Source organism: Telopea speciosissima, chromosome 7 (assembly GCF_018873765.1).
Source record: "Telopea speciosissima isolate NSW1024214 ecotype Mountain lineage chromosome 7, Tspe_v1, whole genome shotgun sequence".
NCBI lineage: Eukaryota > Viridiplantae > Streptophyta > Magnoliopsida > Proteales > Proteaceae > Telopea > Telopea speciosissima.
Window position 1 is genome coordinate 58770125 of NC_057922.1, and position 260988 is coordinate 59031112.

A 260988-nucleotide genomic window follows, 5' to 3' on the forward strand; every position below is an offset into this window, starting at 1 on the left:
AAGACTTGTGATGCATCAATATTCAAGCTCTCACAATCAATTCTAATCCGGTCCGGTCTTAACTCAAGGCTGAAAATTCCCAATCCTGACCCGCCCTTAGGGTCAGGGTATCTCAACCCAGACCCTATTTGGACTCAGGCCGTCAGGGCTAAACTTGCGCCCCTAGCCCATGCCTAGACACAAAGGGGGGGCGTAATGACCACACCACCCCCATGAAAGGTGTCAATTATCATCCTGCCAACGCTCGTGCTCTCATTAGATCCATACACAAAGTCCACGATCTCCATATAGAATGTCGACCCTAAAAAAAAAAAAAAATCACCCTACATGTCCAACAATTAAAATTGCCACATAACTTGATAGGTGATAAGGGCGGCCTCTATAGGTATGTTGTTGTACGTATTGTGACCTCTCGGAGTGGGGTTGGTTTTTCCACCTTGCAGGTGAGTCCGAGAGCTTTTCAGGGTCCCTTGGCAACAGGAGGGTTTGGGATCATAAAAGAGCCAAGATTTGAACACTTGAACCCTAACGTAAGGTACAAGACCACACTATGTTGGCATACCTAGCTAACACAATATGCATAGAATGGAAAGTCACTTAACTCTCTACTTTATTCACCCCAGAATACCAATAAATCCAAATCCACATGAGAATGAGTATTTAGTGTTGGTCCTTTTAAGGAATTTTTTTCCCTCTTAGGTTTGCTGCCCAGTACGGTTGTCCAGTTCCTCTCATAGGGAGGCAGAAATTACGACTTAATCTCACTCGGATAGTGTGTTCGGGTAGGGGTTAGATCGTCATTTTTGCCCCCTATGAGAGGAACCAGACAACTGTACCGGACAGGGAACCTGAGAGGATACTGATGGTGCTTTTCAGATCCATGATATTGAGATTATGTCAGAGGGGCTCAAGCATGGGCAAGTAAGTACACGACCTTTTCGTGGTCAAGGATATCAATGATGAACATTTAATCAAGGAAACATCATGGTTACAATCATTGCAAGCTCCAATGAAGCTACACTAATAATAGCTCTAAAAGGTTCACAGGTAACTACTAACTTTCAATCGAGAACAAATCTCTGGATGGCATTATATTACATTGCTTACATAGGCTAATTACGTCCCCAAGAGATTTTCCTCAAATCAATCATGCACAAACATTTTTCCTTGCTATGTAGAACTTTGAAAAAGAAAAGAAAGAAAAAATCTCATATGCTAGGTGCAACTTGATTTCATGCTTGATTCTCTAAAATTGAAAGAACGGCGATTAGTAAATGACGTATCATTGCATATTATAGGCTAAAAAGGTTAACAAAACTGGATTTGGATTCAGGCTTTTATCGATTTCAATTCAAATCAAACAAAATCTATTGGGAGATTACTGAAGTCGATCAAAATCCCAAAAAATGGAATCAAGAAGAAACAAACATTTCCACAAATCTTTTATTTTTAAAAAATTTTAAATTATTTTACTAATTAAACGAATGGAAAGGGCTGGGTGTAGCCTGTGTCTGCCTCTCTCCCCCTAGTGAAAAGATCCCCTAATCTCCTTTGTCCCCCCATATGCTTGCCACCCACAAGCTTACTCAGAACCAATAAGGTTGTTGGTGCGATCACCTATAAATAGACCTGTGAGTTGGCTTGATTGACCCTTGTAACCCTTATTTTTTCATTTTAGGGCCAGGCTTGATCAAGCTAGTCTTGGTTTTGACTGAATATATAATTTTAGGGCCAGGCTTGATCGGGTTAGTCTTGGTTTTGACTGAATATACAATATTATTATCTACAATTATATATTATATACATAGGGCTAAGCTTAGGCGGGAAAATTATCTGCTCTATTTCATCCATTTTCCCAAGTTCCTCTAATAGGAGGTGGATCCCACCCAGGCAGTGTGGACCTCATTCCTATGTGTTCCACTTCCACTTGGCAACTCCCTCTTTTTACGAAAGTGGAAAAAAAATAGAACTAGAGTAGTCAAATTAAACATAAAACCTAGACCTAGAGTTATTCAATATCTTTCTATGTGACACATGGCATGAGCCATAAGTGTGCCATGGGTTTTCCAATATAAAGGCAACAAACGATCCTTCTGCTCTTTAAAACGAGTCCACTCTCAATTCTGAAAGGTAAAGAAAATTAATCGTCTTTTTTCTTCATCTCAAATTCTTCTTCTTCTTGTGGTAGCCTTCCTTAAAAAATCATTCAGGCGCTTCCTTTGAAGTTGACGAAGCAACAGAAGATGAAAGAGAGCATGACCACCAACACCAGTTTTTTAAATGATGCCGAGTTTGAGGTTGCTGAAATCCTTCTCCAACTTCCACAGTTGATAGCCAAAGAGAAAGATCATTATCCCTCTCAATCCACTTGGAGTATTAAAAGAAAACGATATGCAATCGATTCGAGGCCATCCCCTCCCCATCATTTGGTAGGCACTTTGATTTTTAAATCCCCCCAAATAGTGTATTTTGCTTACTTTTTTTGATAGTATCAGAGATTTAATGCCTAAAAGATTATTTTGCTAACATCGTAATCATGTTATTCCTTGGAGGGATCTGGTTACAAACAAAGTGTGTAAGGAGATTTATTAATGAGGAGTATGCAATCGATACCAATGCGTGAGCACACCTGTGGAGCTTGACATTTGCAGAATCATCACACCTTTCATAACTCTGAAACCTTTCATTGTGCGATAATTTAAAGAGGTATTTTTGGGGACAGGGAGTGTTAAATGAATCATATTGGATTCAGTTTGAGTTGGACTGAAAAAAAAAATTGTTTTGATAGTACATGCAATTGGAGGGGAGCATTGAGGTCTGCCAAATCCAGACCACATTATAGCAAATGGCATCAAAGGTGTCATTGCCATAGGAAGGGCCAAGTTTATATGTATTAGGCCTTATAAATTTTACAATATCTATGTATTGTGCAGTCGACTAATTTTAAATAGGGCAACCTGAACCCCATTCCATTATAGTAGAATTTTAAACATGAATGACCATCTCTTTATTATGTGCCTAATGGGGTCTACTCTAGTGTATGGTGCTAGATTGGGCCAGCCTAGTATGGGATTGGTTAAAGGACTTGATTTAATGCGTTCCAACAACTTCAGAGCTTTTGGTGTATCGGTCAAGAACCTAATATTTAGTATCAGAGCTGGGCTCTACGTCACAGGTTCGAGTCATGAAAAAGGCTATATAGGAGAGGGCTACCTAGGGTAGAGTGAAAGTCGTCAAAAAAGGGTTACTTGCTGCCAGGCAAAAACCTTGGAGCAAAGTGAAGCTGCTTGAAAAGGGTTACTTACCGCAAGAGTAAAAACTACTTATGGTGAGAGCCACCAAGGATGACGGCTACGGAAGTGTGATGGTCTGTTATCTGCCTAATGGGGCCCAATCTAGTGTATAGGTAGGGGTATCAACGGACCGGTTCGGGCCAGTTTCGGTTCGGGTTTTTCGGTTTCGATGTGACTTTTATAGAAACTGAAACCAAACCATTAAGAAATGTTCGGTTTCGGTGCGGTTTCGATTTCGGTGCGGTTTAGTTTCGTGTCGATTTTGGTTTATGATAACGGGTTGATATCTGTTTGGTACCGATTTTATATAACTTGTAAGGTCCGGTTAGTGCTAATTTTCCCTCTCCTTCTCTTTGAAGTACATAAAATATTTCAAATACAATGCATCTTTGTATCCTATGTCCTATGGCCTATGGATTCAATTGGTTGGGTAATCACTAACAAAGGATATGAGATAAAGTGAGAAACTATCACAACACATTTAGGGGGCAATGGGGCATTAGGCATTTATTGATTTATTCATTAATCGAGTTAGGTCGGTTCGGTTTGGGTTCGGGCTACCGGTGCACCGTCGGGCTAGCCCAAACCAAACCAAACCGTTTGCCTCTTTGGATCCACAAACTTAACCCGAACCATTAAGAGTTCGGTCCGGTGTGGTCCGGGCTCGTTCGGGTTGGTTCAGACCGGTTTCATCGGTTCGGGTTGGGTATTGACACCCCTATGTATAGGCATTAGAATGTGTCAGCCTAGTATGGGATAGGCTAAAAGACTTGATTTAACGTGTTCCATCAGCTTCGGAGTTTTTGACGTATCAGTCAAGTACTTAATACTCTTAATGTGGTGATCTGAAATCAGCCTGAACTGGACTGATTTGGACCAGGTAAATCGGGCTAGATTAAGGCTAGGCTGTTAAGGCCTTTCTGTCATCCCAATTCAGCCTGGAAATGGGTCAAAATTATAATTTATACCAATTTTGGTCCGGTTGCTCCCCCCCCCCCCCTCTTCCCAACAGCAGCAACTACCATTATTGTTTCATTCCCAAGGTTTCAATGGTAGCACCCTTACAACAAAGCCAAATCTAAGAACTCAAGCTGGCGCATAATTTTGAATGAAAACAATATATTGTTTGGGAAGCAGTTTTCTGTTCGGGAGTGTGGCCTACACCAGCACTCCCATGTATCTTATTCTCTCCTCCTCAAAACAAGGGGGCAGGAGAGGGATAGACTCATGGGAGTGCTGGCGTAGGCCACACCCCTGGACAGAGTTCTTTTCCCATACTGTTTTCATTCAAAATGCTCATGCATGGCCAACTTCTTTCAGACTGAAGTTTGATATATGAGCAGGTGATCTTGGGGTTTACTTGTCCACAATTTCAGCACAATCTAATATTTCAAGTGGCAGAAATAGTCACCTGAAGTCATGCTGCATTCTAGCTAATTAAGGTTCACCATCGAGGACAATTTTCACACTCTCACCATAGGTCTTCATGTCAAAGGCCAAAAGGCATTCTAATAAGATAATTGTAATGTGCAGAAAGGATTGATACAAACTATTGTACTATTCAATTTGATCAATTTTTGGCCTCAGAGACCATCTACAAGTTATCGACAGTAGGGGGATGGGGATAAAGCTTATTTTCTTCTGCACCCTATCCTTGAGAATTCCTCTAAACAGAAAGGCAAACGCACCTAGATTAGAACAAACTCCATTGTTGCATTTGTAGGAATGTTAGACAGGCTTATTATCCCGTCCCACACAAGTCATTCCGCACATACCTGTGTGAACAGTATTAACAAAAGAAATATCAATTCCTCTCAAAGCATGATTAGTGAAAATCTAAGAAAGCAATAGCAAAGAAACAATTTGTGATTCTTATATGGCCCTCACTAAGTCTTGCAAGTGAAGGTAATATCAGGTCAACACAAGCATGGAAGACACAGAAGAGTCACCAAAACCATGATTTCCTACAAAGATAAAACTTCTAAGTGCCAAGCATCTAGTTGCAGCATTAGACGAATGAGATTATATTCCTACCTATCAATAATTCAGAATCTATACCTGATAAACATAACCTACTATAAACAAGTGCATTGGCAATGAGTGCAAATAATCCTTCGGCTTCTCCCATTATAGACAAGGTCTCAGTAGTTTTTTATTTCTTGGAGTTTAGATTCCAACATGTGCCCTCTCATATAATAAGATGTGAGGCTTGTACTGAGACCCTTTCTCGTATTCTAATCCATTTGGGCCTGTGTATGATACTATTTTTTGCACTACCATTGATTTGGCGTGCAGATTCCTCCTCACACTGGCATCATGGGGATCTCTCTCCTTTAAATATTTAACGAATTTCTTTCAAATTTCATCATCTTGCCACGTGGTCCGCGAGGAGGTTGTGTTGGGAAAGTTAGGGAGATTAGACCCATGTTTTAAAGGGTTTTAGAGCAAAAATGATTTGAAGAGTTGCATTTTTTTTTTTTTTTCAATTTCTTGGCATGTTTAGTTAACTTTTTTCCCTTAGGTCCGATTAAATTTTATTAAGACAAAATTACTCCACATTTTCTTGGTTTTTCAAATATAACCTTAAGCTTCTTCAAATTCACAGAAGGTTCCCATCTCCTTCATGAATTAGAGTGAGAGTGAGAGGATAGATGTCCATGGTGGTGGCTGTGGCAGCCGCAACCACACCTTTGTTACAGTTCTATATCAGTCATATGAGGGGTTGATCTCACATCGATTATTAAAATGATTTAGTGTAGATTATCTGGTCTTAGGTTCCCTCACTTTGTAAGTCTGTTTATTGGATCAAGTTCTCCCAAGATACGTATCAACCTTCAACGACAACAACTGTCAACCTTTCTCAATTTTGCCTATGACTGTTACAACTTCCGGCCTTCGCTTTATCTCATTACCTTCAATTTTTCATCTAAATCGTATCAAATTTGATGGGATTTTAAATAGAGTGAGGTGAGCAAGAAAGTGACTTTGACAGGGATTTTCTCGTAACCACCAAACAGTCTCATTTTTACAATTCGAGAGAATATTGTTAAACATTTCCACATTAAATCTCCTCACCCCCACCAAGTCCCAAGCATCAAATGGGGGATTGATTAGAAAGCTAGAAATCCATCTTCTTATTTGAGAAATAATGTTCGTGTGAAGCAAGCCATTGGCCATGAGGTCCCTTATCCCAAGAGGCCGAACCTCAAACACCTAGTACATGTCCTACACCATCGAAATGCACTCTGTCCCTCCTTTTCATTCCATTTACTTAACGTGTAAGATGCCAATATAACTTATCGCGTGACGCTCTTTCTCTCTTGTTTTTTTTCTTTTGAAATGGGGAAATGATTCAAAAAAATGAACGATTCGAAAGATGATCCGCTCTCCTTTTATCTTTTTTTATTAATTTTGTTGCAAGTGGGAAGATCTTCTTTAACCTAATTTTTTGGTTTATTTACATTAAAAAAGGGGCAAATATGTAGCACAAATAACCAAAAAGCTTTAATATCTTGGAAGGCATCCATTAAAGAAGACTTTTGTTAATAACCCACCTTGTTTTTACTACATAAAATGTGATTTTACAAAATGGTATATTAGCATGGATAAGCTAAATACTTTTTCTGATCATATCACAAAATTTAAAACCACTTTTAATCTTATATCTCCATGGATAAGATTCATCCTTAGAATTTTCAAGTTGTCCATTTGTTTTCAATAATTTCTTAAAAACTTCAAAAAAACATGTAAAGGCTTCATTTGTCCATATGACCAATTCATTTGAGTTGAAACTTAACAATTGAGTAGGGAACCTAGTCTAATCGTGTGGACAACTCATCCAATCATATTCTATATATACACATGCCAATCATTTAAGGAAACCGTGTCCCTAGTCTAGTGCCTTTATGAAATTCCTGATCTAACTACACACTCATATCCAACACATGGTAGGTTGGATGAGGGCTGAAATTTTTGGGCAGGAAGAACCTTGCTCTCCTGCTTACATGTCAACCTTCAAGATCAACAGAGTTCTCCAATTGGGAAAACAACTTATTGAAAAATCTGGGAGTACAAAAAGGATGCATGGACCACTGGGTCCTGCATGATAACAATTCTGTTTCTGGGCCATGTTTCTATTTCAAAAATGATATTTTGTATTTCTGTTACTAGGGTAAATTTATGGGCAAAAAAATTTGTTTCGTAACGCATAATAATTTTTATTTCTGAGCAAAAAAACATGTTTGATAACACATAGTAATTTTTATTTCTAAGCAAGAAAAGAAACAAAAACGCGTTTGTTATGCACAATCATTTCTGTTTCTAGAACTTCTATAAAATTTCTAAAATGCCAGAATACCCAAAAACTTGGTGGAGGTAGAAGTGGTGGTGGTGGCGGCGGCGATGGTGGTGGTGGAGGTGGTGGCGGTGGTGGTGGCGGCGGCGGCGGTGGAGGTGGATGTAGTGGTGCAGGAGGTGGTGGTGGTGGTGGTGATGGGGGTGGTTGAAATTGCATTGGAGGTTGTGTTTTATTTTGAACATGAAATTACTGTTTTGCCCGTCAAATTAACCATGTGCTCATTAAAGAGCAACTCCCCCTTATTTCTTCCTTTTATTTCTAGGGCAAAGAAGCTTCAAATTGGAGATTCTGTGTTTTCTATTTCTCAACAACTTTTTTATCCTAGTTCATTCCTAGGAACAAAAAAATGAATTGGTGTAAACAAATGGATTTCTCTTATTTATTTGGTCCGAGGAATAAAAAACAAAGAAATAGAAAAACAGAAGTGTTGTCATGCAAGCCCTCTGAGAGCAGGTTTTATGGGCAGCCAGTCCATAGGGTATTATGATCAGTACACCTATTTGCAACACTACAGGTTTGATGGGACTGAAATTTTGTAAAGATTGAGGTCCACTGCTCACATATTAAATTTCAATTCAATTGGAGTTAGTCAATTGCAAAATAAACATTGTAATAACGCAATTCAATTTGAAGTTTCAAAAATATGACATATGACTAATCTAAACGAGTTCCCAAGATGTCAAACAGTTATGGAGTTACCATAGCACCTTTCCACATGGCCCAAAGATAATGTTCACAATAGAAATATTTATAGGTTCAAGAAACCTTTTGACATTAGAAAAAAAAAAAAAAAAAGTTTTTTTTTCCTTTTTTTTTTTTTGTGCAAACACCCCCATCCCCCTCAGTGACGAGAAGGGGAGAAAGTTACGACAAATTAATAGAAGCCTTTATGCATGGTTGAGTATGTACATTTCCTCTGAGTTCCGTTTCCTATGGTGATCCTGCAAGTCCAGAATTCATACACCAATCCATAATTTCATTGTTATGGAAAACAAAGGCTCCCCAACCTCCCTTTAGTAGAGGTTTCAAAACTTCCATAATGTGCTGTATTCTGATTAAGGTAGAACTCAATGGTAGGCTTAGTGTCTTCTTGAGTATTGACCTCATCACCGGTTACATTTAGGTCCGAGATTCCCTCATGAAGGAGCCTATTGTCCCTAACCCAATTAGAGATATTCCGCATGATTGAGTTGGGGCAGAATTTTTTCCCAAGGAAAACAACTTCATTCCTATTCTGCCAAATGAAGTATAGGGTTACACTGACGACACCAAGAATGGTATCCACCTCGGATTAAGGCACTATTTGGAATGACATGAAGACTGTTGTGAAGGAGGAACAAAGCTCTTATTGTATTCTTCTGTTCAAGCAAGTATTTTGGAGGGGCTGGGCCGGGCTTGCACTAAACCCTAACCCAACCCTAGGAGAATTAACCTAAACCCAAACCCTGAACGGTTGAGAAACTATATATTCGTGGTCAATGATAACAATGAGAACATTTAATCAAGGAGACGTATCATGGTTACACCATTGCAAGCTCCAATGAAGCTACACTAATAATAGCTCTAAGAGGTTCACAGGTAACTGCTAACTTTCAATCCAGAACAAATCTCTAGATGGGATTACATTACATTGCTTACATAGGCTAATACGTCCCTAAGAGATTTTCCTCAAATCAATCATGCACAAACATTTTTCCTTACTAGGTAGAACTTTGACAAAGAAAAAATCTTATATGCTACGTTCAACTTGATTTCAAACTTGATTCTCTAAAATCGAAAGAATGGCGATTAGTAAATGGCGTATCATTGCATGTTATAGGTTAAAAAGGTTAACAAAACTGGATTTGGATTCAAGCTTTTATCAATTTCAATTCAAATCAGACAAAATCTATGGGGAGATTACTGAAGTCGATCAGAATCCTAAAAAATGGAATCAAGAAGAAACAAACATTTCCACAAATCTTTTATTTAAAAAAAATTTTAAATTATTTTACTAATTAAAAGAATTGAAAGGGCTAGGTGCAGCCTGTGTCTACCTCTCTCCCCCTAGTGAAAAGATCCCTTGACCTCCTTTGTCCCCCCATATCCCTGCCACCTGCAAGCTTACTTGGAGAGGGCAGTTTGCCTATCCCTTCCCCTTAAAAGAAAGAAATGGTAAAAAATAAAAACGAAAATTTTAGTGCATTCATTATTTATTCTAAAAATAAGTTTTGAGAATCAACATTAATTAGAACAAGGGTTGGCCTATTCCAATTTAATTTTTTTCCCCCCACATGTTATTATGATGTTGTAGAAAAAGGGAGGGGGATATTCTGACCACTTGTTACCAAGGTTTTAAATGTTACCAAAAAATAAAAAGCTAGGGTTTTAAAACACGAAATCAGAGACAGAATCAGATAGTGATGAAGATCGGATCAGAATCGGCCTTCAAGAAACCGAGAATCAATCCATAGATCTAAAAACAGGAAGATTTCTAAGGTTTTGAATGTGAATCGATTATGTCAGATCAGTCGAAATCAGATTCCCCATTTTTTAAAACAATGCTTATGGCCAAGGATTGGTTCCCAAACGGAAAAACGAAAAGTGTTCGTTCTGCCAAATTCTATAGCTGCAAATCGATGTTTTCTATTTTTTTTTTTTTTTTTTTTTTGGTGGAATTAAGAAATTACCTTCAGTTTTTTTTTTTTTTTTTTTGTTTTTCGGTGAAACCAACAACAGGGAAACTTAACCTAAAGCCCTTCTATTTACTTTTTCTTCTCTGTCACACCTTCCTCCACTTTATTACATTTCCTACTCTTAACCCTCTTAATTGTGTGCCAAAAAATGAGAACCCAATCCCAACTATGAAGCTAATGGTGCAGCTCATATACTTGCTGGGTACGCAATGGGGTCTCATATAAAAGAAGATTGGCCTTCTGTGTGGCCTAAGTTTAAAACTTTCTTAGCTTTTGATATGTGACACTCTCTTGATTATGAGTAATGAAAGTAGTTATACACTCAAAAAAGAAGTCATAAATCAATTTGATATACCATATCAATCATATGGCTCACTATGTATATATCTTTCTACACTCCGCCCCGCCATGCCATACTTTACGGTTAATGTTCATCAAATAGTACCTAATAAAATACAATATTGACATGTGTGAGAAGACAGTGTAGCAAACCCATGAAACGTTAATGAAATCCCAATTTTGAAGTTGAATTAGCACAATCATATTCCTGTAAAAGAAATACTGGAACTAGCATTCATGCACTCAACGTATCTTTCCTCCTCCACAGAAATGAACTTCCACCACTCTCTCATCTAATAAAAAGCTGCCTGTTGAAAACTCAATGTAGTAAAGAAATAATCATATAAACATTCTTTTACAATCCTTATGATGCAATCAATTTTTTTTTTTTAAAAAAAAAGATCTACACTCCATGAGAAGACTACTTGCCTGCCTTTGTAATCAGAATGAGGGCAACCCTAGGGTTTTATGTTGCCATGATTCCAAATAGAGGCGGGTGAACAGTGAATACAGAGAGTAGTCTCCTTAGAATTGCTACATATAGCACATAATGCTCCACACAAACAAATGTCAATAAAAGAACAAAGAATAGCCTAAAGTTGTACCTTAGACTCTCCCAGATTCATGATGTTTGTCCTGACAAAATGCTGACATTAGATCCTTATTGCCCCACATTTCACCTTCGATCATTTGCCGCAGCATCAGCATGAATTTTCTCATACAAACGATACATTAAAGTTGACTTTGACATCTGGGGCTCCCTCTCCAGGACTGCAATTACATCCTTGACAGAAATGGTCCGTGCAACCTTTGACTGTGGCACAACAGCAGAGTTCCTGCCAAATTTCCTTGCAGGCCCTGCCAAAAACCAATAAATATATCACAACTTTACAATGAGGCATCAATTGCAGATATAGAGTTCTATCTAGGACATTTCCTCGACAGATACTAGGTTAGATATTTATTTTAGTTATATTGCTTGTTTCTCAGACCAATTAGATGATTCAACTAATCTATAACTCCATAGCAACACAAAAGAATTTTAGACAAATACTTTACTAATTGGTCGAATTATGGCACAAGAGGTCCATTTAGAACATGCAAAGCACTCCCTGCCTTTGTAAGGTGTATGAATCATATGGCTTTCTTGAAGCTCTTCTTTAAGAGTATCTATTTCCATCATCTTTGAAATCTATAACTGAAGACTCAGTAACCTACCTGATCTTAGCTGAATTAGTTAGTAATGCTCTGATTTTCTAAATTTGGGCATTGAACCCATACTGCAAACGGATAGCACTCTGTATAACAGCTGTGAGCCTCACGTTCAGTCTCACCTTTAAAACTATAACAAATCCCTAAAATATTCTCCCCATCTAATGACGTGTCTCTCAAAAAATTTAAATTTTGACCAATGATGCTTAATCATACTTACCAGATGCCGCAGCAGCAGAAAGGCCTCTGTTTTCTACTTCTTGATTGTCCATAGTGGTTCTTCCCATGGTTGACAGGGCCTTGCGGCTCAGCTCTCTACCAGGCTGAACACTATTTGATCCATCACCTCCTCCTTCACGCTTCTGTCGGGCTTGCTCTACCATGAGTTGCCATTTTGATAGCATATCATCCCCTCCAACTGCTGCTCGGGCAGCAACATTTGCTGCAGTTGTTCGCATTTTATCGTCTTCCTCTTTGTTTGCCTGCACAGGTAGGTGAAATGGTGTGAAGTAGCCTCTTTAGCATGGGAGGTTGTATGGGATGCGCAGAGGGGTCCTTAAGAACATTTATATGATGGAATCAGATGCATGGCACACCAGTGCATCTGTGCCTAACCACTGAATTGCAGAATCAACATTAGAGATCAGTTTGGAGTGTTTCAGATCTCCTGTCCACTCACTTCCAGGCGGAACAGACCAAGATTGATGAGTTAGTAAGCCATGTGTACAGGATGCCTATGAGGATGATGGGCCATAAGATAGTCATGTATCTTCTCTCATTTTAAGAAAAGATAATGGATTATTGGATTCTATTGAATACCTTGAGTGTCTTTGTACGAGCTTCATCCTTGTCCTTGTCACCATCAACACCAGTGTTTCCCTCTGCCTACATCCAAATTCAGAGTGAGAATATATGCCACCTTCACTAACATTTCTAACAAGTTCACAAGTCAGAAACCATTAGGCAGAAGTGAATAACAATATCATTTATTGATTTAAAAAACCTGATGAAAAGTTGCAGCAACTAGCAGTAAATGCAAAACAAATACTTGTAACTGTTACTTAGGTTTTTTTTTTCCCTTTTTAGTTTTCGGGGGGATGGGGGAGAGAGTAAGAAACTACCATTACCCATAATTCACTTTAACTTAGTTCCACATTTCTTCCCACATACAAAGAACCTAATTATTCTCTCACTGTACCATTACAATTGCTAGTTATGCTTCAATTGGGATTCTATGCTCTTCGCTTCTTTCATGCTTTTTGTTTGACCTTGCTCTATGTCTAGGGTTTTCTTCGTACACCACTTTGAAGGTCCACAAACTTTCTTAGAACAAGGGGAAACATGACCTAGAAGTAGGGGTGTAAATGGATAACCGAAAATCCGAATTCGATTCGCATTCATACCCATTTAGGGCTATCCGTATTCGAAAGTTACTATCCGTATCCGTTTGGAAACTATCCGTATCCGTCCGATAACTAATCAGATACGGATTCAGATAGTTCCCCATTTCCGTAGGATATCCGATCCGTTTAACTTTCCATTTACAACTTTACTTTTTTTCACTTTTAATAAAGGCAACAATGCTATCACGTGGGCTAGTAGGAAACATTGAGGTAAAGTTATTAAAATAAATTAAAAAGGCAATGAATAGAGGCGCAAAGAAGTTTCTAGGAAATTGGTATACTTGTCTATTGTCCCTTCCATTAATATCCTTTGCTTATTTCAATGCTGGAGGACTATTCGTTTTTCTTGAAGCTTCAACTTCAAGGGTTTCTAGGAAATTGGTATCCTTGTCTATTGTCCCTTCCATTGATGCCTATTCTACACATTGTTTGAATGATATGAGACATAATTGGCAAGTAAAACAAGTAAATTATGCACATAATATTGAATAATTATTCAAGAAATAGTTAAAGACTTAAAGTTTCTACTATAAACCACTAGATACAATGAAGTGTTCACAATGCATATGACATGGACACCCAACCTAAGTACAATGAATAATACATAAGTCATAGACACCTTACTACCCCAGTCTTCCACATCTTAACTCCCAACTCCTAAGTCCCAACAATACAATACTATGACTCTATGAGTACTGAGGAGGTCGAGATCCTCGAAATATTCGAGATTTCACTGAGATTTTTCCAAGATTCTCGAAATATTCGAAATCTCGGTCGAGTTTTTCGAGATTTGACATTTTGTTGTTTCGTATCATATCTCGTCTCTACTAGCTCAAGTTTACCAAGATTTCCGAGATCTCGGCGAGATTTTGATGAGACAAGAGGTACCAGTCAAGTTTGAAAAACTAAAAAAATAAAGGACTTTGTTAGTGCTCGTGGCAGTGTTGTCATTGTTGGCAACAAGGTTTGGCAGCGGTGGTCATCAGCATATGGTTGTGGGAATAGTATCCAAAGGTTTGGGCTTGCGTTTTCTTACTTCTTTCTTATCGGTCCAGAGGGTATTTATTGGAAAGTATATATATTCACTTAGAATGACCAAAAACGCACTTTTGGAGCCCTAGAGAAGAAGGAAATCGAGGAGAAGTCGTCTTCTACTATTCTAACGTGGTTCGAGAGTAGAGGCGCGAAGGAAATCATCTGAAAACCTCGATTTGGTGTTGGCGATGGATTCGAGTACTTTTTCATTCTATTGAAGATCTCACAGCATTCGTTTGGAGTTGGAGGTTTGCCTTTTAGGAGGTAAACGTGATCACAAACCATTACTTCTCTGTTCTAGGTTTAATACTTGTTTTTGAATGTATTGGGTAGAACCTAGAGTGTGATCTGTTTTGGGTTGGGTTTGTGATTGAATCTGTTTATTGGGTTGATTTATTGTAAGGCTGAGGCCATTATTGTATTGGGATTGAGGTCCTTGCCCTCACTGAGGTGAGAGGTTAAAGTAGGGTAAGGGGTATCTTGGCCGTAGGGGCGGCTTATTGTATTTGAGTTGAGCATTGGGCATATACGAAACCCCGAGGGGTATTGCTCCGTGGACGTAGCCTTCACATACTGTAAGGTGAACCACGTATATCTTGTCTCGTTGCCTGCTGTTTTTTGTTGGAGACTAATCCCTGTTTTGCAGAGTGAGTTTACAGTCTTGGTAAACCTGGCCACATTCTGGTGGTGCGAGGTGGGACGGTAAGCAACCGTGTTGTTTACAGAAAACGTCAAAAAGGGGAAGCTGATTCAACCCCCCTCTCAGTTTGATCCGGTGTTCACAGACTTAACCTTAGCTTTCATGATCTTAAGTCTTAAGAATTATATAATATATGGGGTTAGGATGTGGATTTATTCTGGTTCCAACAGTTCCTAGTTGCTCTATCGGTTATGGAACCGTTAGGAGACCAATAACTTAGTCGGTAGATCCAGAACTAGACCAATAACTTATCGGTAGATCCAAAACTGGCCCAATAAGCGATTGGGTGGGTCGGTTCCGATTTTTGCGGTCCGGTTCCCGTTTCCGGTGCCCAATTGACACCTTAGTAAAAACAGGTCGAAGCTACCTAAAATGGTCCAAACTAGGCTGGTCAAAATTGGTCGAGACTTGTTATTTTTCGGTCAAACTACCAAAATGTGGAAATAAGGTCGAAACCAGGTTGAAATCTGACTTGTTCCAATTTCCGTCTCGGTTTCTTTAGAAACCGAAACCAAGTTCTTAAACCATGATGGAGAGGTTGTGGTTGTGGACCTAATGGTTGTGGTACTAGTGGGCAGAAAACTGACAGGTCTTCTCGATATTGTATCTGCTGCTTTCGATTACTAAATTATGTGTAGAATAGGGCCTATTAGTACTAGGGTTTGCCTACCAACCTAGGGTCCAAAGTCAAACTCCTATTTGGACTTTGATTTTGAAAAATCTGATAGTACCATTGTATTTAAATGGCCCAATATAGGTTGTGTACCAAGTTTCATGACCAAACTAGGTCAAAAACCCACCGTAACAAAAAAAAAGTGCATCAACTCGCCGAGATCTCGGACCAACTCAGTTTTTGGCCTGAGCGAAAACAAGTCTGAAACTGAGTTCTCGAACCATGATGTATTCACACTAGCAAGTGGACCCATTTCATGGAAGGCATTGCTTCAAACAATTGAAGACACATAATTATTGCATAATTTAGCGTTGTTTTGCTTTGGAGGCGCACGTTAGCGGGTTATTTTGCTCTTGGGGTTTAGGTCATGGCGATTCCTCCTCGAGAAGAACGCCCCCCTGATCCTTGCATAGGTGTTGCTGTTGGTGGGGTCACGCCTGCGTCTTTTGCTGCTGTGGTGTCTAGGTCGCTGGTCCTGCCATCTGTTGAAGTGGAGGTCAAGAAACCTTCTTCGTTTTTTGGAGAGCCTGCGGCCTTTTTCTCCAGGGAGGAGGTGGAGTTGTCTGAAAGGGCTTTCTCTTCTGCGTTGATTGCAAAGTGCAGTTATGGAAGGCCTTCTCATTTCCTGATCAAAGAGTTTCTCCAGAAATCCTTGTTCCTTCAAGGGGATGTTGTTGTTTCGACGCTGGATCCGAGACATGTACTTCTTCGTTTTTCTCTTCCGGCGGATTTTGTCAAGGTCTGGATGAAGGAACAGATTCAGATTCAAGGGTTCCTCTTGCGTTTCATGAAGTGGACTCCAGAGTTCATATCGGGATGGGAATCCCCCTTTGCGCCAGTTTGGATTTCCTTGCCAGGGCTACCTGTTAATTTCTATCAAGGAAATTTTTTGGTGTCTATTGTTGGAATGATTGGTAGGGTTCTAAAGGTTGATGGTGCTACAGCCAATTGCACTCGCAGGCTCATGTTTGCGTGGAGGTTGATTTGAGAGCCTCGCTACCGTCGAAAGTTTGGATTGGTTGTGATGCGGATGGGTTTCACCAGAAAGTTGTTTATGAGCGATGGCCTTTGTATTGTACACTTTGCTCGAAGATCGGGCACCTGAAAGAATCCTATCGAAAATTTTTAAGGAGAAAAGAAGTCGTTGATCTCCTAGAGGCTGCCGGTTTGACTAGTTCCAAAGGCAACATCTCAATAGGCGTTGTGGCAGCAGGCGCAAGTGGTGGCGACAGGAACAGAGATGGCATGTTCATTCCTAGGGGAGAGGGATCCTCGCGAGGTGGCCCTATGGTTCATGGAGGTATGTCTGGACAGGGGATTTCGGCTGCTGGCCAGGTTTTGTCTAGAACGAGCTTCTCTGGTTGTTGGCTAGGGCCCAAGCGGTGGTTTTGCCGAGGGGGTTTCAGCTGCTGGCAGTCGGGGGAATGACGTTGTGGAGGGGAGTAAGGTTCCATTGGAGAAGGTTGGTGTGGACATCACTTATCTTCCCTTGGAAGAGGGGGAGCTCCCTTGCGTGGAGCTTGATGGCTTAGATTCTGAGAAGGCAAGGGACATCGGGGGGAGGTCTTTAACACTGGATACGCCTGAGCTCGAGGCTGGAGTCAATTGGTGAGGAAGATAATGAAGTTGGCTTGGTTGAAGCTTGCTCGCAGTTTGTAGGAGGGTCTTCCTCACCATTTTTTGAAGACAAGGCTGGGCCCCATGGGGTTAGGGATGATTGGCATGTGTCATGTACGGTTGTTACGCAGTTGGACCGTAAGGCTCTGCTAGAAAGTTTTAAGGTGTTTAACGCTTCAATTGAGGAACGGATTCGCAGAACTTTTGAAAGGCTGAGAGAGGACAATAGTAACGTTGAGCCAGCTGACCCACGTGTGGCCAAAAAGCTGTCCTCTCGATCAGCAGTTTTCAGTGCTGCCCATGTGTATAAGAGAAAGAAAATTAAAAAGGTTAAGCGTGTGTGTTCTGCTAGGGAGGGTTCCTTGTGGCGTGTTACGAGATCTATGGGATCGGTGGACCCTACTCCTACTGGTGCCAAATGAGTTGTTTGTTTTGGAATGCTCGGGGTATTGGGAATAAGCTTACTTCTAGGCGATTGAAAACTTTAGTAAACTTACATAAAATTGACTTGGTTGCTATTGCTGAACCAAAAGCGCAAGTCTCTAAGGCGTGCATGGTGATGAGAAGGGTTGTATGGATTCGGTGTTTTCTTTAGAGAGAATTTGGGTATTTTGGAGGGCTTCGTGGCAGGTTAAAGTGGTAGAGGAGCACCGTCAGTTTGTTACGCTGGAATGTTTGGATGCCAATGTGGTTTCTTTTTATATCACTTTTGTTCATGGGTTTTGCTCGGTGATGGAGAGGAGGGAGTTGTGGGAGAGATTAGAGCACTTCTCCAGGTCCACCTCACTTCCCTGGTCTGGGGGGGGGGACTTTAATGCTGTGGTGTCACCCTTGGAAAAAGTTGGTGGCAGGCCTGCTTGTTCGATGTCCTTGGATGAGTTTGGGAACTTTGTGAGCAGTGCAAGCCTCTTTGATGCAGGTTATGCTGGGAACATTTTTACTTGGTCGAATAATCAGTCTGGTGCAGGAAAGGTCATGGCCAGGTTGGATCGGTTTCTATTGAATGCTGCCTGGGTTGCTACTTTTCCCAGGTGTGACATGTGAGGTAACCCATTTTAATAGAACTTGCTCTGATCATGCTCCTATTTGGCTCTCTTTTTCTGTTGCTTGTAATCACTCCTTTTCAGCCTTTAAGTTCCAGCTAATGTGGTTGTTGCACACTTGCACCCGGGCTTTCCCGACTTTGTTAAGAGCCAATGGGAGAAGCCTGTTTTCGGTTCATCTCTCTTTGTGTCCATGAAACTTAAATGGCTCTTCAGTGCTCTTCGAAAGTGGAATAAGGAGGTTTTTGGCAATATACATCAGAAGGTAAGAGTTGTTGAGGATTCGGTTAACAGGGCAGAGGCGGCCTTTGACCAATGTGCCAATGTTGGGTCTGTGGAGGCCCTTGAGGAGGCCAAGAAAAATCTGCAAGGGGTGTTGCTGTAGGAGGAGATTTTCTGGAGGCAAAAATCCAGAGTGACTTGGGTAAAGGAGGGGGATCGGAATACGAAGTTTTTTCACTCCATAGTTAATGTCAAAAGAAGAAAGGGCGGTGTTCATAAAATTAAAGGAGGGGATGGTTCGTGGATTACTGACAATGAGGGGGTGCAGGTTGAGGCGGTGCGTCACTTCTCGGAAATTTTTGCCTCCCAGGGGTGTGTGGTAGATGAAGAGCTGCTGTCTTTGATTCCCAAGGTGGTGACTGAAGCTGAAAATTCTTCTCTTCTGTTGCTCCCCACTTTGAAGGAGGTGAAGGGGGCAGTTTTCTCTCTTTCAGTCGACAATGCTCCAGACCCAGATGGTTTTTCTGAGCACTTTTACACGGCTTGCTAGGAAATTGTTTGCAATGATGTCTGGGCTGCTATCAAGGATTTCTTTGAGGGTGGTGTTCTTCCTAGAAGCTTCACTTCTGCCAATCTGGTGCTTATTCCTAAAAAGGACAACCCTGAGGTAATGACTGATTTTCGGCCTATTAGCCTATGCAATTTTTCTTATAAAATTATTGCCAAAATCATTGTCTCTAGGCTGGCAGGGCTGCTCCCCTGCTTAGTAGCGGAAGAGCAAGGTGCTTTTGTGCAGGGCAGGTGTATACATGATAATATTTCCATTGTCCAAGAAGTTGCTCAGGACTTAACCATAAGGCTAGGGGGGCATTGTGATTCTCAAACTGGATATGGCAAAGGCTTATGACCGTCTTGAATGGAAATTTCTTTGGTTGGTCCTCTCAAAATTTGGCTTTCCCAATGCCTGGATCAACTTAATCAGGAAGACTATGGAGAATTGTTGGTTTTCTATGGTTTTGGGGGGCAGCCAATCGGGTTTCTTCAAGTCTACTAGGGGAGTGAGGCAAGGGGATCCTTTATCTCCTGCCCTCTTTATATTGGCGGAGGAGGTCCTTAGTAGAGGCATCAAAAGCTTGTTTGTAGAGGGGCATGCATCCTTTTTTAAGCTCCCGAGAGGGTGCCCTGGGATCTCTCATTGCTTATTCGCAGATGACACCATTATCTTCACCAAGGGTCTAAAGAGCTCTCTAAAGCAAATAATGGGTTTTATTACCAGATATGAAGGCTTTTCGGGACAATTGGTCAACAGGCAAAAAAGTTGTTTTGTGTTAGGAGACAAGGTCTCGAGGGCTAGAGCTCGTATGGTGGAGTCGGTTACTGGGTTTACTAGGAAGGCTCTCTCGATAATCTATTTGGGGGCCCCACTCCATTCTAGAAGACTCAAAATTTGTTTCTTTGATGGTCTTGTTGAAAAAATAAGAAACAAGGTGGCAGGTTGGAAGGGAGGCTCTAATCTTCGGGGGGGGGGGGGAGGGGGCGTGTAACGCTCTTAAAACACGTTATCTCTTCTATTCCCATACATGTTCGCTCTTATCTTGGGGAGGGGGGGTGTAACGCTCTTAAAACATGTTCTCTCTTCTATTCCCATACATGTTCTCGCCACTCTGGATCCGCCTAAGGCGGTCATTCGTAGGCTATATGGAATTTTTGCAGATTTTCTTTGGGGTAATTTGGAATGGGGCAAACACAGGCACTGGGTGAGTTGGCGGAAGGTCTGCAAGCCACTTGAAGAAGGGGGATTGGGGGTTAGCCACTTGAAGAAGGGGGATTGGGGGTTAGGCTCTTAGGCTAAAAGGCCTTTGAAGAGTTCTTTCTGACCATTCACTATGGAGTGATTTTTACAGAGCAAAGTTCTTTAGAAATTCTCATGTTGCCTTGGCTGGTTCACATGGGATTGGTTCAAAGTCTTGGAGAAATATTTTGGAGTATAAGGAATTCTTGTTGGATAGGTCAAGATGGTTAATTGGCTCTGGCAATATTTCTTTTTGGCTTGATAATTGGGCTGGGGCTGGCCCTCCGATTGACCATGTTGACAACGGGCTTCAGGTTGATATGGTGGCGTTTGTCAAAGGATGCACTGGAGGAAGACGGCACTTAGAGGCAAGGCATCTTGAGTCTCATTGACTCAGCTGAGATAAGAAGTCGCATATCTCTTGTTAATTTTTCTCTTGCAGATAGAGATGATGTTTTAGTTTGGACCCCCACTAGTGATGGGTTGTTTCACAACTAAATCGGCTTGGAATGAAGTGCGGTGTGTGTTGCCTGGGGTTTCCTATGTGAAATGGATATGGAATCAATCCTTGCCCTTGAAGGTGGCCTTTTTTACTTGGCAGCTCTTTAATGGAAAGATCCCCAGAGATGAGTCTTTGATGTCAGTTGGTATTCCCCTGGCCTCCAAATGCAGCTGTTGCAGGAATCCAAGGAGGAAGACAACTGATCATTGCCTGGTTTCTGGTGACAAGGCCTCCAAGGTTTGGGGTTATTTTTCACGTATCTTTGACATTGCTGTTCTTCCCTCACAAGATACCAAAAGTCAGGTTTCTCTTTGGCAAGAAGCGGCAAGTTGCAAATGTCTAAGTGCCTATATTACTGGGATCTTGCCTTCTCTGATCGTTTGGGAACTTTGGAAAGAAAGAAACAATAGAAGACACAGGGAAAGCGTGCGCGCTGCTGGCTCAATAGTTGAGTGCATTAAAGCCTAGGTGAAAGACCTTCCGCTTCCCCCTAAGGTTGGGCGCTTGGGGTCCTCTAGAGATGGGCTAATTCTGCAGTGTTTCGGCCTTTCGGCGCCCTCCCCTAGGCTGAAACGCCCTCTCCCAGTTTATTGGTGTCCGCCTTTCACTTCGGTGAAGCTTAATGTGGATGGTGCTTGTAGAGGTAATCCTCGTAGTGGAGGGGGTGGAGGGGTCATTAGGGGACTCGAATGGTGTTGTCCTGGCAGCTTTTTCTAACTTCTATTGTGTTTGCACTAACTCGATTGCCGAATTAAGAGCTTTAAGGGATGGTTTGTTTCTGTGCAAGGAGTTAGGTTTTTTTGATTTGGTGTAAACTCAGACTCCACTTCCACTGTCAGAATGATTAACCTCAGGAGATGCAACTTGTGGAAGGGTTGGTATTGGTTTCAAGAGGTCTTAGCTTTAGTTTCTGCAATCCAGTCTAATTTGACCTTTGCTTATAGAGAAAGGAACAGGGCGGCTAATTGGTTAGCTAACCTTGCTTGTGACACTGGGTCCTCTATCAATTTCCACCAGGGCAATCTACCACCGGGAGTTTTACAGGTTATTCTAAGGGAGGACAAGGCTGGACTGCCTGTTCTTAGAAAGTAGTGCTTGTAGTTTCTTCCAGGCTGTATGGGGCTGGGAAGGTATTTGTTTGAGTGTTTTTTTGAGAGCTTGTTCAGCTTCTTGGGTCGGGGTAAGGTGGAATGTCCCCCCCCCCCTTGTATTCTTTTACCATTTTGGATTATTAATAAAACTCTAGGGGTTGGCCCGGGTCCCAGGTATTATTCAGGTCATAAAAAAAAAGTAGTGCTTCAACCAACACTGTCATTATCCATGACAGAGGCAAAGGACATGGCTGTGGTTGAGAAAGCCTTCCAACAATCCCAGATTGCGTAAATCGGATTTATATTGAAGGAGTTATGTACTAGTCAAACTTATTTTGGTGTGCTCGAATGCTGTCAGAATCGCTCTGAATGAAATAATTCTTTTGGGCATCAAAACAAATGAATATTTTACCTCACTTTTTTGTTTTAGCAATGTTTTACCATATTAAGATTTATAAAATTTTTAGATTTGAGAAAAACCCCAGCATTAGAAAGTAAAAAATTGCACCTATCGTCGAAAATCCAGTTTTTGTTCTTGAACTGGGGGGGTTGACTTTTTTTCCTTTTGGAATTTGATTTTTTTAACTAATTTTATTGGATTCAAATAGGGGGTGTTTGCTTATTTATGAATGGTCTTAGGCATTTAGGCATAAATAAGTGTTTGTCCTAGTTTCTGGCATAAATAAGTGTTTGTATACCAAGGTTTGCATCGATAGGTGTTGTCGAGATCTGGCACTCATATAAAGGAGTTTGGGTAGAGATCTCGCTCAAGTTGGGGTAAAATATCATATCAACCTCCACCTCGTCTTGAGGTCATGAAAAAGCGAGACTTTCGTCGAGATCTCGTGAGTTTTAGTTCTATGACCATAAGGTATTTTGCACATTTGTTGGAGGTAATTTAGTCACCTGGAGAAGAAAGAAATAGACAACTATGGCTAAGTTTAGTGTTGAGACTGAGTATTGAGCTATGGCTCATTCTGCAGCTGAATTGATGTGGTTGAGATCATTATTCCAAGAGTTGGGTTTTCTGGTTACTTCGCCTATGAAGATGTTTTGTGATAACCAAGTTGCTATCTACATTACCAGTAATCTGGTGTTTCATAAGAGAACCAAGCACATTGAAGCCGACTGTCATTTTGTAAGGAATTTCGTAATAAACAAGCTGATTGTTACACCATTTGTTTCTTTTGCTAATCAACTTGGTGATGTCTTTACCAAGCCTCTGTTTGGTCCTGCCTTCCGGAAGATTTATTCCAAGCTGGGCATGAGTGACTTGTATGTATTCTCCAACTTGAGGGGGAATGTTATGTGTACCAATATGGTACAAGTTCTATGTACCACGACATGGGAGAATTTTTCATCGTGGAGATAAGTCTTAGTGTGGAGTTTTATTCTTATAATGTTTTGTTTCCTTTTCTAGATAGACTACGTTGCTTACTTTGCTTACTTTCCTAGGCAGATACTTTCCTTTTTAGATTAAGAAACTATTTTGTCTTGGCGCAATGGTTAAGTTGTGCTATTGCAACCTGTTGGTTGTGGGTTCAAAACTTGGAAACAGCCTCCCTTGCGAACCAGGGGGTAAGGTTGCATACATTTGCCCCTCCCAGACCCTGCAGTAGTGGGAGTCTCATGCACTAGGTAGCTTTTTTTTTCTATGACAAGGACTGAAGGAGTCCTTTCTACTTTGTAATTCCGGTTTATATATGTCAACGTGGGAGGGAGACTGAAATCTATAGACAGATTGCAGGTTGATGGCATTGATAATGAAACATCTTCCATCCAGATGGACCTTGATGAGTCAGAATCATCTTGCAGCCTACCAAAACAGCAGAAACCAGTAGGTGAATTCTACAACATTGCAAAAGGGAGAGAAAAACGTACTCACAAGCCCTTGTTAGATACGGTTTTGAGGACATGGTATCCTTTCTCTTACAGTTGGATCTAGTTACCCCTCTTCTTTTCAAGATGCTCTAAGTGATGTGCAAAACGATAAAGTGATGACAGCCATGATGGAGGAGATGGAGTCTCTGAAAAAGAACAAAAGTGGGGAGCTAGTCAAGAAGCCAAAGGGAAGAAAGGTGATTTGGGTGCAAGTGGATCTTTCCTAAGAAAGAGGCAACCTCAAAAAAGGAATGTGAAATATTCAAGGGTAGGTAATGTAGTCCTAGATAGGTAGGAGACCTACTAGGAGCCAGACAAACCAGGACCTGTTGAGCTGCTGGTTCGATGGGGGCAGAATTGGAGTTTTAGGTCAAATATAGGGTTAGTGTTAGGGTAATGGGGATGAGTCTTATATGGTAAAGCTAGGTAGGTTTAGGGGAGTCTAATGAACTAGGTTTTATTGGTTTTGGATGATTAGAAGTAATTTAGATGTAATTGGGCTAGGGCTACGTTTAGAGTTTTGGGAAATAGGGAAGTGATGGAGTCTAGGGTTTAGAGGTGGAGTTAGGGCAAGGGCTTTAGATCGAGTATGGGTAGGGTGGAGGGGAATATATGCTGAAAGTTACAGCTAAACCAAATGATTAAATATGGAGTTATGGAGGCTTCCTAGTAGAAGTAGGAGAGAGGGGTAAAACTGTAATTTCAGACAATCGGCTGGGTGGGTGGTGCTGAAATTTGAATAGAGTCTCTCTTAGGGTTTGAGGAGGCAGCAACTTGAAGACTAGAAGTAGGTCCTCCCGATCTACAAGATGCAATGAGTCGATTGGAGGTCCACCAATTCCTTATAACAGATCCTCCCGGTACTACCAGACGCAAGGAGTCAACTGGAGATCCACCAGCCCCTTTACCTTGATATAACTCACAAGGCAACACTCAACAAAGCAGAGCAGTAGCTATGGCAGCAAACAAAAGCTTTTCTCATTAATCAAATTCGTGTTCAATGCTTCGCCCCCTTACAACCTTATATAAAAGACTCAAAATTAGACTCCACTAAAAAGGAAAGGCCTAACCCATTCCTTAACCTACTAGGTAACTTAAACTGACTAAGAAACTGAAATAGACTCAAAATAGAGTCCTAATCCAGCCCATCTAAACAACTAAAAGAAAAACTAATAAAATCACTTAAATTGAACCACTGGTTCAAACCAGCTTTGGACCGGTTCAATTTAAAACATTAAAAACATGAAAATAAACTAAGTATAGGGCTAATCCCGTATGCAACTCATGTCCCCATATTTTAAGCCCATAAAAGTGGCCTATTACATGGAAAACCCATGGGATCAAAGGCCCAACATGTATATAACCCAACCCTAGACTTATTCTTAATAAAAGAAGCCCAGTTTGGTGATAAATCTACATCACTAGGCTCGTAGCCAAGGGCTACCACACTCAGAAGGAGGAAGTGGGCAACAATGAAATATTTTCTTTGATTGTCAAGCACACTTTAATACGGGTACTACTTGTTTTAGTAACCATGTCTGATTTAGAGCTAAAACAGCTTTATGTGAAGACATCGTTTCTTTATGGTGATTTGGAGGAACAGATCTTTATGGACTATGGAGCAAACTGAAGGTTTTAAAGTGTAGGGAAAGAAGATCATGTTTGCATGCTTAAGGGATCACTCTATGGTCTTAAACAATCTCCTAGGCAGTGGTATAAGCGTTTGGACTCTTTCATGGTGCGGATCAAAAATTCAAGATGCAAGTATGATTAATGTTTATACTTCATAGTGCTTGATGATAATTCCTTTATTTTCTTGATGCTTTATGTTGTGACATGCTCATTACCACTAAGAATACACATGACATTATCTCTTTGAAGTCCATGTTGAGCTCTGTGTTTGAAATGAGGGATCTAGGTGTTTCTAAAAGGATCCTTGGTATGGAGATCCTTAGAGATAAAAATGCAAGCAAACTCTAGATAACTCAACAGAGGTATGCTGAAAAGGTGTTGGAACATTTCAACATGAAAAAGGCTAGGTCAGTTAGCACTCCATTGGCTAGCCACTTCAAGTTATCTGAAATGCAATGTCCAACTATAGATGAGGAGATAGAGATGATGTCTTGGGTACCCCATGCTAGTGCAGTCGGGAGCCTAATGCACGCTATGGTTTGTAGCAGACCGGACTTATCTCAAGCTTTCAGCTTCATTAATCGATACATGAATAATCCTGGCAAGGAGTATTGGAACTCAATTAAGTGGATCTTTAGATATCTGAGCAAGGCAATAAATCTTAGAATTATGTTTAGCAGAAAGAGAAGTTCCATAGAATTAGTTGGATATGTTGATTCCGGACTATGCTAGTGATTTGGACAAATGGAGGTCTACTACAATGTATGTATTCCATGGAACAAGAACTCGCCGAGATCTCGGTAATATATCGCTTTTTAAACAACCAAGAATAAATTAGAGGCAAAATAGAAGGAATGCATTGTCTCGGCCGAGATCTCGATCGACGGAAATTGAACCAAACCTTTATATAAAATGGACTTAAACTCAACCAAGACCAGTCAAGATCTCGATTGCTCTCGGTCATCTCGCTGGTTTCGGCAGAGAAGCTCTAGAAAACACCAAAAACTTGGTTTTGATCCCATTTTTCGACAAAAAAAATCGCCGGATTGCACAGAGATACTTCAACAAACATCGAACTTGCAAGATCTACAACAAAGGCTTAACTTAATTCGGTGGAGTCAACCGAGGTCTCGAGGTTTTGATCTAGCACGGCACTTGTTTGCATGATAGAATTGGAAATTTGGAATGATGTATTAGTATTTAGTATTGGAATAATGTATTAGTATTTGATGTATAACTGTATAAGTGAGAAGTGATTCAAGTGAGATCGAAGGAGTTGATCGGGGTCTATATCAAGATTGATGTGTTTTACATTTTTACATTTCTAATGCTTATTTAAGTTGTTTTACAATAATTGTATGCTCTGATTGCTTTCTATTACTAAATTGTGTAGAATAGGGCCTATTAGTACCAGGGTTTGCCTACCAACCTAGGGTCAAAAGTCAAACTTCTAATTGGACTTTGATTTTGACAAAATTTGATAGAGCCATTGTGTTTAAATGGCCCAAAATAGGTTGTGTACCAAGTTTCATGACCAAACTAGGTCAAAAACCCACCGTAACATAAAAAAAGTGCATCAACTCGCCGAGATCTCGGTCCAAATCAGTTTTTGACCTGAGCGAAAACAGGTTCGAAACCGAGTTCTCGAACCATGATGTATTCACACTAGCAAGTGGACCCATTTCATGGAAGGCAGTACTTCAACCAACAGTTTCTTTATCCATGACAGAGGCAGAGTACATGGCAGTAGTTGAGGCTGCCAAGGAGGCAACTTGGTTGACTGATCTGGTTTGTGAATTGGGATTGGAGCAAGAAGGTACAGTGTTGCATTGTGATAGTCAGAGTGCCATATATCTTGCAAAGAATCAAGAGTTTTATGCAAGGGCAAAGCACATTGATGTGAGGTTTCAGAAGACTAAATGCACCCATCAATGTCTGGGATGAGGTTATATACTTTACTGAGGTACGGAGATAAAGACATCTACAGGGTATCTTCATGGTGGCTCTATAGAATTCAAGCCAAAGTGGAGATTGTTGAGGATTGATGTCTTGTATTCTGAGGAAATGGATCATCTATTTATGGACACTCTTGTGGACATAGATTGTGGAATTGTTTTTTAAAAAGGCTCACATGGGAGCGTTTGAGGGTTGTGGGGAAAAAAAAATCTTTGTAAGAGGGACAGAGGTGTGAAGCATAGAGCTCACTTTTGTAACCCTATTTCCCCATTGCTAGTGAAGGTATTATAATCGGGCAGTGAACATAGGCATCTTTCCGTACCACATACATCTTTGTGTTGTGGCGGTTTTTTTTTTTTTGGATGCATAAAAAATTCATTACCAAAGGAAAGAAAAAGGGGGGGTGGGAGAGGAAACAAACAAGCACGACCCAAATACAAAGCCTTACCAAAAAAGGCCAGGATAAGCAAAAGAGGAGAAGACCCCAACAAAATCAGCGAACTAAAGAAAAGAGGAAAAATGCATGGTCTTCAGAAGACAACCAAAGCCAACCTCGATTTGTTGTTTCTTCTTTGTGTTTCTTTTCTTTCTTGCTTGGTGGTTATGTTTTCAGTTTCACAGAGACCCACTCGCAAGTTCATGAATATAAATAAATGGGAATGGTTGAAGAAAAATGCATCCAACAGTCCAACTCCGAGGAGACCACCACACAAGACTTAGCATCAGTATGTATCAGCACAACTAATATCTTGAAGATCCAGTGATTTAGCAGACTCCTTAGCAAGGGCATGATGCAAATAAGTCACTTAGAGGGCTTATTTTATTGGAATAAACCTTGGGTTGGGTTATGTATGTGTTGGCTAGGTTCTCTTTGTAATGAGCCACTTTAATGGGCCTAAAATATGGGTAGAAAGTAGAAAAATGGGATTTACTTCATTAGTTTAGTTAGAGTCCTGTTTTGAATCTGTTTCTTTCATTATTTTAGTTTTCTAGTCAGTTTATGTTACCTTATTGGTTGAGGATTGGGTTAGGCCTTTCCTTTTTAGTTTTTGAATTTTTTTAAGTCTTCTATATAAGTTTACAAGGGGCTAATGCCATTGGCCGTAGGTGAGAGAGACTACCCCATCTTCTTCCCTTCTTCATTTCTTTTTTTTTATTCTTTAATGTTATTGTTCTGAAATTTCCTGCAAATCTGAGAACCGATTGAAGTATTTACTGTTGCTGGACCTGAAGTTTGTGAATGTCTTGTGGACTTGATGTGGATCAAAATATGAAGAAGAAGAGGCCAAAACACTGTTCACGTTACTGTTCATGTGAACAGTGTCACATCCCCTATATTGCCTTGGTGTGAATGCTTTTTAGAAGATTTTGTGGGCCCTTGAAGTGGAAAAAGATCCTATCCTAATGCTGCCAAATTTAGTTTCTATTTTCAGTTTTAGGAAGTTTATTTTATTTCATTTAGTAGTTTCAAATTCTAGTTAGGTTCTATTTCCTACTTTCTATTTTCAGTTAGTTTCTATTTTAGGAAGTTCCTATTTTTCTACCTTCTATTTTGTAAGCTAGCCTACTTCATTACATAGGCAGCCTTTTTTGTAATAGTCAGACAATGAATTATTGAATGAAGATTTGAGGCATCCTTGCACTCAGTTATGGGAGTAAATCCTTGTTTCAACAGCTGGGATAGCTGTGGGTGAGAGACCCAGGGCTGAGAAAGCCCATCCCCTACCCCCTTCTTCTTCTATTTTCTCTTCTCCTCCCTTCCCTACTCAATCTACACTGCTGTGCTGCTGTTTCTCTGTGAGCAATGCTAGTGTTGAAAGGACCATTCGAAGGCTGCAAACATCCCCAACTCTCTAAGACTGCTGCTGCTGTTACTTCCATTCGATTGAGGCTGTTACTGCTCCTGTAAGTTGTTTTGCAGCTGCAACATCCGAGTTTAATATCTTCACAACCCTTCGTCAAAAGCAGCTGGTTTTGGAGCATAGGACCACACCACCAACCACTACACTCGATCCCAGGTATGGTGTTCTAAATTCCACTGGTTTGGGAGATCTGTCCTATTCTATTTTGGGATCTTCTTCATATCCCCCTTGTTAGCCATCAGAATTGGCTAAAATTTGGAGTGAAGCTTCTCTTCAACATCATCTCCATTCGATCTGAATTTGGAGGCATTCTACAGGCTGGTTTGGTTTGAAAATCCTAACCTTCTAATTCTGTCCTAGTTGCTATTTTGATTTTTGTGGGTTATTTGGGACTAGGTAATCTAGTCTTACATTAGGACTGGTTATCACTTGTGACTGGTCTACATTAGAGACAGGGTGCGGGGAAAGTTGATGTACATAAGGACATATAGTATAGAGTGTGGTGAAGATTTGAAAGTAACTTCCTTTTTATTGATTATGCAATTGATAAAAATGATCCATTAGATACACTTCTCTTGGTTATCGAGTATTAACCAAATAAAATCTTATACATTATCTATCAAAAAAATTTAAAACAAAGGGTTCGGTCTTTTAGCAATCTATAGTTCAACCCCCCCCCCCCCCCTTCCCACCTTTATCACCAAAATAACCGCCTTTAAGTGACAAGCTACTACTAACAATTGCACCTCCATAGAAGATAACAAAAATGGAAAAAGTAATAATGATTGATTTCTGGAACATTACCAAGGCAAATATATATATATATATATATATATATATGTTGTCTTATGTTTAGAGAACCATAAGTTTATGAATAAACAAAATGTAATGCGTTTTTGTAGAATGATAGGGTCATTACTCACTTCATTAAGTTTCCTTTGCTTTTCAGCTTCTTCAGCCAGTTTTTTCTCCCACTCCTCTCTGGCTTTTCGGTTCATCATTAAAATTTGCCGCCGAACATCAGAGGTAATAATAGTATGATGTCTTGGCTTTTCGAGATCAACCCTCTAGAAAATTTTCATTCAAAATCAGGAAGAGAGAGGTGAGAGATAGAAATGAACACAATCAACTCAACTTAGTGGGAAGATGAATACAAAAATACTAGCCTGTTTTGATAGTCTGATCATATTACTTATCAAACCGCGCATTCTCTCCTCTACACACTGCAGATTCAGCTACATAAGAATACGGCTAACTATATGACCAAAATGGACAATCTGTATGTTAGCATCTCACCAATGACAGGCAACGCTCCACGTCATTACTTACACTCTTTATGCCACTTTTGGACACTGTCACCAACACCAAATTCAATCACAAAAGAATTCTAATCTGTAGAAAATAAGTATGAAAATATCACAAAGTAGTAGTAAGGACGAGAATTTTTAACTGATTTGTGCTAATTTTTTTTGAAGGGGTATTTTCTGCAGTATCAGTCTTTCTTCTTCTTCTTGCACAACCCTCCGAGTAGCTTCTGAAGCCCGACTTTCCTCTTTAGGTGCAGATAATAGCTGCTCTTCCTCTTCCTGCTCCAAAAAAACAACCACAGCATTGTGATCACAAATTTAAACTTTCAGAGAAGCCCCTTTAGCTAGCTAATAATTTCTCAACTAACACGGAGTTCATGAAGGAGAAGCAAATAAAATATCATACCCTCAAATTAACTCCACTGACAGCAGTAACATCATTGAGTTGTTCAATGCTTTGATCCAGAAAAGCCCCAGACACCTTTTGTTTTTTACTGTTTGGTAACACAAGAAATATTTTCACAAAATTACATAAATAAAAACTTAAGGCCTTTAAATGAGGATCAAGATCAAGCTTGCCTGGACTGTTAGCATCATTAAGTTGAAACAAGAATTAAAATACAATTTACCTTGACAAAGGGGATGGAGTGCCAGCTGCTTCAACTGGTCTCTTTTGGCTGATAGAAGGCTTCTTTGGAGGTGTCTTCAAATTAGTTCCAGACCCAACTGAGATGGTTGCAGATGGGATTTGAGGGCGCATCTGGCATTACATAGGAATGAAAAAGGAAGAGGAAATCATATTACAAAATCAGGGTCAACACTTGCATGGAAGATGAAAAATTATAAGCACAGTCACATTGCATATGAGGTTCGCAGCATCTACAAAACAACAAAGAAAGTTAATCTAACATGTGAAGAAAGTGAAATGGACAGGGCATGTTTTAAGAACCGATGTAACAAGTGTTAAAAGTATGTACCGTGGGGACATAGAGTTGTAACTTGATAGGGGGGAATCTTCCCTCTATCGAGATTTAGTGTTAGGTGTCCTATTGTATTTAGGATAGTCATTAGTTGCTATTGAGTTATTACATACTTCTAATTTTGATTCCAATTACAAATAGGAGTCTGTCCTTGTAATCCCTATTAATATAAATAAAGGCTTTTATTTTTGTGTGCGTGTGGTGGGGGGGGGGGGGGGGAACTGCCCATCATCGATTCTTCTTCTCTAGGCAGTCCCCCTTTCCACCATTCTCTTCTCTTCTCTTCTCATCTAATCACTGGTTCTCAAGTTCTTAAATTGTCACATGGTATCAAAGCGATGAAGAAGAACGATGTCCTGAACCAAGATAGTTTCAGTCTGTAATTATCTATCGTGGGTTGTGGCTTTATTTATAAACTTGTAAATACACTGGCAATCTGAATAGGAAACTAAACCTAGTCTAAACAGGAAACTTACTTAAACTAGGAAACTGACTACTAACTCCTCCTAACTCTACTAACAATTAAAGACACAAAGCCATAAGGGAACTCACAATAGGGACACACCCCCTATCATAATACATATCTTAACAACAAGGGAACTGGAGCAACTTCATTTACCCAAGTGTTTCCTCCTATGATCTATACTACCTATAACTACAATAGTCCTACAGTCCAATTTTGAATAGAATTAAGTATTAATCTACAAATTGGATATGAATTAAGAGAAAAAATTTCATAATGCTACAGACATGTATCATTTTTTCTACCCATCATGATTAGTTCTAACATCCAAGGCATAAATGCAATTGCACGGCAAATTCTACACATGCTAAGGTGAAAATAATCTCATTTTGCTTCTATCAATGAACGAACATATATACATACATGCCATACGAACTGATAAGCATCTTACCACAAAAAAGAAACTGATAAGCTTTACATGAAAAGTTTGGAAAAGAAAATCACAAGCTTAAATCAACCATTTCATACTTGAATTGTTTTTAGTTTACCTACGTTTAAATGCTCTTTAACAGGCTTCTCAGATGAAACCCATAACGACATCTTTGCTTTCAGATTGCATATTCCAAGCTTTTCTAGTTTTTATGGTTATAAGCATCTAAAACAAGATACAATCCAGAGCTATTAGCAAGCAAGTTTCTTAGTCTTTATCTCCCTTCGGTTAAAAAAGTGGTCCAAGTAAAGTAAGATCTTTATTTGGATTTCAGGATGAAGGCTTGAGATTTCAGACATGTCTAATCAATAGATTCTAAGACGTTGTCAAAAGAAAATAAAGGGGAAAAATCATTATGTCAAGATCCACACATCAGATAAGAGCAAAAAATTTGTGGTTACAAAAGCAAGGCATACCGGCGGAGTAGCATCCATTGGTGTTGCTATGGAACCCGAAGCTGAATTTGAAAGCACTGCATTTGTAGATGTTGAGAAAGGAATTCTAGCCCCCTGCTTTTCTGTGGTTTCCTCTTGGTCAACCTGTACAGGAACTAAAGAAGATGAACCTTGGGAAGCTGACAATTGGGGCATTTGCTGCTGCTCAGCAGTCTGATCAACTAATTCCTGCTTCACATAAGCCATTGATGACAAAGCACCACCTTTTTGCTCTTCACTCACTGATGATTGCCACTGAGCTGGATTTTGTTGCATTGTTGAATGGCTTGTCGAGTGAGTTCCACCTTGCAATCTCTTGGGCTCAGTAAGAGAGTTTTGCATCTCATATTTAGGCATAATCATCATGTTCATGGGCTGGGTTGCCCCTCCTAACTGATTTGAAACCATGCCTTGATGAAGCGGAACTTGCCTCATTTGTGAATCTTGAGTTTGTGATTTAAGAGAAGTTGTTGCACCACTGATAGATGGCCCTGAATATGCATGAGTAGAATGATAATTGCCCACCATGGTCCCATACATTGGGAAAGATGTGTGTGGAAGGGGCAATTGCTGCTGCTGCTTGTTAATCCCTTGGATTTGAATGGAGGAGAGCCCCTTTTCCTGATTGACCAAGCTCATGCTGGCAGAAGATGTTTGGCTCAAATGCATTCCTGGTGAATCTGACTGATGTTCCGTCTCTCTGGACTTCTGAGAGCTGCTTTCTGTGGTAGGAAAGCTTGAATCATTTTTTCCTTGAGTTGTTGAAGTTGGAATCTGAGATAGGTCAGTGGAAGACTTTTGTCCCTTCTGATGAAGTTGAGTAAATGATTGTGGATCACTGAACTGTTGTGCATTTGTCATTTTGGGTTGTTGCAGCTGCTGCTGCTGTTGCTGTGGATGCTGTTGCTGTGGAGGCTGATGCTGGTGCTGCAAAGAAGCTTGAGACTGTAACTGAAACTGATGGGGTCCTGTCTGTGAGTTACGGGCAGACTGAGCTTTGGCTAGTTCCTGAAATTTCGTATATGGTTAGTTATAGAAAATGCTAAACTTAGAAAACTAAATTAGAGCCATTAACCACTTGCCTGCATCTGGACTTTTGCTACAGCCTGTTTGACCATATGATCCCCTACAATAGTTCTCAGAGCCCGGACAAAGCCCTCTTTGTTGATTTCATTTTTCTAGGAATAAAGTGATGGAAGTGAACATTCAGGATAAGAAATAATAGAACCAAATTATTCCAAACAAGCAATGACGAATAGTTGATCAAATGTACGCCAAATACCCACCCTCAATTTAGTAAAAAGTGTCTGAAGCTGCATAGCTCGGTCTTCATCAAGGTGCGGCATTATATTTGGGATCAACAAAGCAAATGGTACTTGTTTACCACGAAAATTTGGGTTATTTGCAATGTCTGCAGAAAGTGTAATTTGATTGTTCATCTTTTGTAATTTTGGGTATTGATTTTGGCTGTTTACCAGCGGCACTCTCTCCTTTTCGGGCAAGTGACCAGGACTTTGTTCACAAATTTGGGCTCCATTTTTCTGAGACATCTGGAGGGAGTTTTGCTCCACCTGCTGCTGTTGCTGATCATCATTTGATTGTTTCTGTTGCATAGGGAGTTCACTGTGTTCTTGTGAGCTAACAATTTGCTGCTGCTGATTCTCAGCACCAGATCCAGACTGCATCAGCACTGTTTCAGTTGAATGCTGGACTTGTGACTGCATATTGTTTGGTTCTTCTTGATGAGTTTGGGAGGTGACATTTTCTTCTTGATTGGAATTATGCCATTGGGGAACCAGCTGATTGGATGCAGGATTGCCAGCATGGGACAAGATCGCTGCTTTTTCAGGTTATGCATATTATGAAAAATGCACCAGCACCAAGTTATTCTTGTGAAAAATCTATATCACAATCATATTAGAACAACATAATAAGAACCATAAATTAAAAGATGTTTAGTCAAAAAGTTTTATATTCGTATAGGATTTTTGCTTTATTTTATAGGAGAGATGGCAAAATATTAGTGCATTTTGATTGCAAACCTTAGTTAACATTACTGTTCACAAGAATCCAATCTTGGTAAGATGATAAATGTAATCTGGAATAACACCTTCCAACAAAGGTAAATGAATAACAAAAAGTTGACTCGTGATTAACCTACTCTCATATCTCAGGACTCCAACTCAAGAGTCAAGATGATGTAGAGACGCTGTTTTCTTATGCATAGATGTCGACCGTGCCACTTTCAATAGATCTCCAATCAACCAAACTGTCTCCCAAAGATGGTTTTGTATCTTTCTCAACAACCTACCTCTCATGATGTGAAGACTGAAGATATCTGTTTCACATGCCCAACTCTCTGATGAAACATACAAATGAAAGAGGTAGTGGATGATAAGTTCCCCATAATGCATGAGGCATTGGAAGTTGACTCGTGATTAACCTACTCTTGGGCTAGTATGATATTTTAGGATTTTTATTTATTTCTATTTAAGGATTAACATGCAATCATTTATTTTGATAGTAGGAGATAGCTATTAGGATTTATTTTCCTAATTAAATTGAGTTTCCAAATTAGAGTAGGTTTCCTTTTCATGTTGGATTTTTTTTATTTAAGTACATGTAACCGTGCAATTAGAACTCAGATTGAATAGAATTGAATATCGAAAGTTGAAATTGATAGTTTGCTCAAGAAAGTGATTGTGCGTGTGCACTCTTCTTCCCCCCTTCACCCCCCACCCTTCTTTTTCTTCTTATGGGATTTCCCTTCTCCCCTGCAACTCTGATATTCCCTTTTTTCCAACTGCCCCCCCACCCCCCACACCAATTTGGTATCAGAGCCGAAGGATCCATCTCCTTCCCTAACAATGTCTCTTATCCCATTCTCCTTCCATAAATTCTTTTTCTCGATTGTTGTCTACCATCACACCAGTACCCCATCTCCTTCCCATCTTCCGCAGCACCCCTACCCCTACCCCTCTTCCTCTCCTTCGATTCATTGAAACCCCATCTTTGATTTCATTCCGGTGAACTACCCCCACTGTAACCGCGAGCAACAAAAAAAATAAAAAGAAATCAACTCTGCTCACCAACCCACTGAAACCTAAACCCACCCCCTCCCTTCGACATCCACTGAAACCCAATCATTCCTGCAGCAAAAAACCCCCTCCCAACATCCTCTTTTTTTTCCCCCTTCTTTCCTGCGGTAACATACCCCCCTCTAGGGTTCCACCAGTAGCAGAAAAAACAAAAAAGGGAGCGAGAGACAAAGAATCCAGAGAAAAGAAAACAAAAATTATTACATACTTGGTTCCTCTTCCTCGCCGCAGTCATCTCCTCCACCGACGTTCATCTTTGAAATTGCAATCTCTCCTTGATGAAGTCGAACTCTCTACTGTTTCCTCCGCAGGTTTTCAGCTGGTTGTTCACTGGCAGAAGACAACCTCAACTCGACTTCTACTCCTTCCCAGGACAATTCAATGATAAGTTTTCTTAACTCTAATTCCAAATCTTACCCCTCACCCTCTTCACGTCACCCTTTCTTTAGCTTTCTATTTACTTTTAACTTATTTATTTTAGTTATTTCCCATAGCTCCCATGTCCCACCTTTATTCCTTTTAAACTTATTTTATTTTCTTCCAAGTTTACCCCTTCCCACCACTACGTTACACTAGCCTTCTTTTTTTTTCTTTAGTTTGCAGTCCAATAAATTATAATTCTGCCATTGTTATCATAAACCCACTACTTGACGGAGGTTGAGCGAGATTCGATTTACTCCTTTTGATTAGAGATGGGTTCCATAAATTGCAAACAGAACTTTTAATTTGAATACAAGTTTTCAGGACCTTTCCAATAGTAAAAACTGCTTCTATGATTCGATGTCAAGTATGATAGAATCTTCCGAAAACGGATCAAAGATGGACAACGAATGTGACGATCAAGCTAAAGTGAATGATCCGGTCAAGGTTGCGGTTGAAGAATTGATCGACGGTTCCATTTTAGTTGTGAAATCCTACAATTAGATTCCCATCGAAGAGATGTCGTTTGTTAACGACCATCAGAAGATTGTGACGGTTGATCATGAAATGCAATGGATCATCGCCCCATCAAAGCCGATGTTTGTGGATGTCTATCGAGTGGTGCTGATTCTCTCGTTTTACAAAACTCATGGGAGAGTTTTTCTCGACAACCGGGGGAATTGATGCAGGTGCACTACCTTGGACCGACCCAAACCCGTTTGAGAATCCAAGCAGAGATGAACCAGATCCAATTTGGGTTTTTGGCTAGTAGGATATTTTAGGATTTTTATTTATTTCTATATTGGGAATTAACATGCAATCTTTTATTTTGCTAGCTTAAATAGGAGATAGCTACTAGGATTTATTTTTCTAATTAAATTGAGTTTCCAAATTAGAGTAGGTTTCCTTTTCGTGTTGGATTTCTTTTTTATTTAAGTACATGTAACTGTGCAATTAGAAATCAGATTGAATACAATGGAATAGTTGAATTGTGGTTTGAGAAGCTTGTGTGGATGTGCGTGTGCACTCTTCTTCCCTCCCTCCCCCCCCTTCTTCTTATGCGATTTCCCTTCTCCCCTGCAACTCTGATATTCCCTTTTTCCCTACTCCCCCCCCCCACCATTAATTCTTTAGTGAGTTATTAAATTAGTGGGGTCCACATCAATCTTTAAGTCATAGGCATGTTAGGACTTAAAGTTTGACTATGTCATGAGTTAGTTTCCTAGTCAGTTTAGGTTACTTTATTAGCTAAGGATTGGGTTAGGCCTTTCCTTCTCAGTGTTTTGAGTCTTTATATAAGTTTGTAAGGGGGGAAAGAATTGTACACGAATTTGTTAAATGAAGTTGTTGTTTTTGCTGCTCTCTTGTCCATTGAAGATCCCTTATGTTTGATCAAGGAACCCCTTGTGTGCGATCAAGGTAAGTTGGTGTTTGATCCAATCGAACCACCTTGCGGGTATCATTCTGTTGTTCTTATTATTCCATCATCTTCTTTATCTATTAACAAGTATTCTTCTATTTTCCTGCAACTAGAACCCTACTTTATAGAAGATCATACGTAGCACTTTTTTTGAGATCAAGCAAATCAGTCATTGGATTTGGCTGAAATTTGGATTGAATCTTAAAAACCCTAACTCGAGAACTTGGTGCAAATCTCACTCAATTCTGACCAGCCATTTGGCTGCTGAACTGAAATCTCTATTTTTCCCTTTACCTTGTTAAACCCTGTTTTACATCTGAACTCTGATTCTGATTTCATGAACCTATGTAGCTACTGATTATAGGTTAATTTCATATCTGAAATCAGCAACCTATCTTCACCTTCAAACCCTAATTCAATTAGCTATTTTACTGTTTTAACCCTAGTCCTATTGCTGCTAGGACTTAGCATATTTGCTGATCTGGCTATCTGATTAGGTTCAAAATTTCAGCAAGTCTTCCCTACGCTATTTGTTAAACTTGATCTCAGTTTCAGCCTTGTTTGACCATCTGATTTGTTTAATTTGATTTCTCTTAAGTCTGGATTATATTCTCTGTGAAAAGATTTTGTTTGCCTACTGTTTTGCTCATTCAAATTCAATACTACATTACAAAGTGTTGTAAAATGGGCTCAAGGGTATTTTTGTCCTAGGGTTATTATTGTCCTTGTACCTATTCTAGAATGTTCTCTCGTTTATTATAAATAAGGAGGGGCTGTGATCAATTAGTCACAAGCCATTATTCTCAATTCTCCACATGGTATCAGAGCGGGGATCCACATCGAGATCCAAACCCTAATGGTTCTCTTTGTGAAGCCCTAATCCCTTCTCGCCGTCTCTCTCTCTCTCTTCTTCTTTCTCATTTCTTGCGCCGCAGCCACCACCAGGTTCCACCACCCTCCGCCTTCTCCTTCTCTCTTCCTCTCAGTTTCAGCCACCACCACCGCCTCCTTCACCAGTCACCGCCGCCACCTCTTACACCACCTACCACTTCCGCCACCTTCTTCTACCTCTTCCGCCCTCTTCTAAAGGCCCTTTCACCCTCATCTCTATCTCTCGGTTCACCCTTGGCGGTGAGTTTTTCTCCCGCCAAGGGATTTTCTGACCATTCTATGGTCTGATTTTATTTCGCCCTTCAGTGGTTGATGTTTTCTGACCATTCCATGGTCTGATTTTATTTTGGATCCAAGTTGTGTTAATGTATTGGTGATCTTTCTCTGACCAGCAACCATGAGTGATTCCGAGATCTCCACATCTACTGGACAGGAAGGAGTCAATCAACAAGATCTTCTTCCATTCCCTATTAGCTCCATTAAATTAAATGGGAGCAATTATTTGATGTGGGCACGATCTTGCTACCTTGCCGTTGGTGCTCGTGGTCTTTCCGGATTTCTTATCTGAGTTGCTGTTATGCGGTTATGCCTACCGTTGCTGGTCCTACTCAAGACAAATGGATGACTTCAAATTTTCTAGTGATGTCCTACCTCATCAACTCCATGGATCCTACCATAGTCGGGGGCTATCTACTTCTTGACACTGCTGCCAAAATTTGGAAGATAACCAAAGACATGTATTCCCAGGTCGGTAATATTGCCCAATGTTATGAACTTCACCAGAAGATCCATGCTACTAAACAAGGGGAGTTATCTCTTTCTCAATATTATTCCACTTTGTGTAGCATGTGGCAACAGTTAGATTTTTACGGATCTTTTACCTGTGAGACTGATGCTACTACTTCTAAAAAACGGGAAGATGGTCTTCGTGTCTTCGATTTTCTCGCAAGACTTAACATTGAGTTTGATCAAATATGGGCTCATGTCCTGAATCGGGATCCCTTTCCAACACTTGAGCAGGCTTATGCCATGGTGCAATTAGAGGATAGTCGACGTAATGCCATGGTTCACCCAGTTTCTCAGGAACGATCAATCCTTTACACCAGTTCTCAAAATTCATCTCGTGATGGACTCTCTGGTGGTACAGGTGATCATCCTACTTCTGATCGGGCTCCTGTGAAGTGTGATTATTGTGGCAAGGACCGGCATACCAATGAAAAGTGTTGGAAATTGCATGGGCGACCTGCAGATACTCGAGGTCCTGCACAAAGTCGTCCTTCTTCTGTCAGAGCTCATCATATTTCATCTGAAGACACCGTTGTTGCTGACCAATCTATTTCTCAGGAAGTTCTCCATACTCTGCATAACCTAGTGACTCGGTTGGACTCATCTTCTTCATCGGCTCCATCTGCAGCTTCGGCCACTTCCCTGCCAAGGAATTCTGAACCGTCACCCTTTTCTGACCACCCAGGTATTTTTTTTTTTTCTTGTGGCCATAGCTCCACTATCATATCCGATTCTTGGATAATTGACTCAGGGCCTAGTGGTCACATGGCTGGTTCTCCCCTTCAATTTTTCCAATACACTCCTTTATCAAGTAATACCAAAGTTCGTGTGGCTGATGGTTCTCTTTCCTCCGTTTCTGGAAGGGTAACATTAATGCACTCCATCACTATCCCTATCTTCCGTTTTGCATGTTCCCAAGTGTACTACTAACTTACTTTCTATTAATAGTCTTACATGGGACCTCAATTGCAAAGTAACTCTTTTTCCTAATCGTTGTCTTTTTCAGGAACTAGTGACGGGAAATACAATTGGTTGTGGTAAAGTGGCTGGTGGTCTTTACTTGCTTAACAGTTCTTCATCGGCAATGGTTTCCCAGTCTGGTTCGTCTGCTTTTGCATTGGCTGAATTCCTTCGGTGGCATCGTCGTTTGGGCCATCTTCCTTTAGGCATTTTATCTATTTATTTCCCAACTTAGTGAAAACTTGTAATACCAATAATTTTGTTTGTAATGCTTGCACTTTTGCAAAGTAAACTAGGGCAATTTATCCTATTTTAGATAATCGCAGTTTGGTTCCTTTCAGTTTAATTCACTCTGATGTATGGGGTCCATCCCGTTGTGTTTGTACTTCTGGTTATAGGTGGTTTGTAACTTTCATAGAATGTTTTAGTCGTACCACCTGGGTTTATCTTATGAACCAGAAGAGTGATGTATTTTCCTGTTTTCAATTACACCACAAAATGGTTCAAACCCAATTTGATGCCAAGGTGAAGATACTCCGGTCGGAAAATGGGAAGGAATATGTTGATGGCTCATTTCAAAGAAATCTGTCTAACCATGGTAATATCCACCAGACGAGTTGTGTGGACACTCCCGCTCAGAATAGCGTTGCCGAAAGGAAGAATCAACATGTCTTGGAGGTAGCCAGATCACTAATGTTTGCCATGAATGTCCCCCCCCCCTTTGTTTATGGGGTGATGCTATATTGTTGGCAGCATACCTTATTAATCGGTTGCCTTCTCTAGTGTTGCCATCCCGCTGCTCTGTTGAAGTGTTATTGGGTTCTTCAACTTTTGTGGTGCCTCCTAAGGTTTTTGGGTGTGTTGTTTTTGCTAACCACGTTCATGACAAATTTGATCCCAAGGGATTGTGTTGCATTTTTTTGGGTTATTCTACGACCCAGAAGGGATACAAGTGTTACCATCCTCCCTCCAGAAAATTGCTTGTCATTATGGATGTTTTTCAGAAGACAGAGGCGTATTTTCCATCTCATGCTCCTCTTTAAGGGGAGTCTACAAGTGAAGGGATGCCTTTGATTACTTCTCTTGATGTTCCCATGGTAGAAGACGCTTCAGTTGAACTCGAAGATGGAATAATGGGGCAGGAATAGAAGCAATCTCAGGTCCAGGGAGAGACTGGGAAATTAGGTACCTTGAAGGTTTTTAACAGAGGAACGTAGCACAAACAGAAGCAACAATACCACCACCACTGCACCTAACCAATCGTTGCTCTCTGATCCAAGTCCTTCACTACTTCTCTTGGTAAGTCTCATTTGGATAATCTAGATTTACGAATTGCTATTCGTAAACCCCGTAGAACTTGTACTCAGCATCCCATAAAGACGCAATGAATGAAGAAATGAGGGCACTGGGATACGTGGGATGTGGTGAGTCTTCCTCCAGGAAAGAAATCAGTTGGTTGCAAATGGGTCTTCACTATCAAACACAAGGCAAATAGGACAGTGGAAAGATATAAAGCTAGACTGGTTGCTAGAGGATTCACTCAGACACATGGGATCGACTATCAAGAAACCTTTGTTGCAATCACAAAGATGAATGCAATCAGAGTTATCATCTCGTGTATAGCTAACCAAGGCTGGAATCTTCAACAACTGGATGTGAAGAATGGCTTTCTTCATGGGGAGCTTGAGGAGGAGGTATACATGGACATTCTTCCGGGTCTTGCTGCTAAAGAAACCCAGGGCAAAGTATGTCGTTTCAAGAAGGCTCTATACGGTCTAAAACAGTCACCAAGAGCTTGGTTTGGATGTTTCCATAGAGTGATGGTGTCAATTGGCTACAAACAAAGTGATACTGACTATACATTGTTTATCAAGAAGAGAGATCAGCACATCGTAGTGTTGATTGTTTATGTAGACGATATTGTCATCAACTCATCACTGGAAGTGATGTTGATGAGATAAGTAAGTTGAAGACCTATTTGGGGACAGAGCTTGAGATCAAGGATCTAGGAAAACTCAAATATTTCCTTGGGATAGAGATCGCTTATTCTGCTCAAGGTATCTTCCTCTCACAACGGAAGTATACTTTTAACCTATTATTTGAAACAGGAATGTTGGGGTGTAAGCCTGCAGACATAGTTCAAAATCTCGCGAAATTTCGGCAATATTTCGCCAAATTTCGTATATCTCGAGCTGTCCGAGATACGATACCAATCCGAAATGGAAAAATACCATATTTCGACGATATCTCGTGAGATATCGACGAAATATCGTGGACTCACGATATATCGCGAGATATTGAAAAAGTCACGTGCAATATTTCGAATATTTCGAAAATTTCGGTCATCTCGTTTCGGAAATTTCGGAAATCTCGGTTATTTTGGCATTTTACACCCACAGAAAAATACCATATTTCGACGAAATTTCGGTATCTCGGAAATTTCGGTCAGACCGAAAGAACGAAACGAGATTTAGTACCATGCCTGCAGATACCCCCTTGGAACCAAATACTCATCTAAAGGGTAAAGATGGAGATCCTGTGGATAAAGACAGCTATCAAAGACTGGTTGGTCGTTTGATATACTTGTCACACACACACGGGCTAATATAGCATTTGTTGTTAGTATTGTGAGCCAATATATGCATGATCCTCACTCCGTTCATCTAGAGGCAGCATACAGGATCTTGAGATATTTGAAGTCTACTCATGGGAAAGGTGTTCTCTTTTCTTCCCAAGGTCACTCACTAGTTTAGCTACACTAATGCAGATTGGGCAGGAAGTCAAGACTACAGGAGGTCTACTTCTAGATATTGCACCTTTGTCGGTGGAAATTTAGTAACTTGGCGGAGCAAGAAGCAATTTGTGGTTGCTCGATCCAATGCCGAAGCAGAATTTTGGGCTATGGCCCATGGTATTTGTGAGCTCCTTTTGCTGCAAGGACTTCTTCGTGATTTGTGTGGTCCTGTAGAGCTGCCTATGCGCCTATACTGTGATAGCAAATCAACAATAAGTATTGCTCATAACCCAGTGCAACACGATCGTACCAAGCATATTGAGATCGATCGTCATTTCATCAAGGAGAAGCTGGAGGAGTAATAAGCATTCCATTTGTTCAGTCTGGAGATCAGTCGGCCGATATTCTTACTAAGAGTATCAATAGTAAAAAATTTGTATCCATAGTTAGCAAGTTGGGCATATTTGACATTTATGTACCAACTTGAGAGGGGGTGTTGTAAAATGGGTTCAAGGGTATATTTGTCCTAGGGGTATTCATGTCCTTGTACCTATTCTAGAATGTCCTCGCCTATCATAAATAAAGAGGGGTTGTGATCAATTAGTCACAAGCCATTATTCTCAATTCTCCACACAAAGGAAGCATGATATTAACCTATAAGAATATTGAAACACAAAAATCTCCATGTCCCTCATGCCCTTTAATAGGCAAGCAAAATAAAGAACTAAAAAAAAGGGGAGGGAGGGGGCGCAAAGTTTCACACCTTTGGAAACTGTAAGCTTCAACCTTTGGAAACTGTAAGCTTCAACCTTCCAAAGACTTCAAACAAAACCAAACCAGCAACAAAAGAATGGCAATTGTTCATTAACTTCTGAACAAATATCAATTACAGGAGCACCTTCAGGCTCATGCAATACTTTACCCCACCCCATGAAGTGGAGATGCACAAGCATGGAAGAAAAAGCAAAGAACGTGAGCATAGTTCCATCTTGCAAGAAGCATCCATATTTGTCACCTATTTTTGCAGCTATTTTAGGACAGTCAAACTTGTTCCTTTGCTTAATTTTGATGCAATCTAAAAGCTAATTCAGTAACCTTTCCGATAAGACTAAAATCTTGCAAATCCAAACTATTTTGGGAATTGTTATGGCCAATTTACTAAGGGGGTGTCATACTACATCAAGATTTTTACTTTTAGAACTTCAAATCCTATAGGGAGTTTTAGTTCAATTTCTACTTCAGAGGTCCTATTTCTGTAACTGAAAACTAAAGGAGGATCATAAACTCTTCAATGAAGAAGATCATCCACAGGGTATTTTGATGCTTTCTTCAATAAGGCAACTATGGTAGCATGAAATCTTCTATTGAAGGAATAAATCCCAGCAGTAGTTTGGAACCTCAGTTGATCTCAGATTTGCAGGGAAATAAAAACCGGAATAGAAACAAAGAAGAAAATAGAAAATAGAGAAGAAGGATAGGATTGGATTGAGTATCCCACTCTCTCCCGGGTCTCTCACCCACGGCCTCTCGCTGTAGCTCTCTCTCCGAGCAACTGTCTCTCACAGCCACTGCCTCTCACAGCAAAACCAGCATAAGGTTTCTCTTTTTTTTTTTCTTTTTTAAACTCGACTTGACTGTTTCAGCCCTATTCTTCTTTATTTATAAACTTCAGATCGATTACATAAAATGTGCCTTCCTTGCGTGGAAAGGAATCCCTCACAAATTGAACTTTATCCTAAATAGAAACTAATTAAATGGTATGCCAATCCCAATCTAATTAACAAACTAAGAGTCCTAGAAGAGGAAACTACCAATTACATAAAACAACCTTATAAATAGAAATTAATCTTTAGCTAATAAAATCCCCCACGCAAGGAGCAAGACTTCCCTAAAATATAGCATTAATACAAGCTGTCAAATCTTCTATACTTTTCTCCACGCATTGGCCATGGGCCCACTTCAATATTCTGGAAATTAATAACCTTTAACTGCTGCCCAATAGATAATATCTTCCCCAAATAAGCTGGGTCGATGGGGGGATGAACCTGGACCGGTTGCTGTTCTCTTCTCTCAACCACCATCGATCTACATCACACAGGTATTGCAAAGTTGATAAATTTAAACAAAAGCAGTAAGCTCTAGTCTTAGGTTTGAAAATTAGAAAGACTTCATAGAACTTTTGGTGAACTTTTGGTGCTTAGTAAGTTAGAGAATCTAAGGTTTATAAGGGTGCTGTTTTGCTCAAAGAGGAAATCAACTTTTGGGTATTACAAAATCAGGGGAGTTCTATTTTTCAAAGCGTTATAGCCGATATAAAAGCAAGGATGTGGGACAAACTATATAGGTAAATTGCTACTTGCTTTCTTGAATTGAAGTTGAGTTATTGCCCTTCGTAGCTCTTGTAGTGGAGCCTTAATTTCTAATGCTAGTTGTAGATTGCACTAAACTCTATGATCTTTTTCTTCCTATTCTCTCTCTATTTTCTTCTAATTGGTATTTGGGTGTGGTACTTGTTTGACACTTCCCTGCTGTTCCAATTCACCACGTCCATCGTAGTTTCTAGTTCCTACTCCTACTTTGACTATAACTTCAAAACTTAAAACAAAATACAGACAAATTATATTCTGTGTTTGGACAGAACTGATATTACAACGTAATCAAGCAACAGTAACAAACCTTACCAGACTCAAGTCTGGGTGATGCAGTTAAGATTGTCCAATTGGGTCAATTGGACCTCATAAAACTTTATTTTGGCCCATGATTGGGTTCTATAGACCTTAGGCTTCTTATTTTTGGAATATTGATGTAATGGGCCTAATTTATAAGCCCGTAAAGTGAGGATAATGTTAGTGCACGGGATTAGTAGTAAAATTGAGTATTTGAGTTAGATTAGGATACTTAATAGCTAGATAGAATTCTGTTTTGAGCTTATTTACTTTATTGAGTGTATTAGAGTGATTAGGAGTCCTTTTATGAGTCAAATTAAGAATTTTAGGTCTATATGATGTAATATATCCCCATCAATTAGAGATGATTTGAGTAATGAATATGAGTTTTTTTAAAGAATTTCGGTGCTGTTGAGCAATGCATACGGGATTGGTATCCCAAATATGATTTGTTCTCTTCTCTTCTTCTTTCTCCCAAGAAGATCAATCTCTTCTCTCTTCCCTCCCCCTTCCATCAATCTGATTTCTTCCCTTGACAACGCAGTTGCTTCCTTTATCTCAGATTTGATTACAGATTTGATTATTGGGCCTACTTGCATCTGAGATCCTTAATCTGAATTTTTAGATTGCATCACTGGGACCAAATGAAACAGTTAAAAATAAAATTCCTAAACTGGTTCCTATCTCATATAGGAAGTTATTTTAAAAAAAGAACTGCAAACCCAATGGGTGCTCTCTTCCAGCCGCTCCATGTGCTCTACATATGGCTCAGATCTGTTGCTGCCACTAGTGCCCTATCAGATCGAGCTCTATATTTGTTGTGATTTCATTGATTCAACCTCAAGTGTCACATGTGATATGGACTATTTATATACATGAGTTGAGCAATCCCAAGAGGGATTCTCAGCACCACTCCTACCATACATAGCATTGTGAGATTATGGAAACATACACAAATGGAGGTTGAGGAAAGGAAACTAACAAAACGACTATCTTCAGCACTTATGGAAACTTGAGAAAGGAGAAACCGAATAATTCTTGCCTTGTATGGTGGCATGAAATATTCGGCTGATACACCCTCTCAAGCTGAGGATTCGACGGGTCAGATCTTTAGCTTGTCCCGTAAAAATTGGAACCATTGAGATGGCAACCCTTTTGTGAAGACGCCTGCTAGCTAATCTGCAGTCGAGATGAATTGAACAACCAAATCCCGTTTAGCGACTTTGTCCCGGACAAAGTGAAAGTCAATCTCAACGTGCTTTGTACGGGCATGAAAGACTGGATTTGCTGACAAATACGTTGCACCAATGTTGTTACACCAAAGGATGAGTGGTCCAGGAAGGGCAATGCCTAGCTCATGGAATAGTGAGGTAAGCCATGTCAATTCGGCTGCTGCATCCGCTAATGCTTTGTACTCAGATTCCGTCGCAGAACAGACAACAGTTTGTTGCTTGCGAGAAGACCAGGATATCTAATTATTGCCCAAGAAAATTGCATAACCGCCTGTGGATTTACGATCATCAGAGTCACTTGCCCAATCAGCATCAGAGTAGGCCTGAAGATTGTGCCCAGACCTTTTGTCAACAAGAAAGCCATGAGTGCAACTGGCAGGCCCAATTAATAGCGAATACTACATCCGGTCAGGTAAGAATTATGTACTACAGGGCACCCACAATGGACTGATACTGAGTTGGATTATGAAAAGGTGCACCCCATAAAGTTGATCCTTTGGACATGGTGGAGACAGGGTGAGAACAGGCTTGCACTCTGTCAAACCAGCCCACTGCAGTTGGTCAGAGATAGACCGTTGTTGAGTCAGTAGAAGACCCTTAGAATGGTGTGTTGCTCTAATGCCCAAGAAGAAATGTAAGGGACCAAGGTCTTTGATAGAGAATTCACTGGACAGCTGTGTAAGCAATGTAGTGACACGGGAGCAAGGTTTTAAGTCTCGGTTTTGCCCCTGGTTTCACCAGGCCATGAAACCGAGTTCTGCCAAGATCTTGGCGAGTTGGTATATTTTTTCCCGTCTTGACTTGGTGGTGCGTTTCGGTGGCCATATGGCCAAGATAGGTCCTGAAACTTGACGTCCACCCTATTTTAAGCCTTCTAAACACAATGGAAGCTTTAATTTTAACAAATTCAAACCCAAAATGGTACTTTGACTTCTTAGCCTTGGTTGGTAGTCTATAGCGTAGGTGAGCTCTACCCTAGGTTATTCCACACAATATTTAAAACACATATAATTACAGTAGAGGTATAAAACAACTTAATTTAGCATTTGGAATTAAAAGACATCAAACCATAAACCATTTACGCATTAGGCATCATCATATTCATAATCATACATGATGATGGTTTGACGGTTTGTCAATAATTGTTAGAAACTTTGAAAGAGACATAGATTAAACAAATACAAGTGTAAGTGTACAACTCCCTCTCTTGATGTTGAAGCTTCAATCTTGAATCTCCAAGCTTTAATTTGCAGTTGAGGTGAGATTTGCCACAAAAAAAAGCACCAAAACCCTCACCTCCAAGTGTTTTTCCTTCACAACAGAGCGAGAGAGGTGAAACAGAGGCGAGATTTCAAGTTAAGGTCAAAATCTCTCCAAGCGTCTGCCTTTTTATAGCTTGGTTTGGTCCCGAGTCGAACCAAGATCAAGATATACCACAAGATCTCCATGAGATACCAAGATCTTGCAAAAATCCTACATCGCCTACCGTCTCGTCTCGAGACTTCAAGAAACCGAGATATTTTCGAGATCTCGCCGAGATCTTGTACTATGCATGGGAGGTCATACTGTTGGTGACCAGTATATCGTCTACATAAACAAGAACATAGGTTGTGATGGAGCCTTGCTTGAATATAAATAGAAAATGATCCATCTGTGATGCACGAAATCTGGACTGAAGTAAGAACTGAGACAGGTGATGGAACCACGCCTTGGGTGCCTGTTTTAGCCCATATAGAGACCGTCGCAATTTGCAAACATGGTGAGGGTGAGAGGTGTCCTCGAAACCAGGTGGCTGAACCATGTAGACTTCTTCATGGAGAGCACCATTCAAGAACGCATTATGGACATCTAGTTAACGGATGGGCCATCCATGAGTAACAGCAAGTGATAAAACGGTCCTGATTGTAGTGGGCTTGACAACAAGACTAAACGTCTCCGTGTAATCAATACCCTATTGTTGGTGAAACCCCTTGGCAACAAGACGAACTTTATAGCGCTCCAGGGACCAATCAACTTTCCGTTCTATCCTGTAGAACCAATTGCAACCAACAAGATTAAAACGGGGATTGGGGGGAACAAGATTCCAAGTGCCATTGCGAATAAGAGCATTAAATTCCTCATCCATTGCATTCTGCCATTCAAGGTATTTCTTCGCTTATGTATAACAAGTTGGTTCAATGGGCTCGTTGATCACTTGAGAATGAAGGGCGTGGGGATGTTTGCGATTGCGTAGGGTCATGGTATGGGTTCTATTTGGGATGGGATCAGGTGCAGGTGTGGGTGATGGCTGTTCTGGAGTGTTGGGTGGTGGGTCCGGCTGATTATATAGATCAGCCAATGCACAGATTCAGGTGGGGGGAGGAGAGGGTGAGGGAAAGGTATTCGGTGAAGGGGAGAGAGCTGGAGGTTGAGGTGCCACATGGGGGGAGGGTGGTGGTCGACATTGGTTGTTGGCCGTGGAGGCTCAGCCCTCATAGTGACAGCAGGTACTAACCCCCATGGGGATGGTGGTGGCGATGAGGGAATTGGCCCCAAAATAGAGGAGCCAGTTGTACGAAAGGGGAAAGAGGATTCGTCGAACCGAACATGTCTTGCTATATAAATCTTATGAGTCACCGTGTCCATGCAACTATATCCTAGATGAGAAGGGCTGTAGCGAAGAAAGACACAAGGAGTTGAATGAAACTGCATTATATGTGAGTTATTATGGTTGAATAAATGAAAAACATAAGCAACCAAAAGTACGAAGAAAAGAGTAGTCGGGGGACGATTATAAACAAGTTCAAACGGAGATTTACCACCAATAACACGGGATGGCATTCAGTTAATAAGGTAAACTGTCGTCTCGAACGCAAAGTGCCAATATTGATGAAGTACTAAACCATGCACAAGAAGGGTCAGCCCAATTTCCACAATGTGACGATGACGCCTCTCAACCGACCCTTGTTGTTCATGAGTGTGAGGACTGAGGACAAGCAAGGCGATGGTGCATCTTTATTTGGTCAAAGAACTTAGGAAAAATCTGATATTTGCCCCCCCCCCCCCACAATCAGATTAAACGGCTTTGATTTTTCTATCAAATTGACACCCTACAAGCGCTTAGAATTTCTTAAAAACACCAAAAACCTTAGAATGATGGGTGAGAGGATAGTACCAAATGTAGCGAGTGCAATCATCCACAAAAATTAAAAAATAATGAAAACCATTAACTGAAACAAAATGAGAGGGTCCCCAAACGACCATAAAAATTACATCCAAAGGAAAAAAACTACGATGGGAAGAGTCTTGTAAATAAGCCTACTGGTCTTACCAAGTTGGCAGGCCGTACAAAGTAGACTAATTTGAAGAAAAACAAGGTAATTGATGACTAGGAACTATTTGGTAAAGAACACGTTCAAGAGGATGTCCAAGGCGTTGATGCCAACCGTCACATGTAGTACGCTTAGCAATATTGGCAGTTGGAGAATGAGATGGCATTGGAAGAGTGTAGACCCTCCTCTACTCGAACCAGAAAGTAGAGTACGCCTAGTGGTCGGGTCCTTGACAAAGAAACAAGAAGGGTGAAATTCAAAATAAACATTATTGTCCTTAGAGAAACGATTGACAGAAAGAAGAGATTTATTTAAACTAGGAACACGAAGAACATTAGAAAGATGGAAAGAGCAAGTTGAAGAATTAATGGCAACAGTACCAGTATTAGTGATAGGAAGCCCCTTACCATTCCCAACGTGAAGCTGATCCATGCTTGTATAGTTGTCATATGAGGAGAGGGACTGGAGGTTAGGTGTGGCACATAGTTGTTAAGGCGCCTAGGCGAACCAAGGCGATGAAAGGGGCTAAAAACCAAGTCGAAACCAACAAGGCGGCAAGGCGGCACCTAGGCGACACCAGAAATCAAGGCGAGAGAAAGACGCCTGGATGACTAGGCAACGCCTTAACAACTATGGTGTGGCATGGTAAGAAGCACCAGTGTCAGGATACCAGGTAGGTGGGGGAAGGGTAGGGTTGGTTAAAGTAGGCGGGTGGGGTAGTAGTGGAAGGATTCGGCCAAAGTAGAGAGGATGGTAGCGGTGAGGGGGAGGGATAGGTGTGATAGGGGAACAAAGGTTTGGTTGCGATAATAGCAATTGGATGTAGTATGGTTGGAATGATTGCAAGGCATACACCATAGGCGGCCCTGTTGATTACTGTGACCCCCACATCCATGTCCATCGGGTCCACCACGGCCTCTGAAGGAATTGCAGTCAGATGATGGGGGATGGCCTTCATTTTGAGAACCTTGTTGTGTGTCATGACTCATGAGTAGCAACATTGGCGGTGGGAGAGCGGGTACTGCTGGATGCATCAACGAGCGACAGCTTCTTTAGAGAAGAGCTGTGAATGAACTCATAGCTGAGGAGCATCGAGTGTAATTCATCATACGATACTAGTGTGGGTCAACCCATCAAGGTTTGTATTGCCTCACGAAATTCAGATCGTAAAGATCGAAAAACAGGAATGTTGAAGTCAGCAGTGAAAAGTGGAGCTCCCGGAGCAGCAAGTTCATCGGAGATGGCTTTGGCACGATGTCAAAAAGAGGAAATGGACTCTTCAAGTTTGTGAACAAGGTCTTGCAACGCAAGATGGAGGGAAAGAACACATGTAGTAGAGGCAGAGGCATATGCGTTCAATAAGGTTTCCCAGATTGACTGACTTGCGGTTTTCCCAATAATGAGAGGGAAAACTTCTTTGGACAAGGAATCAATGAGGGCTGCGCTCGGTGGATCATAGCACCCTGTTGGCGCCACATGGCTGCACCAGCGGCATCGGTTGGGCAGGGTAGAGTTCCGTCAAGGTAGCCATAGAGGTTTTGGCCTTGAAGAAAAGGTTCTAACTGGGTTTTCCAAAATGAAAAATTTTTGGAGGTGAGCATGGGGAATGGTCGGCGGTGAGGTAACCAAAAAAAAGATGGCAATATATGGAAGGGAAGCTGGGTTGTTTAGATCGGTGGGGATGATGGGTGTAGGAGGGGCATTAGAAGAAGGGGGGAGATGCTGTCGTTGTTTGCCATTGAGCGGAAGGTGCTGCTGGTGATCACCACAAGAGGAGACGCTGGAGTGGGTGGGAACCGTGGAGGAGGGCTGCGCTCGGTGGAGACACTGCCTGCTCTAATACCATATCAGATCGAGTTCTATATTTGCTGTGATTTCATTGATTCAACCTCAAAGTGTTACATGTGATATGAAATGTTTATTTACATGAGTTGAGCAATCCCAAGAGGGATTCTCAGCACCACTCCTACCATACATAGCATTGTGAGATTATGGAAACATACAAAAATGGAAGGTTGAGGAAAGGAAACTAAAGGACCGAATATCTTCAGCACTTTTGGAAACTTGAGAAAGGAGAAACCGAATATTTCTTGCCTTGTATGGTGGATTGAATAATTCAGCTGATATGTCCTAGTGGATTCCACATAAGAACCAAGTCCAAAGCCATGGCCTAAACTTGAATGTTCAGCTTTTCATGGTCTTTTAATGTGAATACAGTTTCTGATCCCCACAAATGGTCACATGACTCATATCATGCCTTTTGTGTTAATACATCTACATAACTGTTCAAATTGATCAGCTACCTCATGATTTGGGAACTTGATTTTCTAATCAAAGATATTTAACAATCGCATTGTCTTTCAGATTTAAGGCCTACCATGGTTCCTAGAGCCTTAACATTGTCAGCAAAAATACTCGAGTAGTCTCGGCGAAATTTTTGGATATCCTTTGTCAGACAAAGACTGATTGCTCCAAAGCATGTCTCAACTCCGATCTCATCCTCCACCAAGTTCTCCAAGTTCAACTGTGACCTACTTGGTGATGCCACTTTCAATGTTGGGGGCTTGCAATATCAAACTTCACAAGGCCCAATATATGTTTGCAAACCAGTAAAAGTTTCCCATGAACTCGTTTTAAGCATTGGAAGATAGACAAAGCATGCCACCGTATAAAGCAAAGTTTCGTCTACTTATAAGATCTTCTTCATTATAACTTCATGCCTTTTGACATGCAAATTGGGCTGGTCTCCAGATGGCAAATATTGACAAAGACACGTCTCAGCAATAATCTCCTTTCATGGATATATCAAGGAAAGGGACCGTTGCATTACTGGCTACCAAGTCAGGGTACAAGATTCTCGCCAACACAACTGCTGAGGTTCTAGAGAACTCTATCTTCTCAAGGAGTGGGGTATTTACAGGGCTCATGTTCTTACGACATGATGTAAAACACTGGGTTACGCATCTCATTTAAAACCTCTATTTCATGCCAGCATCAAACATTTTCTATGTCAACTTCTAATGAGTTGGGGATAAGGCAGCTCACAAGGGTCTTAATTTTTGGAATTTTCTACATGTGGTACTGAGAATGACCATAAAGTTTCTTTCTGCTTGTTTTGCTTACTTGAAACTTCATTTTTTCATCTTCAAATGTATAGCTTAAGGAGGTGTGTACATAATCATGCATGTCTTATCTCTAGAGTGTCAGGTCTCTTAGGAAGCGTTTATCAACATAAATTATATAACTAAATGGTCTCTGAGTGTTTGATGCAATCAATTCTTGTACTTGTTTGTTAAAGATGGAATGACTAACAAACTGGTTGGCCATTGAGCTTGAGAGGTTTCTGTTCTTCTTAAGCACTTTCAGAAAGAAAAAAATAGTTCTTTTTTACATAAATTGATTATCCTGACACGCAACATCTTGTGCTTAGTACATAAATGATACTTCCATGGTGGGCTCTTTAAAAACAATTTTCTGATGACTCGTTACAATAGTGTTTCAATAATTTCCCATAATGATCCTGATAATAACCCAAGGTTTCTGATAACATCTTGTGCTTTGTACATAAATGACACTTCCATGGTGGGCTCTTTAAAAACAATTTTCTGATGACTCGTTACAATAATTTCCCAAAATGATCCTGATAATAACCCAAGGTTTCTTTGTCCTTTATAAAATGCTTCACATCTAACAGTCCTAGTTTCACTTACAGTGGAACTTATTATGACACTAGTTATGTAAGCATTTAATTGGATGTGTTGCCATCAGGCTAGACCTTTTGGTGTTTTTTTTTTTTTTGTTTGGATTGCAACAGCACCCTTGTTCTTCATCATAACAAATTATTTATTTATTTCACTCTTTTTTAAGAAGACCATTGCCATTGTTCACATGAACAGGTGACACAAAAACACTCGAGGAGATAGGTATGTATAGTAGCAACAGTGAAGGTACCATTTTCTGGATCTGATGGCTGAGAAGTGGAGGTACCACCCTCTATGTCTCTATTCAAGGCAGCAGTGAACGCCTCTACATCTGCACCAGAATGCATGGTTTCATCCTGCAAATATTTGAAAAGAAAATAACGGATTTTCAATAACAACCAGCAATGAACTATGCAACATAGGTAAATAATTTCAATTTTTAATTAAAAAAAAGGGGGAAATTGATTATGAGAGATCAATAACCTCGTCATCTTCAAGGAGCTTCATGATGGAAGGATCCATTTTAATCCTTTCCACAGTTACTACGTTAAATTAGATGTTGCCACCTTCAGAAATCACAATCCGCGATATTATCCAAACCCCATGACCTCATTCCCACCTCCGTCAGCTCCCCTTGTCGCCCCTTATCCCCACCTCCTCAATCGCAAAATGCGATTTTATCCAAACCCCAGACTGCTTTTTACCAGACTTCCTCTTCTTCCCCTGACCCCCTGAACGCCTACCCAACCTCTCCTATCTCTCACGGCTTTACCCCCTATGCCCTTGTTAACCATGACCCGACCCAATCCCCTACACCCACGTACTCTCCTAACCCGACCCAACTTATTTCCCAATCTTTCTCTCTAGCCAGGTTAACCCACAAGGCCACTCCCCTTCTCCACCTGAATAGGGGTGTCAATAAAGCCCGGCTGGCCCGAACCCGCCCTGAGCCCGGCCCGAGCCCGACCCTGATTTTTCAACCCTGAGGGCGGGTTTGGGTTTAGTTATAGTCTGACCCTGGCAGGGTCGGGTCGGGCCAGGGTTTAGATCCTGGGCCTAGCCCGGCCCGGCCCGACCTGACCCGACCCTGTATTAATTATAAGTATATAATATTACATATATATATATTATATACTTAATATAAGTATTTTCTTTACAAAAAAAAAAAAAACAGGAAAAAAAAAACAAAAGAGAATTGTAGAGAGATAACTACTAGCTTTGTCATCATCATAAAGTGGGAACCCATAAAAAGAGTAGATCATCTACTATTTTGATCAGGGCCGTAAAAAGAGTCACTGACATGATTGTTATTTAGTTGTAGCCCCTATAAGCTTCCAGGCCTATTGAGGGGACACCGTTACAATTGTAGAGAGAAAGTCTATACACACGCTATTTTTTTCAACATATTTATTAGTTGTCCCACAGGTTGAGATCCTATGTTACAAAAACATGGTCTAATGAGACACGTGGACGGTGCCATAAATCAGGACCAACCCGACCCGGCCCAACCCTGGCAGGGTCCGGTCAGGGTCAGGGTCAGGGTTAAGGCCTCTAGGGTCGGGTCAGGGTTTAGGGCAGGCCCGGCCCAACCAAACCCATAGACACCCCTACACCTGAACCCAAACCGGTTTCCCCACCTGAACCTAAACCGACTCTTCATCTTTTTCTTCCCTCGGGTACTCTTTAGTCTTCACAACACTACTTCTTCGTTCTCTTCCTTCCCTTCTTCCATCCATCTCCCCTCACCGTCTCTCTGGGCTGTCCTACCAAATAAAGTTTCTCTTCACCCACCTTCTCCCCTAGTTTGCTACTCCCGCTCAATGAATATCGTCTTTGTCCCAGAAGCACTCCCCCTACTTCTCATTTTTCCTCCTCCATGGTTTGGTTACTGTTGCATCAAGAAATCGCTCAACAGTTCTTCAAGTGTCGTAACTTGCAAAAGACCCTGGATGACAAAGGAGAACCGCTGTGGTTCCGGCCTAGGACTCTCCGATGCCTAAGTTAGATCTCTCTGAGCAAAACAGTTGAGTGAATAGAATTCAAGATCCCTTTATGGGGTAGAGTACCTTCCTTTTTATAGTTGTGCATGGCATAGTGGAGAGTCCCAGTTTGATGGCGAGGGTGCCTTGAAGTGGATAGAGACCCTGTGTGGCGGGGCTCTTCCATGGTTGGTCATCTCCCTAAAACAGGGAGTGTCCCAGTCATGTTGGGATCCTTGATGGATAGGTACGTGTGTGAGGTGATCGATAACACCTTCAGAGTGTTTGAGTCCGTCCTGGTGACATGTCCTCTAGGCAGTGGCTTAGAGTCCTGGAGGTGGTGCATGTCTGCATTGGCTGTGGATCGCAGCCTAGATGTAGCGGTTCAATCTGTGGTGTGGAACCTGATGAGGCCGCGCCTAAGGGAGGCCGCGCCCGGGCCATGGAGGCCGCACCCTGGTGGTTGCGTTCTGCATTGGATCTCTTTTGGGTCTATGATAGCTTCTTCTTATGACACATGGCAGCCCCTGATTGGTCCATACAATATTGGGTTTATCAGTTACCTCCCCACCCCCACCCCCACCCCCACCCCAAGTCCTCCTCATGATCCCTTGGACCATCTAGAATGTATGTGGCCTCAATTCCACGGTCAAACAATCTGATATTCGTTCCCGGGTCAAGTCTTCCAAATCCCCCCTCTAATGTCTCTTGGAGACTAAGGTCCTTGAGTCCAATTCATCTTGCATCATCTCCTCCATTGCCCTTTCCTAGTCCTTTTTATACAACTATTCCCACTCCCCAAATGGTCGTATTTGGATCCTTTGGAACCCCTCAAAGTTTTATATTTTGGTTTCCTCCTCTTCTTCTTCACTATGCTTTATGCCTTGAATCGTCACCCTGATCGGTGTGAGGATAATGACATGGCGGGGGGTCGCCACATGTCCTCCACCTCATCCTTCTTGTTTAGGGGGAAAGAGAGAGGTGAGTTGAATGTAGGGAGTCGCTACCTAGAGGAGGGTCTAGGACCCAAAAATTGTACTATAATGACTCTCATGCTAACGTCCTTTTGGGGGACAAATGGTCTGTTGGTCTGGGTACGAATCAAGTTACGATCCGAGGAAGGTATTAGGTACCCTAGTTTGCCCGGACTTGCCAGTCTTTCTATTACTAGGCATATCAGACCTAAGAAACATGTAGAGAAGGTTAATACGCAACGGCGTAAGCAATTGGGGTAATTTGACACTAAATCAACAAATAAACACACTCAGGTCGATGCTAGATCGACCACTCCCATCACCCTGAGTGTTGTACTGGACTCCCTGTCCCATGAGTGCGAGGCCCGGTGCCGCGTGTCAAGGACCTCATTGTCGTATTCCAAATTTTAGTAGATGTATTTCCCCGACGATTGTGTTGAGTGGGACCCGCATATCGACCCGTGTACACAAAAATAAAAAAATTAACCAGTTTGGGCAAATGGACCCCCAGTTGGGCATTGACCTAGTGATTGAGAGAAATGAAGAAACCCCGGTGGTGAAGTTTTACACATCGGTTAGGAGACGAATACCTCCTCCATACAACTGTATAGTTCACAACCAGATGTACAGCTTGCAGTAAGTGACGCTCCTTAATTGTCCAATGCAACTCAATTATATAACCTATCAAACCTAAGAAATATGTAGGGAAGGTTAATATGCGAAGGCATGAGAAATCGGGGTAATTCGACACTGAATCAACAAAGAAACACACTCAGGTCGATGTTGGGTCGACCACTCCCATCAGCTTGAGTGTTGTACTGGTCAAATCCCTGTCTCATGAGTATGGGGCCCGGTGCCGCATGTTGGGTACCTCGTTGTCATGTTTTAAATATTAGTAGATGTAGTTCTCCGACGATTGTGTTGAGTGGGACCCGCGTATCGACTCGTGTACACGAGAATCTAAAAATAAACCAGTTTGGGCAAATGGACCCCCTGGCTAAACAGGCCCTTAGGTCACTTACAATATAAAACAAAACCTCACCTCTAAAACCCCTTTTTCTGTTGAAATTGTTTGGGAGAGAAGAGAAATAAAGAAGAAATATAATAGAAGGAGAAGAATTTGAAGAAGAAGGAGAGCCTGAGAAGCCTTATTATTGAGCTAAGGTAAGGGATACCCTCACCCTCTCTCTCACTTCCATTTTATTCAATTCTTTCACAAACCAATTGCTGAATCATACCTATTTCTCCCACAGTGTTGGCTGTGGGACCATCAAAAGTTGATGAAGAGTCAGTGACAGTGAGCTTGGAGAGAGAGGATCCATGCAAAAATTTGTGGCTTAGCAACATCGCATGCAAGTCATCATAAGAGATTGGATCACTGTGTGTAAGAAGAGAGGAGACCATATCATGAAAGTCAGGCTTGAGACCACGATAAATATGAAGATTAAAAGCACTGAGATGTAAAGGATGACCTACATCATTGAGTTCGACAGCGATAGACTTCGTGCGTTAAAGAAATTGAAAGACTGGTTCATCAAATTTCTATTGTAAGTCCTAGAGAGCGGTGTTGAGGGACATAATATGGCTCTCATAGGGAGAAGAAAAAACCGTTGAAAGAGTCTACCAATTTTGTGTAGGAACACCTCCTCAAAGAGAGAAATGATGAGGAGACTTAGAATAAGAGAATCCTGGCGACACTAGGCAGTAGCCGCAGTCGGATCAGCAGGCAAGGAGTGGTGTCGTCAAGATAGCCGAACAAGTTTTGTCCATCAAGGAAAGGCTCAATTAGAGTTTGCCAAAAATAAAAAAAATTTTGGTGTAAGTTTGATGGATATGTAGTGATGGGCTTAATTGAAATAAGGGGAGAGAGATGGGGAAGAGGTAGCAGGGAGAGAAGATGGAGTAGATGTGGTTGATTTCAATTTGTCGTCGGCCATAGAGAAGAGGAGGCAAGACACGGCAAGGAATAAAAGGCTCGGTGGAGCTTTTAGGCTCTAGATACCATATTAAGCTTCCATCTTAAAACCAATTGGTTTAAAGTGGGGTGGCCTCTTGTGGCTCTTATACTTGATAGTCAGAATACCCACAACCGATGTGAGATTACCTCAATACTCCCCCTTACGTCCAGGCCTTCTTTTGGGTTTCGTCTTCGTGGGTGGATCAGGGCCCATCATCGATGGAGGCCCAACGTACCGCTCTGATACCATGTCAATGCAATTAAATATTCATTGATTATGTGATTCTCCAATGGAGAATATATAACATGTATAACCGGTAAAGTCCTAGTTTATACAATGAAAGAGATAAGAGAGATTGTATGAAATATTGTATTTACATCTAAGTGGAGAAGCCATACCAAACTTAGTATCTTTAGAACAATCTATATCACATGTGAACTTTAGTTTCCAAATATGAGATGAAGAATGAATCCAATTCAGTGAAGAGAATCCTAGTCGGTGAAGATGTGTATAGTGCCAATATACAGATATGACAAATGAAGAACGGGTAGGGTTGCAGGAACCAAACTTAGATGCAGCCTACAAAGTACAAACACCATATATAGTGAAAAGTACCACAGTTAGGCCAAGTGCCAGGCATGCCATACAAATGGTCTGAAGTTTTTTCTCTTTTCCACTTTTAAAATATCAGATAACTCGCAAAATTCGTTAAACGGCTCTGAAACTTTTTCTCTTGTCAATGCTCAAATAGCAGCCTTCAACAATTAAACAGATTAAATCCAACAAAGCAATTCCAGATTTTGAACTCAGTCAAAACTGTTAAATGGGTTAACAATAGCCAGATATAAAGTCCGATTTTGGCCATCTAATTTTGGAAGCCATGGAAGCTAAGTATAAAACATCAATCACTTGTTAAGCAAATATATATGCTATTTTGTTTCCCAATTAATCGGGTCTTAACCTATTTTTCTCTCCTAAAGAATAGAAAATTCTTGTCATATGCTGTTCTAACAAGTCCTTTTCTGTAACTGTTTTTCAAAAAATGGTCTTCACTTTCTCTCAACTGTTTTTCAAAGACTTCTCTCACAAAATGGTCTTCACTCTCTTATTCCTTCTCTCCTTCTAAAAGAATAATGGCAAGAGCAAGAGACCAAAACGAAGGAGAAGGAAAAGGAGGAGAAGAAGGCAATAGCTCATCATATGAACCCAAAATAAAGAAACTCACCAAGACTAAGAAGAAAGAACTTGGAATTTCATGTATGTTGAACACAGAAGTTGGAGCTGAAATAGCCGTGATGCGTCGAAACAATCCATATTCTCAGTTCATCTCTCCCTCAGAAGAAATCTATGACGTCTCCAGTCTGTTAAACTCTCTGAAATCTGTGCGTACTCTCATCTTCAATCCCCAACGGGAATGGCGCACTGTTGATCCATCTATCTATCTCTCACCCTTCCTAGATGTGATACAGAGTGATGAAGTTTCAGCTACTACAACCGGTGTGGCGCTTTCGGCGATCTTAAAGATACTCAAGCTTGAGGTTTTTTATGAGAAAACACTTGGTGCCAAGGAAGCCATCAATTCTATCCTCAATGGTATCACAAATTGTAGACTTGAGATGACAGATCCTGTTTCTGAAGATGCTATCCTCAATAGGGTCTTGCAGGTGTTGACTGGGATAGTGAGAAACCGTGCTTCTGTTTTGCTTACTGATCATTCTATATGTACCATTGTCAATACTTGCTTCCAGGTTGTTCAAAAATCTGCTAACAGAGGGGATTTGCTTCGAAGGAATGCTAGCCCTACTATGCACGAACTGATTCAGACGATCTTTGCTCGATTGCCGGAGATTGATGAGGACAGGGATGGACAGCAGAGTACAGGTACATGCTTATTTGATGATGCTGAGAATGGTGGTAAATCGGATTCTGAGTATGGAGCTCATTGCGCAGTTGATATCATTCAATTCTTGTGTTCTTTGCTCAATGTAGTAGAGATAACAGAGATTGAAGAGTCCTCTACTCAGAATTCTGATGAAGATGTTCAACTATTTGCGCTTGTATTGATAAATTCTGCAATAGAATTGAGTAGAGATGGAATTGGCAACCACCCAAAGCTTCTAAGATTGATCCAAGAAGATCTCTTTTATCATTTAATCTACTATGGAACTCGTTCGACTCCACTGGTATTATCCATGATTTGTAGTACTATTCTCAACATCTATCACTTTCTTTGTAGGTAAAACTCAAAACTCAATGACAACATATTTTTTTTTTTTAAATAATGAGATAACAAAAAATAAATAAGAGGGATATCTTGTTAACAGGTCTATCAGGCTCCAACTTGAAGCTTTCTTCACATTTGTGTTGTTCAAAGTTGCCTCATGGGGAAGCTTTGCTCACCTTCAAGAAGTTGCACTTGAAGGAATAATTAGTTTCTGCAAGCAACCTACTTTCATTATTGAAATGTATGTGAATTATGATTGTGATCCACTTTGTCGGAATATTTTTGAAGACATTGGAATGTTACTCTGCAAGCTTGCCTTCCCACTAAGCAGCCCTTTGACAAGTTTGCAGGTCCAAGCCTTTAAAGGCCTAATTGTTATTGTTCACAACCTTACTGATAACATTGAGGAAAGTGGTTCAAGCTCTATAGGGACGTATCCCCTCACAGTTACTGACTACAAACCTTATTGGATAGAGAAATGTGACAACACTGATGATCTAGAGTCTTGGATTGAGTTTGTCAGAGTAAGGAAAGCACAGAAGAAGAAGACACTTATTGCTGCTAATCATTTCAACCGAGATGAGAAGAAGGGGCTGGAGTACTTGAAGATCACACATATAGTGTTTGATCCTCCAGAGCCAAAAGCCTTGGCATACTTCTTCCACTACACACCTAGCTTAGACAAGAATGCAATTGGAGTTTACCTAGGTGATCCTAGTGAGTTGCACATTCAAGTCCTCAAAGAATTCACTGAAACATTTGATTTCTCATGTATGACTCTTGATACTGCCCTACGAACTTTCCTCGAGACCTTCAGACTTCCAGGAGAATCTCAAAAGATTCATAGGATCCTTGAAGCATTTTCAGAAAAATTTTATGATCAACAATCCTCAGAAATCTTTGTGAGCAAGGATGTTGTGTTCATCCTTTGTTATTCCCTCATCATGCTCAACACAGACCAACACAATCCACAGGTGAAGAAAAAAATGACAGAAGAGGAGTTTATCAGGAATAACAGAGCAATTAATGGAGGAAAAGATCTTCTAAGAGAATACCTTTCTGATCTCTACCAATCAATTGCAAATAATGCAATCACATTATTTAGCCAATCAAACTCATCTTTAGAGATGGATCCACGCTGATGGATCGAGCTGATTAATAAAGCAAAAGTCACGGAACCTTTCATTCTTTGTGATTTTGAATGCCAACTTACAAGGGACATGTTTGCTTCCATTGCTGGAACTTCTGTAATTTTTATTACACCGATGAAAATGACATCCTCCATGAATGTGTTGAAGGGATGTTTTCAGTTGCAAAGATTTCTCAATTCGAACTATTAGATACACTTGATGAGCTCCGCCAACTTCTGCAAGTTCACCACACTATCCTTATGGCTCAACAGAGGAGACCCTTTATGCCTTCAGTAATGATGTAAAGCCAAGAATGGCAACTCTTGCAACCTTCACCATTGGAAACAAATTTGGAAAATCAATTCAAGGGGCATGGAGGATTATTGTGGATTGCTCATTGAAGCTCAAGAGGCTTAAATTACTTCCACATTCTGTCATTGAGCCAAATATCGCTTCTACCTCATCATTCGACCTTCCGACGCACTCCAAATCAGAATCATCAGGAGTTATCTACCCACCTCTATCAGATCATGTGTCTGCTAATAGACATCAAAGTTCTGGTATGATTGGACGATTCTCGCAATTCCTATCACTAGAATGCAGTGAAGACTCTTTGGTCTATTCAGGAGGTGAATTTGAACATAATTTGAAGCTAATTCAACAATGCCGAATAGGCAACATCTTTACCAATAGCACAAATTTTCCAGAGGAATCATTACAGAATCTTGGACACTCCTTAATATTTGCAGCTTCTGGGAAAGGTCAAAAGTTTAGCACACCAGTTGAAGAAGAAGAAACAGTCGGATTTTGTTGGGATTTGATCATCATTATTACTTTAGCTAACATTCACAGGTTCTCAACCTTTTGTCCTGTTTTTCATGATTACCTATTTGTGGTTGCTCAGTTCATTCTCTTTTCACCTTGCCCATTCTCTGAAAAGGCCATTGTTGGCATGTTCAAGGTCTGCCTTAAGCTTCTTGCTTTATACCAATCTGAGAAAATATCCGAGGAGATAATCTTCAAGTCTATAACCCTGATGTAGAAGCTCGATAAAGAAATCCTTGGTTCATGTTGTGAGACCATATTACAAGCTGTGGGGAAGATTCTTACAGAGTACCTTGCAAATTTGCAAACCCAGACTGGATGGAAATTTGTCCTCCACTTGCTGTCAGTTGCAAGCCGACACCCTGAAACCTATGAGCAAGGAGTTGAGGCTTTGATCATGTTGATGTCAGATGGTATACAAGTCTCACGGATGAACTATTCATATTGTATCGATTGTGCATTTGGATTTACTGCACTAAAGATCATTCCCTTGGATAAGAGTGTAAGAGTAAATCCAAACAGAATCGCATATAGACAGATTAAGAACACATCCAATATGTGACAGATTCGTTCTAGGGAGCGTACCTTCCTTCGGATCCATGGAGACGACGAAGAACGCAGCGGAATAGCACTTTAGTCTTCTCCGAAGCAAGGATCTTCTCCTCTAATCTCCCCTTTAGCATTGGCTCAATGGTAGAACCCCTTCAGTCTCCGTTTCGGCAGAGTGGTGTTACAATGTGTTGATCAAAGTTAGAGGAGGGACCTAGCTTCCCTTTTATACAGATTACCATAGATCCTCCCATTACAGATCTAATGGTGATCTGTGAGCCTACACTAGCCAGTCCATATTGGAAACCCTAAGATATTGCGTATCTACCTTATTAGACCAACCCTTTAGAAATGGCAGTTGCCACAATTAATAGAACCCACTAAATAGGAAGGAATATAGAATAGGAATAAAATATTCTAACATTCTCCCACTTGGCTTATATTAATTGTAACCAAGTTAAAATAAAATTTTTGTTTTGTTCAAAAAACAATTTAAAAAATATTTCTGAAAACATGCGCACGCCTTTATGTTGGTCTAGAGATAATTCTCAAGGATCAATCCCTTCACATAGAGTCTCAAACACCGAATCATGGTGGTAACTGCATCTTTTAAGCGACACAGGACCATCCATAGTCACGAATGCCCTTAACTCTAATGAAATGGATGCAATATGGTAGTGTAGCAACTGAATAACACTTTATCTTTATGTGTTATCTTTTTTGTCAGTCCAATTCACTTTCCTTAAGTGACGCAAGGACACAATAGAGAAAACTTCATGGTTCCAACGAACCTGTATGTCTTATGTTTAGTAACTCGAGTTTCAGTTTATGTGATATAAGACATACCTTAAGGCTAAAAAACAAATGCCCCAGCCTTTGCTCAAGGTTATCACATACCCAAAGACTTTATGACAAATACATATACAACATGCCAATATGTAAAACACCCATGTGTCAACAAAACTGCACTTTATTGAATAGAAAATTCATGCCATAGACAGTTGATATATGAATACCAAAATTTATCAAAAGATAAAACACAGATGCAAAATTTATTACACAATAGAGCAAAAAAAAAAAATGACTCCCACTAAACAACCACATCTAAAGATGCTCCCAAGCCCATACTGACAATGTGTCTCTAAAAAACATTAGGGCGAAGGCCTTTAGTTAGGGGATCAACAATCATATCATCTGTACCAATGTGCTCTACTATGATGTCACCATCTTTGACATTTTCCTTTATGGTCAAATATTTGATCTCCATGTGTTTAGACCCTGTGATACCTTTATAACCAATACTGCATAATTTTTATCACAATATAACTGGATAGGTCTATCCACAAAATCAAACACTGTCAATTCCCTTATGAGATTCCTTAGCCAAACTGCCTGAGTAGCTGCCCCATAACATGCTACAAACTCTGCTTGCATAGTTGAAGAAGTAATCATTCCCTGCTTCATGCTTTTCCACGACACTGCCCCTCCTACCATTAAGAAAATATAACCTGATGTGGACTTCCTGTCATCCTGACAGCCAGCAAAGTCAGAATCTAAAAACCCTACTAGCTGTAGGTCTTGAACACGTCTGTAGATCAACATATAATCCCTTGTCCTCTTTAAATACCTCAAAACCTTTTTGGCAGCAACCCAGTGATTGTGACCAGGGTTAGACTGATATCTGCCTAGAAGTCATGTTGCAAAAGCAATATCTGGTCTAGTACAAACTTGAGCATACATGATGCTTCCAAGTGCACTAGCATAGGGTACCATCTTCATCTATTCTCTCTCAGCATCATTTTTAGGGCACTGTGATAAGCTCAGTTTGTCTCCCTTGAGAATTGGAACATTCTCAGGTTTATAGTCCTACGTACTGAACCGCTTTAAGACACGATCAATGTAACCCCTCTGAGAAAGACCTAATAGGTGGCGTGCACGATCTCTGTGGATCTCAATGCCAAGAACAAAAGATGCTTCACCAAGGTCCTTCATGTCAAACTCCTTAGACAACAACTGCTTTGTCTCACGTAGCAATCCAACGTCACTACTTGCAAGTAAAATGTCATCCACATAAAGTACCAAGAAGAAAAATTTTCTCTCACTCACCTTGCAGTATATACACTGATCTATGCGGTTCTCAACAAAATCGAATGAAGTCATAACACTATCAAACTTTATGTACCACTGTCTGGAGGCTTGCTTGAGGCCATAGATAAACTTCTTAAGTCTACACACAAGATGGTCTGAACCATCCAAAGAAAAACCTTCAGGCTGAGCCATATAGACCTCCTCATCAAGGCTTCCATTAAGAAAGGCAGTCTTCACGTCCATCTGGTGTAACTCTATGTCGAAATAAGCTACTAATGCCATAATTACCCTGAAAGAGTCCTTCAAAGAAACTGATGAGAAAGTCTCATTGTAGTCAACTCCCTCTTTCTGAATAAATCCCTTGGCTACCAGTCTGGCTTTAAACCTCTCAATCTTACCTTCAGAATCCTTCTTGGTCTTTTACACCCATTTACATCTAATGGGCTTGAAGCCATTAAGTAAATCAACAAGCTCCCAAACACCATTATGTCTCATCGATTGCATCTCATCTTTCATTGCTTCCATCCATAAATCTGACTAAGGACCAGAAATAGCTTCTGAATAAGTAACTGGATCAACCACTGGACCAATGTCATAGTCATGCTCTCCCAGATAGACCACATAGTCAGGTGATATAGCTGACCTCCTCTCCTTGACAGATCTCCTAAGTGGAGCCTCCATAACCACATCCTGAACCTAAGGAGCTTCAGCAGGAGCAGGATCAATGATAGGTTCTTGAACCTCAATAGGTACAACCTCTAGTGCAACAGGCTCTGCATCTGTTTGAATAGGCAGAGGATAAAATACGGTTGTCCAAACCCCACTACTTTCCTGTACAGTCTGAGAACTAGTACTACTCTTCTCGGCCACATCGAACTCCAAGAACTTAGCTGTCTGAGAATCCACAATTCTAGTACCTCCACTGGGATTATAAAAATGATAACCCTTCGAATGATCTGGATAGGAAACAAAAAAGCAATGAGTTGTTCTTGATTCCGACTTGCTCAATGCTGGATTATACAACCTCACTTCTGTAGGACAACCCCAAACTCTAAGATGGTTCAAGCTAGGTTTACGCCCAGTCCACAACTGGAAAGGAGTCAATGGAACAGATTTGGAAGGGACATGGTTAAGGATATAAAGGGTTTTTCTCAAAGCTTCACCCCACAAAAACTCAGGTAAATTCGTCCTACTAACCATACTCCTTACCATATCCATAAGGGTGCGATTACGCCTTTCGGCCACCCCATTTTGGTCAGGACTCCCAGGCATAGTAAACTGACCTACTATCCCAGAATCCTCTAAGTACTTGGCAAACGGGCCCTTAAGCTGTCCAACATCGCCATGTCTGCCATAATACTCTCCTCCCCGGTCAGATCTAACAATTTTTATGACTTTCCCTAACGGTTTCTCAACTTCAGTCCTGAAAATCTTGAATTTCTCAAGAGATTCAGACTTTTCCTTAATTAAGTACAAGTAACCATATCAGGAATAGTCATCAATAAAAGTGATGAAATAATAATTTCTACACAGTGTGACTGAATAGGGTCCACTGATGTCAGTGTGAATGACCTTCAACAGGTCAGAACTACAGACTGCCGATTTCTTCTTTATCTTGGTCATTTTACCCCTACAACAGTCTACACAAGTCTCAGGCTCACCCTCAAGAGTAGGCAGGATGTCAGACTTTATCAGCCTTTCTACTCTCTCTTTAGAGATGTGCCCAAGCCTTTTATGCCATAAAGTGTAAGACTGTTCCTTAGGCAAGGGTCTTTTGGAAATTATTTTCTCAACATTATAAGAGACATAGATTTCATTGGGAGATAGACACAATCTATACAATCCATTTGACATAGTGTAACAACCAACTTTATTCGAATTAAAAAACATTGCAACCATATTGTTCTTTATTTCAAAGGAGTAGCCACACATGTCCAAACTAGAAACATAAATTAAATTCTATCTAAAAGAAGGTATAAAAAGTGTCTATTAACATCAAATTAAAACCACTATCTAGAATTAAAATGACATCTCCCATGAACTCTACGTCAACTTGTTTATTATTCCCCACGAAAAGCTTTGACTCATCCTTATTTGGTTTCCTCCTGCTTCTGAACCCCTGTATGGTAAAAACAACATGATTAGTTGCACCACTATCTAGCCACCACGTACTTGATGGGGCTTCAGATAGGTTGGATTCACAAACAAAAGCCAACGAATCAAACCTGTATTCTCTTGTTTGGCTAACCAAGCTTTGTATTTCGCACAGTTCTGCTTTATGTGACATTTCTTCTTACAAAAGAAGCAACGATCACCTCCTTTCTTGAAAGAAGCTTTCTTTGGACCTAAATTGTTAGTCTGACCGGACTCTTTGTTATTTTCCTGAGCATCCTTCTTGATAGGATATTTGGACTTCTTACCTTTTAGGGTACTGGATTTAGAGGCAAACAAGGCTACATGAGCTTTGTCTTTCTTCAGTTTCTCTTCCTCAGCTACAGCTCTAGAAATCAAGTTATTAATGGGCCAAGTTTCATCAGCAGATCTATAGTTGGTCTTGATAATCCCAAATTCAGGTGGAAGGGTGTTCAAGGCTTGATGGACAATACAAGTGTCAGGAAGTGAAACATTCAGGGCTTTGAGTTTGGTTTGGTAATCAGCCATCCTAATGATATAATCCCTAACTCCTCCAGAACCATTATAAGTCATGTTAAAGAGTTCTTGCAGAAGGGTTCCTATTTCAGCATTAGATGAGACTCGGTACCTCAGTGCCACTGCAGCCAACAACTCCTTAGCAGTGCAATTAGAAGGGAAACCACTTTTCAGATGCTCTTTAATAGTCCTCTTCAAGGACAACAAACAGAGACGATTACTCTTCGTCCATGCAGCATGTACTGTCTTATCATCATCAGTACTCCTGTCATCTAAGTCTGCTGGCTTATCTATATCAAGAGATATATGAACATCAGCCATCTCCATAGCAAACAAAAAATCCTCTTTCCATTTCTTGAAGTTTGTGCCCGTAAGAATCTCGATAGTAACCATATTGTTATTGATAAAAAAGGTGACTGAAAGAAAACAAACAATATATATTATTAGCACAATGTGAGTAATGTGTAATTTAAAAAAACCATATAAGTACACCTTCTGGAGAATTCACAAGCATCACCATGTAAACACCTTTGGGTAGAATTCATGATATGCAGTTCCAATACCCTCCTCACACACCAGCGGCTATGAGAATATATTTTAATCCTTGATAATCTACCACCTTTGGGTGTATAGACATCTTGGATTAGTCAATCCTCAACCATATGCTGCATGTGTGACCCTCTAAGCACCAATACACAATCACCACCTTTGGGTGTATAACTATGCATTAGAACTAGAGAAATCCCATTACCATATGAGACCGATATTCCATAAACCCAATCAAAAGTGCCACTTTGGCAGTCACCACTTAATCAAATCCATGAAACTCTCTCATACAGGGACATACTTTATGTTACTCACATAAACCATATTGTGTGTAATTTTAAACTATATGACAAGGGACTAAATTGTCCAAAAATTACAACATGTGCCAATCACATCATTTGAAAAGGTTTGAATTGCCAAAAAGCATTCTAACATAATTTATCAAAAATGCTAGATTATAAAAGTGAACATTCTAACAATATAGAATCAAGCATAAATCACATAATCATAGTAGAAAATTCCAGAATAATAAAAATTTCAAAAACCATGCAAAAGGAAAAGCCACTATTTTATAATTTTTTCATAAATCCTGAGGCATAAAATATACCCAAATTACATATCAAAAGGTAGGAAATTCCGAGACGAATCCAACGACACCTGAATCGCCCCAAATAGAGCTCCGACGCTCCCAGAAAAGTCGGTCAAAGTTTGCATGTACAAAAAACAAGCAAGGTCAAAGATTCCAGAATAAAAAAAAGGGAATATTCCAGAATCAAAAACTGGATCAGGTTCGGTTCAAGAATGATTCGGTTCGGTTTGGTCCATTTTTGTTCACACACGTGAACCAGACCGGTCAACAGTCAACCGGTTCATGGGTCAGTGGGTCGACCCGAATGGGTCTTGCTCTGGTTTCGGGTTGACCCAAGATGGGCCGGTCTTGGGTTCCCGGTGTGACCCAATGGGCCAAGTCTAGGATACCGGGTTGACCCGGGAGGGTCAGGTCCTTTTTTTTATAAAAAAAAAAACTTGCGAGCGAGTGAGATCACCGGCCGGAGTTCGCTGGCGCGTGAGGGCACATCCGACGGCCGGCGGCGGCGATCCACATATCAAAATGCTCGCGTCGACGAGACCTACAAGCCCATATAGTCACTTTCACTTTTCGTCGGTCGAAAAAATCGACAGTGGCCGGAAAACGTACGGATTCGACAAGAAACCCCAAGAAAAAATTTATGGCAGATCGATTCAAAACCACATGAAACGAAAGTCACAAAACAATCCATATAGGTTCATAATCTAATCTATATTGGCTCTGATACCACATGTAAGAGTAAATCCAAACAGAATCGCATATAGACAGATTAAGAACACATCCAATATGTGACAGATTCGTTCTAGGGAGCGTACCTTCCTTCGGATCCATGGAGACGACGAAGATCGCAGCAGAATAGCACTTTAGTCTTCTCCGAAGCAAGGATCTTCTCCTCTAATCTCCCCTTTAGCACTGGCTCAATGGTAGAACCCCTTCAGTCTCCGTTTCGGCAGAGTGGTGGTACAATGTGTTGATCAAAGTTAGAGGAGGGACCTAGCTTCCCTTTTATACAGATTACCATAGATCCTCCCATTATAGATCTAACGGTGATCTATGAGCCTACACTAGCCAGTCCATATTGAAAACCCTAAGATATTGCATATCTACCTTGTTAGACCAACCCTTTAGAAATGACAGTTGCCACAATTAATAGAACCCACTAAATAGGAAGGAATATAGAATAGGAATAAAATATTCTAACAAAGAGTTGGCAATTAATAGATCTAATGGCAGATTCGACAAATTTATTAGTTCAATGGTTAAAAAATGGATACTCTAATCCTGAAAGCTACATGATTAACACAAGTAACTCCTCTCTTGAGGATGGATCAAAGCCATTTAATTCCTCTACCTTCACAGCTAATTTATTTGTCAAGCTTGCAGATGCCCTTAGAAAATCTAGCCTGGTTCGATGAGAGGAGATAAGAAATCATGCCGTGTTAGCTCTACAACAAAGTTCAAGCTGGCAGATGAACTAGGTCTCACATCTTCTAATTGTATCAATATTTTTAATCTTGTAATATTTGCAATGGTTGATGATTTACATGAAAAGATGGTTGAATACTCAAGGAGGGAGAATGCAGAGAAAGAGATGAAAAGCATGGAGGGGACATTTAATGCGGCAATGGAACTTTTAACAGAAGTGTTCTTGCAATTCTTAGTACCATTGTCAGAGAATTCCGGGTTTAGGACATTTTGGTTAGGAGTGTTGAGAAGGATGGATACATGTATGAAGGTCAATTTGGGTGACAATAACCAGTCAAGATTGCAAGAGTTGGTGCCAGTACTGTTGAAGAAGATGATCATAGAGATGAAGGAGAAAGACATTTTAGTGCAAAAGGAAGATTCCAATGATTTATGGGAGATTACCCATGTTCAGGTATAGTGGATTGTTCCTTCGTTGAAGGAGGAGCTGTTTCCTCAGGAAGAATTGTAGAACATGGTATCTTCTTTTTATAGAACTTCTTTGCATCATTGTGTTATCTTAATTTTTAATTTACTACACAACAAGAGATTATATCACTATTCTACACAGATTAATCAAAATTAAAATTGTTGAATGGATCCAGTTACGGCCGAAAAGTAGGGGCCAAGCAGAAGTAGGACTTGTAGGCTTGGCTATGGGCAGGGTACATGGCCACCAAGTTGTACATTCAATGGAAGTGTTGACAAGGAAGATGTTCTTATAATCATTGTTACCCTCTCTCTCTCTCTCTCACCACAGTCTCTAAAATCTCCCTCATCCCTAAATCTCTCCATAATTATGTACATAATCTCACTAATACTTCTTTACATTTCCCTCATTATTCTCTTGTTCACAACTACTCTTATCTCCAATGACTATGGAACCAACCGGATTTTTCATCACATCATCGGATTGCCGGATTTCAGCTTGGATTTTCAATGCATTTAGACAGTCACTTGTGCTTAGGCAAGTCACTGATGCATCTCAAAAACTGTTAGTTGAACTCTGTAGTTGTTGATGGTGAGGTATCTTGATTATATAGAATATGTGATAAACACTGGGTTTAATGTATACAAATACTTCTCTTTGTATTCAACTTAATTGTGATAGGTTTAGGCAGAGGGGCAGAATGCACAGAGGTTCAAGAATTTTAGTTCTAATAAAATTCTATATGGACATAATTAAATCCCTAAACCAGGCTAATTAGGGTTTTGGTCTAATAAAGTGGGGTCATTAAGTTATATTAGAAGTCTAATGTGGACTGGCTTAGTGTGGGCCAGATAGATTCCTATTGGGATTGTGATGAGTCGGACCTATAGGGATTACTATATAAGGAGAGCTAGGTCCCCCTCTACCCAACACAACTTATTATTCTCAATTGCTATTGAGGAGTGCATTCTAGAAAGAGAGGGAGATATTCAGTGTTCGTCGTCCCTGCGCATTCGGTATTCTCATCAGGCCAGTTACTTTGGGAATAGAGGGGAAGCACCTAGATCTTTGTTCTTTATTTTCCGCTGCAATCATCATCACTATGGATGCGAAACAAGGTCAGTGGTTCTATCCCTATTTTTTATTATTTATTTGATTGTGTTCTTGAACGCCCTATGGAGATCCTGGCTTTTGGGATTTTGTCCCTATTCGGATCGATTTATTCCAACATGTGGTATCAGAGACTCCATAGATCCGTTCTTGAACCTATATGGATTCAAAATAATAGAACATAATAAGGGAATCGAAAATTTTTCGATTCGAATCAAGGTTTTTAGGGTTTTTTTTCAGTTTTTCAAAAACCCGTACGGACACTGGCATTCTGCCGATTTTTTTTAGCCGGCGAAAACAGAATCTGATCACATGGGGGCGTAGAGCTCGCAAAATCAGAGTTTTCGGTGGGTGGATCACCGCCGACGGCTGTCGGACGCGCTCTCACGCGTCGGCGGCAGCCGCGGGTGATCTTCACTCGCCGGCAGATGTTTAAAAAAAAAAAAGAAGAGAGAATCTGGGTTTTGCTATCGTGCGCTTGATTCAATATACAGGCGATGCTAACGTGCGCCGCTCGGGTCGGGTCAACCCGATTTCTAACCCGAAAACCCGACCCGTTGAACCGCCTACTGACCCAGTTTGGTCTGACCCGAACCTGGTTGGACCGGGTCTTACCGGATCGATCGGACCGGGGGTTGAACCAAATTGATTTGGTTTGACTTTCGGACCGGTTTGACCAGTACAGTCAACCAGATTTTGACTTGAACTTTGACCGGGCTTTCTGGGGGCTACGAGACTCCGTTTGGGGTCCCGTTTTTTGCGTTGGCTCTGTTTTTCTGTGCTCTACACAGTGGTGCCATCTGTTTTGATCAGATATGAATATTTTAAATATTTTTGGTATTCTTTTGATGCATGCCCTTTATGTAATTTATCAGTTCGTTCTATTGGGAACCGAACCAATTTCTGAATTGCTGGAATACCTACCTTGATGAACAGTATTATTATTATTTTTGTGTTAATTTTAAGACATTTAAAGCCCCTTGTCATAAAGTATAAAATAACACAATTTGTTTAAGGATGTAAGTAATTTTGGAATATCCCAAGAGAGGGTTCCATGGGTTCGACAGGATGCAGCCGCCAAAGCGACCTTCCTTGTTGGATTTGTGAAACACCGGTCTCATACAGTTGTGGGGTGTCCTTCAACTCTAATGTGTGGTCATACACCCAAAGGTGGTGGTCATGTATTGGTACTTGAAGGGGTACATATACAGTATGCATATGAATAGGTTGACCCTAGAATTCTGCACACCCAAAGGTGGTGGATTTTGAAAGTTGAGCTGTATTCCCATGGCCACTGGTATGTAGGGATTTTTACAATTGCATATTGAGAATTCAGCCCAAAGGTGATTTCACAATGATGTGTGTAAAATTCTCATTAGCTTATAAAGTTTTCAAGCTGTACTTGCATCATTTTAATTATTATACTGTTTATTGTTTAAATTTTCAGTCACCTTCTCTGTCAATAATAACATGGTTACTATTGAGCTCCTCACTGGGTCAAACTTTAAGAAGTGGAAAGAGGACATTATGTTTGCTATGGAAATGGCAGATGTGCACACGTCCCTTGTTATGGACACACCAATGGAACTAATCTAGCCGATAGACGAGGATGAAAAGTCCGTGCATCTTGCATGGCAAAAGAGTAATCGACTCAAGATATCGTCCATAAAGAGGTCGATACCGGAACACCTAAAAAGTGGTCCGCTGAGAAATGTCTTGTCGGGAATTGCTAGATGCAATTTCCAAGAGATACAAAGTTTCATCGAATCTTGAGATTGGGACACTTCTGCAAGGGTTATTTAATATGGAGTATGATGGTTCTGGGGGTGTTAGGGATTACATTATTAGGATGGTTGATTACCAAACTAAACTCAAGGCCTTAGACATTCCTCTTCCGATGCCCTAATTGTCCATCAAGCCTTAAATACCCTACCTTCGAATTTGGCATCATAAAAACCAACTACATTTCCCAAGATGGAGTCGGAGCATTAATGACCTAATTTCTAGGGTTGTGTCTCGAGGAAGAGAAATTGAAGAAAGAGAAAAAGCCTCGCCTGTTTACTTCCAAAGCCCGTAAGAGTAAAAAGTCTAAAAACCATACTCATAAGTCACGCAATAAACAATCCGATCGGACTAACAATTTGGGACCCAAGAAAGACTCTTTGAAGAAAGAGAGTGATCATTGCTTCTTTTGCAAGAAGAAGGGTCACATGAAGAAGGACTGCGACAAATACAAGGCTTGGTTACTCAAGCCCAAGCGCCATCAGGTAATAATTCTTTGGCTTTTGTTTGTGAATCCAATCTATCGAAGCCCCATCCGGTTCTTGGTGGCTAGATAGCGGTGCAACTAACCATGTTGCTTTTACCATACGGGGTTCATAAACCGGAGGAGGCCAAAAAGGATGAATCAAGGCTGGTCGTAGGAAATGATGGACATTCGACGTAGAGTTCGTGGGAGATGTCATTTTATTATTAGATTCGGTTTTAAATTGACTTTAAAGAACACTTTTTATGTACCGTCCTTTAGGCGAAATTTGATTTCGATTTCGAGTTTTGGACATTAGTGGTTTCTATTTTGAAATAAAGAATACTATGGTTAATTTATTTTTAATTCAACTAAAGTTGGTTCTGCTTTATGTCCAACGGATTATGCAGATTGTGTTTGTCTCCACCGATATCTACGTCTCCTGTAATGTTGAAAGTGTTGTTTCTAAAAGACCCTTACCTAAAGAACGGTCTTTCACATTGTGGCATAAGCGGCTAGGTCATATTTTTAAGGCAAGAGTGGAAAGGCCGATAAAGTCGACATCCCGCCTACTCTCGAAAGTGATCTAGAAACTTGTGTAGACTGTTGTAAGGGAAAGATGACCAAAATAAAGAAGAAAAGCTGCGATCCGTAGTTCGACTGTTAGAGGTCATTCACACGACATCGTGGTCCCTATTGATCACATTGTGTAAAAATTTTTATTTCATCACTTTTACGACGACTATTCCCGATATGGATACTGTACTTAATTAAAGAAAAGTCCGAATCTCTTGACAAGTTCAAGATTTTTAGGACTGAAGTTGAGAAACAGATTAGGGAAAGTTATTAAAATTGTTAGATCTCGATCGTGGGGGTGAGTATTATGGCGACATGGCGATCTTTGGACAGCTTAAGGGCTCGTTTGCCAAATACCTTGAGGACTCGGAATAGTTAGTCGTTTACTATGCCAGGAAGTCCTGAACAAAATGGGGTCGCCGAAAGGCGTAACCGTACCCTTATGGACATGGTGAGGAGTATGGTTAGTAGGACAAATTTACCTAAGTTCTTATGGGGTGAAGCCTTGAAAACTGCTCTTTATATCCTTAATCGTGTACCTACTAAAGCCGCTCCTCTTACACCTTTTGAGTTATGGACCGGCCGTAAACCCAGTTTAAACCATCTTAGAGTTTGGGGGTGCCCTGCAGAAGTGAAGTTGTATAATCCAACTTTAAACAAGTTGGATCCCAAGACTACTCGTTGCTACTTTGTCAGCTACCCAGATCATTCGAAGGGATATAAATTTTATAATCCCTGCGGAGGCACTAGGATTGTGGAGTCACAGACAATGAAGTTTCGGAATTTGATGTGGCCGAAAAGAATGACTGTTCTCGGATGCTCAAGATAGTCACATGGTTGGTACATCGGTACCCATTCTTCTACCTATTCAGACTGATGTGGGGCATACTGTGCCATTGGTTACACCTGCTGGAGTTCAGGAGCCTGATATTGATACCGTCCCCGACATTCATGTAGCACCTGATGAGATTCCTCTTATTCAGGATGCGGTTGAGGATCCTATCATTGATGCAGTTCCAGCTGAGATTCCTCAGATTCAGGTTGAGGCAGTAGTGGCACCATTACGGAGATCCACCAGGGAGAGAAGGTCAGCTATATCACCTATCTATGAGGTCTATCTGGGAGAACATGACTATGATATTGGTTGTGTGGTCGATCCAGTTACTTATTCAGGCGCTGTTTCTAGTCCTCAGTCAGATTTGTGGATAGATGCGATGAGAGATGAAATGCAATCAATGAAACATAATGATGTTTGGGAGCTTGTTGATTTACCTAAAGGTTGTAAGCCCATTGGTTGCAAATGGGTGTATAAAACCAAAAGAGATTTCAAAGGAAAAGTTGAGAGGTTTAAAGCCAGGCTGGTAGCCAAGGGATTCACTCAGAGAGAGGGAGTAGACTACAATGGGACCTTTTCTCCAGTCTCCTTGAAGGATTCCTTCAGGGTGATCATGGCATTGGTAGCTCATTTTGATATGGAGCTGCATCAGATGGATGTTAAAACCGCCTTTCTCAATGGCAATCTTGATGAGGAAGTATATATGGTTCAGCCTGAGGGTTTTGCAGTGGATGATTCAGATCATCTTGTGTGTAGACTCAAGAAGTCTATCTACGGTCTCAAACAAGCTTCTAGGCAGTGGTATCTGAAATTTGACAGTGTTGTGACTTCGTTTGGTTTTATGGAAAACAAAGTGGATCAGTGTATATATCACAAGGTCAGTGGGAGCAAATTCTATTTTCTCATTCTGTATGTGGATGACATCCTGCTTGCAAGCAGTGACCTAGGGATGTTGCATAATACAAAGCAACTTTTATCTAGGGAATTTGACATGAAGGACCTTGGTGAGGCCTCTTTTGTTCTTGGGATTGAGATCCATAGGGATCGTTCTCGCCGTTTATTAAGTCTTTCTCAGAGGGCTTATGTTGATCGTGTTCTGGAGAGGTTCAGTATGCTGGATTGCAAACCTGGGAATGTTCCTATTCTCAAGGGTGACAAACTGAGTTCGACACAGTGCCCGAAAAATAAAGCTGAGAGGGATGAAATGAAGAAGGTGCCTTATGCTAGCGCACTTGGTAGTATCATGTATGCTCAGTCACCGGACTGCGGATATTACTTTTGTGACGGGACTTCTTGGCGGTATCGATCAGATCCTGGTCTTAGTCCTGGGTTCTTGCTAAGAAAGTATTGAGGTACTTGAAGGGGACAAGAGATTATATCTTGACTTACGAGACACGTTCCGAACTCAAGCTAGTGGGGTATCAGACTCGACTTTCTTGGTGTGAGGATGACAGAAATCCACATCAGTTATGTTTTCTTGATGGCGGGAGGGACAGATATCATGGAAGAGTAAAAAGACATTGGTGACCACTTCGACTATGCAGGCGAGTTTGTGGCATGCTATGGGGCTGCTACTCGAGGCTATTTGGCTCGAAATCTCATAAAGGAGTTGACTATTGTAGATTTTGTGGATAGACCCATCCGGATATCTTGTGATAACTCTGCTTGTGTTGGTTATAAACAACAATAAAGGACTTAGAGGGTCTAAACACATGGAGGTCAAGTATTTGACCATAAAGGAGAGAGTAAAGGAAGGTGACATTACAGTGAAGCATATTAGTACAGATGATATGGTTGCAGATCCCCTAACCAAAGGTCTTCGCCCTTGTGTTTTTGAGAGACATGTCATGGGCATGGGCTTAGTTGCATCATGGGATGTGGTTAGTTAGTGGGAGTTTGTTTTATTTTGCTTCATTTCAATTTAAAGTTTCTTTTCATCTGTATTTTTACCTTATGGTAAACTTTGATTTATATACATATCAGGTGTCATTGCATGCAGTTTCTTTTAAACACATGAGTGTTTTATTTATTGACATGATGTATATATTTCTGATTTTAAAGTTTTAAGGAATGTGTTAACCTTAAGCAAGGCTGGGGCATTAAGTTGTTAGCCTAAAGGTATGTCTTGTAACACATAAAGTATAACTCGAGTTATTTCTGATGAGACATACAGATTCGTTAGAATCACGAAGTTTATTTCTCTAGTGAGCCTGTGCCACTTAAAGAAGAGAAATTTTGGACTGATAAAACATAAGGAATCACTGCGTGACTATTATCTCGTTGCCACACTATCACATTGTATCCATGTTAGTAGAGTTGAGGGCTCTCGTGACCATGGAAGGCTCTGTGTCGCTTGATCATAGATGCAGTTACCGCCATGATTCGGTGTCTAAAACTCTATGGGATAGGATTGACTTTCTAATATGACCTCTAGACCAATTTATTTTAAAAATTGTGCACATAAAGTTTTCTTAAAGAGTTGTTAGCCTGTGATTTGTTTTGGTCAAAGCTGTTTTTAAATCCTTTTAAAAATAAAGAATTTAATGTAAGTCCAAGTGGGAGAATGTTAGAATTTTAGCTCTAATAAAATTCTATATGGACATAATTAAATCCCTAAACCAGGCTAATTAGGGTTTTGGTCTAATAAAGTGGGGTCATTAAGTTATATTAGAAGTCTAATGTGGACTGGCTTAATGTGGGCCAGATAGATTCCTATTGGAACTGTGATGAGTCAGACCCTATAGGGATTACTATATAAGGAGAGCTAGGTCCCCCCTCTACCCAACACAACTTATTATTCTCAATTGCTATTGAGGAGTGCATTCTAGAAAGAGAGGGAGATATTCAGTGTTCGTCGTCCCTGCGCATTCGGTATTCTCATCAGGCCAATTACTTTGGGAATAGAGGGGAAGCACCTAGATCTTTGTTCTTTATTTTCCGCTGCAATCATCATCACTATGGATGCGAAACAAGGTCAGTGGTTCTATCCCTATTTTCTATTATTTATTTGATTGTGTTCTTGAACGCCCTATGGAGATCCTGGCTTTTGGGATTTTGTCCCTATTCGGATCGATTTATTCCAACAGTTATATGTTGAAAGAGAAGATCTTCTTGCTGTCCTAGTAATATTTTGAAAGAGAAGTATTCTATTATACTTCGAGTCATGATCTAGAAGATATCAAAACACAAGAATCAAAGATCTTTGACTTAGCTTTGCAACAAAAGAAGAATTGGAGCAAACGGAGTCTGGCCAAGGGTCTGTTTCAGAGGCACCTAGTTCGCTCACTAGAACTAACATGGATTACACACTGTTACTTCCCGGGAGAGCCAGAATGATCCAAATCACCATCCTATCCACAGGATCATCAGGGGTTGCATTCTGTGACTTCCCGGGAGAATCCGGAACCATCCGGATCCTCAACCAATCATCAACTGGCTCGCCATTTCAGGTAAAAAGGCCCATGTGTTAGGGGTTTTTTTGTCTGTTACGAAAAGCACTTTTGGGGCTTATTTTCATCATTCTCTTGATAGCAAAAGTTAAGAAACCCTATGGAGAGAAAAAAAAAAAAAAAAGAAAAGAGAGAGAGAGAGAGAGAGGAGAAGTGATTGTGAGCATTAAATCCACTCACTAACCACCATTAATGAGTTTGAAGGTTCATTGACGGCATTGAATGGTTGTTGAGCCCACATTCAAGAGTTGGTGAAGATGTCTTAAAAAAAAAAATTTCCATTTAAAAAAAGAGTTGGTGAAGATGTCTTGCAAAGAGAGAAGAAAGGAAAGAAATAAAGAAGAGGATGGGGTCTCACAAGTTCGTGGTCACTTGAAGATTCAAATTTCTCACCTTGTTTATACCCATAGTCAATGGAGTATCCATCGCTCAAGGGGTTTGGATATGGGTTGATAGGGAATATACTAAAACCTTATAGGGGTTTGTGAACCCTAGGATGGTCTGGTGAACCTTCACGGCTTGGTGAAACAAAACTTCTAAAAGAATCTCAAAGCTTTCATTAACTATTTTTAGGTAGAACAGATGAATTAGATGTTGCATCCATTGGTACAAACTTGCACTAATTTTAACCGCACCAAAAAAAAAAAAAGAAGGTACTCATTATCACACAAAAAAAATTTTTATTGAATTGGACTGAAAATCAATAGACATTTAAATGATGAAGCAAACAACATAACCACAAAATTTACATGCCAACACAGATAGATTGCATTATGATGGAGAAAATCAATTTGCCAAATTCTCTAATGAAGGATGATGATTTTATTTGATAACTTATAGGATGACCAAATAATTCATGCATCAATTCTGGTCAATTTAGGGTATATTTGGTATGCTTTCTCGGAATAGTTTTTAGGTCTAAAATGCATTTTGAAGCCAAAAATAAGAGAAGAATCGAATATCAAAATACATTCCAAACCCAGAATCCATTCCGAGAATGCATGCCAAACAGAGCCGTACTGTTTGATAATGTCTTTCCTTTTACTTTCATTTTTCATTTTTCATTACTTTTCTTATCCCATTTCTTCATTTTTACCTTGCGTTTCCTCTTCATGTAGCCAACCCCTTTTAGTTGGGATAAGGCTCAATAGTTGTTTGGTGGTTGCAAAACGTTAGTCAAATTTCACATTTTGTTCCGAGTTTGGGGGTTCAATATGGTAAGCAAATGCATGTTCTCCTCACCATATAAAGACTGTCTTTGCACATTCGATCCACCAACCTCATTAATTTGAAGCATGGAAAATTTTTCATTTTAGCTATCCAAGTATCCACACCTCAAGCTGGAGAAGTGAAAGGTGTCAATGTAAGCTTCAAAAGCATTGGACCATTTCCTACTCAGAATGGTTCCCTCATACCTCGTAGCAGGACACAAAGAAAGAGATTGGTGAGACACTTGCAAATCTCCGAGATTAGTTCTTGAGGCATGCCGTAGCTGCAGATGATATTCTCTTTAAGAAACTTTGTCATCTTGACTGCTGTGAGCTTGGCTTATGACTATGCCTCAACCCACTTGGTGAAATAATCGATGACCACTAACACAAACTCATGTCCATTAGACGCTTTGGGGGTGACTTTTCCTATAGCGTCAATACCCTAGATTTCCGTTTTTCAACAAAAACTTTTTTTTGCCATAAAGGATCACATCACCCCTTTTCTTTTTCGCCTGCCAAAGAACAAGTAGCCTTTGCCACCTATTAATGAATTACAGGAATGCAAATTATCTATCTATTCTATGTCGATTCATAACAAACTCCATGGGTAGCTCACAACAGAGGGCAACAGGCATCTATCTCTCATCTAGGTTCTCATTCAATCTGTTATCGTCCTACCCCATTCTTTCTGGCCCCTCTGAAAAAGCTGGAGGTGCTGTTCTGGATTTTAGAGCTGTTGCAGATTTTGTGGATTTCCAGCAACTTGCAGGCCTCAGAGATACTGGCTTTGAGGGTCAGGCTATTTCTGGACGGCTGAATGGACTTTTAGGGGTCATAGCAGAAATGTTTTGGAAGTTCTTAAAACAGGTTAGGGAGATGCTTGCATCCACATGCCCATTAAAAAGGGATTTTAAGGGGCTTCAGGCACTGTTTCTTGCGGCTCTGTGGCCTCTTCTTTCACTACAATAAAATTCCCTTTCACCAAAAAAAAAAAAAAAAAAGGTTCAAATTGATATCCAATATTATACATTCGCATTTCATATACTCCATCTCCGATGAATGGACCTCCCATCCGCAACATTAGGGCAACCAATAATGTTGTCCTCACGGCAACATACAAAACCTACATCACAACATAGACAACTGCTCCTGCCCACTTTCATTCAATGCAAGCCATATGAACCAATATTTATGTATGCATGGAATGTAATACTACAGCATAATCTGGAGCCCCTAACTAAAGTTCAATATGACCTGTGACTACTTTTGTTTAGATGAAGATGGCTTGGCCTTTGCAATATCAACCAAGTCTTTGAAGAGGGCATCCTCTGATTTTGTTGAGGTCAATGAGTCCTGAGAGTTTGTCTTCCCATTATTAAGGGAAATATTCTGTGTCTGTCCAACTAACCCATCATATGAAAATCCTGATCCACTACCATTATGCGAAGCACCACCTGACCAACCTTGCTGATGTTCAAAGTACTGCTGTCTTTGATTATATTTAGAAGGTGGGGGTGGTAGTGGGCTTGGAGACTGGACATCCCCAGGGGCAGGGGGTAGTTTCTCGGTAAACTTTGCTGTTTGCACAGGTATATCATATTTGGGTGGTCCAGAGAACTCAGAAGACGAGGTTGAGTCCTTTGCATGTGACGGAGGGGAAGATGGAGAGCTTGTCTGTGTGTTGTCAGAATGAAATGGAATTACAGAGGGCTTCGGCTCCGGTGGTTCCAAGGATCTTTCTGATCCATAGGCATCACCACTGAGATAATCAACCTTGCCAGCATCTTTACTAATTGGCCATTTTGATGAGGGGGGTGGAGGAAGCAGTGGTGGGTTAACATGCTGTTCATTCTTACTATTGCCAGGCTTCCTAGCCTGCCCCTGTGCGTTGTCTCTTGAAGACCTGCAATATTTAATAGCAATGGTTATTTAAGCTTTGTCAACTTGCAACATAGTTCTAAAAGCTTAAACTACAGGGTTGAGACAATAAAATATTCACCTGTGAGCTAGCTGTGCAAAATCGTCTTCTGATTCGTCATCCTCTTGGTTGACATTCACAAGAGGTGCAAATGAGGTTTCTGTTACTCCACTCACATAAGGAGTTCCTTTCACCATGTCATCATGCTGGCAAAGCACACGCTGCAGTTCATCATTCAATGCCAACCCCTGAAATAGAAGCTCCTCATCTCTGAAATGAAAGCAATGACATCAGTTGGTTCAATATTTTAAATGATGAGAAACCTACAAACAATTTAAAGCATTTACATACGTAGTATTGGTCACTAAAATCATCACACGCTTCTGGTAAGATTTGCACTGGTCAACAAGGTCAACTATCAGTTCTTGCCTTATACCCTGCACAGAAGATGCAAAATCAGAAGTCAGTAAATTAAACTTTAGAAGACACTAATGATGATTGACTAGATTGTTACGATAAGTTGAGGAATGAATAAAATCCGAAGAGAATATCTTACATTCCAAATAAGTGAAGTCCCAAAAGTTATTTCACAAATGAGTCTTTGTGTTGCTTTATTTGGAGTAGGGGTGTAAGTTTGGCCCTGTCGGCCCGAGCCCGTCTTGAGCCTGAACAGGGCCTGTGCTGGATTTTTCAACCTTGAGAGCGGGTTAGGATTGAAATTTTCAGGCCCTGGGTAAGGGTTGGGCTGGGCCAGGGTTGAGACCTCGGGCTAAGCCCAGCCCGGCCTGGCCCTATGTTAGTTTATGCTAAACAATTTATTGTTTACATTTGGCGATTTTTGTTTAATATCTAATTATCTACTGGTATACTCAAAAAAACAAAGGCTAATTATCTATTGCACGAAAATATTTACAACTTTAAGTTGGACTAAGTTTTTTAACCCAAAGAAAAGTCTAATAGTCAATTGAGTATGAAACAAACCAACACCCAATCACGTGTGTCTCATTTTTTTTTAATGCGTAGGACGACATAAATGGCAAAAAAGCAGGGCAAGTCAGGGCCAACCAGGCCCTAACAAAAACCAGGGTCAATCAAGACCAACCCAGCCCTTGGCAAAAATCAGGGTCAATCAGGACCGGGCTGGGCTGGGCTGAGCCCGGCAGGGTTGGGCCTGGGCTGAGATATCTCAGCCCGACCTAGGGCCGAGGTTGGGCTTGGGTTGAGCTAAGAGGACTCAGGATTAGGCTAGGGTTTTAAAAAACCCGGCCCTGTTTCACCCCTAATTTGGAGAATACAGCAGTTAACAAGTGTCTTTTTTAACCCATAAAAAACAATGAGAAGTTTTTCACTTTGACAACAGCTCACAACTTTTGTTTGTCCCATTCCCCGCCCCTCACCCCCCCCCCCCCTTAAAAAATGAAAGAAAAATTTATAGGATGGCTATAAGAACGGCAATGAAGTATGGAGCTAAAAGTTTAGTGTTAAAGAAACAACATATAAGCAAAACCAATGTAACTCAGATGTTGAGATGGATGACAAGGAAACCCAGAAAAGATAAAATAGGAAATGAATACATCTGAGATAATTTAGTAGTATCTCTGAATCGTGATAAGTTGAGAAAAAGTCGATTGAGGTGGCATGGACATGTGCAACAAAGATCTCTAAATACACCGGTAAGTTTGAAATGATGTGGTTCAGATTAGAGGAGCATAAAGAACAAGGACCAGACCTAAAATGACTCTAGGAGAAGTGGTGATAAAAGATACACATAGCTTAGGATGAAAAACAAATATGGCCCCAAATAGAGTTGTTGATCATTGTCATTCTCAAATATTAGGAGGTTCTATCAACAGTAAACTATCTTAATGGTATCAGTTAGTAGCTTCGTCTCAAGTGTCAGCCTTATTCCTGGACCCAAGCTTTCTGATGTAGGATAGGTTTAGGAAACCACATCAAACCACAAAGATTATCATCTTGGATTCATTCCATATTGGCTTCACACCATCTTGGATTCACTCCAAGAATTGCATAGAATCACCCATGCCTTCATTCCTTCTTTGCTTGCTTTCATCTCCAAATACAGTCTTTTTAAACCCAAAAATGAAAAAAAAGAAGGAAATAACCCCCCCCATAAGTACTCTTCCAACAATAACTACTCTCTATCTCCAGCAATAACTCCCTTACAACATTGGTACATAACAATTCTGGCCCCAAATAAAATTACAACAAAATAATAAAAACAATTACACATAATGCTGATCATCTAGCCATAATGAAGTGACATGTGGCTGCATAAATCCTCAAGTGATGTCCTCATCAATTCTCCACGGGTGGGAAGAATTCACCTCCGGTGAAAATAAATCTGGTATCTCTCTAATAAATCAAGTTTAAGGCGCTGAAGCTCATCCTTGATGATCCACATACAAGTTGTACTAAACTGCTCTGATACTAAATTTGATGCAGGACAGGTTTGGGAGTGTTCGAATACAAGTCTAAGGATTAAATGAATTTGGGTTTGGAAAGGTCTACTGACACAAAACTGACAACATACATGCAGAAAATCAGATTTAGCAGCAACCATAAATGATAAATTTTGCAAAATACAAGTGCAGAAAATTCATTTTAGGATTCATAGAAATTTAATAAAAGTTACATGTTAGGCAGTACCTACCTTTGCTGTCCCGTGAGTTGGAATGATGTGATCAAATGCTTAGTCACTACCAAACTCCAAGAATGTATCCTTAGTACCTCCTGCTGTTAATTGATGAATCTCTACTGTGTTTGAGGTTACAATTTAAGGCAAAAGTGAAAATTGGGACTGGTGGAAAAGGAAAAGGGGAGAGGAAGAGGGTGGTAGCCTAAGAGAGAAGAGAAAGGAGTTTGGGCTTCACACCAACTTGGATTCACTCCAAGGTTTGCAGGGAATCACTGATGCTGCAGAGAATGGAGAAAATCTCACAAGTTCCATCATCATTCATTGTCTTCCATGTCCAAATACAGTCTTTTTAAACCTATAAATGAAAAAAAAAAAAAAAAAAAAAAAAAAAAAAAAAAAAGAAGAAGAAGAAGAAGAAAAGAAAAGAAAAGGAAATAACTCCCTAATAACTATTTTTCCAACAATAACTACTTCTCCAGCAATAACTCCCTTCCAACATTAGTACATAACAGTTCTGGCCCCAAATAAAAATACAACAACATAATAAAAAGAACTACACATAATGTTGGCCATCTAGCCATAATGAAGTGACATGTGGCTGCATAAATCCTTGAGTGATGTCCCCATCCCCTTTTTTTAACTCTTGAGACCTTTTTCTTTAATCAGATGAAATATCCCTAAGATTCTCTATCTTGGAATAACACCTCTTTCAGGGATGTAGTATAAGAATGAGACGATGTTTCTTATGAAAAATGTCATCATTATTCCTTCCTAACATGTATCAGGCAATCTCGAATAACTAAAATGTGGCATAATTCATCAAGAATAACTCTTAAGTGGCTCAAATTTCAATAAATTCGTAGACTTAAAAATGATAGTGTTTTTTTATTATGCTGCCAGGGGTTAGATGATACAGGTTACAAAAGGCAGTGCCAGAGAAAGAGCACTTACACAGCAATAACAATCAGGCTATCAGAGGAGTTCGGATTGGGCTTCTCTCCCGCACGGCATGGTGTTCAGCGCACATCATGCGGCTGGGAAGCCTCGATCCACATGCCAGCATGTCGGGATGTGTGCTGGTACTGGATTGCAGCTCCCCAGCCGCACGATGTGCGCTGCACGCCGTGCGGTGCACAAGTGCGCTAGAGAGGAGTGACTTTCAAACAAATTAGTGAAAGTTTACTTTAGAGAATGAAGAAGATCCCTGACCACCACCTTCAGGCCTGAGCTCCTCCTGGCCACCCAACCTGCCGATCCTCCCCCAGTCTCTCTGCCCCCTGCCCCTCCCCTTGTCCCTTCGCCTCCCCTCCCTCCCTCCCCGGCCCTCCCCTTCCCCCTACTCCCAGTAACAAGGTCTGGAGCTTCCTATTCAGTCAAGCCCCCTCCCCTGCTCAAAAGGGCCAATCCCTCCACTTCATCTCTCCCACTCTCGTTGGCAAAAAGAAAGTCGGCCTTTGCCCTACAGGACTGCTCGACTCCGAGATTTTAAATGGAAAAACCGTTTGGTAGGACATTTCATTGGGAGCAGACCCCCTACAATATAGTCAAGATGTCCTTACCAAACAATGGAGAACTATTGGGACGTTGAATTCTTCCCTGCTTCACAATGCAGTCTTCATCTTCAAATTCTCTGAAGAAAACAATAAGCTGAAAGATCTTTAGGAAGGTCCATGGCAAGTGGGAAAAAGCCCATTTCCTTCGTCAATGGGACCAATACCTGCAACTCAACAAGGTCGACTTGCAATCCATTCCGCTGTGGATAGCACTTACAGGCCTTCCTCTCCATTACTGATGTGAGCAATGCCTTAGCACCATTGGGTCCATTGTTAGAAACCCACTCTACTTAGATGAACGAACAAAAATGATGGCCAAGCTTGCTTTCGTTCGTATTTGAGTAGAAATATCGGCTGACGTGCTTCCTCCGACCTCAATTACCACAATGGACGATGAAGGGTTCTCCTTCCAATAGAAGATTCCCTTTGAATGGCTCCCTCCTTAATCAACTGTCTGCAAGGTCTTTGGTCACCCCACTAAGGAATGCTCTCCCAAATCTCCTGCTCCCGATGTGCTCGAAGACCATTGCCTATCCTCAATGGCGGATGAACCTGGCTCCTCCATTTATCCACCTCCCCTTAAGGCTGCTAGAACCCCTGGCTCTCATAGCCCCAGCCATTGATGGAGAAGTAGGCACCACTATCCTTGCTGCAAGCTTCTTCTGGTGTCTGGCTCCCCTCCTAGGCACAAGGCCAGACTTTCGCTTATACCTATAGTCCCCCTTTCTGCTACTGATGGTCTAAACAGGTTTATGGCTCTTTAATCCGCTAGTCACAGTGGTGAAGACAACAACTGCTCTGACCCCCTCTGAGCATCTGACACCTCTATTGGTCGGCTTCATTCCCTCTTTTGGCCCATCGACATGTTGCCCTCATCACCCTGCTCCTGCCCTCTACCCCCAGTGAAGTTACCCCCTCCCTCCTGTACCTCCCTTACTCCATCCACCCTCTCCCTTCATTTCATCCCAACTGCCTTTTGTGGGGGCCCACCCCGGTTACCCTTTTCAGGCTCGACCTCTTTTGGTCCTCCGACCCTTCTAGTCCCATCCCTTCAGCCCACCCTCCTCTCAGGCCCTTTTGCCCCCATCGACCCAACCCTCTTTTACCCCCAAGCCATCTCTGTAGGTCTCTTGAGTAACCCGTCTTACTAGGCTAACCCCCTATCAGAGTCTCCCCTCCCACTTGAGACTTCCCGCACTCTTCCCCTTTGCTCTCCTCTCCTGCAAAGGGGCCTCCCTTACCTTCCGTCATGGCCATCTCTCCCCCCCTTTAGAGTATCGCCGCCGTCATCAAAGCTGCCCTCGGCTTCCAGCCTGGCTCATCCTCCGTCCAACCCCTATAGGCCTTGCAGCATCCCCCTCTCCTGCTTAATGTCTCTTTGAATCATCTGGAACGTCCAAGGTATTAATTCCTTAGCTAAACAAGTTGACATTCGATCCCAGCTTAAATCCAAACATGCCGACTTCTGCCGTCTCCTTGAAACCTGTAAATAAATTAAGAAAAAGGAAGAAGAAGAAAAGCCGAGAGAGAAGAGGAGGCGAGAATCTGCAGAACTGTGAGAGTTTCACGATATGTGTTTCTCTCATCTAAACCTTCATTATGTAAATAACTTAAAGGGTAAAACAGTAAACATCCAAATAAAATAAAAGAAACAACTTAATGGCTGATTAGACTAAAATACCCTCCTCACTGTGCTCTCGGTATTAGCTTCTTGCGCTAATACTAAGATCACGATAACACTCCCCCTCAAGCAGGAGCATAGATGTCAATCATGTCTAGCTTGTTACAAATATAATCCACTCTTGCACTTCCCAATGACTTTGTGAACACGTCTGCGAGTTGTTCTCCTGTACGGACATGACCTGGAGAAATCAAACCTTGTTGTAACTTTTCTCGAATGAAATGACAGTCAACTTCAATGTGTTTCGTCATCTCATGAAACACCGGATTTGAAGCAATATGGACAGCAGCCTGATTATCACACCACAGTTTCATTAGAGCACCATCAACAAAGCCAAGTTCAGTCATTAATTGCTTTACCCACATCAACTCACAGGTAACATGTGCCATAGCCCTGTATTCTAACTCTGCACTGGAGCGGGCAACAACTGTCTATTTCTTACTCTTCCAGGACACCAAATTTCCACCAACAAAGACATAATAACTGTAGTAGATCGCTTATCAAGCGGAGATCCTGCCGATCAAGATCGAAAAACCTACTATCCGCCCATGACCATGATCATCGAGAGAAGACCACGCCCGAAGCCTTTTTAAGATAGCGTAAAATATGCATACCTCCCAATGAGTCGTCCGAGGAGCAAATAGAAACCGACTCACCACACTAACCGGAAAAGCTATATCGAGCCTAGTCACTGTGAGATAATTCAATTTACCAACAAGCCTCCAATACTTTTCTGGATCACCTAAAATCTCACCATCCTCTACAACAAGTTTTAAGTTAGGATCCATAGGAGTATCTAGAGGTTTAGAACCTAGCATTCCTGTCTTTGACAAAAGATCAAGAACATATTTCCGCTGTGAGAGCAAGATCCCTTTCTTTGATTGAGCAACTTCCACACCCAAAAAATATTTCAGCTTTCCCAAGTCCTTGGTCTGAAATTTCTGCTGCAAGTGTGCCTTCAAACCATCAATTCCAGAAACATCATCTCCTGTGATGACTATATCATCAACATAAACCACAAGAAACAGTTTTCTACCTCCAAAACAGCGGAAAAATACTGAATGATCACTATCACACCGTGTCAGCCCAAACTCTAACACAACTTCAGAAAACCTGCCGAACCAAGCTCTAGGGGATTGTTTCAGCCCATAGAGAGATTTCTTCAATTTACACACCAAGCCAGACTCCCCCTGAGCAACAAACCTAGGAGGTTGCTCCATATAAACCTCTTCATGCAAATCACCATGCAAGAATGCATTCTTGACATCAAGCTGATATAAGGGCCAATGATAAGTAGCAGCAAGAGATATCAAAATACGAACAAAAGTAAGCTTTGCCACGGGAGAAAAGGTATCCAAGTAATCCACACCATATACTTGGGTATACCCCTTAGCAACCAGACGGGCTTTCAAGTGAGCCAAGGACCCATCAGGATTCACCTTCACCACATACACCCAGCGACAACCAATAGCAGTCTTCCCCGAAGGTAAGGGAACAAGATCCCGAGTCTGATTTTCTGCCAATGCCGATAATTCCTCACCCATAGCAGCCCTCCAACCAGGACGACAATGCCTCTGCGACAGACTTAGGAACAGGATGGTTCTCAACAGTATGTAAACAAGAATGAAAGGTGGAAGACAAACCATCATATGAAACAAAGTTAGGGTGTTGGGTACAAGCCCTAACCCCCTTACAACGAGCAATAGGAATATCAAGATCAGAAGAACGTTCCAAAGAAGGAGGATCATTACCAATTACAGGATCTGCCGGCAAAGTAGGAGATGGCGTAGAAGTCGATGTAGCAGGGGTCCAAGGACATACTTTCCATTGGTGACGTTGATACACACTAGGTTGAGGTGCCGGTAATGAGGCAGCCTGCGGAGCATGGTGAACAGTAGACCAAACAACAGTAACAGGAATATCATCATCTAAGTCAGACACAGTACTAGAAGATTGAACGAACGGTGTAGACTTAAAGAAAGATACATCAGCGGTAACAAAATATTTTCGCAAGTCAAAAGAATAACAACGACAACCCTTTTGAGTACGAGAATAACCAACAAACATGCACTTGAGAGCCTTGGGATCCAACTTGGAAACACCTGGACGATGATCACAAATAAAGCAAACACTACCAAACACACGTGGTGGCAAAACAAACAGTGGCTCAGAAGGAAACAACAAAGAAAAAGGAATACCACCACGTAAAACCGAAGAAGGCATACGATTAATGAGATAACACGATGTTAAAACAGCATCTGCCCAAAAGGATTTAGGCACTTTCATCTCAAACAAGAGACAACGAGTAACCTCTATCAAATGTCTATTTTTTCTCTCAGCCACACCATGTTGCTGAGGGGTGTAGGCACAAGAGGACTGATGAATAATACCACGCTGAGTCATAAAATCAGCAAAAGGAGCAGAGAAATATTCCTTAGCATTATCACTACGGAGAACACGCAAAGAGTGTGAAAATTGATTATTCACTTCATTCACAAATGCACAGAATATAGAAAATAACTCAGAACAATTTTTCATTAAATAGATCCAGGTAACCCTGGAATAATCATCAACAAAAGTTACAAAGTAACGAAAACCCAAAGTGGAAACGACAGGACATGGACCCCAAACAACAGTGGTTGGTCAGACCGTTTATTGACTCTAGGTGGATAACTCACACGGTGGAGTTTCCCAAACTGACACGACTCACAATTAAAACTAGAAATAGACCTAAAACGACCATCAAGAAGCTTCAAACTCTCCAACGAAGGATGACCCAAACGACAATGAATCTGGTGGGGTGACGCCACACCGGTACACGCCATAGATGAAGTGTCCTCAAGTATGTAAAGTCCCCTTGATGCACGACCTCTACCAATCATCCTCTTCGACGAAAGATCCTGAAATACACAAAAGTCAGAAGAAAAGGTTACAGAACAGTTATGGGATTTAATAAATCGACTACCAGAGAAAAGGTTAAACGGAAAATCAGGAACATAAAGAACAGAAGACAAAGAAAGAGAAGGTGTAATATGGACAATACTAGTACCAGTCACCTTAGCCAAGGAACCATTAGCTAAAGTGACACTCGAAGAGGATTGCTGAAAAGAAGAAAGTATACCTGAAACGCCAGTCATGTGCTCGGAGGCCCCTGAATCAATGATCCAGAGACGGGAAGAGATCATCAGACATCCTCACAGTCTTACCCTCTAGCTGTGGAGAAACAGGAGAATCAGCTGTAGCAGAATTGGCAAACTGTTGCTGAGTTGGTTTGCCATGTAGTTTCCAACAGAAACGTTGGATATGTCCTGGACGACCATAATGATGACAAGTGCGCACGAAACCACCAGAAACATCAGAGGTACCCTGAGTACCCAAGGCAGGTGCCATACTAGAAACACTAGCCCCACCACCACGACCACGGCCGCCACCACCAGAACTGACATTACCACCACTACCAGCCGCACTGTTGGGCACACGGTTGGATGGAAAAGAAGCCAGGGCTGAAGTATCACCATCAGTAGTGTGTTCCTGAGAAACACGAAGAACCCTGGAAAAGGTTTCATACAAAGTGGCTACCTTGTCACCACCAAGAACTTGGGAATGAACAGAGTCAAATTCCTTCTCAAGACCTCCCAAAAAACCCATAACAGCAAGTTGTTCCCGTTGGTTCTGCATCTGTTCCACATTGGTAGTGATAGGAAGTAAGGAATTAAGCTCTTCATACATTCTCTTAAAATCAGCAAAGTACTAGGTCAAAGTACGACCCTTCCTATCAACCCTGTAGAACTCTTGGGACAAGTCATAAATGCGGGAAAGATTGTTTTGTCCAGAATACAAAACATTAAGATACTCCCACAACTCCTTCACTGTGTCAATGTGTGTCACCAGGTCCACAATTTGGTGATCCATAGAATTCAGCATCTATCCCAAAATTCGAGCATCAACTGTCTCCCACGAAGGGTCATGCTCAGGCTTAGTGTCGAAGAGGTGTTTGTGCTGATCACGACCAGTTAACACTAGCCGAACAATTTTCTTCCACTGCAAAAAATTGGTAACCCCTTCCAACTTCTTCTCGGTAATACGATTGGAAGAGGAAGAAAAAATCTGTGGTTACTGACTTAGAACCTTCAACAGATTTCAACTCATCACCCATGGTCTACTTGATGAAGTGAAGATAAAATAGAATGAAGAATGCTGAAAACAGGGACAGAAATCGATAGAGACTAAAGAACCTTGATAGAAGTTAATAGAGGCCGCAATCAATAGAAGTCAATAGAGGCCGCAATCAATCCCCTCAGATAAAACCCTGACAAAATCCGATACAAACAGTGGAGGCAGCAATCGACCTCCTCAACCAAAACCCTGACAAAATCTTCACTTCATCTAAAAACTTCTTCAAATATTCCTCAAACAAAAAGAGAGACCTAGTTCTTAATTCATAGCATGAACTAGTCTCTAAACAAATCCGAAAAACAGCATAGGGTGTTGTACCCCTTCAAACAAAAAATAGAAGAAACCGCAAGTGCTTCAAGTCTTCAAAAAAATATTTAAAACTTCAATCGAATGCTGGAGATAAGGAAGCAGTGATCCACGAAATTTGTAGCAGTCCTTACAGCTCTGATACCATGTAAATAAATTAAGAAAAAGGAAGAAGAAGAAGAGAAGCCGAGAGAGAAGAGGAGGTGAGAATCTACAGAACTGTGAGAGTTTCACGATATGTGTTTCTCTCATCTAAACCTTCATTATGTAAATAACTTAAAGGGTAAAACAGTAAACATCCAAATAAAATAAAAGAAACAACTTAATGGCTAATTAAACTAAAATACCCTCCTCACTGTGCTCTCGGTATTAGCTTCTTGTGCTAATACTAAGATCACGATAACAAAACCCAAGTTCTCCTTGAAAATACCCCTTGTATTTCTGCCTCCATTGCCCCCTCTTGGTCTTTCCTTTCTAACTACTCCCATTCCCCTCTTGTCCACATTTGGAGTCTTTGGGACCCCTCCAAACTCCACAGTTCTTTGTTCTCCTTCTCCTAGTTCATGTACCTCCATATCTCGAATCCAAATGGTTCTAATGGCTTTTTCTTTTCAGTGGTGTACGCCTCAATTGTGCTACCGATCGTATCCCCCTCTGGAATGACCTCTGCTCTAAAGCTCCTCTGGTTGGCTTGCTCCCTGGGGATTGGGTGGCGACTTCAATGCTGTTAGATTTGGGCATGGAAAACAAGGTGGAGCCCAATTAAATCTTCCTCTGTTGATGCCTTCAATGACTGTTTGGATGATATTGGTATGAATGATCTCAGACGGTCCAGTGCCTCCCTAACTTGGCATAACAGGAGTGAAACTGACAGAGTTGATTGCAAACTTGACTGTTTCTTAGTCAACGAAGCTCGATTGACCTACCCTCCCCCCCCCCCTCCCCTCTTCCTATGCCACCTTTGACCTCCCCAACATTTCTAACCACAGTCCCATCTCCCTCACTATCCAATCCTTCATCTCCTTTGGTCCCAAGCCCTTCAAATACTTTGATATGTGGTCCCATCATCAAGACTTTCTCCCCATTGTTAAAGCTGTCTAGGAGAAGCCTATCCATTACTCCAAATCCCACTTACAACCTTTGCCGCCAAGCTTCGTAATGTCAAATGTGCCCACAATCATTGGAATGCCTCCTCTTTTGGGAACATCACGACTCGGGTCTCTATCTGTAGAGACAAGCTGGCTGCCATCCAATCTAGGCTTCCAAACGATGTTCACAATATTCATCTAGCTGAAGAACAGTGACTTCCCAAGATCTCATCTTTTTGATAGACAAATAAAAGAGTTTCCTTATATAGAAATCCAGAATCAAATGGTTAGAGCTTTGGGACTCTAATTCTGCATACTTCCACAGATCTATGAAGGCAAGATCCAATGCCAACTCCATCCCCATACTTGTTTTCAGTGATGGCTCTCCCATCCACAGTGTTGATGCTATCAAGTCTAAAGCTGTGGGCTTCTTTACTCAGATTTTTCAGCCTTTTTCTGTTTTGTATTCGGTTTCCATTCCTGAAGGGCTGATTAACAAGCTCATCTCCAACCACCTTGTTGGTCCTCTTCAAGACATTCCATCTGATGATGAGATCCTAGCGGCGGTCCTATTCCATTAGGCTAATAAAGCCCCCCTCCCCCGACCCTGATGGCTTCAATATGGGCTTCTCCTCTTCCTATTGGGATATCATCAAAGTCGACTTGATCAAGGCCATTAAAAGCTTCTTCTTCAACTCCAGCCAGATTAAAGGGATCAACTACACCTTCTTTTGCCTCATCCCCAAAAAAGAAGGTGCTTCCTTGATGTCCTAGCCAATTGCCTCCAATTGGTTGTTGACTCTCTAGTCAGTGCCAATCAATCTGCTTTCTTTGCTGGTAGAAGTATTGCAAACAACATCCTTCTTTGTAATGAGATTGTCAAAGGTATCGAAAAATAAACCCATTCTCCTGCCGCCCACATGAAGATTGACATCCACAAAGCCTTTGCCTCCCTCAGGTGGGATTTCATTTCTAAAGTGTTGCTCAATATGTCCTTCCCTCCAATTTTTGTCCACTGAAGTCATTCCTATACCTCCTCCCCTTGCTTTTTTGTGTTAATTAATTGCAGCCCTGCCGGCTTCTTTGCCTCCTCTGTGGGTATTCGTCAAGCGCCCTCTCCCCCTTCATTTTCTCTTTGGCTCTCGAAATCCTCTCCAGAAGCATCCAATCCAATACGGACCAGCATCTCATCTCCCCCATCCTCAAATGCAAGGCCCTCATGTTAACTCACCTAGACATTGTAGATGATCACATGATCTTCTCAAAACCTGTAACTATCTCTATTGAGTCCATCATGTCTTCCCTTCGCCTCTTTGAAGTCTTGTCGGGCCTCTACATCAACCTCCTTAAATCCCGTCTTTTCCTAAGTCTCATGAAAGCAAAGCCCTCCTTCTTGAGTCGACAGGTTTCTCTTTTGGCTGTCTCCCTGCTAAGTATCTTGGCCTTCCCCTAATCACTGCCAGATTGACAGCCCACCAGGCCACCATTGTACTCCTATGTTGGATATTATCCGCAAGAGACTTCAGCTTTGGAAAGGCAAGTTTCTTTCTTACGTAGGTCACCTGGAACTAATCATATTAGTGTTGCAATCTTCCTATATTTATTGGTCCGGAGTTTTTGGGTTGCCCCATTCTACTATCAAGGCAATGGAATCTCTCATGTGCTTTTCTTTGGGAATAGGCTGAATCTGCTAGATTGCTTCATCCAACAAGCTGGGCTACTGTTTTTCCCCCTAAAAATGAGGGGGTCTTGGCTTAAGAAGGATAAAAGAGGTAAATACTATTGGCATTCTCAAGTTGATTTGGAAAATTGTAGGGAAGAAAAACAGCATATCGGTTGACTGTGTCTACTCCAATCACCTTTGCAAAGACTCTTTGGACAGTTGCTCCCTCCTCGGATGCCTCTTGGACTTGGTGCAAAATTCTAAAAGTCAGATCTATTGGGTTGACTGCGTCTACTCCTCCAAGATTGACGACGCCTCTTCTACTTCGCTCTGGCTTAACAACTAGCATCCATTGGGTGTCCTTCCCTCTGTTGTGGGTGCAAGAACTATCTACTCTTCATGTATTTGCAGGGACACCTTAGTTGCTTCTATTGTCTCCAATGGTCATTGGGCCCCACCTTGCCCTCCCCACCTTTGGTGGCCATTTGGAATGTGCCTTGCCTCCCCTACCTGCTAGTTTGGAAGGTAGGGGTGACAATGTTATCTGGCTCCCATCTTTCACAGGTATCTTCAGTACATCTTCAGCTTGTGATTTTGTAAGACCTTGTGGTTCATTGGTTCCTTGATGCAAGATTGTCTTGTTCAAAGGCCATATCCCCCGCAACAGGTTCACTGTCTGGCGTGCTCTCTCAAACTGCCTCCCGACGCAGTCCTTCATCATCCACCACCACATTCAAGTCTCTCCCTCCTACTGTCTTTGTTGGAATGGTACTAAAGATGCTAATCACCTATTCTTCTCGTGCCCCTTCTCAACTGTCTGGAAGAGAGTCCTAAGTAACTGTTGACCAAGCAATAGAAGAATCCTCCCCTATGAGAGAGAATGGATTTGGATGGATATGACCTTTGCAGGGAAGACCGTTTGTGACATCACTGGCAAACTTGACTTTGGTGCGACCATCAACCACATTTGGATGGAACGTAATCTTTGCAAATGGACCACCAACTCCCGATCATTTGATAAGATTTGGAATTCCATCTTCTTTGATGTTAGTTCTAGGATCTCCAGTCTCCCTCATCTTAATGTAAGAGAATCCCCAAGGAACAGGCTCATTGTTTCTTAATGCAAAAGTCGACCTCAAACCAAGGAAACCAGCGGGAGATCAATTGCAGCCAGGATCAACACAATAAGGATGAACAAATTGAATAACAGAAACTGTCATTCCTTTTTTTCTGTTTACATATGAAAGAAGAACATAAAAAAAAAAAAAAAAAGGGATAAGAAGAAGAAGATGAAGGGGGAATAGGGATAGGAGGGGGTAGGCTATCTCAGCCTTGGGTCTCTCACCCACAGCTATCTTAGCTGTTGAACACAAGTCTTCTCAGACCAAACACTTGCAAGCAAGCTGTAGAAATTCCATTAATCAATTATTAATTCAAGTACAACTAATGGGGCCTATTTATAGCTTAGCCTAAGCTTCACAAAATAGAAAGTCTCAAAAATAGAAACCAATCGAAAATAGAAACTAAATCTAACTAAAAGGAAACAAGGGATTGAAATAGAAACTTAAGAAAATAAAGACTTCTAAATAAAAGCTAAGCCTACTTTCTAAATCTGAAATTAGAAACTAATAAGGCTTTATAGAATCCAGCCTTCTAAACAAACATGAATACTAAAAAAAAAGAACAAAATTAGAAACTACTAGATACCTAGACTCAATAACTAAGAAACTATTACAAAAATAGAAACTAAGTTAATAGCAGCTTCTAATAGTATATTCCACCAACATCCAGCAGCTAATCTTCACACCAGCTGTCCATATCAGCCCCCAGATCAACTCGGGTATTGTTCATGTGAACAGTAATTAAATATTTTTTATTTTTTTTTGTCTTGGTCTCTTGTCTTTTTCATGCTTCTCTCTGGGCTGGGGCTGCCTTGAGTGATACTCCATCGGACCAACAAAAACTTGCCACATCATCAGACCAGGCTGCCTCTCACAGCAGTCGAATCCCACAACCGTGCTGTGCTGGTTTTGGGGCGTATTCCTACGGGTACATATGGACTTGGATCTACATCATGTCTCCTAGTGTCTCCCCGTCTATATTTTGCAGCCTGATATGCCTCCTCCCCCTTGAAGGATGGATGCATCTTTTGCCGGCTTGTTAGTCTATACCCTTTCTCTTTCCCCCTTTTTGGGCTCCCCATGTATATTCTGCCTCCTTGATAATGAATTCTTTATTCAACACCCCCCCCCCCCCAAAAAAAAAAAGAGAGAACGTATTCAAATGGCATTTACAATTTATTTAGAGAAGAAAATGCAATTTGCCGGTCTGAATGGCGGTTCAAATGACAGTCCAAGATCTAAAGTTCATGTTACAGTTTCAGAAAAGGATTTCTGGATTTCAATTTTCAATAGAGGTAAACTCTGCAATAAAAAAGCTCATAGGAGTCCAGGCAGATTTCTAGGTGCCTAGGCAGCTGCCACCTTATTGTAGGACGTCTTGTGTTGGTTTAATTGGTATCGAACCAGGTTCTGGAACTTATTTAGGCCAAATATCGTTTAAGATTATTTCATTTACTTAAGATACTATTCATAAATAAGCAAATACCCCTTATTTGAATCCAATAAAAATAGTTAAAAAATCCAATTCCAAAAGGATAAAAAATCAACACCCCAGTTCAAGGATAAAAACTGGATTTTTCGCAGTAGGTGAAATTTACAACTTTCTAATTGTTAATGTGCTTGAACATGGTTGTGAACAGTACCGTACACTATACACGTGAATAGTATTGTGAACAGTACTGTGCACTGTTCGTGTGAACAGTAACTAAAAGATGAGCGATGTTAGTCAGGGGCAGTTTGGGAATTTCTCGTGTGTTAGCTCTACCCTATTATTAATAATATTGGTGAAGAGGGGAGAACAATTTCATTCGCTAGTTCTCCCCAAAGGATTACAGCCACTTCTCTTCTTCATCTTCTTCCTCTCCATCTTCTCCATTAAATCTGGTTTTATTTACATGGTATCACAGCTAGGATCTTAGGAGTCGATTCTACATCCTAGGACCTACTCGATTACTCTCAAATTGATCAAGATAGTGTTGCGGTTTTGAAGGCTTCACGTTTGAAGGTTTTCGTGACCACATCTTACAAAGGCCAAACTAGAGGATGATGAAGCGTGGGAAATTGTAGATGCACGCATTCTGGGACAGATGTTGAATAGTATGGATTCACAGATTGTTGACTTAGTGACTCACATAGATACTGTGAAGGAGTTATGGGATTACTTACATGTTTTGTATTCTGGACAGAATAATCTATCCCGTATATATGAGTCGTCACAGGAGTTCTTTCGTGTTGATAGGAAGGGACGTCCGTTGACCCAATATTTTGCCGATTATAAACGAATGTTTGAAGAGTTAAATGCATTGCTGCCCATTAGTTTGGATGTGAAACAGATGCAAGATCAACGTGAACAACTTGCGGTCATGGGATTTTTGGGAGGACTGGGCCAGGAATATGACTCAGTACGCTCCACTATTCTTGGAGGAGATAATATTGCCTCACTTGCAGAAACTTTTTCTCGCGTTCTTCGTGTTTCTCGTGATAGTTCCCATGAACCAGCAGCTGCTCTTGGTGAGAGCTCTGCCCTTGTTGCTTCTAGTCAAGAGAGAGGTAATGGTGGACGTAATGGGGACTGTGGTGGTGGTATAGCTGGCCGTGGAGGTGGAAGAGGCAGTGGTAGTGGTAATGGTGGTGAAAATTCTGGTTCTGTGAAGACTTGTAATCACTGTGGTCGACCAGGACACATCCAACGCTTTTGTTGGAAACTTCATGGGAAGCCACCGCAACAACAGTATGCTAATTCAGCAGCTAGTACCGAGTCTCCTACTACACCTTCTGAGGGTAAGTTGGTAAGGTTATTTGATGAGGATATGCTTAGTTCACACAGTTTTAGATTTCTCGGCCTTCTACATCTTCCTCCACGGCTACTTTTGCCCAGACAGGTAATGCCACTGCGTGTTTCTCCACTTCTCGTCCCTGGATCATTGATTCAGGTGCTTCTGATCATTTGTCTGGTGTGTCAGGTAATTTTTCTTCCTTTCGGTCTTCAAAGTCTAGTGTTACATTGGGTGATGGTTCCCTTGCCAAAGTCACTGCACGAATCTTGTCAACCCAACTAAGTCCTTGTCCTTGTCTTCTGTTCTCCATTTACCTGACTTCCCTTGTAACCTGCTTTCTGTTAGTAAAATTACTAAAGCCTACAATTGTTCAGTGACCTTTTATCCTGATTCTTGTGTTTTTCAGGATCTTATGACGAAGAAGATGCTTGGTAGGGGACGTGAGCAAGGGGGGTTGTATCATCTTGAAGACTCTCCTTTAGTTGCTTATTCCAGTGTTTTGTCTCCATACTAAGTTCATTGTCAGCTGGGCCATCCGTCTTTGCAGAGTTTACAGAAGTTGGATCCTCGTTTTAGTTCCCTTTCTAGTTTAGAGTGTGAGTCATGTCAGTTTGGAAAGCTCCACCGTGTGAGTTATCCCCCCACAGTCAATAAACGGTCTGCGTACCCTTTTTCTTTAGTGCATTCTGATGTATGAGGGCCTTGACCTGTTACTTCTAAGATGGGATTTAAATATTTTGTTACTTTTGTCGATGACTATTCTAGAGTCACCTGGATTTATTTAATGAAAAGTCGTTCTGAGCTGTTTGCCATTTTTCGTGCATTTGTTATGAAATTCAAACTCAGTTTAATAAGAATATTTGTGTTTTACATAGTAATAATGCCCTTGAATATTTTTCTGCTCCATTTAATTCTTTTATGGCTAACCGTGGCATGTTGCACCAGTCTTATTATTCAGATACACCCCAACAAAATGGTGTAGCTGAACGGAAGAATAGACATTTAATGGAAGTGACCTATTCAATTCTTTTTTAGATGAAAGTACCAAAAATCTTTTGGGCTGATGCTGTCTTGACTGCCTGTTTCCTTATAAATCGTATGCCACCTTCTGTGTTACAGGGTGGGATTCCTCATTCTCTTTTATTTCCTACTGAACCTCTCTTTGTTTTACCACCTAGAATTTTTGCGTGTGTTTGCTTTATCCGTGACCATCGTCCAGGTCTGTCCAAATTAGATCCTCGGGCTATTAAATGTATTTTCTTGGGTTATTCACGCACTCAAAAAGGTTATCGGTGTTATTCACCAGTTCTTCGAAAGTACTTTGTCTCTGCTGATGTTAACTTTTTTGAGTCCACTGCTTATGATGATACATCTTTTGTTTCCCCGGAGTTGGATGAGGATCTTCCTTTATATGTGGTGCAACGTACTATTTCCCATGGTCAACCGGCTGATGCTCTGTCTCCACCACCTCCGCCTCCGCCTCCTCCTGTTCGGCCTGCCCGTCCTCTTGTTCGGTTTACATTTGTTCGGCATCCTCGAGATGATACAGCACCCCCGATCTCTACTGATCCTCCAACTTCAACTTGTCTCTCTAAGTATTCCTGCGGATCCTACTCCTCAGTTAAGTATTCCTTCTTCTGATCTTGATATTCCCATTGCTCTTCGTAAAGGTGTTCGTTGTTGTACTCAACATCCTTTGTCTCATTTTGCTTCTTATACAGGCTTATCTGCTAACTTTACTGCTTGTCTCTCTACTGTTGAGTCTTATCCTACCCCTAAGTCTGTTTTAGAGGCATTATCCCACTCTGGCTAGAGGACAGCTATGGAGGAGGAATTGGCTGCCTTGGCTGAAAATCACACTGGGGACTTGGTACCGTTACCTGCTGGCAATAAGGCAGTTGGTTGTCGGTGGGTATATGTGGTTAAAGTGAACCCTGATAGTTCTTTGGCTCGTTTGAAGGCACGCTTAGTTGCCAAAGGTTATACACAGGTTTATGGAGTTGATTATCTTGATACCTTTTCCCTTGTTGCCAAGCTTGCATCTGTTCGTCTTTTGATCTCTCTTGCCGCATCCCATCATTGGCCTCTTTTTCAGTTGGACATGAAGAATGCTTTTCTTCATGGTGATCTCCATAAGGAGGTTTATATGGAGCAACCTCCTGGGTTTGTTGCTCAGGGGGAGTCCGGTTTAGTGTGCAAACTTAAGAAGTCGTTGTATAGTTTGAAACAATCTCCCAGGGCCTGGTTTAGGAGATTTTCAGATGTTGTTCTGGAATTTGGGATGACTCGGCGTGGCAGTGATCATTCGGTGTTATACCGGCATAGCAAGGCTGGCAGGGTATTTTTGGTGGTATATATAGATGATATAGTCATCACTGGTGATGATGTTGAAGGCATTAAGCAGCTTAAGTTACATTTGCAGTGTAAATTTCAGACCAAGGATCTTGGTAAGTTGAAGTACTTTCTTGGAGTTGAGGTAGCTCAGTCTAGTAAAGGTATTTCTCTCTCCCAGAGGAAATATGCGCTTGACCTACTTTCCGAAACAGGTATGCTTAGGTCTAAACCTTTGGATACTCCAATGGACCCAAATTTGAAGTTGATAGCAAATAGTAATGATACTCTTGATGATCCGGAAAAATATAGAAGACTTGTTGGAAAATTAAATTATCTCACTGTGACTCGACCGGATATTGCCTTTCCGTTTAGTGTAGTAAGTCAATTTCTGTCCTCTCCTAGGACGTCACATTGGGATGCTGTGATTCGAATTCTAAGATACCTCAAGAAAGCTCCAGATCATGGTCTACTCTACACTGATCATGGTCATGGACGTGTTGAGGGATTTTGTGATACTGATTGGGCTGGTTCTCCTGTGAATAGGAGGTCTACCACTGGGTATTGTGTCTTTGTGGGGGGAAATTTGGTGTCCTGGAAGGGCAAGAAACAGCCAGTAGTAGCAAGATCTAGTGCAGAGGCAGAGTATCGAGCCATGGCACAGGTTACTTGTGAGCTGATGTGGATGAAGCAGTTGTTGACTGAGTTGAAATTTACGAAGGAGTTACCTATACAGCTGTGGTGTGATAATCAAGCTGCTATCCATATAGCTTCCAATCCTGTGTTTCATGAGAGGACGAAGCATATAGAGGTTGATTGCCATTTTGTTCGAGAGAAACTACAAGAAGGTTTTATTGCTCCACAACATATTTGTACAGGGGAGTAACTTGCTGATATTTTTACTAAGTCCTTGGGAAGTGTGAGAATTGATTATATTTGTAACAAGCTGGGCATGATTAACATCTATGCTCCAGCTAGAGGGGGAGTGTTAATGTGCTTTGGGTACTGTTCACATGAACAATGTCGTGAACAATACCGTATACTATTCACGTGAACAATGTCATGAACAATACCATACACTGTTCACATGAACAGTAACTAGAAGATGAGAGTTGTTAGTCAGGGGCAATTTGGAAATTTCTCGTGTGTTAGCTCTACCCTATTATTAATAATATTGGTGAAGAGGGGAGAACAATTTTCATTCGATAGTTCTCCCCAAAGGATTACAGCCACTTCTCTTCTTCTTCATCTTCTTCCTCTCCATCTTCTCCATTAAATCTGGTTTTATTTACACTAATGTTGGGGTTTTTCTCAAATCTAAAAATTCCATAAATCTTAATATGGTAAAACATTGCTAAAAACCAAAAGTGCGGTAAAATATTTTCGTTCAGAGTGATTTTGACAGCATTCACATACATCAAATAAGATTTGACCAGAACGTAACTCCTTCAATATAAATCAGATTTGTTGGATTTGTTGGAAAGCTGGTTTTGTGCTCTACCTAATACAAAAAGTCTCATGTAAAAATAAAACCATTTGATTAATCAAATTTCTTAGAGAACAAGAACATTTCTCTAAATCGAGAGCAGGTTAATTCCTTATTGATAACATCATATTTTCTAAGAACAGTATAAACCAAATATGAGACTAGGTATACCTGAAAATGACCAATTCCAAGAACATATAAACCAAATGTGTGTTTTGATTGTTTCACACATATAACTGATATATTAAAAAAATAATACTGGAAGGCGATTTAGGCCACCTAAGCGCTTAGGGAGGACCTCGAACGCCTTGGATCGCCTAGCGCCTTGACAACTACTAAGGAGAGTGCTTCAAAGAAAGACAAAAAGCAAAAAACCCTGCATCCTTAAAAAATTAATTTAGCAAAAGAATGAAAGAAGCAACTAGGTCAGGATTTTTAAAGCAGAGTATTTGATGCACCGTCTATCTTTTACAAACCTTCAAAGCAAACATAAATGGAAAAAAAAAAAGTACCTCAGGACTTTTTGGATCCAATGCATTAAGCATATCCATTAACACGTCTGCTAGTCCACGAGCATTTTGAATCTCAAGCAAGCTGCAGTAAAGACAATTCAGGGAGGAAAATGTAACAAAGATTCTTTCCTAATACAAGTAAAACAAATGAAGCAAAAGAACCAGTGAGCTATAAATTTTGATCAGCTAGAAGGGAGAAATAATTACACAGTAGACAAACAGGATAGCAGCCCCAAGCTGACAAAGATAGGGCCAAAGAAAAAACGAAATAAAGACTTAACCCCTTCAAAGCCAGACCAACATTGCCCCAGCCCCAGGAACAAAGCAAGGGTGTACCCAGTCCACAAGGCTCCTGCTACTGCAGGGTCTGGGGAGGGTCATAATGTACGCAGTCTTACCCCTGCTTTTGCGGAGAGGCTGTTTCCAGACTCGAACCCGTGACCTCTTGGTCACAATAGAGCAACCTTACCATTGCACCAAGGCCTACCCTCTCCCCAAGAAGAAGAAAAAAAACCAAACAATCAACCCACTCTACCAACCAAAAGTGCACCACAGCACCAAGAGAAACCCAGAGAAAGAAACCACAAAGAAAATGAGCTGTGGAATGAGATCATCCCTATTCTGAACGTGATCATATCTCCAAATCACAAAATCATTTTGATCTTCGCTCCTCCTTCTCCCAGTCATTCAGACCATGGAGAGATCACTAATGTCTACACTCCTATAAAAAATGGACCAGTACTTCTCTCCACCTGGAATTATGAAGCCAAACTCCCCTACCTCGAAGTTCTTTGACACCGAATTACCAACCAGATCTCTCTTCTCTTGAAAACCTCCTATATCTCCTCTTTCCCATCGGCCTTGTCCTCCTAAATCCTCTGACCTCCCAGCGTCACAGCTAATGGCATGATCCTCCATCCCTGTCTCCTCCAATTGCTGTGGCCTAATTAAATCATCAACAACTTTATGTGAGGAGTACCATGCTCTTGCTCAAACCAGAGCCAGACTCTGGCTGTCTGGCAATATTAGATCCTGATGTACAGAAAATCAAACATATCTCCAATCCTGAAGAAACTGAGAACCACTTATCCAAAGATGCATCTTCAAGGAAGGTTTGAAGGCCAGCTCATTGCTGTAGCAAGAACAGCTTTCTGCTGCTGATCTGAAGAACCACCAAACACACTAGGGAGTGGATGGCGATCCCGAAGAAACTTAAGGAAGAGAAGTCAAGTTTTGGATCTTCTTCTGGCAAGATCACTGATGCTGGGGATGCAATGAGCCCTGTTCAACACTTTGCCATTGACACAAGACGAATTTTTTATGATCTACCTTTTCAAATGGCCTAGGAGAGTAGTTGCTTACTCCTTAAGATCCAAGGGATCAGTTTACCAAACTGACCAAGCCAAAAGCCCATCAAGATCTTCAACTGCAAACCACCCAGATTATCCCATTATTAGACCTCACATAAAGAGATGGCCCAATCGAACCTGGACCTGAGTTCGATAGACAGTGAACCATGGAAGCACCATTGGAACACTAGGCCCAGGCCCAAGCATACTTTGGCTAGAGGAGCCAAACCTCTTTCGCAAACTAGAGGTGTTAACTGTTAAATTGACTCCCGATTAAAAAGGGGGCCTACAAGATATAGTTTTAAAAGTAAAATAGTAAAACAACCAGACTGAAAATCTTAATTAGAGTCAATTTTTTTTGTTTGCTAACCCTTCGTCAGGCATTTATAAGATTAAAACATGCCCAAGGCACCCAACATCATATAGAAAACTAAGACAACTTTATTGAAGAAGGGTGATTAATCCAGAAAAGAGAACCTCTATACCATATGAGACCAAACATAGGGCTCAAAGCAAAGGACAACCAACAAAGTAATGCACCTCCATTGTCATGAAAACTGAGTTCCAATCAGATCTGAGATCTCCTATTGAAGTTAAAAAAGACTCAGACATGAGTCATGACCAGAAATACCGAAACCTTTTTCTAATAAATAACCCTGTTGAAATAAGTAGTTATAGGGGGAGAAGAGTCTTTGTGTTTTTAGCATAGTTGTCATGGTGTCGCCATGGTGCCGCCATGGCGTCCTGGCGCTGGAGCAATGGCCATATCGACCAACGCCATGGCATCCCTGTTTCCCTAAATCTCCTATTTTAGCCTTGCTCTCACCATTCAGTTGCCAGCAGAATTTTAGGACTATTTCTCGTAGGTCTGGGCAATTCATCCCTCCAAACCTTTGGCTCAGCCCCTTCAACATTGAGGCTCCATCACACATCAGACCTGCACCTCCATTACTACTGTCAGATTTGGTTCAGTTCCATCGATGTCTTGGTTGCAGGTTCTTTCAATTAGATTCTTGGTGCCCTTGAGAGAACAGGTTGTGGCGACTCTTGCCTGAAGCTTCGTATCGATTGGGTTCTTACGAGGAAGGCCCACCTTCGAAATAACTTCCATTCTGCCACTGGTTATGGTTTCTTCTTTGGCTGAGGAGTCGTGAGGTTGAAGAAGACTGAATTCCTTTGCTTTTTGTTTCTCGATTTCTTATCAATTAAACCCATTTTCCTTAGTTCCCAATATAGCCCTTTTCTTTTACTTTTATTCCCACCATCTATTATTTTCCATTTTGTTCCAAGTATACCCTTTAACCATCCAACGTGCTATACCACTTCCTGGTTTATTTTCTTTATTAAGTTAATTTCCATTAATTACAGTTCTGCCACTCCTTCTTTACAACTTCAGATTAATTTCAATTCTGCCATTGCTCTTATAAACTTGATTAATCTACTAGTTTGCCATTCAACTTTGCCATTCAACTTTGGATTTAATTACAATTCTGCCATGGTTGACATGATCACCATGGCAACAGCATGACGAGCGACGTGTCGATATATCGATCAGACACCCCTCCACCGACTTGGATCGCCGTGACACCGTGACAACTATGGTTTTTAGTTATTTGCTCTTTTAATATGCCGTTTCTGTATAAGGGCATACTTGTCCTTTTTTCCCTCTTTGACTTAATTATAAATATATTTGAACAGACCTGCGGCAGATTATTCTATTCTGTTCGCAGGTCCTCTCCTCTCTTTTGGGACTAGTGTGTTTCTTCCTTTTTCTTTTCTCTTTTCTTCTTCTTTTTCTTCTTTCTCTGATCTGGTTACTAAGTTCTGGTTAAATAACATGGTATCAGAGATTTTTTAATCAGATTAGAGCCCACCTCCACGATCTTCTTCTGATTTCTCTTTATCATTTTTAGCCTGTGGTGTGCAGCCGACTACAGCTGCCTTTACTATGGTGTAAATCCACTCCTATCGAAGAATTAATAGAGTGATTTCTACTACTAGCTAACCCTATTTGATGATTGATTAGATTTCTCTTTTACCTACTCTTGAAGGCTGCTACAATCGATGTCAGGATAAAACCCTGACAATTATCAATTTGTCTCTGGGAAGGCTGTTGTTGAAGTTCTGCGGTTCAAGGCTGCTTCTACATGTTATTTATTGCTTCTGGAAGTTGTTGCAACCTCGATTGACTGATGGGGCTGCTTATTTGAAGGTCTACCTCTCCTTCCCAGAAACCCTGAGATCAACTCTGTTTTTTGCTCTTAGCTGTCTTCATTGAGTATGGTATTGCTGCTGTTCTTTGCTTCTCTTATTGCTGCCGATTAGTTATCTTCTTATTGGTTGCTGCTGCCATCTTTCTCTTACTACTGGGTCGACTACCATTGTTGCTTTCATAGTTCAAAAACTCGTTTCGTCTCGATCGAAATCTCGAAAATTTTGAGTATTTTGGTAGAGTCGAAACGAAACGCAAGTTCGAATTGAAAAAATGCAATATTTTGAAAATTTCGGTCATCTCGTTTCGGAAATCTCGAGAATTTCAGTCACCTCGTTTCAGAAATTTTGATCATTTCGGCATTTTACACCCACAAATGGCCAAGCAAAACTCATTGAAAAATACCATATTTCGACGAAATTTCGGTATCTCATAAATTTTGGTTAGACCGAAACACCGAAACGAAACGAGATTTTAAACCTTGGTTGCTTGTCCTTATTGATTCCTAAAGTATACTTATCATGGCTGATTCGATGACACCCCATGACAATGTTAATGTTTAGATTACCTCCATTAAATTGAAGAGGAATTCCAACTACCTACTGTGGGCACCATGGTACAAAATTTCGCGATAAATCGCCGAAATTTCGGTATATTTCATAGAAATACTGTGTATTGAGCAGTAAATTTCGGTAAATTTTGTAGAAATACTGTGTATTGAGTATTGAACTATTGACCATTATGAAGTTTATGAGTTATGACTTATGCACTTATGACTTTATGAGTTTAAACTAAAGGCTACATTTGACTTTTTTTTTTGTTTCATTACTTGGTTAAATTTCTTATTATGTCTTTTAGTACTTAAACAACATGTATTTAACTATTTTATACAACAGGGTCCGACCGTATACAGTCAATCAAGGGTGCAAACCCAAAACACCACTTTGAGTTCATTTTTTTTGCAATATGAAGGTTTAAATGTGTTTATTTAGCTTAAATAAGGGTGTCCATGAAGTATCAGGCCTAGATATGGCCAAATACCCACCGAGATGGACTCCCGAAATATTGCAGAAAAAATGCAATATTTCGGCAAAATTTCGCCAAATTTCGGATATTTCGGATATCTTGGTAGGCCCGAGATACCAATATATCACGAGATATAGTACTATGGTGGGCACAAGCTGTCCAGGTTTACATTATAGCTAAGGACAAGCTTAGCTACATTACCTCTCCTCCTCCAGAACCTAACTCTAAGGATTACAGCACATGGAATAAGGAGAATGTTGTTATTTTAATTTGGTTATGAAACATAGAGCCGGATATCGCTGCGAATGTTATGTTTCACACCACGGCAAAGGGAGTTTGGGACGACCTCAAGGAGACATACTCTCAAGAGAAGAGTATGATACGTATCTTTGACCTTTATGAGAAATTGTTTCAGTTTCAGCAGGGAGACAAGTCTCTCCAAGACTATTACAGTTCTTTCAAGGGCATGGTTGAAGAGTTAAATGTCTTCCAGCCTCTTACTACTGACATTGAAAAGTTGAAGGCCCAAAGGAATGAGTTTTTTGTTTCTAAGTCTTTGGCTGGTTTAAGTCCTAGTCTCAAGGCTGTTAAAGGACATCTGTTGGCTGGTGAATCTATCCCTACTTTGAATGACACCTTTTCTAGGCTGCAGCGTATTGTCTCTCCTAGCTCCAAGCCTGAAACAAACCAAGCACGGGGAGACTGTTTCAGCCCATAAATAGCCTTGTGCAGCCTATACACACGTCTACATGGAGCAACCTCCGGGGTATGTTGCTCAGGAGGAGAATAGTAGACGTGTGTGTAGGCTGCACAAGGTCATTTATAGGCTGAAACAGTCTCCCCGTGCTTGGTTTGAGAAGTTTAGTTCTGTTGTGACTGGTTTTGGGTTTACTCAGTGCTTCTCAGACCATTCTGTGTTTGTTCACCGCCAAGGAGAGAGATTGGTGGTTCTTGTGGTTTATGTTGATGACATTATCGTATCAGGAAATGATGAGAGTGGGATCAAGGAGGTGAAGAGTTATTTACAACAGCATTTTCAAACTAAAGATTTGGGCCAGCTTCACTACTTCCTTGGGATTGAGGTTTTTCGAAGTAAAAAGGGAATAAGCCTGTCTCAAAGAAAGTATGTGTTAGATCTCTTGACCGAAACTGGTATGCTTGCTGCCAAACTAGTAGATATTCCGATGGATCCTACTCACAAGTTTGGCTCTAATGATGTTGAGGGTCTTAAGGATGTTCACTCTTACAGAAGCTTGGTTGGAAAGTTTTTATATTTGACAGTCACTAGGCCAAACATTTCCTATGTTGTTGGGGTTCTCAACCAGTTTATGCAATCCCATTGCAAGTCACATTGGGATGCAGCTATTCGGTTTCTTCGGTATTTGAAGGGAGCCCCTAGAAAGGGGCTGATTTATCGGCCAAATAAACACATGCAGCTTGTTGCCTACTCTGATGCAGATTGGGTAGGTTCAGCCAGTGACCGTCGATCTACTACAGGATATCATAACTTTGTTGGAGGAAATCTGGTTATATGGCGAAGCAAGAAACAGACCACGATTGCCAGATCCAGTGCTGAAGCAGAGTATAGAGCCATGGCTCATACCACTACAGAATTGATGTGGATTAGATCTCTCCTGCTTGAGATGGGGTTTCCTGTTCCAACCTCTATGAAGATGTTTTGTAACAATCGGGCTACTATCTATATTGCTAGTAATCCGGTCTTTCATAAGAGGACCAAGCATATAGAAGTGGATTGTCACTTTGTTCGCAGCACCGTCTTGAAGAAACTGGTTGAGACACCATTTGTCTCTTCGTCTGATCAGGTTGCTGATGTGTTCACAAAGTCCTTGTTTGCTCCTGGTTTTAAGTCCTATTGTAACAAGCTGAGCATGGGTGATGTATATGCTCCAACTTGAGGAGGAGTGTTGAAATAAGTAGTTAGAGGGGCAGAAGAGTCCTTGTGTTTTTAGTTATTTGCTCTTTTATTATGTCGTTTCTGTATAAGGGCATACTTGTCCTTTTTCCCCCCTTTGACTTAATTTTAAATATATTGGAGCAGACCTGCGGCAGACTATTCTATTCTGTCCGCAGGTCCTCTCCTCTCTTTTGGGACTTACGTGATTCTTTCTTCTTCTTTTTCTTCTTTCTCTGATCTGGTTACTAAGTTCTGGTTAACTAACAAACCCTATGCTGGTACCAAGTTGCTCACAAAAACTATGTTGTTCCTCTCACACACCATAATCTCCAGTAGATGGCTGCCATGATGATGAACATAGAATTTCCCATTTTGAATCTGAAATCACAGGTTTCCAGCACAAAAAGGGTTCAATCGCTTGCCAACTTTTGGGTTAGTAATAGTTAATATTTGGGTCATCTAGGCATGGAAGGAATTCAGAAGGCATCAAAATTTTCAATGCATTGCATAAAATGGACAATGTCTAGGCAATCTATATCAAGAACCCTGGGTGGAATCCATAGTTGTCAAGGCGGTGGAGGGGTGCCTAAGCGATTAGGCGCCCAAGTGTTATTTTTATTCCCCTCTTTTCTAACATTATTTAGTATGTTACAATATATACTTCATATCATCAAAAATCAACATCAAGCCACATTAAGTCATCAAAAATCAACATTAAGTCACATCAAGTCATCAAAAATCTTGCCAATCAACCATACCTTTCTCTACCTCATCCCTAAATTCTTTGGTGCCTCCTCCATGGCTGACTTCAGACCCATCTCCCTCTGCAACCTTCTCTACAAGTTCATTGCCAAAATTCTTGCCAATCGCCTTCAACTTGTCATTGACTCCCTTGTTAGCCCCAATCAGTCCGCCTTCATCTCCGGGAGAAGTATCTCAGACAACATCATCCTCTGTTAGGAAATTGTTCGAGGCTTTCATCGGAATTCCATTTCCCCTTCAGCCCTCCTGAAGATTGACATCCACAAAGCCTTTGACTCCATTCGTTGGGACTTTATCACCCAAGTCCTTCTCAAGATGTCCTTCCCCCCTACTTTTGTCAACTGGATCCACTTTTGTATTTCTTCCCCTCGGTTCTCTGTTCTCCTCAACGGCAGCCTTGCGGGTTACTTCCCCTGCTCTGCTGGCATCTGCCAGGGATGCCCCCTCTCCCCCTTCCTCTTCTACCTCTCCCTTTAGGTCCTCTCTCGCAGTCTCCAATCCAAAACTGACCTCCACCTCATCGCCCCCATCCCTAAGTGCAAGCCCACCAACCTAACCCATCTTGCTTTTGTCGATGACCTTATGATCTTCTCTGAGGCCGTCCCCTCCTCCATTGAGCACATTATGCCCTCCCTCCACCTTTTTCAGGGGCTATTGGGACTGCGCATCAACCTCCTTAAATCCCAATTATTCATTGTTGGGGTTTCTGACTCGACCAAAGCAGCCCTCTCTACCATCACCGGCTTTCCCTTAGCCTCCCTTCCTGTCCGTTACCTTGGCCTGCCCCTCATTCCAGCCAGACTCTCGGCCCACCACTGCAACCTCATCCTTGACCTTATCCGCAAGAGACTTCAGCTTTGGAAAGCCAAACTCCTATCCTATGCAAGTCGCCTCGAGCTTATCAGATCGGTTCTCCAATCTTGCTATATCTATTGGAGCGGTGTTTTCGGTCTTCCCAAGGCTACTATCAAGGCTGCTGAGTCTATTATGTGTGATTTCCTCTGGAAAGGTGTGGACTCTGCCAGGTTCCTTCATCCCAAGAGTTGGTCCTCCATTTGCCTCCCCAAATCTGAAGGAGGTCTTAATCTCAGAAGGATCAAAGATGTCAACATAGCCGGCTCTATCAAGCTGGTTTGGAAGCTCCTCACCAACAATTCTAGCATTTGGACTTCTTGGGTGTATGCGGGGCCTCTTCGTAGAGACTCCATCTGGATTGTCAGCGCTAGTCCGGACTCGTCCTGGATTTGGCGCAGAATTCTTCAAGTGAGGCACATAGCCAGGGATGCTATCTCTTGTAGGATTGATGACGGGTCGCAAACCTATCTTTGGCTCGATAAATGGCATCCTTCAGGGGTCCTTGCCTCCATAGTCAGCCCCCGTATCATCTATGAGTCCGGCTTGGACAGATTTACCACTCTCGCTTCCATCATCACCAATGGCTCTTGGTCGCCCCCCTCCTCTCCCCCCCCCCTCGCGGATCTCTGGAGATCCCTCCCCCCTATTCCACCTGGGCACAGAGGCAGAGGTGACACCATCTTATGGCTCCCCTCCAGCACAGGCACTTTCAGCTCCCACTCCACTTGGGAGATGGTTAGACATAGACGGACCCCTTGTCCTTGGCAAAAAGTGGTCTAGTTCAAAGGTCACATCCCAAGGCAGAGCTTCACTGCTTGGCGTGCCCTAGCAAACTGTCTCCCAACTCAAGCCTTCCTCTCCCACCGGCACATTCAAGTCTATCCTAGATGCTGCCTCTGTTGGAATGGACAAGAAGACACAGACCATCTTTTCTTCACTTGCCCCTTTGCAACCTCCATTTGGAACCGGGTTCTCCGCCATTGTTGGCCTGCTCGTAAGGCCTCTTCCCCTTTCTCGTAAATGGGTTTGGATCCATATGACTTTTGGTGGCAACTCGATCTGTGACACGGTTGGCAAGCTTGCCTTTTGCGCTACCATATCTCACATCTGGATGGAGCGTAACCTTAGAAGATGGACGTCCAACTCCCGCTCTTTTGACAAGATTTGGAAGGCCATCTTCTTTGATGTTTCATCTAAAGCTAACTCCCTTCCCCTGAGTAGTGTTAGGGATACCCCAAGGAACAGGCTTATTGTTGTCTCCTGGGGCCTTCCCTCCACCATTTTTAGCCCTTCCTAGTCTCTGTTAGCTTCGGTTTTGTTGGCCCTCGGGCTTGTATATTCCTCCCCCCCACCCTTTTCTTCGTAATTAAATTTTTATTCATCCAAAAAAAAAAAAGTCATCAAAAATCAATATTAAGCCACACCAAGTCATCAAAAATCAACATGGAACTAGAAGACAGCAGAATTGGAGAAGTAAGCTATTGAAGTTTGAAACAATCAAAACATACAGTTGGTTTATAATGTTCTTGGAATTGGTCATTGACATGGTATACCTAATCTCACATTTGGTTTATGCTGTTCATAGAAAATATGAACTTATCTATAAGTAATTAAACTGCCCTCGATTTAGAGAAATGTTTTTGTTCTCTAAGAAGTTTGACTGGTCAAATGATTTTATTTTTACGTAAGACTTTTTGGACTAGGTAGAGTACAAAACCAGCTTTCCAACAAAATCCAAGATTGCTTAAATCTGATTTATACTGAAGAAGTTATGTTCCGGTCAAACCTTATTTGGTGTGCACGAATGTTGTCAAAATCGCTCTGAATGAAAAAAAATATTAGATGTCAAAACAAATGAATATTTTACCGTTCTTTTGGTTTTGAGCAATGTTTTACAATATTATGATTTATAGAATTTTTAGATTTGATTAAAAAAAAAAAAAACCAGCAAATTTCACCTACCGCCAAAAATCCAGTTTGAGTTCTTGGACTGGGGTGTTGACTTTTTATCTTTTTGAAATTTGATTTTTTTAACTACTTTTATTGGATTCAAATAAGGGGGTATTATGAATAATATTTTAAGTATATGAAATCATTTACTTAAATGATATTTGGCATAAATAAGGGTCAAGGCGTTCAATACCAATAAGGCAACAACCGCCTAGACCCAAAAAATTCGCCGGCGCATAGGCAATGCCTTGACAACTATGGTGGAATCTAGCAAAAGTCATATAATGATGCAAATAAACCTTCTATTTTCATTCCACCTTCATAACTTCACTTCCATCCATCAGAACTTCACCAAAATTGCAGCAAAGCCTTCCCTCAATAGGCCCTCCTACACTCGATCCAAACTTGAGCCCCAACTGGGGCTGGTTTGGCCTGCAGAATTTTAGTTGCTATTTTTGTGTTGCTGCCATATCTTTCAATTCAACCATCAGTTTCAAGTGAGACTCCAAGTTTGGTTGAGTTCCAGTGGCTGGTTTGGTTTGATTTACTAAACCTTCAAATTCAGCACTTGTTTCTATTTTGGAATTGTGGGTTTTGGGACTAAATTAACCTAATTTAGTCTTACATTAAAGACCCTTATAACTCTTCTTATGTAAATGACTGCGAAGAAAGGCATTCTTCATATCTAACTGACACAAAAGCCACAACTTATGGACAACAATAGACAAAAGAACTCTTACTGAATTATACTTTGCAATTGGAGCAAATGTCTCCTAATAAACAACACCTTCAATTTGGGTAAAGCCTTGTGCAACCAACCGAGCTTTATACCTTTCTATCGAGCCGTCAGGATGATGTTATATAGTAAACACCCACCGACAGCCAACAACAACATTGTTACTATCAGGCACGGGAGTAAGAGACCACATATGTGTTTTCCTAGAGCACCCATCTCATTTTCCATGCCTCTTTCCACTTAGGATCAGCCAATGCATCCGACACCCCAAAGGAATTTTAACAGAAGAAAAAACTATAAGTAAACCTTTCAAGGAAGAGGATAGAGCATGAAAAGAAACAAAACGCTTAATTGGTGAACGAGTTTTTACCCCTTTTCTTACCAAACAAGGAGATCATCAGAAGAGAGGATGGGAGCAGCATCCGATGAAGAAGAAAGAGGATGCTGATCACTCGTAGCAGCAAGGACAGCAGGGATATCTACAACACGACATCAACGGGTAAATTCGTGGATAGGCGGAGGATCTGTAGAAATTGTAACAGAGGCATCTGATGGAGTCGACACCAAGGGGTCAACCAAAACTGAAAGAAGAGAATCTCCAATGGCGGGAGATGGGACAGATCTGCCTTTTGGAGAAAAGAAAGGTAGATCTTCAAAAAATGTGACATATTTGGACACAAATTTCTTTCTCAGGGATGGACAATAACATCTATTTCCCTTTTGAGAAGGAGAATATTCAAGAAAAACATGAGAACCTAATTTGTCACGATGAGTATCCAACACTTGAACAAAGGCCATACATCCAATACACTTTAACACTTTAGGAGGTAAGGAGAATAATGTAAAATTATATGAAGATTTAAGGAACTGTAAGAGTGTAAGGGGTATTTTAAAGTAAGAATAGTAGGCATTCAGGTTATCATATAACAGCTGTTCAGACTGCATCCCCCAAAATGTCTTAGGAACATCATCCCCAAAAGTAAAGATCAGATAACCTCAAGAAGGAGGCGGGTTTTTCTCTCAGATACACCATTCTGTTGAGGTGTATCAGTACAAGAAAACTGAATTTCTACCCCATGTTCATCAAAGAAACGACTGATGCTGCCCTTTTTATATTCTCCTGCCTGATTAGCACGAAACACTTTGATTTTCACTGCAAACTGAGTTTCCACTGCTTTGTAAAAGATCTGAACAATTGAAGGAACCTCATTGCGACTTTTCAATAGGTACACCCATGTGTGGTGCCAGAAAAATAATCAACTAATAAAATGAAATAATGATACCCAGAAATCATTGGGGAAGGTTCCCAGCCATCAGAATGCAATAATTGAAAAATAGAATCAGTTTTATTCATGCTTAAAAAATAACTGGTTTTACGATGCTTGGACAACTGACAAGTTTCACAAGACAATTGAGAACTTTGATACACTCAAACAACTTAGGGAATAACAAACACAGAGAACGAAAAGACATGACCTAGACGTCTATGCCATAACAATAGCTGGGCATCAGGTTTATGCACCCCTTTACTCAAGCAAGCAGCGAAAGAGGGTTCTTCAAGGATTTAGAGGCCACCCTGCTCATGACCACCACCAATCCTCTTCCCTGTCATCAAATCCTGAAAGATACAATACAAACAAACAAACAACAACTCAGCCTTATCCCAACTACATGGGGTCAGCTACATGGATCCTTGTCCATAATCTCAGCTCAAGTGTCGGAAGAGTATCCTTAGCAAGAACTTGAACATGCTGCAACTCAAAGGCAGAGGGAAGACCCGAAATAAATTCGAACACATGTTGCTGCTCCTTTCTGTTTCTGAGTACCTCCATATCCGTGGTGAGAGGTTGAGAGTGATCCAATTCCTCCCACTTCTGTGGGAGACGGCTGAAAGAGTATTTAATAGACCTCTCCTTTGGATCCATAACCATTTGTTCTCATTGAAGGTGATAAATCCGAGTATTATCTTGCCTTTGGGAATAAGTTTTCATAACCAACTTCCAAATTTCCTTGGCCATCCTCATGAACAAATAATTTCGGCTGATAGTGCTATCCATGGTATAAAGTAATCATCCCATTACTGTGAGATAAAGACTCTCCCACTCATCATAGGAAGAATCCCTTCTTTTAGCTCCTTCACTTTGTCATTAATATAGCCCATCAACCTTCTACTCCCCATAAGCATCTTAGCGGACTGAGCCCATCCAAGATAATTCCCCCATTAATTTTCACTGTGGTAATCATCATCACTAGATTGTAACTTCCGGAGTTTACTGTATTCTAACCTTGATTTTCAACCCGACTGTCATCCATTGTTGTAGATTCAGCCTCCAATCCTCAGCTTTAAGGCTTCAATCAAAAACATCACAGATCTTTTCGTAGTCTTTAGAAGAAAATGGCAGGCATGATAACAAGGGAAATCGCAAGCTCCAACTGGTGCTGCGATCAAGAGCCAGGTCAATCCCGCTCTGATACCATGATGAAAGAAGGAGAGAGATTCTCAAACCTGAAAGAGAAGGGAGAACTCGAGAGAGAGAGAGAGATCCGTGATTAGCTCAAATTAGACCACCAAACCTCCTATTTATACATTCATATAAAGAAGCCCTAATACATGCGAGTAGACAAAAATCCCCCTAGTATACATTACAAAAAATTCGGGTCGGCGGCACCGGAGTTGTGGAAGACAGAACATTACTCTTCCCTTGCTAATAACACCAACAGCCTATATGTTCAATGATAAACGGGACAATAGCCAGGAATCTCTTGCTCTCTCCCCTTCTCACCAATCTCCATTTATAGGAAAAGCTTGGTCTGCTCTGGAGTCTGGAGTGATTCTGAGGCTATTTAGTTATTATGAATTTTCAGGGGAAGTTTCACACAAATTTGCCTTGCTTTTAATAAGACTCCAGTTTTTTCACTTTGTTCACTTTGATGGAGTGGTTTTCTCAAGGTGAAACTCAATCCTGGGATCACTACTCATTTTTGTGCAGAGTAGTGAAACACAATCCAGTAGGAAGGGGTACAAAGGCATTGTTTTTGAATGGGTTGAGCGCGAGTTTCAACTCCAGTCAGAAGGGGTTGGGTTATGGATTGATGGTTCACTTGTTCAGTTCTTAAGTTGGTGCATTTCATGGCCCTCAAGCCAACCAAAAGTAACAGTGCAGTAAATTGTACAAAGCTTCAGTTTCTAACCAAAAAACGAAAGCATATAATTATCGGATAAAAAAGAAACCTATGAAAATGGTAACAGGAAACGGGGGGGAATAGTACCTGAGACCAGAAGTGTCAGATTGAAGAGAAACCTCAACAGCTGCATCATCATACATTGGAGCAGAATGAACTCCTGGCTGAGTTTGAGGTGGAGTAAACAAGGGTACACTGTTCTCTGCTCGGGGTGGGAATTCTACTCCAGCAGACTGTTGATTATTGATAAGATCAATTTCTACAATGTTAGACCTCAATGAATATTAAGGATAATATGCCTTCTTCAACAATATGACAAGTAATTCATTTTCTCACAGTTAACCAGCAACAAATAAGAGCACTGAGCTCATAGTTGTCAAGGCATGACAACTATGTCTGAGATTGGAAGGAACTCTTAACTAATTACATTGGCAAGTTGGAAAGACACAACTGGACATCGCAGAGAAATCGGAGGGAATTACATGCTTCAAATCCACACAGAAGATTTGAAAAAAATATATATATATATCTGATATATATCATAATATTTCATGGTATAATATAGATAGGGTCAATAAAACCAGCTTAGTCATACAATGATGGAAACTGATTAGAATGTATATGCAGCCACAACCAACAGACATGCAAGATGACAGAAATTCTATTCTGCCAAGGGCATGAATGGTCCTAGAAAGACAGCCACAAGTCAAGACAGTGAGTGAAAAAAAAAAAAGTAAAGCACCAGAGCCCCAATATACTGGTACGATAATTAAGAATAAAATGGGCAAATTCCAACAATGGAGAATATGGGATAATTTGACAGAGAGATGACACGGATCTATTAAATCTAAAATATCAAGTTAACACAAGGCAAATGGAAAAGGTTAAATCAAGAACCTTCAGTTCATGGTATGCAGTATAGTATTGGGGATATCTCCCTCCAGGTCCCCCAAAAGTTTCTTGCCATGTATCTATAAGGATTAATATCTTTTCTCTTACATTTAAGTCCGGCTGCAAGGTGGAACTTCTGGAGAAATCAGTACAGAAGAAATAACACAAGAAAGAAAACAGAGAAAAATAAAAATCAATGGCAAGGATAAAGCACCTTCTTTTTCACTATTTTCACCAGTTCAAGCAATATATCACATTCAACAATATGTTGAAATACATTCTCGCCACAATTTTTGCTGAGTGTCTCTAACACCTGAATCATCACATCCCGGAGACAATCATCAGAACTATAGAAAGAATGCCTAATAGCCTATAAATACATGATACCAGACCTAGCTAGTGAATAATCCAGTTGATGTCTCTTTCAAGCACACTGAAAACAAATAAAAGATATACAGGAGAAACCTATTTTTTTAAACTTAGCAAGTGATATATTGCATGAAGAAGGATAAAGCGCCTTCTTCTTCACAATTTTGACCAGTTCATACATATATCACGTTCAACAATATGCTAGACAATCATCAAAACTACAGAAAGAAAGCCTAATAGCACCTATAAATCCATGACACCAGATTTTTTTTATAACCTAGCAAGTGAATAATCCAATAGATACCTAATTCAAGCATGCAAAACAAATAAAAGATACACGAGAAACAAAACCTAGGCGACCTTGCAAATGAAGTATTGCACGAACTGGTCGAAATAGTGAAGAAGGATGAAACACCTTCTTCTTCACAATTTTGACCAGTTCATGCATATATCACGTTCAACAATAGGCTGAAATACAATATCGCCACAATTTTTGCTGTCTCTGACGTGCCTGAATCATCAAATCCCGGAGACAATCATCAGAACTACAGAAAGAAAGCCTAATAGAACCTATAAATCCATGATACCATAGTTTTTTGTTTTAAATTTTTTATAAGCTAGCAAGTGAATAATCCAATAGATGTCCAATTCAAGCACTAAAAACAAATAAAGATACACAAGAGAAACAAAACTTTTTTTTTTTTAAACCTAGGCTGCCTTGCAAGTGATATATTGCACGAACTGGTGAAAATAGTGAAAAAGAAGGATAAAGCACCTTCTTTTTCACAATTTTCACCAGTTCATGCATATATCACGTTCAACAATATGCTGAAATACGTTCTCGCCACAATTTTTTGCTGTCTCTCTGACCCCTGAATCATCAAATACCGGAGACAATCATCAGAACCACAGAAAGAATGCCTAATAGCCTATAAATCCATGACACCAGAATAATCCAGTAGATGTCTAATTCAAGCACTACAAACAAATAAAGATACAAGAGAGACAAAACTTTTTTTTTTTAAACCTAGGCTACCTTGCAACTTGCAAGTGATATATTGCATGAACTGGTCAAAATAGTAAAGAAGAAGGACAAAGCACCTTCTTCTCCACAATTTTGACCAGTTCATGCAGATATCACGTTCAGCGATATGCTGAAAAAAATTCTCGCCAAAATTTTTCCTGAGTGTCTTTGACATCTGAATCATCAAATCCCGGAGACGATGATCAGAACTACAAAAAGAATGCCTGATAGCCTATAAATCCATGATACTTTTCTTCAAAAAAAAACACTAGCAAGTGAATAATCCAGTTGATGCCTAATTCAAGCACCAAAAACAAATAAAAGACACAAGAGAAACAAAATCAGATATACAGTTATTAAATCTTCCATAAGAATGAGTCCTCATTCACCCCAGAGATCCTGCTTTAATTACCCCCACAAAATCTTTCTTAATTCCCAAACTATTTCCCTCATGAGTTTGATCCTTTTATGGGCTTGGTACCCTCACAAAGCATTTCAATTATTCACTAAAGATTGTACACATATCTGATGTTATCCACTGCTAAAGCTCAGACATGCTAATATCAATTCATAAAGCACTTAGTGATAGCTTGCACAAACAAGATACATGTGGTTATACCAGCTTTGAAGTTGCAAACATAATTGCAAATGTTTGTGTGATATATAAGAAACCTGCCTACTGGTGTTTCCACTCTGAAAATTCTATCAAATTGACAAAATATGTTGACATACGTAAAATTGACAGAAGCAGTTCCAAGATGAGTAAAAGCCAGACCACGACTAGGCTACCTGAAGAATACCTTAATTTTGAAATCAAATGTATTAAGAAAGTTACACAACAACTCAAGTAGTGCAGAATCCTTACTGCAGTTAGGGCAATATTTCTCTCTTCAATTTAAAGAAGCCTTAAACAGACGAAAGTAGGCAAGACACCAGGACCAGATGAGATCCCAATAGAAGTGTGGAAGCCCCTAGGAGTTTGTGGGGTATGTTGGTTAACCAAGTTATTTAAAAAGATCTTGATCACAAGGAGAATGCCTAATGATTGGAGGAGAAGCATTGTAGTCCCGGTAACAAAAATAAGGGTGATGTCCAGAGCTGCAATAACTATAGAAGCATAAAACTGGTGAGTCATAATATGAAACTTTGGGAGAAGGTTATTGAAGCCCGTCTGAGAAGGTCAGAAAGGAGACTCATATCTCGAAGAATCAATTTGGTTTTATGCCAGATAGATCCACAACAGAAGCTATCTACCTATTGAGGAGGCTCATGTAAAGATGTAGAGCTAGCAAGAAGAATCTCCATATGGTCTTTATAGACTTGGAGAAAGTCTATGACAGAGTACCTAGAGATTTAATCCAGCATGTTTTTGCAACGAGAGGGGTGTCGAGTAAGTATATAGAGGTAAAAGATATGTATGAGGGTGTGGTGACTAGTGTGAGGTCTGTGGGGGGCCAGCGCAAGGAATTCCCAATAACGGTTGGGTTACATCAAGGATTCACCCTAAGCCCTTATTTGTTTGCGTCTTCCATGAATGAATTAACCAAGAACATCCGAGACGAGGTAGGTGTATGCTCTTCGCCGATGATATCGTTTTGGTGGATGAGACAAAAGCATGGATTAACGCTAAGTTAGAGTTGTGGAGATTGACCTTGGAAACAAGAGGCTTTAAGATTAGTAGATCAAAGACGGAATATATGATGTGTAACTTTAGTCACACTATGATGGATGATGACGTGGTGAAAATTGAGGAGCGAGAGATACCGCCAAGTGACTATTTCAGATATTTGGGGTCTATCATACATAAAGAAGGTGACATAGATGCTGATGTCTCACAAAGAATTAAAGTAGATGAAGTGGAGAGGTGCGACCGGAGTTCTATGTGACCGACACATTCCTTTAAAACTTAAAGGAAAGTTCTACAAGACTGTTGTCCGACCAGCTATGATGAATGGGGCGGAATGTTAGGCAGTTAAGAAGTATCATATAGCGAAGCTATGTGTTGCAGAGATGAGGATGTTAACATGGATGTGTGGCAAAACTAGGAAGGATAAAGTGAGGAACAAACGTACTAGAGCAGATGCGGGAGTCGCCCCAATCAACGACAAGCTCCGATAATGTCGCCTGAAGCGGTTTGGCCATGTACAACAGAGGCCTGGGGATGCCCCAGTAAGGAGAAGTGATCTGATGCCGATTGAAAGAGCTAAAAGAGCTAGGGGCAGGCCTAAAATGACCATAGGTGAGGTTGTGAAGAATGACATGCATAGTTTGGGTCTTTTACCAAGTATGACCTCGAATAGAGCCTATTGGAGGGCAAGGATCCACGTTATCGACACCATGTAGCTGAGATTTTCTTGAATTCCTGGGCTGTCCTCTTTCCTCTTACTTTCATCTTTCATTTTCTATTACTTACCTTTCTTATCCAATTTCTTATAAGTTTCTCTTACTTTCCTTTGTTTTTGAAAAGATCTATGTAGCCGACCCCATTTAGTTGGGATAAGGCTGTGTTGTTGTTGTTGTACTGTTTATAAAACCTATAAAAACTTGGCAGATAACATATGATCTACAGACAAAGAGACGTGTATTGTGAGTGAATATCTATTCAAAATCCTTCTTTTGATACCAAGGGGCAAATCATATCACAAAATGCAAACTCTCATCATCACGTCAAGATATTGTCATTGGGATTTAGAGGCTCAACTCACCAACACAACTCCGCCTAACCCAACCAAATCCAGGATTTTATTAGGATTCATACATGCATTGATCCCTGATCATAAACCTGAGTAGCCATTCATGACTCAACTCTGTTTAAATCCATGTTGTTGTCAACTCAAAGCCATTCATATATTTTCTCACTTCTTCCCCAGGAACTTTTGCCCCCCACCCCACTTGACCATTCCCAAGTATACTGGATTCTTCATATCAATCTAGACCGACTATAATTCTTTTAAATAAACAGACTTCTCAATGAACACCAATAAGGAGAAAGGGAAAAAAAAAACCTGATCACCGGAATAAGACGATAAGACACTATGATGGGTTTTCTAGAAGCCTCAGAACTTAGGTTAGATCCGACTTATGGTTAAGAATAAAGAACCTGATTCAACGGCTGTGGATCTATCTCAATAGCTCCTTCTATCACGACCATAAAACCACTCAAAACAGAGTATAATCTGCAAAGAGCTTACTAGAAATTGCAGAAACTGATAGAAGAACCACACAGGAAATAAGATCTGACCTGATTGCAGAACTTCAATGGTGAATTAAGGGGTTCAGAAAAGGAGGATATGACCAGACATCTGACCTGGCCTTGTTGAAATCCCATCAGCAGTATTTGGAATCTTACCAATTGGGCAGCTGAATCACACAAACCATCTCTTTTATTAAAATAAAAATAGTTGCAAGGTCAATGGCTCTTACAATCTATATATAGAGTTGCTGACTTTTAGTGAACCAAAAACACCCAAGCATGGGTTGGCCTGAACCAAAACAGCTTGCTCCAATGAAGAACCACTTAGCTGGGTTAAGGGTGGCTTAAATCAGTTACAATACTGAATTAACAACTGAGTCAAGTTGATGCAGATTCATCACCAAATAGGGCTTGTTTCATTGGGAATAAGTCTAGGGTTGGGTTACATACATGTTGGGCCTTTGATCCCATGGGTTTCTAATGTAATAGGCCACTTTTATGGGCCTAAAATATGGGTATATAAGTTGCATAGGGATTAGCCCAATACTTAGTTTATTTTTATGTTTTTTAATTGAACCGGTTCAAATTGGTTGCATCCAATTGGTTCAATTTAAGTGATCATGTGACTTGGTTAAGTGGTCATGTGACAATTTAATTGGTCATGTGATGTAAGTTGGGCTGGATTAGGACTCTATAAGTCCAGCCATGTTTTGAGTCTATTTCCTTTAGTATTCTAGTTTCCTAGTCAGTTCAAGTTACCTAATAGGTTAGGGATAGGGTTAGGCCATTCCTTTTTAGTGTCTAAGTCTATTTTTGAGTCTTCTATAAAGTTTGTAAGAGAGGCCAACATTAGATACGAATTTGATTAATAAAAACTCAGCTTTATGCTTGCTGCCTTTGCTCCATCGTGAGTGTGCCTTGTGAGTAATATCACGGTTGCCTTGTGTGTAATATCAAGATGAAGGGATTGGTAGATCTCCAATCGACTCCTTGCATTGTAAAGATCGGGAGGCTCTTTCAAATCATCAAGCTGCTGCAATTGTTCCTGCAATACAGTGAGTTTGAATCTGTTTTTTATTTTAAACCTTCTTCCCTTACGCCTAATCCACAGTCCCCTCCATCCATCAAACCCTAATTCTCCATTAAACCTGCACTCCTACCTCCACTAGGAATCCCCCATAGCTCCAGCTTTAGCCATCACTTTCGAACCCTACTTCCAGCTTATATTCCCCACATCACTCCCCACACTCAACCTTAACCCTAGCCCTTAGTCTGCACTTTATCCCCTCCATTCCTTCACTCCATTAAAACTCAAAACCTGCAACACAATTCTGTCCAGAACTGCAGAATTTTAAAACCTTCCCAAATCCTATTATTTTTATACCATATTGACCCCCTAATCCTGCCCATTAATACCCTATAAACCTCTTTTCCCAATATCCAACCCAAACCCTAGGAATTGACCTAAATCCTAGTGTTGTCCATTCGAACCAGCAGCCCCTTTTGCGATAATCCTGTTGTCTAGCTCCTAGTAGGTCTCCTACCTATCTAGGACTACATTACAAGTGTTTCAAGAGTGCTTCTTCTTCTTTCTTTGGTACCTTTTAGAGTACCTATCTAGATGCTCTTGAGGCTGATCTGCATCACACTTCCAAGGAAACCTTATGTGTCTTGCATCCAACCCCATAACTAAAATAAAAAGAAAAGATAACGACTTAAAAAGAATCAATCAACAAACTGATGAATATATTACACCGTCAAAATTCAGCCAAAAGTAATGAACAGTGAAACAACATCAAGGAGCTGAAGTTAAATAGTCAAAATTTGACTGTCTACCAGAGTTTGACCACCAACTGAATATCTGAATCATCTAAAGGAACTTCTCTGCCAAAGCCCCTTTCAACCACCTTTTGAATGGGCATTGAAACATTTATTCTATTACCATAATGCAACCAAGGTTCTAAATCTCGGGTTTCAACTAGGTTTCGATCAGCCAGAAACCGAGTTTGTCTCGGTTTCTACCATATCTCGGTCGAAACCTGGGACTTTCTCCAGGCTAACTCGAACCTTGGTTTCGAGACCCAGAAGTTCTTTTTTTTTGCCCTGATTCTTGTTGTGCTGCCTATTTTTTATATTTTAAATCCAATCCATTCATTAGTTTCACATAGAGAACACTAAAAATAATACTTGTGGTTTTGATCCAAGTTTGATACTGTATATTGTTCTTGGATATGGTATTGAATAAGGTTTGACCGGAACATAACTCCTTCAGCATAAATCAGATTTAAGCAATCTTGGATTTGTTTGAAAGCTCTATTGAAATCTTAATTTGGTGTGCACGAATGTTATTTAAAATCACTCTGAATGAAAATATTTTTTTAGACATCAAAACAAATGAATATTTTACCGCACTTTTGGTTTTTAACAATGTTTTAGCATATTAAGATTTATGAAGTTGAAATAACCAATTATGCAACAATAAATCTCTGTGACACGAACGAAGTGTAAAATACTTACAAATAATGCAACAAGTTGTATTTGGGGATTTTTACTCCCCAGTCGTTTCTTAAGTAGCTTCAGGGCATCCTTTGCTTGTCTGAAGATTTGAATCAAGAAACAATTCAAGGTGAAATAAGGCAACAAAGTCAAATTGAATGCACGCCAGTACAAAAGATAATATATTGCTAAATAACAAAAAGGAAAGAAACAATAAATAGGAAAGTTGTAGAAGATAATGAAGTAACCAACAGGGCAAAAATAATCCGGAAAATGGAGAAAAAGCAACACAATTGCCACTACAATGACGGCCGAAATCAGTAACAGAAGAGGTGTTTCAGAAAAATCAGGCACTTCACAATACCAGCCCTAAAGACACCAACCTCTGACAAGTCAGAGAGTTGAAGGTATAAATCTCTGGGGATGGTGATCAAGATATTACTAAAGTGACATAATTAATTACTAAGGGGACATAAATACAAACTCACCAAACAATCAAACAACACATTTGACGTCAGATTTGATAGTGGTATAAAAACAGAACATACTCAAACTGCGTGATACGTTCATTTTTTGGTTGAACATCAGGTTTGATAGTAGTATAAAACAAAACATACTCAAACTGCATGATAGTGGTATAAAAAACAAAACACACTCAAACTGCATGATACCATTCATTTCTTGGTTGAACATCAGACTTAGAATAAATTAGGTTCTCAAAGGAATCAATTATTCAATTTTCAAACTTACTAGCTCAAAAATCGTAATTAGCCATCATATATGCAACATTTTTTACAAAACCCTACACTCAACAGTTTGCTAGCCGAACATTCTAGAGCACATGTAATGTAGTACTGAATTTCACTGATCAAAACAGTAGCCAAACAAGATCTTTTCACAGAGAAATAATTCCAAATTTGGGGAGATTATCAATGACACAAAATAAGATGGTTGAACGGTCCTATAACCACAATTGAGATCAGTATAAGGGTAGAGGAATAGTTGCTGAAAGTTTGAACACAATCGAGTGGTTAAATTAGCAGCTAATAAGGTAATCCTAGCACTAGTAGGAATAGGGGTAAAACAGTAATTTAACAATGAAAACAAAATTCTGGAACTAGGGTTTGTAATGGACAATCGATCCAATAATGTTAGACATAAAAAATAGCTTAAACATTAGAATCGATTTAGGTAGAAAGGTCTAATCATCTCCCAAACTTTGGGGGATGCACATGAAGTTGTGAACTCATTGGCCAAAAAGTGTAAAGAGACAAAGGCAAGTTATTGACAGTACTTTGACTCAGGTGGACAGGCATTTCAGAAAGAATGACATTAGTTGAAAAAAGGGAGTTGCAGGCAAAGACTGAGAAACCAAAAGTGAGGGAAGTACAACGTTGCACAACAACCTACCAAAATAAAGAGACACATAGAGCAAGAACCATACCCAGGATCCATATTAATACTGTCGCACAACTCTATGTTTATTGCCCAGTCTGGACCAATCAGCATATCACTGGTTGCCCTTTCTACACATGCCACAGCATTATTTGCCATGTTTGCTTGTTATCCAACTCCAGCTAGCTATTGGTACCTGCTAGAAACAAAAACAACCATAAAGAATACCCAAATTTTTAGTCAGAAGCACGTCAAGCCCTAATAAAACAGTAACACCGAGCTAAGCCAAAACAACTATTCATGGATTTCTTGCCCATGAGAAAAAAATCAATTAAAAAAGAATTTGAAATCACCTGAATTAAATATCTATTTCAAACAAAAGAATACTAAAAATACATCAGACTATCAGACTTCAGAATATCGTTGCAACTAATTAAGCCTGCAATCATTTCCGCCAGGATGACACTTTTACCACCACACTTCATCAGAAGGGAAATCAAAGAAAGTCAAAATCGAAGAGCATAACATCAAGAACCCATAAGACAATGAACAGTAAAACAAGAAAAAGGTATGCCATTATTAAAATATTTGAATCAAAGCATGAAAACTCAACTACAAAAAGCATAACATCAAGAACCCATAAGACAATGAACAGTAAAACAAGAAAAAGGTATGCCAATATTAAACTATTTGAATCAAAGCATGAAAACTCAACTACAAAAAGCATAACATCAAGAACCCATAAGACAATGAACATTAAAACAAGAAAGCATGCAAAACTCAACTATCTGCTTGTTTCTGATATCATCAAAGCTATGATACAATCAGACAAAAACCCAAAAGAAAATCCTCAATTTCTCCGGATTCCTGCCAGGTGATATAAACAAAAACCAAGAATAACAAGATGAGAAAATCTTGAAGACTAGCTCAGATCTTGCATAGATTTACCTGTCGAGAAACAATGTATTAGAGAGAGAGAGAGAGAGGCGGGGGGGAATTGGTCTCAAAGGGTTTCGAGGTAATTGAATTTGCTTCTCTGGGTGGTTGCATGGAAGATAAAAGTAAGCTGTGTCAGACTGAAAAGGAAGAAATCTGGATACCTTGCTCAAGAGGAAGGAATGCAATCGGAAATCGCGAATTTGGAAATTGATTTTTAATTCTTTGCTCGTTCGATGCTTCCTCCCATCTCTTTCCTTCAATCTACATTCCTATCTTCCTCTTCCCCCTTTACCGAGCGATGTGAAAATTGAAAAACATTTTCTAATGTGCTGCCTTGGTGAACGCGCGTTATTTGCAAAGGAAGGATGTAAATCTGTAAATCCGAACCGGTTATTTATCGATTTTAATTTTTCAAACCAAAATTTATTAGTCATTGGTTCGGTTTAGGGTGTCAATCCCCCAGTCTGGGCCGTTTCGGTCGGGCCTAATCAGTTCCCCTTATTTTTGGCTACTTTTGGTAATATTGTTGAAACGGCGTTCTTTGCCATTTTTCTGTCCGGTGAAAACAAAAAAACATCAAATCATGTTTGGTTTACCGGGCCATTTTAGTGATCTTTTAGAACAAATCGGAAGAAAATATCCATAAAAGAACGTTCTTTACAAACCGTCTCGGAGATGGTCTGTAAAAAACAAGAACGACAAACTGGTGAAATAATCGAGCAAAATTCATGAATCGTATTGAGTTTGAGAAAGAAACTTGTGAAGAGGAGGAGCTAACGAGGAGACGCAAACCTGCAACTGCGCCCTTCAAGGTAAGATCAGCATGCCTCTCTCTCTCTCAAAAACCCTTTCAACTCTGTTACCCAATTAATTTTGTATTATAAGGGGTGAAGGGTTCGAGCCATTTGACGAACAGAGACTAGGTTCTGGCAGGAATCTATTTGGTGTTATTAGAGGGAGAGAAACCTAACCCTGCAACTTCCACTATCGAATCCAATCTCTCTTTCTCCCCCTCTCTATTTGCCTCCCCTCGTCTGTGGCAGTGTGTCTGGTGTTTGGCAAATCTGTACAGAATAGCACCGCTGCAAGTGCCCGCATCAATCTAACTCTCTTCCTATCTCTGTGCGTGTGGGTTGTTCCTTCTACTAGGTGCCTTGGAGCCGTGGAGACACTTTAGCCCCATAAAAGGGAAGTGATAGTTCTCTCTCTCTCTCTATTGAAATTATAACTCTCTGCACTTCTTATTTTTACCTCCGTGAATTGGTGCTGGAGGTGGGTTTGGAAAGGGTGGTGGAGCTAGGGGTGGATTTGGTAAGGGTGGCGGTGTTGGTGGAGGAATAGGCAAGGGAGGGGAACTCGGTGGTGGAATTGGTAAGGGTGGAAGAGTTGGAGGTGATGCTGGAGGTGGGGCTTCACGATGGTGATGGTGTTAATGGTGGGTGGCGGTGGTGGTGATGGTGTGGTGGTAGTATTGGGTATCTAAATGTACATCGTAAAAGAAGATGATGATTTGGGGAAGATGAGGGCATTTTGGTCTTTTTAAATTTTAACAAATAGGTTAGGGCAATTAGGTCTTTTCAAATTTTAAAAAAGGTTGAAGGAAGGGTAGTTTGGTCATTTTTAACATTTAATGCTTGGTGTGGACTTAAATGGCTTTAGGTGAAAAAGTAAGGGAGGTACGTGGAATTTTCAGGGGGTGGTGCGTGTGGACTTGTTCGAACCTTAGGGGGTAAGAGGAATATTGGATGCATTTTAAGGGGGTGCGTGTATTTACCCTCTTTTTTTCTCTACAATCTTCACATGCAGTGAACTTCTACTATGGAGTTTGGATTCAAATCTCAAAATTGGGTAAGTTACACGTCACCCCTTGATGTTCAAATGAAACTCAAATCACTCACAGTTTTTTGAAAATACTCATCCGTCCCCCTCTACAATAATGGTGTCGTTAATTATTAGTGTGAAAGTACTATTCTACCCTTGTACTAAAACATTAGAATTGAATTCAGAATACTATCCTTCCTTCATCTTCAACTTAAAATACCCCACCCCTTTCCAGCAACTAAGATAGCAGCACCGCCACTCCATCGGTTGCTTAGCATGCTCCACAGCTTGATAAAACAAATCAACCGCTGCTACAGTGGATGATCAGTGGTTACTAGAGGGGTTCGGTGAGAGTCCTCTAGCAACAATCCCACACAGTACTCTTTGTCGGTCTCTATTGGAGCTCGAGACTAAAGCGGGCCATATCCTATCCAAGGAAGGTTAAGGAAAAGCAATCAAAAAAGGGAATTAAAAGCATGGGAAAAGAAGAAAATATCTCGATTCTTTAAAAAAGAATCGAGTGTTTCTTCTCCTCCTTCGTTCTCTTCTAGTACTTTCTTTTGCTTTCCGGTATTTGAAAGAGACTTCTCCATTCAACCCCGTTTAAATATGGCAGAGCTCATAGCTTATACGGAGAAAAAGAAAAGAAAGAGAGAGGGAGACGTAAAGTAATTAAAGGGTTGTCCAGTGTCGTGGGAGAGGGCCGGTCTTCACTCTTGACTTCTTCCAGTTCAATACTCAGAAGAAATTCAGAAAAGCCATTAAAGAGAGATAAAAGGCAGGGTCTCTGGGTATCTCTATCCATCAAAAGATCGTCGTTTTAATCGTTGCATTCGATGACCCGATCTCGTTCCATTACTTCTCGTTAGTTACCCAACAGAATTCTCTCTTTATCTCTCTATCTTTATGAGTTGCTAATAACGTCATGTGGTGGGGGAAGGTTTAATCTCTCCAAGACTCTACCTCACTCCATCTAACCCCAACCTAGATTTCATCCACGGCCTCCATCGATCTTACCTAACCATAGCCAGGCAACCCTCATCTTCTCCTATTCTTCCACCTCCCTGGTCCTAGGAAGCGAATCCCCCACGGTTTGCATTGATCGAAGTGGGTTTCATTGAGAATTGCTCGGTGCGAAACATGAATCTTAGTGGCAGAAAACAGAGGGTTCACTCAGATTTTCTTTGAAGTGGCTAATGTGGAGAAGAAAAGATTGAGATGGGAGAACACACAGTACCCATGATGACGGTGCCGTGGAAGATCATCCATGATTTGGAGATTCGCGAAGCAGGCCAAGGATGGGAGGATGAAGGGGGTTAGCCTCGATGTCATCTCCAACGCAGGCTGGTCCACGAAATTGGGACCCTCAAAATTCTCAAACCCTAAAAATCTAAAACACATGAAGCTCTAACCGAAATAGTGCAGGATTTGTTGGGATTAGTGACATTCCCCTGTTCTTCATCCCAATCCACCGCCCCATCTCTATCCCTACTAATGAGCACATTTATGTGGGAAATCTTAGGGCATAAAGCATACATTTTACCACATTAATCAGAGTTACTTGGTGCTTTCTTGTGCTTTTCAGATTTTAGGTGAATTCTTGTAAAAATGGAGGAAATGATGCTAAAGAAATGTTTTTAAGCTGTTTAAAGGTGTTAATGGCTTGGATACGTAGCCCATTGAGTCAATTTCGTAACGGTTCAAACGGCACTTGATTCCGAGTTAAAACGAAGAAGTTACGGCCGTTTCTGTAACGAAACACGAAAATGGTCTATAGGAGTTTATTTGTAATTATTGACAGTCGGCTGGGGACAAAGTGAAGCGAAAATTCAGATTTCAGGGCCTTAACGCAATTATTATAAGTTATATTTATTGTACCCGAAAGATTCCATTTGGAGGGCTCTGGACAGTCCAACTTCAACTTGAGATATCTTGGGCTCCCGAACTCCAAATTGGACGAAATTTGGGTCTATTTTGGGTGATTTTTCGCAAGGAACACAATGGTGAGACCTATTTAAGTACCCCATGCTCCACGTTTCCTGAAGAACAGAATGGATATTTTATTTATTCTTGAAGGAATCCTAGTCATCACCCTTACTCTCTCTCTCCTCCAACTTCTCAAGGGCACTTCTGGAATTCTACTTGGGATAGACTTATTTTGAAAAATATTCTCTCACGTATGGAAAGTTGAAAAATCAAAGATGCTTTGATTTTATTGCTTGGAGAATATATCTACAAAGAAAATGAAGCACTTGTTAGAATTTGAAGTTTACTTTTCTATAAATAGAAGGCCTATGTAAACAATCTTCTCTTCTTCCTCTTTCTATTTTTTTCTTTTTTCTTAGGATTCAAGGCATTGTAAAAGATGAAGGAAAAGAGAATATTATATTTTCTTAGGGAATATTTCTCCTACACTTCCCTCTTCTCTCTTCTCTTCTCTTCCCCCTATAAATACCCCTTGCCCTTTGGGTGGTAAGAAGTTAGTTTTTTTTAGTTTAGTTTTTAGTTAGTTTCTAGTTCAATTTTAATTCAGTTTTTTGTGTAATTTTTAGTTCATTCACTTAGTAAAATTTATTTTCTTCTTCTCCTTCTAAGTTATGATTTTTGACCTTTCTAAGTTCTAGTTTGCTTTTTGATTTTCATTTAATGGTTGTAATAGGTTTAGTTTATGCTTTAATTTCAATTTAAGTATTCAATTGGGTTGTAATTTCTTAATTCTAGTTTAGGTTTTAAGCGTTCTAGTCTAAGCTCTTAAGTTGATGACAAGACTTGAAGATTTAGAAGAGAAGGCCATAGTAAGTTTATGCAAGTATTCAAGCTTTTCAATTACATTCATGCAAACACATCTAGGTTTTACTAACTAAACTCTCAATCTCATTCTCCCTTTCCTCTATCTCTCTCTATCTTCTTCTTCTTCTCCCTCTATTTCTTTTATTTTTTTATATGGTTGTGGTATGTGGATGCACTTTTATTCTCTTATTTCTTTTTATGTGATTATGAAGTGTAGCTGCGTTTTTTTTATTCCTTTCAATTCGCTTTAGTTTGATAGGTTAGATGCTCATGTGTTAGGACGCTAATTTAATCCCTTAATTTTGTTAGATGCTTATGAGTTAGGATGCATTAGTTTTCATTAATTTAATTAGTTTAATTTAACACTTTAATTTGGTTCACTTTACATTACTTTTAAGTTAGTTAAATAGAGTGGCGTATATCTCTTCGTGTTCGACCCGTAGTTACGATTGACCCGTAAACTTGCGGTATTATTTTAACTCAAACACCTACAACCCACCCATCCTCTACAAAATTGTAAACCCACCTCTGGCGTTAAGTTCACCGATGAGGTTTTCCGGTGAGATTTTAATCTCCTAGTGAACTCCAATGTTTCTCTATTGGCTTATGGTGACATTTTAATCTCCTAGTAGTTGATCTGATCTCGATCTTGGCCACTCCGATGAACTTATGCTTGACATTGAGTTGCCGGTGTGAGAAAGAAGATGAATTTGGGGTTTTTAGTTACAACGATAAAATCATAAATCAATACTGATCAAGGGTAGTTTAGGAACTTAGATTTATTTAATTGACTAACAATATAAAATTAACAGTAGAAGTCTAATATAGGGGTGATTTGAGTATTTTGAAAAACCAGGAGTGATTAAGTTTCGTTAAAAAATTAGGGGTGACGTGTAATTTACCGTGAGAATAGCTTAGTGAAGAAACAAGAAAATATAAGCCACGGGTTATGTTTTGCCTGGTTGGTTCTTATTAAAAAATAATGTTCTAAATGTTGGGTGTCCCAAAAAGGGGCTATGGTTTTCGCTGTACCGTTCTAAATAATTTACCAATGTTAAGCAATTTGTTATGAATCACACCATTATTACAGACATTTATGGAAAGAAGAACATGAGTTTGTCTCAACAAAATGGAGTAAACATACATCAGCCACATGATCTTGAATAGCCAGGTGTCACTCTCCAAAGCCCGCACTACACGATAAGAGAACAATTTAAATATCGCCAAGTCGCCCGGCAGACCGTGCCTTACCCCTGCTCGAGCGCCAGACGATCCAAATTATTGAATTGAAGACGATTTTTATCCCATCGTATGTATTATAGTGCCACACGGCTACACTCTACAGTGGGATGTTGTTGCAGGAATCTTGGAGAGTTGAGCCTTTGGAGTTGCTTTAGACGAGCGCGAAAGAGAGGGAGAGAGAGTTTTTGTGGCGAAAAGTAAAAAACTTCGTCAGCTGAATGCTTCCACGCCTCCCATTTGCTCTCCGCGGAACTCTGTCTCTCCATCTTCTCAATACAGCTCTATAATATCGCTGGAGCACCAGGTGCCGGCAGCAACTCTTCGATTGGAGTGTCATCGCTCTTCCGCCGGCATGGCGCGAATCCTCTCCCGCGTTTTGCCTCTCGCTTTCAACTCGTCCACTAACAACTGCGTTTCTTCTCGCTCTCTACCCCATTCGGTTTCCGTTTCTTCTGCATCTCGCTTTCTTATATCTGCCACTGATTCTTTGATTTTCGGCCGGGGATATCACGTGCTATCTCGGGCGGATCGAACAACTTCTTCGAGAGCAGTCAGAGCCGGAAGGATTTTCGCTACCGACAGAGGGTACCGAAAAGTGAGGCACCGGTTGGGGAAGAAGAAGGAGAAGGAGTTGGAGCTCGATGTTAAGATTTGTATCGAGGAAGAGTTGCCTGACGATCCCGAGATTCTGGTGCGTTTGTAATTGGCTTTGCTTCTCTGTGTTTCTCTATTATAGGAACACCGAAATGAATAATGTGAGTGGTTTCTTGGGGTTTTTAATGACATGTTGCGTGCATGTGTTTGAAGATTTTCTTTCAGTTTCGAGCGGAACAGCGGAAAATGCGTGTTTTAGTTATTTATAATTTCATATGGAAGAATTAAATTGCATTTGCTTTTTGAAAGACAAGAGAAGGAAATTCGACACATTTCTTTTGAATCCGTTTTTGATTATTGAAGCTAAATCTTTTTCATGTTGACGATAGAAAAAAAAACAAAAACATTAGGGTCCAATTTTTGTTTTCAACCTTTGTAGTTTAATTTCAGTTGGTGATGACATAGAAGGATAAGTTTCAAGGAGCAGTCTGTGATAGATAATTAAATAAAGTGGGTTTCTTTTTTGTTGTTGCCCCCCCCCCCCCCCCCACACACACACACAGAAAAAAAAGGAAGAAGAGAAAAAAGATATTTTACGCAACACAAGTGGGACTTCCCTTTGCCTTTTATGCAGTTTATTTTATTTTCTGATTGATATCATCATTTTTGTCGCAGAATATTGCAGAAATGCTCAGGCTAAATGTTCCCATGGCAATGAAGTTAGCATTTGATGGTCTAAACGATTCAGAGTATAAAACAAGAGACAATACTATAGATGACGTTGGTGGATACGAAACTGTTGAGCTATCTGTTCTTCTTTGCAATGATGAATTCATTCGAAAACTCAATAAAGATTGGAGGGATGAGGACCATGCTACAGACGTTCTCTCTATGTCGCAACATATTCCTGAACTTAAGCTCCCAATAGTATGAATTCAGTCCTTTAACAGAATCTTGTCTTTTCTCTCAAGTTGGTAAACTCTTGACGTGCTTCATTTATTTTGCAGCTAATGTTGGGTGATATAGTTATTTCTGTTGAGACCGCAGCAAGACAAGCAGAGGAAAGAGGGAATACGCTTCTTGATGAGATACGCATCCTTGTGGTTGGTTGTTGATTGTTCATTAGTTTTTCCCCACTTTTATTGTTTCCAGATCAATTATGTGGATTTGAATTTTCAGCTTTCTCTGACATGGTTTTTGGTAGCTTGTTTTATTCTATTGATACGGCATGTCTTATTTATTTTTTTCTTTTTTAAGATACATTATTTGATAGTTATGAATAACCAAACAACTATTAACTAACATAACATCATAACTACATAATAGTAAGGCATATAACGATGGCAAAAATTCCTTTACACAGCCACCTAGGAAGGCTGATGCAGTTAAAGGTGTCTAATCGGGCCAATTGGGTCTTATAAGACTTCATTTTGGCCAATGGTTGGGTTCTATGGGTCTTAGGCTTGTTATTTTTGGGTTTATTAATGTAACATGCTTAATTTATAAGCTCATTAGTGGGAGTAAAGTTAGCAAACGGGATTAGTAGTTAAATTAAGTGTTTGAGTTAGATAGGAAACTTAATAGCTTTAAAGAGTGTTGTTTTGAGTCTACTTGCTTTAAGTCAGTATAAGAGAACGATTAAGAGCCCTTTATGAGTCAATAGGAATTTTAGAAGGTCTTTATGTATGTCATACACCTTCCATCAATTGGAGATGATTTGAGAAAAGAACATGAGTTTTTCTTAAAGGGTTTTGGAGCTGTTGAGCTTGGTATACAGGATTGGATCCTAGACCTAATTTCTTCTCCAGTGATTTCAGGGTTTGTTCCTGCAATTCTCGTCTCTCTTCATATCCAGTTCTAATTTTGTTCTTAGCATAAAAGTTCTTATCTTTTTTCTAGTTTCTTGAATTCCTATCCAACTATTAATTTTCTGAAACTTCAAACCTAACCATTGGATTTCATTTTTGTGTCCATACTTGCAATTGGTTTATGTTTTGAATCTTTTTATGGTTTCAAAATTCTAACTTGGAACCGATTTCCCATTTTTCTGCTACAAGTTTGATTTCAGTTTAATCGATTTTCAAGTTCATGTTTTCTAAGTTTCATCTCAGATTTCTGACTATCAGTAGGCTTGTTATTCGAACTGAAATCGATCTCTAATCTGGTTTGTCCGAACCTTCTATCGATTCTCAAATTTAGGAATTCCTTCTTCAAGTAGGAATCTTAATATCCTAAGAATCTTACCATTGGATCAAACATGATTTTTGATATTATAATCTCTCATCCAATTACTGGCTTTGACCAGAATATTGCCTGTATTTGATCCCTTGTTTCTCTGTTATTAAAAATCTTTGGAAATCTGGTTTTATTCCTTATGTGTTATCCTGTGACAAGATTCTCCCACTTGATCTCACTGGTTTGAGATTAGCATTGCAATAATTGGTATCAGATGCCAAAGTTCTTGCAGTTTTCTAACCATGATAGGGCCCTCTCACATCTCCAACCCTGAGCTAGTGAGCTCTACAAGCTATACAAGGAGTTACAGGAAAATCAGCATGGTAATAAAACAAAACTTGACAATTTCATGGTAGAGACCTTGTCTAAGTGAGAACAAACTCACAAGACCTTCGCTGAGATTCGTGCCTTCATGAGGAGATTTGACAAGCAGATGTAGGGCCATTTATACCAGTTTCTCAGTTTGGAGCTCTATGGATTACGGATACACCTCTGAGAGACTGAGACAACAACCTGAGCCAGTTATTCTCAAGGATGTCACTCGGCAGTTTTCAGACAGGGATTACGGCATCAAGGTCAAGGTTCTAGAGTTTGATGGAGAAAAGGGACTTCAGGATTTTCTTGATTGATTGATTAAGTTCGAAAGGATTTTCTTCTATAAGTCATCTCCAAATGACAATAAGTGCAAGCTTATACTCGCCAAATTCACTGGGATACATGTTCGTCGTGGGATGATGTGCTACAGTTAAGGCTCATCAGGCGACTTGGACTTGTTACAAATTGGGAGGCTATGAAGCAGATATTGAGCAAAAAATCTGTTCATCCTAATTTTGAGAAGGTGCTTTTCCACAAGATAGTTTATTTTCATCAAGGCATTAAAAGTGTGGATACCTGCACCATGGAGTTGTACAAGTTGTCCTCCAGATGCAGACTCCAGGAGACAGATCAACAACGAGTATTGGGGTATATCAGTGGGCTGAACACACAGATTTGGTTAGAGTTTAATGCAAAATCAATCTTGAACTAGGGAAGAACCAGTGGGAGATCAATTGCAACATGATTGGATAAATGGACAAACCAATATTGATAATAGAATTTTCAAAAACTTTTTTTCCCCTTTTTATTTATGAAAGAAGAAATAAAAGATGAGGGGAAGAAAGGACATGACCTGGCTTCTCCACCAAGGCCTTCGGGAGGCTTCATCACCACCCAACCAAGGCTTCACCACCTTGGGTTTGCTGCTGAATCACCTCAGGAAGTCAGGAACTTGCATCTCACAAAGAGGATAATTGAATAGCCAAAAACCGATGGGAGTGTCTCCCTTTTCTTATAATTATGATATTGGAGGTGGGAAGTCTTGGCTACTACGAAGCTTACAAAATCGCAACTCTAGAAAAAAAAACAACTTTTTACAAAGAAGATTAGTTGTTAATGCACAACAAAGAAAGAAACAGAAAATACTAACTACTAAGTAGCTATTGACTAACAATTGAATAACAATTAGAGTAGAATGCAATAACCGTCGATGTCGTTTGCCATCCTTCTCTAGCTCTGATACCAAATAAAGTGTAAACCATCTCAAACTAGGGAAGAACCAGTGGGAAATCAATTGCAACATGATCACATATAGGGACAAATCAATATTGATAACCAAACTTTCTAACCCTTGTTTTTACATATAAAAGAAGAAATAAAAGATGAAGGAAGAAAAGAGGAAGAAGGGATATGACCTGGCTTCACCACCAAGGCCTGCGGGAGGCTTCCCCACCACCCAACCAAGGCCTTACCACCTTGGGTTTGTTGCTGAATCACCACAGTAGCATGCATTTCACAAAGAGAACTCAATAGCTGATTAGTCAAAACCAGTGGGAGTGTCTCTCTTCTCTTGTATTTATAATATTGAAACTGGGTTACGTGAACAGTAAGCCTTGGGCTACTAAATAGCTTACAAAGTAGAAACTCCAGAAAAAAAAAAGCAATTTTTTAGAAAGAAGATAGTTGCTAAACGCCTAAACCATAAAAAGAAAGAAACGGAAAATAGTAACTGCTAAGTAGCTATTAAGTAGTAGTAGATCTAACAGAATATTCCAACAATCTTCTAGATAATATCCTCTCCACACAAATCACATGGGACCCACACAAATCTTCATTTAATCTTCTATAATATCCTCCATGCAAATCTCCTTCAAATCTTCTAAAAGCAAACAATAAACACTAAAATAGAAACTAACTACTTAATCCTTTATAGGACTCTAATCCCTAATATTTGGGCTTATAGAATTAGCCCATTACAAGAGAAAATTCAAAATTTTTTTTAGTTGGCTCGTAATCCATATAACCATTGTTGTCTAGGCGACCAAAATGCTCGCCTAGGCAACCAAGGCGACACTAGTTGTCAAGGTGCCTGGATGCCAAGGCAGTCACCTACTCACCTCAGGTCCTCAGCGATGCCTTGACAACAATGCATATAACCCATTGGGCACTCAAAATTAAGCCTATTGGTCCATTCTTGGTCTTGCTGTTGGCCTTCTTATTCTTCTGAACTGCATTAGAAATTGCTGACGATGACTTCTGATCAATCGATCTGGCAGCTGCGTTTACCAAGACCATCAAGTACAGTCATCAGAACGAAATGATCAAGACTTATTTAGCCTACAAGAGGTAGAAAGGATTATTGAGCCTCACAAAGTTAAGGTCAAGATGCTTGAGGTCTCCAAAGTTAACAAGTAGCTGAAAAACATTGTGTTAATTGTGGTGAGAAAGGTCACTTAGGTAGTAAATGTCCCCACAAGACTTGCCATGTGGACATAGGTGAGACATGACAGAGAAGGGTAGCAGTAATTATGTGTGTGATTATTATCTTTATCCTCCTAATCCAAATGATGACACCAATTATAGTTTTGATGACAAAGACAAAGTTAACTCAGCCAATCTTGCTCTATTTTCCAATGAGCTAGTAGAGAATGCTCCTCTCTTTTGACAGAATGGTACTCTACTGAGATGAGGATTCAACTGCAATGCATACAGTTATCAGTACAGGAGCGGAAACCATTCTCATCTCCACAGACTTAGTTCGAGAACTTCACGACCCTCAAAAGCAGTTTTTTTTTTTTTTTTCTTTCTATAAATGTGCGAGGTTTTGTACCCCGCAGCGGCAGGAACCTCATGCACTGGGTACCAACTGTTTTTTCCCTGAGGGTTTGGGCCTAATGCTAGTGGAGAAGCCGATGTAGTGCAAGTTAACATACAGTTTAGGCCGCTTCAGTATCAAATGACTTGCCTACTCATCCCCCTTTAGCGTGTTGTGACGTTCTCTTATGGCGACCATGGCAACGTAAGACTGGTATTCTCTACAATAAAAAGCGGGCGTACCCAGTGCACAAGGCTCCTGCCACTGCGGGGTCTGGGAAGGGTCATAATGTACGCAGCCTTACCCCTGCTTTCTCAGAGAGGCTGTTTCCATACTCGAACCCATGACCACTTGGTCACAACGGAGCAACCTTTACCGTTGCACCAAGGCCTGGTAAAGATGGTGCACGGAATACCTTCGAGGTGACGCAAGGAGCAAGTAAGTTTCTGATGTTGCTTCACGCGTTGACGGATATGCCTCAACAGCGATAGTTTTCTCCTCTAGTTATGGTCAGTGTCTCCTCCCCACACATGGAGTTGCGGTCTGACCATCCTCCCTGAGATACGTGCCACCTCATCGTCAAGTTCATTACAAAGGCACTTGAGTTTTTGTCGAGTTCTTTTATGAGCGGGAGAGCTGATGCAACTACTTGGTTCATTATTGTTAATTAGGGGTTATTTTTGTCTAATTACATTTTTTATTTAACATTATCTCTTTGTTAGCTACGTAGGAGTGAGAGTCCAAATTTACTTTGTGCTTTGTTTTAGATGTCAATCACAACTGGGCATAACCTTTTTATATACGTATAATCCTTCTTTAGTTTTTAGATTTGGTGTACCTCTTACGGCCGTGGAGTGGCGCAACTATTTTGTTCTTCCTTCTAATCCTCCTTCCATTTTCCTTCTTTCTTGCATCTCAGGTACAACCTTCCTCCTCTCTTCCGTATCCTTCCTCTCTCCCTATAATATTACTCGTTCTTTTTATTCCTTTTCCCCTGGCGCAAATGAACAAGTTGGGCTGGAAGGGATTTGATCAAACTCCCTCATCCCCAACTCTTTCTCTTTTGTATTTGGTATGCTGTTATACATCCCAGGGGTGATCCTATCTGTACAATCTGGTTGCAGAAACTTGCGTGGATTATGAAGTCATCCCTTGAGATCAGACCTGCTACGTTTAGCGATTTTTTTGTGAATCAGTTCAAACCAATTCTTCACATCCCTGCTTAATCGATAACTAGTGGGTTGAATTAGACCAGCAGGTCTAGGCCATTGTTAGCCAAGACATGTTTAAAATCCGTTCCCCTTTTTTGATGTTTTAAACATGTTTTGCTGTTTACGTCTCAAATGGACAGAAAAAAAAAAACACATATTTTTATCTTCTGCATTTTAAACGTGTTCGGGTTTGTTTGAAACTAAAAAAATGCCACGTGTATCCTATGTGCGGTTCATGTGTATAGAGTATATACCGATAAGGGAGCATAAGACTCCTACTTTCATGTGAGACGTGTGCTAATTAATATGTAACCATATCGAATCAATTGCTTATGCTGAAACAGTTCCCTATGCAAAAACTACATCCCCTTTCATTTCATGTTTATCCTTTATTATTATTTTTTCATTAAACTTATAATAGGTTATGGAATATATATGCATTAATGTTGGATGTTATAGTTTTGAATATTAGATGTGGGTATTCGGGTAAAAATTTATCAATTTATATGAGTATGCTGCCTTTTTTTTTTTTGTGGAAATCTACTTGTTTAAAACCCACACAGTCTGTTTCCAATTTTCTGTTGTTCTCTGTTTTCTTGACCATTTTTGACCATACTGTTCAGAGTTTTGTGCCGTTTAAAACCCGTACCGTCCGTTTCCGTTTTTGTGTTGTTCCCGTTTTTGCTAACTATGGTCTGGGCGATTCTGAATCTCAGTCTTGGGGCTGTTTGATGCTGATACGTTATGTTGAAGCTCACTATTGTCTTCAATTCTATCGTGAATGGTGAACCTCTTGAATTCGAGAGGTAGAAGAAAACTTAAACTTCTATAGATTATAAGGACATTTTTGTGCATTTACATAAAAAACCTTATATGTCTTGTGTCCTTTTATTTTGTCCCCCATTCCACTTTAATTTCTTAAAGCTCCTTATTTTGCAAAGTGGTTCGACTTAACCCTGTTCAATGTTTAAATACGAGATTGGTCCTTACTTTTCAAAGTAATTACCATTCTGCTACCGAGTCTATCTGCTCTTTGAAGTTAGGAAATTGAGATCACCACTGTTGAGCCATTTATTAGTTGGGTGGGCCTAAAATGATCCATAATCAGGGTTATTAACCAGGGATCGAATTAAAGGCATTCCTTTATGGCCTATTTACTTTTTCCATGTGGCAATTCCAACTGTTGGATAGATAGGGTACGGGCTGGATATTGACTGCTTGCCAAATTGCAAAGCCCAACTCGATCATATACCTCTCCATCTGTCAACATTTTTCCTTCTGTTTTCAGCCTTCCATTTGCTTTTTGGGTTTAAAATGATTTTCCCAGGGTTTCATATTTTCAACCACTTTTAAGAGATATCCGAAGCGTTATTTTGCCAAATGGCCTATTCTGTTTCAGATGACACTTGACATGTGAATAAGGGATTCCTGGCCCTATCTGCCCACTAAAATTAGGCTCTACCTGATCCAAGGGTTGAGGTTTTGGTCTCGGGCATGGTTTCGGCCAGCCCAAAAACTGAGTTGTCTCGGTGAGATACCGAGATCCCGAGATGATGCATTTTTTTTTTGGTTGAAAATTTTGGCCCCTGGTTTCAGTGGTCATATGACCTAATTAGGTCATGAAACTTGCAAGACAGCCTATTTTAGGCCTTATAAACATAATGGAACTCTAGTTTATTAAAAATCACACCCAAAATGGTAGTTTGACTTGGGGCCCTACGTTGGTAGTGTACGCTCTATGTATATACTGAATTACTGATCTTTAGTATTGGCACACATATAATTCAAGTAATACCACTTAAATAAGCACTAGGAATGAAAAGACATCAAATTATAAACCATTTCATAAATCATACTTGTAACATTGTTTGTTACATAGAATGAATTTTTTTTTTTGGGGGGGGGGGGGGTTGTTCAAAAACTGGCGAAATCAGTCGAGTTCAGTGAGAGGAGGTCGAAATTTTGGCCGAGACAAGTCGAGAATAGGTATTTATATAAGGTGGCTTTGTAGCATTTTGACCAACACAAAATCTTGAACCGAAATTTCGGTGAGATACCAAAATTTAAGTTGAGATTATGCTGATTTCTTGTTTCGTGGGTGGTTTCGTCTCGGTACATGAAATACCAAGATATTTACCGAGATCGCGCGAGACCTCCAACCTTGACCTGATCTGCCATGTGGCAGATATTAGGGCTGTGGAGGAAACCAGAGCCCATAAACAAATAGGATAATTAAAAAACCATAAAGGGAGAATGTTCTCTCTGCCGGGGGCGCAGGCTGCGCCCAGACACATGGGGGTGGGTGCAATGACCACCCTGCCCCCTGAGTGGCAGGCCCATGTGTCTGGGCGCAGCCTGCGCTGCGACACAGAGAATATGAGCCCAACCATAAAATATGACATGGAATGTAATATTTGGTGCTTGCTTTGGCTCCCGCCTAGGTGCCATGGTGACTTGCCATTTCCTTGGCATCATGACAAGGTCAGCATTTCTCAAACCTCATTGCACCCTGTCTATCTGAAACCTCTTCGTCCATCTGGTTACAATGTACAAGGGCCCTTTGCATTCAGCCGTCTAAATCTAATAACCTTAGAGGAGTCACTTTCAACTCATAAAGTGAGACTTCAGTAGTCCTCTTTATTTGTGTTCTTAGGCCCCAGGACTAGTCATCTTTCTTTTTATTTGCTTTTGGCTTAGGTCAGGTTGTTGTATTTTATTAACTGTGTTTCCAGAGCCAGAGAGGTCTGTTGTTCATTCCTTCATTATCCATTTCCATGCCACCTCAAACAATTTCCCCTCAACTTATACTTATTGGAGCTATCCCTAAATTACCTTGAATGTTTTCATTTCTTATTTTTAGTTTTTCTCTCTCATCCATTTTAACGTGCTCTTCACCATATTATATATTGTAAGAACATAATGATTAATGACTGTCCATTAGCTTAGGTGGTTTGACATTATTGCACTTACCTTTTAATAGCAATGGACTTCCTGATCTGAAACCGATTAAATTGAATCTGCTATATCTTGGATCGATATTTGGTCTTATATATGCATATGATAATCCTATAATTGGATCATATCTGGATATACTTAGGTGTGATCTGCTATGACCCTAGAATGCTAAAGATGTAGCTTGACTTTTCCATGCTCAGGGAGATTCTCTCGTCTTTGCTGGAAATATTTGCATGTAAGTTGAAGTAAGTGCCATAATTTGGTGTGTATTCCTCTAGGTTCATGGGTTGCTACATCTTTTGGGACTTGATCATGAAGTCAGTGATGAGGCTGAAGCAGAAATGGAGAAGGAGGAGGAACTTCTTTTGAAAAGTCTTGGATGGAAGGGGAAAGGGTTAGTTCAGAGTGCATATGCTCTTACTAATAATGAGGGTCATCAATTGGAAACTTCAGATGGTGAGTGTTTCCTCTATTGTAAAACTTTATTTCTGATGGGCCTTTCCCTTTGCTGGATAAATTCTTAAATCGATTTGGTAGTATAAGGTTTTATAAAGATATTGCTGTTTGAGATTCTTTACAGGTGACCTTTCAAAAGACAGGAAGAGAGAAGGCAGTCTGCGATTTTACAAGCCAAAATTCAGCTATATCTTCTGTGACATGGATGGTAAGCTCATGTTGAAGTTGGTATCGTGCTTTTTGATTTTTTGCATCAACTTACATTTTTGACCTACATAAATATCAGGCACACTGCTGAACAGTAGAAGCCAAGTTTCTTCAACAACAGCAAAAGCACTAAAGGAGGCTGTGTCAAGGGGAGTAAAAGTAGTGATTGCCACTGGAAAGGCGAGAAATAATTTTATGCTCTTAGTTCTAGTATTATAGATTATAGGAATGTTAATTCAGGATTGTTTCACGTATTTTACTTCTAGTCAACCGAAAGAATTATTTCCTTCAGCAACTTGCTTGTGTGCATGTGTGTAAATTTGTACGTGCACTCAGTTTATTCAGGACATTATTCCTTCTGCATTGAGTGATAGATGTCCTTGTATCAATTTCTTATTCTGCTGGACATGTACCTTATTTTTTTTGGGGGGGGGGGGGAAAGGGAGGGGTCTGTTTCTTTCTCGTAATTTACTGAATTATTCCTTGGTTATATTGTCTTGGAAACAGGCTCGTCCTGCTGCTATACATGCTTTGAAGGCTGTTCATTTAGCTGGAAATGATGGCATTATTTCAGAGTTTTCTCCTGGGGTCTTCTTGCAGGTGTATCTTTTGAATTGTTCCTTCACTTTTGGTTGTTTTCAACATGCCAACTAAATTCTGGTCTACCATCTCATGATAATCAATGACACTTTGATTACATAATTGAAAATATGTATACTGAATTTCTTATTATGTTGTTTGCTGAGCTGTTTGTGCTGGGTGGGTGGGTTTAGTCCCACATCAGGTGTGTGCGTGTGGTGTGTTGTGTATATCCGCCATTCCACGGTCCTAAAAGTTGGTTAACCATTTGGGATTGGTGTGTGGTTTGTGTGATTACACTTTCAAAAAAAAAATGATGGTCTGGTTTTAGGTTAGGCAGTTTGTTAATGGCTTAGGCAATTCCTTGGATGTGTCTTCAATGTTAATAAATTGCCACATGTCTAATGTTCAGAGGATTGGTAATTGCCTGGGCATACCCAGTGCATGAGGCTCCCGCCATTGCGGGGTCTGGGGAGGGTCATAATGTACGCAGGCAAGGCCAAAAATTAGCGTGCATCCCCGCAGTTGAGAAGCTTCCTATGGTTTAATATTTCCACTCTTCCACCTTTTCTAGTGGGTGGTAATGCTTAGGTGTATTCTGAAAATATGCTGATTTTAAAAGTGCAATCATTTGCATCATCACACACAATTTTCCGTAGTTTATGGTGCATGGAAGGATACGAGGAAGATACAACTCTGGAAGTGTCTTGAATGCCAGTAAATTCGACATGTCTAATTTTGAGGCTTGGAATTCACATGCAAAATAAACATGCATGCCGGCAGCTGAAATGCTTCCTCTGGTTTCACATTTTCAAATTTATTATTTTCTTTTTCCAGTGGATGATAATCAATAGGTCTAGTCTAAAACTGTACCTGGTTTTAAAACTTGTTGAATCTATAACATGTGCATCTTTTGCATCGTCAAATGCAGTTATGCTTAACTGATGAGACAAGAAAATATGAGTCAGAAAAGAAGCCAGACCTCTCAATAGTTAAAAAATGCTACAAAACCTGGATTTTATATAAATCTCTCTAGTTTCTCATTTATGATTCATGGATCTGTTTATAGGTAACTGATGCAGGATGCCTTCACTAAGTGGTAGGGCATAAGAATAGAACTAGTGGAATTTCTGGTTGCAAAAATTGCCAGGTGGGTGAAAGAAAAGATTGAGTGAAAATAATAAAGGCTTCGAGATTAGAGCTGATATGGAGTTTTTAGATGGAGAAATTAAAGAGATTCTATTAAATCAAATCCAAATAGAAAATTGCAATTGTTTTGGGGTGTGGTAAATACACCGTATGACTGAGAGCGCATTGATTTCTCGCAGCTGCCTTATGGTGCAGTTAGAGTCGATATGTGAATCCTGATGAAAATTAAAGGTTTCTTGAATAAAGAAACCAATTTTCCAGCAAGAGCTGTGAACAGACTTGATGATCAATGATGTTAGTAGATTTCTTGAAGTAACAAGAATTTGAGAAGTAATCCTTACAGAAGACCCAGCCATAGGCCAAGGCTCAACTCTGAACTTTTAAGAATCAAGTAGTATTGAACAAGAACCAAATGCTAATGGTTGAAGATATTCCACCTTAGGAACTGATTGTTTTTCAACTTCTATATATCTTTTTGCTAATGCGTGCTGGCTTATGTATGTATTATTGAAATTCTTATTGTATTTTCTGTTTTGTTACCTTTTCAGAGTTTATTTCATATTTTCACACACAATATGTTGTTGCTTCCTGAATTCTAGGGATTGCTAGTTTATGGAAGACAAGGTCGGGAGATTTTTAGAAGCAATTTGGATCCTAATCTTTGTCGAGAGGTAAGTCATTCTTTTAAGAGTATGAGCACAAAATAGTTCTGGCGGTTTCTAGATCTCTGGTTATTGTTACTCATCGGGAATGGAGAATGATATCTAGATATTAGAAAACTCTTTTCATGCTTATATTATATCAGAATTGATGAGTCTTTTCTTGATGACTTACGGATTCCTTTGATGAAAAAGTTACAACATTAAGGAGATCTGATTGGGGAGACAAGAAATCAACTAAATGATCCTGTTTCTTGTATATACCAAAGAATTCTAGCTGTTATTATTGGGATTTCATCCCACAAAAGATTGTTTCTGAAAAATCCTTGCATTTTTCCTTTTGAGGCAAGAGATCTCTACTTGGTCACATGGTCTCTACACAAGCGTCTGGGCCAATGGGTGAGCACGCCTGGGTATCTACCCAGGGGGCAGAGACGTCATCTCATGGTGCCCTGTGAGGGCATAGGAAACACATCCAAGTAGAGATCTTTTTTCCTTTTGTTTATTATTAAAACCATGAAAGAATGGCTAGAATCAAAGGTTTTGAGATGAGCTGGATAAACAGAATATGAGGAATGCAATTTTAGTGAAAGTAGGAGTAGAAATGATGTTCACAAGACTATCTTTGAAGTGGGTTTGAGTTTTCTTCAAGTATAACATATCAATACAGCCCTTTATCCAAATGGTTGGGGGAATATGGGCAGTAGGTTGGTGGTCTATGGAGATCTGTAATTGCAGCATATGTGGTCTCCAAGATGATTAGGAGACTCTTCCAGTTAGAACCTCTTATGGATACCTATTTGGCATGGGATCATGAGTCATAGATATTCCTTCCGAAGAGGAATTAAGTTGAAAAATAGAAATGGTAGAAGACTAACCTGAACTAGAGAAATCCAGGAGATTGGCTTGAACAGGATCACAGAAAAGGGTATAACAGTATAGCAAAAGGAGAAATTTTGTAACTCAGAATCGGAAACTCTGAATGTAATGTAGTATTGAATGATCAAAGCAGTAGCCAAAACAAGATCTTTTCACAGAATAAAATCCAGATTTAGGAGAAATTAGAATTAACAAAAATCAGATGGTTAGGATGAGCTAAACTCCAATCGAGTTTAGTATATGGGTAGAAGAATGGTTGCTTAAACTTTGAATCCAATCGGATGGTTAAATCAGCAATTAAGGGGTTATCCTCGTTCTAATGGGAGTAGAGGTAAAAATGTAATTTAACTACTGAAATTAGGGTTTGAAAGTGAAGATAGGTTGCTGATTTCAGATATGTAATTAACATTAAACAGGCTCATGAAATCAGAATCAAATTCAAAGGTAAAACAGTGTTTAACAAGCCTGAGGCAAAGGGCAAAATAGAGATTTCACTCCAGCAGCAAATCGGCTGGTCAGAATTGGGTGAAACTTAAATCGAGTTCTCAAGTTAGGGTTCTTAAGATTCATTACAAATTTCAGCCAGATCTAACAGCTGGTTTCCTTTATCTCCAAAAAAAAAAAATAAGGGCTGCGTATGATCTTCTAGGGTTGATTTGGGGAATAATGGCTTGTGACATTATGTCCACAGCCCACTTTATTTATAATAGACTAGAGAATGTTCTAGAATAGGTACAAGTACAAGAATACCCCTTATTCCCCCAAGGGATAAAGTAGACAAAATTACCCCTGTACCCAAATTACAACACTCCCCCTCAAGTTGGTGCATAGATGTCAATCATGCCCAACTTGGAAATAATGGGATGAAAAACTTTACTAGATAAGCTTTTAGTGAACACATTTTCCAGTTGCTCTGAGGATGTGATAAAAGGGACACAAATGATGCCTTGTTCTAACTTCTTCTTGATAAAGTGACGATCAATCTCAGTATGCTTCTAATGCAAGAGTCGATCTTGAACCAGTGAGAAACTAGTGAGAGATCAATTCTAGCCAGGTAACACGATAAGGATCTATTAATGGTGTGCAACAGCAGCAACAATTTGGGACAACTGCTGCAGCACTTGATTGACCTTCTGGGCAGAGGAGTGTCCACACAACAGCCCTGGTTCGATTGGAAGTAGCAACAACAATCTTGGGGATCAATAGAATGATGGATTCAGAACTTCAGATTGTGTTCTCAGTAGTTGTTGCAGTCACAGGTAGTAGCAGCAGTGGAGATCAAAACAGGGGGTAGGGAAGAAGAGAAGATAGAAGAAGGGGGTAGGGGGGAATGGGCCTCTCATCCTGGGTCTCTCACCCACAGCTATCTCAGCTGTTGCAGCATAGGGGAATACCCATACTCAATGGCTAACTTGGCCTGCAGTTTCTTTTCTCTAAAAATTCTGTACTTTCCATTAAGATCTGATGCCTTTTAATAGGCAAGCTTACAATAGAACTTCCAAAAATGAAAGCTAATTCTAAAATAAAAACTTTTAAATCCTAAGAGAAGTTAACTAAATCTAATTGGCTTTATAATTCAACCACAAAATAGAAGCTTAAATAAATTAGAAACATAATAATGACTGAATTAGAAACTAGGCCTAATAAAAATAGAAACTAAATAAAGTCTTCAAGTTGCATTCAATCTCCACCAGTCTGTCCATATCAGCTCCAAATCGTTGTTCACGTGGTATTGTTTACATGAACAGTATTTTTTTTTTTTTTTTTGGTTTTGAATTCTGTCCGTCTTCTTCATGCTTTGATTTACATCAGCTTCACCCAATCATGCTGAACTGGGTTGTGTGCAATACTAATGGCTGATTTGCTATCACAAAAGAGTTGCAAGGGAAGCTAAATAGGGACACACAGATCCTGGTGAAGACCCTGAAGCCAGAGAAGTTCACAAATACCGTAGGCCATAGTCCTAAACTCAGCCTCTGCACTAGATCGAACAACCATTGCCTGCTTCTTACTACGCCAAGTAACCAGGTTTCCACCTTCCAGGAGCACAGCCTCAACAGCAGCCATCGATTTTCTTCAGCAACAGAATTCGATAGCCAGGAGAACTCAGAAAATCTGAGTGAAATCGTCTTCTTCAAAGGGAGAGAAAAAAGGAGAATAACAGTCTGATTTATCAGGCCTTCAACCAGAAAAAAAAGGAATGTAATACAATCAGTCAATCTGTTTAAGTCTTCATACAACCATGGCTGCAAGCAGGTCCACAGTCTTCATCGATTTCTGGAAAAACAGAGCACACTAGAGTTTCGATCTTCACCAAAAAAAAAAAAAAAATGATCTCCCAGGGAAATCTTCACACCAGCAAGCAACCTTCAATTACCATCAATAACAGTACTCATATTCATGAAAGAAGGAGTCTCTAATCCATAAACACCAGAAGCAGCAATCGATGGCTGCACACCACACAAATCTGGAAACTGAGAGTTATATTCAGCAGAAGAGAATTGAATAAAACCCTTGGTTTGATCAGTACAGCTCTGATACCATGTTGCAAACCAGAATCTGACTGATCAAACCAAAAGTAGAAGAAGAAGAAGAGAAGAGAGGAAGAGATGCTACAAGCAAGGGGAAGAGCCGCCTGCGAGAGAATAGAATAGTTCTATTCTATTCTCTCGCAGGTAACCTTCTAATTTTATAATAAAGAGTTTGACTCAAATATGGTAAGTTGGTTAGGAGTTTATGAAATTACTCCTAACCTCTTACTTGTTACAGAATTACATATTTGGACTGAAGAAAAAAATAATAACAGAAAAACCCACAAAACCAGAACTAAAGTACTAAAGTACCCCTAGTTTCCAACAGGACCAAAGGCTCAACATGTATACAACCCAACCCTAGACTTATTCCCAAGCAAACAAGCCCCTTTTCGTGATATATCTGCATCAAAATGGCTTAAAATTATGGTCGAATGGTCTGTTATGGTAGTAGAATAAGTTGAATTTTAGGTAGTAAATGCAAGTAAGAGAGGGAGACGAAGACGGAGAAAGAAGAGAGAAGAATAAGAAGACGACTAGAATAGAGGAGAGGAAAATTTGATGGTAATGTGTGTGTTGGAGTGTTGTCTCCTCCACACCTATATTAATCCATTGATAATAATAAGGGGGAAATTTCATACACCTCCCTAGGGAGGTAAAAGGTCAAACAGAGAATTACAATATAAAGTAAAGACTAGTTCCTAAAGTACCCTTATTACATAAACTCTTACACTCCCCCTCAAACTGAAGAATAAATATCATGCATTCCTAGCTTGCATAATAGGATACCAAACTGAAGAGAAGTAAGCCCTTTGGTAAAGAGGTCTACCAGTTGATCACTAGTCTTCACGAAAGGGGTACAAATGCAGCTTGAGTTTATCTTCTCCTTGATGAAGTGTCAGTCCACTTCGATGTGCTTTGTTCTGTCATGTTGCACCGGGTTGTGGGCAATGTTTATAGCTGCTTTGTTATCACAGTAGAGCTGCATAGGACCTTCAGTGTCAAACCCCAACTCATGGACCAATCTTCTTAATCATATGAGTTCGCACACTCCATGAGCCGTAGCCTTAAATTCTGCCTCTACACTGGATCTGGTTACAACAGACTATTTTTTGCTTCTCCATGCAACTAAGTTACCTCCCACAAATGTGCAATAACCAGATGTAGACCTTCTGTCTGAGATGGATCCAGCCCAATTGGCATCTGTAAACCCTTCTATTCTCAAATGATTGTGCCTTGCATACAATAGTCCTTTCCCTGGAGAGGACTTCAAATATCTAAGAATGTGATATACAACATCCAAGTGGCCACTCTTGGGAGCATGCATAAATTGGCTCATTACTCCCACTGTATAAGAAATATCCAGGCAAGTCATAGACAGATAGATAAGCTTCCCCACTAGCCTTTGGTACTTCCCCACATCAATAAGAGGGACCACAATCTTCTCCTAGCTTGTGATTCTGCTCAATAGAAGAATTTGTTGATTGCAGCCTAACATGCTTGTCTCTTTTAACAAATCAAGAACAAACTTCCTTTAACATATGTTAATTCCTCTCTTGGACCTTGATACTTCAATTCCCAAGAAATACTTCAAGGGACCCATATCTTTGATTTCAAACTATTGAGCCAAGTAGGCAACCTAGCTATCTCAGCTCTGTCATCTCCTGTTACTACAATATCATCAACGTAGACAATAAGAAATGTGATGGTACCATTACCTCGCCGGGTAAAGACACTGGTCAGCTTGATGTTGGAAATATCCATTTTCAGAATAGCCTGCCGGAACTGCTCAAACCATGCATTTTGTGACTGTTTGAGACCATATAGTGCCTTCTTGAGAAGATACACTTTCACTTCAGTTGAAGAAAGTTTGAATCTTGGTGGGGTTTGCATGTATACTTCCTCTTTCAAGTCACCATGGAGGAAGGCATTCTTCACGTCTAACTATAATGGCCAATCTTTAGTGGCCGCTAATGATAAGAGAACTCTCATAGAGTTATGCTTAGCCATAGGAGCAAATGTCTCTTGATAGTCAATTCCATGTACTTGACTGTACCTCTTGGCCACAAACCTTGCCTAGTACCTTTTGACCGCACCATCAGATCGATACTTGAATGTGTAGACCCGCCTGCATCCAACTGGGACTCTCCCCCCTAGGGAGATCTACCAATTTTCAAGTACCATTCTTCTCAAGAGCCATCATTTCCTCAAACTTAGCTTGCTTCCACTTTGGGTCAGACATAGCCTTAGTGACATTTTTGGGAATAAAAACAAAAGAGAGAGCAACAGTAAAGGCAAGACCTGTAGGAGAGAGAGCATCATTGGAAAAATACTGGGCTATAGGATTAGTACAAGCTCTTTTTCCCTTTCTAACAGTAATAGGAAGGTTTAAATCAGAAGGAAGAGAAGGGATGTCACCTGACTGAGGATGATGGAGCTCAGGATGTGGATCTAAAGAAGACTCTGGGCTATAGGATTAGTACAAGCTCTCTTTCCCTTTCTAACAGTAATAGGAAGGTTTAAATCAGAAGGAAGAGAAGGGATGTCACCTGACTGAGGATGATGGGGCTCAGGATGTGGATCTAAAGAGGACTCTTGGCAGGTCTTCTTCCTTTAGCAACCTCTTTTGTAAATATTTAACTCCTTCGTGTTGTCAGAACCAACACCTGATTGACCATCAATATCAACCACATCTACTTCTTTGTGCTTCTGAATGTCAAGCATAAAAGGAGAAATAGGAAGAGGAGAAAGAAAGAGAATATCGTCAACAACCTTTTCACTCCCACAATTGTCCCCTTGAAGAGGATGCTTACGAGGGACAAAGAAATGTACAAATTCAAGGAAGGTGACATCTTTGGAGAGGAGATACTAACGAGAGGAAGGGTGATAACACTTGTAGCCTTTGGTAGTAGAAGAATAATCAAGTAAAAGGCATTTGAGAGCCTTGGGGTCAAGTTTAGTTTGAGAGGATTTGTTAACTTGAATATAGCGAACACATCCAAAGACCTTGGGAGGAAGGGAGAAAGCAGAGACTTGTGGAGACAAGGTTTACAAGGGAGATTTGGAACCAAGAAGTCTGATAGGCATGCGATTGATGAGAAAGGAAGCGTGAGAAGAGCATCAGACCAGAAGGTCTTAAGAATATGCTGCCAAATAAAAGACTACGGGTGACCTCCAGTATATGGTGATTTTTCCTCTCAGCTACCCCATTTTGTTGGGGTGTATCAACACACGCTAGCTGATGGATAATGTCATTATTAGCAAAGAAGGTTTGGAGGCTACTAAACATGTATTTCTCCCCTTTATCAGAACGAACAATTTTGACTCGAGTATCAAACTGAGTAAGAATCATCTAATAAAATTTTTTAAATGCATCACAGATACCACTTTTATGTTTCATCAAAACAGTCCAAGTATTGCGGGAATAGTCATCAACAAATGACACGAAGTAGCAATGCCAAAATAAAGAGGTAGTAGAAGAGTATTCTCCAAACATCAGTATGCACAATATGAAAAGGGACAGTAGATATATTACCCTGATATGGATAAGATGAACGACAATGTTTGGCAAACATACATGCTGCACATTGAAAAACATGAGAAGAAGCAAAAGAAGAAAATAAATGAGGCAATTGTTTCCTCATTACAACAAAAGATGGATGGCCAAGATGACGATGCCATAACATAACAGAATCCACAAAGTTACTATCATCATGTCCACACACATAGGACTGAGCTGTGGGCAAAAAAGGTTCAAGAAGGTAGTGGCTTTTCTTCTCACGTCCACTGCCAATAATCCTCTTTGTCACCAAATCTTGAAAAAGACATTGAGGGGGGAAAAAAGTAACAACAATTTAGGAATTTAGTTAAGTAACTCATAGATTAGAGATTAGTGGCAAAGTTAGGGACATGAAGAATGGAATCAAGAGAAATGGAAGATGTAACATGAATGCTGCCCTTGCCAGAAATGGAGGAAAGGGGGGGATCAACCACCCTAACCTTATCCCTACTAGAGCAAAGTGTGTAGGAATCATAATAGTGAGACGTACCAGTCATGTGGTCAGTGGCACCAGAGTCAATGACCCAAGATGGGCTAAAGGCCTGTAAAGCTGAGGATGATGATGAGAAATATGCCACTGTAGGTGTAGAGGCTGCCCAGATGTGACAAGACCCTACGAAACACTGCCATGTCTTCCCTAGTGAGTGAGTTGAAATCAGCTTGGGTGCTAGGTGGATACTCCCTAGCATCTGCCTCAGTCATCATAGAGTATGCTCTAGCTCCCTCTCTACGACCATCACGTATACTAGTAGGACCACCATGTGTACCAGGGGGACGGCCATGAAAAGCCCAACCCTCTTTGTAGTGTGCCCAGATCTCCCACAATGATCATCGAAATCTATCTCTATCTTCCCCACGAGTAGGCACTGGGCCTCTACCAGCACAACAAAAATCTTTGTGGTAACTAGAAGTAAGAGTAGACCACTCAAGTGATGATGCTGGTTCCATGGCCACATGCCGGGTCTCCTCACTGCCACCAAGTAAAATGAGGACACGTTCCTTCTCAAGAGTGCGGTATACCTTTGCTTCATGCTCTGTCCTGTCACCCTTCCGCATTGTAATAATTTTTTGGAGAAGTTGGTAGACCTTGGCAGAGTCACTCACCCTGTCAAAGGTCTTGGAGACACTATCCCAAATGGTCTTGGTAGTTTCCTTTCGCATAAATCTTCTCCCAATCTCGGGCTTCATCGAGAAAATGAACCAAGTCATGACTGTGGAGTTTTTGGTCTCCTATTTCTGATAGGTAGGAAAGCTAGGCTCTGGGGTTGTAATAGCACCGGTAATATATCCTAGTTTCTCTTTACTCCTAAGGGAAATTCAAAGAGCGAGCCTAATCCAAGTAGTTGGTGTTATCGAGCTTCACAATGGAGATCTAGGTATACGGATTCTCAAAGACTAACTGAGGGGCTACCAGAGTAGGTTGTGAATCAGCCGAACCACTCTTGGAGACATTCAAATTAAGTACAGTGTAGAAAAAAAGACACTTGACCATAAACAAAGGTATTCAAACCAAGTGGGGAGTACACACTCAACCCAAATATGCAGTCCAATACAAGAAAAAAATCCTAGCGAAGGAAAAAATAAACACCAACTTTGATAAATCTCCACTCAGACTGTTAGACAAGTCCTCCAAAAGGTAGCATCAACTCATACCAACTCAAAGAGTCCACACAAGGTATTGCATAATCACTTCACAACCAAGAACATCACACATTGCATTCCAAATGTAAGAAAAGGAGTAAAAACCAATATCGGTCTTACCTGGCTGATCCCACGAGAAGAGGTACTCTAGCAGCTTCTTCAATCAACAAAGTACTTATGGAGCACAACAAAGACTCTTGGGCGATTCTAGTGGTCCATTTCAAAGCCCAAACACTTGCCGAGAGAGAGAGAGAAAGAGAGCCTGCAACAGGGAGCTGATGGTAACCCTAGGACAAGCTGGCGGTAAATTTAGATGCTTCAAATCTTTGTGTGGGCTTCAAGGTAGCTCAAATATCAACTTGAAATCTCCATATAGGCTGTATATGAAGCCTATTTCATACTAATTCAAAGTGCTTCACATAGCAGCCTCCTCCTTGGAATCCTGTGTGCCCTAGGATTCCCAAGAGAGGAAAAAAGAAGCAAGAAGGGAAATACGACTCTCAAACCTGAGAGCTCTAATACCAAGTTGGATTTTAGGTGGTAAATGCAAGTAAGAGAGGGAGAAGAAGAGAAGAAGAAGACAAGAGAATAGAGGAGAGGAGAATTCGATGGTAATGTGTGTGTTGAATTGTTGTCTTCACACCTATATTAATCCATTGATAATAATAAGGGAGAAATTACAGACACCTCCCTAGGGAGATAAAAGGTAAAAAGGAGAATTACAATATAAAGTAACTAGACAAAAGACTAGTTCCTAAAGTACCCTTCTTAGATAAACTCTAACAGAATAGTCCTCCTGAATTTGAAGAAATTCTGACACAGAATAGTGAGATTTAAAAGAGCCCTAGAGTTAATAGGAATGTCATAGCAGTTCCAGAACAGTACTAACTAATCGATAAGAATTTTTAAGAAGCAGCAACAGATAGAGAATAGAGTATCAGAAACTGATGTATCTAATTACACAAGGATTTTATTTGGGTTAACAGTTGATGAATTTCATTCTGCTATTCCAATCTATCTGCTGCCATTTTGTCTGTCAAATCATATAACTCATCAAGTCTTTTGTGATTTGTCACTACCTTAAGACATGTTCTTTTTGTGGTTCTTTCTGTCCTCTTAGAGCCTTCAATTGGTACCAGAAATTGTTTTGGAAAGTCGTCAAAAGAAGAGTCCCTCTTATTTGAATTTACCCATGTGCATATCATTCAAGTTTATATTGCTAACATCTAGTAAAAGTTTCTTCTTTGAATGCTTTTTAACGTTAGTGTTTCTGTATAGAATTTTCATCAGCCTCTTATCTGATGCAGATCTCAGCCAGGAAGAAGAGAAAAAGGGCTTGCGGTTGTATGATCAGCCCTTTTTTTGGTCCTGCTGTTCTTAAAAACTGAACCAGTTTTGATTTGGTTTGAACTTTGAACCAATGGTTCAGTGGTTGGGTTAGTCCAAATCATGGGCTAGTGTTAGTACTTTGCTTCCTTTTATTTTCTCATTATTAGGTTGTTAAGTCAGACTGGGATATGTTTAGTCTTTTTTGAGTCTGTTTCCTTACTTGTTTAGTCTGAATAGGATCCTTCCTTTGAGCCTGTGAATGTAAGGAATACAGTTCTGTTTCTATTTTATTTTAGCTCTTTTTAAATCAGTGTAACGATATTCTAACCCCTGCGATTTGAGTAATGAAAGTTAAGCTTTTGCTTTTGGGTTCTATGGTGATTCAGTTGGATACCCTTGGCGGTGATTCCTGAACACAGACTTTCTTATCTTCTTTCTAATTAACCGGTTCAGACTTAAGTTCATACCTCTTGCCTGCGATTTCTATTTTTCTGGTTCTCTTGCAGTTTGGATTTCAGAGTTTGTTTTTCACACATGTTTGCTAATCTAAATTTCAGTTTCAGATCTAATTTCAATCTGAGTTTCTAAATTGATTTTCCAGTTTCCTTCTGCAATTATACTTCTTCAAGTTCTTTAAATGTGACCATCAGAATCAGGTCAAACTTCAAAGGATTATTCTTCGCCTTAAGTCTGACCTTCGACCAGGCTTTGACTCAAGTCTGGTTAGACTTTGTTCTGTTATTGAATTTCTCTTTTCCTGGTTTCTTTGAGAAATTTCAGTGTCATATCTCAAGAATGATTCTGCCATATTTCAAAATTTGACCATTGGATTAATTCACAACTTTGATGGTTTGTTCCCTACACTTAACAGAATTTTGAACCAGAATTTGAACCCCATCTGAGTCGGTATCTTTCTGGTAATTGATTTCTCCTACATTCTGTCCTTGATTTTCATTTCTGCAATTCTAGTTTAATGGTATTTTAAGCTCTAATCTTTAGGTGTTAGAAATCCCCATCAGTATCTCTTAATATTTGAGTTGCAAATTGAGTGGTTGGGGTTTAATGTTTGTGCTACATGAATCACTATATAAAAAATTGCAAAACGCCACGTCTTTCCAGCAATATCTTTATCCAACTATTTACAAAACATTCTTATTATTGCCATGGCAGGCATTTCTGTACTCCTGGGAGCAGAAGGTTCCTCTTATTGCATTTAGTCAAGATCGATGCTTGACACTATTTGATCATCCTTTGGTCGATAGTCTTCATACTGTTTTTCATGAACCAAAGGTCTGTATTGTACTGTTAGTTTCTTTTTCCATGATTACATATTGGATGATAAGTTTTATCGTTATCTAAAACTCATATAAAAGTTGGTTTTCTTTGGTAGGCAGAGGTCATGCCTTCAGTTGAGCACCTTTTAGCTGCTGCCGAGATACAGGTCTGTTGCTTTGCCATTAATTTTAATTTTGCCGTCATAAATTGTCACTAGATGCGGATTGCTATTGCTACATTTTCACAATCATACTTCCTAGAAGAATATGCCAGAAGAGCAAATTATATTGGTTAGCTTCTAGTTCAATTGGATGGTCCCTTGTGTGAAATTACTTACCTAGAGTGAAGAGGAAGCACTCTCAGTGCAACTAGTTGTATGTGCAGCAAACCTTTTCAAGTTCGATCTACATCATTTGGAGATTTTAATATACATAAATCTCTATTGTTAATGCATTATAGGAAATTTCCCAAAAATATATCTTGCTTTTCACTGCTTATGACCCAATGGTAATTTATTTTGCAAGCATGATTGAACAAGTAAATTCAATGGGCATAAGGTGCTGCCGCTATTTGCGGCATAACAAGGATATATGTCTAGCACCGGAGACACAATGTGGAGATGTCCCAATCGGTTGCCTTCCCTCTTTCTGCTGAAGTTTTTGTTCACGAATTGAATGCCTATTAATGTAATCAGCCACAAAGTAGTTTCATGCCATTTTGTAATATTACTGGAAGGTTTTTGAATTTGCAGAAGTTACTCTTCCTTGACACTGCTGAGGGGGTGGCTATGACTTTGCGGCCATATTGGTCAGAAGCAACAAAAGGGCGTGGCAATGTTGTCCAAGCACTGCCAGATATGCTTGAAATTGTCCCCCCTGGAACTTCAAAAGGAAGTGGAGTAAAACTACTCTTGGATCACCTTGGGGTGACAACAAAAGAGGTAGAGACCACTGATATTTCCTCACTTATGGTTGCTTGCTTTCAATTTCTTTTTCAGAATTCATTGTTGACCTATTTAATGTTCACTCCCAAAGAGGAGTCTAATGGGATCCTGGTTCAGTTCTTGCAACAGAATCAGAATCCTCACTAGACAGGATCGCAGGGAGGTGAGAACACAACTAGATTTGAGCAATTTTAATAACGAAGGATGAAATAATAAAGAGATAAGAGAGATATGACCAAGGATTCTCACCAAGGCCTAGGTTAGCATCTCACCAAGCTACCAACCATCTCATTAGGCTCCATTGCATCTAACAACTCTTGGCATAAAATCAGAAATTTCTTTTTTTTTTTTTTACTCTCTTCAAAATGCTTACAAGCAGCCCTTTTATAGAGTGGCTTGGAGGGTTGTAGACTCTCATTGGGATTTTATGCTGGACTCTTTGACCATTTAATGAACTGCATATTTTCGAGGACTTACATAACCATCAATGGACTAACTTACATTTTCAAGGAGTTACACAACCATCAATGGACTGACACTATTGATTAAGATAATGACTTCGGATAATAGTTGTAACTAACTAGATAATGCTTCTCAAAATCTGCGCACATGCATTAATTACTTTTGACCCTTTTTCGACTAAGACTTGGATTTGATTTGATTGAGACTTGGACTGGATTAATTAGGACTGGACATATCATAGCCTCAATTAACAACCTCATAACAATAAAATAAGAGAATAAAACCGGCATGAACAGTAGTAACTAGTGAATAGTTACACGTAGGTTAGGTTTGAATTACAGAACCATTCAAAACTTGACCAACCTAAATTATAGAAAAGTTTTTTCTGCCTCTTCTTTCTAGCTGAATATTGCATCTATTCTCCTCAGTTTGAAAAAACTCATCCTCGAGTTTTGCTGCGACAAAAGGATCAATTGTGTGTGAACATCCAACTTCAGTCGATAACAGTACTCTAGTGGCGTATGAATGGTAGGAAAATAATCTTCAGCCTTGGGAGTCTTCTCTTCAAAACAATGAAATGGAATCACGAACTCAACAATTCTCTGACAATAAGAGCAACGTCTTGAGTCATCGCGGCTTCCTGTGGTTCATCATTTTGAAAGTTGTTCTCAACCACTACCACAATTTCCCCCTTTCAGCCTTGTCTGCTTTGTTCGCTTCAATGTGGAATTCCACATGAGAATCCTCTACTTGTAGGTCTTCCGTGTTAGAATCGTCAAGCACTGCCTCTTTTTTCATTGTTCTCCTTCAACTCCATCTTCACTTTGTGAGTGTCATCTTGGTGTCCATGCGGTGTGCCTTGATCAAAGTATGATCGCACATGCTCCTGAAAAGTGCGCTACAGAGGAGTGCTTCTAAATACTAGTCGGTTCATGAACCGATGGTCTTATTGGTTATCGATTGAACTGGTTGTCCATCACTCCATAGAGATATGGAATCAAAGTGCTACTCTATCATGGTAATACGATCAATCAATTGTTTCACATGCCAATTACTTGTGCTATGGAGTTTGGGATCTGGTTTGGAGTATTAGAATTATCATCGGCCATGGCTCTGATACCAAATTAATGGGATCCTGGTTCAGTTCTTGCAACAAAATCTGAATCCTTAATTGATAGGATTGCAGTGAGGTGAGAACACAACCAGAATTGAGCAATTTTAATAACAGAGGAACAAGTAAGAAAGAGATTAGAGGGATATGATCAAGGATTCTCACCAAGGCCTACGTTAGTATCTCACCAACCAAAATGAGGCAGCTCACATCTATTGCCACAAAACCAGAAATTTCATTCAACTTTTTAACTTTCTTCAAATGCTTACAAGCAGCCCTTGTATAGTGGGGCTGGGAGGGTTGTAGACTCTCATTGGAACATTGTCCTAGACTCCTTGACCATTTAATGAACTACACATTTTCAAGGACTTACACAGTCATCAATGGATTGGCTTACATTTTCAAGGAGTACACAACATTTATTACTTTTGACCCTTCTTTGCCTAAGACTTGGCTGGATTTGATTGAGACTTGGACTGGATTAAATAGGAATGCACAAATCCTAACCTCAGTAATGACTTAACAGCAATAAATTAAGAGAATAAAACTGGATTGAACAGTAGCATCTGAACAGTAACACGTCTATAGTAACATAGGGCATGATTGAAATAAGGACCAATTTAATATTGAACAGACCAACCCAAATTGTAGAAAAGTCTTTTCGTCCTCTTCTTTCTAGCTGAATACTGCATCGGAGTCTCTACGTGGGCGGCTATGTTTTGCCATGTAGGGGACTGATTTGGACAATTCAACCATTGCATAGATCGAGCACCCCTTGGATTGTTGACATGTTAAAATTGATGGCCCATTTCATACAATGGCTCTAAATAGTCATGATTTTTGGCATATTCAAAGCAATATTGGCTGGTCATACTCAAAATGGAAAGATGCTTTGTCCATGTGGAAGATGACCTATTTCACTTGTATGTATCCTGCTAGTTTTTGAAGAAATGAAATTGGTGAACTCACTTCCCTATGCTAACTTGGATCATTAGGTAATGGCTATTGGTGATGGGGAGAATGATGTTGAGATGCTTGAGCTGGCTTCTCTAGGCGTTGCACTCAGTAATGGATCAGAGAAAGCAAAATCGGTGGCTAATGTCATTGGTTGCAGCAATGATGAGGATGGTGTTGCTGATGCCATCTATCGATATGTATTCTGAGATAGCCAAAGTGCCCGAGACGTGCAATAAGTTCTCTGTATTATTCATTTCAATCCTTTGGAAGGATGATTGTTTTTATAAGCATAAAGAGTATACGGGAATTGAAGAAATTGGCTTTCGGGTCCATTTTTGGGACATGATCCCAGCATTGATTTTTCATCAACTGGACTGTCATCTTTCTTGTTTAGTGAATTGGACGCTTCTCTTGTAATTAGATTTGGGGTCATCTGTGGTTATCCCTTTTTTGTTCTAGCAGGTTGGTATTGTGCCAGTTTCCTGGTGGCCGACTGGCTGAATACAGCCATGGATAACGCTATGTCAGCCCGAGCCTTCGCCTATCTCAGGCTATGGTATGATTATATTTGTTCATTTTTTTAATTGGTTTTCAAGATTGAATCTTGTAACTGTGTATTACGAATGATAAAAAGGTCAATTTGAATGTCCCTATCAATTTTCTCCATCCCTCTTTTGATTCACTTCTACCCTTTTGATTGACTTGAAAAGAAGATTTTATCCGATTGATGTTCTGGTTTCTTCCTTGCTCGGATCAATTTCACCATTGCAGGTAGGGTCTAATGTGTCCTTTAACCACCATAGCTTGTATATTGGTTGATGCGAGAGAATGGCCTTTGCTCCATCTGAAGAGGACTGTAGATGGATTTTGCTTGGTAGAGTGGCTATTCAATTTTCTTCATCTTCCATCTAAACTTTTAGGGTACTTGGCTTCCCTCATGGCACACACAGAACAACCTTTATACATAAAAAACAATGACCTAACTATTTTGATGAAATTGCAACCCCACCGTCATTGATCAAATTTGCACAAAGTGTGATTTATCAGGTTAAAAAACACAATGTGATATCTAATCATTGCATTTTGGATGCTATACTTTTCCAAGTACACTAAATGGGCAACTTGCTCCCTCAACTAATCGATCAGAAACATACAAGGATTGGCATTTTTATTCTTTTTTTGGTGGCGTGGGGAAGAGGTTGGTGTTCATTGAGTCACCTATCAGAAATGCCATGACAAGGAAAATGGAATTGGAATTCCACTTGTTTCAGGTGTGATATCAAAGTTCCTAGCTTGAACACTGCATTTTGAGAGAGAGAGAGAGAGACGTCCACTAGCAATGGAGAAAAGGGTTACAAGCTCTTCTCCGCGTGGCTCTGTGTTTACAAAGAATTTCCCCGTAATCCTAATAAACCCCCTTGCTAACAATTTACAAAGGAAACAAAAAATTACAAATTTCAGTAATTACCTCCATATAAACCCTAAAAAACCTATAAAATACAAAGACATCAACCCTCTGACACCCTTCTCCTCATGAATATGTACAGTGGACAACATGAATTCAACTCATTGAGATAGTCAAATGATTACTTGTGCTACAGCCTTGCACTACATTAACACAGTGCTGCAAAGAATTTGCTTGGCTTAACCATGAATTCTATTATAACTCCATTGAAGGAAATTCATCTTCTCAATGGGTCACAATGTCTGCAACCTGAAGATGCATTTTAGCTTTTATCAAGCTGAGATGGTGATACGTCTCTGTATCAGAGAATTAGAAAGTAGACGAAGGAGAGAGAGGACGAAGGAGAAGAAGGAAAGAGATAGAAGAAGAAGACGAAGAAGAGACAGAGAATTGGGTGGAGATTGAGAATTCACTATTCATTTCCTCTTACATGGGGTACTCGCCCCTATTTAACCATCTACCCCAACTTGCTTATCCATCTAGCATATTGACCCATCTACCCCCACAAACTAACCAAATACCATAGGTTCTATTATTTTCTGTTATACTAGATACAAGGTTTGCCACATCAGCCTATAATCGTATCATTGCCAACTCCTTCGGAGAACCTTGTCCTCAAGGTTCAGTTGCATACAATGCCGCAAGTATAGCTTCCCACGATCGAACACCAAACGTATTCTAATCGGCAGCTGAGTGTTTACACCTTCACAGGAGAGATGATTGTCCTTGTCGACGGAGATCTTCGTTGCTGCGTCAATAGTCAAACCGAAATGCTGGAAGGGGATTTCAGAACACGGTGTTTCCTATGTAAATTTATAAAGCATTTGACCCACCTCAATCACTCCACAGCGAGCGTTCCTTTCAATCATGTGCACTTTCATGAAATTCCTTTCCCCTGCCGTCTCGCCCATCGACCAAAACCACCATAGACATTTGACGAAGCACATAATCTCCATTATAATTAGGATCAAGCATAGAGATCTGCTCCTTTACTCGCTTCATCAATTCAAGGTTACCATGACAAGAACAAGCCCCAAGCAGAGTCCTCCAAACAACAGCATTGAGCTCAATTGCTTCCTTGTCAAACCCATTAACGGCCAAACCAAAAATCAAATAAGTCCAAGAGACAACATTCCTTCTCTCCATCTCAAAAATTACTCTATGCGCCTCTTTAATGCTCCCACATTTTGCATAGAGGTCTACAAGGGCATTCCCATTAAAAGCAAGAATCACGAGTTCCATGTCATGAGGGTCCCTTCGAGGCATTAACCCAAACAACTTGTGTGCGCGATCGGAAAACCCACAGGCAGCATACATGTAAACTAAAGTGTTCTAAACAAAGACCAATGCCTCAAATCCATTTCTTATGGCAGTGCACTGTATCTTCTCACCCTCTATGGTGGTAAGTAGCTTTGTACAAGCCTTGAGAATAAAAGGGTAGGTGCTGGTGTCGGTGTAACGGAGGAAATTTGCAAAAATGGCGGTACAATTGAATGGCTGGTGCAGGGTTTTCACTCTCAGCATACTCCAAAATGGAGTAACTCTCAAGATTCCCAATGATATCTTCAGCTCGAAACGAAGGGCTTCTGCTACCTTCCTTGACATCCATCGGCATGAGCCCCGTAAATCCAAGGATTCCCTTCTCAAGGTCATCAATGTGAGATTTCCATGGCGGCTTTGCCGTTGCCGCACTACGTCATTGCTCGACTCATTCAGGGAGTTTTCTTCAAGAGAGAAGAATAAAAATGGGAAATGAAGAAAAACAAATGGAAAACATGGGAGCGATGGATGTGGTTGAGAAAAATGGAGAAAACGGGTTAGAGATGTAAAACTAAGAAGGTCGGTGATCTGATGTAGGAAGAAGATAGAGTGAAAGTTTTGTCGGGTTTGTAAGGTGGGTTTATGGAGAATAGAAATTGAGAAAGAAGAAATAGGAAGAAACAGAAAATGGAATCCTTGGTGTCCATATAGTCTGGACCTTCGCTGGTCCAACAGCTGAGACGCCGGCAGCTGGATACTTGCAGAAGTGGTGGAGGCTCCGGTGGCAGCCGTTGGTTCCCATCCTCCTCTATTTCTTGTTTCTTCATTTCCCTCCGAAGCAGAACGGGGAGGGAGTGACATGAATGGATTGGATGTGCTCTTCCATCACCGTGAAGCGAAGAGTTAGCATTGCGCCGGTGTTTTCCGGATCGACTTTGTGCATTCGGAAAGATACAATGGCGGGAATGAACTCTGTTCCGATTGGATTCGACCCGAAGGAAGGCAGCGCTGCTGCCACAATCGTTGAAGCAACCCGATTCTGCTCCATGGCTGCATCGTTGAAGGTCGGTCTCCATGCTGATTGTGGGCGACGCTAATGGTATGAAGGTGGTCATCATTCACGACGCTGGTAGCCGGATCGATGCCACGAGTGCGAAACCAAAGCCGTGGAGTTGGCATGTGCATCGTCGTGCGCTAGAGATTCAAGATCTGCCATGGCGTTGGGATTTTCTTGTCGATTAATTCACGTACCAGACTGCTGCAGTTCCTTTGATTGTTCATTGATTGCCACGAACTAAGTGCAGATCGATATATTGTTTAGCATCTTGACGCAATTCTTCTTGCAATCAAGCAACAAGGCTCGAATGTCCTTCAATTCCTGAGCAAAGGCGAACGATGGGATGAGGCGGAGTTCGTCGGCCATGGTTGGTTGCCGATTTCTCTCAATGAAAGCACCAATGTTATGAACCTAGATCTGGGGAGGAAATGATCCGGCAGGTCGGACCAATGATACGTCTCTGTATCAGAGAATTAGAAAGTAGACGAAGGAGAGAGAGGACGAAGGAGAAGAAGGAAAGAGATAGAAGAAGAAGACGAAGAAGAGACAGAGAATTGGGTGGAGATTGAGAATTCACTATTCATTTCCTCTTACATGGGGTACTCGCCCCTATTTAACCATCTACCCCAACTTGCTTATCCATCTAGCATATTGACCCATCTACCCCCACAAACTAACCAAATACCATAGGTTCTATTATTTTCTGTTATACTAGATACAAGGTTTGCCACATCAGCCTATAATCGTATCAGATGGTTTATTTGGTCATTGATCGGAAAGGAATTTACACTCAGTGGAGTAGTAATTAGTAATTAGATTGTGGTGATGCTTCTGAGATTTAAATGAAATCAATTCCCAATTGAAATGTTTTATTAATGTCAGTGTGGTTGTAAATCACACAACTAACATATGAAGAACTGTCAAGTGAATTGAAAACAAATTAAAACTTTTCAGTTTTGTTATGTACAAAATTAATTTTCATTCAAAGAAAGATAAAAAAATGAAAGATTTCTGTTACACTGATTCCTTTGTACAGGAGTTGGAGGCTTAGAACTTCTACTGCCCATGAAGCTACCTCGCTTACCACCTATTAATGAAGGAGCAGAACCCCTTGAAGAAGATTTCTTTGATATCACAGCCTTAGGACTATATGATGGCTTCATTCTCTTTTTGCAAGGAAGATTCTCTCTTTTTCTAAGATCATCTATGCAACTCACACTAGATAGAGATGTAAAAGACTGCGATTTCCCCTGATAATGTTTTGAAAGCCCTCTTCTGCAAATGCATAGAATTGAAAAATTGGGTCAAACCAAACTTTAAAATCCCAAAAAAGAAATTGATGCTTCAAAAGCTAATAGAAATCTAGAATTACTTACTTGATGGGTAGATGAGCCATGAGATCTGATAATTCATATAATGGTCCATTAGAAAGCTGTGATGGTGAAGAAGATGCATCCTCTGTTAAATCAGATGAAGACGAAGATGTAATTGAACTAGTTGTTGAATCTTCTTCTTCTTCTTCAAATGAAGATATTGCAGGCCCAGAATCACAAACCTCATCTTCTTCTTCAACCTCCATGACAAGCCACGGTTCATGTTTCACAACATTTGCAGCAAATCCAACTGGTTTTGAGAAAGAATCTCTGAAACTTCTCTTTCCACCTTCACCCATTGAGATCATCAACAAACCTTCAGGACAATGCTCAGGAGAGGAGAGAAGAGGAGAGGAGAGGAGAGGAGGGCCTTTTCATAGAAGAACATATAAATATAAACATGAACACGTTATGGATTTGAAGAGAATGGAATTTTTTTATTTTAATTATTATTAAAAGATGATGAAGCTTAGAAGGGAATAGAGACTTCTTTTTAAGGGGTTTTTTTTTTAATAATGGTCTGTTAAGGAGAGAAGAAAGAGAGGAAAGAGATTCGAGGTTATCATGAATTAATTAAAAGATGCATTTCTTGCTGGTATTGAATTTGAAGAGTTTTTAGTAAAAAGGGGAAAATGGAAGTGGATAAGGTCTAAGAAGAGGTTGTTTGAACGCATATCCATATGGATCCTAGTCATCTTCATCTTTTGTTTAACCATTTTTAAAAAGCACAAAACTACCACTACCCTTTTTTTATGGGGCACGCGTGTGATATAACCAAAATCTCATCCAAATATATAAAGTGATAATAGAAAACAACTTACATCGATCCCATCCATCCATCCATAGTTTTAGGCTTTTAGCTCACGGTATTGATAACTGATGGCTAGTTTCAAAATCTGATACCAATACTTATCACTTTTGTATTGGTTGTACTTTTATTGGACGTTTTTGCACTCGAAGTTACTACTGTTATCAATATGGATTTTGACCATTTTGCCATCTATCTGTACCAAATCAAATCATCGATTTGGTATCGATTAGGAACCGGTTTCGGTGTCAATTGCTACTAATATGGCCGATACGATATGGATTCCTAAAATCATTATTTATGTGAGGTGATTTTAATATTTTAAATAAAAGTATTTATATAGTTATGTATATAAATTATGGGGGAGGGGGGGGGGGGGCACAAGGACCACGCACGTGTTGCAGCCAATGAGAACACGTTGGCATCTGGAGGGCTGGATTTCCGTCTATCATGGGGAATGGGGATGGGACGAAAATTTTGCCCCCTCCCCCAACTATGCTGGGCGTGCTACCCCCAGAGAACATTTTCCCATAAATTATTGAATCCATGAAATTTTTTGTATCAACGACAATAAACTCAACCTTATACCAACTTAATGGGGTCGACTACATGGATCCAAACAAAACCAAGTAAGGAAAACTGAGTTCTAACCAGAAAAGGGGGGATTCGACTCCTCTCCTTGGAGGGCATCACCCAATGAGGCATCCAAAGGTTGTGTTGTGCCAAACACATCCAGCGTGAGCCCAATCAACCATTGGGATGTGTGCGGCACAGCACAGCCTTTGGAAGCTTCATTGGGCACTCATTGGACGATGCCTTCCAAAGAGAGGAGCCAATCCAAAAAGGAAAGGAAAAGATGGGAAAAGAGGGATTGGGGAATAGAAGAGCAATGAAAATAGAAAATGAGAAAAGAAAAAAAAGAGGAAATAAATAGAAAAAATGAAATATGCAATATGACATTAAAGATAGTAAGAGGGATGAGGAATAACCCAACATGTCAGGAGAATCTCAGCTATATGGGGTCCGCTACATGGATCCTTACCCTCCAATAGGATCTATCTGAGGTCATACTTGGTACAAGACTCAGACTATGTATGTCATTTTTCACCACTTCTCCTATGGTCATTTTAGGTCTACTCATAGTTGTTTTAACAATCATATCACTCCTCCTTACTGGGGCGTCTCTAGATCTCCATTGAACATGACTATGTCACTTTAGACGACTCTCTCGGAGCTTGTCACTGATCGGGACCACTCCCAAGTCCGTTCTAATATGATCATTCCATAATTTATTCTTCCTTGTTTTTACACACATCCATCTTAACATCCTCATCTCTCCTACACATAGTTTATCAATATGACACTTTTTAATTGTCCAACATTCTGCCTCGTACATCATAGCCGGTCATACAACAGTCCTATAGAACTTTCCTTTGAGCTTTAAAGGAATACGTTGATCATACAACACTTCGGACGCACCTCTCCCCTTCATCAAACACATTTTAATTCTTTGTGAAACGTCATCCTTTATGTCACCTTCTTTACTTATGATCAACCCCAGATATTTAAAATAGTTACTTTGCGGTATCTTTCTTTCCTCAATTCGCACCATATCAGTATCCATCATAGTGTGACTAAAATTACATATCAAATACTCCGTATTCGTTTTACTAATTTTAAAGTCTTTTGTTTTTAAGGTTGACCTCCAAAGCTCTAAGTTAGAGTTAATCCCTTCTCTTATCTTATCCATCAGAACGGTATTATCAGCGAAGAGCATACACCACGGGACCTTGTCTTGAATGTTCTTGGTTAGAATCATCCATGATAAGCGCAAATAAGTAAGGACTTAAGGTTGATCCCTTGTGTAAACCAATCGTGATTGGGAATTCCTTTCCCTGACCTTTCACAGATCTCACACTAGTCATCACGCCCTCATACATATCTTTAATTATATCCACATATTTACTCGAAACTCTTCTCCCCATTAGAACTTGTCGGATTAAATCTCTAGGGACTCGGTCATGAACTTTTTTCATGTCAATAATGACCATATGGAGATACTTCTTGCTATCTCTATAGTTTTTCATGAGCCTCCTTAATAAGTAAATAGCTTATGTCGTGGATCTATGTGCCATAAAGCCAAATTAGTTCATCGAGATATGAGTCACTCTTTTGAAACGAGCTTCAATAACCTTCTCCCAAAGTTTTGTAATGTGACTCATAAGCTTTATGCTTCTATAGTTATTGCAGCTTTGTATATCACTTTTATTTTTGTAGATTGGGACTACAATGCTTCTCCTCCATTCACCTGACATCTTTCTTGTACTCAAAATTCTCTTAAATAGATTAATTAACCAATAAACCCCACAACTTACAAGGGTTTTCTACACTTCAATTGGAATCTCGTCTGGGCCTAGAGTCTTACCTGTTTTCATCTTTCTTAAGGCTTCTTTCACTTCTGCCATACTAATCTTCCTTACATATCTATGATGTGTGGTGTCTTGTTGAAAAATGTACACGTTCGGATCATTTCTATTCGACCCATCTCCATTTAGTAGGTTACAAATATACTCATTTCATCTCTTTACAATGTCCTCATCCCTCACCAAAATTCTTTCGTTAGCACTCTTGATGCACTTCACCTGGTTAAAATCTCTATTTTTCCTTTCTCTCGTCTTAGCCATCTTATAAACAAATTTTTTTCCTTTCTTTAGTGTTTAAGTCAGTATAAAGATCCTCATATTTCCTCGTCCTAGCCAACCCCACAATCTTCATAGTTTCGTTTCTAGCATCAATATATTTGTTTTTATTCGCTGTTTCTTTATTACTTTGTCATGACTTAAAATAATCTTTCTTGGTCTTAATGGCTACTTAGATCTTATCGTTCAACCACTAAGTCTTCCTAGGGGCTTGATGACTACCCTTCGCTTCCCCTAGCATATCTTTGGCAGCCATCTTAATACAGGTCCTGTCACACCCCAGAATCCCCCTTGGGAGGATCCGATGGCTGACCCGAATACCCGAAGTATCCAGACACCTCTAGGATCCAGATGCAGTAAGTATAAGTCACAAGCAGCCAAAAGATTAAAATATTTACAAACTTCCTCAGTCAGAGTGCGCACAAGTTGAAATATTTACATAAAAATCCAGTCCTCTAGTCTACTTACTATTCCCTACATTCGGTTACTTTCTATGTACATTTTCCAAAAGGAAGAGTAACCTACCTAGTATTTACAATGGATTCTCATCCATCAAAAGAATGTAGGGAAAGAACAAAAAGGAAAACAGAAAAGTCCGTCTACATCACTAGTCTCTATTCCCCAGACCCACTTGGATTGTCTAGGTAATAGCGGTCACACCCCTCTCTGTCCATATCAGCATCTGCACCACCAGCATAATCCTCTGACTCAAAATCACCCTCCACGCCATCGAAATATTCACCTGTAGGATCATCTAAAAGAGAAAAGTTCCACTGGGGTGAGCTCCACTGAGCCCAACAAGTAAAGATAGACCACACACATAGAAGTATAAATCCTAAATGCATGGATAAATTTTAAACCTAATTTATATTTAACAAGCAATGCCTAAGTCACTAGGTCAATGCCACGCCAACAACTCGGGTAACGATCCCAATTCCTTTCCATTTCCCTGAGACGTACCTCAATTATTATATGGGGTCCACATCGATCGTCGGTACGATGTACCTTCCCGTGGGTAGATCCCTGATAATCATAGCCTGGATCCCACCCCGACATGTACTCCTCTGGATAAGGGGCTATGATCACTAACACCTGAATCCCTGTTGGTAAGGGTTGTAGCATTAAGGAATTTACATTCCTAGCCATGTGCATTTAAATGGCATCGTACGAGGTGTACAGTGATCCTGCATCCCATACTACGGCACACCATACCACTCGTTTTCAAGCCGATTATGACGTCTATTCTAACACAAATATTCACAAAGCATATCTCACAGTACATTGTTCATGTTCATAAATTACAAATAACAGAACAATAATTATCACATGTAAAATTGAAATTTAAAGATGCAAATAAAAATGGACAATTATACTCAAGAATGAAATTAAACATTCCTAAAACAATCAAAGCCTATCCCCACTTACCTTGTTATGATCGTGATGTTGGATTTCGTTCGGTGTCGGTAGTTGGCGCGACTTGTCAACCGAATGGTAAGATCCTACGAATGTTTAGCTACATCCAGTGTTAGAAAGCGTCACGAACCCGTGTGGAGTCCTAGGATTACCTCGTGGTAGGGTTAGGTAAGGTCTAGGATGTGTTCACGAGTGAAATAGCATCTCAGGTTGATGAGGAAGTCAACCGGGACACCAACCTGAGATGACAGTGTTCCAAAAATTGATATAGTTATTCTCTGGTTGATGAACCAGTCAACTGGGACGCCAACCTGAGATGCACAACAGTCCCAAAAAATGCAGAAAACAGAATTTCTAATATGGGTTTCGGGTGGAACCCGCATTCAATTGATCATGGATGCTGTTGCATGATCATTACTATGACCGGGACCATATTAGGGTCAATTTGTATGAAAAAGTCAGGGTTTTGAAGGTGGGTACAACCATAACGGCAATTTCATGGATCAGTTCTTGGATAAAACAATTCTATGTGGCCGAATATGCATCAATTATTTTAATTCAATCCCTAGAACTGTGAATAGGTTAGTACCTAGGTTAGCAAAGAGCTAGGGTTATATATACATGAGTTTAAGCTTCTAATTCCATAAATCAAAATCAATTTCGTAAACTACAAAAATTGAAAGGACATGGTTTATTCCAAATCATCATGGGTTTAGTAGGATCCATTATGATTAATTAACGAAGAGTGAGGAAGTGAGGATTTACCTTGAGTTAGCACTTCTCCCCAATCCGGCACCCTTTCTTCTTCTTCTTCTTTCTTTTTTTTTCTTTTTCTCTACTTCTCTGTTTTACTCCTATGAATAGATGATGAATTAGTTTTAGATAAGTTTTAATTCCCTTTTGTTAACCTTAAGTCGGTTAGTGGAATGTTGATAGATGTTAGTGTTTTTGTTTTTTTTTTTCTTTTAATTAGTTAGAGTAGTATAACGTGTCCTATTAGATTGTTTAGGTTGATTTTTTTTTATTTCACTAATTATGAGGTGGTTTATGGGTTTAATTAGGTGTCATATTAAGATGGTATGAGAGTTTAGATAGGTGTCAGTTGGGTGGAGTTTAGATAGATTTTGAACATAAGTCGATTTTGAGTTAGAATAGGTTTTGATTATTTAATTCATATTAGGAGTCGGTTACGTAAGGTTTGATTATTCAAATCCTAATAAGAGTTGGTTAGATTAGATAGGTTTTAGTTTTACATGTGTCATTAGCTTAATTTGGTAGGTGATAGGTGTCATTTACATATTAAACCATATTACATAATTAAATAACTTAATATCCTACATAATCCGAAATCAATACTAATTCATAAATTTTGTCTTTTGTGAGATTTTATTTATTTATGTAATAAGCCGACCCCTGCGCAGGTATTTGGATTCTGTGGCCCCATGGGTCATAGAATGTTGGGATAAATATTTCAATCCAATATTCGGGGTGCGGCGGCTAGATCCCCGATCCAAAACACTGGGTCCCGCGCCTCAAGAGCAAAAATCTATGATAGTACGATTCTCTGGCTGATATAGCAATCAACTAGTACATCAACCTGAGAATTCTGTTTTTGTTTTCTTCGTGTCGGAACATCCAAAAGTCGACTCGTTGCGCAAGCGAACCCACATGGACACAATTATAATACTGAAAACACCTAATACAAGGTTAGGACCCCTTACCACGAGTTGTACATCTGTGTGTGGATTCCACAACTGCATGGGGGAGGTATCTGTCGTTTTATCGGTAGATGTCGTATCGACGCCAGGATTCTATCTTCCTCTTCTACTCGCTCGAACACCCAACCGACATTCCATAACGTACTCCATGCTACGACCTCGGGTTCCGGACCTACATTCGGATTTGCGTTAGGGTTCGGGTAAAAAATATGCCAAGCTGTAATAGGTTCTCATCTCGTTCCACATTGCATTGCTGTCACCCTCAAAGTTCTACTTTCCTTTTGCCCAGAATATCAGTAAATGTCCTTAGAGACTCTCCTTTTAATTTCCACCACCTTATCTTAAGATACATAGGTTCCTTCCTCCTATGCTTCTGTGCACTTAGGTACAAATCCAAGACCATTAGTCTATGTTAGGTGTTTAAGCTCTCCCCAGGGATAACCTTATAGTCTTTACACACTGTTCTGTCTGCCCTTTTTGTAAGGAAGAAATCTATTTGGCTGGTATGATTCCTATTTTTATAGGTAACTAAGTGCTTCTCTTTTTTTTTTTAAGAAGGTGTTCATAATGGGAAGATCATAAGCTACCGCAAAGTCTAAGATTAAGGTCCCCTCCTCATTCCTTTCCTCAACTCCAAAACCACCATGGACCCCTTCATAACCTCTACAATCCCTCCCAACATGTCCATTCAAGTCACCTCCAATAATAATTGATTCATTCTGACCAAAACCCTGCATTAAATCATATACGAGATTCTAGAAAAGACGCGTACAACATTCATCCAATCCTACTTGGGGTACATGCGCACAAATAATATTGATATTGGACTAATCTTAAACCCTAAATCTAGTAGACCCTTGAATGTGGCACAAATAGGCATGTGGCCCACATAATATTATCTAGTCTGCATAATCCATGCCAGTATTCCATCAACTATTGATAAGAGAAAACCAGACTAAAAATTGAAAAGATAGGAATTTCTATTTTGTGTTGATAGATAATTATGGATAAGTAGACCCCAAGGTACCCTGCTCACATGTTAAGTTTCAATAGAGTTGGCCAAGTAGTCAAAAAGAGTTATGAAAAATGCAAGAGAGTACATACCCATATGCGGATGATTAAAGGATACATGGATATTCTTTCTTTTGCGATAAAAAAAACTAAAGGATACATTGATACACATGAGATGGTGTATGATTGAATTTTAATCTAAAATTTGACATAAGACTATTCAAAAAAAAAAAAAAAAGTAGACATCCAACAGTGATAATTACTACATTATCTTTCCATGGGCATGATTGTGTGTGCAGAGTAGAGTAGAGTAGAGTAGAAAACATCAAATTTCTACTGTTGTAGTGTCTGCACCCAAACACAGAGTAGGGCGAAATGATGACCCCGTCCCTATGAAATGCAAAAATTTCACTCCTATTGATACCCTTCGCATGCTCTCAATGGTCTTCGCACTGGTGTAGGGGCCATGCAGCCTGAAAAAAATTCCCAAAGCTTTTTTAAATATATTTTTTTCATTTTCATTTACTAAATTTGGAAATGTTAGAAAAGTTTGTGGTCAAGGAATATGGCTAAGAAAAGAATAGTGGACCATTTTCCACATTTTTTTGCTTGCACGTAGAAACAACACCAATCAAGCTCATTCTTTAACTTCTGATGGGATTCTACCTTTTTTTGTAATTAATTAATAGAAAAGGGGTTTGTTGCTAGGTTGGGTGGTCCCTGTGCCAACACGGGCCAATGGGAGGGTGCACGAGCGGGGTGATCATTTCACTGCCCCATGTGAAAGGGCATAGGGGTACTGTCGAGCAGCGGCCTTTTTCCCTTGTTAATTAAACATGTCTTTTTATGAAAATAAAAAATGATAAAAGACCAAGAGATGTTGGAATTTTAAATGATTTTAAAATTATAGATTTAAAATATTATTTTATTTTGTAAAAGGTATGTTAGGGGGTTGAGTCCTTCCCTAATAGACACCTAAATAGCCAATGGGTGTGTCTATTGGAAGTCTTGTTTGAATGTCTAACAAACAAGACTTGTGTGAAAAGGCACATGTTTTGGGGCATATCTTTTGGAGACACCTCTTAGTAGTGTCTCTTCTTCTCTTATATAAAGAGAGGAGGTCTTCCCTATTTCTCTAACATGGTTTTGAAAACATTTTTATTTTGTTTTCTTCTCTAGTGTTGGGTCTGTATCAATGAACTAATGAATATTTCCTTCTGATACTCCGTATTGTAATCACACTTGGGATGCTGCCATTTGTGATTGGAGTTGTTTTATCTTGGAGGTGAGAACGTAAGGTCAACCTGATCGACACATATTCGGGGGCGTTCAAATACCTTAAGGAAAGTACATTAGTACAACTCAATTCGAAGTATAGGTTTGCTAATTCAAGTGATACAACAGGATGATTTTAGTGCTATCAATCCCTTCTCCAATTTCTATGAGGATATTTTGGTGAAATACAAGTTGCCATACAAAACAGATAAGTCTTATATTTCAGCCCATTTTCTTATTTTTCAAACAAGAGATCAAAAATCTAAATGTCTACAGCTCTTTTGATGAAAGCCATGAAGGTACTGTTGGTTGTTTTTGATGTTGTGAAAGGTAGATGAAGACCCCACAACATACAACTCCTAAATTTAAAAAAACAACCGAGATTTTTTTAGAGATTTTCTTAGGGCGGGCCTCAATTCAAAGGTAAAGGTTGCTCCATTGTGAACAAGTGGTCACAAGTTTGAATATGAAAACAGTCTCTCTGTGAAAGCAAGGGTAAGGTTACATACATTATGACCTGTCCCAGACCGAGCAATGGCGGGAGCACGTAATCTTTTGTCTTGTTTTATTAAGGAGTAGTGGAATTCTACACTGTGTAAAGTTGATATTCTCTATTTTGTACATTGCCGCCATGAGGTAATTCATATACGGTTGAAATTTTGTGGACAGCAAAATCCCTTAGGGTTTTTCACATGTTAAGTTGCAATCCAGATAAAGTACGCTAAATGCTAAAATAGATATTTAAAAAATCTATGACTACTTGAAGATGCATGCCAAAATATGAATGACATAAAATTATAAATGTGTAGTAACGGGTAAATACGGGTGTCAATCAATCGAACTTGGTCGGTTTTGGTCAGACCTAATCGGTTTCCATCAATTTAAGGCCTCACACTATTTCTGCCCAGTTTAGGTAATCAGGCCTTGTAGGCCAGGACATAAACATGATTCTATTCGGTCGGTCAGTTACCAATCCATAATCGAAGTATAATCAAGCTCAAGGTAATTGGGCTTTAAATGGGATACTTAACTAATTAGATTATAATCAGGCTTTAAACGGGATAATTGACTAATCAAACTATAAACGGTCCTTAAACAAGTCATAAACAGACTATAATCGAGCTAAATGAACTTAAAAGGGGCTAATCGAGCTAATAACAGTCGGTTATTGGTCAGTCCCAATATTCGGTCGATCCCAATTGAGCATCTATCAAGTCAACATCAGCTTGCACAAAAAAAGCCTGATTGTTAATTGTTCGATACTTGAACCCGACATGTTTAATAATCGATCGTATCGATCCCAAACTTCAACCAATCAATTCAGATCAGATCTATTCGTTCAAGCCAACTTTTGACACTCTTAGGGTACATATCCTATCCCTTTTATGTGGAATAGAAAATCTTATGCCATAAATATATGGGGTTACATCCCGGACTATAGGATAAGGTAGCTGACGAGGGTACAAGTCAGTTTTAACCTCCACCACTCATTATATCCGAAGGTTCTTTATCCATGCCCCTCCGGAGGATCTTTATCGTCTTTATTTATCTGCCCCTCCATTTCCTCCATTTCATCTCATAGTGGGGCAGAAAACTTTCAGCCCCTTAACTCTTCTTTAACTTTCTCCCGACTTTTTTTCCAAGGTATTAGCCACATCAGATTCGTTCTTTCTTTAGTTTTGAGGAGAAAGGGCATGTAATGGTGTTTAAACCAATCCCTGATCAAATCTCCACTTCCAGAACACCCTTCAGTTGCGTTTTTCTTTATCAGGATCATGGTTCAAGGAATCGATCTCAGATCGTTCGTATCGGATTGGTATCAATTGAGGATGATCCTGATTCTTGGCTGATCCGATATTGATAAAAAAATAATAAAAATCGATCTATTCATGAAAAAAATAACTTTACCTCAACATTTTCATCCTAATAAAACCCCACCAATATGACGGTTTCATTTTCCCAACATTCCCACCCCACCTTCTCTTCTAACAAACGGGGCCTTATGGATTATTGAATTCTATAGAAAAAGGTGACTTGCCCACCTTTAAACACACATCTAATAAGTGATGGGATCCATAACCTTAATAGATAAGACAATATACAAAGTTGTTTATAGGGGGAGATAATGTTTACTATTGGAGACAGTTACCATATTAAAAAAAGGTTATCATATTAAATATTCCCTCTTTAAGGCATCAACTATACAAGATGTAAGAGTGAGTAAGATGTGAGGTTGCGCCTCCATGTGTCTGGGCGCAGCCTGCTCCCCTGGCACAAAGAACATTTGGTCATGTATATGTAATAATAATAATAATAATAATGGATAAACATTAAATGAAAGGGGTTGTAGTTTTGCATAGGGAACTATTTCAATATAAGCAATTGATTTGATATGGTTATATATTAAATAGGACACGTCGTTATGCTCCCTTGTCGGTATATATTCTATACACATGAACCACACATGATACAAGGTGCATTTGTTTAGTTTCAAACAATGCAAACGCGTTTAATATGCATTTAAAATACAGAAGATAAAAGTATGTGTTTTTTCCGTTCGTTTGAGATGCATAGTTGCATACTGATACAATGACCTCCAATGCCATGAGAACACGTGTAATAGGGTTGAACCAGGGAATGGTCCAGGGAATAAGAACCCATAACTCGGTCGAACTCCTAGCGACAACCTCACGCCTGAAGTATGCACAAGGAATTTTACATGTGGCTTGCCAAAAGCACAATCGCTGATGTTGCAGCCGAAAAGCCTCCTGATGACATGTGCGACCTGCGCAAGTGGAAAAGATACAGAAGAGACCCGGAGCGGACTCCGAGGGGGGACTCTTCAATGCCTAAGTCAGTCTTGTGAGCAGATGAATTGTCAGAGGGGTACGGAGAGAACAGTAAGTCCAAAAGTCATTTTACTTGGGTCCCCCTTGGGTTATTTATACTTGCATGTTTATCGAGGCAGTTGAGGGCTTTGCCCTTCCCTGTCGTCGGCACGTGGCAGTGGTGGGACGTTCCCTCTCCTGGTTTCAGAAGGTGTCCCTCGTTAGTGTCGTTCTTTCCTTGGCTGACTTCTTTTGAGCATATCAACTGACAACACTGACAAATTCGGTTAATGGTTCCCACTCGGATCCCCCACCTAATTTGAAGAATATGTAACCCTAAGGAAGGAGGGGCTAGGTAACTCATATAAAGAGAGGCGAAGGAGAGAGGAAGGTAAGATCCTTATGACTATTCTATTGGTTGAGACCTAGAGGCGATAAAACCAAACTTTTTGTCTTCGGCCCCGTTATCTACTGTATTGCTCTGAGATCTAACTTACGCATCGGAGAGTCCTCCCCCAAAACCCATTCTGGGGCTCTCACTCGCTCTGCCTTCTAGTTCTATTGTGTGCAGGATTGGACCAAACCAAGAAAGGAAGATCTCGAAGCAACACATACGACAAAACGTCTTTAAAACTATTTACACCCTATTTAGATATCACTGGGCCGTACAATTGGGTTAAACAAATACGGTTGCAAACCGTTCCTAGAAAATTATTTAAATTTCAAATTTGAATAGGAGTAGTTGCTGACAGGAACCACCCTAACAACCAGACTGCTTATAAAAGAGGAAGCCCAACATCAAATATGGGGATCGGACCAGCAAAAAGACACAAATTCCAATTTATCTTTCTTTTATTCTTAGTTGTAAATGGTTTCTATTCTTTTCCCCAAGGCTCCGTTTGTTTCTGCGTAAAATTTTACCTGAAAAATTTTACTTGAAAATTTTCACTCCAAAATAATTCAGTTGTAAAATTTTAAATGTTGAAAAATATTCCAATGTTTATTTTTTGATGAAAACAAACATTAAAAAAATTTTGAATATGTAAAATTTTACATTTACAAAGTACAATTTACCGTGGAAAATTTTCCAGGTAAAATTTTACGTAGAAACAAACGGAGCCTAAAAAAACATGTTGGGGTTATTCTCCAACAGTTCTACCAGATGCAATGATGCATCGTTCCAAGTCAAATTGAAGATCTCTGCAGTCCTTCGATGATAAGATGAGAGCATCTCAAAAGAGGCGTCATTGGCTATTGGCAGTTTGCAATTTGGTGTTGTTAGCACAGTTTAATGGAGATTTGATGTTAGCATCAAATTGAGGCTTCGACTCGGCAATTGGGTGTTTTTAGCACAGTTTAATGGAGATTTGGTGTCGGCATCACATTGAAGCATCGACATAGCATTAATGGAGGATTGTAAACATTTTATCATGGATGTCTCTGGAGAGAAAATTAATTTGATTTCTTCTTTTTCTTAGCATTGCAATCTTTGCATTTTTGAAAAGTCCTTGGATTACTAAGGCACTGGTAGAACCCATTCTTTGATTCAATTCATATTATGGCATCTTTAATTCACGTCGTTGATGCCAAATTTAATAGAAATAAAAACATAAAAAAAAAAAAAACAAAAAAAAACAAATGGAAATAGAGTTTTTATTGTATTTTGTCTAACAAAGTTCGCCATTACTAAAAACCTTTGCTCAAGATTGGGTCATTCAGTCTACTCCTTAATTTGAATTCCCTTTCTTCCTACGGCAGGTTCAAAAAACAGAAATTCTTTATCTTATTCCCTTCTTCTTTCTTTTTCACATCATGTCTTTGCACTTTGACAAAATTTTCACTTCTCCAAATTAATTTTCCTCCAAAAGTTAGACACCTAAAGCAGGTACTGGTACACTACTTTCAATTGTTGTTTTCTCAAACTTACTTTATTGATTCCACCAAAAAATAAACCATATATTTTTCTAGGTGTTCCAACCAGGGTTTTAGGTATTAGTAAACATAGACAGAGGGTATAATTGTTAAAATACAATACAATATCAATATCTTTGAGGGCAAAACCGTTTGATACGGTCGACGAATCGACATTCTCTACTTCCACCTGCCCCTATTTCCGTGTGTGCCCTACACACGAGGTGCGCAAAGACCGCCTTACCCCTGCTCGGGCAGGGGTAAGGCGATCTTTGCGCGCCCCGTTGTGTGTAGGACGCACACGAAAGTAGGGGCAGGCGGAAGTAAAAGATCTGAACTCTATTGTCGACAGCCAGATACCAATATATATCGGACCCATACCAATACCTAAAACCTTGGGTCCACCTCACCAAGTTATATTGGTGGATCTTAATCTTAGAGACATGATAATATTGTCACTTTCATCATTGATAGGCAAAGAGTTGTTTAAATTAGATTCCTTGTACCTTCAGATGCCTAGGAAGAGGGGTAGTTTCAACACTACACATTAGGGGTGGAGTTTGTAATGGACCAAGAATCCCATCACATGATCACATCACTAATGATGAAGGGATTCTTCCTCCCCACTTGGTCAAGGAAGACTTTGTCCCACATACACAAATGGCTTTTCATTTTTTATAAAACCATTGACCTTTCAACCATATTTAAGGGCAAAATCTTAATATGACAATCCACTTGTATGGCAACGGTCAAAATTCTTGTCATTTTATCAATGTTTTAAAATTTGTGAATTTATTAAGCTTTGGCTAAATTTGAACTTTTCAAATGTAGATATATATAGAATTTTGATAGTTTTGATTCAACCATAGAAAATGTGAAAGAAATAAACAAACACAATGAGAACCATGCAGTTGAAATGAGAACTCAAATATAAAACGTGTGGCAAATCTACAGAAAAACTACATCGATGAGGAGCATGCAACTGAAAGATTGACTATTCACTATAACAAAATAAGATCCTCTCCTTTTCTTTTGTTTTTTTTTTTGGAAAAATTACGTGTACAATTCTTTGCGTAAAACAATAATAATCCCGAGGTTTCCAATAACTACCTTGTACACTCCTAAGATTTAAAAAAAAACAGTCCATTAAGAACTCAACGTTAAGTGATTTTGTTTTGCTAGAATGTCAGCAAGTATGTATTGATGGTATTAAAAAAGATACAAAAGAGTAAAGAAGATCAGATGCTGAGACTGAAGAGCATCTTCAGCCAATTACATACATAATGTTCGGGCATGATACCCTCACAACAAGTCAGAAGAAGCGGTAATATGGTCTACCTAAAGCTTCCCAAGATGTCGTATGGGCAATGAAGTTTGGAAAACCATTCCACTTCGCTGAAATTTTAAGGTGAACTACTCGATTTGCAAGAGGTCAGAAGAAGCGGTAATATGGTCAACGTTAAGTGATGACTTGGAGTACACTTTGGACATTACAATTAAAACAAACACCACTTTTTTCAAGATTAATATATTGGCTAGATAAGTCTGGAAAAAGAGGATAGATTTAATGATGAGAATATCTTCAAAAGAAGCTCGACAAAAAATAAAGGATAAATTACACGACACCCCCTGAAAATTGAATGATACTCTACTCACCCCCTCTTTTTTGAAAATACTCGCCCGTCCCCTTCTACACTAACGGTGTTAACTTAAATCAAACCAAAAAATGAAATGACATATTTAACCTGAACCCATCCCTTTGGATACCAACCCAACCCAACCAACCCTTACTACTGCTAGTGATATATTCGGATTTTTATCTGCTCCAGTACTGGAGGCACTGCTATGCACATTATGCGGCGCAGCAGCGGCCATGTGTGCACAGTGGGGCCCACTGTGCGGCCCACTGTGCACACATGTCCGCTGCTGCACTGTACGATGGCACAGCAGCGCTGCAGTGCACAACAACGGATAAAAATTCGATATATTTCCTTTCCAATCTATGTTGGACTCTTGTTTTTTAATGGATTTGGGGTGTCAAGGGCCTCTTTTTACTTGGTCCAATAAAAGAGTGGGTGATTCAAATATTAAAATTAGATTGGACCGGACTTTATCAAACCATGCTTGGAGGCTTAATAATCCTAATGCGGTAGTTTTTATCGAACCTGCAATTGGATCTGATCGCTCCCCAATTCTGATTGATACTGATGGTGGTAAATTCCAAGGGTGTCGCCCTTTTTGTTTTGAGTCTATGTCATTTTGCCACCTAGACTGTAAAGCAATGGCAGAATAAGCATGGCTGACTCCTTGCATTGGTCATGCGTCAACTATTATTCATGCTTCACTTGCAGGTCTGATTATAAGAGGTGGAATAAAGAGGTGTTTGAGAATTTACATCATAGGATTCGTTCTTTAGTCGAAGATATTGAAACTTTAGAATGGATACCATTTACTGAGGCTATTCAATCTCAAATCTTTGTTTTGAAGTAAGATCTTCATGATGATCTTGAAAGCGAAAAAGAATTGTGGAGGCAAAAGTCCAGAGTTGATTGGCTGACTGAGGTGACAGGAACACTAAGTTCTTTTATGCTACTACCATCCAACGGCGTCAACATAACAGTATTTTGAGTCTCAAAATACATAATGGTTCTTGGACTCAAAATGAGCAAGAAATTTATAGTACTGTTCTTACCCATTTTGATGAGGCTCTCTCTTCTAAAGGTGTGGATTCGGTCTCTCTTGAGAACGTTCTTATGGAGGTGGAACCGGTTATCTCTAATGATACAAATACTATGTTATATTGTCCTCCATCTATGGAAGAGATGTGTGTTGCCCTTTTTGCAATGAGTCCTTTGAATTCTCTAGGACCTTATGGTTTTCCTCCTGCTTTCTTCTAGAGGTAATGAATATTATTAAGGTTGATCTCTTTAATCTAGTTTGCAATTTTTTTGAAACTGGATTTATTCCTAATGAAATGAATGCTACATTGATATGTCTAGTACCGAAAGTTGCTAAACCTGAATCTATTGATCAGTTTCGTCCTATTTCCTTGTGTAGTGTGGTGTGTAAGGTGCTTACAAAAATTCTGGCAAGCCGATTAAAACTGATTCTTCATGATATTATTAGCCCTTATAATAATCTAAACATGGTGTGCATGAGACTTCCTACTACTGAAGCATAAGAAATTTTCTTCATCTCCTCATTGCCCTTTTGAGATTAAGGATATTGGAATTTGGAGATGCTTACTCCATGCCTGAAAGGAACGTTTCCTTTCTTGGAGTTCTCTGCATTAAACCTGACCAAGGTTTTGTCTATATATGTGGATTGTGATAAGCTCAACATCCTTCTTTTGCTATTTTTCACAAGCTTAATCCCAAGGATGTAACTGGCTTCGCCTAAGTATTTCATCGAGAACGTGGAGGACAACCACTTCTTCACAGATGAAAGCATAGCTACATCATTTCCTTTAAGTAATATGTCATCCACATACAATAATAGGAAATAAACGGCACTCCCACTGAGTTTCTTGTAAACGTAAGGTTCATCCATGTTTTGATTGTTTGATCAAAACGGATGTTCCAACTTCTGAAGCCTGCTTGAGACTATAAATGGATCTCTGCAATTTGCACACTTTGTTCTCATCAACACTTGAAGAGAACCCTTCTGGTTGATGTATTTAGATTTTTTCCTCAAGAAATCCATTTAGAAATGCAGTTTGTACATCCATCTGCCAGATTTCTTAATCAAAGTATGTTGCAATGGTCAATAAAATCATAATTGATTTCATCATTGTTACTGGAGAAAAGGTTTCATCATAATCCACACCCTCTTGTTGGATGTATCCTTTAGCTACAAGTCTTGCTTTGAATCTGTCAATGCTCCCATTAATGCCTCTCTTCCTCTTGAAAATCCATTTGAATCCAATGGGCTCGACGTCTTGTGGTGGATCAACTAGATTCTAAATATTGTTTGAGTGCATTGAATCAATTTTAGAGCGCATAACTACCAGCCACTTATTTGCTTCTACATCTTTAAGTGCCTCAGAATAAGTATACAGATCATCATCCGACTCAATGGAGACCATGTGGAACTCTTCCATAGTCTTTTCTTCTTTTGTAAAAAGAGTGAAACGTTCCGATGGCCTAATGGTCCTCCCACTTTATCGAGGCTCTTGAGTGTTGATTGGTATAAAGGTTTAAGTCAACTGAATCATCAACTGGGATTGTAAAATCCGGTTCAGAAGACAATTCTTTTATAACCACTGGATCAGTTCTTTTAGAGATTAGGTCCTCCTCAATGAAAGTGACATGCTTACTAACGATGAAATTTTGGTCAGTGGGTTCATAGAAATAGTAACCTATCATGCCCTTAGGGTAACCCAAGAAAAAACTTCTAGAAGTGCGGTGTTCCAATTTATATGTCTATCGCTTGTGAACATGCGCAGGATAACCCAAAACCCTAAAATGATTTAGGTTAGGCTTGCGTCTATACCATAATTCAAATAGGGTTTTAGATACAGATTTTATCGGTACCCTGTTCAAAATATAAATCGCAGTCTCTAGAGTATATGTTATACCCGTACCCCAGGATATAATTAAATATTATTTCTTCTCGTGACGTGTAGATACCGCTGCCATGTATGCTAGTGACATGTTCTCCATGATGGTCAAACCTAGTTACAAAATCATTGACCACAGTATGGGCTTATCGGTAGAGGAAAGGTTCCTCAACCGCCAGTGGGGAAAGTTCGTTGACGGCGACTTTGTTGACTATCCTCCAAGTATCAGCCCGGGAAGCGAGGAGTTTAGGAGAGAGCATCCTGGACCGTCGCCTCAGTTGGACACTTCGTTCAGTGATGAGCTTGGCATTGCGGTGGCGAAGCTATTCGGGGTCAGGGGTGATAAACCATGACAAGGGAAAAGTAAGTTCTAGCCCTCAAGTTTTATCATTTATTCTTTCCTTGGTAACCTCGAAGTGCGGGTCAAGGCCTGAACCGCTCGAGCTATTTCATGTGAGAAGGGAATATTTTAATTTTGGGTCCCACTTACCTTTGGGAAGTACATTGAGGACTTATACCCATCTCATGTGAACCCATCTTAAAGTGGGCTTTTCCCTAATTAAAGCTTGTGGGCAGACCCATTTAACTTAAGGAGTCATTTAACTTGTATGGCCCATTTAACCTTATTGACCCAAGGATGGGTTATTCCATTCACTTACCCACATAGAACAAATGGGTCAACCCATTTGGCTTAAGAGACCCAAGATCCACTTTCTATAAATAAGCCAAAGGGGGAGAAAGCATTCAATTCTCAATTACTTCTCCCATCTATCCTAAATCGTGGAGGAGAGAAAGAGGAGTGAAAGAGGAGGAGGAAGGTGGAGAAGCTTGGTGGAAGGTTGAGACCCCACCTCTTGGAGCCATAAATCGTGGAGCTCTCTCATCTTGGGGGTAGGTAAGCCATTTGAAGCCTTCTTCCTTCTTCTATTTTGGATTTTAAAAGGGTTGGGAAATGGGAGAGATTCCACCTAGAGCTCTTGGAACCCAAGAAATCGATGGAACCTTAAAGCCTAGGCTATGGTGGAGTTATTTCACTCCATTATGAGCTCTAGTGTTAGTAGTCTCATTCCATTTGAGAGATTTAAGGTTTGGACCCTATTATGCTTTAGGTTAGGTTCTTCTCGGTTCCTTCTCTTGAATCTAGTGAGTTGAATGGACCTAGAGAAGTCTTAGAACCCTAATGAGCTTAGGATGGAGCTTTTTTAAGGTTCCTATGCTTTAAACTACTTGAAAGTGGAACCCTTGGAGGGGGATCCTTTGGATTTTGGACCTGTAGGTGTGAGGTTTTACATGTGGTTTCAGACCTGCAAGAAACCACCCTGAGAAGGCCCCTGGAAAGCTAGGATTTATGTGCAATTTCATTTTCTGAGAAACCACTCCTACAACCGCACTTGACTGAGACTGTCCTGAGCCCCTGGTTTTCTAGGATTTACCTGTGGTTGCAGAAATGGGCATGAAACCACTCCTGCAACCACTCTGCTTCTGAAACCTTGTACTTAAGTGGTTATGGGAGACCTTTTGGGGATCCTTTCCCTTTGCTTGTTTAACCTTATTTTTACTCTTTGTTTAGGTTAATATATCCATCTTGTGGCTTATTGCTTGATCGAGGCGATAACTTATAATCTTGGTGCTTGGTGTATACATTGTGAGTGGGTTTGGTCTTGTTTGGACTTGCTATCATTAAATATACATGTATCATGCTAGTAGTATATTTTATAAAGCATGCTTGTGCATTTTGCATACTTATTATTGGATTTGATACATTGATGTTGTGGTTGTTTTCCTTTTCTCATTGGGTTACGGTGTCGGTGAATGCCGGTGCTGGAACCCCATACTATATACATAATATGTTGATTGAATTCATATTGAACTGTATGCGCCGTGCCGTGCTGGTAACCGAGCACTAAACCAGATGAAAAGTTGAAGCGCCCGGATTACCTGGATAGGACTTGTATGTAGTATATCTGCGGCTAGGATTTTACACCCTTATGCTACGACCCTTACAAACAGGGGTTTAGGTGTTGGGTAATCCGTACATCGAATTCTGTGGAGGTGGGAGAGGCCAATCATGGTAGTATTGGTTATCAGGGGTCTGCCACTGAGTGGTCTTGGAGGCTTCGATCGGCGTAGGTCCCAGGTGACAATTGAGGTTTCATTGTGGCGATAAGTTAAGTGACCCACAGTGTCTCCCGAGTTGTCACAGTAGCATATACCTCTGACTTAGTTGTTTGTTAGGTGAAAAAATAGAATTAACATGTGCATGCATCATTGGACTATGTGAATTGCGTGTTTGTGCATCCCCATCCCCTCACTGGCTCAGTGGAGCTAACCCCCTCGTGCACTCACTTTTTAGATTATGATGCAGGTGACCGATATCTCGCGAGACTTGGAGTTCAGCCCTCGGGATACGATGAGATTGGTGAGGAGGAGCCAGAAGCCGTGTTCAAGGAACATGGCGACGGGTGTCCTTGCTATGATTGTGCCTACGGGCCGTGAGGATATTCGGGACTTGGTCCCTTTTTGATTTACTTTTGGGGCTTAGGCCCGTGTATAAATATTTACTGTTATACCCTTTTGATAGTTATTAGATGGTCATTGGAAATGTAACTAACTATTGTATTTATCATCTAGCCTTTGAACATCTTGTAACTATTTAATTTATATGTTTTCGCAATACTACTGATCTTTGGAATGTAATATTCCTTTTTCCGTATTTTGATATTATATTGTGTTAATATTGGTTATGACTGTGCGTTGGGACACTGTGTCAGTGATCCGGGCTGTTTAGTAGGATGACATGTGTCATCCTAGTCACCCTTTATATTATATTATATTCCTTATCTGGAATAGGGGTGTGACAGCGTGGTATCAGAGCGAGATGCTCTGCACCAGCCACAGTCTAGCGAATTTATGATTTACTCTACACAATAGGTTGCTAAGCTAAAAACTTCCAATAATACATAATTGGAATGTGTGTGAATGCTAGGGAGAAGACTAGTTTAGGGAGAAAGCCGAAGACAAAAGCAAATAATAGGCACAATAGTAGAAGGAAAAGATATATGTGTATATATATATTCCTTAGTTTCAGCTGTTAGTACATTTTTCCATAAGCCAAAGGAGAAATTACAAAATTTCAACTGAACTGTAGATTTCAAGTTCTTACAACTAGGAAAGAGCTAGAAGTACTAAATAGTAAGACAAATAGCTAAGGGTCCAAAAGAGAGCATGGTGGAAATGGACAGGAGGTCTACTGCTCCATCTCATCATCACTGCTGGGTTCATCCTCTGTGCCCTCATCATGGAGGTAGGAGTGTAAGTCCTGCATCTGCTGCTCGAAGCTCTCGATGCGTCTATCTAATGCATCAAGCCTAGTGTTCACTCCTTCAAAGCCCTGAGCCATGCTGGTGCTCATCTGGCCTAAAGCTGCAAGAATCTTGTCGATGTCAGACCCACTAGGAGCAGTGCCAGATGAAGAGGCCGCATGTACAGCCGGCTGAGGAGGAGGCTCATGTACCTGAGGCTCAGGCCCGTAACCCTCTGTTGGGGGAATTGGCTCCCCATCACTGTATGCATCCATCACAATTCGCATCCTCACCACTGTATTGCAATCTAGAGGTGGATCTTCAGTTAAGTCTTGATCCTCCCCGCTCAAGTCAACTCCAAAGTGCTGGAATATAGTGGTGAGCAACCTCCCATATGGTAAATCTAAGTTCTTCTTGGGATTCCACCTCGTATGATCCATGGTCCGCATAATAATATAGGGTAGGCATATTGGAATGCCTTTGTAGAGGTGATATGCCACATAGCCTACAAAGATGGAAGGCATGGTGCGGTGACCTGCTATAGGCACGATATTGTGCTGCACAATTCGGCTCAGTATCCTTGGAGACTTAGCAAAAGAAGTCTCAGGCACCTTCTTCTCAAATGCCCCATGTGTAAGCTCCCTGTATAATTCCCTGTATGCTTCTCTCCTGAGAAAAGAGTAGGGATTCTTCCATGGTGCGCAATAGGTCTTCTCTCCCCAAATAGCTACATTGAGGATGCCTGCCAACTGTGCCCCTGTGAATGAAATAGTAACTCCCTTGACATATGAGATGATTCGATAGTCTCGTGTGCCTAGGTTCTCGGTGTGCAAGTTGGAGTAGAAGTGACGGATGAGCTTGGGATAAAATGGTTCTGGAAGGTTAAGGAGGTTAGACCACCCCAGTGCTTCAAATCTTGGCCCTACCTTATAGACTTTGAGGTCTTCCAATACTACATCCCTTCCCTCCACAATACTCTTGAAGCGGAAGTAGTCTTGGTACAGCTCTTGTTTCTCTAGGTCTTGAAACCATAGCGTATCCCAAACAATTGGGGCAGCTTGTTCAGCCCGTGCACACCTTGTTCTAGGAGCCATTGATTTGCCCTAACCTGCAACCAAGAAAGGCCAAGAATATAGAAACATATCAAGTCAATGCTTAGATATTAAGGCTAAGAAGATGTTCAATGAAAAGATTTGAGGAATTAGAACCTAGACCTTGATTCCTACAACAGAATTAATCAAATTACAGCAGGGAATTTTACTAGAAAAATTTTGTTGTGAATGGTTTAAGGAGTTAGGAAAAAGGGGAATGCGTGGCCACCATGTAGATGCAATCATAGAGAATAAATGTACATGGCCACATTATGCTTGGAGAGCATTATATTATGCAAACAATTAGTTCAAACAAGAATCAAACTAATTTGATAAGAAAATATGCTAAGAAACCCAAAAAAGGAATTTTCAGATTTGGGTTAGAGGTTGAATGACATAGTAAACAATAGAAATCCATGTCCATGCTATACCTAGAACATGAGATTTTATACCAAATAGCAAGTTCAAACAACATATGGAGTTAATTGATAGTGAATCATGCTTAGAACTTCAAAGAAAAGAAGTTTCAGATATGATGTTTGGAGTTTAAATCATAGGGAACAACTATTCATGGCCATGTTATGCTTAGGCTTAAGCTCTCTTATAAAATGTTAAATACAAACAAGCAAGGGGTGCAGTCGATCATGAGGCATGCTTGAATCTTTAAAAGAAATTTTCAGATGTGATTCTTGAAGTCCCAAATGCAAGAAGTAAATTAGTTATGGCTTGAGACAACCCAAATTTATATACATAAAGCCTACATAGCAAAATCGAACTTGATTTGGGCAAAAGAAAATAAAATTTTCGGTTAGGGTTTTGGGATTTCTCCAAAATCCAACCCAAATCCATGATGAAGGTGCAAAATTGGGGGAAATACCTCACCTAGATTGCATATGATGGAAAACGAATAAAGAATGGACAATAATCCATCTATTTAGCAAGGAGAAAACAAAAACCCCAAGCCTTGTAAACCTGAAATCGATTTTGGGGGTTTCTCCATGAGAGAAATCGAAGGGAGAAAGAGATAGATCGATAGAGGGGAAAGAACCATACTTGAACTCGATCGGATCTGTTGAGGAGTGATTTGGAGTGCCAAAAAATCCACCAAGAAGGGAAATGGAGCAAGGACAAGCGGCTTTGGGTTTCTCCAGAGCGTAGGGTGTGTTTTAGAAATAGGGAATGGGTTAAAAAAAATTTTGAGTTTGAGATTCTAATTTTTGGGCCATGCGGTTTTACACTTGGTTGCAAAATTATGAAACCGACTGTGAATCCACGATTTTCCTGAGACCAAATTTTGGTTCTGTGAAAGCTCGGATTTACCTGTGGTTGCAGCTTAGTGAAACCACACCTAAAACTGCCCAGGCCAGAAAGGAGTTTTGGCTCTGTTTTGCTTAACCAAACTGTTTCGAACGCTTGTCACCCTCATTATTGCTTCCCTTACCCCTCTTGCAGCCTGTGTTTACCTTTGTAAATCAATTTTTGGTTAGTTTGCCTAAGATTGCTATTGTGCCTATAACTGTGGGTGTTGACTGTAACCAGGTGTGAACCATGGTTCATACACGATGAAATGCCAACCGTTCCCCTGCTAGAGAAGAGGTCGGCAAGGCTTTGAATACGACTTTATCGGTAGCACCGCCAGTTAATAATAATGCGGATGTCGCCGCTTTGTTGAGCAATAGGTTGCATTCCATGGAACGAGAGCATAGGGAGGCGCAACAAGAGCAGCGCCAATTTATGCAAAATATGACTGCTATGTTCCAAGACTTTGTTAGGGAGAGGCAGCCAGTGCCCCCTCCTGTGCAAGTCAATCCTCCCCCACCTGCCCCTGTGGGTTCTGCCATACCTAATGTTCCCTTGGCTCCTACTATCGCTGGAACTTCTTTGGCACAAGAGGTGCCAACACCTACTCTACCTCCCACTTCAGTGGCTCCTCCAGTCCAAGCGGTGGCTCCGGCTTGGGCAGATGCCGCTAAGTTGTCGAAAAGATCTCAGAAACATCGTCCTCCAACCTTCAATAAGATGGCCCATGATTCCTTTTTCCCGACAACATTTATAAGGGACCTTGAGAGGATCTTTGAAGTGATACAGTGCAATGACATGGACAAGATCCGGTGTGCTACCTACCAGCTCCAAGGTGATTCTGATGCTTGGTGGCTCTCCTCTAAGGATCATTTTTGGGCAACTCATCCAGAGGCAACTTGGGCTCAATTCAAAGAAGTCTTCTTCAAAAACTTCTTTCCTCAGAACTTTCGTGATAAGAAGGAGTCCGAGTTCATGAACTTCTTTCAAGGATCCAAATCGATCCTTGAGTACCAGCAAGCTTTTGAGGAGCTATTTTACTTCGCCCCGATGCATATGAAGGCCGAGGATGTGAAGGCTAGGAAGTTTGAGAAGGGGCTTAGACCTAGCATTAGTACTTCTGTGGTGCTTCACAAGTACCCTACTTATGCTGAGACGGTCCAGGCAGCTAAGGTGATTGAGGACCAGCAGAGAGAGAACTACAGGGCCATTCAGGCTGGTAAAAGGCCCATGACCTCTTATGAACATAAAGGATCCACAAAATTTCAAAAGAAAGGATCCTACATTACTGCTTTTCCGGTCCAGTCCCGTAGGTCAGATGCGGTGCAAGCACCCAAGCCTACATCAACTCCTCACTATGGTTCCCAGACCCTTATATGTTACAATTACAAGGAGTCCGGGCATATGGTTCGAGACTATCCTCATCCTCAGATGACAGGTCCTCCAAGTGCAGCTACACAAAAGGTGCCCCAAGCCAAAGCAGCTGTGTGTTCTCTTCTTCCTACTCTGACCCACAGATCTCGAGGTCGGGTGTATTCTATGACAAATGAAGAGGCCCAGACTGGTCCTAGTGTTATTACAGGTAATGCACTCAACTCTTATGATGTGCATCTTTAGAGTTTTTGTTTCTATGATTGGTTGTTTGTTGCTTGTCAGGTGTGGTTATTGTTTGCTCTCAGCCTGCTTATGCTTTATTTGATTCGGGGGCATCACATTCTTTTGTGTCCCCTAGTTTTGCTAAAAGGATGTCCATTGAACCAAAGCTAATGGCCCAGAAATTGATAGTTAGTACACCAACGGGAAGCAAGGTTGAACTTGACTCGGTTTATGATCCTTACCCGGTATGTGTGTGTGGTCATGGACTTGAAGCAAGCTTAGTACTGCTGAACATGAAGGACTTTGATGTGATTTTGGGTATGGATTGGCTATCAACTCACAAGGCCAGTCTAATTTGTTCAGAGAGGAAGGTTCTGTTCAAACCAGTTGAAGGTGAAGAGTTTGTGTTTATGGGTACTAGGCGGGAGAGACCCAAGAAAATTATCATCTCTGCCCTCCAAGTACAGAAGCTGTTATCAGAGGGATGTCAGTGTTACCTGGCATCGGTGATAGACACTAAAACTAAGGTTAAGCCTTTGGAAGAACTATGTGTAGTGAAAGATTTTCCAGATGTCTTTCCTGAAGACCTGACACGGTTGCCACCAGATCACGAGACAAAGTTCATGATAGATCTGATCCCAGGTGCAGCCCCAGTGTCCAAAGCACCCTACAGGATGGCCCTAATTGAGTTGCAGGAGCTACAAGAGCAGTTGAATGACTTGTTGAAGAAGGGTTTCATTAGACCCAATGTGTCTCCTTGGGGAGCTCCTGTGTTGTTTGTGAAAAAAAAGGATGGTAGTATGTGTTTGTGCATCGACTACCGTGAACTCAACAAATTGACAATCAAGAACCGGTATCCTTTGCCTAGGATCGATGACCTATTCGATCAATTACAGGGTGCCAGGGTGTTCTTGAAGATTGATCTCCGGTCAGGGTACCATCAGTTGAAGATCAGAGACAGTGATATCAGCAAGACAACATTTAGATCTTGCTACGGTCATTATGAGTTCTTGGTCATGTCCTTTGGGCTAACCAATGCCTCGGTCGCCTTTATGGAGTTGATGAACCGAGTGTTTCACGATGTTCTAGACAAGTATGTCATTGTCTTCATTGATGACATCTTGGTCTATTCCAAGAGCGAGGAGGAGCATGTAGACCATCTTCGCCTAGTGCTGTAACGTTTGAGGGAGAAGCAGTTGTACGCCAAATTCAGTAAGTGCGAGTTTTGGCTGCAACAGGTGGCATTTCTGGGACACTTGGTTTCTGGCAAGGGTATAGAGGTTGACTCTGGCAAGGTGAAGTCAGTAGTTGACTGGGCGACACCAAAGAGTGTGGCAGACATTCACAGTTTTCTGGGACTAGCTAGCTATTACAGGAGATTTATTGAGAACTTCTCAAGGCTCTCCGCTCCTATGACACGACTGACCCGAAAGGGAGTGAAGTTCGAGTGGTCTGATAGCTATGAAAAGAGCTTTCAGGAGCTCAAGCAGAGGCTGGTTTCCACTCCAGTACTTACCATTCCTAATGGTACTGGAGGGATGGTAGTCTACAGTGATGCATCTAAAATGGGCTTGGGTTGTGTTCTAATGCAAGATGGGAAGGTAGTGGCCTATGCTTCTCGGCAATTGAAGGACTATGAGAAGAATTACCTGACCCATGACTTGGAGCTTGCAACTGTGGTTTTCGCTCTGAAAATATGGAGACATTATTTATATGGTGAGAAGAGCAAAATATACAGTGATCACAAGCGCCTCAAATACTTCTTTACACAGAAGGAACTCAATATGAGGCAACGACGGTGGTTGGAATTGTTGAAGGATTATGATTGCACTATCCATTACCACCTTGGCAAGGCAAATGTGGTAGCTAATGCTTTGAGTCAGAAATCTCAGTCCTTGTCACTGGCATCACTGGCAGTCAGTGAGAAGCTTATTGAGGAAGCTAGAAGAATGGACCTGGAACTATTGGTTGATGGTGTTACCTTATCCCTGTCAGCTTTATCAGTACAGTCAACACTAGTAGGGCGAATCCAGTCAGCCTAGGCTTCTGATGAAGAGTTTCAAAAGATTATTAGGGCTATCAGGGAAGACACGCAGCGGAAACTAGACTTTACTTTGACAGAGAGTGGTGTTCTCATGTTCAGACAGCGCCTATGTGTTCCTAGTGACCCTTAGTTGAGGAAAGAAGTGTTGGCTGAAGCTCATGACTCTCCTTACTCCATCCATCCTGGTAGTACGAAGATGTATAGAGATCTGAAGGAATATTACTGGTGGAGTGGAATGAAGAGGGATGTGGCTGAGTATGTGGCAAAATGCCTTACTTGTCAGCAGGTGAAGGCGGACAGACAGCGACCTCATGGCCTCTTACAGTCATTGCCTGTTCCAGAGTGGAAGTGGGAGCATGTTACTATGAATTTTGTCACCGGGCTACCCCGCACGCCTAGAGGTGTCGATACCATATGGGTCATCATTGATAGATTGACGAAGATGGCTCACTTCATCCCCATAAAGATCACCTATTCGATGGATAAGCTAGCTCGCTTGTACATTGATAATGTAGTTCGTCTGCATGGAGTTCCTGTTCGCATCATCTCCGATCGGGATCCCAGATTCACATCTAAGTTCTGGGGTGGTTTTCAGAAGGCAATGGGTACACTATTGAGTTTCAGTACGGCCTTCCACCCTCAGACTGACGGACAGTCGGAGAGGACTATTTAGACATTGGAAGATATGCTCCGAGCTTGTGCCATTGATATGCAGGGCAGCTGGGATGAGCATCTCTCACTTATTGAGTTTGCTTACAATAACAGTTACCAGGCTACTATAGGCATGGCACCATTTGAGGCTCAGTATGGGAAGAAGTATCGGACACCTTTATATTGGGATGAAGTAGGTGAACGGCGTATTCTTGGACCTGAATTAATTCAGGCGACATGCGAGAAAGTGGATTTGATTCATGAGCGGATCAAGATAGCTTAGTCAAGGTAGAAGGGTTATGCAGACCTGAGGCGGAAAGACCTTGAGTTCACTATTGACGATAAAGTGTTCCTTAAGGTATTGCCCTCTAAAGGGGTGATGCATTTCAGCAAGAAGGGCAAGCTGAACCCGAGGTTTATAGGGCCTTTTGAGATCCTTGCACGGATTGGACCAGTGGCATATCGGTTAGCACTCCTTCCATCTTTAGAAGGTGTGCATGACGTCTTCCATATGTCCATGTTGAGGAAGTATGTCCATGATCCAAGCCATGTACTGACACATTAACAGCCAGAACTTGCGGCCGACATGTCTTATAAAGAGCTGCCTAAAAAGATTTTGGACAGCAAAGTTGTTCATCTTCACAACCGACCCATCCATTATGTGAAGGTGAAATGGTGTAACCATCCTGAAGAGGAAGCTTCTTGGGAGGCAAAGGTAGAGATGCGGGCGAAATACCCTTTTCTTGCCTATCTACAAGGTACGTCAAATTTTGAGGATGAAATTTCTTATAAGGTGGGGGGATGTTATACCCATACCCCGAGATATAATTAAATATTATTTCTTCTCGTGACGTGTAGATACCACTGCCATGTATGCTGGTGACCTATTCTCCATGATGGTCAAACCTAGTTACAAAATCATTGACCACAGTACGGGCTTACCTGTAGAGGAAAGGTTCCTCAACCGCCAGTGGGGAAAGTTCGTTGACGGTGATTTTATTGACTATCCTCCAAGTACCAGCCCGAGAAGCGAGGAGTTTAGGAGAGAGCAACCTGGACCGTCGCCTCAGTTGGACACTTTGTTCAGTGATGAGCTTGGCATTGCGGTGGCGAAGCTACTCGGGGTCATGGGTGATAAACCATGACAGGGAAAAAGTAAGTTCTAGCCCTCAAGTTTTATTATTTATTCTTTCCTTGGTGACCTCGAAGTACGGGTCAAGGCCTGAACCGCTCGAGCTATTTCATGTGAGAAGGGAATATTTTAATTTTGGGTCCCACTTACCTTTGGGAAGTACATTGAGGACTTATACCCATCTCATGTGAACCCATCTTAAAGTGGGCTTTTCCCTAATTAAAGCTTGTGGGCAGGCCCATTTAACTTAAGGAGCCATTTAACTTGTATGGCCCATTTCACTAAAGGCCCATTTAACCCTATTGACCCAAGGATGGGTTATTCCATTCACTTACCCACATAGAACAAATGGGTCAACCCATTTGGCTTAAGAGACCCAAGATCCAGTTTCTATAAATAAGCCAAAGGGGGAGAAAGCATTCAATTCTCAATTACTTCTCCCATCTAACCTAAATCATGGAGGAGAGAAAGAGGAGTGAAAGAAGAGGAGGAAGGTGGAGAAGCTTGGTGGAAGGTTGAGACCCCACCTCTTGGAGCCATAAATCGTGGAGCTCTCTCATCTTGGGGGTAGGTAAGCCATTTGAAGCCTTCTTCCTTCTTCTATTTTGGGTTTTAAAAGGGTTGGGAAATGGGAGAGATTCTACCTAGAGCTCTTACAACCCAAGAAATCGATGGAACCTTAAAGCCTAGGCTATGGTGGAGTTATTTCACTCCATTATGAGCTCTAGTGTTAGTAGTCTCATTCCATTTGAGAGATTTAAGGTTTGGGCCCTATTATGCTTTAGGTTAGGTTCTTCTCAGTTCCTTCTCTTGAATCTATTGGGTTGAATGGACCTAGAGAGGTCTTAGAACCCTAATGAGCTTAGGATGGGGCTTCCTTAAGGTTCCTATGCTTTAAACTACTTGAAAGTGGAACCCTTGGAGGGGGCTCCTTTAGATTTTGGACCTGCAGGTGTGAGGTTTTACATGTGATTTCAGACCTGCAAGAAACCACCCTGAGAAGGCCCCTGGAAAGCTAGGATTTATGTGTGATTTCATTTCCTGAGAAACCACTCCTGCAACCGCACTTGACTGAGACTGTCCTGAGCCCCTGATTTTCTAGGATTTACCTGTGGTTGCAGAAATTGGGTATGAAACCACTCTGCTTCTGAAACCTTGTACTTAAGTGGTTATGGGAGACCTTTTGGGGATCCTTTCCCTTTGCTCGTTTAACCTTATTTTTACTCTTTGTTTAGGTTAATATATCCATCTTGTGGCTTATTGCTTGATCGAGGCGACAACTTATAATCTTAGTGCTTGGTGTATACATTGTGAGTGGGTTTGGGCTTGTTTGGGCTTGCTATCATTAAATATACATGTATCATGCTAGTAGTATATTTTATAAAGCATGCTTGTGCATTTTGCATACTTATTATTGGATTTGATACATTGATGTTGTGGTTGTTTTCCTTTTCTCATTGGGTTACGGTGTCGGTGAATGCCGGTGCTGGAACCCCATACTATATACATAATATGTTGATTGAATTCATATTGAACTGTATACGCCGTGCCGTGCTGGTAACCGGACACTAAACCCGATGAAAAGTTGATGCGCTCGGATTACCTCTCGGGACGATAGGACTTGCATGTAGTATATCTGCGACTAGGATTTTACACCCTTATGCTATGACCCTTACCAACAGGGGTTTAGGTGTTGGGTAATCAGTACACCGGATTCTGTGGAGGTGGGAGAGGTCAGTCATGGTAGTATTGGTTATCAGGGGTCTGTCACTGTGTGGTCTTGGAGGCTTCGATCGGCGTAGGTCCCAGGTGACAATTGAGGTTTCATTGTGGCGATAAGTTAAGTGCCCACAGTGTCTCCCGAGTTGTCACAGTAGCATATACCTCTGACTTAGTTGTTTGTTAGGTGAAAAAATAGAATTAACATGTGCATGCATCATTGGACTATGTGAATTGCGTGCTTGTGCATCCCCATCCCCTCACTGGCTCAGAGGAGCTAACCCCCTCGTGCGTACACTTTTTAGATTATGATGCAGGTGACCGATATCTCGCGGGACTTGGAGTTCAGCCCTCGGGATACGATGAGATTGGTGAGGAGGAGCCAGAAGCTGTGTTCGAGGAACATAGTGACGGGTGTCCTTGCGATGATTGTGCCTACGGACCGTGAGGATATTCGGGACTTGGTCCCTTTTTTATTGACTTTTGGGGCTTAGGCCCGTGTATAAATATTTACTTTTATACCCTTTTGATAGTTATTAGATGATCATTGAAAATGTAACTAACTACTGTATTTATCATCTAGCCTTTGAACATCTTGTAACTATTTAATTTATATGCTTCCGCAATACTACTGATCTTTGAAATGTAATATTCCTTTTTCCGCATTCTGATATTATATTGTGTTAATATTGGTTATGACTGTGCGTTGGGACACTGTGTCAGTGATCCGGGCGGTTTAGTAGGATGACACGCGTCGTCCTAGTCACCCTTTATATTATATTATATTCCTTATCTGAAATAGGGGCGTGACAGTATACCCCCCAAAAGATAAAGGTAGCTCATTAAAAGTGAGCATGGTCCTGACCATGTATAATCAGGTCCTATTGTGCCTTTCTGACACACCATTTTGTTCTGGCATACCGGGGTTTATCAATTGTAATACAATTCCTTCTGAAGTGAGATATCCTTTGAACTCATCTGATAATACTCTCCCTCTTGATCTGATCTAAAGGACTTGATGAGCTTGTCTAACTGTCTTTCGATCTCTGCCTGAAACTCCCTGAACTTTTCAAAAGTTTCAGACTTTTTGCGCATCAAGTAGATATAATCATACCCAGAGTAGTCATCAGTAAAAGTCACAAAGTATTCAAAACCATATTTCGCTTGAATATTCATGGGTCCACATACATTAGTATGCATAAGTTCTAAGAGACCACTGACTCTCTTGCCTTTATTGCTAAAGGGTTTCTTGGTCATTTTTGCCTTGAAGGTACAATTCACAAGTTGGGTAAGGTTTGACTTTTAAACTTTCTAATGGCCCATAATTAACCAACCTGTTAATCCTATCTAAGTTAATATGACCTAACCTGAGAAGCCATAGGTATGTTGTACTCACGGAACTCTCTTACGTTTCAAATCGACATTTGAAACCTCATTCCTTTTAATAGGAAAATCTAGAAAATACAAACCATTTTGCATATATTCAGAAACTATGAATCTATTGTTTAAATGAATTGTTAGAGAAACATTAAAGGAAAAAATATATAACCGTCTTTAACAAGTTTAGAGACAAAAATAATGTTCCTCTTAAAAGAATAAACGTGATAACAATCCTTTAACAAAATAGTACTAGAATCAAATTCTAAACTAAAATCTCCAACATCCATCATCATGGCTTTAGCCCCAGTGCCCATCCTTAGACGCACTTCATTCCTGTTCAGTCTTCTTGTCACTTTGAACCCCTTCAACATATTGCAGACATGGACAGTGGATCCAGTGTCCACCAACCAAGAATTAGATTGCTCAAAAGATAAGTTTGACTCATAAACAACAAGAGTGGTAAAATTACCTTCTTTAGGGGTTTCATCCGACTTCTTAATAGTCAGATAAGCACGACAATTCATTTTCCAGTGACCATCGTTTCCACAAAAGAAGCATTTTCCCTTGGGTTCTGTAGTTTTCTTCTGTGTTTTTCCACCTTTGCCCTTAAGGGTCTTACCCTTGTTGGCCTTGTTCTTCTTCCCTTTATTCTTGGAATTGGAACCTTTGACTTCTGTGGCATTTTCTTCTTAAGTGCTTTCTCCACCTCTTGTTACAGATTGCTCACTCACCTCAGTCAGCTCAGCTTTCAACCTATTCATGTTGAAGTTGCAGACAAAATGGCTCTATGCAGAGGGGAGAGTTCAAGATCACATTTCTTTTGCACTTAAGAGTGAAGGAAGAATCCAGGGTTTCTAGCTTCTCCAACAAATTTCTCATCTTCATGTCATGATCGATGATTGGAGTTCCCTCTTTCATCTCCGTATTATGGATAAGACCAATCAACAAGCTCATGGTGCTCATGCACATTAGTCTGACTGAAAAGTTCTTTGAGATTATTCATCATACCCTTGGTAGCTTTTCACAGAGTTAGTGATCGATTTATCAACCAATCCAAGGATATATAACATAACCTTTGAATCACATGAATAAAAGTATTCATAGGCTTCATGTTGATCATAATTATCATCAGCGGATTTCTGAGGGGCCACTTCATCAAGAACAGTAGACAGACGTTCCACAGTCAAGAGTAACGTAATACTCCAATGTCAGTCATTATAATTGAGTCATTTCAGTTTGTAATCATTGATAAGGGTTAGGAAGGTAGAGTTTACAGAGGCTGTCATCGCACAAATAGCTACACATGCACAAGATATAATCCAACGCATGCACATAAAAAAAAAATCATTGAATTCTAGTTGGCTAAACATAGACAATGGTTTTTCACAATTCAAGATTCCCTCTTATCTTGTAAAGTGAATTGGAATAAACCAATCCTTGTATGCACAACTTACCCTATCAGGAATCATTACACATCCGGTGATTGGGTGAACTATGTTGTCTGACTCCAATGCTTATAATATTATTGGCCTCCTGAGTGTCATGTCCAGATCCTATCGGTTGACACACACTCAAGTCAAATGTTTTCTTATCAAACCAAATTAAATCATAGTATTATGAGAGATGGTCCACTATCGCAGTGGTCCCTCACTACCTGTGTCTATTTCCTATCCAATGGGAAGTAGTGTAGATTGTTGACAATAAAACCTTGACAACGTCCTATTAGTTCTATTGCGGGGGTCGTACTATCAACCTCTACATCCACTATTGATGAGGGGTCATGGATGTGATCTAGCAGTTAAGATTCATTTACATCACACATGCTTTTTAACAGTTGAGGGTAATCACAAAACACATTCATATATCATCATACACAACATCACACATCATATGCATGTCAACTAAATTAACAATTAATTGTGACTATGAGATGATTAGGTTAGGAGAAATAATAATGAACTATTACTCACTCTAACAGAAAATTAAATTAATTTTTGTAATTTGAAAACCATGCATCTTATGCATCATTATGATGCATACAACTTGCACCAACTCCATAATTAGCGTCTCCATGTTAATCTCCATCTCCATGGGATCTCTATCTCCATGTGAAATCGTATGTGATCCTCTACCTTTTCGTACACTATCAAGTCTCCACCGGTTGAAATTACATTGAAAAATAAATTGTAATCTATGTCTATACACTTTACTTTCATAAAGAAACCACCTTAGAGAAACCAACTCACCATTTGGGCTGCCCAAAGGGTGGAGTACATGATTTTATAAAATAAAAAAAAAAACATAAGAGAAAGAGAGAAAGAGCACAACATATCACATTTCATATTTCATGTCATCCATCATATGAAAATTAACCATTCACATAGATTCAAAAATTTTAAATTCATTCTCATAACCACTTTAATCATGAAGATATTCTTTAAAAAAAAAAAAAAACAACTATGAAGATATAGAGATCCCCATGAAAACAATGTCATTGGACACATCTAATGTGTACGTACAAGAGCATACATCTTATATACCTTACATTAAACATTTTAATGACCATCTACCCGAGCCTCAAAATAAAAATTGAGATCCAAAAATAAAGTCGTATGCATCTCAAATAAATTTTTTTAATTACACGAATCAGAAATAAAAAGATACAAAAAAAAATTCTGATTCATAAAAAAATAATTGTTCCTCCATCAACCATTGAGGATTTCTTTCCATTGTAAATTACAAATTTACTAATCTACTCAACTCAGGTTCTAAGTAACCCTACTTTATGATTTTTAAAAATAATTAAACTCTCTAAATTTATCATGAATCCGGTAAAAATACCAATTTATAACACAGTCTTATCATTTTTTATCTTGGCTGAATCTATAATATTCTTAACTAAGTTTTCCAAAATTTTGACTTAACTCAAAGAATTTGCCCCAATCAAAACCCGTTTTTCGAACTATGATTATACCGTAAGGAGAATGAGTTTGGAATGTAATTCTATACCACGTAAGTTTGTCAAAAAAGGTGTGGGTTGACTTCACCATTGAGTCTGAAAACCGATTACTTGCCTGCCACTCTAGGGGAAAGCACTTCTAGTACAACTCTTCCACTCATCCCTCTCTCAGATAATTTTATCCACTGGGTGTCGGTAGGCATGTGGGACATGTCAAAAATAATGATGTAATGGAATGCATGAAATGGAATCCTTTATGCGTTTTATTAATTTTCATTTTTCTGTATTTCAAATCAAATTTTGTGAATTCTTATTTCTAAATCTTCTTTGTCGGACAAATGTATGTATTTTAACTTGGATAAATTACACGACACCCCCTTGAAAATCAAATGATACTCAACTCATCCCCTATTTTTTTTTTAAAATACTCACTTGTCCCCCTGTATTAGAGAGCCTTGTATTACAATTTTTTCCGTATCATTAATTTTATGCGATTAACTTATGAAGTCAACAAGTTATATTTTTTTAAATCTCTAAGTACCCTTGACCAGTTACACTTGGATCTAAAAACCATAAAATCCATCTTCTTCCTCAAATGACCTGCAACTTAATCTCCACCAGTCTAGTAGAACCATGCATCGAAGAAGAGTGAAAAGAAGGGATGAAAACATGATCTCAAGTCATTGCAGAAAAGTAAAAAGAGCTCTAGCATTCTAGTAATAAACATAGAGATTTACTGGGCAGAGATGGGGAGAAAAGAGCAGGCGAAGGAGCAAAGAGAAAAGAGACGCCAAGAAATATCCGACTTTGATCAGAAGGGCAACCCCTGATTTCGCAAGATATCAATATTAGGTTTCATTGCACTTGGTATCCCACTAATCCACCTTAACTGACTCAAGGCCACTACAATATTCTTACCATCATTAAGGAACTCTTAAGGAACTCCATGGAAGGAATAATTTGGTTTCTCAAACTGACACCTGCTAGTATGTTCGGGGTCCCTATCCAAGATTTTTATAAGGTCAGGCCTGAAATTAGGGATGTAAATGGATAACCGAAATCCAAATCCGAATCCACATCTGTATCTATATTCATTTAGGGACATCTGTTTAGAGATATCTGGAAAATAATCCGAATACTCCGATTAAAATTCGTCCGAAAAAAAATCTGAATACTTAATAATAAAAAAGTAAGTAAATAATGATTTTTGGCGTGTCTTGAATGCAAGTTTACCTGTCAAGGCCACTCTTTCAAAGTGGACATCGATCGAGCCTACATATGTTTTTTGTGGTGCTCGTGATGAATCCCACTGGCATCTCTTTCTATCTTGTGAATGGACTAAACGTATCTGGCCTACGGATCCCTCGGACTCAGAACCGAACACTTAAGCAGCTCTAGTTTATGCTTCCCTCTTTCAATCAAAGACCATGGACAAACCAACAACTACTTGATTTTTTTCTATTTTCATTGTAACTTGTTATTTCATTTGGACTGTAACGAACAAAGTAATTCACAAACTTGCAACAACACACCCTACTCCTATCCTCAAAAATGTTTCTAGATGGATTACAGATCTCAATTTAGCACCACCACTATTACATAGCCAAATGAATGATCCTTTTGTTAATGCACACATTAATCTGGATGCCTCCTCAAACACTAACCATGAAATAAACTTACCTGTTTTATGTTGCGCAGGTCTTTCTGAACCATCTGTAGGCCTAACAGGATGGGCTTACTGCTTTTTGCTTGACGGCCAAAATGTTTTAACATCTGCAAGATTTGCTACTTCAACTGATGATCTGAAGGCTGAGCTACTTGGAATCTTGTAGGGGTGGAAACACGCTGTGACTGATAGAATCCAACTAAAAGAAATATGGATCACTAACAAGAACCTACAAAACCTTTTGGTTGCCAAACAGAATATTAATATTCCTTGGCACATCATCCCTACTTTTTTTAAACTAGCTGAACTAACCTCAAACTTTTCAACTGTACAGTTTAAATATAAAAACCAATATGTGGTCCAGTATACTGCGCTCTCTAGCTACCTTCTCTATCACTAATAGAACTGTTATGCCCCTCTTTCTCTATGATGTAGTTGTGTTTTGCTCTCTCTAATTCTAATAAATTACTTTTTCTCATCAAAACAAAAAAAAAAAGAGATGGATTGAGAGTGAATTGTATCCGCTAGGGGAAGGAAGGTCCAGGTTACACAAGGCAGAGATGTAAACGGATGGTCGAAAATCCGAATCCGATCTGCATCCAAATCCATTTAGAGGTATCCATATTCGGCCAAGAAATATCCGGCTCCGATCACATCCAATCCGTATCCAATCCGTTTACATCCCTACCTGAAATCCCTATACTAGAGAAATATTCAATCTTGGGATCCAAGATTTTCTTAGGATCTGTAGAGTAGTGTTGGGTACTGGCTGATTAGCTTTGAGATAGAGGATTTGGGTAATGCATAGCTGTTGAGGAGGACGAGAACTGAGTCTGCTTTTGTGGTGAATTTAATATTAATCCTTTGGAAGGTTTTAAGAGCAGATTCTTGGGCTAACCCACATCTGTTTATGAGATAATCTACAGTGAGAGACAATTGTTCTGTGGCATTTGAACTAAACCTAAGAGATGAGTCTCCAATGGGAAAGAGACATGTTGATGAACTACCAAACCTCTTTATATGAAGCAGTTTTCTGCTACAGAAATGCGTCCCAGTCAAATAATCAAGATGAATAATGTTTTAAATTTAATTTTTAAAATTAAAACAAAATAGGGAATATTAATAATGACCTACATAAAAAAGGTTTTAGAACAAAGTACACTTTCAAAGCTAACTTGTAATCAATTTTTTTGACCCATAATCCACTCTTCACCTTCATAGTTATTTTGTAATCAATCCACTTTAACCCATAACCCACTCCTCACATAACAATAGCACTAGTCATTCCAATGTCATCAGTGAGGAAATCAAGGTATTAGTAACCTTAATATCCTTATTTGTTGCCAAGAGATTTAATAGAGTTCAAATCCTCTTTCAAAAACTTCTTGGTTGGGGCGACGTTCCTGAAGAGCTTGAATAACTTGTTGAATTACTTTTTGATAACACTTATTAGGTAATGCCTTGGCCTTAAGAGGCCGCGGGCAATTTGGAAAGAGATGGCTGCCGGGGACGAATGGAAAAAACGCTTACCTCACGCTTCTGTGTCTAGACGTAGCAACCACAAGGCCACAAGACCAGGTCAAGGAATTGTTTTTCCCCGAAATTTTATTAAGGGTTCTAGTTATAAATGATTGTGCTGATAGACTATCAGAAAACATTTTTATGCACTTATTTGGGACATACTACCTGGATCAGGAAGAAATCATGTCTAGACTACCAGCCATCTAATTCGCCCATGAAGTGTTTGAAAAAATTCTCCTTTAACAAGGTGGAGGTGGATCAAGGATAAATCATGGAAAAATGACTCCGGATTCTGAAAATTTAGAATTTGGAAGACTTGAGGAGCCTCGTCGGAATTCGAAAACGAGTTTCTGCAGAAATGGGCTAGCTTGTCCTGCACTATTCGATAATGAAGGACATTACGATCATAGTCTTCCAGTCTTTTCTATTGCAGTAGACAAAAAATTTTACACCCATTCAAACAGATAGAAAAGCCTAACTTGCGTAGAAAATTGACTGCATCAAAAAATGTATTTAAATAAGAAACGACGAAGGTTGAGAAAGAGCCCAAGAGATCTTGGTGGATAAGAATCATCAGCGAGATTTGCAAACCCCATAAAGAGTAGCAAATATTAATCCTTTCATCACCAGCTCTTCTCCATATTTCCCCCGTTTTAATTTCTCTAATTTCATCCCCTTTCGAAATAGAACTTGACTAAAGAAACAAAAAAAAAAAATTGTTCTTTGTTGGGTAATGGAAAAGGAACAGATTGACTGATGTGTCAGAAGTAGCTGGTTGTGTAATCACAGTAAAAATCAGTGGGAATCCGTCTGATTTATTTCATCATTTTACATCATTAAGCCAATCATCCTTTTTCATTCCAAAAAATACTGAAGATAAAGAAAGAATTATTAAGAGTGGAAAACTGAAAAGATATCTCTACCTCGTCACCAAAGAATCCTATTTTTTTACTTTCAATTTGAAAGAAAAAAAGATCCCCGAAGATGATAAAGGTTTTTTCTTGCCAAGTATTACTCTCAAAGATATTCCAAGATATGTCCTTTACTCTAAGACTTGTTGTGTACATTGAAATTGGAGATCCATGATTTGATGGTAAAATTAGGTTGTAGAGATTTAATTAAATATATCACACATCTTTTGGAAAATTTTACCACTTATGCAAGACATTAGAAGCTTTCCTTCACACTTTCATTCTATTTTAATTATTATGCATATTATGCGATCTGCAAACTCTTCAGCACATCTCTTAGCTTGCTGCTTTAGAACTTTATTTTATGTTCATCACCTTGTAAATGGGTGGGTATGCTCCTCCCCCCCCCCCCTCCCCCTTCCCCCTTCCCCCTTCCCCCTAGTTTCTTTGGGATGTCCTTGAACTTAATTGTGAATATATTTCTAATGCATAACTTCCCATTTGACCAAAAAAAATAAAAACCCCACTTTGACCCATAACCCACTCCTCACATAACAATGGCACTGGTCATTCCAATCGCTAAACCATCAATGTAATCAGTAAGGAAATCAAGGTATTAGTAACCTTAATATTCTAATTTGTTGCCAAGAGATTTAGCAGAATTCAAATCCTTTCAAAATCTCCTTAGTTGGGAACGTTCCTGAAGAGCTTGAATAACTTCTTGTCTTCTACCAAAAGATCTAAGAACTTCGATGGTCCACCATATGCAATTATTAGGTAATGCCTTGGCCTTAAGAGGCCGCGAGCAAATTGGAAAGAGATGGCTGCGCGGGGCCTAATGGAAAAAACGTTTACCTCACGCTTCTGCGTCTAGACGTAGCAAACATAAGGCTACAAGACCAGGTCAAGGAATTGTTTCCCAAAATTTTATTAAGAGTTCTAGCTATAAATGATTGTGCTGTTAGACTATCAGAAAGCCTTTTTATGCCCTTATTTAGCACATTCTAGCTGGATCAGGAAGAAATCATGGTGAATTGACTTAGAATACCAGCCATCTAATTCGCCCATGAAATGTTTGAAAAAAATTCTACCATAACAAGGTGGATCAAGGAAAAATCATGGAGAATTGACTCAGAATTTGGAATTCGGAAAACTTGAGTAGCCTCATCGAAATTCGAAAACGAGTTTCTGCAGAAATGGGCTAGAATGTACTGCACTATTCGATAATGGAGGAAATTATGTTCATGGTCTTCCAGTCTTTTATATCGCAGTAGACAAAAAATATTAAACCCATTCAAAGAGATAGAAAAGCCCAGCTTGCTTAGAAAATTGAATGCATCTGAAAATGTATGTAAATAAGAAAGACAAGGGGTGAGAGAAAGAGCCTCAGAGATCTTGGTGGATAAGAATCATCAGTGAGGTTGGCAAACCCCATCAAGAGTAGCAAATATTAATCCTTTCATCACCAGCTCTTCTCCATATTTCCCCCTTTTAAACTTCGCTAATTTCATCTCCCTCTAGAAATAAAACTTTACTAAAGAAACAAAAAAAAGTTGTTCTTTGTTGGGTAATGGAAAAGGAAAAGATTGAATGATGTGTCAGAAGTAGCTGGTTGTGTAATCACAGTAATAATCAGTGGGAATCCGTCTGATTTATTTCATCATTCTACATCATTAACCAAATCGATCCTTTCCATACCCAGAAATACTGAAAATAAAGAAAGAATTATTAAGAATGGAAATCTGAAAAGATATCTCTACCTTGTCACCGAAGAATCCTATTTTTTTTACCTTCAATTTGAAAGAAAAAAGGATCATCAGAGCTAAAGGAAGATATCATTATTGCCTAAGGATAGATTCCTAGCTGCTTCTAGTAAACTCGCAACAAAGAATTGCAATCTTAGGCTTCCAAATTCAGGTTTCCAGATTAAAATACAAGAATAGGTTTAGAAAGGAAAAGAAAAAAAGACTAAATCACCATTTGGTATTCGATTGCTGGTCCTTTTTATGGATCTCAGCCAAAAAAAGTGAAGGAAGAATGTGGAGATGATGATTGTTGAAATACCAACAGAAAAGAATGATATACAACTGCCCATCCTCACCTAAATTAGGTTTTGCAGGGAACTCTTCCGGCTGAGAAGCATAGTTTTTGCACATCACCGATACACACAATCTCTGCTTCCGATCACAATAAAAACAAGTATGCAAACACAACCTGAAAAAGACCAAAGAAAACGAAATCTACTAAGTATTTCACAGACGGAGTTATACCACCGTCATCAGTTTCCTCTGCTTCCACAATCCAGAGAAGCAGAAGGAGAAGCAAAAGACTTAAACGGCGAACAAACCCAACTCTACAAGTGAGACATCAACTCGACTTCTTATAAACATCACAAAGTAGGGATTAGGGTTTCTATTTGGCTTTGCGGATTTTTCATTTTACGAAAATACCCTTCCTTTTCTTCGTATGGTCCCTATGATCAACGTCTCCCAAGCCAGCGAGTTGCAAGAAACGCGGCCTACGCGGTTATGCACTTATGCCTAGGGCTTTAATGTAGGAGTGTCAATCGATCGGTTCGGATCGGTTTTAGTTTCGGTATGAGAATGAGTGGGTCCAAAATATGATCCAATAAAGGTGCATCAGTTTGGGTGCAATTTTTTATTAGTTTACTATTGATTCGGGTTCGGTTTACCATTTAACTATTATTCATAATAAGTATGTGAGAAATGAATGTGTTTTATTATGAATATCGGGTTGGTATCAATTTCTTATCGGATTATATTGGTTTTGATTCAATTTCAGTTCGATTTTCTAAGATCAGTTCGGTCTTAGTAGTTTTGATCCGTTCCAATTTGGATTTGATGTCACAAAGTCTCAATCGAAACATGATCTAATAAGTTTATATCAGTTTTAATCGATCAGGTATCTGTATCAGCCATTGGATAAGTAGGGTTTAAAAATACAAAATCGAGATCTAGCTCAGTTTTGACCAATCGAAAGTCCCAATCTAATCCTACCCCATAGAGTTTTTTTTTATTTTTTTGTACACAAGGATCAGACGGGCTTTCATTCTTTTCTTTCTTGTTTTTGTCATCCATGCTTGAAACGAATCTTGATGCCTGAAAGTTGAAGATGGCCCCTACATAAGGATTATATTGCCCCCAATTTTTATGGTTAAAATTATCTTTTGAAGAGGTCCGTTTGATATCAAGAAACTGCTCAGTAACATTCGGACAGGTGCCTGGATCGACTGGAATCAGGATCCGATCAATCTAGCTTGTCTGATCCTTGTATGGAAAAACCCTCAAGTGCATTAAAACATCGATTCCAAAGCCAATTCAGGTCGATTCCGATTTCTTGCCTGAGACAAGTCTGAATCCTGATTCTGTGTTTTTAAATCCTGACGTTGAGTAAGGGGTGCAACTTGGGTCACATAAAGCTGAACCCGAGATTGGCCTGCCCCATTTTTTTCCAAGTTGGATTTGGGATTGGCATTAAAAAAAAAATTTGACACTAATCTTGTATTGGATTTTAGGGAACCTATTTGTGCATGACATGATTCAGATCTTTACTCATTGGGAAAGGAAAGGGAAGACACAAGTCTTGCTTGCACACATATGTAGACCTTGAATTTCGTCGCCCCCTCCCCCCGACAATGATGATAATCGGACATGGATTGACGAAGTATCTCTCTCAAGAAGAACTCGCCCACCTAACCTACCCCACCATGACCCTGATAAGGTTCAGATAAATGTTTTTAAGTGTAAAATACTTAATGCTAACCAAGGGTGCAAAAGCAGAGTTAAAAAAAGACTGTCGGGAATTCTCCTGGCACCAAATTAGGGTTAATCTTTGACCTAAAATTCAAAATTTTTTGTCCCAAAACTTGGACCAACACCTGTACCATCATTGTACAGTGCTTGGAAAGGCAATTTAAATGTTATATTGCACACACAAAATCCGGCTTCTGAACGCAAATCGACATTAAAACAGGACCATGGGTCCTTCGAGGATCAAAAAAGGATCCATGGATCACTTGGAGGTTGCACAGATCCGTGGAACCCAATTGGATCCGTGGAGAACTTTTTAATACCATCTTTATCCCTATTTCTTCTCCTTTAACTAAGAGACCCTCCTTAAGGTTTAAGGATCCAAATTTCTCACCTCTGGACCTATTTTCTAAGCTCTGTCCCTTTGTGTCTATGTTATCTCAATACCCCGACTCCCCCTCTTTATGCGGATAGTCCCTAATGTCCCGAATCCACAAAAGTGAAAATTTTCTCGAACTTGGTTTAGAAGTGCGTGTGTGATCCATTTCTAAACCAAACCCTTTTTAGAAGTTATAGTCCTTCTAGAGAGAGAAATAGTTCTTCCCCCTTCACCTGAACCGAGATTCTGTCCGATTTCCGTACAAAAGTGCACTCGATAAGCCGAAGCTCTACCGGAATTTCAACAAAGTTTTCTCGATAAGTCGAGGTTCTACCCTAATTTTCAACAAAATTATGTTTGATAAGTCGGGGTTTTGCCAGAATTTCATCGACAAAGCTCTTTTGATAGAGCCGAAGCTCCTTGGCAGTTAATGACCTAAATTAATATTTGACGGAGGGATATCTGTCGATGAAATTCGTCAACAAAAGTTTGTTTTATAAAATACGTTAACAAATATTAGATATTTGTAATATCTTGCATGCATGTTATTAATGTATTTAGTCACGTTTTAATCAGTGATGATGTTTGAATATGAGTTTATAAAATTATTTTGACCCCCTATCAATTTAGGTTATTAAAGTTACCTGTTGCAGTGTAAATATTAGTATTTGCATATTTTATTCATTGTGATGTATGATATTCTAGTTGTAGATCAACCTTTCATATTATTACAGGATACTTTATCTTTGAGAGAATCTTTGAACCATAGCATCTAAGAGAAAGACCGACTCATTCAGGTGGAATGAGGTGCGTAAAACCGTTCCGTTTCTGTAACTTGACCTCTTACCTATTCTCTGGTCAGATCATATGAAATCAATCGTACTCCTATCTTTTAATTAGGATTTGAATTACCTCTTCAGGGTTCTAGGCCCTTAACAACCTAGGTGGCAACTCCCTTCCTTTTATTTTAAATTGTGCATCCTCTGCACTCCAACAACCATCATATCATGTGTCATACTTCATTTTGAGTTACTAAAAATGGATATCAATCTCCAATAAGTTCGATGGCACCCGCAAGATGCCCCGATCAACGTGCATTGTACCTACAACATCATCATCGGATGCACTCTAAGAATCCTTTGTTTTTCTTATTCAAATATTGTTGAGCAGTTTTTGGATATCAAACATACCTTTTGAGATGGTTATTTTAATGTGACTGATTTACTCTTGCAATCCCAGCCCTAAGGTAGGCTAGGTTAGGTTGAGGCCTTGGAGTCAACTGAGCCCCATTCTACCAAACCAAAAAAACACAACTGAGCCCCTTAGTTTCAGGCCGTATAGTAGTAGAGGAAAAGTGGGATCTGCCGGGTAACCATTATCTTTTTATACATTGACCTAATTCGAAGCACATCTTTCAAATTGATGCCACTTGTCTTTTCAAACATGTGTTCCCTTCTCCAATGGTGGAAGCCCGTTTTTCCCCCCTTTTTTAGTGGAAACCGCCCCATAGTGGTTTTGCTGATTACAATCGAAGATCTATAAAAGAGATGGAAAGAATGTAGTTCATCATGTAAGGTTGGTGCTTTGAATCTTTTGGTCACCATTGGAGAGTGGAATACATCATTCAAGTTTGGTGATTTGGATCTTTTGAAACTTCCCCCTCCCACCCCACCCCCCAAAACTAAAAGCATAAACAATGCAGAGTTCAAAGGCAGATTACAATTTGTTAAGCCAGCCTCACTGTTCCATTCAATTGATGCACTTGCAATCCCAATTGGAACTCTGGAAATAAGACACCATTTCATTTCTATTTTTATTTCTATTTATTCTGTATTTAAAAAGAAAACATCTTCTCACTACTAGGTAGAATAAAGTTGAACTAAATGTCTCATCATCATTGTAAGCAACAACTATTACATATTGTATATGGCCAAAAGTTTTACAATCAACAAAAATGTTTATCTGGGGAAGTTTACAGGAGGTTCTAAGCTGCCCACCAGAATTCCAAGATCAATGTCCTTGTCCTCAAACTTTTTGATGAATGGATGATTCTGTAAAAGGACAGAGAGACTCAGAAGTTAAGCACTTTTAACTTGAATACAGTGAATACCAAATCTGAAGGAATAATAAGAAAGTAATGGTGCTAACCAGAAGGTCCAAAGATGACTTTCTATCTCGAGGGTCCTTTTGTATGCTGCGAACACATACAATAACATTACTGAGTTCTGAGTAAATGCTACTAAATACTGTTAGAGAAGTGTGACCATTGTACTTTAAATCTATCAATTGAATATGGCTTTATTGACCATAAAGTTCCACAACCAGGGAAAATAAAAGGAAAAAAAAAATTGTTATCATACTGTGAAGATTCGCATGAGTCAACAGCTGCTTAAAACTTCATCATTTCATGGTAGGAAAGAACAGCCTCAATGCTCATAGCTCAACTTGTTTCTTGACAGATCACTTGAATTTATCTGATGCAGCAGTGAAAAGTACTAAACTGCTTCTTATAACAAGAGTGAACTTTATGGTTTCTGACACATTATAATCCCATTCTCATCACCAGTAGACCTAAAATTTTGAAAACAACCAAAAGGATCCACAATATTCTTTGTTGAAGTAACAAAGCATTGGTGCTAAATGGTGTGCTAATGTTCATCTATTCATACAAGTAAAAAGATTTTCCCTGGCTTTCATTATTTGTTGTTTGAACTCCTAATTTCAGTCCTCCTGCTAACAGAAGACATGCAAGAAATCTAGAACTCAAACACACGGTGTTTCACCCTTAAAAGATTAGTACAATAAAATTCACCAGAACTTCCGCAGAACCATTGTACTAATCATTCTGAAATCCATTCTTAAACATGTAAGTGGATCCTTATAAAGTCACTGAGAAGTTATCAGTGATCTTCATCCCCATTCCACATCCACAACACAGGGTAAACAAAGTATGTGACTCCTAACAGAGAAAAGGAAGGCGGGATATTGAATTATAACCTACACTTAAGAACAGAGGTTGGTGGGCGGGAATAAGTAAAAGCATAGGTCAAACCACCAAGCTACACATACTACTAAAATTTCTATTTCATGAGCAACTCGATTGAGGTTTCCAAACATTTAAACAACAAGACCACAATTTATTATACAAATATTGTTTAAGAAGGACTACTAGACAAAACACAGAAATACAGAAAAAATTATTGAAGGTAAATTCAAACATGGTTGAGAAGGAAGACAGTTTGCAGAATAAATGGAGATTCAATAAAATTATTGGCAAGATAAAAATGCCTTAGTTACCAAATATGATAATGGAACCATACCAGGATGATATAAATGCACAGAACTCTGGGGAGAACTGATCTGGAGGAGCAGAAGGCGGTGGTTTCTCCACAATGGCCTCCAAAAGCTCATAAAAGCTCGGCCAGCTTTGGTGCTCTTCAGATTGTATATAGGGGAAACGCCCTATAGCACATTCAAGTACTACGATGCCCAAACTCCAAATATCACTACTATAATCATAAGTACTTCCACTAATACGCTCAGGCTGAAAAACAGAAAATGCAAAAACCTTTGTATTAAAGTTAATTATGACCATGCGCAACAAATGTTCCCATAAATAATAAGTTTGACATAAGAAGAGGAAATTATGCCAACCACTTCAATATTTTAGTGTGAAACCTTAAGAATAACAAATCAACATACCGCCATGTAGTTGTAAGTTCCTACAAATGTATCCCGCTGACCCATCGAGCTGGCAAGCATTGCACTCACTCCAAAATCTGTTATCTTTACTTGCCCTTTCTGATTAACCAGTAAGTTTGATGGCTTTATGTCCCTATGAATTACATGTCTTTCATGGTGCAAGTAAACAAGACCTAGTAAAACCTGGAATAGAAACATTTAACTATGTTAGAAAAAATAGAAGCCTTGTTCTCACTGTTACAGGAGCCTCAGGCTCTCAGTCACTAAGCAAAAACATGTGAAATCTAGAATAATGACACATACTAACCTGCTTACAAACTACTGCAAGATATGGCTCAAGAATTGTTTTGACTTGCTTGAGTACATCTGCCAGGGAACCCCGGTCCATGTATTCTAGCACAAGAGAAATCACCCCATTGTGGTAGAAAGAATGGTAACAAACCACAACATGTGAACACTGTGATGCTTGATTTATTTTTAGCTCCTGCACTATTTGTTTTCGGACATCCTCTTGAATATTCATCTGGATGACCTGCACAATACATCACTCCATCAACTTCATGAAAGTTGCTGAAGTGCACTGCCAAGATTAAACTCGAGTTGACTCAGCCAAGCCTTTTCCCAACTAAATGGGAAAATATTAGTTGCCAAGCCTGGACCATTCATATCTTTAAGGTCACGCTAGTTGTCAAGCCTGGCCCATTCATATCTTTGTCTAGTACAACGCCAAGATTCAGCGGAGATATTCTTTTCTGTCAAGAAAATGTTAAGATGAGAACCACTCATCATGTCAGCCCTGAAGGAAATTATGGAGTAGGAACCATAATGTAACACAACAAAAACAAATCGACCAACATTTTTGTTAATTGATGTCATATTATTTCTGCTATTTACCACTCCCCAAATCCTGAATACTAAATTATTTGAATTTGATGGTAATATCCACCATCAACATCATAACTGTCCAAATATTGTTCTTTCTATTTGGGTTGGATTCAGGAATAAATTGCCTTCCCCTCTTACCTGAAGTTTGGTGAAGATACTAAACCTTCTTACTTAACGAAACAAGTTCCTAAGCTTTAAGGGAAACAAGACATTCTCAGTGCCAAGTATCCATCAGACATTCTAGTTAACTCAGTAGATTTTTCTGTATCATAAGCAACAGAGGAGAGGGGACACTGACTCATTTAATGTTATAATTCTTAATTATGTATCCGTGCTTGGTTAACTTCTTGACCACAATGGTCACCCCGTAAAGAGTCATCACTAGCAAGCAAAGGATATTTTTATAAATCATCACTCTCCCTGAAGGAGAAAATTCAAGAAAGTGAAGTACATAGATATCATGCATAACTGATATGCAAATTGTAAAAATGATTTCAAAGAATCAGTACTATGTCATGAGTCCTACAATTCATGCTCAAAGTTTGGATCCTACTGCCAATTTCATGACTAGGAAAGGCCAATGTGATTTATAATAAAATAGAATTCTCTAATTTTCAGGAAATTTTTGCACCCTGTAAACCAGAAAGTCAAATTATGTTCTGAACATATACTTTAATAGAAATAAACAGGTAACTTTCCAAGAGGGTAGAGGGAGAGAAGGTGTCTCCAGTATAATGACCTTCAGCGCAAATAATGTTCCAACCCATTTGTGGCGAACAAGTTGAACGACACCACCACTACCCTTTCCAATAACTTTGATGGTCTCAAGGTCTTCCAATGAGAATTGGAAATCGAGCTCTTTCGCATCCGAGGGCTGTCAATGAGAAAGGTAAAGCAATCTTGTAAGAAAATTAGGCACACAGAGGAAACCATAAAACTAATAAAACATAATGTGCCTTGGAAGAATTACTCCATGTCAAAGCATCAACATCTATCTGCTAATAACATATGCCAGTGGGAATGTTCACCAGGGAAAAAGAACATTATATGTTTGCAAGAGTAACATAATAGTCCCACTACCCCCCCCCCCCCCCCCCATTATTGAGCAAGTGATGCCAGTAAAACCAGAGAGTGAAGTCCAAAACTGAAAAGACAAACACTACATAACCTTGACTAGACAAGGGCTTCTAGTAAGGAGTTGTGCTACCTAGTCAATTGTATTACTTCCTAACAGAAGATAGAGGGGAGCCCAACACAGATTCACCCTTTGGCTATAGACACTCTCATTTAATCATGAACTGCAAATTTTGATTTGAAAGATCATTTCTACATAGAGGGTAAAACCCCAGCGAGGAAATTTCCCAAGAATGATTAGGGGCAATCATTAAAAGCGCTATTAGGGATAAAATCAATAAGACTCGATAATGTTGGTTAAGCACGAACTAGATAGAAACGTACACGGCTTTCCTTGTCTTCAGAAATCAGCCGCAAGCCTTTCTGATTCAAGAGCAGATCACCATCCTGAAATGTGCCGCTCGCCGTCCTGAAAATGAAAAGGTCCTAATTATCATAACCAAAAAATAGGAAATCCTTAAACGAGCATTAACATGAACCCTATATAAGTTCTTTAACAGTTATTCTTTTTAAATCAAAAAATGAATGAAGCATCAAGAAATTAGTTGAGTAAGGTGAATAAGAAAATGATCTGAATAAATCGAAGAGAAAGGAAAAGGCGACCGGGTATCTGTAAAACAAGGGAGGGAAGAATTGATCCAATTACTCACAGGAAGTTGGTAATAGGGGTTTCTTGAGCAGGAACCGAGAGCTTGAGCTGCTTTAATGGCTTCTTGCTCTTCATGATCACTTTGCCTTCCTAGGGTTTTTCCTGTTTTCCAGGTCTAGAATTGTAATGGCAGAGAGAGAGAGATGCGATCTTCTTTATGAAGAAGAAGACAATGAAGAGAGAGTTACAGAGTGAAGTTTGCCCTAACATTCAAACGAGGGAAGACCGCGAAAAGTAAAACAGTAGCTTCAGTTTCCTTTTTTTCCGCTTATTGGGTTTCTTGACCGTTACTGTATTAATAATCCTTTTTAACCCATAACACTTTATGGCGTTATACTGGTGTCAACATGGAACCGAATGGACCGTTTAAAATCGAACCAAATTGCACTACAGAAAAATGATTCGATTTTGATTTTATACGTTTTCTCTTTTTGGTTCAATTTTGATTTCTATCATCAAACCGCAGTTATAAACCGAATAAGAAACCAAAAAAATCGATACCTTTTACTCAAATACTAGTCCATGCATCAATTGGATTAATTAATAACATAATAATTAATTTAATAAATAAAAATTATTGCATCATTTTTGAAACATAAAATAAGTAAAATGTCTTGGATTAACTATATATTATATTTATTCAAGTATGAATTGAAATGATGGATGATGTTAAAATGGATTAACAAAACCCTACTTTCTAATAGAAGAAATAGTATGTTTATCATGTGAGAGAAGAGAAGTAAAAAAATGGAAAAAAACAAATAATAGGAAAGAAAAAGGAGGGGTGAAGATGAGAAGTTTTTGTTTTTTATCACATAAGCATGAGAATATGATGAATGAGGGACACTGGGAGAGAATAAAAAAATACGAGAATATAAAGGCCTTGAAAACCAAGATCGTCTTCATTATTCTTTCCCAAAACCAACACTACACAAATGACATATAAACCGGTTGTGAATCGGATAGCGTAAACCAAATAGAAATCAGTAAAATCGAATCGTATGTAAAACGATTTTGATTTTGGTTGATTCCTATCCGGTTCAATTTTGATTTCACCTTATCAAAGTGTAAACCACACCGCAACCGAACCGAATAACCAGAACCGCACCGATTGACACCCTTAGTTATAGTGTAACTCCCCCCTCACCTTTCTTTCTTAAAGATAAGACCCTCGCCTTTAATTTTATTAAAGAAAAGACCCTATACAAAATAAGATCTTCCCACAACCCCTCACCTCGCAAAGAAAAAATAAAAATAAAAAAAGATTTATTTCCTTCTTGTTTTTTACATATGCAAATGAGATTCCAATGAACTATAGAAGAAAAAAACTAAAAGAAATTTTTCACATAACTCCCCTAAGGTGTGACTTAAGTACACTTTCACTCGTAAGATTTGGAAAATGTCATGTATCTCCTTTGCTTTTCAAACTGTTATGATCAATATACCCTTGATGGGGTAAAATGACACTAATGCCCTCTTTTTCTTCTTCCTCCTCATCGTCTTCTTTTTCCCCAAATCGTGACCTAGCTTCGACAAAATGGAAGATCTCGACTGATTGTGTGTTCTCTTCAATTTGGTGTTCATTTGTGCACCTGTGTGATTTATAAGCAATTTTTTAGTCTTGGAAGGTGGTAAGTGGGTTTGAGGGATCAACAAGCAAGCCGTCCCAAAGCCCTTCTTGCTCAGGCAGTGGTAGCAACGATGCTGGTAATTTTGAGTGCAATATCTGTTTGGAATTGGCGCAGGGATCCAATTGTGACTTTGTGTGGTCACTTCTTCTGTTGACAAATAAAATTCGCATTCACCTAAAAAAGAATAAAGAAAAAAAGAGGATGGCAAAGTGGAAGGTTCGTCTAGGAGAGTATCGTAATCATTACCGCTCCTCCAGCTCTTCATGCCGCCTATCATTCATCATTATCCACTTCATAGGGGCGGTGGTCATGGATTCAAACCTTGTGGGAGACACAACAATCAAAATCTTTTTTCAAAAATGAGAAGAAAACAATATTTTGAAACTTCCTTTGTAGGTAAGATTTGATTTAGATTGAACGAGCTAAAAAAGCATGGGGTAGGCCTAACATGACTAAGAGAAGTGACGAAGACATGCATGCATTGCTTAGGACTAGTCACAAGTATTGCTTTGAATAGACCTGATTGGAAAAAATAAAAAAAAAACAGATCCATATAGCCTACCTATTTAATTGGGATAAGGCCAATTTGGATTGAGTTTATTTAGTAAGAATTTAAGATAGCTAAAAAATCTTGATCACAACAGTTTTCATTTTCCTTTTTAGATTGATTTCACTTATCCTTTTTTCATATGATTCATCATAAAACACCATACAAAAAATATGGAATGTTTTGGAACATGTCAATCAGATATGGAAATTCAAAATAAGCAGGCCAATGAAAATTGATTTTCCGAAGTTATGCATGAAGCCAACCCCTTGACACGTAAAAAAAACCGCTGACACAGATTGAAGCTGCTGCAATATTAAGTTGAGGTGAAGATAAATCAGGCACAGTAACATTATCAATCAAAACTAATACCCAAAACATAGGATCCCAGAATTTAATTATTTTTTCTGGGAAAGTTGGCTACATACCATTTAAAAAAAACGTATCCGATTCAAACCTGCGACCACTAGATCACAATGGAACAATCTTACTGTTGTGCCAAGGTCCACCCTCTTACCACTAAGGTAAATAATTTTTGTTGGTTGGGCACAGAGAGAGAGAGAGAGAGAGAGATGATGTTGCAGTGAAAGCCCAAACAACTCAAGTTATAAGCATAAAACTTGAATGACAGCTTCGGCCGTGTTATAGTTGCAATAAACACGTTGTGTGCTTTATTACAAAAAGAAAAACAGTATTACAGTAACAAAAAACACATTGTGTGCCTTATTACTAAAAGAACAGCAAAAAAATAAAAATGCCAAAAGGGCTAAGCAGAAAAGCTAACATTGGACTTGTACAAATATGGCTCATCCAATCCAAGTTGGAGCTCTTATAGGCTTGAAAATCCGGCCTGTTAAACTGCTTTATCATACCGTGCATTATTTCTTGCACATGCCAAAATAGTTTTATCAACTGTGATGAAGTAGGCCGCAATTGAAGCTGTTCATCAGTACACAAAGTAACAGAATTTAGCTTTCCACTCAAAGAATGGTTTAGTTTTTAGAAAATAGAATATATTCTGCAAAAGAGTTACTTAATTTTGATTGAGGAATGTTATGCACAAAAAGGTACAAAATATGTCTACAGAGGGCTAATGTTAAAACTGAGCATCAGATAAATTTAAGTGTTTCATTTCATCAACAGCTGTGAGAGAGAGATTTCAACATGAGTTCGACGAAAAAAAAACTTGAAGATTTCACTTCTCCTAAAATATTTTTTTTTTTGGTTATCACATCTCCTAAAATGAGGATATGGGTTTAAATCCAGCTTGCCATCACATACTGAATAACAACAGAAAATAAAAAATAAAATAAAATATCTATCACAATTAATCTAGGCAGACCTTTGGCCAAAGTATACAAGGATTCAACTAAATGAAGGGAAGGTAAAAAGCATTGGCATAAATCAGCTGTTGGTCTTTCTGACTGAAAGAAGTTTATCATCTTCCTTTCCTCAATATTTTTTTCCCAGTGAACCACATATCATCTTTTGCAGTAAGTGGAATATGCATAACTCAGTGTCCTTTTTGATTATGTTGCAATATAAAAAACCCAAATCCTAGAAACAGATAACATCATAAACCACATAAAACAATATGAAACAAGTTTTGAGAAAACAAGAAGTTCCAGCTGACTGTGGGTGGAATTTCAGCATCAGAAATGAATAAAAATGAACATAGACAAATCGAATATGGGTATGAGCAATGAATTTACTAGATGAACAGAGCAGTACAAGGCAAGACAGAGAAAACATAACAACAAAACACCGACAAAGGGGAAAACGCTATCATAAAAAATAAAAAAAAAAGGCTTCACACGATCAAAAAGGTACATGAGAATAGGAAAGTCCACACAATATGAGGAATCCTTCTTGCACCTGCTTTGGCTAATTCATCCATGCTAGGACTGGTAGATCTTCGAACTGGTTGAATGAGAAGATCATTGGGTCTGATGAAGATCTAGCTAGTCTGATTAGGCATTCCATGTTAGAGTTCATATTGGAAGAGTAGAATGGGAAATAGAATGTGAAATAAGCACACAATTGCATTGGGTGCTAGCATCACTCCTGAAGATGCCCAGAGTACAAGTCCACCAAGCTCCCCCAACCACCATGGTCACAATTTGGGAAATGCATTTACGAACATTTGTGAAATCCTACTCTCCCCCCACAAATACTCCAAACTTTCTCCGACAGTTCTCGAAGAATATCTTCCTCCTTAGCTGAGTTGAGGAGGTAGACAAGCTCTAAGGCAACAATATCAAGAGGGACAACTCCATAGGCAAATATATAATACCAGTTAGTTTTTCTGGCTAAACCACACTTTTTCAGGTAGTTAAACAAACAGCACACCAATGATATGGGTTTTAAAGCACTGAACAGTTTTAGTTAACCAGAGCTGCCAGTTAAGAATCAGAAAGTAAGAACAAAGAAAATAGTCACTACATGACACAGATCAGTCACGAAATAGGGATTTCCATCCTAAAGAATTGTCTATCACTAAAGACCAGATCCCAGTAATGAGGAAGAGAATAACACCTAAAGCAAAATATCTGGTTGAATGTAACCAGATATTTTGTAATTGAAAATGCTAATCTCACAGAGACTAAGACTTCACAGTACAATCGCAGCTTAGACAAATTTTATTTATCTAGGGATCCCATGTGTGGCTTTCAAATAGGACAACGAGGTGGCCTCACAGTTTTTGCTGTTAAACTAGGGAAACATTTTGTGATACCAGACCAGTCCACATTGTGATGACAATATTTTGCAAAGCAGGCACAAATTGGCCTGCCCTTCCTTGATATTAAAAAGCTGTCAATGCATATTGAAACCAGCAGAATATTGTCTGTGAAGTGAAAACAAATCTGGTACAGTAACACTAACGATCAAAGCTGTCACATGCGTACCCAAAACAGAGGATCTGTTCCATGGTTTTTTTTTTAATTGCTAAGTAGCTACATCAGTGATGTGAGAAATTGTTGAGGTCGGATTGCAGTTTGCAAAAAGAGAATGCAGAGTGACATACGAGAGAGAGTGGGGCCCATGGCACCACAATGAAAGCCCAACCAACTCAACTTATAACCAAAAAGTGTGGATGGCAATAGCCCAAGTAATAATTACTGAAAATTAAGGGTGTCAATCGGTTCGGTTCCATGCCTTGATGGTGTGATCCGAAACCGAAACGAGAACCGAGTTGGTTCTAGAAGTGGAAACCGAGTCCGAACCCGCTCGGTTTAGTTCGGTTACGGTTCTTGTTGAAAACTAGGGGTATTTTAGTCTTATATTTTGGGTTTTTGGGGTTTTCTGTTATTTTACATCAGTTCTGTCCTTAGTTTGTAAGGTTGTAATAAGGGGTTAGGGGTAATTTCTTATATCTCTAACTACCTTACTTTCTATTTTGTCTAAATTAATTATATATTGAGAGGCTGCCTGCGTGAAGGTATTCTAATTTACCTATCGCAGGCTGCTCTCCTTCTCTCTTGCGGCAACTTCTTCTCCCTCTCTTTCTTCCTTCACCCCTGATGTGATTAGTTTAACTCTGATTTGCAACATGTTATCAGAGCTATATTATTCAATCAAGGGTTCTTCAATCCCTTTCTTCTGGTTTTCTCTTTCGGTTTCCAGTTTTTTTTTTTTTTTTCTTTTTTTGGTGTGCAGCCACCGATTGCTGTTCTGGTTTGCTATGGATTAAAGCCTCCTTATTAATGAATGGAGGGCTGTTTTTTGTCTCTCTTGATGGTGTTTGGTTGTTGATGGGAAGACAACATTGAAGAATCGATCAGAAATTGTTCCTGCTAAATTTTTTATTTCTCTCTCGATGATGATGGTTCCTATTATCACTGGATGCTAATGGCATGCGGTTCCTATACCAATCTGGTTCTTTATGATCTTCTTTAAGGCGGTTTTCATGCTGGTTTGAAGATTCTATCAACTTCTCTCTATGTTCTTCATATTGGAGAAATCGATCTCAACTGGTGTTTTGCTCTCCATATCAATTTTGGTTTCTTTTTTGGTGAAAATCAATGGTTGCTGCTGGCTGTGTGACTCTGGAGGATTCTTCTACTGTGGTTGCCACTCTTCTGATCTAGTGACCTCCTTCTGTTATTCTTTGAGGATCTGCTCTCTTGGTGATGTTCTTCCCCAACTCTGTTTAGTTATTTACTGCACTCGCTGGCTTGCTCTGTATGTTATTGTTTGACTTCTGCTGCAACCTTCATTGCTCCTGAATTGGTACAAGTTGCTGCTGTCCATATTATTTGTGTGGTTGGTGCTCACCTACTGCTGGATCATCATTCCTGCATGTTTTTTTGCACCTGATTTGTTATTGTTGCTGCTGGTTCCTGCTTCTGTCCATCTTATTTGTTGGTTATGGGTGACTCTAAGTCTACTACTACTACCTCTGCTGTTCCACCTTCTTCTGATAATGTGAATGTCACAATTACCTCCATCAAGCTCAAGGGGAGCTCGAATTATTTGTTATGGCCACAGGCTGTGAAAGTGTATATCATGGCCATGGACAAGCTTCAATATGTTACATCTGATCCACCTTTATCCAGTGACAGCAATTTACAGTGAATGGAAAAAGGAGAATGCCATCAGTTTCATCTGGCTATGGAATAGCATGGAACCACATATAGCCACCAACGTTATGTTTCACACCACAGCCAAAGGTGTTTGGGATGATCTGCAAGATACTTATTCTCAGGAGAAAAGTATGAACCGTGTATACGATTTGTATCAAAAACTGTTCCAGCTCCAGCAATCTTCTAAGTCTCTTCAAGAGTAATATTGTTTCTTTTAAGGGCCTAATTGAGGAGTTGAATGTATTTCAGCCTCTTACTACTAATATTGACTAGTTAAAAGCCCAGAGTAATGAGTTCTTTGTCTCCAAATTTTTTGTTGGGTTAAATTCTGATCTGAAGGCTGTGAAGGGCCATTTATTGGCTGGTGAGACAGTCCCTACACTGGCTGATACCTTCTCTCGTCTCCAGTGTATTGCTGCTCCTACTAAGGCTGATTCCTCCCCCAAGGATAACTCTGCTTTTACTGCTGGTCGTGGTCGTGGAAGTGGTCGTGGAAGAGGCCGTGGCACAGGGGGAGGTCGTGGTGGTGGTGGTCGTAGTACTGGTGGTCCGTCAGGTGATCGCGCTAATCGACGGTGCACTCATTATGGTAAATCTGGTCATACTGTTGACTATTGTTGGGATAAACATGGTAAACCAGATTGGGCAACCCAATCAGCCAATCATGCAGTATCTTATGGGAATGTTGATATTGTGACCACTGATGATTCTCAATCGGGTTCCACTACAAGTGGCAGTTCGTCTAGCACTACTCATCGTGACGAGCTTACTCAAATATTATGGAGGTTACAAACTCTTGAGGCATCCAGTAGCGCATACTCCATACCTTCCTCTTCCGTTGCTACCCTTGCTCATGCAGGTACATCTGCCTTCTTCTCCACTACTTTCCATCGATGATTAACTCTGGAGCTTCTGCTCATATGACTGGTGAGTCTACCTTGTTTACGTCCTTTTCGAATAACTCAGATTCTTCATCTGTCATATTAGCAAATGCATCTGTTGCTCCAGTTACTGGATCTAGTACAATCACTCCCACCTCTTCCATTCAAGGTTCGAAAACTCGGGTCTCAGAGCCATCTCGGCCCATGAAAAAACCGAGTTGGGCCGAGATCTCGGCGAGTTTGTGCATTTTTTTTTGTTAGACTCGGAAGCCCATCTCGGTGGGTTTTAGACCTCTGTTGGGTCTGAAAATTGGTATACAACCTATTTTAGGCCATTTAAACACAATGACATTATTAAATTTTGCAAAAACAAAGTCCAAAGATGACTTTTACATCGGACCCTTAGTTAGTAGGCGGCGACGTATTAAAATAGCATAGTATATACATTAATGACATAATTTATGTACATAGAACTCAAACAAAACATTCAATTAATAGGAAAACAAGTTAATAAGCATTACAAATGTTTAAGTTGAATAAGTGATGCATCAAATTGCTCAAGCTTAACAAATAACAATGTTACAAGTTACAAGTTACAACTATCATCACATAAAATGAGATTGAATGACATATTCATTCCCCATTTGTCCCACATAGTCTTCCCATGACATGTTGTTGCTCCACTGTTGCATATAGTTCTCCACAGCATTCATATAAGAGTTGTCATCCACATATGCCAAGACCCCTATCCTAGGGTATAGCTGTTCCACAGTGGCGTTAGACCGTTGCTGTGAAGGTTGATATCCACTGCTTATGCTACTGTCATATTGTGGAATGTATGTGGACCCAACGCTGGTCCCAATGCCAGAGCTAGCCTCACTGCTTTGATAGTCATACGCATGTGTTGACTGCCCAAAGGCCCCAAACTGACCATAGGAATTATATTCAGAACCGGTGTTCTGCTGGCCATAATCATAGGCATAATGAGGTTGAGATGATTGCCACGGCTGATGCTGACTACCAGTATCCATACTCATGCTTCCAAAACTTGCTAGCATGGTGTTCATACTCGTGTCATCATACTGAGGTTGGTTGTGTTTGCGACCCGTCCTTCTCTTGTAAGTTTTGTTGTCGCCACCATGGTCTTGATCTTGTGTGGCATGTGTAAACCGAGACTCACCTGTGAAACGCACAGGGTCCTGCAGTGTTCCCACTTCTTGCTAGTATTGCTCGCGCATCCCCTCATGATGATCATCATAATAACCACCAGCAGGCATGCCACCACCAGTACCACCACGACTACCAGCAGGAGGGTCATTACCACCAGCAGGGTCATCACCATCATCATCAGGAGGAGTTCCTGTTGCAGCCTCAAATGGTCTCGATGACTGAGAATGTGCACGCCCCTCTTGCGACATATAGTCCTCAACATCTGTGCCGATTACGGACACAATGGTGGAGTCGGGCCTACCTCCAGGCTCATCCATCTCTGGTGCACCACGATCCCTCACCCACTGGAATAGGGGATCCTCATCATCATCAGAGTCCTCCTGGAATATGTTGGCTAGCTCGATGGGCTCTTTATCATTCTTCTCAAATTCTTCACATATGTGCCTCATCCTTAGTCTCATATTATAATGCGCATATACCAGTTGCTCCAGTCGTTGACTACCCAATTTGTTCCGCCTCTTTGAGTGTATCAAGGCGAATGTACTCCAGTTGCGCTCACAGCCAGAGGATGAACAGGTTTGTGACAGCACTTTGATTGCTACCTTCCTCAGGTTGGGTGAACTTGTACCATACAAGACCCACGATCGTGCATTATAAACGAAGAATATTAAGAATATGTGAATTGTAAAGGAATAAAATTATAAGTCATATATGTAAAGTCATACTACATTGCCACCTACCAGGGTCTGACTTTTGTCTACCCTCCATTGCAGATTTTCAACTGAAACTTGTTGAGGCCTCTCTGAAGGATTTGATCTATTTACATTTAAAATTTCAAACAGTGTTAGAGGCATCAGTATTTGCTATTTAGTAATTACATTCCTTTACTGACTAGCAAAAGACCAAAGTCCCATAATCTCACCTCATCATTGCAGTTAGATTGTGTCTTGGAATTGACCTCCAACTTCTCGATAACATTTTCAACTGCCAGTAACAAATCCGTGTCCAGCCCAAGATCATGCGAGTACTGGTACTTTGGATTCAAATAGTATGCTAGTAAAGGGGAAACCACAAATATAAGTTGTTAGTGACTGAATACTTTAGAGGTTTGAATATGTAAATGTAAAAACTCATATAAAGTGTATAGATGTTGAAGTGTTGAACTCACCAACTTTATGCAAGGGATGATTCAAGTGCTTCTCCCATCGCTCATCAATGATGTTAATGTATGAGCGAGCACTTTGGGGTATTGCATCTCGAACCATTTCCTTCATCTTTTGCAGGGCAGCATATATGTGGGGCAAGGTAGGCTTCTTCTCCGTGTCAACCATCCTTAGTCCGCCACCCCTGGCTCTAATATGGCAACAACTTTATACAAGTCCTTCCAAAATCCATCACTTGCAATGGTCTCTTGTGCTGCCTTCCCTTCTTGTGTCCTAGAGCCCGGCCAACTAAACCATTGCTCACTTGCAAACATTGACCTCGGACCTACCACCTTCGACTGAATGCTCTTCAATGCAATGTAATTGGTGGCAAATCTAGTGACATCTGGCCTCACTAAATCCCCCTTGCATTTGTCCCTCATCATGGCTAAAGCATAACCATGGTTATATACAAAGGTGGTCACTTGCCTTGCCCTATTGACCACACCAGCCACCAAAGCTTTTTTCCCCATGTCCTTCAGCATTAAATCAATAGAATGGGCTGCACATGGAGTCCAAAAGAGGCGGATCCTCTTACTCTTCTTGTTCATCAATTTCTCTCCAGCCTTCTTAAAATTAGAACCGTTATCCGTCACAATTTGGATAACGTTCTTTGCTCCTATATCTTCCTCCACCACTTGCTTCAGTAGCTTATACAAGTATGATGCATCCTTGACATGTTTTGATGCATCAACAGACTTCAAGAAGACAGTCTTCCCATTGCAACTCACCATAAAATTTATGATGGACTGTCTAGTAGGTCCAGTCCAACCATCAGCCATAAGAATAACCCCATATGTGTCCCAATTTGGCTTCAGACCCTCAATGTACTCTTTCAGCTCCTCTACCTCTCTAGGCAAATATACATTATACAACTCATATGGTGTAGGCCCCTTCCATCCTGCGCTAGCCCTCCCTGCAGCGTCAAGAAATGCATTATAATATGTTCCTTGTGCTACATTAGCTGGAATGCCATTGAATAGCATGAACTTGCTGAAGGCTTTCCGTGCTTCCTCTTGTTTACCACCAACACTTGCGGGATGGTTGGCTGGAAGGCATCTTGTTGCCTAAAGGTAGATGGATCCTGCTCAAGAATGGTATTTGGGGATCATACTCGTGGTCGGGCTTGGGGCCGTGGGATATCTCTTGTGCCAGTGCTTCTCCTCCTCTCATCTTCTTGCACTGGTGCAGCTGAGCCAGATCCACCAGCTCCTCTTGCTTGCTCATATGCTCTAATATTGTCAAAATGAAAACTTTGCCTACTCGCTACCAAAGTCTGCTGGTAAATCCTCCATTCAGCCTCTGATCCGAACTCACCAGGTGTAGGCCTATATTCAGTATCATCTCCTACTCCCCCATGGATGTCTACACCAGGCCTCTCTAGCACTGCTTCATCGAAAGCTATTTGTTGTCTTTCCCTCTCAGCTTTCTTTGTCCGTACTCCTCTTATATTTTGTGTCATTGCCAGTTTCACTTGGCTCTGAACATTTTTGCATTTGGCAACATCCTTGCCCAGACCAGACAAATGTTCCTTTAACCTAGTTGCTCCTCCAGAATTTAGAATCTTCCCATAATAGTTACACTTTGACTTCTTTTTGTCCTCAGACATTGGGACTCCATGTAAGCATGCTATATCCCCCATTGTGTAAGAAATATCGTATTTTTTACACTGTTACATAAAAAAACATGTATTAGTAACTATTACAGACTTAAAGTAAGGTATTAAATACTTAAAGTATTGTATTTATAACTATTAAACATAATATGAAGCTACTACAACAATCAAATACCTATCTCTTATTTATTCCCTAACCCTAGTATTTATTTATTAATTAAAAATAAATTTTATAATTTTTATAAAAAATAATTATACCTTTAAATATAAAATATTATAATATAATGATGTATTTGACATCATTTGAAGTTGGATATTATGTACAATTGTTGTGCATAATTTTTCAATAAAAACAGGTATTTTTTCTTAATTTTATATATTTTTTAATTATTTAAATAATATTATTATTAAATCTGAAAAATAAATTTTTTTTTTTAATGAGTGAAAAAAAAAATTACTCCATGAGGCTGTAGAGCATGCAAACTAGTCTAACATACATCAAGATCACATCCAAACAATAAGTATTTATCCTATTTTTTTTAATTTCTTTTTTGAAAAAAATCATTTTTTTTTTCAAAAATTATAATAAATAATTTAATAACCCAAAAAAAATTCGGCCTCCATCAAGTCATAGATCGGCCTAACTTGTACAACATAACTCAAAATCACACCCATCTAACAACATTTCATCAATTTTTTTTCAAAAAAATAGGTCTAGGGAAAATGGGTTTACCTTCAAAACTCCTTCACAAACTTGAGCAATCCTCCAAAATTGAGCTGCAATCTTCACTTTGCCACCAAATTCACCTTCCAAATGTTCGAATCCAACCAAATAATGAAGAAGAGAAGAGAAGATTGAGAGAAGAAGAGAGTTGGAGAGAAGAAGAGAACCAAAAAGTGCTCTATCGACAGAATAGCCCCAAATGAATTAGAAGTTCTAAGAGTTTAAGTTAAAACAAGTTATTTGGGTCAAAATGACCCAGACCCATAACCAAGACCCACATTCGACCCAAGATCTCAACGAGATCTCGGCGAGATCTTGCAGTTTTCCTTTGATTTTTTCCTATTTTTTCAACCCTCTTCGAGACGAGATCTCGCCGATAAATTGACTTTTTCCTGTTTCACCATGCATCTCGTCTCGGATTCCTAGAAAACCGAGAATCTCGACGATCTCGTGAGATTTCGGTCCATGGTCAAAATGACCCAGACCCATAACCGAGACCCATATTCAACCCGAGATCTCGCCGAGATCTTGCAGTTTTCCTTTGATTTTTTCCTGTTTTTTCAACCCTCTTCGAGACTTGGGCGAGATCTCGATCGATAAATTGACTTTTTCCTATTTCACCATGCATCTCATCTCGGATTCCTGGAAAACCGAGAATCTCGGCGAGATCTCGCGAGATTTCGGTCCATGCTGTTCCATTATTCTTTCCTCTGTGTTGCATGTTCCTCAGTTTCCCTTGAGTCTTCTTTCTGTTAGTCAACTTAATAAAGCTTTACACTGTTCTGTGACATTTTTTCCTACTCGTGTTTTTCAGGATCTTCACACAAGGAAGACAATTGGTGGAAGGCATGAAAAGGATGGGATGTACTATCTTACCTGTGGTGTTGCTACTTCCTCCATTGTTGCTGCGTCTGTTGGTGGGTTAACTCCCTTCTAATGGCATTGTCGTTGGGTCATTTATCTTTAGCTAGGTTACAGTTATTATTTCCGTCTTTTAAGTCTGTGTCTAGGATAGACTGTGAAGCCTGCGAGTTGGGGAAACACCACCGTGTGTCTTTCCCTTCTCAATCTATGGCTCGTAGTTCGTCTTTATTTGCTTTAATTCATTCGGACATCTGGGGTCCCTGTCGTGTCAAGAATAAACGTGGTTTTATGTCTTTTGTCACATTCATGGACGGTCATTCCCGTCTTACCTGCTTGTATCTCCTGAAGGATCGTTCCGAATATCTGTATTCCAAGAACTTTATAATGAAATAAAAACTCAGTTTGGTGTGTCTATTAAAGTCTTTCGTTCTGATAATGCATTAGAATATTTACAAAATGACATTAAAAATGCCTTTTGTATGGTGAATTGCAAGACGAAGTTTATATGGAGCAACCTCTGGGGTATGTTGCTCAGGGGGAGAATCGCACATAGGTTTGTAAGCTACGGAAGGCTATCTATGGTCTCCAACAGTCGCCCAGAGCGTGGTTTGAGAAATTCAGTGCTACGGTGATGTCTTGTGGCATTGAAGTTGTGAGAGCTAGGCAACCAGTAACTGATTCTCTCCAAGATTGCCGATTTGAGAGTCGTTCCAAGTTTCTCCGATTTATGGAGAAACCCTAGTTCATAAAAGGAGGAGAACTAGGGTTTCGTATAGTTTCGATGAAGATTTATCACAACTGCGTTTTGATGGTGCGCATCCCCTACTGCCGCTGCTCTTATATTTGGTGAGAGTGCTCCCGTTTGATGGCGTGCATCCCAGTTTAGGTTTCCACTCTCTTTGATGGTTGTTGGCAACGATTCAAAACCCTCAGGAAAACCCAATCTGAATTTACGTTTTCTGTTTATGATTTGCTGTTGTCGATTGCTAGTTGGGGCTATCGTTTGAAGTCGATTTTTCAGATCCTGATTTGTTATTTGTTGCTAGTTTGATGCTATTGGCTTACTGGTTGGTTTGTTGTTATCAACGTACTGGTTCGATTGGTTGCTGCTGGTTTGGTTGAAGCTGTTCTTCCACCATCCTTCAACTGAACAAATATCTACCGCTGCTTCCCCTTTTGAAGTGTAATCCTCTTTAGTTGTGAGAAACCAGTTGGAAATCATATCTGGTTCTGAGTCCTACCGCCAGATTGGAGTTGCCGGATTTTTGTTTAATCTTTGACCTTCTATTTGGAGTTGCGTGGATTTTGTTTCTACTGCAAACATTGCTGGTTTCGATGGGTTTCTTTGCCTCTGTTTGGCAATCTCTTGTTTATCTCGTATGTGGCTGGAGTTCAATCTCTTTCTTGAAGGTATTCAAGTTTTCGACCTCTTCCCAAAGTAACAGCTCCCATCGAAACTCCTATTGCTGAGTTCTCATGGCTGAAAGCAGACTTGGCTCTACCGCCCTCCTTGTTCCAACAAACTATCGAAGGTTGAAGAAGACTATTATTCTTATTTGCTAAAAAGGACAGCTCTTGTTTATTTACTATATTACCCCTCCTTTCTCTTTTTATTCCACTTAACCTATATTTTACAGCCCTTCCAAGTTTGTCCCCTTACAATAATTTTAATTCCCATCATGTCTCATTGCCTCTTTATCTACCAAATGACCCCTTGCAAAATTCTGGTTATTTACGGAACTGCCATTACTTTTTCATACATTCCCCTATTTGACTACCCATTGACCCTTGAAAATTCTGGTTTATTACCAGTTTGCCCTTTGGCTTGGATTGTATTTAAAAGTGGATTTCAACCAAATTACAGCCATGCTATCATTTTTCAATAATTCTAATTCCCTTCATATCCCATACATTTGGCATATACCCATAACCCCTTTGGAAGTTACTGGTATTCTTTAATTTGCCATTTCTTCCTTTTCCATTACCCTTGGCACCTCTTGGAAAATTCTGGAATATTATGCTTTTGCCCTATCTCTTACATCATCTCTGTTACGTCCACATGTACTACACGTGAGGGGGGGATTATGTACAGTACACCTGCAGACATTGTAGAACCAGAACTTGCAGGAACACTTGATGCAAAACATAGAAGATCAGAGTTTTCACCATTGCCAATGGGTATCTACCTTGTTATTGGGTTGAGTTTGCCGTAAGGGGGAGATTGAAGTATTGAAGAATATTGAAGATATTTGGTTGCTGCCTATTTGAGGACTTTCAGTTGGGTTGATACAGTTTTTTTCCGTTGTCTGATTCAGTTTATTTTCGTTGCTTGCTGCTCTAGTTATTTTCCTTCAAGATTCTATGTCACTATGACAACCAGAGATTCATCACTGGATAGCTATTGAAGATCGTTGAAAGCTGCCTTTTTTGGAAGACATTCCAGTCCCGGTTTGCTGATCATGTCTGTCCAAGTTTTGAAGATCTATTTTTTCAAGTTCTTGAAGGTTTATTTGGGAGTTGCATTCATATGTCAAGCTGGATTCTGCTACAACTTAGTTTCTTCTCATTTTGTTCAAGTTGGGCATTAGTACCTTATATGTGCTCACTTGAGGGGGAATGTTAGCATTACTATGGAGTTCTTTTTTTTCTTTAGTTTAAACTGGATCTTCTTTCTTTAGCATTTGTATAATCCAGCTTGTGGGGGAGTGTTAGAATATATGTACTCCAGAATACCGTGGGGGAATTCTGGTCCTTTTGGGGTATTTTTATGTTATTAAGTGTACTTAGCTTATGTCGGCTATGTGGGTTTTAGTCCCACATCGCCTAGCTTAGACTATTTGTAATTTCCCCTTTATTATAAATAGAGGGGCTTACCTATCAATGAATACAACAAGTTATTATTCTCTCATTCTCTCTTTTCTCTCTTCTCTTCTCTCTCAAGTTACTGGTTACAGGTCCTAGGTTTTCTACACTAATCTATCTTACAGTTACCAGACCAGACATTTCCTTTGTAGTGGGTGTCCTTAGTCATTTTATGCAGTCTGCTCGGAAGGCTCATTGGGATGGAGTTGTTCGTGTTCTTCGCTATTTGAAGGGTGCTCCTGATAAAGGGTTGATTTATCACCCTCATAGGCATATGGATCTTGTTGCTTTTTTAGATGTTGACTGGGCTGGTTCAGCCAGTGATCGTCGCTCGACTACAGGGTATCGTACTTTTGTTGGGGGTAATCTGGTTACGTGGCATAGTAAGAAACAAACTACAGTTGCCAGGTCGAGTGCTGAAACAGAATACAGAGCTATGGCTCATACTACTGAAGAGTTGATGTGGCTCAGGTCTCTTCTTCTTGAGATGGGTTTAACTGTGTCGGTGCCTATGAAGACGTAATGTGATAGCCAGGCAGCCATATACATTACAAGCAATCCGGTCTATCATGAACGGACCAAACATATTGAAGTGGACCGTCACTTTGTTCGAGATGCTGTGTTAAAAAAACTTGCTGAGACCCCATTTGTTTCATCCTCGAATCAGCTAGCAGATATGTTCACCAAGTCACTTTTTGCTCCTAGTTTTTGCACCTGTTGTAACAAGTTGAGCATGGGAGACCTCTATGCTCCAGCTTGAAGGGGAGTGTTGGAAACTAGGGGTATTTTAGTCTTATATTTTAGGTTTTTGGGGTTTTCTGCTATTTTACATTAGTTCTGTCCTAAGTTTGTAAGGTTGTAATAAGTAAGGGGTTAGGGGTAATTTCATATATCCCTAACTACCTTACTTTCTATTTTGTCTAAATTAATTATATATTGAGAGGCTGACTGTGTGAAGGTATTCTAATTTACCTATCGCAGGCTGCTCTCCTCTCTTACGGCAACTTCTTCTCCCTCTCTTTCTTCTTCTTTCATCTTTCTCCCTTCTCCCCTGATGTGATTAGTTTAACTCTGATTTGCAACAGTTCTAATTCGGTTTTCCAATACAGGTCTAATTCGGGTTTAATTTGGTTCTCCAATACGGTTCCATTCTGCTAGGCTGTCAGTTTTTATTGCCTTGCTGTGTTCTCAAGTAACTCCATTTGTATAAATAAAATGCTCACAAAACCTTAAAGGAACCAGAAATATTAATAATTAAATAAGAATCCCAAGTGAGTTCTCCACTTTCAGATCTTATCTTTCGGCTTACCCATCAATAAAGTCAAAGAAACACATCAAAATTATTGTTCCAAAAGGAAAGGCAACACCATAAAAAAATTAAAAAATTAAAAAAAAGATATAAGGTTTTGGATTTAAGTGTGGTTGGTTTGGTTCCGGTTCAAACCGACGGTTTTTTAACTAAAACCATAACCGAACCGAATTAAATACTCATATACCAAAACCAAACCGCATTTATTCGGTTCGGTTCGGTTCAGTTACTTCAGCTCAGTTTCGGGTTTGTTTTTTGTTCCGGTTTGGTTTTGACACCCTTACTGAAAACATTGTGTTTTCATTACTCTCCCACCCTAACCCACCCCCCCCCCCCCCCAAAAAAAAAAAAAATAAACGACACCTAAAAGAATACAGAAACAGGGGAAAGACAAAAACTATAGTGGTGTCAGACCTATATGTCTCATGGAATAGGCTCTTTAATTTGGACATGTTTAGAAGATTTATCATACTGTAGTCTTATGCTTGCACTCCAAAATAGTTTTATCAGCAGTAATGAAGTAGGAGGCAACTCAAGTTGTTCATCAGTTAACAAAGTAAGAGTTTAGTTTTATGCACAGAATAAGAAAGTTTAATTTGGATAAATCATAGAAGTTCTGCAGAAACAGGGACAATATATACGTATAAGGAATGGCAAGAGAAAAGAGTGCACATAAACGCATTTCTGTGTTTCTTTAAATCTCCATCTAAGCTTTGGGGAGGGAGTGGGGAGAAGAGGGAGTTTCAACATGAATCAACAGAAAAATCTGATTCAAAAGCTTTATAGTGTTGTTTCATGAGGACATCTCCTGATCAAAGGAGAGGGGTTAAATCCAGCTTGCGACCAGCACTGGAAAAACAAAACAAAATAAATAAAATATCTACCCCTATTAATCCAGACAGATCTTTGGCCAAAGTACACATGGATTCAACTAGCTTGAAAGGAGGTTAAGGTAAAATATTGGCATACAAATCAACCGTTAGTTCCTATCTTGACTGTTCTATTTCTGTGGTGTATCTTCCTTCTCAATATCTCTCCCAGTTAACTACATTGCATCCCATGTAGTTGGTGGAATCACCAAGTACCTTGGTATCATTATAATTTTGTAACATAAAGTTGAAGTACTAAAAAAAAAGGCCAAAGGACAACTATGACACAGGTTTTGAAAAAACACCAAGTTTCAGCCGACTGTGAGTGGAATTTCAGACTCAGAAAGGAATAACAATGAAAATAGACAAAACTAACATAAATACTAGCTTTTATACTAAACCAAAATTTAGACAATTAAACAAACAACACAACAAGAGTAGATTTTAAAAAAGTACCGACCAGTTTGACCTGACCCGAGAGGCAAGTTCAGAATCAGCAAGTATGACGAAAGAGAAACCAGTAGATATGAGATTGATACCGATCTAGTCATGAAAATAGGCAGTTCTATCCTAAAGAATTCTCCATGGCATGAACATTTATGACTAGATCCTACTAACAACAAAGAGAATAGCACCATAAAGCAGAATGATATGTGCTTCAAATATCTTGCAGTACAGCAAATTGACATGCCAAAACTCAGGACAAATGTGTAGAATAGCACCATAAAGCAGAATGCCATGTGCTTTAAATATCTTGCAGTACAAATTCCAAAACTCCGGATGAATGTATAGAAGCAACATGATCTGTTGCACAGACTTCCACAGTCTGTTAGTGTTTTTGTTTATATCCAGCGACTACACAAATCACATACTGTAGAACCTTAATACACCAAAAAAAAATCTCTTGTATCCAATTTTAGATTACTTCCACATTAACACGCCTTAGTTTGTCATTCGAAATAAAGATAAGGCCATACAGCTGAATCAGCCTTTACCATCTTACAGGTGGGTCATTAAAATCACTAAGAGCTTTGAAATATAGAAGTGACCAATTTAAGGGAAATGGACATGAAAAAGTACCAATATCTGAAGAATGAGAATAGAAACCACATTAAGGAAAGGGAAAACTCAATTGTAGCCAAGTTTTCCTAGTTTATTTGAATTTATCTTATCTTAGAAAAGAATCAAATTAACAGTCGGGGTTTGGATAATCTTTAGTACTTATACTAATTAAGTGCTTTTTGCGGAATCCATGAGCTTGTTTTTCTTTCTTTTCGGCATTTTTCTTTATTTTATCTTTGAAGGAAAAGACTTTATATGAAGGTTTTTCAACCAAATTCCATGTTTTGCCAATCATTTCTTATGTAGACCTTATCCCTTAACAAAGGAAACAAACAATCCCTTATAGAATGACAGCCCTTTGGAGCAAATGAACTATTTTTTAACAGTGAATAACATTTTCTAGTACACCAAATCATCATTTATAGCTAAAGAGTATCAAGGGGAGTTTCGGGGTGAAGAATAGATCATTTTTTTTGGGGGGGGGGGGGGGGGGGTTAAGAATAGATCATATAAACAAATGGAGATTAAATCTCTTGGGACTCGGTCATACATATCTTTAATAGCATCCATATTTATTCGACACCCCTCTCTTCACCAGAACATGACAGATTAAATCTCTAGGGACTTGGTCATAGGCATTTTCCAGGTCAGTGAAGACCATCTGGAGATCCTTCTTGCTATCTCTATATCTTTCCATGAGTCTCCTCAATAAGTGGACAGCTTCTGTTATGGTACTACCAGACATAAAGCCAAATTGGTTCACCAAGATATGAGTTTCTCTTCTCAAACGGGACCCAATAACCTTCTCCCAAAGTTTCATAGCGTGCCTCATAAGCTTTATGCTTCTATGGTTATTGCAGCTTTGGATGTCACCTTTATTTTTGTAGATCGGGACTATGATGTTGCTCCTCCATTCATCTAGCATCTTCCTTGTGTTCATAATCCTGTTAAACAGGTTGGTTAACCAATAAACCCCACAACCACCTAGGGTTTTCCACACTTCTATCTCATCTGAGCCTGGTGTCTTGCCTACTTTCATCTTTCTTAAGGCTTCTTTAACTTCCCCCACACTAATCTTTCATACATTTCTATGGCGTGTGGTGTCATGATGGATAATATAATCGTCCAGGTCATTTTTACTCGACCCATCTCCATTTAGTAAGTCGCAAATATACTCATCCCATCTCCTCATAATGTCCTTATCCCTTACCAACACTCTTCCATCACCCCCCTTGATACACCTCACTTGATCCAAATCCTTGCTCGTCCTCTCTCTCATCTTATAGTTATCTTATATATAGTTTTTCCCCTTCTTTTGTGTTTAGGTTGATATATAGAGATCCTCAAATTTCTTCGCCCTAGCCATCCCCATAATCTTCCTAGCTTCGTTTCTGGTATCTTTATACTTCTTTTTATCCTCTGCTTCTTTAGTCATTTACCATGTTTTAAAACAATCTTTCTTGGTCTTAATGGTTGCTTGAACCTCATCGTTCCACCACTAAGTCTCCCTAGGGGTCGGACGACTACCCTTCGCGTCCCCTAGCACATCTTTGGCAACTCTCTTAATACAAGTCATCATCTCGTTCCACATCACAAACAACTTCATCAACACATTCAATATCTTATTTCATCTTCAACTAAGCTTGTAGAGGGGAGGGGGGAAGAGAGAGAGAGAGAAGGAAGAAGAAGATGGGTTTAAACATGAATTCATGAAAATATCATATGCAAAAGCTTTATTCCAGTGTTCTATGAAGACTACACATCTCTACCTAAGGAATAAGGGTTTAACCCTAGCTTGGCTTTACACACCAAAAAATAAAATAAAATAAATAAAGGAAAATTGCTAACCTCTTACTCTGTCCAGATATTTTCCAAAGTATCCATATATTAATTTGTACTCAAATGAAGTGTGGTAAAACATTGAAATATGATATAAGTCAACTTTTAGTCCATATCTAGACTGGTTAGATTTGTATTTACAATCTTCCATTTTTAGGTAGTTCTTTCCCAGTCAACCACATTGCATCTGAAGTAGTTGGTGGGAATTATGCATATCTCAATATCTGTATAGATTTTGATAACACTTGAGTATAAGAAGGGGGGGGCATACCCAGTGCAATAGGCTCCTGCCACTGCGGGTTCTGGGGAGGGTCATAATGTACGCAGCCTTGCCCCTGCTTCGCAAGAGAGGCTGTTTCCCGACTCTAACCCGCAACCCACTAGATTTTGATAACACTTGAGTATAAAAAAGACAAATCCTAGAGTAGATTTGAGTTTGTAAATCACACATAATAAAAATATCAGGGTTTGGAAGAAGTGGGGGGGTGGATTTTCAGCTGACTGTGAACTGAGTTTCCGTAAAACAAGAAACAATGAATATCAATAACAACAGACCAACATATAATACCAGCATTTCTTACAAACCAGAGCTGCAGGTTAAGAATGAGCAAATAGGAAAGATGAATAGAGAGAATTAGTTAGGAGAATGACAGACAGGACCAGATCGTAGTAACAAGGAAGGGAGAGAATAATACCACAAAGCAGAATATCAGGTTCACACTGACATGCAGCTCAGATACTCAAGAATCCAGTAAGACTGTTGTTTTACCATGAAATAATTTATAGGAAAATAATTATTGCTTATAAATTCTATTTATATTTTTCTGCCATTTGGCATTTTGGTTGTTCATGACCAATAAGTACATTTGGACATTATTGAATGAGGGAAAGGATCCAGTCATATGATCTGCATGGGTGGGTGCTAACAGTACCAATAATCAAGATACCATAACTATTTAGGAAAACATAATGAATTTTGAAATGGATGTTGTTTTCCAACTTTTTTGGTATTGCATTTCAGTAAAACATTTCCCGCCCTTTCTAACCCTTGTACCATTTTGTATTGATTTTCAACAAATCCCGTAAAATATTTTATGGAGAAACAAACACAGCCTAAATTAATAAGTCAAACCTTAAGACAAGAAGTATGAAGGCAACATATCTGTTGAAGTGACTTTAGCATTCCATTAACATTTTTCCTTTTATTGGTTAATACACAGGAATGGAATCTGACTGCCTGGGGTGCAAATATGAGGTTCTACAGAATCTGGAATCATATAGACATGATAGTGCAAAACCTTAATGTAACAGATTTTCTTGTCTCTTGTACCCAATCCAATTTCAACAATTCAGAACAAGCCACAGCTTGTTCCTTATAATAATGACCAGAGCATGCAGTGAAATCAATCATTTACATTTCAAACAACAACAACAAGCTCAGCCTTATCCCAACTTAATGGGGTCGGCTACATGGATCCAAACAAAGAAAGTATGTAAAACTGAGGATTAGACAAAATCAGGGAACGAATAGATAGAAAAAGAGGAATGGGAAATGAGATGAGAAGTGAAAATTGGGAAATGGCAAATGAATGATGTAAAAACAAAAGAAAAGTGAAAGATAAAAGGACATTTTAAACACATTGTGTAAATCACTCAAATCTAAAACGCAGAAGCAACCTAATTCAGGGAAAAGGACAAGGAAGTACCAATATTTGCAGAACGAGAATAGAAACCAAGTTGAGGAAAGGAAACTTGAATAAAACCATGTTTCCCAAGTGACAGCAATGGCTTCAAAAATCTTAAATCTCCATACTTAAAATGTTTTTTGTCATCATCATCAGAAAGAAGGAAACATGTCATGAGGTCACAGGATATACAACAACGAAATAGAACTTTCACAAGTTTTTTCTTTTTCTCTAGTTATGTTTCCCCCCCCCCCCCCCTATTCTTACTTAAGAGTGGGGAAAAAGAAATTTAAGAAGGTTACCAAAATACCTGTTTTTAAATTATCCCTTTGATCATTATCTCCATCTTGTTTTTAATTCTATCCCTCATCAGTGGGAAGAAACAATTCCTTGTAGAGTGGACATACAGACCATTGGAGCAAATGAACTATATGTGAACACTAAAGTACATTCTTTTATCATACCAAATCATCATGAATAACTAAAGACAATCCAGGGACTCTGAAGGTAAAGTAGACATTGGCAAAAATTACACAATGGAGATAAACCCTCCAATCAAGAAGTAAAAGATCAAAGTGCCTATAGATCTTTAGATTTGAACTGCTGCTCCATGTAGAGCAAGAATAGGTTGTGGGGTTTAAAAAATAATAGACTCCTCTGCCGATATACAGAAATTAGAAATAAAATTCTACACCTTCATTCACATGCATCACTAGAAGCTATGATCTCATATTTCAAACCAAAAGTTCTGCAAGAATTCCAAGGAACTACTATTAGTACACAAGTAAGGCAGAGGAGCCAATTAGCTAAGTTTTTTTTCCCAAATCCATGTCAAGCTGGAATAACCTTCCTATAATCTACCCACACCCCAGCCCTGGAAAATTCCCCCATGAATTGAACTACAAAAAGCAATCAAAACAGAACGAGTAATATTATGAGAGTATTGCTGCTAACTTGTGTATTTGGAGGAGAGAAATGCTACGCTTTCCAAGATCAGTTTTCTCATTTAATTAAGGTCATTTATAAAATCAAGGTTGGGATTGCTCATTGGGCAGCAGCTGATGATCTATTTATAGGTATTATGACTCGTCAATTTTTTGAGCATTGGAGACCATTGGATTTCTCTGGGGAGGGTGTATACCGGATGTGGTTGTTTCATAGCAGCCTTCTCTAGAATCAGTAGCAAAACTGAAAAAAGATGGATGCCCTATAGGATTCCTGGTCCAGAGGTTGAGGCCATTATAAGACTTTTAGATGGTAGAGTTATTTGCGCTTCCTCTGGCCCTATTAGAGAATGCGACTCTAAAAGGGGCAGAGATGGTGGCTCTAAAGGTGGAGGATTGCAACCTTTGATCAGCAATGGATGCTTCCATGTGATAATAGAAAGGGATGCAGCAAATGTTATAGGTTGGAATGGGAGTTCTTCAGAAGAACTCTGGTGGTATGTACACTATATTAGACACATTAGGCATCTAACCTCCCAATCAAATTGATTAGTCCAATGGAAGCGGAGAAGTGGTAATGAACTGGCTAATGACCTGGCAAAACAGGGGGTCATCCAGCCTCTATGTTTAGGGATGCTATTCCATTCGTCCAAACTGGGTGCCATATTGTTTAGTTGTTTCATCTGTTTTCCCTCTTAAATAACTCTACTACTATATGATTTTCTCAATGCCAATATAAATAATTACTTATTCATCATAAAAAATAAAAAATAAAAAGGTCCAGTGTCTTCCCTAATTCTTCATGAGCAGGAGAGTATATAAGTATAACTGTACAACATAACTATACACACTACAGAAATTAAAAGCACAGCATATAAAATCAGCATAAAGCAGAACAGCTGTAATAGTACCTGCAGATACAATCAGTGCTTGTGCAGTATAGTTAAGGTTACGCTTTGCCCAAGGAATCGTACGACACGCGAACAACTGAAATAATAATATTAAAAAAATGGCAAATCAGATGAGAGAGAAAGAGAGAGAGATAAAGAAATAAGAGAACCCATAATCTGGAAACAGTTCTTAAGAAACGTTAAGAGGAAAAAAATATGTATTCAAAAAGGGGGTGAATCAAATAATTCAAAAGCCTTTTTTTTGTCAGTGATTTTGTGGATTCTGCAACCACATGTCCAACAATTCAAAGTCTTTGAACCATCTCTAACAAAGAAAACCAAAGATTGTTGCCTCAGGTATAAGCCAGGTCAAAGACCATGAACTGCTGTTAAAGTGGCTCATGAGTGTTCTACTAAAAGGAAGTAAGAGGGAGTCTCTCTCTCCTACCTGTAACAATAATTCCAACCCAGTAACGTAATATATGTCAAGCTCTTGATGATTTCCAGTCTTTGACAACTGGGGAAGGCACATCATATTTATAGAACACCCTTCCCTAAACAAAACAGGGAAAGAGAGAGCGCATACCGTGGGTGGAGTAGTGACAACGGCGGCAATTACAGCAGCCTTTGTCCCAGCACGAACCCCCTCTGCAAATCAAAGAAACGCAGGAAACAAGTATTCATAAATGAAATAAAGCTCCGCAGCTATGAAAATAAAACCTTTCGTCGTATCCTACAATATCATCATCTTCATCATCATGATCATGATCATTCGTTCGTTGTTTTTCATTTTTCATGTAGTTCATCGCTATGATGAGGATGAAATACAAGATGAACAAAAAATTTCAATAATAAAAAAGAAAAATAACAAGTATGAACAACAGCAATAATTCAATTCGGATCAAAGAAATTTGGACTTCCACGACACGAAAGAGAATTGTAATACCTTGAGCACACCGTTTTGCAGCCGAGATCCTCTGGTCTTCGGATGGAGAAGGGATCAACAGTGATTTCCTTTTGTTAATCCAAGCATCTCTCATTTCCGATGGAATCCCCATTGCTTTCTTCTCGTCAGAAGAACAACTCAACTCCAACTGTTTTGGTAATGTTTAAAAGAGAAGAGGTAACTACTCATATGTCAACAAAGATGAAAAATGAAGAAGAATTTGCAGATTTTATCTTGAGGTTCCGTTGCAGAGCCAAAATCTAACCTTCACCAAATCACCTCTGGCTGCGAATGAAAGAGTATTATAGTGAAAGTATGAAAGCTACCCCCAATCCTTCCGGAGGAAAAACGTATGAGAATCCCCTCTTTTAAGCTGCCAAAGTTGACAGACGAGAATCAAATTCTGAAAGAGTCCATCTGGAGAGGTCCTCATCATAGTGGTCTGTATATATTAACCTTGAAGGCTAAATGTTCTCTGTGCCGGGGGCGCAGGCTGCGCCCAGGGTATGAATCAGGTGGGTAAAGCCAATCTGATGAGGCACACTAGTTTTGTTGCATTCTATCCTGCAAACGTGAAACACGTTGGATCAGGGATTTAGGAATCGGATCCGGAATTCCGGATACGGTATTGATAGAGATCCGATAACTGATTCAGATCGGCCCATATTGTCCAGATCGAATGGGTAAAAATCGGATTCTATTTTTACTTTTTTACCCTTGGTAATCCTCTGATACGAGATTGGCCAGGAAACGATATCAACCTCTGTTCAATACTGATCCAATACCAATTTCTCAGACCTTGAATACGATACATGCAATTCTACAAAAAAAAATACGATACATGCTGGGAAACTCCTTTAACCATAGACCATGCTTGCTTGGTGGATGATATACCTAAATCTAGTCACCCAATGGCATCACGCCACATCATCGGTCAATAATGGCCTAGTACGGCCAATGGCCCATCGGGTCATACCAGTACCCACTCCGGTAAGGAGTTCAACTACAAAATGATGCAATCTACCACATAGGAATGGATCAATCCATCCTCGATAGTGACTCACTCCCACAAGGAAACTACAAGAGTAGCACCCACGGTTCCTATCATTCAAGGATCACATTCCTAAAAGGACTCCACGAATGATTCTTCTACCAGAATGAGGAAACTTACTAAACGGGACTCTCCACAATCGTCTCTATCTACAGCCCACACTATATATATACAGGTATAACCCTTCACAAAGGTACCTTGATTTCTATTAATCTTAACTATTGCTAAGAGAGTCCTGACTTAGGCATCGTAGAGTCCCCTGCAGGAGCAAACCGGCTCTCTTGTGCTTATTCTATTCTTTTGTGCATGCCATCTTCCTGGAAAACCTCTCTTGGCGGTTTCTACACGCAACAGTTTGGCGTTGTCTGTGGGAACGATTGTTTAGCATCCAAACCCACTTGATTTCTCTTCCAATGGCAGGATCGAACCGCACCATCAACAATGTGCAAAGGAGCTCTCCCCCACCTGAAACCTTGTGCAGAGGAGAGGAGCGAGCACGCAAGGGGGAGGAACGACCACCGCGTCGTGGTGGCAAAACCACTCGTGGGCGTCCTCGCCGGCAGGATCCACCACAGGACTAGAGCCAGCAAGTACCAGAGGCCAACCTATCAACAACAGTGGTTCCAAACCCTCGTATTGAAGAAGGAATGTTATACCCGCACCCGGTATCCTCATATTTTTTCTTTCTTTCATCCTTGTGACGTGTAGAGGGTGTTGTCATGTATGCCGGTGAGCTGTTCACGGTGGTGGTCAAACCAAGCTACAAGATTGTTGACTTCGACACGGGTTTGCCAATCGAGAAAAGATTCCTCAACTAGGAGTGGGGAAAATTCGTCGACGGCGACTTCGTCGACTACCCTCCAAGTACCAATCCCAAGAGTGAGGAGTATCAGACGGTACACCCCGTATTGCCCTACTTAGACACTTCACTTGGTGACGAACTTAGCGTCGCGGTGGGAAAGCTCTTCGGGATCACGGAGGTTGCACCTTGACGTGTCAGGGGTAAGTAGTTGACCAAATTTTGTTGTGTGCTTATTGCCCTCTCAAAGCCCTCGAAGTGTGGTCCAAAGGCCCTGACCTCTTATGGTGGGAACCACCTTCCTACTCGCATCGGATGCAAGGTTACTGGCTGCCTCCGACCTTGCATCCAATGCTGCTGACAAGGACTCTTGTGGGTGAGACCCTGTGGCTAAGGTGCTATTGGTGTCCTACCATGTTTGACCCTACCCTGACCCCTTTTTATTAACTTGACCTTGTGTGGGCCTTGGGGCCCAAGTTAGGATTTTTAAAGCTTGCGTAGGGATGGATGGTTGTTTGACCATATCCAAATAGACCCTAGGTTACACTTATGAGGCCTTATCCAAATAGGCCAATAAAGGTGATTTTCTATATGACAGAGATGGGTAGGACTATTCCTTAGTCTTTATCTTTTTTTTTCCTAACCTAATCGTGAAAGGAGAGGAGAGCTTTGAAGAGAAAAGGCAGCAAGGAGGAGAAGAAGGAGAAGAAGGTGGGATTGGCTACTTGAGCTTGGATCTACAAGGAGGACCTCCTGTGTACCTCAAATCAGGTAGGCCAAGAACCCTCTTGCCTCTCTCCCTCCTCTTTTCTCTTTTCTCTTTTCGGTTGAGCTTGGAAGGCCCTCCATGTTCTTTTTGAGCTTAGATGGTTCACCTAATTTCAATCTTGAGTTTGGGTTTCCTCTTAGAACCAAATGGTTTACCCTAAGCTATGTTTTTTGGACTCTATTAATGTATTATAGTCCTATAAAGACCTTTATTTGACCTCTTGCTGAATCTATTTGATTCTAAAGCTTCAACCACCAAAGGAAACCCCAAATATGGATTTTTGAGCTTTTGATCCTTTAAACCCCCTTAAATCTTTGGATGTTGGGTGCTTCTAAGACCTAAATAGACTCCAAGACACCCCCTTCCTAGTCCCTTGAGGCTTAGAGAACCAAATGGGACAACCCTGGGCTTTTAAAGACCTTGAAATCGCACCTGGGTTGCATCAGAGGCAGAGTTTGCGTGAGTCCGATGTTGCCTCCGATGTGGTTTGAGCCTGCAAGAAAAGTTGGACTCAAGGTCGGAGGCAAGCCTGCTGAGTCCGACGTTGCCTCCGATGTGGCCTGAGCCTGCAGGGAAGGTTAGAGGCAAGCCTGCTGAGTCCGACGTTGCCTCCAATGTGGCCAGAGCCTGTAGTGCAGGTTGGACTCAAGGTCGTAGGCAAGCCTGCTGAGTCCGACGTTGCCTCTGATGTGGCCAGAGCTTGCAGTGAAGGTTGGACTCAAGGTCGGAGGCAGATCTCTACTGAGTCCGACGTTGCCTCCGACTCAGTTTTCAAGGCTTATAACTTATGTAAACTGTGGGGTTTCTCTATGAGGCCTCCCCTACACTTTCTCACACTTTTATTCACTTTCATAGGCGCCAACATATGTGTAATGGAGTGATTTTGAGCGGGAATCGTTGCACTTATATAAATTCTATTTGAAGTAATTGGTGAGTGGGTTTGGGTGACTGTCTAAGCTTGTTTATTGTTACTTATTTATGCATTTATGAATTATATTGTGACATTATCATTCAAGCATGATTGTATATTGCATTTATTCTTATTCGATGATGATGATGATGATGATTAGGATGATATGGATTTGTGTTGGGTTACGGTGTCAGGAAGTACTGGCACCGGAACCCCCAGATTACGTGGAATTATATATTGCATCTCATTCTTGCCTGTATGCGCCGTGTTGTGCTGGTACTTGGGTGTTAGATGGAATGGGACATTGACACACCCGGATGTACCTCTCAACATGATAGGATTCATGTAGTATATCTGTGGTTAGGCTCAGTTCCCTATGCTACGACCCTTACCAACAGGGGTTTAGGTGTTGGGTAGCCAGAGCACCTGCTGCCTGTGGAGAGTTAGAGAGGCCAAGCCAGGGGTAGTAATGGTTATCAAGGTCTGCCTCTGGGTGGTGATGACTACAACCGGCGTGGGCTCTATAGTAATAATTGAGGTTGCATTGTGGTGAGAATGGAAGGATCCACAGTATCTTCCCGAGTTATTGCAGTAGCATATACCCATTGACTTAGCATTATATGTTAGGTGGTAAATGAATTAATAATGGCATGCACCATGGACTATTTGTGATTGTGCGATTGTGCATCCCCTTTTCTCTCTCACTAGCTCGGTGGAGCTAACCCCCGTGTACATATTCTTTTTAGATTTTGATGCAGATGATTATTGTGGAGCCAGAGACCGTGACTGAGGATCATGGCGATGGTTTCCCACGATAATTGTGCCTACGAGCTGTACTGTTACTTGGGATCATTTCTTTTTTGTTATTTTTGAGAGCCTTGTGCTTTGTATAAACTTTTATGTTTTACTTTTTTGGTAGCTATTTGATGGTTATAGGAATTTTGTAACTATGTTACTTATTATCATTAACCAATGAGCATGTTATAATTATTTCATTTACACTTCCGCAAACTCTGACCTATCTTGGAATGTAATATTCCTTTGTCTTTTGCACTCTGATATTATTGTATTTTAATATTGGTTTATGACTGTGAGTTGGCCACTGCATCGAGATCCTGGCGGTGAGGTGGGATGACGCGGGTCACCCCAATCATACCCTGATATTGTACTTTATCCCTTGTTGGGATAGGGGTATGACAACATGATATTAGAGCGTGATGCTCTGCACCAACCACAGTCTAGCGAAGATTCATGATTTACTCTACTCCACTAGATTATAATTTAAAGGCTTTCAAGAGAATAACTGACTTGTGTGTGAACTTAGGGAGAAGACATTATTATGAAAAATAGTTTACAATAATAGCATATAATAGGAGAACAGTGTGCTTTGACAAGGAGGATGGATCTTATTAATAGTTCAACTGTTGCTACATAAACCTCCTCTTGCCTCCAGTGTACAGCAAAAATGATTATGCTATTCTATTGCATATTAAACAATGGGTATAACACAAAGTGGTTAAAGGTTTTGCCATGCAATCCAACCTAGGGAGAGTCATTAGGATAGATTTCCATAAAACTTAGCATGTTGGGTGTATATTGTTTACCAAGCAAAATAGCAATATAAGAGCCATTACAACTAGATGACTAGTTAGTTAAAGAGAGAACCTTTATTTCAACCCCACTGGCAACCCAATGACATAAGACATACCAAGCTAGTGGTGCAAGTCATGGGGTGATCATGAATAAGCTAAAGCAATAAAATTTGGAGAATCTCAAGTCTAATTAGTGATCCTTTGTACACCATAACCTTAGACAACAGTTAGGTATGGTTTGATACAGCTTTAGTCACAATGGAAATCCTATTTTATGCAAGGCATGATGGAATCATGACATGAGATACTTACCACTATAAATCCAATCCAAGAAGACAAGTATAACAGTTGTAAAGTGGCATGCCTGAATGAAGCTCGGATGATTCAGTCAACTAATACATTCCAATGATGTCTATGAAAAGAGTATAGCTGTGGTTAATTGGAATGAAGGCTTGAACCCCAATATTGAAACCTAGTAATGACTTGTAATGAGTAGACAAAAGTATGTATGCCTATCATAATCCATGTTCAAAATACATGAATGGGAAGTACTTTGTCTCCTAAGTGGAGTGTGAAGAGGAAATAGAGAGTTTTATTCCCTTAGTAATATTATACCATTACACTTAAAAAAAAATAAAAAAAATAAAAAAAGGAATGAAGACAAACATGAATGCAAATTTGAAGAGCTATCATTCTCTCACCTTAGCCAAGAAGACTTAGAAAGAATTCACCTTTAGAAAGAGATCTTACTTTTTAAGCTTTCCTCAAGAAACCTATCTTAATGGTCCAAAGCACATGTAGTTGGGTTTAAACAGCAAATTTATGAAATGATCAATGAAAGATGGGAGTACTCCTACCACAAGGTTGTTTCTCCCAAAACAGCAAGGTTTCAGTTTTGAGCTTATTCTATCCAAGCTCTTGCATAAACCGAATATGTAGGAGAATTAGATAAAAATGTTCATGCTAGGATTAAGATGGGGTGACTTATTAATGATGTAAATATCACATTCAGGTCACCTTTAGAAAGAGATCTTACTTTTTAAGCTTTCCTCAAGAAACCTATCTTAATGGTCCAAAGCACATGTAGTTGGGTTTAAACAACAAATTTATGAAATGATCAATGAAAGATGGGAGTACTCCTACCACAAGGTTGTTTCTCCCAAAACAGCAAGGTTTCAGTTTTGAGCTTATTCTATCCAAGCTCTTGCATAAACCGAATATGTAGGAGAATTAGATAAAAATGCTCATGCTAGGATTAAGATGGGGTGACTTATTAATGATGTAAATATCACATTCAAGTCATACATGTACAACCAGAAAAGGAGAGAAAAGAATCAAAAACCTTGTCAATGTTGAAGTTCTTCTTTCAATCTTAACCTATAAATGCTAGGGGAAATCAAATATAGTTTTGGGTTGAGGTTTTCTTTCCAAACTCAACCTAAAAAATCTTAGGGATAACTAAGAACATGACTAGGACTTCCCACATCTTGAACCTTATATATATATATATATATATATATATATATATATATAAAAAGGGATATCTATGTATATATGCAGCAGTAGGGCAAAACATAAACCTGTATTACTTCAAGAGAAGAAAATAAAAAAAAATAAAAAATACAGCAATGGGGCCCAATGTGAATGCGGGATTAATTCTCTATCTCACTTATATACTTGACCTAATGCCTAAAAAGAAAATACAACAAGTAGTGCAAGTGTGTACTTGAGTTAATCAAGTTTAAAATCAATGAAAAAAATAAATAAATAAATAAATAAACATTTAACAATCAAATACATGGATCCACCACATTTTACCAAGAGTTGAATGAGAAAGAAACAGCCTAAAGTTGTTCTTTTTTTGTATTCTAAACTTTCAACCTAGAAGTAATGTAAACAACCAAGAGTATGACTAGGATTACTCATACTTTAAACAAGGTGAAAATCCTAAAAGGTGATCATACAAACACATGCTATCTTTCTTCCTAAAACAGAGCAGAAATTTTAACTACAATATGTATAAAAAAATCCGAAGTCTTAGCTTAGATTCTTGAATCAATGATTCAATTACTTGAATGGTGTTTCAAACTAATGTTCTTAAATAAACAAGAGAAAAGGAAGTTATGAATTTAGTTAATCATCTAGACTATAACAGTAGAAGTGTTCTCAGATTTGGGGGGGAGGATTATAATTCCAAACCCCAATGAAGTTTTCCTTTATCCATTCTTTTAAAAAATATATATATATATATACAGCAAAAATGGAATTTTTATCCCCGTACTCAGACTAAGGGAATTGGGAAAAACAAGCAAAAAAATTTATACTTTCCTCTCATGTTCAATTGAAAACATAACTTAGGATAGGTGGTGTAAGTGTGCACTTAAGTGGACATAAGCTTTATAGAAAAAAAAACTTAAACCAATCAAGAGACATGAATACAATCCACTACACTTGAATTAAGTGGGATCAATAAGATCTTTGTTTAAGATTAAAACCCTTCCACGATTTTGCCCAAAACAGTGGGGTATTTTTAATTTTGGGTTTGGCTTCCCCCAAGCCATACCCTAGAATCGTGGACAGCAGTGCTAAGAAATGAATGGGTTATGCAAACGACCCTATCTTAGGTAAAATGAGAGAATCCAAATACTCTTGGAAGGAAAATTTTAACAAAAAACCCCTAACATAGAAAAAAAAAAAATTTGAATAAGAGGGCAAGCTGCGGGCTGTGTTCTAAAAAAATTTTTTGACATCGGATGCACACCCTGGTTAAATCTGATTTTACATCTGATGTTTTTTCTATGCTACAGCTCGGATCGGATTTACGATCGATTGCAGGTTACTGGCTGCATCCAATCCCTCCTTAAACCTATTTTTGCTGGCTTTTCATGACCAACCCTCCTCCAATCCTTTTGCACTTTATTATGCCCCTTGTTCATGTTTTAGCCTTGTCTTGCGAGTGTGTCAATGTTGAATTTGGTCAAATCTGCTTGTGTTATCTTATGCTTGTATTGTTGATCTTAAGGTTTAACACCTAGTTTATTTGTTCACTGTTGTTGTAGTAACTCTCTATACCTAGTCCAACTGTCGATAAGAGACTCACGAAAGGTTTTATTGAGTAGCCTAGTCATTAGAGAGAGGTACATTTTTTTTTTTGCGGCCTTAGTTTTTAGCCAGGCTTCCTTGAGAAAACAGCTAGAGAGTCTGAGTTTTAGTTCCAAGTACCCTTGGGCGTGTCCACCCTTGGTCTTGTTTGACCTTGAGTACCACTTGGGAGTATTAGTTGGAGATTTTAGTATTAGCCCTGAGTGATCCTCTATAGAGCTGATTCTTAAATCTTGTCTGACCTTGAGCATCGCTTAGGAGAGTCGATCTAGAACAGAAGCTAGGAAGTGAGTAATAGCTCCTGAGATGAAAGTTGTTGTAAATTATTCTGTCGGGAGTTAGTCTTGTAGTCTTGTGTGGTTGTTTGGCTTTAAAAACTGAAACTGAAGGATTCGACAGAACTTTACTCAACAATAGGTATGAGTGGAGTAATGGGTCATCAATGCGTTTCCTCCGTATTGGGAGTGAACAATAGGAGATTCCATCAATATTCTAATTCATTCTAAAGTTGACTTAAGTATTGGGGAATCAGAAGTGAAAGCCTTCAAAGCAAAGCCTTGTAAGAAAAGTAGTACAAACCTAACCTTGCGACCCTAGTTAAAGGAAGTTTAATATTGGGCATAGTCCAGAGGTTTAGTTAGACCTTTTGTTTCCTTGTGATTTGTATCTGAAGTTTGAACCTCCCTGGACTCTTAGAAACATTGACCTTTAACCCAATTGAGCCTAGGATTTGTTTTGATCATTTGCTTAAAGGCAAGGAGTTGTTAGGCGGTCGAAGTATCCTCATCTATTCGGATCCTTAGGCACGTCAAATTTCAAGGATGAAATTTCATGTAAAGTGGGGAGAATGTTATACCCGCACCCGGTATCCTAATATTTTTTCTTTCTTTAATCCTTGTGACGTGTAGAGGGTGTTGTCATGTATGCCGGTGAGCTGTTCACGGTGGTGGTCAAACCAAGCTACAAGATTGTTGACTTCGACACGGGTTTGCCAGTCGAAAAAAGATTCCTCAACTGGGAGTGGGGGAAATTCATCGACGGTGACTTCGTCGACTACCCTCCAAGTACCAATCCCAAGAGTGAGGAGTATCGGACGGCACACCCCGTATTGTCCTACTTAGACACTTCACTTGGTGACAAACTTAGCGTTGCGGTAGGAAAGCTCTTCGGGATCACGGAGGTTGCACCTTGACATGTCAGGGGTAAGTAGTTGACCAAATTTTGTTGTGTGCTTACTGCCCTCTCAAAGCTCTCGAAGTGTGGTCCAAAGGCCCTGACCTCTTATGGTGGGAACCACCTTCCTACTCGCATTGGATGCAAGGTTACTAGCTGCCTCCTACCCTACATCTAATGCTGCTGACAAGGACTCTTGTGGGTGAGACCCTGTGGCTAAGGTGCTATTGGTGTCCTGCCATGTTTGACCCTACCCTTACCCCTTTTTATTAACTTGACCTTGTGTGGGCCTTGGGGCCCAAGTTAGGATTTTTAAAGCTTGTGTAGGGATGGATGGTTGTTTGGCCCTATCCAAATAGACCCTAGGTTACACTTATGAGGCCTTATCCAAATAGGCCAATAAAAGTGATTTTCTATATAAGAGAGATGGGTAGGACTATTCCTTAGTCTTTATCTTTTTCTTTCCTAACCTAATCGTGAAAGGAGAGAAGAGCTTTGAAGAGAGGAGGCAGCAAGGAGCAGAAGAAGGAGAAGAAGGTGGGATTGGCTGCTTGAGCTTGGATCTACAAGGAGGACCTCCTGTGTACCTCAAGTCAGGTAGGCCAAGAACCCTCTTGCCTCTCTCCCTTCTCTTTTCTCTTTTCGGTTGAGCTTGGAAGGCCCTCCATGTCCTTCTTTTTGAGCGTAGATGGCTCACCTAATTTCAATCTTGAGTTTAGGTTTCCTCTTGGAACCAAATGGTTTACCCTAAGCTATGTTTTTGGGACTCCATTAGTGTATTATAGTCCTATAAAGACCTTTATTTGACCTCTTGCTGAATCTATTTGATTCTAAAGCTTCAACCACCAAAGGAAACCCCAAATCTGGATTTTTGAGCTTTTGATCCTTTAAACCCCCTTAAATCTTTGGATGTTGGGTGTTTCTAAGACCCAAATAGACTCCAAGACACCCCCTCCCTAGTCCCTTGAGGCTTAGAGAACCAAATGGGACAACCCTGGGCTTTTAAAGACCTTGAAATCGCACCTGGGTTGCATCGGAGGCAGAGTCTGCGTGAGTCTGATGTTGCCTCTGATGTGGTCTGAGCCTACAGGAAAAGTCAGACTCAAGGTCGGAGGTAAGCCTATTGAGTACGACGTTGCCTCCGATGTGGCCTGAGCCTGCAGGGAAGGTCGGACTAAAGGTCGGAGGTAAGCCTGCTGAGTCCGACGTTGCCTCCGATGTGGCCAGAGCCTGCAGTGAAGGTCAGACTCAAGGTCGGAGGCAGATCTCTACTGAGTCCGACGTTGCCTCCGACGCAGTTTTCAAGGCTTATAACTTATGTAAACTGTGGGGTTTCTCTATGAGGCCTCCCCTACACTCTCTCACACTCTTATTCACTTCCATAGGCGCCAACATATGTGCAATGGAGTGATTTTGAGCGGGAATCGTTGCACTTATACAAATTCTATTTGAAGTAATTGGTGAGTGGGTTTGGGTGACTGTCTGAGCTTGTTTATTGTTGCTTATTTATGCATTTATGAATTATATTGTGACATTATCATTCAAGCATGATTGTATATTGCATTTATTCTTATTCGATGATGATGATGATGATGATGATGATTAGGATGATATGGATTTGTGTTGGGTTACGGTGTCAGGAAGTACTGGCACCGGAACCCCCAGATTACGTGGAATTGTATATTGCATCTCATTCTTGCCTGTATGCGCCGTGTTGTGCTGGTACCCGGGTGTTAGATGGAATGGGACATTGACACACCCAGATGTACCTCTCAATATGATAGGATTCATGTAGTATATCTGTGGTTAGGCTCAGTTCCTTATGCTACGACCCTTACCAACAGGGGTTTAGGTGTTGGGTAGCCAGAGCACCTGCTGCCTGTGGAGAGTTAGAGAGGCCAGGCCAGGGGTAGTAATGGTTATCGAGGTCTGCCTTTGGGTGGTGATGACTACGACCGGCGCGGGCTCTATAGTAATAATTGAGGTTGCATTATGGTGAGAATGGAATGATCTACAGTATCTTCCTGAGTTATTGCAGTAGCATATACCCATTGACTTAGCATTGTGTGTTAGGTGGTAAATGAATTAATAATGGCATGCACCATGGACTATTTGTGATTGTGTGATTGTGCATCCCCTTTTCTCTCTCACTAGCTCGGTGGAGCTAACCCCCGTGTACACATTCTTTTTAGATTTTGATGCAGATGATTATTGTGGAGCCAGAGACCGTGACTGAGGATCATGACGATGGTTGCCCATGATGATTGTGCCTACGGGCTGTACTGTTACTTGGGATCGTTCCCGTTTTGTTATTTTTGAGAGCATTGTGCTTTGTATAGATTTTTATGTTTTACCTTTTTTGTAGCTACTTGATGATTATAGGAATTTTGTAACTATGTTACTTATTATCATTAGCCAATGAACATGTTATAATTATTTCATTTACGCTTCCATAAACTCTGACCTATCTTGGAATGTAATATTCCTTTGTCTTTTGCACTTTGATATTATTGTATTTTAATATTAGTTTATGACTGTGAGTTGGCCACTGCATTGAGATCCTGGCGGTGAGGTGGGATGACGCGTGTCACCCCAATGATACCCTGATATTATACTTTATCCCTTGTCGGGATAGGGGTGTGACAAGGAATGTCTACAAAGCAACTACCAGCACCGCCACCTCTACCACAATCTCTCAATCATAATGCACCAGCTACCAATGCTCAAGTAAGGCATTTGTAGCTTCAAATACTGTAAACTAATGAACTGGTAAGAGGATTTATTAGGCAGCAGATGGCTCTGCCCCGCACAGTGAAAGAAGTACAAAGACGAAACGGTAGAGTAGCTACACTAGCCAGGTTCATGTCTTGTGCAGGAGACAAATGCCCGGCATTATTTAAACGCTGAAGAACCTGAGCAATCCCAAGGACTTTGTCTGGATAGAGGAATGCCAGCACGCGTTCGAAAAATTAAAGATTTACTTAGAAAAACTTCCTCTCCTAGTGAGAATAGAGTTGAGTGACGAGTTGTTACTCTACCTAGCGGCATCCTCGGTGGTAGTCGGTGCAGTCTTGTTGAAAGATCATGAGAAGCAAAAAAGCCTATTTATTATGTTAGTCACGTGCTGCTTAACGCGGAGACCAAATACCCGAAGATCGAGAAATTGGCGGTCGCCCTTGTAACCGCTGCCCAGATGTTAAGGCCTTACTTCGAAGCATACGCCATAATCGTCCTAATTGACCAACCTCTAAAGAAGGTATTCCATAAGCCAGATGTCTTCGAATGGCTCTTGGCATGGGTAGTAGAACTCAGCGAGTACAACATAGAGTTCAAACCCTGAGCAACTATCAAAGGTCAGGCGCTAGCAGATTTCATTGTGGAATGTACGCACTCAGAAAATGAGCCAGACGACAACCAGGAAATGCGGGGTTGCAATCGATCCCCATGGATGATGTTCGTAGATGGATCGAGTCATTTGGCAGGAGGTGGGGTCGAGCTCATTATGACCAGCCTAGAAAGATTCAAATTTAGTACGCGCTCAGGTTAAACTTCCCTACCTCGAACAATGAAGCAGAGTACAAGGCACTACTGGCCAGCATACGAGTTGCCCATGCAATTCAGATCAAAAGGATCGTAGTTCGAGGAGACTCGCAGCTCATAGTGAACCAACTGAATGGAGAGTACGAGGTAAAGAACGAGGGCATGGCAGCGTACCTCACCAAGGCCAAGGAGCTCAGGAAGGGATTCACCAACTTTGAAATGCAAAGAGTACCACGGGTGGAGAACAACATAGCGGATACACTATCAAAGTTTTCCACAGCTGAGCTCTCACAATTAGACTATGCAGTGTACCTTGAGACCTTGGACAAACCGTCTTACAAATAAGAGATGATAGCCCAGTTCGAGGAGGAACCGTGTTGGATGGGCCCAATTATCCAATACCTGAAGGATGAAAAACTACCTGAAGATCGCATAGAAGCAAGGAAAATAAAGAGTCGAGTGGCAAAATACACTATGATAGATGGTGTGTTATATAAGAGGTTAGTCTCTGTCCCTCTGCTAAGATGCCTTGGCCCAAAAAGAGAACAATATGCATTGGCTAAGGTACAAGAAGGAATTCGTGGAAGCCACATGGGAGGAAGGGCACATAGCTTATAAGGTGTTGCAACAAGGTTTTATTTGCCCATAATGCAAGAAGAGGCCATCAACTACGTCAAGATATGAGAGCAGTGCCCCCATCAACCGCCAACACCACTAGTATCAGTGCTCAGCCCCATTCCCTTTGCAATATATGTTGATGACATCTTACTGGCTGGAAATGACATTGAGTTGATTGTCGCCACTAAAGAGTGGTTGTCCTCTACTTTTGAGATGAAGGACATGGGTGAGGCCAACTTTATGTTAGGCGTGAAGATTGTGAGGGACCGCACTAGGAGATTTCTTAGTTTGTCTCAAAAGTCCTGGAGTAATTCCATATGAACAACTCGAAACCCATAGACACTCCAATGGATAAGGCAAGCATTTTGACCCTAGACCAGTGCCCTAAGACTGATGAAGAGAGAAACCAAATGTCCACAGTACCCTATGCGATAGTGGTAGGTAGTCTGATGTATGCGATGATGTGCAGGCGTCTAGATATATGTTTCGCTGTTGGCATAGTTAGCCGTTATTAGAGTAACCGGACCAATTCATTGGCAGGCAGTAAAGAGAATCCTTCAATACTTACGTGGGACTATGGACCTCTCGCTCACCTTCAATGGTTCAGACTTGAGATTGAGAGGCTATAGTGATGCTGATTGGGCTAGTGATAGAGACGAGCGCAAATCCACTTCAGGGTATGCATTTGTCCTAGGAGGCGAAGCTGTTACTTGAAGTAGCAAGAAACAAACCTGCATCGCCCTATCTACGATAGAGTCAGAGTATGTCGCATGTTCGATCGCAGTTCAGGAGGCCGTTTGGCTCAAAAGGTTTTTATAAAGACTTAGTGTTTCTATTCACTAAGACGATGCTGTGTTTATACATTGTGATAGCATGACAACGCTTGCATTTGCGAAGGACCCCAAGTTTTATGGAAGAGCCAAGCACATTGACATACGATATCACTACATTCGAGACATGGTCGTGCAAGGTGAAGTTGTTCTGCAACATATCTCCACTGGCAATATGTTGGCTGATCCTTTGACAAAGTCCATGGCCAGAGATGTTTACCTAGTTCATGTTAAGAACATTGGACTCAAGTAGATTTGATGTGTATTTTTGGGACACTTTTATGGATGGACATTTATTTGTATTCCTCTTACATTTATTAATGAGATATTTGTTTGAGCAATATTGTGTGTATACATTCATTATTGTAAAGATGTCACCAGACATTGAGTCGATCTACTCACACGGGTGACTCACCTTGGAGCTTGTAGATGACGAGCAAGATGAGCCTATGAGCATTTGTGCTTTATGGCGCCTTAGTTAGAGATAAGTTGAGACCTTATCTGGTCCAACTTAGAACATGCCACACTTCTACGTAGCCTGTGGAAAGCTGGATGTGAGGTTTCAGGCAGAAACCATGAGGGTGACTGCGCTAGAAACTCAGGTTAGACGTTTGGCGCAACGACTAGACTAAGATCCGAATGGCATTTATATTTTTCGAGAGTAACATGCCCACCTCAGTGGGAGTTACGCCATAGCATACATATCATATTGTATGTGCTTATACGGACTGATAGTGAGAGTGACTAAATGGATCCCTACTTCCTCACTGTGTGATCCACGTGGATTATATTAATCCTTCAATACCCATTATTACCTGAGACAATGTCATGAAGAGGACGTCCAATGACGCTACTTTGACATACTCCTTAGGATCATGGATAATACGATCTAGCGGGACACGATTGGGAAAGCTGTTGGGAACAATCGGATTGACATGAGGTGCTTAAGGAAAACCATCCGACATTACGCCTTTGTTTTGTGACTCATTGCCCGGGCGACTTGTCGTATTTGTGATTGACGTAGCCATGAGTACATTGCATACAAAGGGTTAGCACTGCTCATCATAAGGGATTGAGAGTGCTAGATCTGGTGTAATTGGATTGTTTGGGGTATTTCGAGATTGTTTGTGAGTGATGTATTATGTTGGTTAGATGGAAGCTTGCTATAGCACTCCTATCCTGTATTATCTCGATAGGTCTTACACCCCATTTTCTGTATGAAGAGTTACAAAATTGAGAGAGACTTGGATGCATAGTTAAACTAATGAGCCCTATATGGGCGAGTGGGAGATGTAAATCGAACACGGGCTAGGCCCGGTCCAAGCCGCCCACAAGGGGTAGGCAGGACCCGACCTGCTACGCGTGGAGAGAACCATCCACTTTAGTGATTGGGTCTCTTTCCCCCTCTTTGATCGATTCCCAGTGAGAGTCTAAATAGGGGCAGGGGTTTTAGGGTTTTGGCTTTAAATAGAAAGCTTGTAACCCTAAGACCAGATTATCTGAGATACCAAATTCTCCCTCTGTCCAGTGTTTTGTGTTCTCTTTGGGATTCCATCTCTTCATAGGGATTTGCGGTGTGGAGTTCTTCTTCGTGAAGAAACCTTTCAAGATATTCGAAGATCGTGAAGGAGATCATTCGAGTTTGTGAAGCTAGTAACCAAACCTGTACGAGATCCTCTTCCCCTGCATTCCCATCTCCATTCAAGTAACACCCTAAAGGGTGATGATTTGTTTATACAAAGAATCTGAAATTGGACTCTGCGAAAACCAGCGAACCAGATCTACACCTGGTAGTGCTTCTCACAATGGAGCTTGATTTGGGGGGTGAGATCCAAGGGGCTAGATTGCCCTAGAGTAGAGATGTTAATTCCCAAGGTATGAGGATTAAGGAAACAAGGTGGAAGAGAGATCGAACCAATTGTTAAGGTCCAACAGTATTTCTTGAGCAGGGTAACGTGAGAAGAAGAAAAATAAAGGGAAGAAGATGAGAAGAATAAAGGAAGGAACAACAAATCGATGGAAGGAAAAAACTTTAATTGATTGGGAGGGAAGGGGACAAAAATCCTCTTCGATTGTTAGGGTCCAACAATGTTTCATTCTTTCTGGTTGTTGTTTTTTTTATTATTTATTATTTATTTATTTATTATTTATTTTTTTTACTTTCTGTGTTTTTGGATTTACATCTACTTGGGTTGAGAGGATCCGATTGCCAAAACTAGTAGAGTTTCATGAAATGGTGCAAACCGTTCTTGGCCATTAGATCTGTTTGTGCCACATGTTGTGCAAGGAAGGTGGCATTGCCAGGAATTGTCAGATTAAAGAATTGGAGAGGATCTTTATCCCTTGGAAGGAGGGACTTAACTCCTCTCAGGTTCCCTGCCCGGTCAGTTCATAGGTTCCTCTTATAGGGGGCCAAAAATGACGACCTCACTCCTTGCTCGAACACACTGACCGGGTGGGGTGAGGTCGTCATTTCTACCCTCCCTATGAGAGGAACCTCCGAATCTGACCGGGCAGGGAACCTGAGAGGAGAAAAATTCTGGAAGGAGGGGGTTGACCTCTTTCTTTTATTATTTTATTTTTCTCTCTCCTTTCATTTAGCCAAGAGCAAGGTTCTAAAACTCGGGCTTTGACAAGGTTTCGACCAGCTAGAAATTGAGTTCGTCTCGGTTTCGACCATATCTTGGTCGAAACCTGGGATTTTTTCCCATTGATGGGGAAACCAAGGTTTCGACCCTAAAATAAGGCTTTTTAGGCCTGAATTTTTGCAGGTTGCCTATTTTTCACATTTTAAACACAATCCATGAATTACATTGACAAAAAATTCACTGAAAATAGTACTTGTGGTTATTGACCCAAGTTTACTAACATACGCGCTGATACGATACAGACACTACAGTGGTATTATAAATTTAGAATTAGTTCACATAATTATAAAGTACTTGAACCCTGAATAATACATTGAATCCAAATAAAACATTAAAATGCCCCTCTTCAATTCCATGCAAAGTTTCTTAGTGGGTCTAATCCATGAGCATCGTACCACTGAAGATTGCGAAGCCGTTCCTCCGAATGCACAAGATACGTATCTCATGACATGTTATGGGACCAATTGGTCTGATAGTCCATTACTGCCCAATGATAAGCCCCATCATCAACTTGTCCAAGATATCCCAATCTAGGGAAGAGTTCACCGAGAGTGTAAGAAGGTGGAGCCGACACAGATGTCTGTGTACTATTATTCTTCAAAAACTATTGAAAAACCATTGAAAAATGAAATGACAGCCATGGTTTCAACGGTTTCCCAATGGTTTCGGCCGAAACCATGTCGAAACCGTCAAAACCGGGAATTTTTAAAAGTATAGGCCCAACTCGTCTTGGAACCTGTCGAAACCGAGTTGTTTCGGCGGTTTTGACAGGTTTCGACCGAGTTTTGATTCCATGGCCAAGAGTGCCCTTCCGTAAGCCGATTACCTCTCTTTTCTTTTTTTTTTACCAAAATGCCATCAAGCACCCTTGTGGCCTTGT

At 40.0% G+C, this 260988-nt stretch overlaps 5 protein-coding genes, 2 long non-coding RNA genes, 5 other non-coding genes and 1 pseudogene across 17 annotated transcripts; 3 read left to right on the forward strand and 10 right to left on the reverse strand.

Moving 5' to 3' along the window:
* Positions 1–11064: 11064 nt before the first annotated feature.
* LOC122669028 (transcription initiation factor TFIID subunit 4b-like) lies at positions 11065–54754 on the reverse strand. 3 transcript variants are annotated; one of them, XM_043865642.1, is made up of 14 exons: positions 54662–54754; positions 54429–54534; positions 34246–34796; positions 34042–34137; positions 32942–33931; positions 31222–31352; positions 30999–31086; positions 30736–30871; positions 30582–30637; positions 30452–30508; positions 30209–30352; positions 12696–12761; positions 12097–12358; positions 11065–11522 (listed from the first exon to the last, which is right to left on the reverse strand). In XM_043865642.1, exons 1-14 carry the CDS (start codon positions 54698–54700, stop codon positions 11341–11343), a joined length of 2904 nt encoding a protein of 967 aa, XP_043721577.1. In that variant the 5' UTR covers positions 54701–54754; the 3' UTR covers positions 11065–11340. The 3 variants fall into 3 exon arrangements, with proteins under 3 accessions (XP_043721577.1, XP_043721578.1, XP_043721576.1); XM_043865643.1 differs by having other exon boundaries at positions 33035–33967; XM_043865641.1 differs by having other exon boundaries at positions 32942–33967.
* Positions 37140–56528, forward strand: LOC122669029. Its single transcript, XR_006333953.1, has 3 exons — positions 37140–37468; positions 41437–41443; positions 56495–56528. It is a non-coding gene; the product is annotated as an uncharacterized LOC122669029 (long non-coding RNA).
* Positions 56529–60222: 3694 nt separating this feature from the next.
* Positions 60223–71681, forward strand: LOC122668736 (annotated as a pseudogene).
* A 10371-nt stretch (positions 71682–82052) lies between these two features.
* Positions 82053–127836, reverse strand: LOC122669727 (TOM1-like protein 3). Its single transcript, XM_043866568.1, has 9 exons — positions 127683–127836; positions 126260–126338; positions 119371–119469; positions 119163–119276; positions 118353–118498; positions 104278–104359; positions 83279–83364; positions 83009–83197; positions 82053–82912 (listed from the first exon to the last, which is right to left on the reverse strand). The coding sequence occupies exons 1-9, from the start codon at positions 127790–127792 to the stop codon at positions 82270–82272; spliced, it is 1548 nt and encodes a 515-aa protein (XP_043722503.1). The 5' UTR covers positions 127793–127836; the 3' UTR covers positions 82053–82269.
* A 6754-nt stretch (positions 127837–134590) lies between these two features.
* Positions 134591–162795, forward strand: LOC122667903 (endoribonuclease YBEY, chloroplastic-like). Of its 2 annotated transcripts, none has more exons than XM_043864380.1 (12): positions 134591–135116; positions 135695–135946; positions 136027–136122; positions 144829–145006; positions 145131–145214; positions 145293–145393; positions 145721–145813; positions 147541–147612; positions 158710–158829; positions 158930–158980; positions 159566–159754; positions 162326–162795. In XM_043864380.1, exons 1-12 carry the CDS (start codon positions 134778–134780, stop codon positions 162491–162493), a joined length of 1743 nt encoding a protein of 580 aa, XP_043720315.1. In that variant the 5' UTR covers positions 134591–134777; the 3' UTR covers positions 162494–162795. The 2 variants fall into 2 exon arrangements, with proteins under 2 accessions (XP_043720315.1, XP_043720317.1); XM_043864382.1 differs by having other exon boundaries at positions 145146–145214.
* LOC122667904 lies at positions 142972–143841 on the reverse strand. Its single transcript, XR_006333874.1, has 2 exons — positions 143762–143841; positions 142972–143057 (listed from the first exon to the last, which is right to left on the reverse strand). It is a non-coding gene; the product is annotated as an uncharacterized LOC122667904 (long non-coding RNA).
* Positions 162796–206566: 43771 nt separating the features above from the next.
* On the reverse strand, positions 206567–206655 carry LOC122670181. Its single transcript, XR_006334157.1, has one exon. It is a non-coding gene; the product is annotated as a small nucleolar RNA SNORD24 (small nucleolar RNA).
* Positions 206656–206779: 124 nt separating this feature from the next.
* LOC122670209 lies at positions 206780–206857 on the reverse strand. Its single transcript, XR_006334183.1, has one exon. It is a non-coding gene; the product is annotated as a small nucleolar RNA R12 (small nucleolar RNA).
* Positions 206858–208316: 1459 nt separating this feature from the next.
* LOC122670180 lies at positions 208317–208405 on the reverse strand. Its single transcript, XR_006334156.1, has one exon. It is a non-coding gene; the product is annotated as a small nucleolar RNA SNORD24 (small nucleolar RNA).
* Positions 208406–208527: 122 nt separating this feature from the next.
* LOC122670208 lies at positions 208528–208605 on the reverse strand. The gene has a single exon (XR_006334182.1). It is a non-coding gene; the product is annotated as a small nucleolar RNA R12 (small nucleolar RNA).
* A 364-nt stretch (positions 208606–208969) lies between these two features.
* On the reverse strand, positions 208970–209115 carry LOC122670168. The gene has a single exon (XR_006334145.1). It is a non-coding gene; the product is annotated as a small nucleolar RNA snoR135 (small nucleolar RNA).
* A 3778-nt stretch (positions 209116–212893) lies between these two features.
* On the reverse strand, positions 212894–217615 carry LOC122669948 (mitogen-activated protein kinase kinase 6). Of its 2 annotated transcripts, XM_043866868.1 has the most exons (8): positions 217455–217615; positions 217129–217213; positions 216410–216544; positions 215093–215317; positions 214786–214968; positions 214404–214627; positions 213232–213277; positions 212894–213134 (listed from the first exon to the last, which is right to left on the reverse strand). In XM_043866868.1, the coding sequence occupies exons 1-8, from the start codon at positions 217526–217528 to the stop codon at positions 213042–213044; spliced, it is 1065 nt and encodes a 354-aa protein (XP_043722803.1). In that variant the 5' UTR covers positions 217529–217615; the 3' UTR covers positions 212894–213041. The 2 variants fall into 2 exon arrangements, with proteins under 2 accessions (XP_043722803.1, XP_043722804.1); XM_043866869.1 differs by lacking the exon at positions 216410–216544.
* LOC122669949 (early nodulin-93-like) lies at positions 212975–243273 on the reverse strand. Of its 2 annotated transcripts, XM_043866871.1 has the most exons (5): positions 243077–243273; positions 242717–242778; positions 242152–242227; positions 220485–220570; positions 212975–213138 (listed from the first exon to the last, which is right to left on the reverse strand). In XM_043866871.1, exons 1-4 carry the CDS (start codon positions 243186–243188, stop codon positions 220485–220487), a joined length of 336 nt encoding a protein of 111 aa, XP_043722806.1. In that variant the 5' UTR covers positions 243189–243273; the 3' UTR covers positions 212975–213138. The 2 variants fall into 2 exon arrangements, with proteins under 2 accessions (XP_043722806.1, XP_043722805.1); XM_043866870.1 differs by lacking the exon at positions 212975–213138 and having other exon boundaries at positions 220399–220570.
* Positions 243274–260988: the final 17715 nt, after the last annotated feature.

Excerpts from the sequence above, each read along its gene's own strand:
- LOC122669727 (XM_043866568.1), bottom strand. The coding sequence starts at position 127,792 with ATGGCAAATAATGCTGTGGCATGTGTAGAAAGGGCAACCAGTGATATG. Across the intron at positions 119,277-119,370 it reads TGAAAATAGTGAAAAAGAAG|CCGGACTTAAATGTAAGAGA; the intron begins GTGCTTTATCCT and ends TCCACCTTGCAG. Across the intron at positions 82,913-83,008 it reads TTTGCACAGCTAGCTCACAG|GTCTTCAAGAGACAACGCAC; the intron begins GTGAATATTTTA and ends TAAATATTGCAG.
- LOC122669028 (XM_043865641.1), bottom strand. The coding sequence starts at position 54,700 with ATGGATCCTTCCATCATGAAGCTCCTTGAAGATGACGAG. Across the intron at positions 33,968-34,041 it reads TAGCAAAAGTCCAGATGCAG|GAACTAGCCAAAGCTCAGTC; the intron begins GCAAGTGGTTAA and ends ACGAAATTTCAG. Across the intron at positions 30,509-30,581 it reads TGGAGCGTTGCCTGTCATTG|TGTGTAGAGGAGAGAATGCG; the intron begins GTGAGATGCTAA and ends CTGAATCTGCAG.
- LOC122669949 (XM_043866871.1), bottom strand. The coding sequence starts at position 243,188 with ATGGGGATTCCATCGGAAATGAGAGATGCTTGGATTAACAAAAGGAAA. Across the intron at positions 242,228-242,716 it reads TTGTCACTACTCCACCCACG|TTGTTCGCGTGTCGTACGAT; the intron begins GTATGCGCTCTC and ends TTATTATTTCAG. Across the intron at positions 220,571-242,151 it reads AGCACTGATTGTATCTGCAG|CTTCAATTGCGGCCTACTTC; the intron begins GTACTATTACAG and ends ACTGATGAACAG.
- LOC122667903 (XM_043864380.1), top strand. The coding sequence starts at position 134,778 with ATGGCGCGAATCCTCTCCCGCGTTTTGCCTCTCGCTTTCAACTCGTCC. Across the intron at positions 145,814-147,540 it reads CTCCTGGGGTCTTCTTGCAG|GGATTGCTAGTTTATGGAAG; the intron begins GTGTATCTTTTG and ends CCTGAATTCTAG. Across the intron at positions 158,981-159,565 it reads TAGCTGCTGCCGAGATACAG|AAGTTACTCTTCCTTGACAC; the intron begins GTCTGTTGCTTT and ends TTGAATTTGCAG.
- LOC122669948 (XM_043866868.1), bottom strand. The coding sequence starts at position 217,528 with ATGAAGAGCAAGAAGCCATTAAAGCAGCTCAAGCTCTCGGTTCCTGCT. Across the intron at positions 217,214-217,454 it reads ACCCCTATTACCAACTTCCT|GACGGCGAGCGGCACATTTC; the intron begins GTGAGTAATTGG and ends TTTCATTTTCAG. Across the intron at positions 213,278-214,403 it reads TGTGCATTTATATCATCCTG|CATACAAAAGGACCCTCGAG; the intron begins GTATGGTTCCAT and ends ATGTGTTCGCAG.